The 268,622-nt window shown below is 56.4% G+C and overlaps 14 protein-coding genes and 2 long non-coding RNA genes across 61 annotated transcripts; 9 read left to right on the top strand and 7 right to left on the bottom strand.

Moving 5' to 3' along the window:
* The first annotated feature begins 537 nt into the window (after nt 1-537).
* Nucleotides 538-4,065, top strand: HRAS (HRas proto-oncogene, GTPase). 4 transcript variants are annotated; one of them, XM_057726267.1, is made up of 6 exons: nt 1,097-1,252; nt 2,417-2,578; nt 2,723-2,901; nt 3,005-3,164; nt 3,253-3,334; nt 3,687-4,065. In XM_057726267.1, exons 2-5 carry the CDS (start codon nt 2,468-2,470, stop codon nt 3,313-3,315), a joined length of 513 nt encoding a protein of 170 aa, XP_057582250.1. In that variant the 5' UTR covers nt 1,097-1,252; nt 2,417-2,467; the 3' UTR covers nt 3,316-3,334; nt 3,687-4,065. The 4 variants fall into 4 exon arrangements, with proteins under 4 accessions (XP_057582249.1, XP_057582250.1, XP_057582247.1 ...); XM_057726266.1 differs by lacking the exons at nt 1,097-1,252; nt 3,253-3,334 and adding an exon at nt 538-661; XM_057726264.1 differs by lacking the exon at nt 3,253-3,334.
* Nucleotides 4,066-47,856: 43,791 nt separating this feature from the next.
* Nucleotides 47,857-57,987, top strand: RNH1 (ribonuclease/angiogenin inhibitor 1). 5 transcript variants are annotated; one of them, XM_057726184.1, is made up of 10 exons: nt 47,857-47,947; nt 53,814-53,919; nt 55,312-55,482; nt 55,711-55,881; nt 56,354-56,524; nt 56,602-56,772; nt 56,862-57,032; nt 57,202-57,372; nt 57,513-57,683; nt 57,777-57,987. In XM_057726184.1, exons 2-10 carry the CDS (start codon nt 53,834-53,836, stop codon nt 57,862-57,864), a joined length of 1,371 nt encoding a protein of 456 aa, XP_057582167.1. In that variant the 5' UTR covers nt 47,857-47,947; nt 53,814-53,833; the 3' UTR covers nt 57,865-57,987. The 5 variants fall into 5 exon arrangements, with proteins under 5 accessions (XP_057582167.1, XP_057582168.1, XP_057582169.1 ...); XM_057726185.1 differs by lacking the exon at nt 47,857-47,947 and adding an exon at nt 48,436-48,489; XM_057726186.1 differs by lacking the exon at nt 47,857-47,947 and adding an exon at nt 49,005-49,028.
* A 1,437-nt stretch (nt 57,988-59,424) lies between these two features.
* PTDSS2 (phosphatidylserine synthase 2) lies at nt 59,425-87,907 on the bottom strand. 6 transcript variants are annotated; one of them, XM_057726179.1, is made up of 12 exons: nt 87,580-87,717; nt 82,945-83,049; nt 80,628-80,729; nt 73,190-73,272; nt 68,290-68,357; nt 62,344-62,478; nt 62,093-62,143; nt 61,552-61,665; nt 61,286-61,404; nt 60,672-61,004; nt 60,379-60,564; nt 59,426-60,258 (listed from the first exon to the last, which is right to left on the bottom strand). In XM_057726179.1, exons 2-12 carry the CDS (start codon nt 82,956-82,958, stop codon nt 60,087-60,089), a joined length of 1,377 nt encoding a protein of 458 aa, XP_057582162.1. In that variant the 5' UTR covers nt 82,959-83,049; nt 87,580-87,717; the 3' UTR covers nt 59,426-60,086. The 6 variants fall into 6 exon arrangements, with proteins under 6 accessions (XP_057582159.1, XP_057582162.1, XP_057582158.1 ...); XM_057726178.1 differs by lacking the exon at nt 82,945-83,049 and having other exon boundaries at nt 59,427-60,258; nt 60,672-60,817; nt 60,890-61,004; nt 87,580-87,882; XM_057726176.1 differs by lacking the exon at nt 82,945-83,049 and having other exon boundaries at nt 59,425-60,258; nt 87,580-87,882.
* An 8,850-nt stretch (nt 87,908-96,757) lies between these two features.
* On the top strand, nt 96,758-116,070 carry ANO9 (anoctamin 9). 16 transcript variants are annotated; one of them, XM_057726375.1, is made up of 24 exons: nt 96,758-96,872; nt 103,189-103,263; nt 103,367-103,492; nt 103,696-103,841; nt 104,967-105,013; nt 105,141-105,199; nt 105,280-105,353; nt 105,532-105,666; nt 105,930-106,023; nt 106,132-106,192; nt 106,278-106,360; nt 106,531-106,635; nt 106,717-106,878; nt 106,962-106,998; nt 107,228-107,339; nt 113,076-113,133; nt 113,245-113,342; nt 113,484-113,611; nt 113,707-113,859; nt 114,638-114,785; nt 115,327-115,428; nt 115,499-115,592; nt 115,716-115,825; nt 115,916-116,070. In XM_057726375.1, exons 1-24 carry the CDS (start codon nt 96,867-96,869, stop codon nt 115,941-115,943), a joined length of 2,241 nt encoding a protein of 746 aa, XP_057582358.1. In that variant the 5' UTR covers nt 96,758-96,866; the 3' UTR covers nt 115,944-116,070. The 16 variants fall into 16 exon arrangements, 14 of the variants coding, with proteins under 14 accessions (XP_057582358.1, XP_057582357.1, XP_057582361.1 ...); XM_057726374.1 differs by having other exon boundaries at nt 105,927-106,023; XM_057726377.1 differs by lacking the exon at nt 96,758-96,872 and adding an exon at nt 99,994-100,063 and having other exon boundaries at nt 105,927-106,023.
* A 495-nt stretch (nt 116,071-116,565) lies between these two features.
* SIGIRR (single Ig and TIR domain containing) lies at nt 116,566-125,216 on the top strand. Of its 9 annotated transcripts, none has more exons than XM_057726394.1 (10): nt 116,577-117,025; nt 121,029-121,191; nt 122,096-122,294; nt 122,803-122,936; nt 123,034-123,174; nt 123,536-123,679; nt 123,897-123,999; nt 124,067-124,217; nt 124,391-124,580; nt 124,883-125,216. In XM_057726394.1, exons 1-10 carry the CDS (start codon nt 116,744-116,746, stop codon nt 125,044-125,046), a joined length of 1,671 nt encoding a protein of 556 aa, XP_057582377.1. In that variant the 5' UTR covers nt 116,577-116,743; the 3' UTR covers nt 125,047-125,216. The 9 variants fall into 9 exon arrangements, with proteins under 9 accessions (XP_057582376.1, XP_057582373.1, XP_057582372.1 ...); XM_057726397.1 differs by lacking the exon at nt 116,577-117,025 and adding an exon at nt 117,462-119,340; XM_057726393.1 differs by lacking the exon at nt 124,067-124,217 and having other exon boundaries at nt 116,566-117,025; nt 123,536-123,999.
* Nucleotides 125,217-126,073: 857 nt separating this feature from the next.
* PKP3 (plakophilin 3) lies at nt 126,074-134,951 on the bottom strand. Its single transcript, XM_057728619.1, has 14 exons — nt 134,762-134,951; nt 133,031-133,226; nt 130,828-130,904; nt 130,096-130,724; nt 129,886-130,009; nt 129,405-129,609; nt 128,927-129,101; nt 128,298-128,415; nt 128,053-128,223; nt 127,784-127,969; nt 127,229-127,382; nt 126,826-127,018; nt 126,640-126,727; nt 126,074-126,453 (listed from the first exon to the last, which is right to left on the bottom strand). Exons 1-14 carry the CDS (start codon nt 134,840-134,842, stop codon nt 126,418-126,420), a joined length of 2,433 nt encoding a protein of 810 aa, XP_057584602.1. The 5' UTR covers nt 134,843-134,951; the 3' UTR covers nt 126,074-126,417.
* Nucleotides 134,952-142,736: 7,785 nt separating this feature from the next.
* Nucleotides 142,737-154,930, bottom strand: B4GALNT4 (beta-1,4-N-acetyl-galactosaminyltransferase 4). Its single transcript, XM_057730057.1, has 20 exons — nt 154,780-154,930; nt 151,768-151,871; nt 151,283-151,378; nt 151,108-151,203; nt 150,932-151,022; nt 150,756-150,856; nt 150,523-150,590; nt 150,245-150,323; nt 148,994-149,060; nt 148,729-148,863; nt 148,543-148,652; nt 148,335-148,435; nt 148,107-148,207; nt 147,103-148,033; nt 144,970-145,259; nt 144,664-144,817; nt 144,451-144,523; nt 144,181-144,334; nt 143,706-143,832; nt 142,737-143,193 (listed from the first exon to the last, which is right to left on the bottom strand). Exons 1-20 carry the CDS (start codon nt 154,928-154,930, stop codon nt 143,070-143,072), a joined length of 3,153 nt encoding a protein of 1,050 aa, XP_057586040.1. The 3' UTR covers nt 142,737-143,069.
* Nucleotides 154,931-169,362: 14,432 nt separating this feature from the next.
* On the top strand, nt 169,363-171,244 carry LOC130850412 (uncharacterized). Its single transcript, XR_009052879.1, has 3 exons — nt 169,363-169,387; nt 170,038-170,152; nt 170,949-171,244. It is a non-coding gene; the product is annotated as an uncharacterized LOC130850412 (long non-coding RNA).
* A 3,907-nt stretch (nt 171,245-175,151) lies between these two features.
* Nucleotides 175,152-178,935, bottom strand: LOC130849685 (uncharacterized). Of its 2 annotated transcripts, none has more exons than XR_009052784.1 (3): nt 178,799-178,935; nt 175,923-177,229; nt 175,152-175,448 (listed from the first exon to the last, which is right to left on the bottom strand). It is a non-coding gene; the product is annotated as an uncharacterized LOC130849685 (long non-coding RNA). The 2 variants fall into 2 exon arrangements; XR_009052785.1 differs by having other exon boundaries at nt 175,152-175,420; nt 177,075-177,229.
* A 22,970-nt stretch (nt 178,936-201,905) lies between these two features.
* On the top strand, nt 201,906-203,125 carry LOC130849359 (interferon-induced transmembrane protein 1-like). The gene is made up of 2 exons (XM_057728191.1): nt 201,906-202,223; nt 202,845-203,125. Exons 1-2 carry the CDS (start codon nt 202,038-202,040, stop codon nt 203,031-203,033), a joined length of 375 nt encoding a protein of 124 aa, XP_057584174.1. The 5' UTR covers nt 201,906-202,037; the 3' UTR covers nt 203,034-203,125.
* A 2,159-nt stretch (nt 203,126-205,284) lies between these two features.
* LOC130849164 (interferon-induced transmembrane protein 3-like) lies at nt 205,285-206,469 on the bottom strand. The gene is made up of 2 exons (XM_057727832.1): nt 206,143-206,469; nt 205,285-205,569 (listed from the first exon to the last, which is right to left on the bottom strand). Exons 1-2 carry the CDS (start codon nt 206,389-206,391, stop codon nt 205,378-205,380), a joined length of 441 nt encoding a protein of 146 aa, XP_057583815.1. The 5' UTR covers nt 206,392-206,469; the 3' UTR covers nt 205,285-205,377.
* An 8,335-nt stretch (nt 206,470-214,804) lies between these two features.
* LOC130849231 (interferon-induced transmembrane protein 3-like) lies at nt 214,805-216,048 on the top strand. The gene is made up of 2 exons (XM_057727975.1): nt 214,805-215,140; nt 215,763-216,048. Exons 1-2 carry the CDS (start codon nt 214,892-214,894, stop codon nt 215,952-215,954), a joined length of 441 nt encoding a protein of 146 aa, XP_057583958.1. The 5' UTR covers nt 214,805-214,891; the 3' UTR covers nt 215,955-216,048.
* A 2,143-nt stretch (nt 216,049-218,191) lies between these two features.
* On the bottom strand, nt 218,192-219,337 carry LOC130849298 (interferon-induced transmembrane protein 1-like). The gene is made up of 2 exons (XM_057728093.1): nt 219,102-219,337; nt 218,192-218,472 (listed from the first exon to the last, which is right to left on the bottom strand). The coding sequence occupies exons 1-2, from the start codon at nt 219,294-219,296 to the stop codon at nt 218,284-218,286; spliced, it is 384 nt and encodes a 127-aa protein (XP_057584076.1). The 5' UTR covers nt 219,297-219,337; the 3' UTR covers nt 218,192-218,283.
* Nucleotides 219,338-233,649: 14,312 nt separating this feature from the next.
* Nucleotides 233,650-239,955, top strand: NLRP6 (NLR family pyrin domain containing 6). The gene is made up of 7 exons (XM_057728597.1): nt 233,650-233,929; nt 234,159-234,197; nt 234,471-236,235; nt 237,059-237,151; nt 238,222-238,392; nt 238,469-238,636; nt 239,107-239,955. Exons 1-7 carry the CDS (start codon nt 233,650-233,652, stop codon nt 239,243-239,245), a joined length of 2,655 nt encoding a protein of 884 aa, XP_057584580.1. The 3' UTR covers nt 239,246-239,955.
* Nucleotides 239,956-241,594: 1,639 nt separating this feature from the next.
* PGGHG (protein-glucosylgalactosylhydroxylysine glucosidase) lies at nt 241,595-251,003 on the top strand. 10 transcript variants are annotated; one of them, XR_009052811.1, is made up of 14 exons: nt 241,595-241,931; nt 242,183-242,464; nt 242,809-243,019; nt 243,096-243,531; nt 244,295-244,414; nt 244,830-244,961; nt 245,160-245,271; nt 245,473-245,545; nt 245,637-245,773; nt 245,912-246,045; nt 246,172-246,267; nt 246,341-246,438; nt 246,493-246,723; nt 246,825-251,003. XR_009052811.1 is itself a non-coding variant. In XM_057729200.1 (14 exons), exons 2-14 carry the CDS (start codon nt 242,206-242,208, stop codon nt 246,878-246,880), a joined length of 2,076 nt encoding a protein of 691 aa, XP_057585183.1. In that variant the 5' UTR covers nt 241,595-241,877; nt 242,183-242,205; the 3' UTR covers nt 246,881-251,002. The 10 variants fall into 10 exon arrangements, 7 of the variants coding, with proteins under 7 accessions (XP_057585183.1, XP_057585181.1, XP_057585182.1 ...); XM_057729200.1 differs by having other exon boundaries at nt 241,595-241,877; nt 246,512-246,723; nt 246,825-251,002; XM_057729198.1 differs by having other exon boundaries at nt 246,512-246,723; nt 246,825-251,002.
* IFITM5 (interferon induced transmembrane protein 5) lies at nt 250,074-251,327 on the bottom strand. Its single transcript, XM_057729205.1, has 2 exons — nt 251,115-251,327; nt 250,074-250,580 (listed from the first exon to the last, which is right to left on the bottom strand). The coding sequence occupies exons 1-2, from the start codon at nt 251,304-251,306 to the stop codon at nt 250,368-250,370; spliced, it is 405 nt and encodes a 134-aa protein (XP_057585188.1). The 5' UTR covers nt 251,307-251,327; the 3' UTR covers nt 250,074-250,367.
* Between the last annotated feature and the right edge of the window lie 17,295 nt (nt 251,328-268,622).

Genomic DNA, 268,622 nt, shown 5'->3' with positions numbered 1-268,622 from the left:
CTTTGGAGAACTTCTAAGTGTTAAAGACATGTATTTCTGAGCGTCCTTGGGGAGAGACAACGTGCCTATTTACGCTTGGGGTGGGGGAGGCTTCGGTTCAACGCCCCGTGGCGACTTTTGGGGTGGGGGTGCTGGGTACCGCTTGTGAACTGGGCCTCATCGTGCGCTTCTGCAGCGCTGGGCGCTCCGGGCTTCGGAGAGTCTGGGCCGGCGCGTCGTCTGCAGGCCTGCCCAAGTTGGGGGAAGCCGGCGACGTGAGAGCGCGGGAGAGGGGCCCTGTGCGGAGCCCGGGGCGGGCTGCGCGCTGCCTAAGGGAGAGACAAGACCCCCACCACCACCACGCGCGCCCCGCGCTGGGTGAAAACATCGACCCGGACTCGCTGCTCCGCGGGCTCAGACGTCCTCGCCCGACAGGCGCCCCTGCGCCGCCTGCCTTTGGGAGCCTGGCTGAGCCGCGTCCAGGGGCCCCGCCGAAGCTGCCAGACGCCCTAGGAGCCGGGAGGAGCCCCTCGCGGAGCCACCTGCGCCTGACCCTCGTCTTGGCCGCCCCTCTGCCTTTCTCCGGCCTCGGGCCCGGGGTGTCCGCGGTGCTGACCTCAAGGGCTCCACCCTCCTTGGGGCTCCGTCCTCGGGCTGTCCCCTACGCTCCCGGACCCTTGCGGTGGGCCGCGCGGCAGGGCGCAGGGAGGGCCCGGGGGGACGCGGGGGCGGCTGTGCGCGCCGCGGAGATGCCCGGGGGCTCAAGTCGGAGCCCGGCGACCCCGCCCCGGCCCACACCCGGCCGTGGACCCGCTTCGCTGCGGGGTCGCTCTGTGCCCGCGAGCCCCGCCTGTTCCCGGGAGCGTCCGGGCCGTCTGCGGAGAAGCTGTCTCCCCCGGAATCTCCGCGGTGGAGACAGCCCCGCAGGCCGCGGCCCACGAGGCCCCACGGGGCGGGCACCGCCCTCCGCGGAGCTCCCGGAAGCCCCGCCCGGCCGGGGCAGCTGACGGGCGGGCCTCTCGGCCAACCGGGGCGGGGCTGGGTGGGGCGGGGCCCGGCGCGCACGGCCAATGGCAAGCCGCGGCAGACGGACGGACGGGCGCGGGGCGGGGCGCGAGCGGCCCGGTCGAGTGTCCGCCGCCCGCAACCGGAGCCGCACCCGCCGCGGACTGAGCCCATGCGCCGGGCGAGCCACGCGCCCCGGCCCCGGCCCCCGCCGCCGCCCCCGCCCCGGCCCCGGCCCCGGCCCCGGGGGCAGTCGCGCCAGTGAGCGGTGAGTGCGGCGGGGTCGGCGGCCAGGCCGAGCTGGGGGCCTGCTGTCCTCGCGGGGCGCGCGGGGGCGCAGGTGAGCCGCGGGCGGGCAGCCGGGCGGGGCGCTGCGGCGGGGGCTGCGGGCGGCGCGGGGCTGCCCTGCCGCGCCCAGGCCAGCCCCTCCGGCTCCGGGTTCCGGGCCCTGTCTTCCGGGCCCCGCGGAGGTCCGCCCGTGACCGTGGCGCTAGGCGGGGTCGTCCCCCCTTCAGAGTCCCGAGGACCCCTCCGGAGGGCTCGGGCATCGGGCGGCGATGACATGCACAAGGCCAGCCTGGGGTTTAGGGATTCGCTGCCCGCTGTCCCCATGAGGGCAGCCATTCTTTAAGCCTCACGAACTGGGGGCACCCCAGCTAGGGGCCTTGGCGCCAGGCCCTTGTCCTTTCTCATCTGTCCACTCGTTTCCACGTCTCCTTGGGGTCTTTTCCTGTGATCGGCTTCGGCTTCCTGGAGCCGTGGCCTCCCACAGGCCTTGTCACTTTCCTTCCTAAGTTCTTCTGGCAGTGGGGCCGCTTGGGTTTCCCTTTATTTTTCCTCTATGTGGATTTTTTCCCTTGGAGCGTAGCCCAAACCTGCCAGGGCAGCGGTTCTTTCTGTCTGCCCGTCACCCTGTGCCTGGAGCAGCACCTGGCATGCAGTAGGCACTCAGTGAATACTTGTCAAGCGCACCAGCATGTACGGGGGTTGGGGGGTGGGGGTGCCTGGGGCCAGTTGTCAGCTGCCACCCTGTCCAGGCACGCTACTGTGCCTGCCACTGTGGCAAAACCTGTTCTTGTGGGGGTGCCGGTAACCTCAGCCCACGGCGCCTGCAGTTCAGGCTTTTTGCCTACCAAGCAGCTTCTAATTCGGGTGCGTGCTTGGGAGATGCTCTCAGCTGTCAGCCCTGCCTCTGGGGGGCCAGCTTCCTGCTTCTCTCACACAGTCGTTAAGGGCAGCTGCAGGCAGGACCACCTGCCACCCCCGGGCTGGAGGTGCCACAGGTGGGCAGCTGGGCCACCATTCTGGCTGCCACGCCTGTTACCTGGATGTCCAGGCCCAGAGGGCAGGCCAGGCCTGGACAGGTGGCCCAGGGAGCTCAGCAGGCCTGCCCTGCGTGGTCTGGCTGTGCTGAATGTGGCTTCCTCGGCAGGTGGGACAGGCCACCACTGCAGTGCCTTGTGCTGTGGTCCCTTGAGGCGCAATGACGGAGTATAAGCTTGTGGTGGTGGGCGCCGGAGGCGTGGGGAAGAGCGCCCTGACCATCCAGCTCATCCAGAACCACTTCGTGGACGAGTACGACCCCACCATAGAGGTGAGCCCGCCTGGCGCTGTCCACAGCCTGGCTGCTGGCCTGGGCAGGAGGGCTCTCCTCGTCATAGGGCCTGGGGGCACGAGAGGCGTGAGGGCGGGTCCCATCCCTGGAGGGCCGGCTGTCTCTAAGCAGCGTCCTCCCCAGGACTCCTACCGGAAGCAAGTGGTCATCGATGGGGAGACGTGCCTGCTGGACATTCTGGACACGGCGGGCCAGGAGGAGTACAGCGCCATGCGGGACCAGTACATGCGCACCGGGGAGGGCTTCCTCTGTGTGTTTGCCATCAACAACGCCAAGTCCTTCGAGGACATCCACCAGTACAGGTGAGCTGCCCGCTGGCCCTCAGGGCCCTTCCGTCCTCTCTCTGCATCCCTGGATGCAACGACCCTGCAGCCCGCCCGCTGGTTCACGACGTCCCCCTTATAGGGAGCAGATCAAGAGAGTGAAGGACTCGGACGATGTGCCCATGGTGCTGGTGGGGAACAAGTGTGACCTGGCTGCACGCACTGTAGAGTCTCGGCAGGCCCAGGACCTCGCCCGCAGCTATGGCATCCCCTACATTGAGACGTCGGCCAAGACGCGCCAGGTGAGCTGCCCCCCGCCCCGCAGCCAGCCAGGGCCCCGCCCCACCCCACCTGGGAGCAGTGCTCACTGCCCCCTCTCCCTCGACACAGGGCAGCCGCTCTGGCTCTGGCTCCAGCTCCGGGACCCTCTGGGACCCTCCGGGACCCCTGTGACCCAGCAGCCCCTCGTGCTGTAAGTGTCCCCGGATGGCAGGGCAGCGAGGGAGGCCAGGGCCTGGGTCTGGGCTGACACAGCTCCTGGGGAAGTGGAGGTCCCTGGAGAGAGCTGCCCTGAGCCAGACCGGAGCGGTGACCCTGGGGCCCCTGCCCCTGTGCCCCCAGAGCACCCCATGGGTCCTGGTTGGCCTCGACCCCTCTGTGGGCTGTGGGGGAGCTGCTGAGGACAGGCCTCCCCACGGGGTGCCCCTAGGGCTAGAGACGAGCAGGGCCCAGCTCCCTGTTGGTGAGGCGGGGTGGGGAGGGGGTTGGCGTTCTGCCTGAGGCCGAGGCAGTGGTCCCCCCCTGAGCTGGCTCCCTCTTCCCAGGGCGTGGAGGATGCCTTCTACACGCTGGTGCGCGAGATCCGGCAGCACAAAGCGCGCAAGCTGAGCCCGCCTGACGAGGGGGGCCTGGGCTGCCTGAGCTGCAGGTGCCTGCTCTCCTGACGGCGGCACAGGCGGGAGCGTGGCGGTGCCAGACCCAACGTGGAGGAGGCGCCCGCAGGGCAGGAGGCAGGGAAGGAAGGAAGTGGCTCTGGAGCCCGGCCAGCTCAGGTCGGTGGACGAGTGACCGCGGGCCTCCCGGGATGCTTTGCACAGACTGTCGTGAACTGACGCCAGCGGCCCCCCGCTGTCGCTCTCCTCCAGCCCCGTCCTGGCCCACTGGGCACAGGCTGAGTCGCAGTAAATTATTTCACGGTCTTGACGCTGGCATTTGGCTGAGGCCGGGAGGCTGCGGTGCGTGTGGCCTCCCAGGAGGCAGGCGGGAACCTCAGCTTCGTCCAGCCAGCGGCCCCTCTGCCTCTGGGGGCTCTGGGTGTGTCCTGAGGAGACCTCTGGGTGCTGCAAGAACCAGCCCGCCTAGCACTTAACACACGAAACTTCATTAACCTTTAACCAGCAAGGGGGAAGCTGAGACCAAAGGCTGTGCCCTCCCCTTGGAGGGAGGCCTTCGTAGGAAAGGCTGGGGGTGGGGAGCTCTTTCGGACTCCTGCTGGGGTCATATTTCCTGAATTTTGGGGACCCTGGAAGGTAGTCATGGACTTTGGCAGAGGTGGGGCGCAGTGTGTCGGGTCCAGCCAGCCAAGCAGCACCCTCTGCTCTGCCCTGTGGGGCCCAGCATCTGGCCAGCCCTACCTCCTCATGTGTGTGACGGTGGGGACTGCCTGTCGGCCCTTGCCACCCCCTCATCGGAGGTGGCCTGTTGCTCCCAGGGCCTCCTCTGGTCACTGAAGTGGCCCTGTGGGGCCCCTCCAAGCTCCAGCTGGCCGCATACAGCTCCGAGAGGGCTTGCCTTGCCTTGGGCCAGAATTCTGGATTAGCCAGGGTGGCCCTCATCACCTTGGCTGGATGGGGGCTCATGGTGCCCCTGTCCTCCCAGGGCCCAAATTCAGGCCAGGCCAGACCCTTCTGGATCAGGGCCTTGTGCTGTGTGCAGGGGCCCCGTCCTCCAGGAAGTGGGGCCTGTCGCTGGCTTCCTGGGACCTTGGGGTCACTGTGCCCACAGTCACCTTGTTCTCTGGAGGCCCTGAGCCACCAACTACCCTGTGGACACAGAGGTCAGGGGCTCAGGGGACGTGAGGGCCTTGGGGCAGCTCTTGGGACACTGTCCCAGCTCCGTCACGGCCGTGCTGGTCACTGCCCCGGAAGGGGTGCTGCTGCAGTTGCCACAGGGCAGGAGGGGCGTCCTGGGTCCGGTGGCGCTGCCTTCGTCAGGCTGGCAAGAGCCACTGGCTGGGGCCCGAGTGGGGCTGCAGGGCTGGGCCTGTTGTGTGGCCCTGGGGGCGGCCCAGGCAGGTGCTGAGGGGAGGGGACCCAGCATTCTGGCGCAGAGCTGTGTCGGGGTCACTTGCCCGTGGCCTCACGGTTCAGTGGGAGGTTTGAGGGGGGATTCCATTGCCGTGGCCACACCTGGCCCTGAGGGCTGTCCTGGGCTGGGGGCAGGTAGGCCAGACTCGGAGGCTCCGGGGCCCCCAGAAGGAGGCCTGTGGCCGTGGCCCCCTGTGCTGCTGCTCGTCGGCCTTCAGGATGGCGGGGCTGGGCGCAAGTCCTGGCTGCTTGTGCTGGGCGGGTGGGCCAGGGAGGGCCAGTCTGTTCTCTCCAGGGAGCGTCTTGATGCTGGGAGGGGTACGGAGAGGCCTGGGTGCTGGGGCCGGTTGCTTCGGGCCCCGGGGCCTCATGGGGAACTCCTCGGGGTTCACTGGAAATGAACAGATCAGGTCAGCTTCTCCACCGGCCATTCGGCCTGCGTTGGGCGGGCATATGGGACCCTGTGTGGCTGCCCCGGCCCAACACAGAACGACCCTCCAGGTTGCTGATCTCTGGCACCTGCGCTGGCTGCCCTGGTACGCAGCCTTGGCCTGGTCAGCCGCGTCCCAGAGCAGAAGCGCACACGGACGGAAGGCCTGGGAGGAGGAAGGCCCGGGGCTTGCCCTGCCGGTCACTGCCCCAGAGGGTGACTGGGGAGGAGACCGAAGCCAAGTACACCCAGGGGGTGGGGGGGTAGGCAGGTCACACATCATCCTGCGCAGCTCGGCCATCAAGGCCCGCAGCTGCCTGAGCACCGCACCGTCCTCCAGGGCCCAGGCCCGGGACAGCATGTCCTGCAGGAACTCCTGCAGGCCTTCCAGGGGCAGCTTCATGAGGTGTTCTAGGGGTGCGGATGCTGTCAGGCCAGTGGGGACCCCTCTGGGAAGGCTCAGCCTCCCACCCTGGGGCCCCTTTGCTGTGCACCACACCTGGGGATCCTGCTATGCCTGGCAGAGCCACGGGCAGGGCCACGGCCAAGGGCGCCCTCCCACCATGTGTGCTGCACGCTCTGTGGCCTGTGTGCTGCACACTCAAGGGCCCCGTTACTTTTGTGCGCCTTGAGGATCGTGTACGCTGTGGCCATGAGCACACGCTAGCCCTCCAGGATGTAGGTGTCCCAGAGCTTCTGGGTGAGCAAAAGGGGTCTGTGGGGACAGCAGGCCCAGGAGGGGCAGCTGGAGCAGGGCATGGTGGGGGGTCTTAGCGCAGGCTAAGAGCTCCCCACCTGCTTCTGGTCCCTGCAGTCCCCCTGGGCTGCATCAGACAAGGTCCTGCAGCTGCTCATCTGGCTGGGCTCGTCCCGGTGGGGTCGTGGCTCCTGGACTTGGAGCACTAACTGGGGTGCCACAGAGACTGCCACGCTCCTGGGAACACGTCAGTGGAGCAGGGTACTGGCGAGCCCATACGCCGGGCTGACCCAGCCTTCAGGATTGGAGCCAGAGTGGAAACAGCTGGTCCCTGGGACATCAAGGTGTCCTGTGCCCACCAGAAGGGCTCTGGGTGCCCCTCGGATGCCCCTTGGGAGGAGCCTGGCATGTCTGGGGGGTGGGGCTGGGCCCTTCCTGGGCATCAGGAGTGGGGGCAGGGAGCGCCTCAGGGACCCAGCCTCCTGGACAGCCTGATCTGGGTGATGAAACACTGCAGGGACCACTTGGTGGTGTAAAGCCCTGTGGACATCTCGTCCTAATGGAGCGCGTGGGGGCTCAGTACCTGCCTGCTCGGCCAGAAGCTTCCCACAGGGCCCAGGTGTATGTGCTGCCGTGGGCCTGCTCAGCGCGAGCTCGCCCCTGGACCCCCAGGAGACCGTGGGACAGTGGCCGTGGGCCAGCGCCTCTGTGTGTGGTGGGGGCGGGGAGGAAACATGTCTGCTCACCACGTGTCGCTTCAGCCTGGGGAGGCCTCTGCTTAGAATGTGCTCGTGGTGGGCCTGGAATCTCAGCAGTTTCAGGAACCCTGGGAAGGAGAGGCATAAAGAGGCCCCTGGACCCCCACAGATCCGAGCCACGCACAGCGGTGTCCCCGGCGTTGACCCCACCGTGTGGGGCCCTTGCGAGCCCTGGCTGGACACGCTCTTCCAGGCAGGACAGCCTATCCTGTGAGTCTGGGGCAGCAGGAGCGGAGGCCCTGCTCCTGGAGGCCCAGCTCAGCTGGCACCCTGGGCTGAGGGGTGGGCAGGCATTCAGCCTGGCACACGCCCTCCCCACAGCGGCCACAGCAGGGGATGGGGGTCCTGGTACCAAGGGGCAGGGAATGAGACCCACAGGGTGCGCCTGGCCATCTCCAGGGCTTGGAAGTCAGGCTGGGGGCACGGAAGGGGGTGCTGTCGCCAGGGCTTCGTCTGGCCATAGGCTCGGAGGGCACTGGGCCGGCAGGGGGAAGGGGGGAGGTGGGGGGGGGGTGGCAGTCGTGAGGCAGAAGGGCCAGCAGGGGAGGGAGAGTTGTCTGGATGAGGCTGGGACTGAGGGCCCAGAGGGCAGCTTGGGGGAGCCAGTACCCTTTGCTGATGGGAGATGGACTAGGCCAGGTCCCCGCCAGCCTGCTGCTGGGGGAACTCTGTAGGGAGACCCCTGGCCCTGAGGCACACCCAGCGGTCCACGGCAGTTACCTACCATGCATGGCATGCTTCTCGTCCATCGTCAGCTGGACCAGTGCCCAGAAGGCGTCCTCCTCGCTCGGGAGCATCAGCAGGATGGCCACGGTCTGGTTCGTGGCCTGGCAGTAGCCCACCTCTTGCAAGAGCCAGACGTGCATGGAGGACCCACCCAGAGGCCTCTTCTGCCCCATCCCTGTACTCCCGCCTGAGCTCTTGGACGGGCTTCTGCCCGGCCGAGCTCACACTGCCCTGGAAGGGCCACCTGAGATGCCCTCCAGGCCAGGACAGCCCCTGAAGCAGCGCAGGCGCCAGCACCGCGGCAGCCTGTGCCTGCAGCTCGGGCACTGTCCTGGGTCCCATTTCTCAGATGAGGTGAGCGGGGTGACGGGGCGCAGCGGGCTCTGGAGGTCCTGCCGTGAGGGCGGGCTGAGGGAGCCTGACCTGGGAGGGCACGTGGCCGGGGGGCCCAAGACCGCACTGTGGGCAGCCCAGGGGGTCCTCTCAGCTGGTGTTCCTCGAGGGAATGTTCTGGAAAGAGCAGGAGGAGCGGGAGCTGCCTCCCTGGGGGCCCCACAGGAGTGTCTGGGTGACGGGGAATCTTCATCTCTGCTGAGTTCCTGATTAATAATATGGCATTTTCAGGATCAAACCTCAAGTTTCATGACAACAGTGATGCTCATTAGGCCTTGCGCTAACGTGTCACAAAACTTTTCTGCTGCAGTGAGCACCTGGCAGCCCTGCCAAACACGGAGCTCGTGCAACCCAGGAGTCAGGTGCCATTTCTGTCCTGAAAAGCAGAGTCTGCACCCCAACCTTTCCGTTTCAGTCTGAGATTGGGGAGCCCCCTGCATCACCTCTGTGACCCTGTGCGCCTGCGTCCTGGCCAGCATGGAGACCCCCCCCGGAAGGCGCAGGGCCTGGGCGTGGGGATACTCACGGTGCCCTACACGGAGCAGGCGCCCAGTTCCACCACGTGGAACAGGACTTGCTGCCTGGGGAACAGGGACACGGGTGCTTGTTTTGCGCTGATGCTTACTTTCATCTTGTCTGACAAACCCTCATGACAAAACAGGTGTGTTTAAGAAATAAGCCAAAAAAGCAGTGAAGTCTTCAGGGCACCTCAGTGTTAAACGTTTTTCAGGGGTAAAGTCTACACGCAATGAAATACTAATATCCCAGGTATATAGTTTGAGGAGTCTTTATTTTCCTTATTTTTTCAGTTTGCACACATTATAGTTCAGTCTCTGGGACGTACAACCTCATGGGTTTTCAGATACGGGCAGGGCTGCCGCATCTGCGCTCCAGCCCAAGTGTCCACCCCATCAGCCCCAGCAGCTGCTGAGCCTTACCCTCCCGCAGCTGTGGCTTTTCCAGAATGTTCTATGAATGGAATCACACGTAGGTCTGGATTCCTTCACTTAGCAAAATGCATCTAAGACTCGTCCATGCTGTTGAGTGAATCAGTAGCTTGTTCCTTTGTGTCCCTGAATTGTAGTCTGTTTCATGGCATTCCCCGGTTTACCCAGTCCCTCATTGAAGAGCATCTTGATTGCTTCCAGTTTTTAACGATCATGGATAGAACAGTGAATGTTGCATGCAGGTGTTAGTGTGGACATAAGTTTTCAATTTGTTTGGGTAAATATGAAGGAGCAGGACTGCTGATCACATGGTGAGAGTGTGTGCAGTTGTGTAAGAAACCGCCGTGCTGCCTCCCACAGGGGCTGCACCCTTGCACCCCCGCCAGCGCCGGATGGGTATTCCAGTCGCTCCACATCCTCGCCAGCACTTTGGTTCTTATTCTGCAGAAGTCCTTTATTACAGGTGATTGACAAATATTTTCTCCCACTCTGTACCTTTCTTTCTCATTCTTTTACAGAATGAAAGTTTTACATTTAGATACAGTTCTCTCACAGGTGTCCTCTCTTTCACCTAACTGGCCCTTCCCCAGCGTCCATGGCCTTGCCCTGTCTGGGTGTTCTGGTTTCCTAATGCCGCAAGTGAGTCGCCCCACCCTGCAAACAAGCCAGAAGTTTAAGATGGAGCCACAAGTTGGGACACAGCCACATCCACTTGTTTGTGTCTCCAGTAGGCTGCGTTCTCGGACAATAGTGGCTGGCCCCAAGTCTAAGACAGTTACCACCGGGCCCATTACGGAAACCTCCCTGATTCTGTGCCCAGGTCTGCAGATGAGCAGGGGTGGGGGGACGGCGGGGCCCACCAGGCTCATCCTCACAGCCTGGGCTCCTGTCTCCGTGAGGCCTGCAGCCTGGTGGCCGTGGGGTGATGGATGTTGTGCGGGCCAGCGGCTGACTCGCCCTGGGCCCGGCCTCAGAGGTCAGCAGAGACGCAGCCACACCCTCCAGGCCCAAGCAGTCATGGGGCCGCCCAGCTTCGGGGCCCGCAGAGCCCCCTCAGTAGAGGCATCTCATGAGAGGTGTGTGGGGGTCCCGGGCGACCATTCGGGCAGCACAGCCCATGCCTGCCTTGTGGCTCTCAGCATTGCCTTGGTCACACCCCTCTTCTCTCCGGGGTCGGGGCTCTGCAGAGCACCTTTTGGTCCAGAGCGAGCTTGATCTGTTGGCTGTTCACGTGCGCCCCAAATCTGTGTCGGCAGAACTGGCTCTCCTGGATGCCCACACAGTCTCTCGGGCCATCAGGGTCTTTGCCCCATGCTCAGTTCCCGGAATGGGACAGGCTGTTCAGAAAGCAGTGAGGCGTTGGGAGACCCGAGCCCTGGCTGTGTATCGGGATTACAGTAAGTGCTTCAGGTGTAGAACTGGGTTGAGGTCATGCACAAGAAGAGAACCCCTGGTTTTTGTTTTTTGTGGGTTTTTTTTTTTGGCTGCACAGCACGCCTTCTGGGATCTTAGTTCCCCAGCCAGGGATTGAGCCCGACCAGCGGGAGCGAGAGTGCAGTGTCCTAACCACTGGACCTCCAAGGAATTCCCAAGAATCCCTGTTTTTAAAATGCATCCTGAGGGTCTAGGGACGAGTGAGGCCAGACCTCTTGGGTTTTCTGTAAAACACCTGGGCTGGTCAAATGTGCGGTGCATGCAGGAGACGGGATGGGACAGGGTCACTAGTGTTGGACCTGGGTGATGGAATCTGGGGGTTCGTCACACAAGATAAATGATGGAAACTGTCTGAAAGAGCAGAAATCTATAGCTAAAAACCTCAAGATGGGGCGTCATTTTGATCCCTCCGACCCGCATTCAGTCCCTGTGGGCTCCGGTCCAGCCTGGTCTCTGCTACCTGGCGCCCGTTCCCTCCCGCGGGACCCTCTGGGGCCTGTTGAGCCGGTCCGGTCCGGGCCCAGCCCCCACTGTCCCCCCCCCCCCCCCCCCACTGCCCTGGCTCCTCACGCGCCGGCTCGTGCCCGGTCGAGGCTCAGCTCGCACCGCCAACCCGGGGTCGGGACCTGCCACCCTCCCATCCCCCCTACCCCCCCATCCCTCCTACCCCTCATCCCCAGGGCCCCGGGACCCACTTGACGCCTTAGCGCTCCCGGAACATGATGTGGTTTCGGAGGCGCGGTTCATATCCAGGTGGGCCTGTTTTCCGTCCAGGGCGGGCAGCGGGACCTGCGCCTGCGCGCTCTGTGGGCGGGGTCGGGCCGGGGTCGGGGCCGGGCCTGCACCGCCCCTCCGTGCCCTGTGGGCTTGACCGGGGGCGGGGCATACGCCTCTGTGCTCTATGGGTGGGGCCGGGCCTGCGCCTCCGCCTGCGTGCTCTGTGGGCGGGGAAGGGGCGGGGCCGGGGTGGGGCCGCCGGAACCCGGACCAACAGCAGCAACTGCCAGACGCCCGGGCGCTGCGAGGCCGGCGGGCGCTGAGCTGTTCCTGCAGGAGCCTCGTAGTGCGCGTTTCTGGAGTCAGGGCGGGTCACGAGGGACGCACATGTCGGAGGCCCAGACCCCCGCCCGTTAAGGCGGAGCCGCCCCGGCCCGCTGGGCCCCTCCCCCACCCCGTGCACGACCTCTCAGGACGGCGGCGCCCCCGAGGCCGCTTCCAGGTGCCGGGGAGGAGGGGAGGGCGGCCGGCCCTCTGCTCCCCGGGCCCGCCGAGCCGCACCGCGAGCAGGCGGGGACCGCGGGCACCAGACGGGCCGGTCACCCCCACCCCTTGTCTCCCGAGCATGGGTGTGGCACCGGCGCGACTCCGCGCGGCGGGCACGGGAGGGCTGCTGGGGCCGGGCTTCCCTCTCCCCGGCGCGGAGGCGGCCCAGGAGCAGTGCGGAGCCCCCGCCCCGACACCGACACCCCTCCGCGCTCAGAGCCCGGGCTAAGAAGGCGGAAAAGAATCCTGGCGGCTCCCCGTGGGCCCAGCAGACACGCGTGTTTCCCGTTTCAGAGCGTCTTTCGTTCCCGTGGAGGAAACACTCTCGACCTCGGCATGCGTCTGCCAGGTGTCGGGGGCCCTCTGCGAGCTTCGGGCCGGAGCGTGGTGCTGGCCGTGGTCCCACCGTTCTCCGCGGGTGTCCACCACGTTCTTAGCCTCTCAGGTGCCCGTCCCTGGGCTGCTCGTAGAAGCGTGACCACTTGGCCTGGTGGCGCTGCCCCCCGCGCAGTGGAGGGGCAGCACCTCGTGTCTCCCTTCCTTCTCTGCCTTCACCTTCTCCACCTCCAACAGCAGAGACCACACCCGACCTCGCCCCTTTAGGGGGATTCCTTCGTAGACCCGTAGGCGCTGCTGCGGGAGAGAAGCCAGCTCTGAGAGGAGCGCAGGGAACACGGAGGAGAGGGCGAGCGAGAGGCGTCCGGAAGGTGCTCTGGAGGGGCTGGGTCTCCGCAACTAAGAGTGACCTGCGGCCCGGGCGCTCCTCCCTGCGAGGTCCCGGGCTGGGCTGGCTGTGGCCCTGGCATCGGATTCTCCCCGCCTTGTGGGGCACCCAGGCCGGCGCCTTCATGGTCAGGATGCTCGGCTTTCTACCTGCTTGCTGCCCCGGTATTTACTCCAGTTCCTCAGCATCTTCACCCACTTGTCAGTTTGCCCGATCTCCTGGGCTTTTTGCTGGAAAATGGGAAATGGTGGTATTGGCCCAGCTGCTAGCTTTCTAGGATGGCCCCAATGAGTGTGAAGTCAAGGGGCCAGGAAAGGCGCAGACCCCTCACCGCCCGAGGACACCTCAGCAGCTCTGGGGTCAGGGTGGCAGGGAGCCACAGTGCGCCCACGACCTCATCCTGCTTCCCACCCCTGCATCACAGACAGGCTCTCACCCTCGTCGAGTGGGTGCTGCGGACACGGACGCTGAGGCCCTGTGTGCTGCGGCCAGGCAGCTGCTCCTGGCTGGAAGGCCCCAACCACTCCTGCCCCCCGCCACCGTGACCTCCAGGTCTCAGCCCAGGAGACTCGAGGGGTGTGGCTGGTTCGGGGGTGGGCTGTGTCCCCACAGCAGCCCCCAGAAACTCCTCCTCCTGCCCATGTGGGTCCCCATGCTGTTCCTTGCCCTCCCCGCTCCAGTCCCTGCCCAACCTGAGAGCGTAGACCCCAGCTACAGTGTCTTTGGGGGAGTCGCTCCCCAGGTCCTTGCACCTGGAGCCCAGCACCCCCAGCCCTGCCGTGGGCCAGCTCTGTCCAGGTGCACGCCCATCTCCTCCTCTCTCCCCCGGCCATGGCCTGTCCTAGACTTCTACCCTGAGTCTCCTCCCAGCACCCATTGAGGGGTCAGGTCCTCTTCAGCTGCAAACTCTGCCTGCCTCTGTCACCTTCCTGTGAGCTTCCGAGGCCGGGTCCTGCCCGCCTGCTCCCCCTGCCTGTCCCTCCAATGTCCAGGCGCCTCTCACCCTTCAGCTCTGCGGTGCCTGCTGACCAGGCTGAGCCTCCCTCTCACCCGGGAGGCAGAGGCCAGGGCTGGGAGTGGAGGCCGTGTGGCTGAGGCCCAAGCCTGGATCAGCACCCAGCCCTGTTCCTGCCGCCTCCCCAGGTCCTCTCAGCTCGAGCTCAGTGCAGACCCTGACCTGCCATGGCCCCCAGAGGTCGAGGCCCTGAACTGGGTAATGGGTCCTGCTCTCCGGAGAGGTCTTTCTGCAAATAAGAGACCTGCCCCAAGATGGGAAAGAGGGACATCCTGATGACTCACAGCAGAAAACCCAGCCTGTTGCTGACTTTGTGCAGCGAGAGGTCAGCATCTTCCCTGCGTTCCACTGGAGCCACTGCCTGGCTCTGAAACCCACAGGGGCCAGAGATGTGGGCAAAGGGGGGGCAGGAGGCCTCCCCTGCCCTGCTTCCCAGGGGCACAGCACAAGACCTGCCTACCCACATGGGAGTCGCCTGGGCCGCACCTGCTCGTACCTGGCTAGGATCCTGCCTGGCCCACCTGGTCCCACTTGCTGTGACCCCCACCTGGGCCATACCTGCGCCTCCTGGTGAGATGTCCACTCCGGCTCTGCCTGCTTGGCCTCGGCTGTGATCCCCGCCTGGAACATAGCTGCTCCTGCTGCCATGGTTCCCCCTGGGCTGGATCTGCACAGCCTGGCGATGGGCCCCACCTGGGCCTCACCTGCTCCTCCTTGGCTCTGATCCCACCAGGGACATACCTGCTCCTGCAGGCTGTGACCCTCACCTGGGCTGCTCTGAGTCCCGCTTGGGAGACGTACCTGCTCTGACAGGTGGTGATCCCCGCCGGGCCTCGCCTGCCTGTCCTTGGCTCTGATCCCTGCCTGGGCCGCACCTGCTTTTAGTGTTTACGAGCCCTGCCGGGGCCTCACCTGCTCATGTTTGGCTGTTATTTCTGCTCGTTCCAGGGCCAGCAGGGTCTCCAGCTTCTCCACGTCTGATGTTGCAAGACAAAAACATCCAGATGTTTCAGTGCACTAAAGAGCTTCAGGGAGCCAGCCAGCTGGTGTTGGCTCCCTGTAGGCGCCACCCTCCCCCCACCCCGGTGTGTCTGATCCGAGGGGGAGAAAACAGCGCTGCCGGGGGGAGTGGCATCCCAGCTGGCGGGTCACGGCTTGTACCCACACCTCCTCATACTTCTACTTCCAGGCTCCCCTCCAAGCTGCCTGGGAAATCCTGTCACAGTGAGATGGCGAGGAACAGGAAGGGGGCCCGGAGGCCCAGGCGAAGTGCTGGGCCGCACACACCGCGGTGCTCCTGACCCCAGGCACTGAGGAAGGGAGAGGGCGGCTGCTGGCCTCACAGGGGCTCCTGCGGCTTCCGGGAGTCACATTTTGCTTAAGCATCAGAAGCACAAGCAACGGGGACTTCTCTGGCAGTCCATTGGTTAGGACTCTGTGCTTGCACTGCAGGGGGCAGGGGTTCGATCCCTGGTCAGGGAACTAAGATCCCACATGCTGCGCGGCACTGCCAAGAAAAAAAAAAAAAAAAACCACGAGCAACAGAAAAAAATTGATAAACTGGACTTTATCGAAAGGAAAAACTTTTGTGCTTCAAATGACACCATCAGGAAAGTGAAAAGACAACCTACACAGTGAATGAAAATCTGTGCCTCACTGATGAGGGGTCTGGTGCACAGAACATGTAAAACTCCTAACTCAACGATGAAAAGCAGCAGCCCGATGAGAAAATGGATGGAGGACGTGGGTAGACTTTTCGCCAAAGTCTACCCAGATTTAGAGAACAAGGCCTCAGGACACAGATGCAAATCCAGACCACAGGACACACCACTTGTCACCCACAGAATGGCTGTTACCAGTAACGTAAGAATGCGGTGAGACTACAGCCCCCCTGCGCTGCAAGCCAGCGGGAAGCACTGACCCGGCTGCAGCGTGGCTGGAGGTGATGCCCAGTGAGAGCAAGTGGACAAGAGGCCACATGCTGTACGACTGCTTTGGTCTGAAATGTCCATCACCAGATCCACTGAGACAGAACCTGGGTCCATGGGGGAGGGGCGGGAGTATCTGCTGATGGATAAGAGACTTTTTTACGAGGTGGTAAAATGTGGAAATAGTGGTGATTGCACAATTCTGTAAATACTCTAAAAACCACAGAATGGTATACTTTAACAGCTAAATGTGGTGATGTGTGAATTTAAGAAAAAGAGCTCTTGAGCCCGATTCCCCACCATCTCAGCCCCAGGAGACCCTGAAGGTGTCAGGGGCGCTCCCGGCCAATGGCAGCCCCCTGCCCACTACGCTCTTCCCAGGACCACGCGCCCACCTGGGATGGCCCCTCTTGGGAGGCAGAGCAGGGATTGGGGACCAGGGGTCTCTAGGACGAGACACTCACACCTTCTCCATTCGACTAAATCGCAGCTGATTCTGGCTGGTGGTGAATCAGCTCAGACAGCACCCCAGCAGATCAGGAGGGTGTGGTTTGGAGAGAGGATGATGTGCTTGACCTCAGGCAGCCTCTGTGCTGTTGAGACCACGTCTCTGCCCACAGTTCTGAACAGGGCAACGCGGGAGGGGCCTCAGTGTCCCCTTTCACGCAGAGGGACCCACCCATTCCTGGACACGCACAGAAGGCCCAGCTCATTGGGAACACAGCTGGGGTGTATGGAGCTGGTGACAAGAGAGGACAGGGGACAGGGCACTGCATGGGGTGAGGCCCTGTGTCCTCACCCTGCCCACAGGCCAAACGTCCTCACATGGCCTGAGTCTCTGATCTGGGAGGATGGATAGGGCACCTGGAGGGTCCAGGACACAAGCAGGTGGCTGGGGGTGAGCACCGGGCTCTGGAGCTTCTGGAGCTCTGACACCCCACCCCCTCCATCCACACGCCTCCTCCTCTTCCTCCCTCTGCCCCTCCACCTCCCTCCCTCCTTTCTTGAACCTTAGCCCTTCTCTTCCTCCTCCATCATCCCCTCCTGCTGGCTTCCTGCATCCCTTCTCCAACCTTCCTCCTCCTGCATTCTCCCCATTTCCTAACATCCAGACCTACTCCTCATCCACCTCAACCACTCTCCCTACCCCCCCCCCACCGCTCCTACTTCCTGCCATCTTCCTCCTGTGCTTCCTGTCTCACCTCCTCCTCCTCCCTCCATCACCCTGCATCCATCTTTCCTGCTATATCCATCTCCCCACTGGCTCCATCTTCTATCCATCACCCCTCCTCTTCCTCCTCCTTCTCCTGCATCCTCTCTACCCGCTCCTGCTCTCCCTTCTCTTCCTCTGGGCCAGGTGTCTAAGCTCTGACCTCTGGCTCCCCACATGGACATGCGCACCTCTGGCAGCAGCCCTTCCCCCACAGAGCCAGGAGAGGGCTGTAGGGGCCTGGCCCAGGGTCAGTGCAGCAGGGTCCGAGTCACCTTGGCCAGAGCCAGGGAGGATCAAGTCACCCACCCAAGGGCCTCTGTCCCCAACATGGCCACAAGAGACAATGTGATGCTCACCTATCTGACCTCTCACTGCTGGAGCTGTGCCTCCTTGACGGAAATGCACCCAGGGACGGGGCAGGAGAGGTGGAACTGGGCAGGCAAGTGTCAGAGTGGGTCAGAGACCACGAGGGCCTCCAAACACCTACGGACACGAAGCAGAGTGGGTGCCAGGCAGCAGGTGGAACTGTGGGGTCACAGCCATTCCAGCCCATGATGGGGCCCAGGTCAGAGGTCAGTGTCGGCATTGAGCCCATAACCCCAAAGATCACCCTCCAGGGGAAGGTTGCCATGGGCAGGTGAGGCCCGGCAGGCACTGGGTTCTGACACCGGGACCCTCAGAACCAGCCCTTCCCCAGCTGTGACTGCATTGCCCACCCCACCCCGCCCCGTGCTGGCCAGCAATGCCAGGAGGCTGCTTGTGGCCCTCCCCCCCCCTTTAAATCCCTTCACGGATTTCCCACCCAGGCCTCACCCAGCTTCTCTGAGGTTCTCTGGGTCCAATGGCCACAGCAGAGGCTCCCTCGGTTCCAGCCTCTATAGAGACCTGCACCCATAACCAGTGCAGCTGCACTGGGTGGGCCTGGACCCCTGCTCCTCTCCTTTCCCTCCTCCTTCATCTCCTTCTGTCTCCTCATTGCCCTATGTCCATTTCCCTCCTCCTCTATCCGTTGTCCCGCATGCATCTTCCCTCCCAAATCCAGTCTCTTCTGGCTCCATCTTCCATCCTCCACCTCCTCCTCCCTCATCCCCTCTGCCCCTCCTGCTCTCCCTCCTCCTCCTGCTCTGGGCCAGGTGTCTAAGCTCTGACCTTGGGGTCCTCACGTGGACACAGGCACCTCTGGCAGCAGCCCTCCCCCACGGACCAATTAGGGGGCTGGATGCTCCTGGCCCATGGTCAGTGCTAGGGGGTCAGCGTCATCTTGGCCACATCCAGCAAGGATGGAGTCATCCACCCAGTGGCCTCTGTCCCCAAGGTGGCCACAAGGGACAAGGGTGCAGGTAATACCTTTCTGACCTCTCTCCTCTGGAACTGCGCCTGGGCTCTACAAATGGTCCGGGGTCAGGCTGAGCAGGGCGGTGGGGTGAGAGTCAGAGCAGGTCAGAGACCACGAGGGCTCCCAACTGCCTACGGACATGAAGCAGAGTGGGTGCTGGGTCAGGACCAACATTGAGCCTTTTACCTCGAGGTATCTTGCCTCCGGGGGAGGGTCCTGTCACCATGCGGATCTCACCCGGGAGGCCTGGCCCTCTCCCGCTGTCCCTCTGCCCATCCTCGTGGAGTCCAGGCATCCCCCCTCCAGCTGGGACCTGTGTCACAAGTGCCCATAGCGTCGCTGTCTTTTTCATTACTGGTCTTCGACTTGCCATCATTACTTTCGAGGGTGTGTCTGCTGTTGATTTTATTAAAGTTCCTTATTGATGGGCACTCGTGTTTTTCTGATTCGGCAAACGCACAAGGGCCCATGGGGGGCTCTGAGCTCACGCTCTTCCCACCCGCAGAGGATGCTGTGTGTCTCCTCCGTGCTCTCAGCTTGAACAGTGTGCTCATGGTACCCGCGTACCAGAGACCTTCCCTCACAGCTGGGACCTTGATCGCTGCTGAGGTGAGAGGTGCACAGTGACATTGGTTTGGTTTTAACCTGCACATCTCTTAGGAGACGAACAAATATATTTTATCATTCTTTCCTTTTTGTTGTGAACTATCTGTTCATATAACTTCCCATCTTTTTGCCTCATAAGAAGTTGATTTGTAGAAACTCCTCACCCATTAAGGACATTAGAACTGGAAATATTTTTCCACAGTTGCCTATTTTCTTTGAGTTTGATTTGGGTTTTTCCCCCGCATGCAGATACCTGATTTTCACATGGTTGAATCTGTCAGTTTTTATAGGTGGCATCTAGGACTTTGTCTGACCTAGAGGGGCTTTTCTTAACTCCGGTAGCATTAGGGTGAGTGTGACCTACGGCCTGTTGCCCGCATGGCCAGTCTGTCTGTGATGCTTCCCCGGGGGTCCCAGCTGCCGCAGATGTTATTCTGCCTGAACTTTCCATCTGCTTGTCTGGCTTCGGAAACAGCCAGCACGACATCTCTCCGGGGCTCCCCCATGTCGCCGATGCAGAGCGAGCACGTCCTCACGGGGGCCCCATCGGGGGTGGGGGGACAGGCCTGGTGTGGACGTGGGCAGTGGTGGCCTCGGGGAGGGGTGGGCAGGCTGGTCACATTTCTGCAGGGAGCAGGGGTCCGGGGATAACTCCTCAGGCACTAAGAACTACGAAAGGGGCGTGACCTGAACAAGGCCGCGTGCGGGCACCGCGCCGGCCCCCGGGCGCCATCGGCCTCTTCCCACCGGTGCCACCGCACAGGTGCACCGTCCCGCGGCGGCTCCCGAGGAGGCGCGTGGGCGTGGTCCTGCGCCTCCCCTGCACCGGGGACCCGCCCCTGAGTCCGTGGCATCTCCCCACTGTGGTCCCGCAGCGGGAGGCGGTGCTGGAGCAGGTGGGGGTCCCCAGTTCGTGCCCCGCCCCTGCCTAGGGCCGGCTGGGGGCACAGATCCAGGACTGCCCAGAGGGCCAGGAAGCAGCAGACCTTCCTATCCCTCACACCTGCCTCCGTCCTCACAGGCGGGCCTCTGGGCTGCAGCCCATGCCGGGGGCCCGGATGGACCCTCTGTGCCAGGCACCATTGACAGGGCCCCAGGGGTTGCAGGTGGCAGGGGTCACAGGGTGTGAACTCACCGCTCGCCGTCAGCTTCTGCCCCCCAATCAGGGTGTCAGGTGTGGCCCCATCAGAAAGGACACAGGAGAGGAGTGGGATTGCCTGTGGCCTCGCCCTGTTCTGCACCCACGCCCCCCCCCCCACCCCGTGCAGCCCCTGACCCGCAGGGACTGGCCGGGCAGCGAGAGCCTAGGTCCTCACCCCCAAGGCAGGGGCCAGGGCGGCCCCCGGTGGTGTCCTGCTCGGCTGGCCCCCCTCTTGCTCCGGCCCTTGAACCCTTAACCTGGCCCCAGCCCAGCAGCCACCCTGACCTGGAGATACCGCCACCGGCCACAGCCGACACCCATCCTGCACACCCCTGGACGTCCGAGCCTCCTCCCCAGAGGGGAGGACGGACGGCCTCGCCCACCTGCTCTGCCCCGACTCCCCTGCTTCAGGTTTCTTTTGAGCACTTAGCACGGTGAAGCACTTGAAAACATTTGACTCATTTCCACTGTTTCCTGAAGTTCACGTGGGCAGGGTGGCATGTGTCCTAGTCTCTGTGCCCTGGACAGCTCCTGGACACATAGCAGAAGCTCCAGGATGAGAACACGCTTAAACATGTATGACTAGTAGCTTTTAAAAATTGTGAATCACTATGCTGTATGTCTGAAACGAATATAATGTAAATCAGCTATATCAATAAAAAAGGAAGTTCTAATTAAAAACAAAAACAAAAATGTATGACTGGAAATATCGGTTCTAGACACTCCTGTGGTTAACAACACTGCCCACGTGCACGTCAGGGTAGAGTGAGTGTGCATGTCACAATCAAAAAAGAAAAGCAAAGTGAACAGAATGCAAACTGATGGTAAAAGTAAACCCAAATACGTCACTAAATACAATAACTATGAGGCGCAAACTTACTAGCTGAAAGTAGTGATGTGAAGTGAAACGAAATAAGTTCTAGCTAAAAACAGTTATGGGGACTTTCCTGGTGGCACGTTAAGAATCTGCCTGCCAATGCAGGGGACTTGTCCAGGAAGATCCCACATGCCGCGAAGCAACTAAGCCCATGTGTCACAGCTACTGAAGCCCATACACCTAGAGCCCGTGCTCCACAACAAGAGAAGCCACCACAGTGAGAAGCCCACGCACTGCGACAAAGAGTAGCCCCTGATCCCTGCAACTAGAGAAAGCCCACATGCAGCAACGAAGACCCAAAGCAGCCAAAATTAAATAAAAAATTTAAAAAATAAATAAAAGCAGTTATGACCAACACTCTTGAGTGGGAGGAGAGGTGGATGGCAGGGGTGGAGGAGGGCGAGCTGGGCGGGAAGCTGAGGCCAGCTTGGGGACACCAGCATTGGGACATGCCATCTGCAGATGCTGTTCCGGGAAGGGATGGGACCCACATCATGTTCCTCTCACAGCCTCAAAAGACAGACACGCAAACCGACGGACCCTGAAAGGGACAGGGAGCCTCGATATCTTGCATGTTGTAACCAATGTGTCATCCAGACATGAGCAAATTCACAGGAGCCTCGACACACAGCTGATGGGCTTGATCGAGGGGACACACACGGAACGAGGGGCTGCCCAGGCAGCTCCTTGGTTACCAAGGCTGATCGTACACAAGGGAGAAAGCACATCTCAGCAAGCACCAAAGAAGCGGTATTGTAAAGAACATCCAATCACAATGCCGTCAAGTCAGGAACCAACAATGAAAAGATCATTTTAAACCCAGGGAGCTGTTCCCATTCTGGCCACATCCAGGAACAGAGCCTAAAGCCCCCCCAGGCCTGGCCCTGCAGGTCTGAGGTGGAGCTAGGAGCCCGCAGCCCGAGCCTGCAGCTCTGCCCTGCTCTGTGAATGCTGGTGCTCCCGGGGTCTTGGCCCCCAGCCGGCCCATCCCAGGCAGTCGCTGAAGTGGGTGGAGGAAGACACTGGCTGTATGGACCCTTCCCTGATAACAGGGTAGGGGTGGGTGGTACCCTCATCCAGCCCTGTGTATGGTCTGAAGAAACTCTGAGGGCTTCCTGGAGGAGGTGGCCTTGTGGTGCTGGGCAACAGGGCTGCTGTAGCCATGAGGCACCCGCTTCATGGGTCTGTGACCCTAAGAAAGGGCTATGCAAATATGTGCGTGTCTGTGTGTTCTGATATTTGAGAGAAAAACTGCAGAATCAAAACCTTAGAACATTTCAAAAACACATGTGTAGCCAAAAATATACACTTAATGAGGAGGGCTCTCTTGGGTATCTCCACCCCCAGAACACGGGGACTGCTACGAGGTGCCCTCAGTAAATCCTTGCTGATCATTAAAAACAAAAACAAAACAAAACAAAAAAACATACACTTGGGAACATCGCTCATAGTTCACGGGTCTAAGAAGAAATCTTAACAGAAATTAGAAATACTTAGATGTGACAATGCCGACAGGCACGGGGAGGAGTAATGCAGAGTCTTGGTGTGTTTTAACCAAGTCACAGGAGACACGGGAAATCCGTGAGCAGCTCATGGGTTCAGAAGCCTGGGCGCTGAGCCTCGGAGTGGACAGAAGAGGGTGGCGGAGGACACAGGAGGGCTGGCAGGTGCTCCTTGCAGAGGCCTGGGGCCCACCCGTGCGCCTGGTGGGCGAGCACACAGCTCAGGGCCCCACGGTGCAGGGACAGCCCCCGAGAAGCCCGAGATGGAGGCAGCGCCATATCCTCACCTGAGTCATGGGGCGTCTGGGGACATGGCTGGCCCGAGCTCCCCGCCACCACTGGGTGGCCTGTCCTCACCGTTGGTCTCCGCTGAGCTCAAGAGGGTGGTCGGCACCTTGTGACGAGCTGCGTGGACGTCCACGTGTGATTCCACCAGGTGGCTGGACGCCAGGATGCTGGAGAGAGTGCGGGGCTTCAGGGAGGCTTTGCAAGGGAGGTTATTCTTAAACCACAAGAGAGAACCCCAAGGGTCACAGGGCCAGGAGCCCAGGAAGGGGTGCGGGCTCGGGTTGGGGCTGGTGAGGAGGAGGATTGTCGAGGAGAGGGCTGGTGAGGAGGGCGTTGCCGCCGGGTAAGGTCCAGAGGTGCAGAGGCTCCCTTCAGCCCGCCCCGTCCCTCCCAGAGGTGCCGCCCGGGGAGGTGGCCCGAGCTCCCAGATGGCGATTTTCCCGTCTGCTTTCCAGAAACAGCTCCTCGCTTGGGTCCCATTGATAGCCTGAGATGGCAGTTCCCAAGGAGATGCCTGCTGCTTCTCCACCCCTAAAACCAAGTCTAAGCGAAGCAAAGATCGCCATGACCATCCTTCACTTCAGAGTTTCTGGTACCCAGAAAGTCCAAAGTGCCAATGAAAACCAAAGGAACTCCCACCTGGACCCCAGAGCTCTGAGGTGAGCATGTCACCCTGCCAGGAGCCATGTGGCACTTACCGTGGCCCTGGCGAGAGTCCAGGAACACAGTGCCTCTGGTGTGTGAGAGCCAGTGAGGATGGCCTGGGCGCCCGGCACTCACTCCCCACACCCAGAGGCTCGGCTGCAGTGGGTCAGTATGAGCCTCCCCCCCGCCTCCCCAGTCACACTCTAAAGGGACCGAGTCACAAAAGAAGACTCCCTCTGTTGCCACATCTCCTGTCTCTGTCCGTCTGTCTCTCTCCGTCTGTCTATCTGTCTCTCCGTCTGTCTTGAACTGCACCAGCTGCTGGACTGAGCCCAGGTCCCTCATTCTGGCCGTCAAGCACACGTCACCTGGTCCCGTGGTGCCACGTCCAATTTCACCGTCCATGCGCATCCGTGGAGCCAGCTGCACCGTTATCACTGCAGGTAAGGACCCGCCCCGGGTCACAAATGACGCTCGATGCCACGTCTGAGGTCTCTTTGGACCGTGTGCGTGGTACGTCCCAGCTTGACCCCCGGGTGACATCCAGCCTGACCGGACACGCAGGCCTGTCCCCTGGGGCTGGAGCATGACCAGGAGTCTGCTCTCTCCGCTACCTGCAGGGCAGCCCTGTGAGTTCCAGCTGCTTCCATAAGTCAAGAAAAAGCAGAGCCATCAGGAAGGAAGAAATAAAACTTGCTGTTTGCACAGGACATGGTTGACTGTAGAAGGTCTCAGGGTATCTACAAAAACACGTGCAGAAGGACAAAGTGGGCTCAGCAAACCCACGCACACGTCAGCGGGCGCCTCCCTGCTCACGACGATCAGTTGTGTGGAAGCCACACTGGCTATAATGACGCCCTGGAAAATAGGACACTTAGGCCTGAACGTAACAAAATGGGGACAGAACTGCATGCTGAAAATTACAAAACGCTGCTGAAAGAAATCAAAGGCCCAAATGAGCGGAGAGACACCATGTTCGTGGATTGGGAGCCAACCTGCTAAACGTGCCAGCGTTCCCAACTTTGTTCTGCCAAAGATCCTGTTAAGCAGATGAAAGGAGAGCTGGGGAAGGGTCTGCAGACACATAACCCAGCAAAGGCCTAGCTCCAGAACAGTGAAAAATGGACCCTCCAATTAGGAAGTGGGCTAAAGACACAGCTGGACACCTCCCTGAAGACAGGGCACAGCTGGCAAAGAAGCTCGAGAAAAGATGCCCCATGTCATCAGCCGCGAGGGACAGCAGCTCAGAGTCCCATGAGATGCCCTACGCAGCCATCAGACTGGCTAACGTAAGACAGGGACCACGCCCCCGGGGACGGGAACTGGCAGCACCCCCACCCCCCCACCCCCACCCTGCCTCGGGAGCAGCCTGAGGGCTTCTCATTGATTGAACACAACCCAGCAATTGCACGCCTGAGCGTCCATCCCCGAGAAATGAAAATACAACGTGCACAGCAGCCTTAGTCCTGACAGCCCCCAAGTGGGGACGAGGCCCAGACGTGGTCCAGCCCTGCCACCACCCCATCGGCAGCAGCGGGGCAACAGCCGCGACACAGCAGCGACTCTCTCCAGGGAACCAGCCCCCATGTGTGCATTTGCCCTGCGCTGCGTGGACAGGATGCCTGGGGTGCTCCCCTGGGGCACGGGCTCAGGAGCTCCCTGGGGGCTGTGCTCTCACAGGCCTGTCTGGGGACGAGGAGCCGGGCCCTCTGGAGTCGACAGCCACCTGCCTGCACATGACACGCTTTCCAGGGTCTGCCCTCTTCTCGTTACGGCTCTTCTTGGCACTTGTTTTAACTTCCCGCTGGTTGACACAGCATCATGGCAACAACTTATGCAATCTGAGGAACAGGCTGCATTCTAGGCCACATGCTAGACCTCTTCAAACCATGTCTTGACCATCAGCTGCCCAAGTGTCCTGCCTTGGAGGTAACCCCAGCACGCAGACTCCTGGTTGTTCAGTGCTGGCCACCGGCCAGACTCACTGGCCACATGGTCATTTCCTACAAGAGCAAAACAGAAGGAAAAAGAGTGTCTCTGCTCCTAGGATCCGCGTTTGTAAACCCAGTGCTCACAGCAGAGACCCAGCACTGACGCCAGCAGTTCTGAGGCAGAAGGAGGTCAGGCTGAACCATGAGCTCAAGACAAGTTTTCTATTTATAGCCTCCTCGAGAAAAGCAACATCTCCAAACGTGGGCCTTCAGGGAAACGAGGGCTGGGAGATCCTGAATTGTTGCAAAAGACCTGCTTCCACCAGCCCTCCATCCTGAGATCTGAAGCAGAGCCTGCCCAGGACTGGGCATCTGCTTGTGGGTGGGGGGAGGCTGCCGCGGGAAGGACCAGCTTCTGGGGACAAAAGGAACTTTTCTCAACTGCCCCACTGGCTCTTGAGAAGTGCTCGGCAGGTAGCCTCCAGACCTCTCCTGGTGGTGCTGGTGGCTGTCCCCACGCCCGGTCCACAGGGGTCCCGTGCTGCCTCTTGTGAACCCTCAGCCACGAGGCGCCTTCCTGTGGGCTCCCCTTCCACCCTGCGCCCAGGACACAACGACATCCTAAGTGTTCCTCACTCCTGAGGATTTATTAACCACCTACTATTATGTGTCTGGACCCACTGACTACGGAAACAGAGGAGGTTTTATTCTAAAAGACCCTGTTCCTCCTAAAGTCTTTCAGGGCCTTTGCGGAGCACCGAGGCTCTTGTGGTTGGAGCAGACCCCGCCCCGGCAGGCACCAGGGGCTGACCTGGGGGGGTGGGCAGACTCCCCGCACTGGCCCAGCTCTGTCTTCCCCACTGATTCCTGTTACAAGTGCCCACCCACATGTATGCATTTGCAGATACGTCTAAGTGTGATCTTTCATGTGGTTTTAAAACCAAGGCCTTGGGAGCTCCCTGGAGGTCCAGTGGTTAGGACTCTGAGCTTTCACTACTGAGGGCCCAGGTCCATCCCTGGTCAGGGAACCAAGATCCCACAGGCCGCACAGCGTGGCAAACACCCCCAAACACCACCACCACCGAAACCCCCCACGGCTTCTGCCTTTCCAGTTTGTTGCTCCGCATCGTGACTGCTCCCACCTCTGCAGCAGTAGGGCCCCCTCCAAGAAAGCCTGTGAGGCCGTGTCTTCTCTCTCCCCACCCATCTCCTGCACCTGTGTGGGATTCCCCGCGAGCCCGCAGCGCTGGGCCTGTGCACACCCCGTTTGCCGCTGGTTCACCACACACAGTTCTGCACCCTCCCCTCTTCCTTCACCCCCTCCTCACCTGGGCTGCTTCCCTGCTGCACTCCCAGGGGTGGAGCTTGGGGTCAGCCTCACAGTGCTGGGGCCGTGCTAGCGGGTGTCCGGCACACCCTCTGCGTGGCCACTCCCGTGGCCCCACGTTCCTGCCACCGCAGGCAAAGCGAAACCAGTTTCCCTGCATCCTCACCGTGGATGGGCCTTTCTGTGCGGTGTCCGATTCCCAGGAGAGAAAGTTCTAGGTCAAAGATCGTACATCATTTCACTTTTGCCAGATGCTGCCAGATGCTTTCCAGACAACCATCCCCTTGACAGCACTGGTAACATTAGGATATATGTTTTTGCCTTTGATGGGCTTTGTTTTTCAGGTCAAATCTACGAACTCCTTACCTAATTCCAGGTTAGTAAGATTTTCTCCTATGTTTTAATCTAAACACGTTATATTTTTAGATTTTTTTATTTAGACCTATGACCCATTTTAAGTTAATCTTTACAGAAGTTATATGATTTAGATCAAAATTCTTTTATTCTCCATGTCGATATCCAGTTGTGCCCACACTACTTGATGAGAAGAGGATGCTTTCTCTGCTCGACTGCCTTTACTCCCTTGTCAGAGTCGGGGGGGCCCTGCTTCTGGGCTCTAATCTGCTCTGCGGATCTGTGTGTCTGTCCTTCACCAATACCACACTGTCTTCATTTCTGCGACTTCGGAGCGAGTTTTTAAGTTGGATACTGTGCTTCTCACACTTTGTTCTTTTTTTTCCTAATTATTTAAGCCAGTCTCTTTTTTTCCATCACTACATGTAAACTTTAGAATCCACTTGTCTCTGTCTACAAAACATCTTGCTGGGATTTTCACTGAAATTGCAATTAAGCTATAGATCAATTTAAAGAGAACTGATATCTTCACTATGTTGAGTCTTTCCATTCATGAGCATGGTATGCCTCTCCATTCATTCGTCTTAAAATTCTCCATATGTATTACTGTGCTGTACGCTGGAAACTAACATGATATTGTGAATCAACTACACCTCAATTTTTAACATTAAAAAAATAATTTTATTTATTTATTTATTTATTTATTTATTTATTTATTTATTTATTTATTATTTGGCTGTGTTGGGTCTTCATTGCTGTGTGCATACTTTCTCTAGTTGCAGCAAGAAGGGGTTACTCTTCCTTGCTGTGCACGGGCTTCTCATTGTGGTGGCTTCTCTTGTTGCAGCACGAGGGCTCAGTAGTTGCGGCTCTCAGGCTTTGTTGCTCCTTGGCACGTGGAATCTTCTGGGACCAGGGATTGAACCTGTGTCCCCTGCATCAGCAGGTGGATTCTTAACCACTGCACCACCAGGGAAGTCCCTAAAAATATAATTTTAAAAAGGTAAAAAAAAAATTCAGGATTTTGTAGTTTTTAACATACAGATCCTGTGTATGTTTTCTGGAGAACTTTGTGCTCTTTGATTTTTGGAGCTACTATAAATGTTATTTAAAATTTTTCTGGTTTCCAGTTATGATCTTTCTGTTGTGATCCTGCATGCTGAGACCTTACCAAATGTGTGTGTTAATTCTACAAGTTTTTCTCATAGAGTCTTTGGAATTTTCTACACAGATAATCATGTCATCTGTGAATAAAGACAGTTTTATTTCTTCCCTTCCAATCTATGTGTTCTCATTTCCTTTTTACTGGGGTGGATTGAACTTCCAGTATGATGTTGAATAAACGTGGTAAGAGTAGATTTCTTTGTTTTGTTCCTAATTTCAGGGGGAAAACATCCAGTTTTTGCCATTATATGTGATGTAAGCTGTAGCTTTTTATAGATACCCCTTATCTGGTTGAGGAAGTTCCCCTCTGTTCCTATTTTACTGAGAGGTTTGTTTTTGGTTTGTTTGTTCATTTTTTTGGCTGCGTTGGGTCTTTCTTGGACAGGCTGGCTTCCTTTAGTTGTGGCGAACAGGGGCTACTCTTCATTGTGGTACGCGGACTTCTCATTGTGGTGGCTTCTCTTGTTGCAGAGCACAGGCTCTAGGCATGCTGGTTTCAGTAACTGCAGCATGTGGGCTCAGTAGTTGCAGCACGTGGGCCTTAGAATGTGCAGGCTTCAGTAGTAGCAGTGCATTTTACTGAGACTTTTTATCATGAATGGGTGTTGGATTTTGTCAAATGCTTTTTTCACATCAATTGATATAATGTGTGATCTTTTTTCTTTAGACAATTAATATGATGGTTTGTAATGCTAGATGTCAACTGATGAACTTTGCATTCTCAGGATAAACCCCACTTACTTGTGGTGCATTATTCTTGTTATATCTTACAGAATTTGGTTTGTTGAAGATTTTTGCAGGTGGTTTATGAAGGATATCATCTGTAATTTTCTTTTTTCTGGCATTCTTAGGTGTGGGGATCAGGATAATGCTGTCCTCAAAATGTGAGCGGGGACATATTCCCTCCCGTTCTGTTTTTCTGGAAGAGACTGCATAGTATTATTGTTATTTCTTCTTTAAATGTTTTGTAGAATTTGCCATTGAAACCATCGTAGCCTGGAGATTTCTTTTTCAGTAGGTGTAACTACAAATTCAGTTTTTTTATGGTTATAGGACTGTAATATCATGATTTAAAATATATACATATTTTGGTCTTTGTCCCAGAACCCTCGGAATTTCCAAAGAGCAAAGGGAGCATCTTTTGTTCCCATATTTGGTCTCTGGTCCTCAGTCCCTGAAATCCCTTCAGAGCCATGAAGTGAAATGGGTGTCTTGTCATTCATAACAAGCCTCCACCACTGCTAGGTTTATGGTAATGAGGTGACGATGGGAAACCCCTAAGGATGGGGATGTGGTTGCCAGGGAAACTGACCATGATTAAAGGGTTGGAGCCTCCATGAAAACCCAAAAGGGTTCAGAGGGTCTGGGTTGGTGAACCGGGAAGTGTCCACGTGCCAGGCCCCGAACTCCACAGGAACAGAAGCTCCTGTGTTGGGAACCCTTCCAAACCTCGCCCTGTGTACCCATCTCTTCCTCTGGCTGTTCATTCATATCCTTTAATATCGTTTATAATAAACCAGTGCTCTAGTGAGTAAGCTGGTTCCCTGAATTCTGTAGCTGTTCTAGCAAATCACTAGAATCAGAGGAGGGGGTCGCGGGAACCTCCGATTTGTAGTCAGGTGGTCAGAAGCACAGGTGACCCTGGGTTGCAGCTGAAGTGGTGTCAGTCTTGCGGGACTGAGCCCTTACCCTGTGGAATCTGGTGCCATGTCCAGGTTGACAGAGTCAGAATTCAGTTAAACCTGCAGGACACCTGGTCAGTGTCTGTGAGGATTAATTCTTTGGTGGTGTGGAAAACACACACACACCCTAAGGACTGTTCCAGTTACCTAGTCCATCTTGAGTGGGTTTTGTCAGTTCGCAGTTTTTGAAGAATTGCTGTATTTCATCTAAGTTGTCAAATTTGTGTGTGTGTAGTCATTTGTGGTTTTTCCTTCTTACCCTTTTCGTGTCTTCGAGGCTTGTAGTGATACCCTTTCTTTCCTGATGTTGGTAAAATATGTCCTTTCTTTTATCCTCATCTGTATTGCTAGAGATTTATCCATACTTTGGTATTTTTGAAGAACCAGCTTTTGGTTTCACTGATTTTTCTCTGCTGTTGTCAATTTTGTTGATACGTATTCTTATTTTATTATTTCTTTACTCCTGCTTGCTTTGGGTTTATTTATTTATTTATTTATTTATTTATTTATTTATTTATTTATTTGTCTTCATGGTAGTTTCTTAAGGGGGATGCTTAGTTAATTGACTTGAGACCAATATTTTGTAATGTAGGCATTTAGTGCTATAAATTTCCCTGTAAGTACTGTCTTATCTGCAGCCAATAAAATTTGACATTTTGCTTAGTTCGAAATACATTCCAGTTTCCCCAGAGACTTCCTCTTTGACCTATGAACTATTTAGAAGTGAACATGTTAATTTCTAAGTGTTTGGAGAATTTCATGGTATCTTTTTGTTAGCAATTTCTAGCTTAACGCCAGTATGTCATATGACATATATGATTTCAATTCTTTTAAATCTGCTAAAATTTGATTTATGATGTAAGACAAGGTATAGCTTAGTGAATGTTTCATGTGCACTTGAAAAGACTGTATGCTGGGTGTGCGTATCTGTATTTATTTACACACATGTATATGCATATGTGCATATATACATATACATGTGTATGTGTATACATGTAGGTCCATGTACACGTGTCTGTACACACACTATTGGTGGACGTTGTTGCTCTGTTCTATATCCTTGCTTATTTTCTCTCTAATCATTTTACCAATACAAAGAGAGGAGCATTGAAGTCTTCAACCATAATTGTGGGTTTGTCGAATTCTCCTTTAAATTCTGTCAGGTTTTGCTTCCTGTATTTTGAAGCTCCAACGTCAGGTGCATACACACATAGTATTGTGGTGTCTTCTTGATAAATTGGTCCGTTTGCCATTATATAATGTCCTTCTTTATCTCTGGCAAATTTCTTTGCTCTGAAGTTGGCTTTGATATTAACAGAAGTTCAGTTTTCTTAATTAGTGTTCACATAGTATATCCTCTTCCACCCTTTTACTTTTAAACTCACACTTGAAGTGAGTTTCTTCTAGACAGTGTGTAGTTGTTTCTTCTTTTACTTATTCTGGCAATCTCTGTATTTAGATATTTTCCATGTATAGAGATAAACTGTTAGTGTTACTGCTGTAAAGTAACAGATGCCGCTTTCAAAAGCAGCTGACAGTCTGTCAATTACTGTGTTCAGACCATTTGCACTCAGTGTAATTATTGATGTGTATTCATTTAAGTCTGTTGTTTTACTATTTTTTTTCATTTGTGCCTCTGTTTCATTTCTCTGTTTACCCTCTTTCTCCCTTCTTTCGGGTTATGTGAACTATTTTAGGTATCCCATTTTAATTGCATTTTTGATAATATCTCTTTGTATAAGTATTTTAGTGGTGGCCCTAGGGATTACAATCTTGTATCTCTACTTCAGGCCATTCATACAACAATCAAATATAGGTGGGTTAAAATCCTAACTATAAAAAGCACACTTTAAAAATGTTTAGAAGCTGAACGCAGCAACACATAAAAAGGATCACATGCCATGATCAAGTTGGATTCATCACAGGGTCACAAGAATGGTTCAATATCGCAAATCAATCAAGGGGATACACCACATCAGCAAAAGAAAAACCAAAAACCACATGATCATCTCAGTAGATGCAAATAAAGCATTTGACAAAATTCAACATTCATTCATGACAAAAACTCTCACTAAAGTCGGTATAGAGGGTACGTAGCTCAACATAATAAAAGCTGTTTATGAAAACCCACAGCCGACATAATACTCAATGGTGAAAAGCTGAAAGGGTGTTCTGCTAAAATCTGGAACAAGACAAGGTTGCCCACTCTTACCACTTCTATTCAACATAGCATTGGCAGTCCTAGCCACAGCAATCAGACAAGAAAAAGAAATAAAAGGTATCCAAATTGGAAGGGAAGAGGTAAAATTGTATTATATGCAGATGACATGGTACTCTATGTAGAAAACCCTAAAGACGCCACACAAAAACTATTAGAACTAATAAATGAATTCAGATTAATATACAGAAATCTGTTGCATTTCTTTACACTAACAATGACATATCAGAAAGAGAATGTAAAAAAAAATCCACTTAAAATCATGTCAATATCAATATGGATGTTTCAGTCATCAACGATTGCAGCCCTCCAACATGAGATGAGAAAACTCAGGGCCGAAAAGAATGCCTGCCATCTAGCAGCCATCAGACTGCAAGCTGCTCCCTGTGGTGAGCCCTGAGCAAACTCAGGATGTGAAAATACAGGCCCCAGATAGCTAAGGTACGTATCAAAGGAATGATTTCAGTGAGCCCAAAGCTTGCATCTTCCCATACATAGAAAAGCACTAAATTCCTTGAGATATCTGGTTTTCTTTAATTAATGACAATTTTTTGACGTTCCTGATTCCCTGTCCTTTCTTGCAAAACTCCTGTAAATCCTGGCTCCTCCCCTTGCCTCCTTGGAGCAGTTTCTCAGAGCTATCTGAATGCTGTCTCCCGGGCTGCAGTCCTCATTTTGCCCCAAATAAAAGTTACCTTGCAACTCTCAAAAAAAGAAAATCATGTCAAAATAAAACAAGGCAAAACAAAACAACACCCCCAGGAATAAATCTGACCAAGGAGGTGAAAGACTTATATTCTGGGAACTATTAAACAGTGTTAAAGGAAACTGAAGACGAGGCAAAGAAATGGAGAGATATCCCTGGTCCTGGATTGGAAGAATTAATATAGTCAAAATGGCTATACTACCCACAGCAATCTACAGATTTAATGTGATCCTTATCAAATTATCTATGGCATTTTTCACAGAACTAGAACAAAAAATCCTAAAATATATATGGAACCACAGAAGACCCAGAATTGCCAAAGCAATCCTGACGAAAAAGAACAAAGCTGGAGGCATAACCCTCACAGACGTCAGACAATACTACAAAGTAATCAAAACAGCATGATACTGACACAAAAACAGACATACAGATCAATGGAACAGAAGACAGAGCCCAGAAATAAACCCACACACCTATGGCCAATTAATCTTTGACAAAGGAGGCAAGAATATACAATGGGGAAAAAGACAGTCTCTTCAGCAAGTGGTGTTGGGAAAGCTGGACAGCTGCATGTAAATCCATGGAGCTGGACACTCCCTCACACCATATGCAAAAATAAACGCAAAGTGGCTTAAAGGCTTAAACATAAGTCAGGACACCATAAAACTCCTGTAAGAGAACATGGGTAAAACATTATCTGACATAAATCATAGTCATGTTTTCTTAGGTCAGTCTCCCAAGGCAGTATAAATAAAAGCAAAAGTAAACACATGGGGCCTAATCAAATTTATACACTTTAGCACAGTACAGGAAACCACAAACAAAACGAAAAGACAACCTACAGACTGGGAGAAAATATTTGCAAACGATGTGACCGACAAAGGCTTAATTTCCAAAATATACAAACCACACATGCACCTCAATATCAAAAAAACAAACAACACAATCAAAAAATGGGCAAAAGACCTAAACAGACATTTCACCAAAGAAGACATAAAGATGGCCAACAGGATCATGAAAAGGTGCTTAACACCACTAATTATTAGAGAAATGCAAATCAAAACTATAACCTCACAGTGGTCAGAATGGCCATCATCAAAAAGTCTACAAATAATAAATGCTGGAGAGGGTGTGGAGAAAGGGGAACCTCCCTACAGTGTTGGTGGGAATGTAAACTGGTGCAGCCACTATGGAAAAGAGTATGGAGGTTCCTTAAAAAACTAAAAAAAAAAAACCAACTTTACCATATGATCCAGTAATCCCACTCCTGAGCATATACCCAGAAAACACCATAATTCAAAAAGACACATGCACTCCAATGTTCATTGCAGCACTGTTTACAATAGCCAGGACACGGAAGCAACCTAAATGCCCATCAATAGAGGAATGGACAGAGAAGATGTGGTACGCATATCCAATGGAGTATTACTCAGCCATTGAAAAAGAATGAAATAATGCCATTTGCAGCAACATGGATGGACCTAGAGATTGTCATACTAAGTGAAGTAAGTCAGACAGAGACAAATACCATATGATATCACTTACTTGTGGAATCTTAAAAATGATACAAGTGAACTTATTTACAAAACAGAAACAGACTCATCGATTTCAAAAATAAACTTAAAATTACCAAAGGGGAAAGAGGCAACAGAGGAATAAATTAGGAGTATGGGATTAACATATTCATACTACTATATATAAAATAGAAAACCAGCAAGGACCTACTGTACAGCACAGGGAACTATACTCAATACCTTATAATAACCTATAATGGAAAAGAATCTGAAAAAGAATATGTATATATACATATATATGAAAATACCCTTAACCTCGCCAGTACTGGGGAAATGCCAACTGAACTCCAAAAAGATACCGTTTCATATTCTTAAGACGTGGATTGGTTGTACACCTGAAACTAACACAGCATTGTAAATTAACTATACTTCAATTGAAAAAAAACTCGGGTTGGGAGAGACTGAGATTGTCAAACCAATCCCTGGTGCGGTGCTGGAGCAATGGGGAATCTCATGCCCTGCTGGCAGGGGACGCAGTTCTTACAACCACGTTGGAGGGTGATTTGACAGGACTGCTCACACTGTGACCAAGCGAAGTACCTCTCCTGGTGTGCAGGAGCAGGGAGGGCAGAATACACTGAAGTGTATTTGCAGAAGCACTAACGCAACAGCAAGAAGTTAGAAGGAACAGGTCAATGAGTAGATAAAGGCTGATGTATGCATGGAGTGGAATTCTCTACAGCAGTTACACGAATAAACTACATTGTATCAACATGGATAAATCACACCTCAAATGTTATTGAATGGAAAAAGCAACTTGTGGAAGGATACACACAGTATAACATTTATACATTATTTAAAATGTGCAAAATAAGTCTGTATTTTTTAGGAATGCAAACATGTCATTAAAATAATACCTGGGAATAATGAACATTACTTCAGGTTGGTGGTTACCGCTGGGGCAAGATTGCAGGGTGGGATTGAAGAGGGGGTACCGGAGCTGCAATCATATTTTTAAAGGTAGGGGGTCAGTCATGAGTGTTCATTATTTTAAAACAATTGTATGTATGGAATATTCAATAATAATACACTTCTGTATACATACACAGAATACATATGTGTGAAGTTTATATATATATATATAGACACACCCAAATCTCAGGAATGTTTACTGCTGGGCAACAGGATTACTGTGGGTGATTTTTATGTTTCTTGTTTACACTTGTATGCATTTTCTAAAAATATCTTCTAGAATGTGTATTATTCTTATTATCTGAAAAAAATGTTTTTTGATTAAAGGAATGTTCTATCACAAACAGACATTACCTTTCCTTTTCTCCAGCACTAGAACCCTAGCCTCAAGTCATCACTCAGGACCAAGCAATAGCTCAGCCAGTTTACAAAAGCTCTGCTCCTTCCACACAGTATCTGCCTGTTTGCTGTGGTTCCTGCAGTTTCCAAGACCAGATGGACCTGGGAAATGTTCCCACACGTTCCTGAATTCCCTGAGCAGCGGGAATTCCCATCCATGCAGAGCTTCCCGTCCACGAGGGCCCGCCAGCCTGTGGCCAGGAGGGAGCGTGTGCAGGAGCCCCACCCGGGAGCCCGTAGCCCGGGAGGAAGAGGAGCCACTGCAACAAGGAACGGCTTCTCTTCGTTCTTGGCTACGCTGGCTGCAGCTGCTTATGGTGTCTATTTCTCCCAAAATGTGAGGATGTAATAGATCCCCTACACTTAAAAGTAAACAAGCATTTCACACGTGTGTATGTGCACTCGCGTGTGCACACGCACCAGCAGTCTAGACTGCTGTCCCACATGGTAGCCAGGAGCCCTGTCGCCTTGAGCTCGACCATGGATCCCCAAGCCGCAGTGTGCCAAGAGCACGAATGCAAACTGCATCAGAGACTCAGTGTGACTAAGGATGTGACTGATATCACTCACAACTTTCAAAATATCCATTACATGTTAAATGATGACATTTGGGATATACTGGCTTAAATAATTGTCAAAATTAATTTCACCTATTTCCTTTTACACTCCCTCTTTTCTTTTAAACATTTCTTGTTATCAGATGTAACGTCACATGTGAGGCTCACGTTCTGTTTCCACTGGATGGAGCTGGGCTGGAGGGACTGTTAATAGCAGCACAAAACGTCAGCAGGGTCCCCTCTGGGCTGTGAGATCGCACGCTGTGGTCGCCATTCCCGTTTGCCTTCTCTGTATTGTCAACTATTTCACAATGAATGTTATTACTTAGAAAACCAAAATAATGAAAACTTAAAAGAAAACCACTTCTGAACATTTCAGGAGAGGATTATTTCCACACAGCGCCAGAGGGCTGTGTCACGGAGCAGAGGCTGCTACGACGAGACAGGTGGGTCGAGGAGGCCACCTGGTCACTCACGTCTCAAGACAGCCATTGCCGTCTTTCTGGCTGTGTGGCTGACGACGTGCTCATTGCTGAGAGTGGAGTGGTTTCTTTCGGCTTCTCAGATTACTGCTGTCATAGTATGTAAGGCTTTAGCACTGTAGCCAATTGGGGAAAGTCTTAGTCAGGCTTCCTTCATCTCTGAGCTGTAGTGTCTTGTGGCCTGGCTCCCTTGGGTCACCTGGGAATGGGTGGGTCTCTGTGTGTGTGGCCTCTGCCCGACACATCCCCAGATTCGTGTTCTGGTGTCAGACCTGTGAGAAACCTGACCCTGTCCACAGCCTGCCCACGGGGCTTGCTGGTCACCAGACATCAGGAGTCTGTTCACAGCTTCCCTTCGATGTTTGTCTCTTCCTTGTGGTGAATTCTCTTGTGATGAGATCAGAATAATTTAGGACAAGTCACTTACTGATGATCGGATAATTTCTATTGATTCCACTGCTTACCTTTATTGCTTTTGCTTCACATTTGATTTTTTAATCTGAATTTTCTCACAATTCTTTAATAAATAAATTTAAATATAGTCAAAGAAGGTCCCCTTGATGCTTGTCCAAATCAGGTGTGTGCAATATTTATCTTGCTTCAGTGAAACATTCCAAAAACATCTTTCCAACTGATATTCCCAACCATTTTCCCAGATCCTAAAATGCTACCAGGTGCCCTGACAGCACATGATACTGGGGGAACGAATGAAAAGACACTGGTCTGCATTGGTCATGGTTACGATACAGCTCTAGAAACTTGACCAAAACATAACAGGAGGACTCCCTCTCCTGACCAAGATGGAGTTACAGGGGCTGGGTCTCCCCTCCCACCAGAAACAACTAAGAAAGTTGCAGGATGACAGTGACCCTGGCAGACAGGAAGCACATGGGGTGAGCTGTGTGGCTGACCAGCTCCTGCCTGGAGAAAGGTTCCAGTCCACAGCGGAGGGGGGCAAGCCCAGATGGAGCCCCGAGGTCTCCTGGGGCGAGGGGACCGATCGGAGGCGGGGAAGGCCCGAGTCCGTAAAGACAGGACCCTGCAGACAGGAAAGGACTCCGGGCCCGCAGGCCCCCAAGTGTCCAACAGAGACTGGTCAGCACGTGCACATGAGGAAGCCACCTGACCGGGTCGAAAGAACCATCCAAAAGAATCAAAGGGAACAGTGCCCAGGAAAACCTCACAAGCTTCCAGGAGATGCCTCCTCCTGCCAGCCAGGTGGAGGCCTCGCTGCTCACGGGGCACCAGGGAGAACCTTCAGAAAGGCCTTGCCTTGATAACAGGAGAAGTCCCCGAGACTAGATGCCACTCCAGTCCCACCTAACTGAGTGTAAAGGCAGGCATGAAAGAATCTTAACAAAGTCCCAGAACAAAGAAAGCTAGAATGGGGTAGAGAGTCCAGAAATAAACCCACACACATACGGTCAATTAACTTACAAGTGAGGAGGTAAGACTGTACAATGGGGAAAGGACCGTGCCTGCAATAAATGGTGCTGGGCAACTGGACAGTCCCATGCAAAAGAAAGAAACTCAGCCACAATCTGACACCACACACTACAATGAACTCAAAATGGGTTAAAGACTTGAGTGTAAGACCTGAAACCATAAAACTCCTAGAAGGAAACAGGCTACAGTAAGTGCCTTGACATTGGTCTCGGTGATGATTTTTTATAAATGACACCAAAGGCAATGGCGACAAAAGCAACAAGAAACAAGTGGAGCCACATCCAACTAAGCCTTCTGCACAGCAATGAGCCACCAACAAACGAAAAGGTAGCATAGGGGGTGGGAGAAAACATTTGCAAACCAAATATCTGATAAGAGGTTAATATTCAAAATGTATAAAGAACTCATACAACTCAACAACAAAAAACCGATCAGAAGATCCAAACACTTTTCTAAAGAAGTCACACAGATGGCCAAGAGGTGCATGAAAAGGTGCTCAACATCTCTAATCATCAGGAAAACGCAAATCAAACCACAGTGTTAGGGTGTGTCATCCCTGTCAGAACGGCTGTTATCAAAAAGATGAGAAATAACACATGCTGGCAAGGATGTGGGGAAAAGGGAGCCCTCGTGCGCTGTTGGTGGGGATGTAAACTGGTGCAGCCACTGTGGAACACACTATGAAGATTCCTCAAAAAATTAAAAATATAATTACCATATGACCCAGCAATTCCACTTCCGGGTATTTATCAAAGAAAATGAAAATACTAACTTGGACAAATACATACACCCCTATATTCATAGCAGCATTATTTACAATTTAAAATAATAGCCAAGGGCTTCCTAAGTGGCGCAGTGGTTGAGAGTCCGCCTGCCAGTGCAGGGGACATGGGTTTGATTCCTGCTCCAGGAAGATCCCACATGCCGCGGAGCAACTAAGCCTGTGCGCCACAACTATTGAGCCGGCGCTTTAGAGCCCGTGAGCCACAACTATTGAGCCCAAGTGTTGCAACTACTGAAGCTCACACACCTAGAGCCCATGCTCCGCAACAAGAGAAGCCACAGCAATGAAGAGCCTGCGCACCACAGTGAAGAGTAGCCCCTACTCACCGCAACTAAAAAGAAAGCCCGCGCACGGCAAAGAAGACCCAACACAGCCAGTAAAATAAATAAATAAATAAATTTATTAAAAAATAAATAAATAAAATAAAATAAAATAAGAGCCAAGATATGGAAGCAACTTAAGTGTGCATCAACAGATGAATGGAAAAAGATGTATACACACACACACACACACACACCATGGAATACTACTCAGCCAAGAAAAAAGAATGAAACCCTTGCCATTTGCTACAACATGAATGGACCCTGAGGACATTATGCTAAGTGAAATGTCAGATGGAGAAAGACAAATACTGTATGATCTCATTTATATGTGGAATCTATGAAAAACAAAAACAAACAGGGACTCCCCTGGTGGTCCAGTGGTTAAGACTCCATGCTCCCAATGCAGGGGGTATAGGTTCAATCCCTGGTCAGGGAACTAGATCCCACATGCATGCCACAACTAAGAGTTCACATGCCACAACAAAGGAGCCCACCTGCTGCAACTAAAAAGATCCCGCATGCTGCAATGAAAATCTCGCACGTGGCAACGAAGATCCCGTGTACCACAGCTAAGACCTGGAGCAGCCAAAGAAATATTTTTTAAAAACTGAAAAAACAAACAAAAAAACAAGCTCATAGAGACAGAGAACAGGTTGGTAGTTGCCAGAGGTGGGGGTGGGGGTGGCTGAAGTGGGCGAAGGGGGTGAAAAGGCACAAAACCCCAGTTATGAGATAAACAAGCCCTGGGGACCTAACGTACAGCATGGTGACTACAGTTGGTGATATCCTATGGTATATTTGAAAGTTGTTAGGAGAGCAGATCTTAAAAGTTCTCATCACAAGAAAAGAACATCTGTAACTACGTGAGGCGATGAATGTTAAGTAGTATTGTGGGGATTATGTCACAATATACACAAATATCGAATCATTATGTTTTATACCTGACACCAATATAATGTTACATATCAACTATATCTTAATTTTAAAATGTACACACCATACCTATTATTTTGTTATGTGCTCTTCACTCAACACTAAAGTTTTGAAATTTATGTTAATAGATTCAGCAATTAGCTTTCACTAAAAATACTGTCTGTGAATATGCCACAACTGACAAATCACTTCATCAACTGACAGAAATAACTACTGTTTTTGCTTTTTATAAATTACACAGAATTCTTAAAGTCTTTTCTTCAAGTGCCCAACCTTGCTTATGTTTTAGCAATGCTATTAAGAGAAATGAAAGTAAAATGACTTCTAATGAGAGAAAAACCTGTATCATCTTCAAAAACACAGAAAATTAAATTCCTCCACATTGTGTGTGTAGAGGGGAGGCTGAGGAATTAAATGGGGGAAAAACCAGCTCTGGAGCATTTGAGCATCTGTATGTAAAAAAGTGAAGCTAGACACAGGCCTTACACCTTACACAAAATGTTTTCAAAACGGACCTTAGAACTAAATGTAAAACAAAACTATAAAACTTCTACAGGAAGACAAAGGTGGCCTTGGGTTTAGCAACACATTTTAGATGCAACACCAAAAGCACAATCCCTGAGAGAAAAAAAAATCAATAAAATTAAAATTATTGACTTAACTAAATTATGGACTTTATTAAAATGAAAGGCTTTTGCTCTGTGAAAGACGGATAAGAAAATGAAAAAAAGTCACAATTAGGAGAAAATATATGCAAATCACATATGATATAAATGACTTGTATCCAAAATATACAAATAACCCTTAAAACTCAACTATAAGAAAATAAAACTACCCAATTAAAAGATGGACAAAAGATCTGAACAGACATCTTACCATAGAAGATGTACAGATACAAATAAGCACATGAAAAGATGCCCAACACCGTATGATGAGGGAATTGCAAACTAAAACAACACCTGAGGTGCCCCTACACAGTTATTAGAATGGCTAAAGTTTTAAAAACCGACTATAACAAATGCTGACAAGGATGTAGAGAAACAGGCACTCGTATCCGTCACCAGTGGGGATGCAAATGGTGCAGCCACTCGGTTTGGTGGCTTCTTACAAAACTAAACATACTCTTATCACGCAACCCAGCAACCACACTCCTTGTTTACCCAAAGGAGTTGAAAACTTATGTCCACACAAAAACCTGCACATGGATGTTTATAGCAGCTTTGTTTATAATCACCAAGAACTGGAGGTCCTCAAAATATTTTCGCCAGGTCAGTGGATAAACAAGCTCTGGTGCATCCTGAGGACGCAATACTATTCAGCGCTAAGAAGGGGGCGAGTATGGAGCCACACAAGTAGAGGAAGCTGCAATTAGTGCAGTCCAGGGGATTTTTAGGGCAGTGAAACTGTTCTGTATAACATGAAAAGTGTGGTTATATGACACTATGCATTTGTCAAAACTCATAGAGCTTTAATGTATGCAAATTAAAGAAAAACCATTTAGGAGGAGGAGGACCCCAGGAAGGAGTGCCTGCTGTGGCAGGAGAACGTACCTGCCTTACAGTCTGTGCGGCCCCTCGCAGAGGGGCTGGAGGACAGGTGCCAGCCTCGGTCACTTTGGAAATGGCTGGGGTCTGTAGGCGAGAAGGCCAAGGAGGTGCACACAGCACTGTGCTCTAGGGGTGAGGTCATTTCCCACGGGGCACCTCTGCTGGGACTGAACAGGTAAGTGCACGGATGGTGGGGCCGGGAGTGTCACTGTTGGAGTGGAGGTCACAGGCGACCAAGGGGAGGATGGTCCTTGGATAACAGATGCTGGTTGGAGACACAGTGAGAGCTCAAGTTCAGTTTACTGCAGAGAATGGTGGTCACACACAGGAACATTCATGACGTATGTGTGTGTGTGCAAGGTTGGCACGCCCATATCTTGTTGCTCTGTCTGCCGAGAGGGCCTGGAGGCTACGAAACCTCAGTGGCAAGAAGCACACCAGCTGGCTGGTCATTGCATAAACTCTGGTGTGAATAACAGACTCTCCTATTACTCAGAAAATTTAAGGGTTTAGAGTCTCCAGTGATGGAATCCGGGACAAAGGCCAGTCAAATCCTTTATCATTCAGCAGACACAGGTGATAGGATTAATAGAGACACTGAAATCACCATCGTAACTGCATTCCAAATGCTCAGTAGTGAACACAGAGAATATGAGAGATCTAAGACAATCCTCTAGCGAGAAACTAGACTGAAATGAATAATGCAGTGAACAGGAGCCAGGAAGATTAGACATTTCAGAACAAAAGAGAAGTGGATTTGAAGACACAGCAATACAAACAAGCAAATGGGGAGAAAAAGACTGATCAAGTGGAGAGGGCACCCTTGAGGTGGAAAACAACAGCTAGGTACACGTGCAACTGGAGTCCCTGAAAAGTGGGGGGTGGGCTGGGGGGGAACTGCTTGAAGAAATAGCGCCAAACTTTTCAAATTTCATGAAAACTATGAACCCACAGATGCAAAGGTGCTCTTTGAACCCTAAACACAAGAAATGGAAAAAAAATGGCACTGAGGTGATCTTAATCAAACTGCTTAGAACCAGTGATAATTGGAAAATCCTAGAAGCAGCAGAGAAGACACGGTGCACACAGAGGAGGAAGGCAGATTTCCTGTTGGAGGGACTGTAGGCAACTTCCGTAAAGCATTGAAGGAAGAAAACTGTGTCACCCAAGAATTCATTACTCAGCCAAAATATCTTTCAAAGGACTTCTTAGGTGGCCCAGTGGTTAAGAATCTGCCTGCCAATGCAGGGGACACGGTTTCAAGCCCTGCGCTGGGAAGATCCCACATGCCATGGAGCAACTAAGCCTGTGCACCACAGCTACTGAAGCCCACTCGCCTAGAGCCCGTGCTCTGCAACAAGAGAAGCCACCCTAATGAGGAGCCCATGTACCACAATGAAGAGTAGCCCCGGCTCACAGCAACTAGAGAAAGCCCGTGTGCAGCAACAAAGACCCAATACAGCCAACAAATAAAATAAATTTATTTATTTATTTATTTAATTTAAAAAAAAGGCAAAATAAAGACCTTTTCAGATGAAAGCATTCATCACCAACAGATCTGCACTGTGAGAGCTGGTAAAGGGAACCCTTCGAGTGGAAGAATCAGGACCCGGGTAGACTCTGGGCCACAGCTTGGGGGGCGCGAGTGCCAGGCTGGGGCAGCAGCGTGGGGCGTCCACCCATGGGCACCAGGGCGGTGGCAGCGGATGTGCTCCCTGGTTCCCCATGCGGGGGGGAGGAGGGAAGCCCTGGGTCGTCCCCCTGTGAGAACAGCATCACCTCCAGACACAGCTTGCTGTACTGCATCTCACAGCTCCCATGTTTTCCCAAGCTGAAGGTTTGTGGTGACCCCGTGTCCAGCATGTCTGTTGTGCCATTTTCCCAGCAGTGCCTGTGCACTTTATGGCTGCTGTCACATTTTGGTGTTTCCCACCATGTGCCAGCCTTTCTCGTGATTATTACATTTGTTATGGTGTCTGTCATTTGGTGATCCTTGATGTCACTACTACGACTTGCTGAAGGCTCAGAGGACGGTTAGCTTTTTTGGGCAATAAAGTATGTTTTAGGCGGGAGGTGTGCTGGTTTTTAGACATGATGCTATTGCACACTTAACAGACTGTAGCACAATGTAAACATCACTTTTCTCTACACCAGGAAACCAAGCGATCCGTGTGACTCATGTTACTGTGATCTGCACTTCAACGCCAAGGTCTGGAGCCAAACCTGCAGTGACTGCCTGTGCAGGTTTTTTTGTAAATGCCTCTTAGTAGTTTGAGGAATTTCTATCCCTAGTTTGCTGGGGGTTTTAATAAGGTTGTTGGGTTTTGTTGAATGCTTTTTCTGAATCTATTGAAATGATGACGTTTTTGTCTTTTAACTTATGAATATGAATTACATTCCCTCATTTTATTTATTTATTTATTTATTTATTTATTTATTTATTTATTTAGCTGCATTGGGTCTTCGTTGCTGCACGAGGGCTTTCTCTAGTTGTAGCGAGCAGGGGCTACTCTTCGTTGCAGTGCATGGGCTTCTCATTGTGGTGGCTTCTCTTGTTGTGGAGCACGGGCTCTAGGTGAGCCAGCTTCAGTAGTTGCAGCACGTGGGCTCAGCAGCTGTAGCACGTGGGCTCTAGAGCTCATGGGCTTCAGTAGTTTTGGTGTGGGACTCAGTAGTTGTGGTGCACGGGATTAGTTGCTCCGCGGCATGTGGAATCTTCCCAGACCAGGGATCAAACCCATGTCCCCTGCATTGGCAGGCGGATTCTTAACCACTGCACCACCAGGGAAGTCCCATTTTCTTATTTTAGATGTTGGACCGGGCTGGCTTTCCTGGGGTAAATTTCAGTTGGCCATGATTTATTTATGTTTACATTTGTGTCGTGTGTGTATATCTGTGTGTGTGTACATGCAATGCACCTAGAACAACCTCAACAACTCTGAAGAAGAAGAATGAAGTTAGAGGACTGTGATGCCCGCCAGCGAGGCTTCTTACAAAGCTACAGGAATCCAGACAGCAGGGAGCTGGGGGAAGGCAGACATGCAGGTCCGTGGAGCAGAAGAGAGTCAGAGACAAACCCTCACACAGGTGTGCAATTGATTTTCGACAAAGGTGCACAGCAAATTCAGTGAAGAAAGGATAATCTTAGCAACAAATAGCACTGGAATGACAGAATAGCCACACAAAAAATCTTCAAACCAAATCTGATCATCTACAAAAAGTAATTTCAAATTTATCATAAACCAAAACATACACCTAAAAGTACAAAAATTCTCTAAGAAAAGAAATGAGACTATCATTATGACTGGGTGAGACAAAGATTTCTTAGATAAACACCAAAAGTGTGGTGCACAAAGGAAAAAACCCAATAAATGGGGCTTCATCCAGACGAGGAGCTTCTACTGGTTGAGAGGAAGGGTTGAGACGCAGCTAGAGGGAGGTTGCAGTTGCAGCCCAGGTGAGGGCTGGTGCCCCTGCAGCCACCTTGGTCCCAAGGGCACAGATGGGAGATACCCCCCCACCTCACGTGCCAGGCTTGTCGCAGAGTCACCCTCGAATGTCCCCTTCAGCCCATGGCCCCCATCTGTTCTGCCCAACCCCCAGGTCTGGGCCCCCAGGTCCTCTGGTCTCCTCGGGGGGACACATGGACAGCAGCCTGGCTCCCATTCTGATGCCCTCCCCGCCATCTCCCAGGGGACACTGCAGGTGGCCCAGCACGGCCAGAAACCAAGCCTCGGAGCCAGGGAGGTGAAAGGACAGTTGTCAGATCCAGGCACTTGCTCTCGGCCCTTCTGTTCCCAGAGCCAAGGCCCCCAAAAAGGTAGGCTGAGGCTTTGGAGTGGTGCTCAGGGGCTGCAGGCCCGGCCCTAGGAGCCCGCTGGCCTCTCAGGGTCCCGTTCCCTAATGGCCAGCTTTCTCCATCGAGGCCTCTCCATGCAGAATCAGTAAGAAGAAAATGGATAAAAGGAAAATGAATCAGTGGAAAGATAAGAAAATGGAACCAACGGTAAAGCATCTTCTGCCTCACCTGAAAAATCAAACCTAAGGGACCCATTTGTTTATGTCCCTCTGTCCCCGTGGATGGGGACACACAGTCCCACATGGGCCGAGTGCCCTGCGTGATCTCCTTGGGTACCTGTGTCAGGGACCCGGACTTACAGCAGAAACAGGGCTAAGTGTGCACACGCCTGTAGGTACCTGTGCTCGCACACGCGTGTACAGGCAGGTGCCTGACAGTCTGTAACAAGCACCATGGACAGAGGCTTAACAGCAGATGTTCAGCTCCCAGTGGAAAGGCTGGTGTCCCAGGTGTAGCGCAGCCGGAAGGTTCCACTTGGGGGTCGTGCCCTGAGCCCTGCTTCTCTTCCCGTGAGGGCTTCCTGACCCCATCTCACCCTCATCGCCTCCAACATGCCCCATCTCTAAACACCGTCACCTTGGGGGGCAGGGCTTCCACATGTGAATTTTGGGGAGACGTGCACAGACACACACGTCGGCTCACGCACGCACGTGCACACACACTGCACACCCACGCACACACATATGCTCACTCTTATGCCGAGTGCAGTGTCCTCCTTCTAACAAATGACTGAGAACAAGGCCTTTCCTAAGAAATTCTACCCGGGCTCTTCACCACAGCTGAGCCTGGCCTTAGTCAGCCTCCAAAACGCTCCTGGACTTGCTTGAGACGAGGGTCGTAATCTGTGTCTCATAAGAGGGTTGGAACGAACCAGCCTCCTTAATGCACCATGTGGACTCCCTGACTGACAGGCTGCCTCTGCTGGGAGGGCGTGGACACAACCCCCAACCCTCAGGCACCATGTGGTCCTCGGTGACATGACACCCTCAGCCTAAATCGCCAGGGGCCCTTGTGTCCAATGACCTGATTTCAGGACAACTGGAGATGAGGCCACAGCGGCAGGTGGCACTGTGACCTGCCCCAATCACAGGACGACTGTGGTCTGGAGCACACGAGCCACACCGGCCACTCAGAAAACCGCGAAGCAAAGAACAGAGTCACACCACACTCTCGAGTCAGAAGCCAGCATTTCTCGGATGAGATGCATTTCTGCAACAAAAAGCAAAAACTGATACTGTGCTGATGTAACACAGCAGTCACGGTCCTGCCGCTCGGCTGGCTGCACGGGCTGGACCTGCGCCTGGTTTCCTCCCCTGCCCACCAGAGGGCTCAGGAGGGCTCTCTGTGAGTGGAATGGGGTGTGCAGCTTCAGGTGTAAAGAGCTCAACCAGCCTCAGGAAGACGGGGCAGCGGAGGGGGCTGTGGGTGGGGACGGTGCAGGGGAAAGGTCTGCAGGGCAGGCAGGGCAGCCGGCAGCCCCTGCGCACAGAGGGGCCCGCCCTGAGCTCCGCAGGGCACTGCACGCCCTGACCCTCTCCCACTTTCAATAAAACCTGCGTTCCTGGCTGAGAAGAGAGTGCCCAACTCTGGCACGAGGGGGACTCTCCTGCATGGACCAGGGTCGCCTTGGGTCCTCCTGGACCTACTCTGTAAGGCAGGACAGGACGCTGCGTGGACTCTCCCAGAGCTGAGGCCACCCGCACCCCCAGCCATGAAACAAGACCGACCCACAGCCGCGGCGCCTTTTCGACGGGATCAGACCAAGGATCCCGCGTCGGCAGAAGCCGCAACAATAGGAAGCTTCTCAGTCTCAGGAGAAGGAGGGAAGATGAGAGTTTTGGAGGGACGCCGACCGCAAATTCTCGCAAAAATGGAAACGGACTTCTTTCTGATTGTAAAAACCACACCATCACTTTAAAAGAAAATCAGACAGCTCACGCATAGGCGTGACCGCAGACAGAGGCGAGAGGACAGCCCGGCGTCGCCCCGGGTGAGCTCAGCAGCGGAGACGAGCCGGCACCTCAGGGGAGCGCAGTGCGCGGGGCCCGGCCAGCCTGCGAAGGGCTCAGGAGGTTCAGGAAAACACGTGAACACACAACACGAAAGCAGCTCAGGAGGGACACTCCCGCCCTTGAGGAAGAGGAACCCCATATACTTGGGACCTGAGACCCGAGAACCGCAGAGGCTCCGAGAGGCAGCGCCCAGAGGCCCCGGGACCGCGCGGCCCAGGCGCAGGGGCGCCCACAGGCGCGGGCGGCTACTTCGCGCGCACGTCTGAACCCTCGCAAGGGCGGAAACTGCCCTGTCGCGTTTCCTCCACGTACGCACTCCCATTGTTCTGTGAAGGGACGCGCCTTCCAAGACCTCAAAGCACCTGTGGACGAGGCTCTCTGAGCCAGCGAGGCCCGCGTCGCGGAGCCCGCGGGGAGAGACCACGCCCCTTCTCCCCATTCTCCCCAGGCCCCGCCCACTAGACGCGAAACGCGCCCCACAGACCCCGCCCCCTAGGCCCCGCCCCCGCCGGTTGCTGCGCCCCCGCGAGGCCCCGACCCCGCTATAGGCCCCGCCCCGCCGCTGGTCCCGGCGCTACACCCGCGTCGCCAGGAGGCCGTCTCCCTCCCGGTCTGCAGGCCAGGGAGAGTCCGTCGTCGTGTCTAGGTCAGTCACTCCCGAGGGCCGCCAGCGGGTGAGCCAAACAGAGGGCTTCCCGGCGCCAGCCTTGGTCGGGCCGCGTGTCGCGCGCCGGGCGCCGCGGAGGCCACGCAGCCCGGGTAGATGCGCTCTCGCGACGGGGGACGAGGAGTCCGCTCGGTCGGGCCCCGCCCCGCCCCGCCCCGCCCCGCCCCGCCCCGCCCCGCCCCCTTCGCGGCCTGGAGGCGGGGCCTCTGGAGGGCGGGCCCTGTGAGGCGGGGCCGCGGGGGCCGAGGCCGCGGCACCGCCCCGCGAACGTCGGCGCGCTCCGGTGACGTCAGGGCGCCCGGGTTCGCCCCCGCGCGTGCGAGCCCGCTGCCGTCCCTCCCCGCGGGGCACGCGGGGCCTGCGCCTGCGCGGTGTGCGCCTCGGCGGTTCTCCCGCGCCGGGCTGGGGCCCACCTTTTGGCTCCCGGCCCGCCGCGCGAGCGAGGCCTGGCGCGGCCACGCTTTCCTCCTCATACCGAGCACCCTCCGACGTTGTTCCCCCGGAGACCCGACCCGCAGGGGGTACAGACGGCCCCGCAGAGGGCACTCGCCCGGAGGGCGGCCGCCCGCCCGGCAGCCCTGCTGCGTTAGGCTGCCGGGAGCCCCGGGGAGCGGGGGTCGGAGAGCAGGCTGGCGGTCAGCCGGGGAGGCTGGCTGAGGAGGCTGCTCGGCCGCCCACGCGCGTCTGTCCTCTGGGACCCTCAGCAGCTCCGAGCGCGTTCGCTTCCTGCTGCCGCAGGCTGGCCGCTTTCTTGTCCGACATGGGCCCTAGAGGGTTAAGATCGAGGTATCCGCGGGCAGGTTCCCTCCAGAGGCCCCGGGAGAGAACCTAGTTCTTGGCCTTTTTCGAGCGTCCGGAGGCTCCCTTTCTCCGTCTGCAAAGCGCAGCCAGTCCGCCCTCTGCGTCCATTTGTCACTCTTCCTCTCTGATTTTGACCCGTTCGTCTCGCTTTCAGGGACCCTCCTGATTACATGGGGTCTATCCAGGCAGTTCAGGACAGTCTCCCCATCTCAAGGTTCTTAACTTTGTCACATCTGCAGGGACCCCTTTGCCACCTAAGGTAATTATTGACAGCCTTGGGAATTAGGATATGATCATCCTTGGGGGCCATTATTCTGCTTACTGTTCCTTACGTTTCACTTTTATATACTTATTTATTCATTCATTTTCAAGATTTATTATTTTATTTATTAATTTATTTTTGGCTGCGTTGGGTCTTCGTTGCTGCACACTGGGCTTTCTCTAGTTGCAGTGAGCAGGGTCTGCTCCTTCTTGTGGTGCGCGGGCTTCCCAGTGCAGTGTCTTCTCTTGTTGCAGAGCACAGGCTCTGGGCGCGTGGGCTTCAGGGGTTGCAGTGCATGGGCTCAGTAGTTGTGGATCAGGGGCTCTAAAGTGCAGGCTTAGTGATTGTGGCGCACAGGCTTCGTTGCTCTGCGGTATGTGGGATCTTCCTGGACCAGGGGTGGAGCCCATGTCCCCTGCATTGGCAGGCAGGTTCTTAACCACTGCGCCACCAGGGAAGCCCCTCAGGAGGAGTAGGAGCAGATACACAAATGTCAGATCATTTGTCTCTGGAAGATGGGCATTCTAGGGCCTTTCATTTCATTTTTTATCTCTTCTGGTTTTTCTACAAGAAGCATGTACTGCTTGTGTGATAAAAATCATGTTAAAGTTGGCACGCCATTGAGCCCAGAGTCCCCTCTCTGCCCCTTCTCCTCTCCCTGCTCCATCCTCACCCACCCCAGGCTGCAGTAGTCTCTGCCAGAAACCCCGAAGCACCCTCTTTTTCCTGCATCAAGGTGGCAGAGAACTGCTCAGTGTCTTCTCTTGACAGCCTATCAGCTTGCACTTGCCCTGGGGGAGCTCATGGTGTGGGGCGGGGGTGGGTGTCTGTGTCTTGGGGGCCCAACCCTGCAAAGCTCTCCAGAAGCCCAGGCCCCACATTGCTGGCCCTGACCCCCTTACAAACTACACAAGCAAGGGCTGGCCCTGCCAAATAGTCTCCCCATATTGAGTAACCCTTTCTTTATTCCCCCAGTGAACCACCCTTCAGGCAACTGCTCAGCTCCCCAAGGCGCCTTTGTTAAACTTAGAGATCTTGGTTGATTTCAATAACTGATCACTGGGGCCACATGTGCTTTTCTCTTCTCCTACTGTAAACTTCCACTCTGATATTTGAAATTTACCAAATAGTGAGCCGGCAAAACCCTAGGCTGCCATCCTCGACCCCAATAAAAGCAGAACACCAGCTGCCTGCCCCCCCACACCATCCCCACCTCACTGTGTGGCCCCAGGGATGCCATGTACATTCCAACACGTGAGTAATACACTTTTCCCCCCCCAAAGTTTCCTAATGGTCTTTGCTGAATGCCACCTTGCAATCACAAGCGCCAGTCCAGCCACGACACTGGTCATGGCTAGGCCAAGGGGTTGCAAAACAGGTGTGTTATGAAATTTAACCGTCTTCCTGATGATAGGCGTTTAGATTGTTTCCAGGTTTGGACAGTTGCAAAATGCTGCAAAAAGACAGTCTGAACACTTCTCCTAAGTTCATGCGTGGACGTTCCTCTTGATGGACACAGAGAAATGGAGGGGTGTGTAGTGTTGTACATAAGCCAGACTCCAGGCTTGTCACCCAGAAAACGGGGTTTGCCTCGTGATGGGTGTTGAGCCAAGAGACATCACCAAGCCAGAGATCGGGAGAAGGAAGGATGTGTTCCTTACAGCAAGTAAGGAGAGCACTGGGGATCTTTTCCAAAGCACTGTCTCCCCGCAGAGTCCAGGGTTTATTCGATTGAAGTCAGGAGGGTCAGAAACTTCATCCCTTAGGTCGTGGTGGTTGAGTCTAACCTTCACCCCGGCACAGAACCGGGGGTCTTTGCAGCTGGTCTCTGTCTTTGCTGCTGTTGCTTCTCTTGTCTGATTGCCGTTTGCACTTTGTTCCCTTAAGTCCACTCATCACTGAGACCTGTTCAAGGGCAAGCGCTGAGGCCGGGCTGGCATCACAAAATGGCTTCTCTTCCATGGAGAGAGCTGCGCCTGGTTCTCTTTCTCCCGGGCCCCCACCCTGCCTGCTGACCCACGCAGCGTGCCGCCACCGCCAGCACAAATAATGTCCGTCTTTCCTGTCTGGCGGCAAAAAGTGTCTCCTGTATCGCATGTCCGTGCTCTGGGACGCTCCTCCCTCCCGCCTGCGCCCCCGTCTCCGTGGAGGTGGTCGGGGCTCCCCGCGCCTGCGCCCCCTCCCCGCGAGGCGGCCTGCCCCCGGCTCTGGGCGACAGAGGGGAACATCAAACAGGGGCGTCAGGGTTGACCCCGGGGTTCACGGGGAGCGGCGAAGGCTTCATTAGGGGCACCGGCTCCGCGCGTCTCGGAGAAAGACCCCGGACCAAGCCGGGTACGGGGGGAGGGCGCGCCGCTCGGCGGTCGCGGCCTGCGGGTGGGCTCGGCGGGGGAGGGCGACCGGCCGCGGCGTTACAGGGCCCCGCCCCACGACCCGCCCTGAGCTGACCCCACCCCGCCCCGCCCCGGCGGAAGACGCGGCTCGGTCTCGCGTCTGCGGCGGCGCGCGAGGTGAGGCCCGGGGTCCCGGGTAGGGGCGCGGCGGGCCCGGGGGAGCGCGGGGAGCCCTCCCGGCGCGGCGTCCGAGCGACCCGGCGCACCCCCAGCCCCGGACGCATGCGGAGCCTGGGGCGGGCGCGGGTGTTGGTGGCGGCGGCCCTGGGCGGCCCCGCGCCCCGCAGAGGTGACCGCGCCGCGCCCGGGGCGGGTGGGGGCGGACGGGCCGAGGAAGCTGCCCTGGCGGGGCGGGCGGGCGGGACGCGGGGGCGGAGGCGCAGCGCCTGTGGCCGCGCGGGGAAGCGTTAACTGGCGGTCGTTGTGGGGGGCCTGGGGCGCAGCCCCGCTGCGGGAGTCCTGATTCCCAGGGAGGGTGGGACATGTGCCTGTTCCTGTCCGGACCAGGCCCCCTCACTGCGGGCTTGTGAGGAGGGCTGAGCGCGGCATCTTTGGGGGGCCGTTAGCACTTCTTCATGGGTTGTCAAAGGGGTGGGTGTCCTCCGGAGGCCACGGGCCAACCAGAGGGAAACTCTGGGTCTAGTCCAGCCTGGGGCTTGGAGGGTCAGCGGCTGTGTGTCGGTTTCCTGCTCTGGAGAGGCCACTCCCCTGACGTCACACTGGATGGGGGGGCGGGGGGGCGGCTGTGTTGGGGCTGGAGATCCTGTGTGGTCCCTCCTGCCCTGAGCCCTGAGCCCCTCCTCCTGGTCCCTCTCTGGGCTGACTGAGGATTCTGAGTCAGGGTTTGGGTGGCCACACCCTGGGCTGGGGTGGGTGGCAGGTCTGGCTTTGCTCACGAGCTCTGGCCAGTGGGCTGGGTGGCCTCTCCATGTGATGGTCCCTTCCCCTGATGGCGCGTGAAGTAGCCATTCCCCATGCCTTGCCTCAGTTTCTCAGCAGCCCCTCTGCTAGGACATGCAAATGTCCATCTGTGAATGTTGCCTCAAGGTTGGCACAAGGCCCTCCCAGGAGGGATGTAACTGGAACCTTTGCCTGGGCTGGCCATCCTCCCCGCTGTGGGCTCCAACCAGCCAGGGGCTGGGAGAGGGCATCCCCGCTTCCGGAAGGCCAGGGCCGTGCCAGGCTCGGACACAAACATGAGTGAGGCCTTGTTCTCAGGAATCCGGGCTTTCAGGGAACTGGGAACTTCACATGGTCTGAGTCATTCTGTTTCCAGAGACCTGGAAAGGCACGGCTTCCAGGCGCGGATGTTTATTGAACTTTCTTTTGCTGTTGAATGCAACCTCTCTCCCTGCCCTGCCCCCAGGCACCCCTCAGTTCACAGCTGCCCCATGGGTTCCTCTCCTGCCGGCCCCACCTTCAGGGCCACTGTAAGCGCCCGCCTGGAGCTCCAGTTCCCCATGTGTTCAAGGCTCTGTGCCTGGCCCTGGTGAGGTTTCAGGGCCTGTGACCTCCCATCCCAGACACGCTGGCCAGAGGCCTCCCTCTTTTCTCAGCCTGCTTGGTGAGCTGGCTTCTCTGTGGGCTGGTCCCAGGGCTGAGCCAGGGTTGGGCAGAGGACGTGCCCTGTCCAGAGTCCCAGCTCCCGGAAGGGGATCATGGAGCAGGTGCCCCGGGTGGCCACCCAGGAGTGCACCATCCAGAGTGCAGGTCCCTGGACCTGGGGTCTTCACCTGGCTCCTCTGTCCTGTCCAGGGCATGTGTGTCTGGTGCACCTCAGGAACTGTCAGCTGACCACTTGACAGGGCTGCTTCAGGGTGGTGAGGCCTCAGGTGCTGGCATCCTGGGCAGGTCTGGGGCCTTGTGGGGGCCAGGCGGGGCGGGGCTGTGTGCTGCCCTCCTGTTCTCAGGGAGATGTAGGCTGAGTCGGCAGGGACAGTTCCCACAGCGCTTCACAGATTGGGGGCCCTGTGCTTCCTGGACTTGGGTCTCCACGCTGTCTGGGCCCAGAGGCCACCTCCTCCCTGCTGTCCTTGCCTGGGCAAGGCAGAGCCAGGGCTTTGGGTGGTGAGCGCCGGTTTCCACTTCCTCCTGGGCAGGAGGCGCCAGGAAGGCTGTGTGCGGGGCTGGGGGGTGAGAGCAGCCTCTGCTCCCACAGCCACGTCCCTGAGCTCTGTGGTCTGTGGTGGTCTTTGCTAGAGAAGCCCACTCCTGTGTCGGCTCCTGGAGGCCGAAGTGGATAAAGGTGCTGAGAAGGGAGACAGGCAGGAGGCTGTGGCTTCTCCTGAGGTGGCCCCGGGGCTCCTGTCTGGACTGTGCCCGTCCACTGGGTCTCTGTCCTGGCAGACCTTGCGAGCGTGGCAGGCATGTTCTCCCCGCCTCTGTCTAGGACACACTCTGCGTCCCACCATGAAGCTCGACATCCAGTGTGAGCAGCTGAGCGACGCCCGGTGGACCGAGCTCCTGCCTCTGATCCAGCAGTACGAGGTGGTCAGGTAGGCACAGCCGTGCCTGCGCCCCGGGACCGCGCCCTACGGGGGCAAGGGGTGCCCAGGGTGCTTCACACACAAGCATGATATAAATGTATGATTTTCATGTGGCACAAAACGTGATTCTTTTTGTAATTTTTTCCAACGTTGTGAATGTAAACCCATTCTGGGCCAGGCCTGGTGGGCAGAGCAGCCTGCCCAGGGTCTCTGGCTCAGCCCCTTCCCCTGGGCATGTAGTCACCGCAGCTGGTGCATGAGGGCACTGCCTGTCCGCACCCCTGCCGGGCTGCAGGCTCGATTCCAAGTCCAGACTCGCTTCTGCTATCGCGGCAGAACCTCAAACCTGGAGGTTCCTCGGGGCTGACAAGTGAGAGCTGGGTGCCTGCCTGCTCAGCTTTCTTATTTTCAACTTATTTGTAGTAGTTTTAGGTTTATGGAAGAGTCATAAAGACAGCGCAGGGTCCCCTGTGCCCTGTCGCCTGGGGCGCTGGTCAGAGCAAAGAGCCCGACACAGCCGCCTTGACTCAACGTCACTGGCTTTTCTGTGTGTGTCCTCTCCTGTCCTCGGGTCATGCAGGACCCCCCAGGACGTGGCATCATCACCATGTCTCCATGGCCCCTCCTGTCTGGGATGCTCCCTCTGTCCCTCCTTGTCCTTGGCCGCCTGACTCGGGGGTCTGCTTGCTCGGGCTCTGGTGAAAGCCCCTCTGACGCCCGCTCCTGCTGAGTCACACGTTTTGGTGAGATCTCGCAGAAGTGACGCTAGGTGCTGCCTGGCATGTTGCTTCATGGGGGGAGTGTCACAGTGGCGCCACGTGGTCACCCTAATGGTCACCGTGACCACCTGAGGGAGGGGGCGCCTGCTGGTTTTTGGGCTGAGACAGCTGACTCCGCTCACATCCTGCTTCTACTCAGACCTTTGCCTGCTGATCTTCGCGTCCGTGGGGGGAGGTTTGCCTGAAGAGTGTTACTGGGACTTTGCCCTCCTGGGTTTTTAATTTCTCTATTCCTCCCACACTTGTCCCCTTTTGGGTAAGAGCCAGCTTTTCTCCCACCCGTACTGAGTCCATTGTCAACTGTTCACTCTGTTGGGTGGATGTGATCCTGGGTCACGGTCTGGGCCTCGCTGAGCCCCTGCAGCTGGGCTCTGCCCTCAAGCAGCTGTCTCCAGCTTGGATTTCTCTCCGGGGCGGTGTCCAGGCGCCTGTACCCGCTGACCGCACCCCGTGGAACATAGGCGTCCGAGTACGTGCCGATGTCTTAGCGGTCTCGCAAGACGATGCACATGGTTTTCCTCTTTCCTCTAAAGATGTGTTGGTTGTGACCCACCTTGTCAAGTTCTCGGCCCAAGAGTGGGCCACACGCTTCCGCGTGAAGTGACCGAGTGTCTGTCCATAGGTTGGACGACTGTGGCCTCACGGAGGTGCGGTGCAAGGACATCAGTTCCGCGCTCCGGGCCAACCCCTCCCTGACGGAGCTCAGCCTCCGCACCAACGAGCTGGGCGACGGGGGCGTGCGCCTGGTGCTCCAGGGCCTGCAGGGCCCCACCTGCAAGATCCAGAAGCTCAGGTGAGCCGCGGGCCTGGGACGTGAGGGTCCGCCCCACCTGTCACCCAGAGGCTCACCTGAGCCCTCCCACAGCCCCCACCCTGCGACCCCACTGTGGGGCTGGGCCGCCTGGCCTCCCCGTGGGTGTGGGGTGGGGGTGGCGGTGGCTCCGTGTCTGCCCTGCTCAGGCTCCTGCAGACACAGGTGGCTTGTCTCGCATGGGGCCCGCTGACGGCCACGTCCCTCCAGCCTCCAGAACTGCTGCCTGACGGAGGCTGGCTGCGGGGTCCTGCCCGGCGTGCTGCGCTCCCTGCCCACCCTGCGGGAGCTGCACCTCAGCGACAACCCGCTGGGGGACACCGGCCTGCGGCTGCTCTGCGAGGGGCTCCTGGACCCCCAGTGCCACTTGGAGAAGCTGCAGTGAGTGTGAGCCCCGCCCAGGGCCCCAAGGTGCCTGTGCCCCCACCCAGGCGTCCCCCAGCCCTGCACCCACCCACCCCCTGGGTTTGGGCTGAGTGTCCGTCCTGGGCAGGCCCCCTCCCCAGCTCATGGGCTGCAGGGAGCTTTGAGGAGCGGCTCCCACTCCCTGTCGCTGGGGCCGTGGCCTCTGACAGGAGCTGGCAGCTGGCCTGTGGCCCCGAGGGGGCCCACAGATGGGGTCAGCGACAGAGGGAGGCGGCCCAGCCGGAAAGGCCCAGCCCGGCTGCGTGTCTTTCTCCTGGGGCTCTGCGTACCTGCCGGCCGGGGAGATGGCCCCTTGGCCACTGCTGTGCTCTGACTGCCCGACAGCCCTCCAGTCTCTGGGCCTCATGGCTGGGGTGGGAAAGGAGACCCCGACAGGTGCCCCTGGGCCTGGCTGCATTCCTGCGGCTGAGGGGCTGCCCATCCGCAGGCTGGAGTACTGCAACCTGACAGCCACCGCCTGCGAGCCCCTGGCCGCGGTTCTCAGGGCCACGCGGGACCTGAAGGAGCTCGTGGTGAGCAACAACGACATCGGCGAGGCCGGCGTCCGGGTGCTGTGCCGGGGCCTGGCGGACTCAGCCTGCCAGCTGGAAGCGCTCAAGTGAGCTCCGGGCTGGGGCTGGGGGGCCGGGGCTGGGGTGGGGGTGCCCCAGCTCCCAGTACCTCTCGTTCCCCCAGGCTGGAGAACTGCGGCCTCACGCCGGCCAACTGCAAGGACCTGTGCGGGATCGTGGCCTCCCAGGCCTCGCTGAATGAGCTGGACCTGGGCAGCAACCCGCTGGGTGACGTGGGCCTCGCAGAGCTGTGCCCTGGGCTGCTGAGCCCCGGCTCCCGGCTCAAGACCCTGTGGTGAGTGGGCTTCCCGCGGGGGCACGGAAGCCTGCGGGTGGCGGGGCGCATCTGAGAGCCTCTCCACTGACCGGGGACCTGCCCCGCAGGCTCTGGGAGTGTGACATCACCGCCAGCGGCTGCAGAGACCTCTGCCGCGTCCTCCAGGCCAAGGAGACCCTGAAGGAGCTGAGCCTGGCGGGCAACAACCTGGGGGATGAGGGCGCCCAGCTGGTGTGCGAGAGCCTGCTGCAGCCTGGCTGCCAGCTGGAGTCCCTGTGGTGAGGGCTGCGCGGCGCAGGGGCCCTCGGAGGTGGGGGGAAGTGCGGGGAGGTGCCGAGGTGGAGCCGCCTGCAGATGGGCAGGGACGCGGGGGGCTTGCACTTAGGTCCGTGGGCTGCCCCAGAGGCGCAGGCTGCAGTGGCCCCAGCCCCCGTCTGCCGCCCGCAGGGTGAAGTCCTGCAGCCTCACGGCCACCTGCTGCCCCCACCTGGGCTCGGTGCTGACCCAGAACAAACGTCTCCTGGAGCTGCAGCTGAGCAGCAACCCACTGGGCGATGCGGGCGTCCAGGTGCTGTGCCAGGCCCTGGGCCAGCCAGACTCCAGGCTGCGGGTGCTCTGGTGAGCCTGCGGGGCGCCACGTCCGCCCGGGCGGAGGGTGGGGACTGCTGAGTCCTAGACCCGCCTGGCGCCCCACCATCTGGCGGCAGCCCAGGCCCCAGAGGCACGCCTGCCGCCTGACCTTGGCCCTGCCTCCGCAGGCTGGGGGACTGCGACATGACGGACGGTGCCTGTGGTGGCCTGGCCTCGCTCCTGCTGGCCAACCACAGCCTGCGCGAGCTGGACCTGAGTAACAACGGCCTGGGTGACCCCGGCGTCCTGCAGCTGCTGGGCAGCCTGGAGCAGCCCGGCTGCGCCCTGGAGCAGTTGGTGTGAGTGGCCCTGGGGTGCGGGGTGCAGGCGAGGCACATGGAGGGGGGCAGGTGGGAGGCCTGGCCACTCCCTCACGCCCCTTCTCCCCGCAGCCTGTACGACATCTACTGGACGGAGGCGGTGGAGGAGCGCCTGCGGGCCCTGGAGGGGAGCAAGCCCGGCCTGCGGGTCATCTCCTGAGGCGCCTTCCCGGACGCCCTCCTGCCCCCAGCGAGTCCTGGCTTTAGCTGAGGGACAAGGTCAAATCAGCTCATTTCTGGGAGAGGATTTTAGGCACTTTATTAAAACGCATTTTTGGCAGGAGGGGGTCTCTCTCCATCCTTGTGGTCCCCACAGGGCACTGGTGTTGAGGGGTGGTGTTTTCATGAGCACTCTGCTGTCCAGCGAGTTAGCAGACACGTGGCAGCTTCAGGCAGGTCACGGGTCTGGGCCTGGTCTTGGGTGTGCAGCCCGCGCTCCCCAGGCGCTGGCTGGGCCTGCTCCCTGCGGCCCTGGAGGCCACCCCACCCCACAAGCCTTCACTTCCTCGGGTCTGTGCAGATGGTGTCCTTCCCCACACTAAGCAGCACCAGAATGTGGTCCCTGCCCTCGGGGCCTGGCTCACCTTGGCCAGCTGCCTCGGTCATTGGTCGACTGCGTGCCTGGCCTCCTGCGTGTGGGCTGGAAACCTCAGCTGGGAGCTGCTCCCGGGGCCTGGCTGCACCTGCCCATGGCTGGCTCCTGAATGCTCTCCTGGTGGAGGCCGGAGCCCTGTGGACAGAAGAGCAGGGTCCACCCCGTCTAGCTGGCCTCATCTGGCCGTGGGTGGAGCGCACAGGGGTGACCTGCCCTGAGCAGCACCACCAAGATGTAGGCATCAGGCAACTTTCAAAGGGTCCAGCGCCTGCCATCACCACAAAGCCCTTCAAGGTACCTGAGACCCTGGTTTCTTAACTCCCCTCCCCTGGAAGGGAGCAGGCTCCATGGAGAAAAGGGGGATCTCAGGTCTAGGCAGGAGACCCTCAAGGGGAACGTGCACCCACCTTGGGCCAGAAAACAACGGGGGTTCTCAGGGGCCACACCTGGGATGGGTGAGCAGAACCAGGCCTCCAGCCCTGCAGGAAGAAAGGGCACAAGCCGTGTGAGGGAGGGGGTGGGGCTGGAGTGACTGTGAACCAGGGATGCAGAGAACCCTGGGTGGAGGTGGGTGGACAGGATGCTTGGCTTCCTCGTGGTGGTGGGACGGGTGTCAGCCTTAAACCCAAATCAAAGCTGATGCTGGTATAACAGCAGGTGTGTGTGTGTGGGGGGGGACACGCTGAGTCCCTGTGTCACACCAATGCCAGGAGGACCATGGAAGCCAGAGGCTGAGCAGCTCTGCTCCACACAAGAGCAGCTGAGGGGAGGGGTGTGGTGTGCACAGTCCCTCCTCACAACCTCTCTAGGTTTAAAATTCTCCCCAGAAACAGTTACAGGGAAAAAACTAATGGGTGAACTCTGAGAGGCAGGCCAGCCCCACCCCTGGGAGTGTCACCTTGCCTGGAATTCAGGGCGCTTCTCTTCATCTGTGTGTGTGAAGCCTGAGGGCAGTGTGCCCATCTCCTGGGGGGCGGGGGGCCATCCCCCCCCCCCCACACCAAAACCCGCTCCCTCAGGCCGCCCACAGGGCAAATGCAGCAGGTGGTGGGAGGGGGCCAGTGAGCCCTGTGCCTGCTGGTCGTCTGCCAGGACAAGTGTCCAGCCTGAGCAGTGCCCACCTGCCCGCCCGCCCTCTGGGCAGCGTCTGAGGCAGCACACGGCAGGGCTGGGGTGAGGGGCGGCAAGGAGACAGAGCTGCAGACCTTCACTGGCTTTTATTTGTTCTGTTTGCTCGGGGACGTGACCTCAACTCTGGGCCAAAGACCCTCATGACCCGCCCCCCTGACGGCAGGCACCAAGCCTGGCAGACTCTGACGCGACGTGCCTCCAGTCCTGTCCACAGCCCCTCCCAGTCAGAGGGTCAGGTGGAGGCTCGCGAAGAAGCGGATGTGCCCTTTCCCAACTGCACCAGGGTGTCCCACCATGGGGCGTGCAGGGCCCAGGGAGCGGAGAGGGGCACCGCCATACCACTGCTTGGGCCCGGCCGCCAGGGCGCCAAGGCTTGGGGTGGCCGAGGCTGCGGGTGGACTGTGCAGAAGGGGCGGGGGGCTCTGGCTCCTCCGGGACCGGCTGGCCCAGGGCGTGCTTGGGAGCCTCGGGAGCCGGGAGCACAGGGGCGCACACACCCATCCACCAACCCACCCACGTGCGCACACCACACTGGCCCGGCGCTCGGAGGGACGGGAAAGAGGACCTCGAGGGCCGATGCCTGCTGGAAGGCTCCCAGCGGGCATCCCAGAGGGTGCGGGGCGCCAGGCTATGGCTCCGCGGGCCCCGCCGCAGAGTCAGTGCGGAGCCGGCGCCCCCTCGCTCTCGGCTTCCTCCGGCCCCGAGGGGTCGTCAGGCCCGGGTGGGCGACTGTCCACACCGCCGTCCACGGCGCCGTCGGCCCTCCCCTGGTCGTCCCTGCTCTGCTGCTTCTGCCGCCGCGTCTCCTTGTACCTCAGGGTGATGTCCCTGGAGGCAGCGGGGGGCCGCGTGACCACCGGCCAGCCCGCCCAGGCCCCTGGACCCCGCCCGCGGGGGCGCGCAGAGCCCGCGCTGGGTGGGCAGGACCTCCTGCGCCACGGCGCTCACCGCAGGAAGAAGCGCCAGACGGTCCAGGTGAGGGCGAGCACGGAGCCGAGCGTCCAGCACTGTGCGATGTAGAAGGGCAGCGACAGCGTGAGCGTATGTGGGTCGTACTTCACCACGATAAGCAGCTCCGTGGCCGTGATGGCCGCCACCAGCCAGGCCTGCTGGCCCAGCTTCTTGTGCAGTGTTCTGCGGGGGGAGGGGGGGAGCAGGGAGGGAGGGAGGATGGGGTTGAGGCCCCGCCCCTCTCCCGCCCCCTCCAGCCAAGTCCCTGCGGCCGTGGGCCCCGCCCTCACGGGTCGTCCATGAAGTCGTAGATCTCCCGCATGGCCACACCGCCCACGTTGACGAAGAAGACAAGCCGCAGGAGAACCAGGTAGTGCTCAGGGGGCATCCACAGCACGAACTTCAGGTAGAAGGTGTTCAGCTCTGCCAACAGAAACTGGGGGCAGAGGAGGGTGGGGGGGGGGCGCCCACGCCCCAGGGGCCACGCGCGGGGGGCCGCTGGCCTTACCACCAGGATGATGCCGCACACGGCCAGCCAGCGCCGCAGGCTGGAGGCCGGCTTCCACTCGAAGCGCACCCAGCTGTAGGGCGTGAACTGGAAGGCGATCCGCTTCATCTTGCCCCTGGAAGCGCGGCCCGTCAGCCCAGGGCGCCCGCCCCCGGCCCCGCGTCTCTTCCCGGAGGAAGGCGGCCGGGGAGGGACGCGACCAGGAAGGGCCGGTGGGGAAGGAGCTGGCCGGACGGGGACGGGCACGGGCACGGGCACGGGCGCAGCCCCGCTGCCCTGAGGCGAGGCCCAGGGTCCCACCATCCCAGGTGGAGCTCACAGGAGGCAGAATCCTCGCCTGTGGATCCCCCACTGGAGCCCAGGCCCGCGGGGAGCAGAGCGGCTCTCCAGACGTACTTGTAGGTCGGAATGTTCCAGAGGCCCTGCCACTTGTACGTCTTTAGGGACAGCCACTCGAGGGTCTTCATGCCGCAGTAGATGCCCAGCCCGTTGCAGACGAGCACGTCCATGATCCACTGGGGGTGGGAGCCAGGTGGGAGGTGGGTGCCACAGGCCCACAGCCCTGTCCCGGGGGGCCCCGTGCCCCCCCACCCCCCCACAGCGGGGCCGGCAGGGACAGGGGCACAGGCTGGCGGCGGCCCATGCGGACAGGCGGCACCTACGTGGTCCCACCAGCACTCGCTGAAGTTGGGCAGCTGGTGCTCCAGGCTGTACTCCAGGAACTCGAACATCACGCTCACGATCGTGCACATCCACCAGTCGCGGATCATCAGGGTCTGCGGGCACCACGGCCTCAGCCCCGCGGTGGGCCCCGAGGACGGCCCACCCTTGCCCCTGCCCCAGGGCCCTCAGGCGAGGCGCGGGCGGCCGGGCAGCTGCGGCTCTGGCCGCCCCAATTTAAGACGTGGAGGCAACTTTCAGATACGTTTATGCGTGTGTCCAGGCCTGAGGTGCATGAGGTCAGCCCGAGGGCTCACCTGCCCTGAGGCAGGTGGGACAGGGGCCAGAGGCCCCCATGGGTCTTTCTCCTTTGCTCTCCAGCAGCCACCGCGATGCCCAGGACATGCAAGGTCAGATCAGGACCCCAGCCTAGCAGCCTGACTGTCCTGCACCACAGCACCCGCCCACCGCACTGCTGGAAAACAGCCCAGAGCTCAAGGCAGGCCCAAAACCAGGTGTCCCGCCCAATAAGGTGGTGCCTACCTTCAGGTACCAGCCAATGAAATGTGCGGGCACAAAGCCATCCAGCTTGTCCTGTGGGGGCGGATGCAGGCCTCGAGCTTGGTCCCCCATCGTGATTTGGGAGGGGACCCCGCCAACACCAGAGGGCAACCCCAACCCCATCCAGTCCGCAGAATGACTCAGGTCCCAGAAACATGCACACCTGGGGCTGTGCCGAGGGGGAGAAGCCCCCACAGCACACAGTCAGCCGGTGACCCCTCCTGGGCACTCACCCAGACGTTGTGGAAGGGGTCGGTCTTGTTGTCTGCGTCATAGATAAGGCAGTTTCCCCCATAGTCCCTCTCTGGCAGTGGGACCCCCAACCTGGGGTCGAGGTACTTCAGAAACTGGCGGCCGTCCTGGACAGTCTGCAAGGGCGGGGGTGTGTTGCTGGCGCGGGGTTTGGGGTATGCAGACGAGACACCCACCGACCGCGACAGCGAGGGAAAACACCCGTCTCAGCACTGCCCCCGTTTCCGCCAGGCAGAGTGGGGGTTTCCCAAGTCTTAGGACATCCTCACGCCCCCATGGGACCACAGGACCATGCCATGTGGGGCTGCAGGTGCACCTCCTGTGGGAGGGGGCTCAGATCACCAGTTTCCCCACCTCTCCTCCCCAAGTCCATTCTGGGTCCAGACCCCACACCAAGGAACAGCCTTGTGGGACATGCTTCTTCACGTGACGCCCGGACAGCCTCTCTCAGACATGCAGACTCCAACATTAGCCGAACAGCGCTCTGGCCTCAGCACAAAGTGGACTCTGGGGGCTGCACCCTGGCAGAGGAGGACCCCCCAGCAGATGCACCCCATCCCCACCCTCCAGGCCCTCCCTGGCCACCAGCTGAGGCCTCCGGTCCACAGGAGGGGCTCCGGGGCACCCATCACAACCCCGTCCCCTCGCTCTTGCCCCAGTTACCAGCCAAGGGACATAGCAGGCAGCAGGCTCCAGGCTGGGTGACGAGATGTGGTCCGTGGTGTGTGGACAGATGACACTCAGACCTGCATCTTGTCACGTGACTGAGATGACACCACGAGCAACAGAAATCCCCCCACATGTGCCCTGGTAACACGGGATCTGAGGGCCGGGGAGCAGGGTAGCACCCGACCCCGCTGCATTTCTGAGTCAGGATGCCCCCTCGGGCTCTGCTCTGCAGCCAGGTCAGTGAGGGCTCAGCTTCCTGGAGACTCAACCCTCACAGAAGTGAAAACCAGCACACGTGTAAAAAGTCTCTGTCTCAGGGCCTCTGAGGGCTGATGTGACCCACGGACGTCAGCTCTGGTCCCAGCTGGGGGCTTGTCACCCAAGCCCAGGGGGCCAGACCACAAACCTCCACTCCAGCAGAGGCCGGGGACTGGGAGGCTGACTGACTGCTGTGACATAGCTCTGGGCGAGGACAGTAGCCTGGGCAGGAGGGCCTCCCAGAACCGGCCATTTATAAATCTGCAGACGCAACTGGTCAGGATCCACACGGCTCTGTGCTGCCAGCCGAGAGGCCCAGGTCTTGGTTCCTAAGACCATTCATTCTCTAATAAAGGAACCAGGCTCCCTGGAGAAGTGGCGGGGACCCCCAAGATGGGCCCAGAGTGTCTTCTGGCACCAGAAAGGAGGGAGGTGCTCAGGAAAAACAAAACCCCACAAAGAAGGGGCATGTCAGAGCGGTACAGGAGCTGAATGAAAGCTCCTAGCGGCCTACGCTGGGACAATTTGAGCAATGAAATCAATCAAGTGCTGGATCATACCCCAGAGTGTAACGTGGACGCCCACGTCCCCGCTGATGTGAGGAGTGACTGAACACACCAGTGAGTCGGGGAGAAGAGACAGATCTCCCGCACGGAAGGTTTGGGCCTCCCTCCTGAGGGCGAGGCGGGGAGCGGACCCAACAGGCATACCTCTGCCAGGGGGTCCAGGTCGGCACCAACGGTCAGAATCCTGTGTCAAACCATGAGAGAAACAGCAGACAAGAAACCCCCAGCAACCCTGATACCAAAACCAGAAAAAGACATTCCAGGCAAACTGCAGACACTGTCTCTTATGAATAATGGATGCAAAAACCTTCAACAGGGCTTCCCTGGTGGCGCAGTGGTTAAGAATCTGCCTGCCAATGCAGGAGACACGGGTTTGATCCCTGGTCTGGGAAGATCCCACATGCTGCAGAGCAACTAAGCCTGTGCGCCACAACTACTGAGCCTGCGTGCTGCAACTACTGAAGCCCCTGGGCCTAGAGCCCGTGCCCTGCAACAAGAGAAGCCACTGCAATGGGAAGCCCGCTCACTGCAACTAGAGAAAGCCCGCGTGCACCCACGAAGACCCAACGCAGCCAAGAATGAATAAATTAAAAAGAAAAAAAAACCCTCAACAGAATACTAGCAAAGTGAATCTAGCAGCACATACAAAGGGTCACACACCACAACCAAGTGGGATTTATCCCAGGAACGCTAAGCTTGTTCAAAATAAGAAAATGAATCAACACAAAACATGTTAATAAAGGGAAAAACCCACATGATCATCTCATTTGATGAAGAAAAAGCATCAAACCGACAAGACCCAACACCCTCTCATGATACAAACACTCAACACATCAGGAAGAGTGGGACTTCCTCCGTTGGTAGGTGGCATCTGGTGAGGGCTGAGGGCTCCCCACTAAGAAGTGGGGCACGGTATGAGGCCAGAGATGGACAGCAGACACTCAGGTTGGAAAGGAAGATGCAAACTCCCCCTATTCCTGCAGAGACCCCCCAGAGGAACCCCCCCCAACGGCCCAGAGCTGTGGGCATGAGTGAGCAGGCGCAGCTGAGGACGTGGGCCAACAGAGCAAGGCTGCGTTTCCAGGTGCAGGGACCAGGACAGCAACACGGAATCAAGACAGCCCCACGCACATCGACGCTGGGAAGAGGGAGGTACTTAGGAGCACACTTAACAAAGGAAGTGCAAAATGTACCCTTAGAAAGCCATAAAACGCTGCTGAGAGAAACGAAAGACCCACGTAAGGGGAGAGTCCTGTGCTGCACGGAAGGGGAAAAACTGAGAGAGTATGTGGGTTTTAATTAATAATGATTAATTGTAACGAATGAGTCATATCAGTGTAAGATGTTCGTAACAGGAGAAACTGGGTGAAGGACTTACAGGAACTCTCTGCACTAACTTCACAATCCTGTAAATCTGTTTTAAAATAAAAAGTTTATTTTAAATAAATAAAATATGAACCATTAAAAAGAAGTCAGAACAAAAGCTGGTCTCCCAAAAAGACACACACACGTCCAAGAAGCATGTGGAAAGATGCTCAGTATCACCAGCAGTCAGGAAAACAATCGAACCACGTGAGATACCACTCCACCACCTCACCCCGCCCCTCACAAAAAAGGGAAATAACAAGTGTTGGGGAGAACAGGGAGAAGCTGGAAGCTCATGTGCTGTTGGAGGGACTGTGAAATGAGCACGGCCACCATGGAGAACAGTGTGGCAGCTCCTCTAAAGTTGAACAGAATTACTCAGCAATCCCACTTCTAGGCGTGTTCTCAAAGGAATGGGAAGCAGGAACTGGAACAGATACTTGCACGCCCACACTCACAGCAGTGTTACGCCAGTCGCCAAAAGGTGGAGCCAACCCAAGTGTCCACCCATGATGAGCGGGCACACAAAATGTGGTACAGGACTTCCCTGGTGGCGCAGTGGTTAAGAATCCGCCTACCAATGCAGGGGACACAGGTTTGATCCCTGGTCCGGGAAGATCCCACATGCCACAGAGCAACTAAGCCCACGTGCCACAACTTCTGAGCCTGCGCTCCAGAGCCCGTGTGCCACAACTACTGAAGCCTGCACGCCTAGAGCCTGTGCTCGGCAACAAGAGAAGCCACCATAATGAGAAGCCCATGTGCAGCAACGAAGAGTAGTCCCCACTCACTGCAACTAAGACCCAACACAGCCAATAAATAATTATTTTAAAAATGTGGTATAAACACACAATGGAACATTCCTCAGCCTTAACAAGGAAGGAATCCTGACACAGGTGACAACAGGATGAACCTGGAGGACGTTACACTCAGTGGAATAAGCCAGTCACAGGAGGACGGAGGACAAATCCTGTCTGATTCCATCCACAGGAAGTCCCTGGAGGTGTCACATCCATAGAGATGGACAGCGGATGGTGGGGCTGGGGGAGGGGAGGGTGTGAGCGTTTAATGGGGACAGAGTGTCCGTTTGGGAGGACAGAGATGGTGGTGTGATGGTAACACAACCATGTGAATGTGTTTCATGTCCCAGCCTGGGACATGGCTGAGATGGCAAATATCATTATGTGTTTTTCACTATAATTGAAAATATTTTTCATTAATTATACTGCAATAAAACCAAAAAAATTGCATAGAATTCTACATACATGTGTGTGCGCGCACACATGCCTATAAAACTGAATTGTGACAAACTCTGTGGATTGTATCAATATCAATCTCCTGGTTTGAAACTGCCTTATATATACATTTTTTTAAAAATTATAGTTGACTTCCAATATTCTGTTAGTTTCAGGTACACATACTGTCCTATACTTATGCAAAATATTGAAGAATTGGGTGAAGGAACAGAGGACCTACCTGTACAATTTGTTCATAGCTACCTGAAAATCTATGATTACGCCAAAACAAAATGTAAAAAGAAACTCAACATGAATGAGCAATCTCAATGTAAAATATAAAACCATGTAGGTTTTAAAAGAATATATAGGAGAAAATCTGAATAAGTTGGTGTTGGACAAAGAAGTCTTAGACATGACATCAAAAGCACAAAGAGAAGACACAAGGACTGCCACCATTAAAGAATGAAGGCCCAGCACATCCAGCAAAAACCCTTGTACCAGGACTATATAAAAAGCTGTCGTAACACTAAAAAAACCACCTGATTTTTAAAAAGGGCAAAAAATAAATACTTCACCAAGGAGGGCGTCTGTTTCATGCTCATGAACACGAGAAGCTGGTCAGCATCACCAGGCACCGCAGAAATGCAGTGAGACCCACGACGAGACACCGCTACAGTGTAAGAACCTGACCATGGCAAGTGCTGCCGGGGACGGGACGGTGCTGGAGGGACACAGCCGCTCCGGCAGCGAGACACCTGACCTGTGACGCAGGAGGCCCTCCTGGGTGTTCACCTTCAGGCAATGAAAGCTCAGGTCCACAGGAGAACCTGCACCAGAGGCTCAGAGCAGCTCCACTCACATCGGCCCCAAACCTGACAACACCAGTGCATGGACAGACGGCGGCCCCTCCACCAGGACCACCACCCGTGATAAAAGGAGCGTGTGTAGGTGCGCACGGCGTGGGCGAGTTTCAGAGGCAGTGAAGGCCACACACTGCACAGCTCCACTCACGGGAGATTCTCCAAGAGACAAACGGCGGTGATGCAGGGCCAGATGGTGGCTGCAGGGCCAGGGCCGCAGAGGTGGCACCTGAGGGGGTCTGGGCTCTGTGCCTAACCGTGGCGTCCACACAAACAGGTGTTACAACTCCTAGCCCTGCACACCTGCCCTAAAAGCAAACTTGCCACGTGATGATAAATCACTCATCCGTCGTTGCCCGTTTTCAGGTTGTGAATACTGAAGACCACCCTCAAAGGTGCACTCGCCAAATCTAGCAGAACCAGGACTATTAGTCAAACAGACATTAGTGGCAACAAATCCTGACCCAAGATTTACTAAGGAGGTGAGCTTCCAACCTCCACCCCGACCACCTTGCAGAACGCCTACCAGAAGGGAGAAAAGCACACCAAGCCACAACGGGGCATCCACAAATCCAGAAACGAGACCCATGGCCACTGGCCCCAGGCCGCCCGCCCACACTCAGAGCACTCTGTGCCACGGGGTCCGGCGTGACCCCCGCGAGGGCGCAGCCCTGCTCAGATCTGGGGCACCTGCAATTCAAAACAGAGACTGCCCACCAGGCGTCCACGTTGGAACCCACTGTCCCTAGGCCCACACGGCAGCTGCGCCCAGGGGTCCAGGCCCGCTGAGAACGGAGACTCTGCTGCAGGTGACGGTTCCCGCTGGCCCACCCCTGCAGCCCCTGCCCACTTCGGGCAGGGTCCAGCCTTGCCTCCTACTGGAGCCCTGAGGGCCGATGTGCAAAGCCTTCCCTGCCACCTCTCGGTTACCTAAGCTCCCACAGTCCATCCAACCAAGAAGAACCACTTACCTGGAAGAGTATAAAGATGAGAAACAGCTCGTAGACCACACTAACGCAGAGCCAGAACCTCCAGTAAGCTGCAGAGACACGCAGAACACAGAGCATTAGGGAGAGCCCGCCCCACAGCTGCCGGCAGCCCAACCCCCACGCAGCTCCAGGACACGCGTGGCCTCTGCCCCAGGCTAGAGACCTGAGAAGCAAGATCTAACTTGGGGGTGAGCACACAGTTTCTCTGTGGACGTTTCTCCTTCCTTTTCTTCCATTCCCGTCCCTGATCTTCGTGTCTTTTTGTCTAACTGCTGCACCACCGAAGGCCCACGACTGCTGGACGCGCAGGGACAGCACATGCCCTTGCCTTGTGTTTACTAGGGATGTTTGTAGCCTCACCGCTAAGTTAGTTTGCAGGGTTTTGGTGGACACCTTTTGTCATGTTAAGAGAATCTTTTAATTCCAGTATGCTGTTTCTGTCATGAGTGAGTACAAAACTTTATTCTTCTGCATTTACGAGGATCAATTTCTTTCTTTAGTGTTAATGTGATGAATGATATTAACACATTTTGTAACATAAACCATTCCTGAATTCCTGGGATGACAATTTGTTTTAGGAAATGGTCTCAAGTTTCAGTCAGCACTTTTGTCCCTCCGGTGACTACACTTGGCAGTATTATATAAAGTTGCTAAAAGAGTAGATCTTAAATGTTCTCACCATAAAAAAAAAAGCTGAGGTCACATGAGGTGACCGAGGTGCTGGCTAGTAACCATACTGGCCTGAGCATTTGCAGCACATGTGCTGAGATCAGCACAGAGCCCACCTATAAAGCTGGGGCAGGACACGCATGTCCCTCAGAGCCCCTTCTGTGAGCCGGGGCGCCTCTCTCACCATCCACTCACATCCCTGGGGGACGAGATAATGGGGGGAAGGTCTAGGACTGTTCTAAAAAAAGATAACGTCTACCTTCCAAGAATCTTCATAATCCTGTTTGATAAAGGCCTAAGACATCTGCTTTCCCTATGCTTACGTCTGTAAAAAAAAAAAAAAAAATCACCAGCCTACTTCTAAACGCTGATTTAAAAAAATAAGCCATGCACACAAACTGGAGACTCCAGGCTCGAGCACGGCTCTTTCAGGTCGCCTGTGGCCATCCCCCGCTCCAGTGGGGACCCAGGAGGCAGGCAGCGGGCAGGTGTGCGAGCAGACAGGAGGGGCCGGGCCTGTCCTGCCAGAGAAGGGCAAGGCCAGAGCTGTGCCAGTGCCGGGCTCCCGGGGCTGTGAGTCCCCGCAGCAGCTCACTGCCCAGCTGCGCACATGCCAGGCTCTGGGGCCAGCCTGGCACCCTCAGGGCTTGTGCCTGATCTACTTGCTGGCGAAAAACAGCCACAGAGATTTATGAGAAACCAACCTGGCACAGGCTGAGTTCTTAAGAAAGCTGCCTAACGTGTTCTGAGACAATGGAGGTCAACAGCCGAGGTGACACACAGCCTTCATGCCCTTGAAGATAGGAAAAACCCGGAAAATTCTCCCTGGTTTGAGCTGCTGCAGCAGGTTAAGGGCTGTGGTGAGGGGACTCGGGAAGCCGCGTGTGGCTGTGTAGCTGCGGTGACAGCCACCTCCGCTCGTGAAGGCGCGTCTCATGTCTGAGGCTGCGGTGTCCCTCCCCCGGCCACCCCCACTCGGATCAGACTCCCCATCCCTCTCACCCTGTAGGGCCCACTAGGGACCCAGACCTCCCACCCCTGCCAAGTACCCAGCAGGCCCTCCTCCATCCCCGCAGCCAGGGTTTCCACACCCCACCCCAGCACTCCCTGAAGCACCCCGGGGGCTCCTGATTCTCCACCCCGCTCCCCGACCCAACACCCTTATTTTCTTCCTGAGCATGAACTCTGGCCACCTCGGCAGCACCGGCCATGTTCTCATTTGCTCCAGTTTCCAGAGGGAGGCGCAGAGGAGAGCCACTACCACGGAGGGAGGGGCCTCCTTACTGGGAGCCCCAGCTGGAGCTGCAGCCAATTCAGGTTTCCAAAAATGGCAACTCCCAGACAGGTCGGCCCAGGTGCTACCTGAGCCAGGCCTGGGGCAGGGGGTGGGCAGAGACCCCAAAGCACCTGCTTTGTGGAGCCAGAGGCCCTTCATGCAGTCCCTGCCAGTGTGCAAATGTAACCTGGTTTCAGAGCTTGAGGGCTTCCTGCCAACCACCAGGTGAACAAGACATCTGGAAAGTGCCCCAGGAGAGGCCCCACATTAACTAGATCTGCCGGGAGCCGTTCAGGGATTGCCTAAAGGCTCAGGCAAGGCCGAGCACTCCGGGAATGGCCTGCAAGGCGGGGATTCCGATGAAGGCATCTTCGGTTCGGGAGAGCTGCAAAGCAGGCATCCTGGAAGTACCGGAGTTCTCCGAGATTTAGTTTCACTATGAGTTTCCTCTGTTTACTTCTCTTTCTAGGAATGATGAGCTCTCTCTGGGTGAAGGGGCGCCTACGCCACCTTCAAGAATGGTGGCTATCCCCCGCTTTCTTGGTGTTGTGGAAATTCTATGGGCCACAAACAAATCACATTTAGACCCTTAGGGGGCCCGGGTAATGGAGGAATGTTTAAACTTATTATCCCCACCCTTGGGCCATGCTGGCAATTCCACCGTAATGGGCCATGCATTGTGATCAGGAATGCTGCCTCACCCAATCACAACTATCCCAAACCTCTGAAGTGAGGGTCCGTCAAACCAAAGTTGCCTATAAAATATCCCATGCACTCTTCCCTTATAAGAACGGAATATTACGGGTATCTATGTTATGTCCATGTCCTGTATGTCTGCTGTCACGTAGCATAGAGAATGTAGCTCACTAATTAAGCTTAACCTGCTAACAATGTGTCTGTCACTTCAAGCCTGGGCGCCTGAGAGGCCTGCCCTTAGAGATTGTTATCCTGTGTTCCCCTCCCCCTTGTAACCACTGGAGGGTTAAAACAAGAATGGTAATGTTGTGCATGGGGAAAAAATGTTTGATTGTTTATGGACAAGAACGTGAAGAACTGATGAGAACTGATGATTACATAGAAGACTCATCACCTGACTAAGGACTGGCCTCCGGCGGAGTCATTGGGACATTTGGGGGAGGGATATGGGGCCCCTAATGGAAAAATCCACATAACAAGATGTAAGATAGATAAGACCAGAGCAAAAATTAAAGTTACTCTCACACTCTCACTCACTCTCACTCTCTCTCTCTCTGCCTCCTGTCTCTTCCTTTTTCTCGCCGACTCTACCCCTCCCAAGGGACTCCCTGGATCCTGCCTGGGCTGGACCCCGGCATAGATCAAGACTGGCAGAGACACAGGGCTCGTGCACAGCAACTAAACTGAAGAAAGGCAGCGCCAAACTCAGAGCGCCAACTCAGAAACCACAGCACTGCCCTCTCCAGACAGGGAGCCAGCCTCACGCTCACACGGCTCAGAGCCGCAGAAGGAGCTTTCAGACGACATGACCGCATCCTGCCCGGCGACCCCGGAGGAGCCCCTGGACCAGCCGGGAAAGGCCCTGTCTGTCCCGCTTCGTCCAGGGCCTGGCGCCCATGAGAACTTCAAAGAGCCCTCACCCTCACACAGGCTCTGGGGGAGTTTCTAGCAGCTCTTGTTCTTCCTTCCAAATCCATGTGATGGGCACTGAACACACCTGGTTCTCACTGTGATTCTGGTGGTTCTGACACTCGAGCTCACTTTTCCATTGCTCTGGTTAAGAGTCCACACCCTTCTGAGGCAAGACGGGACGGGCCCAAACCAGTGGAGAAGGTGGAACAGGCCCTGCACCCCCAGAGCTGGGGAGGCCCAGCCCCCCCAACCCCTAGTGGGGGCCACAGCCTCTGGCTCAGGAAGCTCAGACTGCCCCCGGGCAGTGACCACGCAGGATTCAGCCACGTAAAGGTCCCCCCAGGGGACCAACATCCCCAAGGTCCCCCCCAGGCACCTCTCTCACAACCACCGCTCACTGGCCCCTGGGTGGATGCGCCCCTCTGGAGGCCACCTGGGCAGCACCCATCAAGGGCCCCAAGTGCTCACGTCCTCGATCTGCTACTTCCCCTGGGACTGCTGTCACACAGACAATCAGGTACACTCATGCGCACCAGCGGGACTCACTACAGCCTCATTTATCACCATGAGCAGGGGGCCTCAGCACACAACCACTGAGCGCTGGCTGGCAGCTGCAGTACATTCCAGTGATGCCTCAACAGGAGCTGTCCAAGGTCCAGTTCTCTAATAACACGTTAACAAGCACACGCTTGTGTGGAGCCCGAGGTGAACAACGCAGGATACAAAACCACATGCACAGTCAACGCCAACTCTTTTACACCTGTACACGTACACGCGTATACAACACATTAAAACTTAACGGTGGTTATTTTCGTGAGTGGTTATTTTTATTTTAAAATATTATTTGTATTTTCCAAATTTTCTACAATAAATACACACCCTTATTGAGACAGAAACATGTTGCTCCATTGAGACCCTGCAGGAAGACTGACCACCTCCTGCCCCAGAGCCAGCCCCTAGGGGAGGCTGGAGCCCCGGACACGCTGGGGCCTCTCCAGCTCTAAGGGGATGTCCCTGGGGTGTCAGAAGGCCCCACGACTCTGGGGCGGGGCGGGGGGGGGGGGGGCAGAAACAGGAGAACTGGCTGCGCATGGGGCCCAGCGAGCCTCCCAATGGGGGGGGCACCTGGCAGTTGAGGCCCCGTCACACGCCCTGGACGGCCCCGGCACCTCCACCTGCGGGAAGGCCCCCCTGGCTCACACAGGGCGGCAGACACAGGAGAGGAGGGCCGGGGCGGGAGGACAGGACACTCACACGCAGCAGTACAGACACAGCGTGGCCTCGGCGCAGCGCGGCCACGTGGCACACGGACAAGAAAATGCAAGTTACCTGGATGAGGTCTGGAAAATGGCCCGTCTTTAGCTTGTGTGACTCCAAAACATAAGAAAACCAAAATACTGGCCACAATACCTCTGCAAATAAAGAACAAACAGCCCTCAGTGTGCGGAAGCGCAAAGCTCCGGGTTGGCTCCTCCCTGGCGGGAGGTGGGAGGGACCCCTGGGCGCCCACGGTGGGGACGGCCCCTGAACCCCAGGGGGCAGACTTGAGACTCGCTGCAGGAAGGCTGGTGGCCCAGCACCGCGCTGTGGCGCGGCCCCCATGGCCCAGGGGCAGCACCCGCCAGGAGAAGGCCCTGCCTCTGGGCTGGGTTCTGTGTTCTGTCAAGTGCTACACCTCTAAGATGTGTGGCACGTTACAAACACACAAAACAAACAAAAAGCCCCTAAAATTCCATACAGGATGATCCAGTGTTCACTAAAGCCCTAAAATGGAAAGATGTTATTAGGATTAAATGGCTTCCTGCTTCAACAAGGCAGGCGCCCTTTTGTCCTGTGGGCCACTGTACCAATCCCAGCAGGAACCCACCAGGAGACAAGTGAAAGCCACGCAGACACACACAGCACCCCTGCCCGCGATGGAGGACCGAGGCAGGCCCAGCTCACGCGGTCCACAGGGGACAGTCACGCCACAAGGACGCAGTGTCTTGAGTTCCCAGGCTCGGGTGACTGCGCGTGAAGCTGCTGTGCTCGGACACATCTCTCACGGGAGGCCCGAGGTCGCCGTCCCCAGGAGCAGGCCTGAGGACGAAGAGCCCTGTCCCTGGCGCTCCGCAGTGGGGTGGGGTGGGGTGGGGTGTAGGCGAGGCTGCCTGGGGCAGTGGGGGGTGGGGGGAGCGAAAGTCTCCCTTCCAGGGCTCAGTGAAAGGGCTGCTAGATAACCCCCTGCCCCAAACAGATGACGTGGGAAAATCTGTCAGCCGCAAGGAATTTTAGAGGAAAGCAAATAAATCACACTTTAAAATAATCTTAATTTTAGAACAGAAAGGTTACAAAGATAGCACAGAATTTCCCACACTCTGTCAGTGTGGGACACTTGTCATAATCAGTGAACCAACAATGATACAGTAACTAAAGTCCACAGTTGTTCTTTTTCTTCAGATTTCCCCAGTTTTTACCTAATGTCCTTTCCCTGTTCCAGGACCCCACCCAGGGCCCCACATGACACTCCTCACATCTCCTTAGGCTCCTCTGGGCTGTGACAGGTTCTCAGACTGGCCCTGTTTTGAGGAAGACCGGCCAGGTATTTTGTGGAATGCCCCTTAATGAAGGCTGTCTGCTTTCTGATTAGAGAAGGGCTGTTTACGATTGGATCTGGGCTATAAGACTTTTGGAAGTGAGATCACAGCTGCTAAGAACAATCTTCACATCCTAACAACAGTACAGGACCCCAACCCCTGGCAGAGGTGTGTCTGTGGGGTCTGCTCCACGCCTGGTCCTCAAGAGGGAGGCCCAAACCTTCCGTGCGGGAGGTCTGTCTCTTCTCCCCGACTCACGGATGTGTTCAGTCACTTCTCACATCAGTGGGGACGTGGGCGTCCATTTTACACTCTGGGGTATAATTCAGTACTTGATTGATTTTGTTACTCAATTTGTCCCAGCTTTGGCTGCTGGGAGCTTTCACTCAGCTCCTGTATCGCTCCGACATGCCCCTTCTTTGTGGGGTCTCGACTGTTTTTTCTGAGCACCTCCCTCCTTGCTGGTGCCAGAAGACACTCCGGGCCCATCTTGGGGGTCCCCGCCATTTCTCCAGGGAGCCTGGTTCCTTTATTGGAGAACGGGTGGTCTTAGGAACCAAGATCTGGGAGCCCATGTGCTCCTTGCCTCTGGGTCCTCTCGGCCAACAGAGCAACAAGTTATGTGCGTGCCACCCTTGCACACACACACACATACGTCACGAATGTTCCTGTGTGTGCCCACCTGTCTCTACAGTAAAGTGAACTTGAGCTCTCACTGTGTCTCCAACCAGCATCTGTTATCCAAGGACCATCCTCCCCTTGGTCGCCTGTGACTGCTCCGCAGTGACACTCCCGGCCCCACCATCCATGCACTTACCTGTTCAGTCCCAGCAAAGGTGCCCCGTGGGAAACGACCTCACCCCTAGAGCACAGTGCTGTGTGCACGCCCTTGGCCTTCTCGCCTGCAGATCCCAGCCGTTTCCAAAGTGACCGAGGCTGGCACCTGTCCTCCAGCCCCTCCACAAGGGGCTGCACACACGGTAAGGCAGGTACCTTCTCCTGCCACAGCAGGCACTCCTTCCTGGGGTCCTCCTCCTCCTAAACGGTTTTTCTTGAATCTGCACATTTTGGGCTATTACCCTTTGTGTTGTTCAGTCTATGGGTTTTGACAGACGCACGGGGCCGGGTATTCAGCGTCAGCCCGACAGAACAGTTCTAAGACCCTAAATCCCACACTCTCCCATTCATTCTCCCCTTGCCCCTGGGAACCATTGATCTTTTTATGCTCACATAGTTCTGCCTTTTCCAGAATGTCACAGCACCGGACTCAGACTGGCTTCTGTCACTCAACAATATGCACTTAAGCTTCCTCTCCGTCTCCACAGCATGATGGCTCATTTCTTCTTATTGCTTAATGACATTCCACTGCACGACTGCACCAGTTTGCTCACTCACTCGCCCACCAAGGACATTTTGGTGGCTTCCAAGCTTTGGTGATGGTGAACAAAGCTGCTACAAATGTCCCTGGGCAGGTTTGTGTGTGGACAGAAGCGTTCGGCTCCCCGGGGAAACACCAGGGCGCACAGCTGCTGGGTTACATTTAATTCCGAAAGCGACTCTCAAAGTGGTGGCACCACTCACGCTCCCACCAGCGATGGGTGGGCGCTGCTCCACATCCTCACTGGCACCTGGTGTTGCTGTGTTTTCTTTTTTTTTTAAAGATTGATTGATTGGTTGCGTTGGGTCTTTGTTGCTGCATGTTGGGCTTTCTCTAGTTGCAACTCTTTGTTGTGGTGCGCCGGCTTCTCAGTGTGCTGGCTTCTCTTGTTGCAGAGCATGGGCTGTAGGCACGTGGGCTTCAGTAGTCGTGGCGCACGGGCTTAGTTGCTCTGTGCCACGTGGGATCTTCCCGGACCAGGGCTCGAACCCGCGTCACCTGCCTTGGCAGCCGGATTCTTAACCGCTGCGCCACCAGGGAAGTCCTGTTGCCATGTTTTCAATTCTGGCTGTTCAAGCAGCTGTGCAGCAGTGTCTTCTGCAGACGCACAGTGCTAAGCATCCTTTCATGCGCTCATGTCCTCTTTGGTCTCCGTCCAGATCTTCCACCTGGTCTGTGACTGTGCTGCTGGTTTTCCTACTGTTGAGCATCAGGAGCTCTTTGCACAGTGAATATAAATACTTCATCAGATGTGTGTTTGGCAAATATTTCCCACCAGCCTGTAGCCTGTCTTTTCATTGTCTCAGCAGTGGATTTTGCAGAGCAGAAATTTTTAATTTTAATCAAGTCCAACATCAGTTTATTCTCCTGTGGATCATACGTTTGGTGTCCTATCTCAAAAGTTACTGGGGCTCCCCTGGAGGTCCAGTGGTTAGCATCGCACTTTCACAGCAGGGGGCGCAGGTTCGATCCCTGGCTGGTCGGGGAACTAACACCCCACATGCCACACGGCACTGCCCCCCAAAAAGCCATCATCAAACCCAAGGTCACCAAATTTTCTCCCATGTTTTCTTCAACAAGTTTTATAGTTTTCTATTTAACATTTAAGTCTATCATCCATTTTGAATTAATTATTGTGAAGGTGCGAGGTCTGTGTCTAGACTGTTTTGCTGAAAGCTCTCCTTCTCCGCTGACTTGCCTCTGCTCCTCTGTGTGGGGCTACTTCTGGGCTCTGCTTGTCCAGCCTTCTGCCAGCACCCATTCCGACCACCACACAGCCTCACGGTCAGCCCTGAAGCTGCGCAGCGTCAGGCCTCAGACTCTGTTCTTCAGCACTGTGAACACGTTGTTTCTTTCGTTACAAATATGTAAATATATTGATGTTGTACAGGTATTGATTTATTTACACGTGCCTATGTGCACAGATATGTAAACATCCCAAACATCACCAACAGGTAATGGGTGAAAGAACTGTGGTGTGTCCATACGGTGGACCACCCCTCGGCAATGGACCAGAACGACCGCTGGCCGACACGGAACCACAAAGCCGCGTGGGAGGGGCCCAACACAAGGGTGTGTGCTGGACGAGACTACAACAAGCAAGAAGGGCCTGTGGGGGCAGATGGGTGGTGGCCTGTGGCCAGCAATGCAGACTGACCTCGGCCCTCAGAGGAAACTCGGCGTGCACCTCCACCTAGTGGCAGCACACAGATGAGCCGTGTGGTTTACTTAGATGCATGTTATATTAAATTACATATCAATAGAGTTGGCTTAGGAAGAAAGATCTACTCCCCCAAAGTGACAGAATTTGTTAGATCCATAAAAATAGTAAAGACACACCAGGCGAAGCTGAAAGCTTAAGGAAAAGAAACCAATTTCCTAGATTCTTAACAATGTAAATACTAATTTTTAAAAAATAGCCATAACCCTTGGGAAGTCTTTTACATACACAAACCTTCCCCTGGGAGCATCAAAAGCTCTGACCTAAGAAAAAACCAGCAGCCCCAGTAGTCTCCCAAGGGGGACCTCATCAGGGCCCGGGCAGACATGCTGACGAGGGGGACAGGCTGCGGGGCCCCTCTGGGCTCTAAGGGGGTGAGAGTGGACTCAGCACAAATGAACCCACACACGCAGGTGACTGTCCCTGGAAGAAGCCTTCAGAGCCTCAGACAGGTGAAGGGGGGCTGGAGGCTCCCAGGACCAGGTTCCAGGCACCACCAGCACCCTTAGAGGGCCAGGAGGGCAGCTCCTCTGTGTCCCTGAAGTGTGCCAAGAGGGCCAGAGATGGTGGTTATGATGTCCCGTGTACCCAGAGCACAGAACCTCAGGGCAGATCAGTGTCTGGGGGCCCTTGAATTCTGACCCACCTGCCTTCCCCTAACCCTGCCTTTGATGAAATCACATAAGGGACCCCAGGGAGAGGACCCAGGTGTTCCTGTTGGTGGCACCTTGTGTGCTCACTGTGCCAGCCTCTCAGGCAAGGACAGCTCAGGAGAAGGGCCAGTGCAGGACGAAGAGATGGGGTCCACGGCTGCTGCCCCGGACGTGGCCAATAAGCCCCCTCCATGATGGGGGTCTGAGCCCCTGGGCCCCCGGATAGAGGGCAGGGCCCAGGACAGCAAGGCTTTGTGACTTGCCCGGCAGGTGTCTGGCAAGTGAAACCCAACGCCTGCCCTTGGGAAGCGTCCCGGGACACCCTGCATGGGCCCACTCTTGCCTGGGGGGCGGGGGGGATGCTCTTCCCTGTGACCATTCTTGCTGGTGACATCGTAACTGCTCCTCTCTGGCCCAACTTCACAGCTGCACGGGGACACCTCTTCAGGGTGACCAAGTTCTGCTTTTTGGTCTGCATTGCCCAGCTGTGCCCCAGATGCCACAAACCCTCCATACCTGGGTGCTGGCAAAAAATTCACAGGGAAGACCAAGTTCTAGCTGGAAATCCCCTCAAGGCAAACGTGGGCTTCGGCCAAGGAGCCGCGCTGTCTCCAGGTCCACAGGCCCAGTGCCCCTCTCAGGGGCCCGCTGCAGGAGGGCAGCCCCAGGGATCCCCCCGAGGGGCCCAAAGACCAACCCCGCTGCCTCCTTTGCTCTGGGCTCCGCTCCCCGTGCTGCAGGCGTGCAGGGCCATCACACGGGGCTGATCACCTCATTCTGGGCTCCTCACAGAGGTGCTAGACTTGGGGGCTGACACCCAGGGCTTGGAACAAAGAAGACAACCCAGCAAAGCCAACTGGGAGACGGGAGGGAGGCAGGAGGAAACCACCCTGAGCGTGGAGCTGGGAGCCCAGGCGGGAGGCCTGAACCTCACAGGGGAGGGCGAGATGCGCCTCCTGGTGTCCTAGACCCCGGTGTCCACACCACAGTCCAGGCAGAGGGCTAGACCCCAAGGGTGAAGGGGTATGAGACCAGCCCACCATCCAAAGCTGACCAACGGTCTCCTGCCACCTGTGGGCTCTGGACATCGTCCTCCACCTCTGCTCCTGCCTGGCCTCCTCCAGCTGTCCCACCAGAGCAGGTGCAGCCTGGGCCCTGGGATGGGAACAGCAACGGGGGCTTCACGGGACCAGAGAGGGTGAGGTGAGTTCGTCCAGTGTAGAAAATGCACAGAAATGAGTTCTAAAACCAGCTACTCTTTCCCGGCACTTCTGAGACTGGCCCCAGAATCCATGGGATTTAGGCAAAAGACACAAACCCACTGGCTGGTCTATGTCTGGAAATAACACTGGAAAGGAGTCTGCCCACTTCCTGCCCTGCAGGACGAGACGGACCACCAGACTCCTAAAGCCAGCTTAAAACTTTCAAAGAGCCTTCTTATCAACAGAGTGTAGAAGAATGCTGCTAGCTGATGGGAACCACCCCTGGCCTCACAAAAAGCCCGGACACCCAAATTCAATCACCAATTTATACGTATTTGGTCTTCACCTGTTTCTAGCCAGAAGTCATAAACCCCCTGGAATTTCCCAAGTGCTAACGGCTACAAAGGTGTCTTGTTATGTTAACGAGTGACTTTTGGACCCCATCTCTGGATGGGAGCTGGCTGCCAAGGGAACCAACCAGAGGATTCCAGGGCTGGAACTCTCAGTCCCACCCCCAGACCTCTGGGGAAGGAGAAAGATGAACTCAACTGCCAAGAGCCAGTGATTTAATCATTCGCGCTATGAGCAGATAGCTCCCTAATTGCCAGAAGCACCGGGTTCAGGGCTTCAAGGCTGGTGACTGTGGACGCCCTGTGCACCTTCCCCACACCTCGCCCTATGCATCTTTCCCATCTGGCTGTTTCTCAATCTTTCCATGATAAACCTTTTATAATAAATAAGTAAAATGTCTCTCTGAGTTCTGTGAGCTGCTCCAGCAAATTAACTGAACCCCAGGAGGGGGCAGTGGGACCCTCTGACTCACAGCCTGGCAGGTGACGACCCACACTTGCGACTGGGGTCTAAGTGGGGAGGGGATGCAGTCTGGCGGGACCGAGCCCGGGACCGTGTGGCCTGGTGCTGCCTGGGCAGACAGTGTCAGAACTGAGCTGACCTGCAGGACACTCAGGTGGGGCCTGGGGTGTGAGGCGGGGATGTGTCGGGAAGCCGCCCCATCAGGACTGACGGAACCCCTTAGACCTCTCCCTGGAGCCACTGCAGCACCTTCTGGTTTCCTACATGCAAATGTGGCGCAAGTGGTGGCCTCACAGGAGCCGTGCTGTCAGTCCCAGGGATGGGGACAGGCAGAAGAGGGGCTGAAAGTGCCACACAGCCCCCAGAGTCCCGCCAGCCCATGCAGAGCAAGGACCCATACCCCAGGGCCGGGCTGGGCCAGGTACCTCTTGGTGTTGTAGGCCGTGTCCTGCGGCGTCTCCTCCAGCAGAGTCACGTAGCCCAGCACGCACGTGAGGCTGAAGAGCACGGTCAGGGTGTGGGCCCGCCTGTGGGGCAAACACAGCCCATGTCAGTGCACAGAAAGCACGTGTGTCACTACGCATGCGACGTGCCACCAAAGGAGCAAGCTTGGCCCTCGACCTTCAGCTCAAAGCCCGCTGACTGCCAGCTACCAGCTGTGTGACTCCCAGACAGCCCTGTGCCTGCGAGCTGGCGTGCTGCTCGGCACGTGCCCGGCAGGCAGCTCTGGTCCAGAGGGGCAGGCTGCAGGCTAACACGCTCCAGCCCCCGAGCAAGATGGCGCTGGGACCAGCCTTGCAATTCACGAAGTGACCACATCTCAGGGATTCGCGAGGATGACAGCGGAGCACAGGAAGCGGAGAGAGGCCCCAGGGCCCAGAGCAAGAAGGGCACAGGGCCTGATCTCGGCCATCCACCCAGAAGATCAGGCAGATGGACGGCTGCCCGGCAGGGGTGGGGCGCGGGCTCCTCCCTTTCACCTGGCCATCCTGGCTGGGCCTCCAGAACCCTGATGTGGGAGGAAGGAGGCAGCTCTCGCAGGCAGCGGGTGCGCCTCACCTGGAAACAGGGCCAACAACCAGTCAAGCACCTGCCCGCACGGCGCCCGCTCACACACCTGCTCAGGCCCCTCTGCCTTTAACATCTACCTGCAAAGGAGGCAGAGGCCTAGTTCCTAGACCCAAAGGAGCAGAGTGTGTCCTTGGAGGGACAATGCAGCCCCTCTATTTCTAAACGAGGACAGCTCCAGCCTTGAGGGACATCATGAAGACTGGGTAAACAAACACACGAAAAGCATCGAGCCCAGGACTGGCCACCCAGTGCTGGCTCCATGCCTCCCTTCAGAACTCCGTGAATCAGTGAAGAAATGAAAAAGCCAGCAATGATCTGGGAGAAAACATTGACGACACACACAGCTGAGTAAGGCCTTTGTACCTAGACTACACAAAGCGCTCTTACAACTCAACAATACAGACAAACAATCTCCTGAACACACGAACAGAAGACTGAACACACACTTCAGAAAAAAAGATAAACAAATGGCCAGCAGCACATGGAAAGACGTGAAGCCTCGCTGCTCGCAGGGGAGCTGACGTGCAGCACGGCAGCCAGCAGCACCTGCCCCCGTGATGCTGGGACGGGACCACCGACAGCACGAGTGCCCGCGAGGACGCGGAGCCACCACACTCGCACGTCCCAGGTGGGGCTGCAAACGGTGCAGCTGCTTTGAAAAAGTTTCCCAGTCTCTTACAAAGTTAAACAGAGGCTACCCCCGAAGCCAGTCATTCCTTTCAAGCGTTTACTCGAGAAAAATGAAAACATATGTGTATTCAAAGACTTGTATATGGACATTAACCCCATGCTGACAGCCAGGCATGAAAGCGACAAGAGAGTCCCAAGCGGCAGCGACAGAATGTGGAGGGCAGGTGGGGGGGAGGGTGACGGGATGTCGTACACCCCTACCCTGGGGTGCACACCGTGGGCAAGATGCCAAGTGTGGACATGGCCCTCAAGTGGCTGCGTGTCACGGAAGGCAATTGTACCTTGATGTAAGTGATTTTTAAAAAAGCAAGAGTGGGGCTGCATGAGATTAGGCTGGCGCTAAAGACCTGGACCACAGCTAGACCTCACCCCGATGTCTGGCAGGCCAGCCCTCTTCCCCGTCCTGATTACTCCTGTGTATTTACTCTCCTGTCACAACCCTGACACCAGTCTGACAGCTGCCACAGATCATTCCACTAGGACTCTGGTAGGAGCTGCGTTGCATTTATAAATGAGCGCAGCAGGAGCAGATGCGTCCCACTGCGTGAGAGCTCCCCACCCACAAGACAAGGAGCGTCTCTCCATCTAGTCAGGGGTTATCTCATGCCCTTCACTTAAGTTTTATTTTCTTTATGAAAACAAAAACAAAAATAGTCATGTTCAGATAAATTAGCTCCAAATAAAGAAAGCAGAGTGCATTCTTCTGCCACATTTCATAATAACGGCATTTAAAGCTATTAAAGTGAACAAAACTCCTTTTTTAACTATTTTAATACAATCCAACATTAACATACCCACATTTGAGTCCTAAGCCATGAGGGAACTTCAAGAAAATCTCAGCCTTTCAGCTGACCTCGTATAGTAAGCAGTTCAGTGCCCTAGAGATGTGTGCGATGACAGCAGCACAGAGACTGCATCGCAGAGGCCTGCTTTAGACCTTCACTCCTAAGGTTCCCTGGGTGTGGTGACCCACAAACTCACCCTCTGCTGGACATCAGCCGATACACAGAGGGCCTCGGGGTGTCAGCTGCCTCTCCTGGGTCAGGGACATGGCCCACTCGTCCCGCTTCGGAGGGGACATCAGATCTTTACAGGGAGAACAAGAGTCACTGAGAATCCCCCAGGGGCCGAGCGCACTGGGTCACGAGGCTGACAACGACAAGGCATGGGCCTCCCCGTCACCTTGGCCCCCGAGGCTCGTGAGAGCTGTAAACAGGAGTGTCAGGGTCACGCAGCTCAGTGGTGGGAGCCTGGGGTCTGACCTGCTTGGGACGCCTCTAGCACACCTGTATCACCTCATAAACCCTCGCCGTGAGGTGTTAAGACCCAGGGCGAGTGGGCTCAAGTGACAGAGACAGTAAGTGGCCCAGAATACCTATCAGGTGCCAACAAATCTCAATCCTGCCTTCCCGAGCTGCAGATTCAGCAGAGTGAGGGCTGGATGCAGGGGTGGGGTGCAGAATTAGGGAGGGCCTCATGCAGGACACACCTGGGGACACAGGTCCAGACCGGCAATGCAAGAGCAAAGGGCTGAGGGGCCGGTGTGGCTGGAGGAGGGGTCCTGCTCTGTGAGGCCCGGGCTTGCGGCGATCACTGCAGGGCCCAAGAGCAGAGGCGCAGCCTCGCGACGTACAGGTGATGCTGGGAGTGGCTGGTCTGGATCTGCCCAGAAGGCACAGCTGACACGCTGGAGAGGACGTGGAGCCCAAGCCAGTCAAGCATAATGGAGCAAAACCGCTCAGGGCCGGCAGGGTCCAGCTCCAGGCCTGTGCAGACATGCCCGCTGGGCCATAGGTGGAGCTGCGGGATGGCACCATCAGCAGGCAGGCCGAGTCCCTGCGGCGTCTGCAGCCTGCACCACGAGGGGCGGCACTGGACAGGCCCTGCGTCCAGAATGCCCACTGCCTGCCCTGAGTGGTAGGAGCATGCCTAGCCTGGTGAGCATTTTCAGACGGAAAAAAGCAGAAGTAGGAATGAAGTCAGAAATCAAGATGTTAGAAATGACCTCAAAGGTCCCTGCTTTTCAGCCACCGCAACACAGACTCCTCTCCAGGCTGCTTTTCAACTCAAACACCAAGTCTGAGCTCAGATTTCTCCTCAGACACCACAGAGGCCAGAGAAGTGGGACAAGATTTGTAAAGCAGTGAAAGAAAAGAAATGTTAAAGCAGATCCCATGTCCAGCAAAAACATCCTTGAGGAATTAAGGTGAACCAAGCTTTTGTGGATGGAGGAGGAAGGAGAGAATGGGTGCCGAAAGACCTGCTCTAGAAGCACCACCACAGGAAGCCCTCCGCACAGAAGGGAAATGAGACCAGAAGGAAACCAGGTGGCCAGGAAGGGAGACAAGGCGGCCGAGATGGGAAGCCTGCGCAGCTCAGGCACTGTCCTCATGAACACTGTCTGACGGCGGCCACCAAAGCCCAAGGTGGGAGGCCAGACGGACAGAGATGGACTTGATGTGGCAAAGCTGGGGCTGGGAGAGCTCCAGAATGTTCCCTGTGACCACAGAGATGTAATAAAAACAACACACGGGTGGCTCAGGACCACGGGAAGACTCCGTGTGCCTCCTGGATGCCAGGGCTGGGCAATGGCCTCTTGCTCCTGGTTCCTGGCACGCAAGAAGACAAGCACACTGTTTGGCTGAGTGGCTAACAGATGACGCGAGGATCCAGGAACAGGAGAGATGGGCCGTAAATTCTGTGACGCCGGCCATGGGGCCAGGGTGAGGGCATGAGGACAGAGGACTCCCTGCCATGCCGGGTGGAAAATACCCAGCTGTCAACCCCTCCCTACAGATGACCACACTCACATGCCGTGCGGGCAGGGAGGCCGCCTGCCAGACCAATCAGAGAAGATGCGCAGGTGTGGTGACGGGACTGGGTGCGTGGCGGGGGCGGGAAATGCCAAGACCAGAGGGCCTGTGCCGGGCCTGCGAGAGGCACCTGGGCCACCAACCCTCCTGGCCTGCCAACCAGCAGGATCAATGAGGCATCAGTGGGCAAGGCATGCCACCCAGACTGGGGCGAAGCTGGCAAGCCCCACCCACACTGGCCGAGGAGGCACTTCCCGCCCTGGGCGTCCCAGACCCGCCACAGACCCTCACGGCCACTGTGACGTGCTGCTGACAGCAGAGCCACCCACCCAAGGCTCAGGTTGTAAGATGCGAGCAAACACACAGCACACGACCCTCCATCTTGCCCCTGACAGAAGCGAGATGCTCCAACGGTAGCTCACCCTTCTTCCACTACAGGTGGCAACGTTCAGAAGCACCTGTCGGGGAAGAGTTTCCAAGAGCACCCGGAACAATTTCCAGACAATGCGAACTGCTGAGTCTTTGCACCACTGCTCTGTCTGTGGTCCTGGACGTTCCCCCAGGTGTTCCCCACTGAAGACCACACGACTGGCAGAAGAGGTGGTGTCCATGCCACCGCAGACCCCAGCGGTCCTCTTACCCCTTCCCTAAGGTCCAGCGTGGGGCAGCCCAGCCTCAGGCTTCAAGGCTGAACCCTAACTCCATACTCTGTGGCTGACAAGTAACAACAAAGAAGCTCACAATCCTCATACACAGCCCCCAAGAAGCCCAAGCTTCTATGAAAAAGAAAACCCTAAAATCAAGGTTTCGAACACACAAGAGTTCTGAGTAATTTTGGAACATACAGTGGTTTCCACAAATATATACTTCTTAGTCTTTATGTTAATTTTCTGGTAACATTCATTAATAAAGTTCCCTAAAACACAAAATAAAGAGTTTTTAAAATCCCAGAACAAAAAGTCAATGACAGGAGGCTCAGAAGAAGGTAAGTGCTGGGCCCTGCAAGGAAAAATAAGTCATTCTCGCCCTGTAAGCATCTGGTTACCTGCCTGGAGGAAATGTGAAGCTTCTTCTGCTGCACAGGTGAGGGCAGAGGCCCAAGACACAATCAGACCCACACATGCCAGCACCCCACACACCTGCAATGGAGAGACTAGAGGCACCCACCCAGGAGACTGGTACCGGGAACTGGCAGCCCCATGGCATGCCCCCCTCGGAGCCTTCCTGGCTCCAGCAGGCCTCCCCGCAGATGAGCCCCGCTATGGCAGGCCTTTCTGTGTCCCCAAGAGCAGGGACCCACAGGCCGCCGGTCTGTGCTTCTAAAGAAACCCACACGTGCTCTTCTAACCCTCTGGCTTCTGCGAACACTGCTCAGCACCCCCTTGGCCAACACACAGAGCCTTCTGTGTTGTACCCCAAAGAACAGCAACTGGCACCCCCAAAATATGCACTGAATGAATGGGAAAGGAGGAAAGCAAGCCCGGGCACCACTCCAGGACCTCAGTCTCCCTCCTGTGGTCACCAGCCGGGCTGTGGGAGGATAGTGCCCTCAGTCCAGAAGTGGCCCTGCTTCCCCCCTCCAGAGCAGGACAGCCAATGGAGAAGCCTGGTCTACTCACAGAATGTCCAGTTGGGTCCAACAATGCTCAGATCACTATCGAGGAGGGCACCCCATCCCTCTCTCCCTTCCTCTGGCTCCAGGTCACTGGAGCACAGTATCTTCCCAAAGCGGGGGGGGGGGGGGGGGGGGGGGGGGGCACCTCCCCAGCAGCAGCTGTCCGCACCCACAAGGAAGATACCGACCTCATCAGATACAGGGCTGCCTCCCCCCCAACAACCACTTCCCTATCTCTCCCAAGTCAGATACAAGCAGGACACCAGCAGCCCCACGTGCACCTCCCCTGAGGTTTCTGGCCGTGTGGCACCTTGCCGACTGTCCAATGGCTCCGTCAGGCTCTCCTCCTTTCCTGATTGCATCTGCTCTGCGTTCCCAGACTCTCTGAGGAGCCGCTCCCACGTGGCATCCCTGCTGGCTATGACACGTCTCCCTCTCCCATGAGCGCTCTTGGGACCGAAGCCACAACTGTCCCCAGGGCCTACCACGGCATTCAACGTCAGCTGCATGTGAACTGAGCTGCACAGAACAGCCACTGCCCTCCTCTCAACAAGCACACTCTCTAGAGTATGGGGTTTGTGCCTCGAAAAAACAAAGAAAGAGAAGCTCAGACAGGCGAAGGGTAGCCCAAGGTCACTGGGCCATCAGGTACTCGAGCCACACCTGGAGACTGCTAGTCCAAGGCTGGTTCCCTGGACCCTCAAGCGCAGAAGTGCCCAGCTCAGCCTAAAGCAGCATCACCAACGCTCCCGACTCTGCTCCTGGTGGCTCCTCCCTCCCGGACCGCCGGGGGCGTTGGCCGGGACCAAGCTGCGCTGGGGTCAAATGGCTGGCCCAGCGAGGGGCCACGAGAAAAAGAGCGAGCCTCTCCCCCGCGCTCGTCCACTCCGCTCCGCTCCGGACGCGGGGCAGGGTGCCGACGTCGCCGCCGCGCGCCGGGGCAGCGGACCACCCCTTCGCGCGGCTCAGCGCCGGCGGGGAAGGGCCCCGACGGGGGGCGGAGGCGGTCGTGGACAGGGAGGCCAGCAAGAGTCCGCCCGGGACGGGGGCCGGCGGCCGAGCCGAGGGCTGGACCACCGGGAAGCCGGGGCGCGGCCGCGGGCGGGGGGCCGGTGCCCGGGTCCTGCGGGGCCCCACCCCCACCCCCACCCCACCCCCACCCGCCGCCCCCCGCCCCTCGCCCCTCACCAGAAGAAGGTGTTGGTGCCGTCGTCGTAGACCTCGGACTCGGTGCTGCGGCGGCCCGCGGCCGCGCCGTCCAGCGGCTCCTCCCGCGAGGCCTTGCCCCCGGGCGCCGGGGACCCCGGCTGCCGCCCCTCGGCGCCCTCGCGCTCGCCCCTCCGCATGACGCCCGGCCGCCCCGCCCCGCCCCGCGCCCGGCCCCACGCACCCGAGTCCCCGCGAGACCGCGCGGAGCGCGCCGGGAAGGGGTCGCGGCGCTCGCTCCTCAGGGTCTCCGGAGAGCAGAGTCAGGGGGCGGTGGGGAAAGGGCGGGCGGTGCATCGTGGGACTTGTAGTCCGGGCGCCTCGCGCGAGGGCATTCTGGGACCCGTAGTCTTCGCGGTCGTGCGCTAGAAGCAGGGCTTGCTGGGAGGGATGCCGCCTGGTTGCTAGGTAACCAGCGCGGAGGAGTTGCTGGAGGAGCAGGGGTCTCACAGCGCTCCTGGGGCGCCGGGGCTGCCCGGGGGCCGACCGCGGCGGGGGCTGGGGGGAGAGGATCCAGCACTCCCTCTTTCCTGACAGCCGGCACCCAGGTGTGTTCTCCCCCGTCTCCACCAGGCTGTAGCCTGTGGAGTCCTCTTGGTGGCCGGAGAGTAGTTCTTCAGAAAGTAGTAGACGTGCTAAGCTTGGCTGACAAATGATTCATGTGGACAGAGTCCCCTGCAAAAACATTTAGCTCTGACCCGTGTGAAGACCAGTCTGGGAGCTCCTCAAAGGGTGAAACGCAGAGTCACCATGTGAGCCGGCAATTCCGTTCCTAGGTATACACTCAAGAGGAATGAAAACAGATGTCTATGCAGAGCTGCATACGGATGCTGTCATCTTTAATAATAAAACAGCCCGTTATTTCACCAGCAAAGGCAGCCTTAATCGGGACTAGTAGAGGAGTTGCAGTTCGGGGTATGGGAACCTTGGTGGACCACAGGCAAATCCAGAGAACAAGGAGGGGGAGCTTGCTCTTACAGGGAAAAGGGGCAGCTGGGAGGGGCTGTGATGACCAGAGTCCAGTGGAGGAGCTGGGGGTCCAAAGTAAGGAGGCTTCCTGTGGGCTGGGCGGCTGCAGTCTCTGACTGGCTGCAATCAGAGTGAAGCAGAGAGAAGTTTTCTTTTTTCTGCCAGATAGTAAATAGAGATGCCTTCCTGTCAGAGGTGTAGGGGGACAGCTCTTACTGTTTGGGGGTAATTGATGGTGAGAGCTTCCCCTGCAGGCCTGTCCCAACTCCAACTTTAACTGAAGTTTCTTTAATTAATTCCACAATGTTCATAGCAGCATAATTCATAATAGCCAGAAGGGAAGCAACCTAATGTCCACCAACTGATGAATGCATGCAAAAAATGTGGTATATCCACACAATGGGAAATTATTCAACGATGAAAAGGAAGTTTTGAAACATGATACAACATGGGTTGTACATTGTGCTTGAAAACATTATGCTATGTGAAAGAAGCCAGTCACAAAAGACTATATATTTTATGATCCACTTATATGAGGCATCCAGAGGCCAGAAGAGGCAAATCATGGACACAGAATAGTGGTCACCACAGGCTGGGGAGGGAATGTGGAGTGACTGCTCAAGGGTACTGAGTTTCTTTTCAGAGCCATGATCACATATGTCTGTGGGTATACTAAAAACTACTGGACGGTTCACTCTAAATGCTGCAATTGCATAGTATGTGAATTACTTCTCAATAAAGCTGTTATTAACATAATACACATATTTTCCCAGCTCCCTCTTTGCATGGGGCCTGATTGTAATGTGACTGAGTCTCAGCGCCTGACCACTAGCTCCCAATAGTCCGAGGACCAACAGATGTGCCAGGAAGCACTGGCCCCAGGAATTGTGCTGTCAGGACTTCCCAGGGCTGGCCGCTGCCCTCTGCCTGCCCCTGGGCCAACCCCTACCCCAGGCTGGGGCCCCATCCACTTGGGGTTGCCAGGGCGACCTGGGCAGCCAGCTTCACTGTGGCCATCCTCAGGTGTGTGTGTGTGTGTGTGTGCGCCAGTGAGTGGAAGTGAGGCTGGAGAGGAAGACCAAGGCTGACCCTTGATCTCCATCCTGAAGGCCATAGGGAGTCATGATGAGGTTGGCATCACCTGGCTACATGTGGTCCCCATGGCACTTGTCTGCAAAGACTGATGCACTGGGACCCACTTTGCCCAGGGATGTGATGCTGGACCCATGAGCAGGAAGTGCCCAGAGCAGGCCAGCTCCCCCCCAACCCCCGTCTACCCAGCAAGTACCCCACAGGTCTGGTTCCCACCTTTCCTGCCCTTGGGGCATGGAGCCATCCTTAGGGCCCCTCTTTTCCCACCCCAGGGGTGGTGCTCACTTTCCAGAGGCAACTTGGCATTGTTGGGATCATTTCCTGGACATGGACATTTCCCCCAAACTGTGCCCAAATCCTCCGGAGGCTGAGTGGGGCCACCACCACCTCTCCAACGTGCAGAGGCCCAGCGTGGAAGTGTGCCCTGGGGTCAAGGGTGCAGCCCTGGGCTCAGGACCAGTTAGGATGGCAGGAGTGAGAGAGAAGGGGTGGGGCTGGGGTGAGGCGGGTGGGGCAGCCACCTTCTGCCAGTGGTTGGGACCATGGAGCTCTGGCGGCAGGCCAAGGAGAGTTCCCAAAAGCTTTACAAATGGTTACTGCTGTGACCTTTATACCCCCTTAGGTTCTATTTTTATTTCAGTTTAGAGAGGAGAAACTGAGGCACATAAAGGTTGGTAACCCACTTGCCCAGCCCCTTCTTCCCCCTGGAGCCTGGAGCTTCTCCCCTGAACCCCTGCACTCTGCAAAGACCCCTGCATCTGCAACTTTGCACCTGGGTCCTGACATCTGGGTCTCACCTCCACCTAGTCCCTGTCCTAACCCTGAATGCAGCCCTCTCACCTCTCCCACTGCAAGACTTAGAGACAGGCTGGAGGGGGAGGGGCAGGGCAATCTGCAAGGCCCACCACATTTTGTGGCTCAGGTGGCCAGGTGGCAGATGTGAAAATTAATAAAGGGAAACCTCATTTAAAATGAAATTGGACCCCAAAGAGCAAAAGCAGTCCTGAGAAAGAAAAACTGAGCTAGAGGAATCAGGCTCCCTGACTTCAGACTATGCTACAAAGCTACAGTCATCAAAGAGTATGGTTCTAGCACGAAAACAGACACATAGATCAATGGAACAGAACAGAAAGCCCAGAGATAAACCCATGCATCTATGGTAACCTAATCTATGACAAAGCAGGCAAGAATATACAATGGAGAAAAGACAGCCTCTTCTATAATTGGTGCTGGGAGAACTGGACAGCTACATGTAAAAAAAACGAAATCAGAACACTCTCTAACACCATACACAAAAGTAAACTTGAAATGGATCAAAGACTTAAATGTAAAGCTGGACACTATAAAACTCTTAGAGGAAAACATAGGCAAAACACTCTTTGACATATATAGCAGCAAGATCTTTTTTTGATCCATCTCCTAGAGTAATGAAAATAAAAACAAAAATAAACAAAGGGGATCTAATTAAACTTAAAAGCTTCTGCACAGCAAAGGAAACCATAAACAAAATGAGAAGACAACCCACAGAATGGGAGAAAATATTTGCAAACAAAGGGACCAACAAGGGATTAATCTCCAAAACATACAAACAGCTCATGCAGTTGTATGTCGAAAAACAAAAACAAAAACAAAAACAAAACCCAAACAACCCAATCAAAAGATGGGCAGAAGGTCTAAATAGACATTTCTCCAAAGAAGGCAGACAGATGGCCAAAAAGCACATGAAAAGATGCTCAACATCACTAATTATCAGAGAAATGCAAATCAAAACTACAATGAGTCATCACCTCACACCGGTCAGAATGACCATCATCAAAAAGTCTACAAGCAATAAATGCTGGAGAGGGTGTGGAGAAAAGGGAACCCTCTTGCCCTGTTGCTGGGAAATTGGTAAATTGGTGCAGCCACTATGGAGAAAAGTATGGAGGTTCCTTTAAAAACTAAAAATAGAGTTAATCACGTGATCCTACAATCCCACTCCTGGGCATATATCCAGAGAAAACCATAATCCAAAAAGACACATGCACCCCAATGTTTATTGCAGCACTATTTACAACAGCCAGGACATGGAAGCAACCTAAATGTCCATCGACATAGAAGTGGATAAAGAAGATGTGGTACATATATACAATGGAGTATTACTCAGCTTTAAAAAGGAATGAAATAATGCCATTTGCAGCAACATGGATGGACACAGAGATTATACTAAGTGAAGTCAGGCAGAGAAAGACAAATATCATGATATCGCTCACATGTGGAATCTACAAAAATGGTACAAATGAACTTATTTGCAAAACAGAAATAAGAGTCATAGATGTAGAAAACAAACTTTTGGTACCTGGGGAAAAGGGAGAGGGATCAATTGGGAGATTGGGATTGACAGATACACACTACTATATATAAAATAGATAAGTACCTACTGTATAATATAGGGAACTCTATTCAATACTTTGTAATGACCTATGTAGGAAAATAATCTAAAAAAGAGTGGACATACATATAACAAGTTCACTTTGCTATACAGCAGAAACTAACACAACATTGTAAGTCAACTATACACTGATAAAAAAAAATTTTTTTAATAATAAAATAAAATAACATGGAGTCAGGACGCCCTGGAGGGGGAGCTCTCACTCATGTAATGATACCTTACTTTACATTCCTGGGCAGGAAGAAGCTTACTTTACTAACCAGCAGAAGAAAGGAAGTTTTTCTCCTCACCCAGCAACAGCCCAGCCAATGAGAATCTCCCACCACTCACCACCTTGCACACACTTTTCTCCATGGACTTCCAGTCCAAAGCAGCCCCTCCCAATAAAATAACAGTTCCTCTCCTTTGTTCTCCAGACTTGCCTGTGGTTTGCCATAGTTTGTGTTTCCTGGACTGCAATCCCTCTTCCATTCCTGAATAAACTCATTTTGCTACTGAAGTAACTGGCTGTTTCATTTTAAGGTTGACACAGGTGTGAGGAGTTAGCAGAGCAGCTTTGAGGACCTGGTCCAGTGCGTTCTGAGAACTTGTGGGGGTGTCCCAGACAGCAGGACCTCTTGTCCCCCACGCAGGGGAGGGTGCAGAGGTCCTGACCTTCCTTAGCCTCAGGGGTGACTGACAGAAGTCCCAGGGTACTGGAGTGAGGCAAGGGCTTTAAAGGTGGCCAATTCTGGCCTTGCTCAGGGAGAGCTGGTGTCCAGAGACCACACCTCAAAGAGCCAGGTCAAAGGTTACATGGGCGTGGCCTGATCGCAGGTCCCAAGGTTTCCTTAAATGTGCAGGACACATTTATGGTGGTGAATGGTGGAAATATTGGCAGAAATGCTTTCCAAAAATATTCTTGCAGGGAAGGGAGAAAAAGCTGTGAATTTGTAAAGGAAAAATGACTGGGTTTTTTTTTGGCCATGGTGCACAGCTTGTGGGATCTTAGTTCCCTGACCAGAGATTGAACCAGGGCCCTTAGCAGTGAGAGCACGGAGTCCTAACCACTGGACTGCCAGGAAATCCAGCTAAATGACTGTTATTTTCCACCCGAGGGATAAATCTGCAAAGGTGAAGGGTTGCATATAACTCCACCCACCGCCCACCACGTGCACACCAGTCACCTGGGAGTTTTCTCAGGGTTGATGGAGGGATTTGGGACAGCAGTGCTGTGAACTCAGCCAAGAATAGCTCTCTGGTCCCTAAGAAAGAAAATAGGCCCAGAGGCATTGATGAGAGCAGCAGGGAGAGAGAAGCGTCCCTGGGGTGAGGACATCAGGGGCCTGGGTCCCCACCCTGATGCCATCCTGGTGTGGCAGGCAAGGGCCAGTTTCCCACAGACCAGAGGAGCAGAGGCCCAACCTGGGGGAGGGGTCTCCCCCGCAGGGGCCTGAGGCCAGCAAGCTCTGCGGCCCCAGAGAAGCTGTGTCAGCCAGAGAAGCCAGAGTGGGCTTCTGGGCTGGGGCGCCTGGGACCAGCGCCAACCTCAGCCGACCCGGCTGTGCTTCCTCTGAGGAACGTCCTCAGCGAGACCCCTGAGGGTCTTTGGCCAGGTCCAGGCCATTGGGATTGGGAGGACAGATTCCCCAGGTGAGGAAGAGCCTGGGGTGCTCCTGGTGGACTTGTCATTCTGACCTCTTCCTCGGGGTGGCGCCCTAGAGACAGCGAGAATGAGGGCCTGCCTCATACTGCACTTTGGCCCTCGGAGGGGAGACGACAGGTGCACTGGGTTCTCTGGAGTCGGAGGAGGAAGGAAAGGAGAGCAGGGTCCAGGGTTCACAGGGGAAGAGCCGGAGGCCCACATGGGCCTTGACTGAAGTTCTCCACCCAAGACAGGGCAGGGTCAGCCTGCCAACAAGCCAGGGCAGCCAGGCCACACTGCCTGAAGGTGTGTGGTTTCTTCACAAGATGTTCAAAACCAAGGCAGAGAGTGGGGCTGAGTCTGAACAAAGTTCATAATAGTAGACTTTAACATGACAACCAAGTGCTTTCAATAATACAATGTTTATAAAAGTGATGTTGAAGAAAGCAAACCGTAGGAAGAAAAGCACAGTTCCACCATCCACACGCAAATATAAATATCAAACATTAAAACTACTCTTCTGGTATTTTGATGCATTTTGACTTAGTTGAGGTAAAAAATGTATACATGCTTACAGTCTGTTTTTTTCACTTAAGAGTACAACATAAGCATTCGTCCTATGTTGTCATAAGCTCTGTTTTTTTAATAGTATTTATTTTTTAAATTTATTTATTTTTGGCTGCATTGGGTCCTCCTTGCTGTACGCGGGCTTTCTCTAGTTGTGGTGAGTGGGGGCTACTCTGTGTTGCAGTGTGCAGGCTTCTCATTGCACTGGCTTCTCTTCTAGAACATGGGCTTTAGGTGCATGGGTGTCAGTAGTTGTGGCACATGGGCTTAGTAGTTGTGGTGCATGGGCTTAGTAGTTGTGGTGCATGGGCTTAGTTGCTCCGTGGCATGTGGAATCTTCCCCGCCCAGGGATCGAACCCATGACCCCTGCCTTGGCAGGTGGATTCTTAACCACTGTGCCACCAGAGAAGCCCAATACATATTTTCAATATTTTGAATTTTTTTCTTAGGATAGTTTAGACAAAGTTAATTAATGGACCAAAGTATAAATAATTTTTAAGGCTTTAGATTCTTATTGCTGGACTGCTTTCTGAAAGGGTTGCACCCGTCTGCGCTCCAAATGGGACTAGATGAGATCTGCCCCTACTTCCCACCCTTCATTGAGAGTAGGGGAGCTTCCACTGTGGGGTGAGGCCCAGGCTCCCTATCCTGCCCTCCCCCCGCCCGCAGGCTGGAGATGCTGCCGTGCCCAAGGGGCCACAGGTGCAGGCTCTTGAGCAACAAGCCTGCTGCATGTAATTTAGGTTCCCTCAGACCCTTGGAAGGTGGGAATGGGAAGAAGCAGTGTTTCTATAGCATCAAAATTGGGAATGCCAAATTAAGACACTGAGGAAGAGAGCAGCTGTGTAGATGCTGGCAGTGATGTCTGAGTGCGGGGAACTTGTACATTGTTTTAACATAATGAGAGTGTAAATGCAGACTGTCGTGAGCAGGCTGAGCCAGAGACCGGGCTGGGGGTGGGGTGGGGGGAGACGGAGAGTCCAGGAGCTGGCTGGTAACATGGATCTTGAGTTTGGATTACTCGTGCTCAGCACCTCTTTTCCTGAGCTCTAACACAGCATTTGAGGCCCTCTCGCCTGTGGCAGAGACCACTGGGTGCCCCCAGGGTCCATCTACCTTCTTCCTTAGGAAAAGTGATCATATTTCCCAGGCTTCCTTGCAGTAAGGTGTGGCCACGTGGCTGACTACACGCAGGCTGGAGTACCCTTCCTTCATCCTTTGCTCTTCCTGCTGTCTGGAATGTGGGTGTGATGCCTGGAGCTTGAGCAGCCATTTTGAACCATGTGGTGGGTCTATGTGCTTTCAGTGACAGAGCAACAAGTTAATAACCAGTCCTGGCAGGACTGCCTCCAGATGTCATTTATGGGAGAGAGAAGCATAGAGGCTTGTTTAAGCCACTGCTTTTTGGGGTTTTCTGTCACCCCAATCTTGATGCATTTATCTAGGTTTGCTCTATCACAGTTGCACAGCTTCTGTGCTGCCAGTTCCCTCTGTTGTCTTTGTCACTTCATAGTTCAGTCCCTGCAGCTGTCACAGCCTGCCATGGGGTCCCCCAAACAGAAATGTGGGTGGGGCCATATTATCCCTGGGGGAACCTGGAGCAAAAGCGTCAACCACCGGTCCACACTGTAGGCCTGCCTGGGCTGCACAGTGCTAAATCCTGACATCAGGGTGCCCCTTGTGACACTGTGGGTGCTCCCTGCTCTCCTCCAGCTGCCCCCATGCTGCTCAGTGTCTCCACCTGTCTTCCCTCCTGAGCTCCTGCCCTGGTCCTCAGCTTCCCAGCAGCTGTCAGGGCCAGGATACCCCACCTCCCTGGCCCACGGGACCGTCTCTCTCAGGTGGCCCAGAGCCTCCTCCAGCTGGTGCCCCCGAAAGAACGCAGAATGTGGTAGAGCTGCCCTGTCGGTACTTCATTCCCCAACCTCCACCCCTGGCCAGCGATCTGTCCTCAGGACCCTAAGGGCTCCCCCTCCCCCAGCTGGGGTCCACAGATCAGGGGCTCAGGGTGGGAGCAGACTTTCTTTCTGAGGTCTGTTCATCTTCAATCCTCGGGGCTCCAGTTTCTCCTCTAAGGGAATCCACACTAGACTTGAAAGGGTTGGAGGCTGGGAGCTCTGGAGGGGCCTGGGGAAGGTGTGTCCTGGGGTCAGAGAGAGTGAAGGTGAGCGGGGAGCTGCAGGTCATCGGAGAGCGCTCCCTGCCCCCTACGAGGATGCCAACCTAGCCCCGCGTGGCAGGGGAAACGCCCCCCTGCAGGTGAGGGCAAGAGCTTCGGGTCGGGTACAGAGTCCCCGGGACGGTGTCCCGGGCCCCGGGGCTGGGGGGAGGAGTGTGCCTTCCGGCCCGCGGGCCACTGGCTCCGCCCCGACTGCACCTGGCGGCACGGGCACCTGAGGAGGAGGACGCGGAGGGAGGGGAGGGTAGAGGATGGGAGGAGGGAGGGGTGAGTCCCACGCGGAAGTCGGGTGAGAGCGCTGCGCGGCCTCGCAGCCACACTCCGTGGGAACCGGCGCTGGCCCTGCCGGCCCCTCCGACCTCTCCCGCCCGGCGCCCAGCGCGGCCACCTGCATCCAGCATCCAGCATGCTGGTGAGTCCGCGCGAGGCCACACCCCCCCGGACCCCTCCCGGCGGCCCTGCCCCCCTCACCTGGAGGGCGCCTGAGCGGCGGGGGGGGGGGGGGGGGCCGGGGAGACCCGCGCGGGGGGGCGGGTCCCTCGGCCGGGCTGGGATTGAGGCTGGGCCGAGGAGGGCGTCTCCTCGTGAGTGAGGGGCTTCGATGGGGAGGGGGTGTCCACCCCCTGGGCCCCGCCCGAGCCAGGGGTCGTGGGTCCCTCCGGCCGAGCTCTCAGGGTGCGTGGTGAAGGCGTGGCCACCCCTGGGCCCTGAGCCAGGAGGAGGACCCCAGCCCCTGCAGCTCTGTCCGGAGGGGAGGAGGCTGTGGCTTCCAGGGTGGGCTGACCTGGGGTTGGGGAGGCCCAGGGTGGCCAGCTGGGCTCTCTGCAACCTAGGGGTTCTGCCTAGGCAGTGGTGGGGGCCCGCTGAGGGCTGGATTCTCATTCTGGGGGCAGAGCAGGAGGCTGTGGGGGCCTTGGGGAGGCAGGTGGGAGAGGACCCTGGGAAGACTTCTTGTCTTCCCCCTGGCAACAGGGAAGAGGGCTCTGGGGCTGGGGCAGCCCTTGGCAGCCTGGGAGGAAACCCAGCCGAGGTGGAGAGCGAAACCAGCCTCCCACTTGTCCTCCTCCGGACACTCCCGGGTGTGGGCCAAGCGGGCGGCCTCTCACTCTGCCCCAGCCCTTCCAGGGCCGGCTCTGGAGGCCTGGCTGCTAAGGCTGGCATGTGGGCACCTGCTGGCCTGATCCTGGGCTCCCCCGGCCGCCCTTTCCTCGCATGCTGGCCCTGAGCTGGGGTGGAAGGGAGCCTGGGGCTGGCAGGGGTGGGTGGGGAGGAAACACCTGGTTTGACTAAGGCAAGAGGACCAACCCTTGGAAAAAGACTGATGCAGACAGCAGAGAGAACTAGCTGGGCCAGCTGGGTCTGAGCACGCCCTTCCCCTGCTGAGACCCCTTCTGCGGTGCCCCGCTGCCCCCGCTGAAGTCCAGGCCACCAGCTGCCTGAGTGGCCCTCTGTGGTCTGGCTGCTGCTGACCACCAGTCTCACCTCCTGGCAGCTCCCTTCTTGCCCTTTATGCTTCTGTAGAGCTGAAGTGCTGAGTCCTGAGTCCCTGGGAGGAAGTCGGTACCAAGTCCCTGGACACCAATTGCACATGGCCCCTCAGGGCCTGTCCATACCACAAGGGCAGGCTCTGGGCCACCTCCCCTGCCAAGTAGGCCCCTGCTCTCCAGGCCCGTGTCCACGCACACCATGCACTGCCTGTGAGGGAGGCACACAGAGCAGGCCGTGTCTGGGGGGGGTGGGGACAGACACTTGGAAGGATGACCTGACAAATGAGACAGATGGACAGCGGAAGGGAGGAGGGAAGGAGGGGCGGAAGCGAGGAGGGAGGCAGATGACAGGACTCCGAAGATGAGGAAGATGAGGAAGCAGGGGCTTCTCTGGTGGTCCAGTGGTTAAGACTTGGTGCTTACACTTCAGGGGGCAGGGTTCAATCCCTGGTCTGGGTGCTAAGATCCCACATGCCAGGCGGCGCGGCCAAAAAAAAAAAGTTCATGCTCAGTGGTGGGCGCAGGAGGGTCCCTTCGCTGGGTGATGAAACCACACCATGCTGGTGGGGCCCAGCCAGGAGGATGCAGAGTGCGGGCCAGGCTGTGGTGTGACCCTTAGCACAAGGTGGGCCATGGATAGTGAGGGGAGGCCCGCGTGTGCCATGTGCAGCTGGGGTGATGTCACACGGGTGCCCCAGGTAGCCTGCCGGGCCAGGACTGGTCAGGAGCTGGGTGGCAGTCACATCCACCCTGCCAGTGACCTGGAGGCTGGCCTGGCAAGGATCAGACAGAGGCAGGACTCCCCCAGCTCCTGCTCTCAAGTCTGGAAGGTCTCCCAGGAGCTGTAGCATCTTAAGAAGTTTCCTCATGTGGCACGCATGGGTGAGCCCACTGGGACTCTGGCCTGTGCCAAGCCCTGGGCCCTGGCCCACCAGAGGAGTGGCCTGCAGGGGGTGGGGGCTGGAAGGCCAAAGGGAGGTCAGCAGAGAGCGGGTGGCCAGAGCCTGCCCTCATGTCCATGTGCACGGATTTTCTGGGGTCTGCACATGGTGGGGCTGGGACCCCTGAGGCCAAGGGTGCCAGGATAGCCCCTGTTTCTGCCCTGGGGGTCTGGGAGCCTGATGGGCACACATGGCTTTCTGGAGGTGGAGCCTGATGGGTGGGGACACGGGGCCCCCGGACACCTTGCTTTGGGTGCACCAAGCAGTCTGGTTTGCTGGAGGTGGGGGTAACTTCAGGGGAGCCTGGTTCCCATCCATGAAGGCCTCTCTCCCTGGAGGACAGGTGGACAGATGGACAGCCTGATCCTGGAGGCTGGGGCTGGTGAGCCCAGAGTGTATGGGAAACAGATGCTCAGGACCTGGTCCCTGTCCAACTGTGGGGTGCTGGGTGGCTAGACCAGGGCTGGGAGGGGGTACTCAGACCTGCCTGCTCCTGTGACTGCCGGCCTATCGCCCAAGGGTGACCAGGTCATGACCAGGGCAACCCCGAGGTGTGCATGTACCTTTGCCCTTGGGGAGGGATGTCTCTGTTGGGTGGCCCAAATCAATGGTGGGGGCCAGTGCCTGTAGGACACCCCTGGTCCAGACCACATACCAGCCTCCAGGGAAGATTGAGTCCCCCTTTTCCAAGAGGCTCTGGGTAGTGTCCCAAAGCCGTGCGATGTCTCTGGGGAGGAAGGGGTGTCTGGGACCCCAGAGCTGTACCAAGTCCAGCAGCCTCATTTCTGGGGCTGCCTGAGGGGCAGCCTCCCCCTACCACCTTTGTGGGTCCCTCGCAGACAGCCCCCCCCAGCCTCCCTCCTTCTGTCTGGATCCCAAAGTCCTGCCAGTCTGGCTTCCCTGCGCCATCCCTCCCTGCCCTGGGGTCCGGTCTCCCCTCTGCTTGTCCTACCAGTTCTTCAGCCTCAGGCGGGTGCTCATGTGAGGGATTCTCTCCTTTCAGCCTCTGCGGGACTGTCCACGAGGGACCCTCGAAAGGTCCTTGTGCAGAAGGTCCTGGGCCTGGGGAGAGATGGGGAGAGCCCCCCTCCTGGGTCTGCAGTCAAGCACGTGAGGGTCCGTTTCACTCATGTCTCATTCACTTCGTCCAACACAACACTTAGCCCCTACAGTGGGTGAGTCACAGAACCGGCTGCTGGTGACACAAATGTCCCTGGTCCCCTCCACCTGAGACTTTACTCTCTTCCCTGGTGCAGAGGCGCCTCAGCAAATCTATCTGAGAACTGAGAACAGCAGCTTTCTCCTCTGGCTCCAAACACAAGTGCAGATCTGAGGCCTGGGGGGAGCAGGGGTGGGGTGGGGGGGAGGCCCAGGGCCAGCGCTGGAGCAGGAGGAGGCGAGGCTGCCAGAGGGGGGGTGACCGCTCTCCAGGAAACTGGGGGCCGTGGGCCTGGTATGCACATTTTCCTAAAGAGGCACTGACAGCGGCAGAATCTCAGTGCCCAGGGCGAGGCGCGAACACGATGTCTACACTAGCCTTGGCTCCCCAGGACCTTGGCGTCCCATGCCCTAGAGGCTGCTGTTCTGTGGTTGGACTGGATGCATTTCTTGGCTTCTGTGATTGAGACAGAGGGGAGAGAAAGGGGGCAGGCCCAGGTCTGGTCCTGGACCCAGTAGTTCCTGGTGTGTATGGGGGTGGGGTGTTGGAGTCAAGTTCCAGATTTAGCAAAACAAAATAAAAAACAGGTACCTAGTAAATTGAATTTCACATAAACAACATTTTTTTTTTTTTAGTATAAGTATGTCCCATGCAATAATTGGGACATACTTATACTAAAAAGTATCTGTTGTTTATCTGAAATTCAAATGTGACTGGGTGGCCTATATTTTACCTGGCAACCCTCAAGGGTAGACTGGCTGGAGCAATCCAGTGAGGCTTTCTGGAGGAGGCAGGAATACGGTTGGGGAGGAGAAGGGGGAGCAGGTGGAGGGAGCGGCAGAGGCAAAGGCCTGGTGGTGAGCAGGACAGAGAGAAGTGGGGTCGGGTGTGACGCAGTGGGAGACTGAAGGCTTGTGAGCTGGTAGAGGGGCTGGGCCACCCTGGGGTGGTAGTGGGTGGTGGGCTGGCAGTGGGGGCCATGGTGGGGTGGGTGGCATCCAAACCATTCAGGGCAAGGCAGGTGCTCCAAGGGACACAGCTCTCAGAGGGCTCCCCACACCATTATCCCAGGGACGATGCAGGGTCCCTGTCTCCCTGGGGAGCTGCCAGCTGGGACACCGACTGGGGTCCCTCTCCCGGAGCACACAGCCTGGCCAGCCCTGTGCTGGGGCTACAGGATGCTTCCGGCATGGCATCAAGTGCCCCAAGGCTGGGAGAGGTGGGATCCCGCCCGAGGGCACACAGCCTTGGCACCCACTGGGCTCTTGGCTCCAAAGCCAGCGTCTTCCCCCAACCTGGGCCTCAGAGCTCCCTCTGCATGACCTGCTGTGACTGGTCCCCCACCTCCTGCATCCCCCACCCCCTTCAGCCCAGTGGCTCTTCCGGGGAAGGGGCCCTGGCTCACTTTATCACCAGCCCTCAGAGCCTGCTGTTTGCTTACTGGGAATAAATGAGGCCCCACGATGCACCCCCCAACCTGGATGCCAGTCCCAGCACCCTCCACTCCCCTGCCTTCTACTTGTGCAGTTTCTGAAGGTCTGTACATTCTCCTAAAGAGTCACAAGGATGGTGCAGGGTCCCTGTGCCCCATCACCTGGGGTGCTGGTCAAAGTGAAGAGCCTGACACGGCCGCCTTGACTCACGTCATCGGCTTTTCTGTGTGTGTCCTCTCCTGTTCCTGGGTTGTGCAGGGCCCCCTAGGACGTGGCATCATCGCCACATCTCCACGGCCCCTCCTGTCTGGGATGCTCCCTCTGTCCCTCCTTGTCCTTGGCTGCCTGATTCTTGTAGCTGCTTGTTCAGGCTCTGGTGAAAGTCCCTCTGACATCTTCTGCTGAGATGGGACCATGGGCTTTAGGGTGGGGACCACACACTATTGCATCACATCCTGTCAGAGGGTCTCTGATATTAATGACATTACCGTGACCTTGACCTTCTTCACCTGGGTCTGGTGCTCTGCCAGGTTTCTCCTCTGTAGGGTGACAGTTTATCCCTTTCATAGTTTCTTCATTAGTCACTGAGTCCAGCCCACCCTCAACAGGGAGGATTCTGCTCCCCTTCCCCTGGAGGGAGGAGCATAGAAGGACGTGTGCCTCTTCAGTGCTGCTGCATCTGCTAACAAAGAGGCAGGAGACTCAGAGGCTCTGCCCCACCCGCTTCCTCCTTAAGGTTCTGTCCGCTGGTTTCAGTGTCCCGGACGTGCGTGCAGCCATTGGTGCTGCACGGTTCCCAATGGACTTACTTTTAGGAAACTCAGTACCTTGTCACATGGGTCCCCAACGCCCCATGTGCAGCGGTGGCGGCCCTCATGTTCCTGTTGTGTGTAGTCACAGCACAGTGTCTTCATCCATTTTCGTACCGATGGGAACATGGGTTATTTCCATGATTTTGATATGAAATATGCTACTGTGAGTACCCCTGTCTGTCTCCAAGGGAGGTGGGGCGGAGCGGGGAGTGTCTGGGATGTTCAGCTTTGTCTCCCAAGTTCCTGCACCAGTGTGTGCGCCACGACGACACATGCGGATTCTGCTGAGTCACCGGGGCTTTTTTTTTCTTTTCTTTTTTGATGTATAGTTGATTTAAAACATTATATTAGTTTCAGGTGATTTTCAATATTATACTACATGCAATATTTTTATACATCACCTGGCTTTTATATTTTTTGTCTGTGCTGCATGGCTCATGGGATCTCAGTTCCCCAACCAGGTAGGGACCCTGTGCCCTGGCAGGGAAAGCACGGGATCCTCACCACTGGACTGCCAGGGAGCTCCCACACCTGGTCTTTTAAAGCTGTCTGACTGTGAAACATTTGCTACCAAAGGGTGGCAGGGGTGCTTCCTTGGTAACCTGGCCTGCGTGTTCTGCACGGTTCCTGGGTTCGAGTTCTACGTGTTCACCTTCTGAGTGCTCCTCTTCTGCAAAGTGCCTGTGTGCATCTTTGGCCCATTTTAAACTGGGTTGTCTGTCCTTTCCTATGAATTCTGGGAGCGCTTTGTGTATGTGTGCCAGCCACGTGTGCTGTAGTCTCTGTGTGTACACTCAGCCCCACCCAGAACTACCATCTTGGTGTCGGAGCACCCAGCCCAGGAAGCGCTCGTCAGCCGCATCGAGCCCCATCCTCCGTCTGCTCTTCACCCCCAGGGAGGAGAGACACTCGAGATCCTGGTGGGGACGGAAGGGGACAGCCTCCCGCTGATGGACATCAATGCTAGCGAGGTGAGTCTCTGCTCAACAGTCCCCCCGCCCCAGGGCCTGGTCCCACCCATGCCCCCATGCCCTGCACCTGGCCAGCCCTGGGCCCCACACCTCTTTCCTCTAGACCGAGGCCTCTGAGCTGTGGGACTATGTCCTTGTGGCTGATCGTTGCACCCAGAGAAACCCCAGGCAGGTCCAGCGGCGGCAGCAGTTCCTGGAAGAGCTTGAGAGGAAGGGCTTCTGCTACAAGGTGGGCGGGCTGAGGGCGTCTCCTGGGTGCAGGGGTCACAGCCGGGCGGGGGTGGGGGTGGGGGTGGATCCCGGGGTGGAGTCTGGGCAGGTGTCCTGTGGCCTGTGCCAGACTTGGAGGGGACAGGCCATTGGCCTTGGATGAAGGGGGAGGGTCCCAAGGTGGAGTAGAGGGTCCCATGCTGCGCCCCCCCCCACCCCCAGGTGAGGGAGGACCAGGAGAAGGTGTTCTTTGGGATCCGAGCTGACAACGGGATCTTTGACCGGTACTGCAGACTTCTTGTGCAGCCCGAGGATACTGCCCCCAGAGGGGAGCTGGCCAGGCTAACTTCCATCCCAGCCACCACCAGGTGAGAGGCGGGCCCAGAGTGGGGCCAGGAGGACCCTCCCACCCGCATGCTGGCCCAGATAAGCAGCAAGGCTCCCAGGCGTGGGCCCAGGGCAGAGGGCCCAGGCGGCAAGGGTGTGTGAGTCAGTCTCCATGTCTGTAATACGGGACAATGACAGTTCTCACCTCTTGGAGTGTTTAAAGTTTACACGTGACTATGTCCCTGGGATGCAGAATGGAAGCCAGCCGTAAATTGGGGGTGGGCAGAATTTGGAGAGGCCAAGAGGACCCTCCCAGACATCCCTCCTGGGCTCTGAGGTCATCTCCCTGGATTCAGGTCCCGACTTCTTTCCTCCGGACCTAGTGTCCCTCCCTGGACATCTATCCCCTGCCTCCCAGGCATGAAACACCTCCTCTCTCTACAAGCATCTGCTTCTCCCCACCCCGATCCTCCAGCCCTCCAAGCTGGCCCACCTGCCCTCTCCACACCCCTCCTGCATCGCCTTCCTGGCCCCAGCCCCAGCCCTCTGAACTCAGCCGGGGCCCAGTCAGGCAGACTAGCAGAGAACACTCCTGGAATCTGGATGTGAGGCAGTTGGGGGGATCCCTGTGAATACAGGAGAACTGTCTGGTCTTGGGAGGACACATGAGTAGCGGCATCTTGATGGGGCCTGAGAGGAGCAGGCTGTGGGGAGTGCCCTGGGAGGATGTTCCAGAGGAGCAGGACTCTGTAGTCAGATGCCTGGCATGTGCCACTTACTGGCTGTGTGGCCTTGGCCAAGTTACTCACCCTCTCTGAGCCTCAGTCGCCCCATAGACAAATGGCTCACAGGGGTGTAAAGAGGATTTGTGCAGAGAAAGGGTGTGCTCTGGACGAGTGGGGGCTCCAGGTGGGAGGTGTGATTGGAGGTGGGGGATCTGGGAGGCACTGTTGTAGCGCTGAGCATCAGGGCCCTGGGAAGAGAGGGACCACCCTGAGGGAGGCCCACCCTAAGAGGATTTAAGGAGGTGAGCTCCCAGATGAGTCCTGGATTCTGGGCTCTGGTCAGGTGGTCAGGGCAGGTGGTTTGGGGGCTCTGCCAGGACCAAGAGGGGCGTGGGACCCAGCCAGATAGAGGGCCATCCTGAGCCAGCTCTTGTGTTCCAGAATCCGAATTGTCAACTTTGTCCTGAATAGCAAGACGGCAGCCGGTGGTGAGGACCGGGTGGGCAGGCGGCCTCTGCAGCACCCACCAGGAAGGGCAGGCACGTGGGGAGGGCAGGGCAGGGTCCTCCCTCACCCCTCACTCCCTTCTGATTCGAGAATTCCTGTGGCCACCAGACAGGCTCCAGGACTTGGTGAAGGATGGGGTCTTTGAGGCCGGGTTCCCCCTGCACAAGGTGAGGGGTGGGCGGGCCGGGGGAGGACCGGAGGGCAGCGCTGAGGCAGGACGCTCTCACTGCCTGTCGCCTGTGCCCAGGGGGAGGAAGACCTGAAGAAGAAATGGGCCCGGTGGAGGACCATGTTCCAGGAGCAGCCCGTGGGCGACATCAGGTACTGTGGCCTGCGCCCCCGCAGAGAAACCGCGCCTCCAGCAGACAGCCGGGCGGGGCCCCCGCAGGGGCCACCGAGACGCGCTCCCTGAGCCCTCGCGCGGCGCGCCCTCACGTGGCCTTGGCTCCGGATGGTCACCCCCGGGGGAGTGGCCCTGACGGGGCGGCTGTGCCCGCAGGAACTACTTCGGTGAGAAGGTGGCCCTGTACTTCGCCTGGCTTGGCTGGTACACCTACATGCTGGTGCCCGCCGCGCTGGTGGGCCTCGTTGTCTTCCTCAGCGGGTTTGCGCATTTCGAAGCCAGCCAGATCAGGTGGGCGGGGTCAGGGAAGGGGCGGGGTCAGTGAAGGGGCGGGACACGGGCGGAGTCAGGGAAGCGGCGGGACTGGATTGTGGGGGTCAGGGAAGGGGCGGAGTCAGGGAAGGGGCGGTGCAGGGGTGGGGTCACAAAAGGGGCGGGATTGGGCGGGGTCGTGAATGGGCGGGACTGAGTGGGGCGGAGTCAGGAAGGGGCGGCTGGGGCGGGGTCCCACGAGGGAAGCGTAGCCACCAACCTGGTGCCTGCACCCCCAGCAGGGAGATCTGCGCGGCCCACGACATCTACATATGCCCCCGCAGCGACCACAACCCCACGTACCACCGGCTTTCAGAAACCTGCGCCTTTGCTAAGGTTTGAGCCTGGGGGCACCGAGGCCCCCCCCCCCGCGGGGAGGCGGGGCCCAGGGGGTCCTCCCGAGGATGCGGAGGCCGCCCCAGCCCCACGCGCTGCTCTCCGCAGCTCACCCACCTCTTTGACAACGAGGGCACCGTGCTGTTCGCCATCTTCATGGCGCTGTGGGGTGAGTCACGTGGCACCGTGGGGGCGACCAGAGCTCCGCGCGTGGCGGGGACCCACCGTGTGGCCTCTGCTTTCCCCCCGTGCAGCCACCGTGTTCCTGGAGTTGTGGAAGCGGGAGCGCGCCTGCGTGGTCCTGCAGTGGGACCTGTACGGGTGGGATGAGGACGAGGTGAGGCTGAGCCGGGTGACCCGACCCAGAGCCCAGGTGGCCCACACGAGTCAGCTGTGGGGGAGGGGTCCCCGTGTGAGGGGTCCCCGCGTGTGAGGTGCATCCCCGTGTGTGAGGGGTCCCCGCGTGTGAGGGTCCTGCGTCTGAGGCATGCGCGGTGCCGTCCACAGGAGGACATGGCCCTGGGGCTCACCGACAGCCCCGACTACCAGCTGCGGCTGCACCAGCACTCCTACCTCCGGAGCGCCGTGGTCTTCCTCCTGTCTCTGCTGATGGTACTCCTGGGGCTCCCAGGCTGGGGCTGGAGCACAGATGGGGCAGCCCCCTGAGCCCCGCCCGTCCTGCTCCCCGCCCAGATCTGCTTCATGATTGGCATGGCCCACCTCCTGGTGGTCTCCCGCGTCGTGGCCTCTGCCCTCTTCAGCTCGGCCTTGCCCTTCCTGGGGGAGCGGGTGACCACGGCCGTGGTGGTGACCGGGGCCCTGGTTCACTATGTGAGCATCCTCATCATGACCAAGGTAGGGGTCAGGGCAGGGGGCAATGGGGGTGGGGTGGGACTCTGCTGAGGTCCAAGGTGAGCCCTCCATCTCCCCTCCTGCAGATCAACAAATGTGTGGCCCTGAAGCTTTGTGACTTTGGTGAGAGGAGGACCCCCTCAGCCCCTCTCTGGCTTCTGGGGGGAGGATTCAGGGTGGAGGTCTTGGAGCCCTGGGGTGGGAGAAGGGAGCCTGTGAGAAGGCAGGGCCTCATGCGTGGGAGACAGGTGAGGGTCGCAGGTGTCCCTGAGCTGTCAGGATAGGGACAGGCTGGGCGTGGGCTGTCATCAGGGTGAAGAATGGGGGAGGGACGCCCCACATCTCATTCCAGAGAAGCCCAGGACCTTCTCAGAGCGAGAGAGGACGTTCACCCTCAGGTTCTTCATCCTGCAATTCTTTGCCCACTTCTCCTCCCTTATCTACATCGCCTTCATCCTGGGCAGGTAAGGGCCACCTGCTCCCACGTGCCTCCCTCTAACTCATTTTCCCCCTGCCTTGAAAACAGAAATGCCTGTTGTTTTTAACTTTTGAAATAAATCATGCTCAGAACATGTGGAAACCCAACATAGGAATATATGAAGGAAGCCCCCAGTGAACCCCAACTGTCCTGTGTGTCCCCAGAGATGACACTGTCTGTTTGTGGGGTCTTCCCAGAATTTTTTACTCATTTAAGTACACACACATACACCTATTGACATAAGTGGTTTTGTTGTGTAAATAATTGTATCTGCCTTACACTGAAAACGTACTATGGGCAGCTTCCATGTCTGCATGGATGGTGAGGCTTTGTTTCTGAAACCATACTATGAGCATTCTTTTGTGACATGTCCTTGAACTTATTTAACCACTTCGGTTGATGGACATTTGGGCTAATTCCTGTTTCAAGCTTAATAAATAAAGCTGCAGTGGGCAGCCCCCACATGCACATGCACACACGTGTACATACTTCCCCTTGCCTTCCTCATTAGTGAAATGAACCTTTTTGGTTCAATCAATATACATTTTCTTGTCTTTTCTGAAGAAAATAATTGCTCCACGTGTTCTCTGTGTTTGCTCAAATGTTGTAAGTTACATACATATTGCCAATGAATCCCAAACTCTCTACCAGAACTTATGTATGTGTGTATGTATGTATGTATGTATTTATTTGCTTGTGCTGGGTCTTAGTTGTGGCTCACCAGCTCCTTAGTTGTGGCATGCAAATTCTTAGTTGTGGCATGTGAATTCGTAGTTGCAGCATGCATGTGGGATCTGGTTCCCTGACCAGGGATTGAACCCGGGCCCCCTGCATTGGGAGCTTGGAGTCTGTACCACCTGGGAACACTCCTTCCGAGTTCTTTTATGCTCTTTCTTTGATTGGTCTCCGATTCTGCTGTTAGAGACCTTTCTTAGATGTCTTTTATTTCTGGCCAGCTGTCTGTAATTGAGAAAGGCATGTGCCAGTGGCTTTGCTGTGGACCACGTGTCTCCTGTCAGGACCTCTTGTTCTGTCTGTTCCTGAAGGGGAATCCCAGTTCTCCTGCCAGAGGCAGAAGAATGCCCGTCAGCATGCCAGGAGCCCATCTGGGGAAGGGACAGTGTGGGGTCTCAGTGTCCACAGGCCCAACCCTGTGATCTGAATCTTTGGTTGTTCGACCCTCTAGAAGTGTCTCTGTCTTCTTGTGTGTGTGCGGTGGGGGGATTAGGGGTTGGTTAGGAGGCCCAGGGGTTCAGCTGGGCCTGCATCCCATTAGCGGGTGCCCCCAGTCTACCAGAGGTACCCAAGCCTGAGGGTGTTCCAGCCTCTCAGGCAGGGTTGCGAGGCTGTTCAGATGTCTGCCCTGCACCCTCAGATGCAGCATGATGTCTCGAGTGGGCTGCAGGCCTTGCCAGTTCCCCTCCACCTCTGAGGTGATGCCAGGCAGAGGGCGTCAGCAGCCAGCCATTTCAATAGAAAGTTGGGAGTGCGCATTTAAATGGAGAGAGACATTGCGCAAGCAACCTCCAAAAATGCTGTGCTGATGCACAAAGCCACACACTGTGTATGTGACTGCACACTCCATGTTGATCTGATGAACAAAGACTGTTCATCTTTAAAGATGCCTTATTAATACCTACTAGTGAGAATCCAGCATCTTTCCAGATATTTATTGGCCATTAAATTTCTCTTCCTATAAATTGTTCATATCATCTGAGCATTTTTGTAACATCAAGGTCAAGTGGATTCTCTTCTGACTCTATCAGTTTCTTAAAATCATGTCATGTTTTATTTATTTATTTTAAAATTTATTTATTTATTTATTTGTTGGCTGCATTGGGGCTTTGTTGCTGTGCACGTGCTTTCACTAGTTGTGGCAAGCGGGGGCTACTCTTCGTTGCAGTGCTTGGGCTTCTCATTGTGGTGGCTTCTCTTGTTGCGGAGCACGGGCTCTAGGCTCATGGGCTTCAGTAGTTGTGGCATGCAGGCTCAAGAGCTGTGGCTCACAGGCTTAGTTGCTCTGTGGCATGTGGGATCTTCCCAGACCAGGGATCGAACCTATGTCCCCTGCATTGGCAGGTGGATTCTTTTTTTTTTTCCTCTGTTTTATTTTTTTATTGAAATATAGTTGTACAATATTATATAAGATACAGGTATACAATATAGTGATTCACAATTTTTAAAGGTTATACTCCCTTTATAGTTATTATAAAATATTGGCTATATACCCATGTTGTACAATATATCCTTGTAGCTTATTCTACACATAGTAGTTTGTGCCTCTTATCCCCTACTCCTATATCACCCCTCCCTCTTCCCTCATTCTAGCTGTTTGTTGCTTTATATATATATATATTTTTAACTTTTTATTTTTTTTACTTTTTACAATAAACTGCATATATTTAGAGTACAATTTGGTATCCCAATCTCCCAATTCATTCCCCCCTAACCCTCCCCGCTTTCCCCACTTGGTGTCCATGTTTGTTCTCTACATCTGTGTCTCTATTTCTGCCTTGCAAACGGGTTGATTTGTACCATTTTTCTATAGTCCGCATATATATGTTAATATACGATATTTGTTTTTCTCTTTCTGACTCACTTCACCCTGTATGACTGTCTCTAGGTCCATCCATGTCTCTACAAATGTCCCAGTTTCATTGCTTTTTACAGCTGAGTGATATTCCATTGTATATACGTACCACATCCTTTTTATCCATTCATCTGTTGATGGACATTTAGGTTGCTTCCATGTCCTGGCTATTGTAAATAGTGCTGCAGTTGGAGTGTATGTGTCTTTTTGCATTATGGTTTTCTCTGGGTATATGCCCAACAGTGGGATTGCTGGGTCATATGCAAACTCTATTTTTAGTTTTTCAAGGAAACTCCATACTGTTCTCCATGGTGGCTGTCTCCATTTACATTCCCACCAACAGTGCAAGAGTGTTCCCTTTTCTCCACACTCTCTCCAGCATTTACTGTTTGTAGATTTTCTGATGATGCCCATTCTAACTGGTGTGAGGTGATACCTCATTGTAGTTTTGATTTGCATTTCTCTAATAATTAGTGATGTTCAGCAGATTTTCATATGCCTCTTGGCCAACCGTATGTCTTCTTTGGAGAAATGCCTATGTAGGTCTTCTGCCCATTTTTTGATTGGGTTGTTTGTTTTTTTGATATTAAGTGTAACAGTTAAAGTCTTAATTTCCAAGAGGGCTTTTTTTTGTCCTCTATTTTGTTTATAGCGTCCTTTTCTTATTCCCATAGATACAGTACTCTCTTGAAGATACCAGTGTTCTTTTTCCCCCTTAAGTTCTCATCTGTCTCCTCATTATCTCATCTCCTGAGGGTCCATCTTCCTGTTCCTTTATCCTAGTCCTTCTCTTTGTGCAGCTGGTTTTCCTCGTGACTAAAGATTTGTAGCTCTGTGTTCATGTTGAAGAAGGAAGGACTGAGTTGGTTTTCCCTGGCAGGATGGGGTATGTCTTTATGATAACTCCTGTCCGCTGACACTCGCATTCTATCCTAAGTGCCCACATCCATTGGCCCTCACTGCACAGGAGCCCTATGGGGCAGGGACTCTAAACCCCACCTCACAGATGAGTTGACCCAGGCACAGAAAGGCTAAGAAACTACCTCAGGGTCCAACAGTAAGAAGACAGACGCCCGAGTCTGGGCCCTTCTGTGCCCCTGTATGTGGCATCTCTGGGAAAAGGAGGTGAAAGCCTGTCCAGCCACTCGTGTTCCTCTGGAGGCAGTTTCTTTTTTGTCACGAGGTTTATCAGCACATTCCTTTATAATTCCTGTTTTTCATGCCGTGCTCAAAAAGGCCTCCCCCTCCTCAAAATTAAAAATGTGTTCAGCTCTGACTTCCTTTAGTTGGTTATGGTTTCCACATTTTAAACCTTCATTCTTTGATTCAGAAGGAATCACAGGAATTTGTTTTGCTGCAGGGGGCAAAGGAGGGAAGCCTGGGACTTCCTAGGTGGCGCAGTGGTAAAGAATCCGCCTGCCAATGCAAGGGACACGGGTTCGAGCCCTGCCCTGGGAAGATTCCACATGCCACGGAGCAACTAAGCCCGTGCGCCTTAAAAAATAAAAAAAAAAAAGAAAAAAAAAAAAAAAAAGGAGGGAAGCCTGTTCTGTTGTTCAAGCGACTGCCAGTTGTCCCCAAGCCATTTGTTGACTGTTCCATCACCACCACCACCCTTCTGCCACATTCCAAGCTCCATCATTCACCTGGATATTTTGGTCTTTTGTGGATGCTGGTAATTTTAGTCCAGTACCTTGCTGTGTAATTATTCCCGTGTTACGCTCTACTGTCAGATAGGGCTGGCGTTAATTTTCTTTTTCTCTTCTTTTTCACTTTTCCTTTTTTTGTAGTTATTTACGTTTATTATTCTAGGTGAACTTTAAAATAATTTTTGTCGAACTCCATTAAAATTCTGTGGGACTTAGCTTAAGATTACAGTGAAATTATACTTTCTTTTAGGTAAAATTGACATAGACACTGTATTAATTTTCTATTACTGACCACAACTTCGTGGCTTTAGACAACACACATTGTGTACAGTTCTAGAGGCCAAGAGTCCAACATGGGTCTCACTGGGCTAAAATCAAGGTGTCAGCAGGGCTGTGCTCTGTCTGGAGGCCTAGGGCAGAATACACACTTGTTTTTTTCAGCTGCTAGAGGCTGCCTGGCCCCTCCCTCCTGTCTGCAGAGCCATCGGAGTCAGGCTGAGTCCTTCTCATCCTGCCCTCTATGGCTCTCCCTCTTCCTCATTTAAGGGCACACCCAGAGAATCCCAGATTCTCTCTCCACTTTAAGGTCAGCTGATTGGCAACCGGAACACCAGCTGCCACGTCAGATGACATATTCACAGGTTCCAGGAATTAGGACATGGTGTCTTTGGGGGCCTGTCATTCTATCACAAAAATACAACCCTAAGTTTTCCTATCAAAGAACAAGGACTTCTCTATTCAAGTCTTGTTTTAATGTTCTTTAGCTGTTTTCTAGTTTTCTTCATATGGTCCCTCAGATTTCCTGTTAATTTCACTCTAATTATTTTACAGTTTTTGCTGCTATGTGTGACATGTATTTCCTCCTGCTACATTTCTCAGTGGTTCTGTTGCATCTAGGAAAGGGAAGGGGAAGGGAGTCGCGCTTGGTATCAATCGTGTCTACTGTGAGCATTTGTCAGTGGGTTTAGCTGCCCAGTTGCTCAGTTGATATACTCTGCTTTTCCAGATATATAATTGTATTGTCAAAAATAATTTTTTCTTTTGCAAATTTACACTATTCTGGAATAGTAGTTGTCATGAATGGTAACAGGAGTGCTTACAGGATTTCACCATTCAGCATGAGCCTGACATTTGGTTTAATACATACTTTTTTAAATCATGTTTTTATCATGGAAATCAGGTGATTTAAACACAAAGTAGCCCTATGTGCAGTTACCATGGGAGAAACTGAGGCCACTCCTGGGCCTTGTCTGAGCCTGTGAACAGCTGAGCTGTCCCCTGTGCACGTGTGTGCGCACGCTGGCCTGTGCGCCCACGGGTGTGTCTGGGTATGAGCCGCACATCCAGCACCCAGCCTCTGCTCACCTGCGGGGTGGGTCTCCTTCCATCCTGCCAGGGCCCACTACTCCCCCCCCCCGCCCCCCTGCCCACACCCAGTCAGAGGCAAGGTCCTGCCCCTCCCTCAGCCTCCTGTCCTTCCCAGGATCAATGGTCACCCGGGGAAGTCTGTGCGCCTGGCAGGGCTGTGGAAGCTGGAGGAGGTCAGTCTGTCCTGGAGGCCTTACTGCCCTTTTCCTGAACTGCCCTCCCTCCCGCTCTCCCCGTGGACACCCCCACGACCCGAGCTCGACCTCCCATCCTTGCCCCCGCAGTGCCATCTCAGCGGCTGCATGATGGACCTGTTCGTGCAAATGGCCACCATCATGGGTCTGAAACAGACGCTCAGCAACTGCATGGAGTACCTGCGCCCGTGAGGACCCCCTCCCTCCTCGGGCACCTCCCTCACGGCAGGGGTCATCTGAACCTGCAGGACCCCACCTCCCAGAGCCATCCGCCCCGAGGGGCCCTCAGCCCCCCTCCCCGCCCCCCACCCGGTTCTCCTCCCCCCCAGGTGGCTGGCCCACAAATGTCGCTCGATGCGGGCCATGTCCCAGGACCCCGAGCTGAGGCACTGGCAGCACAACTACCGCCTGAACCCGGTCAACACTTTCAGCCTGTTCGACGAGTTCATGGAGATGAGTACGCAGGGCGGGGCTGGGGGCAGAGGGGGTGGGCGCGTGGGGGCTCGGGTTGGGGGCTCAGGGTGACGACCCCCCCCCCCCCACCGCCCCCAGTGATCCAGTACGGCTTCACCACGATCTTCGTGGCTGCCTTCCCACTCGCCCCACTGCTCGCACTCTTCAGCAATCTCGTGGAGATCCGCCTGGACGCCATCAAGATGGTCCGGCTGCAGCGGCGCCTGGTGCCACGCAAGGCCAAGGACATCGGTCAGGGTCCTGACGGGGCAGCCGGAGACAGGGCGCTTCCGCGGGAGGGTGGGGGGCGGGGCGGCGAGGCACGCTGGGGCCATGGGGGCAAGACGAGGCCCTCACCCCGTAGACAGCCCCCAGCCCTTCCCCGGAGTCTGCCTAGGTTGGAGGTTGGGCCCTGGGGGCGGGGGGACTCAGACCCCAGGAAGAGGTGGGGCTGCAGGCACCTCGCCGGCCCCTCCCCTGCACACCAGCATGTGGTCAGGAGGCCATCAGCCGCCCAGGGCAAGCGGTGCAGAACAGTGGACTCTCAGAGCAGGGAGCTGAGGGAGACGGTCCAGCAGCTGGGGACAGGAACTGAGAACATGTGGCCTCAGTCACCTAGATTGGCCTTGCTGAGGTGGACAGGTGTCAGGGACGAAGCTAAGAGATGGGGTGCTGGACACAGGTAGCAGGAGAGAGAAGTGTGAGGAAGGCCTCAGTCTTGGCACCAGGTTAAGGGGTTCATCTTGGGAGAGGGGACCCAGGAGGTGGAGCAAGCCTGGGGAAGCTGAAGGGTTCCGGCAATAAGATGGGGGATGGAAACCTGAGCCCCTCCCTGTCCACAGCAAGAGGGGGGTGCAGGAGAGCAGAGGCTGCTCTCTGTTGGCCACGGCCCAGCGCTTCCTCATCAGAGACCTGGCCCTGCGGCTGCCACGGGCAGAGGCTCGACAAGGCTCCCAGCTTTGGGGGATCACTGGGGGAAGCAGGGGCGGCAGTGCAGGCAGACCAGGCCTCACCCACTGCTGTGGCCCAGGGACCTGGCTGCAGGTGCTGGAGATCATCGGTGTGCTGGCAGTCATTGCCAACGGGATGGTCATCGCCTTCACATCTGAGTTCATCCCCCGAGTGGTGTACAAGTACCGCTATGGCCCGTGCCGGCAGGGGGCCCACCCTGCAGTCGAGTAAGGGGACACTGCCACACAGCCCCTGGGGGAGCCTCAAGCTGTGCAGAGATGCCTGGGAAACTGGCCCAACCACCTCCCAGCCCCAGCGGAGCCCAGGGAAGGGCTCAATGCTACCAGTATCACTGGGGGTGGCCTGCCATCCCACACCAACCTGCAGAGCCTGGGTGGACCCCAGGGGGTTAAAGTCCTAGAACCAGCTGCTTTCTGAGCAAGTAGTACCAGAATGGCTCCCCTTCCCAAGTCAGATGCTTCATGGTCTGCACGCTGTCCTCATCCAGTTCCTCCAGCCCTGCAGGGGGCTGAGGTCTCCAGGGATCTCCCCCAGGAACGCTGCCCTCAGCCCCCGGCAAGGATGGCAGGTGGTAGCACCTGCGCGTACTTTCGGCCTCCCCCAGGGCCCCCTCTCCCATGTGCAGAGATGAAGGAGGGGGTCTGCACGGTGGCCCACCCTGATGGCCCCCACCAGGCAGGGGCGGGTTCCAAGCCAGCACCCCGGAAGCCTGAAGGGGCCACACCAAGCTCCTCTTCCCTCCCCCAGCTGCCTCACGGGCTACGTCAACCACAGCCTATCCGTGTTCTACACCAAGGACTTCCAGGACCCTGTCAAAATAGAAGGCTCGGAGAACGTGACCGAGTGCAGGTCTGGACCCCCATCCTGTGAGCACCCTCTGAACTCCTGACCCCTGACCTCAGGTGCTCCTCCCGCGCAGGTACCGAGACTACGGCACCACTCAGAACTCCAGCTTCACTGAGCAGTCCTGGTTTCTCCTGGCCATCCGCCTGGCCTTCCTCATCCTCTTCGAGGTGAGCCAACATTGGGGACGGGCCCTAGGACGAGGCAGCTCTCTCCAGCCCTCGCTGGGCGCCCTGACCCCTAAAACCCCTGCCCAGCCCGTCTTGACCTCCCCACCCTGCCCCTCCCCCCAGCACGTGGCCTTATGCATCAAGCTCATTGCTGCCTGGTTTGTGCCTGACGTCCCTCAGTCGGTGAAGAACGAAGTCCTGAAGAAGAAGTACCAGAGGCTCTGGCTTAAGAGGTGGGGAGGCAGGGCTGGCCGGGAGGGGCTGCACGGGTCTGGGGTAGGGCCTGGCCCCTGAGCCTCATTCAACTCCATTCTTACCTCCAGCTCCAGCCCCAAGAGCACAGACGTGTAGGGGACCCAGAGCTGGCCAGGAGGTGCTGGTGCATGGAGGCCCAGACTCAGAGCTGCCACCACCACCTCCCACCCCAGCCCTGGCTGTGTGTGTGTGTGTGTGTGTGTGTGTGTGTGTGTGTGTGTGTGTGTGTGTGTGTGTGTGTGTGTGTGTGTGTGTGTGTGTGTGTGTGTGTGTGTGTGTGTGTGTGTGTGTGTGTGTGTGTGTGTGTGTGTGTGTGTGTGTGTGTGTGTGTGTGTGTGTGTGTGTGTGTGTGTGTACATGCCCAGGGGGCTTTAAGAAGACCCACGTATATGTGGGGGTCCTGGGAGCCCCTATATGTTTGGGGTGTCTGAGCTCTGAGTGACCCCTGCCTGCCACCCATAGAACTGGGGCGGGGGAGGGGGGCAGGAGATGGGCGAGCTTCTCCTGCAGTCACAACGCGGGAAAACTGGCCCAGTTTCCGGGGCCTCCCTCTAACTTCTGGGCCCCAGATCCTGCCCCACCGCGCTGGCTCCCCTCAACCGGCATGATTTTCTATAATAAAATAAAACTTCTCTGTGCAGATTTCCAGCCCTCTGGCAGATTACGTCTGCCCTCAGAGCTAGCTGGGCAACAGGCCTGATGGGGAGGGGCCGGGAATGTGGTACCTCCGCCACATGCTCCGGTTTTCCGTGGGCTTCCAAGGGAGGGAGGGGTGCCTTACAGAGGGCTTACCCTCCCTGCACCTAGGGTTTAGGAGCGGGAGTCAAAGCAGGCTTCCTGGAGAAAGAGGAAGAGCTTGGGGAGGGGCAGAACCGCACTAGGTGCCCCTGGGGACGATGGAATTTCTGAGGAGTCCCCCGGGCACCGGACTCTCCGGGCTGGTCGGGCCGGTTTGGCCTCTGCCCCCGGGCGCGGCGGCCGAGGCTCCAGGAGGCCAGGCGCAGGACAGTCTCGAGCACCAGCCCGGGGCGCACAGCGGGACACTCGGGTCCGCCTTCGTGCCGGCTGCTGGGCGGGGCCGCACCCGCTGCCGCCGCTGGGGCTGTCGCCGCTGCGCACCTGGCCCAGGTGAGCCGCTCCGCCCCCGCGGCCGCGCGAGCCTCGGGTCTTGGCAGCGGGTGAGTGGCGACCGCGGCTGCTGCCCGCGGAGGGGAGGGGAGGTCGCTGGCTCCCGAGAGTCCGGGGCGGGCCCGGAGCTGCGGGGCCCGAGGCGCCTCTCGCTCCGGGGAGCCTCCGGGCCGCGGCGGCCGCAGTTCCGCAGGAAGCGCCCCGGAGCCGGGCCCGCCGCCCGGAAGCCCGGGCTCACCCGGTGCCGGCCCCACGGGCCTTGCGGGGGCGAGGGCTGCTCTTTCCGCTCCGCCCGACGTGGTCCTCGGCCAGCGGGGGGACCGGGGGCGCCGCGGGGCGCGGGCACCCCGCCTCCGCCGCACAGCCGGAGCGCAGGCCCGAGGCCTCGCCGAGCGCCGGGGGCGGAGACGCCGCGCACCCGGTACGGGGCGGAGCTACCGCCGTCCGCGCCCCGCCCGCCCCCCGCGCGTCCTGCCGCGCGCCGCGCCCCCCGCTCACGGCACCTGGAGGCCGGGGGTAACACGGCTGGTCCGCTCCTCCGGGAAGGCGCGGCGCGGGTGGGGGTGTGTGGCGGGCTCGGGGGCGCAGGAGGGGCCTCCCGGCTCGCGGGGCCGCAGCCCTCGGTGCGCGTTCTCTCCTTCCGGGGAGACGCCCGGGGAGCCCGCACGCGCCAGGCGCCCAGCGGCCGCTCGGCCCAGATGCGGGGCAGTCGCCGGGACGCGGGTGCCGAGCAGCAAACCAGACGGCAGGGCGCGGGGACCGGCGGCGGGCGGGCGGGGCGGAGGCCTACTAGGAACCTCGCGGGTGCGGCCGAGCGCGGTGGGCGGTGCAAGGGGCGGGCTCGCGTTCCGAAGGGCCGGCCTCGAGGGTGCCTGAGGCCGTGTGGGGTTTTCTGCCCACTTTGGGGAGTGGGCCTGGGAGACGAGGGAGGGTGAGGGTGGACGTTAGCAAAGCGGGCGGGACGCCCAGTCGCGGCTGTGAGATGGTGGTGCAGGTGGGGTTGCAGAGTGGCAGGCAGCCTGGCAGGGGCTTGGAGAGGCAGCAAGGCTGGTGGGGACACCGGAGAGAACCTAGCTCTTTGCCTGCTGCCTGGGCGCTCCCGGGCAGGTCACTGGCTGGCAGCCACTGACCTGTCTATCAGGTGCTGTGCGGCCCACTTAGCCTCAGGGCCCACTGGGGCACCTTGGAGGAGCTGCGACTGAGCGGGGAAGGGGAGCAGTCAGGTCTCCCTCCAGTCTTAGGGGACCCTGAGCCCAAGACGCACCATCACCCAAGGGTCTTGCAGGCCACAGGGGGGTTCCGCAGGGGGCCTTGGACAGGGTCAGATTAAGGATGTAGGAAAGCTGATGCCGAAGTGAGGATGCTCCACTGGAAGGCTCTGTCCCGGGGAAGTAAGGGCAGGGACAGGGACCGCAGGGGACCCTGCCTGATTGCTGTGAGCAGCGCCATCAGCCACCAGTGCTGGGCCCTGAGTCCCAGGTCAGTCCAGGGTAGGGGTGCAGGGGAGTCTGTGGTGACAACAGAAGTCGGCTGCCCCCCACCTGGGCGCAGAACTGGGAGTCTCGCTGAGACCTTCTGTTTGCTTCCTTATCTAGAAAAGTGGGCCTACCTGAGCCCCCTTGTAACTGCTCACCATTTGGGGGCTACACCTGAGAGGTGGACAGGAGGGGGCCAGAGAGCCCTGCTCAAGGCCTGGTTATTGGCGAGAATTCCCACAGGAGCCCATCACCCTGGCAGGTCAGAGGTCAGAGATATATTGGGGCTGCACACTGGGTCCAAGGGAGCTACATGGAGACCCCCCCTTCTCCTGGGTGTTGGGACTGTAGGGGGTGTCCGGGAAGTAGGCCATACTGCCCAGCTCCTCGTGTGTGTTGGACAGCCCTGACTGGGGGTCTGCTGGCCAGGACCCGCACATATCACTGTGGGCCCCAGCCCTCCTGCCACCTCTGCCCCTCCCAGGCCTCGCCTCAGGAAGGGAAGGACGGTGCTGGTGCTGGGGTGGGCTGGGGCGGGCCTCAGAGGAAGGAGCCGCTTGACTCAGAGTTACAGGAAGAGTGGGGCAGGCGGGGCTGGCGGGGAGAACCAGCGACTGCCCGCCAGCCCGCCGGGGAGGAGGGTAGGTGCCTGGGTGGGGTTTAGGTTGAGGAGAGGATGTGACTGCAGAGCCAGGAAGCTACGGGGAAAGTTCTGATTAAAACACACAAACAAAAGCCAGGTCGTCGCTGTGCTTGGCGATGCGTCCGGGGCAGCCGTGGTGCTTTGGACTGGGCTGGGGGCCCAGCCGAGCAAAGAGTTTGCTCCCAAGCACACGTCAATGACCTCGGTGACGGACGTCCCCTCCTCAGGAGGAAAGAGCTGGAACCAGGTGACTTTGTGCCCTTGCTGCTAGGCGTGAACCTATGTGCTTGTCCTCGGATGCCTTTCCCCGCCTGAGGCCTGTCCTCAAAATCAGGCCTGGCTGAGGGGAGGCCCGTGAAGCATGTGGCTTGTGTGTGCACATGTGTGTGTGGTGCGTGTGTGCCTGAGAGGGCGAGGGGTGATGGGAGGCCGCGGGTGGGTGTGAGGTGCAGTGTGTGTGGTGCAGGGTGTGTGCAGATGCTGTGTGCCCTGTGGGAACTGTTGCAAGTGTGTGCTGTGCCTGCCAGGTGTATGGACCGCCAGTGTCAGAGGCACGGGGGGTGTGCGTGTGTGCACGTGTGTACAGGGACCAAGAGCTTAGTGCAGGCACGTGTGGGGTGTGCAGGGGCTGGGTGTACCACGGAGACTGTACAGAGGAGAGGGAGGGTGTGCAGGGGGACACCTGTCTCCTGGCCATGTGGTTTGGCCTTAACTTCCAGGAGGGTCTGAGGTTGCCTTTCCAGGGGTAGGTGGTCTTCTGAGCTTGCAGAGGCCAAGGGGCCACTGCAGGGGTTGCCCTGGGACCCGCCTCCCACAGCCCTCAGTGGGCTGGTTCTCCTGCTTCAAGGACCTCCGCAGGACTGCCCTCCACTCAAAGGGCTTCTGGCAGGCCCCTTTGCACCAGCACCCCCCACCCCGCCCCGCCCCCGGAAGCCTGATGCTCCCCCTGCTTCTGAAGAAATTCTAGCCCAGGCAAACCAGGGGCTTCCAGCTGATCACGGATCCACATTGGGTCGCCCGTGCGGAAGGAATGGGGGGTGGGCTAAGACTTGTCCCTGAAAAGCCTCAGGGGCCCCTCAGGTGGGGACGAGGGCCTGAAGGAGCCAGGGCCCCGGTGTGTCCACTTAGCAGGAAGGAGGGAGGGGACTAGATGCCCAGAAAATAGCTGGGTGCCAGGGAGGAGGTGCCCGAGGCCCGGCTGCCAAGGAGGCTTCCTTGAAGCCTCCAACGCTGGGGCTTTGCGCCCCTGCCTTTCAGCCGAGGTCACTGTAGAGCTTTTGTGTCAAGGGGTGTGTGTGGCTGCTGCCAGTGTGGCTGGGAGTGGTCTCAGACCCCGCGTAGGAGAGAAAGGTCACCTGTGGGTGGGTGTGGGCTTCCCTTGGAGAACTAGATGGACAATGTGGACAAAAGTCTCTGGGTTTGAAGATGACAGATGGGGGGGGGCACCAGCACAGGACCCAGAAGGAGGGCTGCCCCGTGAGACCAGCCTGACCCCCGCTTGCCCCTCCGGCCTCAACACCTCAGCCCAGCGCAGCCTCAAGTGCTGGGTCCACACCCAGAACTGGGTCTAGAATAAAACCCCATGGCTGGGAGAGAGGCTCGGTCAGGCAGCCCAGCACTCACGACCCCCAAGCCCCCCAGAGCCTCAGTACAGGCTGAGTGTGGCTGTACTGCAGCCCCTCCGCCTGCATGTGACAGCCCTGTCCTAGGGGACCTGGGAACGAGGTCAACTCCTGGCCTCACGAAGGGTGCCGGGGGTGCTCTCCCACCCGGGGCCATCGCGGTGTCCCTGAGGCAGATGAAGTTCACTCTAGGCTGTGCCCAGTGCTCTGCGGCTTCCACAAGGCCGCTGGGACAGAGGCAGCGCTTCCGTGGCCAGAGTTACACGTTAACTCATCCTGTTCTTGTTTAACTTGCTCCTGGGGATGGCGGCAGCCTCTGACCCGTCCTGGTGCCCTGACTGACCGGCCACAAGGAGAGAGAGTGAATCTTGCCCAGCCCTTGGGGGATCAGTCTGTTTGGCCAAGAAGCCCCGTGGAGCTGTGGGTGGCACCCGTGTCCAGCCTGCCTCGAGGAGGCTCCAGCCAGACTATGGCAGGTAGACGGTCAGAGAGGGTTGGGCATGGGCTCCACTCCCACCTCCTGCCCCTCAGGCTGGCTCCACACTGCAGTGTGGCCTGGCTTCTCTGCTTGGCCTCAAGCCAGGGGTACAAAGTCCTCTGTGTGCCCCTCCCCCATGGCCCGGGGTCCTGACCCTATGGTTAGGATGGGCCCTCGCCCTCTCCTGCCCAAGGCCTCTAGACCAGCTCATGGGGGGTCAGTAAAGCCCAGGGATCCTGGGAGTGGGCACTGGTGGGGGTTATTGGGGGCCAATAGATAGACGTGGGCTGCTGGGAGACCACACTACCAAGATGATGGCGGTCTTCTCTGACTGCCGGCTCTGGCTCATTGCCCCAATTTAAAGATGAGAAAGTTCAGATCTCGGGGAGGTGAGAAGGCTTGCCTGTGCCAGGAGTAGAGGGTCCTGGAACCCCCAACTCCCACACCAGGTGGAAGGTGCTGGCACGTCCAACCCCGAGTCGCTCACACCACCAGTGTCCAGCAGAGGGGCCAGGGCCTGGGCATCATAGTAGTGGGTGACAGGTGCACACAGGAAACATGTGCTGGCTCATGCCCTGGGTGGGCAGGCAGCTAGGCGGGCCCTTCTGGGCTTGGGGGTCAGGGGGCTGGGTCAGCTCAGCCATGACTCTGGCCACTGCCCTCCATGCTAACATCCTCTCTGAGGACAGGGCAGCCACATCCAGGGCAGGCAGCTCTGCTGGGGGAAGACGTGCCCAGCACCAGGCTCTGTCCCCCATGGGACTTGTGGACAGACATGGTGTGGTTACCAAGCAGCACATGCCACTGGCCACCTTGGTTTTTCCCTGGCCCACAGACCATCTGTGGACAGTGGGAGGCTGGAATCGTGGGCACAGCTAACCCGCTGGGTCCTCTCTCTGCAGGAGCCTGCGACAGGGCCCCTGATTTCCTCTCCCCATCTGGAAACCAGGTCCTGGGGCCTGCCCTGGGCAGTGTGGTCACTCTGAACTGCACGGCCTCGGTGGTCTCTGGGCCCCACTGCCCCCTGCCCTCGGTCCAGTGGCTGAAAGATGGGCTGCTGCTGGGCAACCGAAGCCACTATGACCTCCATGAGGACTCCTGGTAAGAGATGAGGGTGTCCAGGGTCAGGTGACCATGCTGGATATACCCATGACCAGTGGCCTCTCTGACCTACACTCTGGTCTGTAATCACCTGGACGTGGGCTGGGGAGTGACTGGCAAGACCTGACATGGGCAGAGTGCCACTCTGGATGCAGACTAAGAGTCAGTGACTGCAGGGACAGATGCCCCCTTTAGACGCTCACCTTGTAGACTGCCCAGGTCATGGGTACCAGCAGAGTCCTATAGCCTGAACTACTCACTGACCTTTGGGTCAAGCCTGGGATCTGAGGACCTCCCCCAGGACCCAGACCCAGGATCAGGGTGATGGTTCCAAAAGAGATCCACACCCCCTTAATGTTCAGGCCATTTCTCGTAGCTTATGGTCCAAGGACTGCCCAGGAGGCCCAAATCTGCAGCCTCTTTGGGTGAGTCCCTGATAAGTGGGGTTCCAGGGTGTCCAGTGATGCTCTCGGGCCCTAGGTGAGGGGGTGGGGCCTGTTCTCCCCAGGGTCAAGGCCAACTGGTCAGAGGTGCTTGTGTCCAGTGTCCTGGGGATTAACCTGACCACTGCTGAGGACTTCGGGACCTTCACCTGCACCATCCAGAATATCAGCTCCCCTTCCTTCATTCTTTGGAGAGCTGGTGAGGGGGGTCCAGTGGGGTGGAAGGTAGGAGGAAGGCCTGGGGTGCCTCTAGGCTTGGAGGATGCTGGGGTGGCTCAGACAGCGTCTGTCCCCAGGCTTGGCCGGACATCTGCCCGCGGTGCTGGCCTCACTCCTAGTCCTGCTGGTCCTGCTCCTGGCAGCACTGCTATATGTGAAGTGTCGACTAAATGTACTGCTCTGGTACCAAGACACATATGGGGAGGTGGAGATGAACGGTTCGTGGGGCTGATGGATGGGGAGGGGCAGTCAGCCACGTGGCCTCCCTAGGCTCAGCTCTGGGTGGGGGCATTGGCTCTGGAGGTGGGGGTTAGGAGGCATCCGTCCCTGGAGGGGTGTCTGTGCAGCCCAGCAGGGCACAGGGCCGGCAGAAGGGGGGCACCGTATCCTGGTTCCAGGGCTCCACTTGGAATCCTGTGCTGAGGCGGGGTCTAGGCGGGGCCCGGGGCTGGGATCTGCTGGGTCTGCGTCTGGAGGGCTGGCCTGGCGCCTGTGGCACAATGAGGTGGGTTTCGGGGAACCCGAGGGCGGCAGGCCCAGGCCTGGGAAGTGGCCGCGCTGATCCGTCGCCGTCCGCAGATGGGAAGCTCTACGACGCCTACGTCTCCTACAGCGACAGCCCCGAGGACCGGAAGTTCGTGAACTTCATCCTGAAGCCGCAGCTGGAGCGGCGTCGGGGTTACAAGCTCTTCCTGGACGACCGCGACCTCCTGCCCCGCGCGGGTACCGCGACGTCCCGCCCCGGTCGCGGCCGCAGGCACCTCCCCATCTCGCCTCGGGTCCCACCCCTGTTCCGGCGCAGACCCCGTCTCCCCAGGGCCACGCCCCCTGGCCCGCCTCCGCCCCGGGTTACGGCCCCGCCCCTGTTCCGGCGCAGGCCCCGCCCCTCCGAGAGCTCCCTCCCTCCGCCCCGCCCCTGCCGACGCCGCTGTTCCCGCAGAGCCGTCCGCAGACCTTCTGGTGAACTTGAGCCGTTGTCGGCGCCTCGTCGTGGTGCTGTCCGACGCCTTCCTGGGCCGTGCCTGGTGCAGCCACAGCTTCCGGTGGGTTCCGCGCGGGGCTGGGGGGGGGGTTCCGGCCGCGCCCCCCCTGACGGTGCCGCCCCCGCAGGGAGGGCCTGTGCCGGCTGCTGGAGCTCACGCGCAGACCCATCTTTATCACCTTCGAGGGCCAGCGGCGCGACCCCGCGCACCCCGCGCTCCGCCTGCTGCGCCAGCACCGCCACCTGGTGACCTTGCTGCTCTGGAGGCCCGGTTCCGTGGTGCGGAAGGCGGGCCGGGGCCGCGGGGCGTGTGGGTGGCCGAGGAGGGGCATCCGGGGCCAGCTGCCCGGAGGAGGGGGCTGTGGGGGGTCAGGGAGGCCGAGTTCTTTCCGTATTGGCAGCCCCATCCCTGTCATTGTTCACACACGCTCGCTGCCCCACGTGGCCTCCAGACGCCTTCCTCCGACTTCTGGAAAGAGCTACAGTTGGCGCTGCCGCGGAAGGTGCAGTACAGGACGATGGAGGGGGACCCCCAGACCCGGCTACAGGATGACAAGGACCCCATGCTGATTGTGCGAGGCCGGGTCCCAGAGGGTCGGACCCTGGACCCGGAGCTGGACCCCGACCCCGAGGGGGACCTGGGTATGCCCACCAGCCCCACCCCTGGCCCTGAGAAGCTCAGCCTGAGTTGGAGGGGGGCTGCGTAAGGCGGAGGAGCCCCCAGAGGGGCCCGGACGGTGGGGACTGCTCCCGGTAGCCCATGCAGGGGCTTAACCCCCAGCACCTCCCACTGCCTCCTTCCATGAAGGTAGTCAGCCCCAGGGCCTGCCTGGGGACCTCCAGGACCTCAAATGCCACCGCGCAGCAGGTGCAGCAGGGAGTGGGCCTGACAGAAGGCAGGCTGTGGGCAGCCCAGCCTCAGGCCTGGCGGTACCCCTCCCCAGGTGTACGAGGGCCTGTCTTTGGGGAGCTGTCAGCTCCACCGCATGCAAGCGGGGTCTCGCTTGGAGAGAGCCACAGCAGCGAAGTGGACGTGTCGGACCTCGGCTCCCGGAACTACAGTGCCCGCACGGACTTCTATTGTCTGGTGTCGGAGGATGACGTGTAGCTATCCACCTGGAGCAGCAGGGTCCCCGGGACAGCTGGGGGCAGGGCTGGGGTGTTTTTTTCCCACTCAGCAGGACCATGAGCCTTGTCTACTTGTGGCTCCAGAACCTCAGGGAAAGAGAGTGGCCCCAGCGACCCTCCTTGTGCCAGAAATAAAGTCCTTTTGAATCCTGCCTGGGTCTTGGTCTCTCTTCTCCTGGGGCAGGAAGAGGGTATGCAGTGTTCTGGGCAGAACGCCCCTCATTCCTGTCTCAGGCACTCCAGGGCCCTGGACCCTCCCTTTTCTCACCCCATGGCCACCTGGTCACCAGATCTGGCCGTCCACTCAAGCCCACCCTGTCCCCATCCTCCTCTGTCCTGAGCCAGTTCAGGCACGTCTCACAGTGGCCTCCTCAGGTCTCCCTGCCTGGGGCCCTGACCCTCCCCAGTCCCGCTCTGATGCAGACAGCCCCTGGGGGGCAGGCCCCTTAGAAACTTCAAGTTCTGAGCTTTTTTTTCTGAGCAGAAAAAGCCTGTTGTTGTAAAGATATCAGTGGGAGCTTTACAACTAAATGGCCTGGCTTAATGAGATGCGGAGGGTCCCAGAACCTACTGGATCCCAAGCCTCAGACAGCATGGATGCACCTGTCAGGGCACCCCCAGGCCCAGGAAGGCAGGGCAGGGAGGAGTGCTGGGTGCCTCTGCCACGTGAGCCCAGCCCAGCAGGGCAGCATGGAAGCCAGTAGGGGTCGCAGCAGCCCCAGGAGTGGTCATTCCTCTGCACACGAGGTCCCTGGCGCTGCTGCATCTGTGTCTCGTTTGGCCTGAGGCTGCCTCTGCTGTCTGCCTCATTGCCTCCACTCTCTCCACCAGCTCTCCTGCTGCAAGACCCACCTCCTCCCTGTCCAGGGTCCCCTGGCCTGCAGAGACCTGTGTATGGGCCCAGGGGGAAGTGTCCTCAGAGGCAGGTATGGTTGTGAATACTGCTGGGTCCTTGGATCTGACCCCCAGGTCTGACAAACCAAAGAAGCGGGAGGGGCTGTGGCTGCTGTGTTCACGGCCACCTTTATTCCCACTGCTGGCTGTCCCGAGGCACCGCCGGGCCACAGCCAGCACCACCTCTGGCAGCGTGACCTGGCCACCACTCCATACATCAGGGCAGCCTCAAGCCCAGTCCCACACCCTGCCCTGCAGAAGCCAGTTCCCCAAGCTGCAAGCCCCCGTCCCCTCCCCTGTGGCCCAGGCCTTCAAGTTGCACGTGGATGGGGCTCCAGTGAGAGCCCTGGGCCATCATCCACCTTCTCCTCCAGGCTGGCGGGTGAGCAGCCCTGAGCTGAGCCCTTCCCTCGGAGGCTGGGTCGTATCACATTCTCCTTCTCCAAGGAGGCTTCGCCTACGGGCCCAGGAAGTCCTCCTTTCGGTAGCCCTTCTGCAGTGGAGTGGGGACCTGGAGTCAGGGCGTGTGCCGCTGCGCATCCCGTCCCCCTGCGGTGCTGGAAGTGGGGCCCGGTCTCCTGGGTCCCCTGCACCACATGGGTTCCCATGTCCCCCCCTGCTGTCCACTGCCCATGTGCCACGCCCACGGCCCCGCCTGCCCTGGACCATGGGAACATACCGCCCGGAAGTCACGGTGGAGCTTGTTGTACTGCCACAGGTTGGCCAAGAGGCTGGAGGCCGCCCGGGAGGACTTCTCACTGTCAGGGCTGGGGGGTGGGGGGCAGGGGTCAGTGGGGTGACAGGCTCGGCCAGAAGGCAGGGTGAGCGGGGTGGGGCAGGGTGGGTGCGGGGCTCGGGCCCTGACCTGTCCTGCTTCTTCTTGATGAAGACCAGCTTGCGGAGCCCATCGAAGTACAGCAGGTCTCTGGCGGCCACGGGACTGGCCACCACCAGGTTGTTGAGGACGGCTATGATGTTCACCAGCACGTCGGCTGGGGGAGACTTCTCCCCAACGCTGCCGGGCAGCTTCTCAATCAGGTGACTCACCACCTTGGTGGCTGCCAGGAGGTCGGGGAGGTCAGTCTCCATCGGCCCCCTCCCCCACCACCTCAGCACCTGTCATCCCCCGCTCCCCCACGAGCTTGCGCGCCTGCCTGTCCACCGGCTCCACAGAAGCCGGCCTGCGGGGCAGCAGTAAAGACGGAGTCCAGGCCTGCGCCCAGCCTGCTGGGGAGGCAGCACCCAGGCTTCGGGACGGCTGGACTTACACATTTCATCCTTGTTCCTGGCGTTGCGAGACAGGTTCCGGATGAGGCCGGTCAGTGAGCGCAGCTGGTGGTGGTCAGCGGTCCGAACTCGGTCCAGCAGCGGGTTCAGGATGCGCTCCTGCTCCAGAGCCAGGCGGCTCAGCACGCCCGCCCACTGCCAGCAGGAGAGGGCTGGTGAGCACGGGTGCTGGCGCCCTGAGCAGGTCCCTCCTGGCCCACACCTCTAGGCACCCCCCTCAAACCCAGTGCAGAACCCAGATCCTTGCAGACCCTTGAGGCCTGTCCTGTCTGGGGCACGGACCTCATGCTCCTTCTGCCCCTCAGATGGCCCCCACCTTCTCGTCCTGCCAGCTCTGCTTGGGGGCCGGGGGCCGGGGGCCGAGGTGGCATCCTCCAGCCACCTCCTTCCGGCCTTCCTCTCTTGCTCTGAAGTTCTGGCTCCCCTGACGCACTGTGAAGTCCGGGAGGGCGGGCTCCCATCCCCGTTCACCCCATGCGTCCCCAGCAACTCGCGTCCCCTGCGTGTGGCCAGGTGTGGTCCCCAGGCCGCCTCACCCTGCGGTCGCCTGCGGTGATGTTCTGCAGCGCCCCAGCGGCAGCCTCCGTTGTGTGCCGGTTGAGCTCACAGCGCTGCAGCAGCCGGTTGTACAGCCCCACAATCTGGGGGCTCCACAGCCACTCGAGGCCCTTGGGGTCCTTAGACACCTCGGCGAAGGTGAGCGCGTCGGCTGTGAGGGGCAGCTGGGCAGGAGCGCACGGAGGGTCAGCCGAGGCGGCCCAGGACCCCTGCTCCCGCCCGTCCACCCGCCCAGGCCCGTGCCCACCTCTCGGAGCCGCCGGCTCTGCGGTGTGAAGCAGCCCACCACCTCTCCTGGCGGCACCCCCGCCGCATCCCGGCGGCCCCGGCCCTCCAGCCGCTGCAGGGCCGACGGCGGCATCTCATCATACAGGCGGTAGGACAGATTCCTCAGCACGCACACGGCGTTCTCCACGCTCTGCGGACGGAGGGTGGACCTCGGTCAGAGCAGGCTGGAGCCCCTCGGGCCCCGGGGCACTGGCCAACCCTCACCTTGTCCTCGCACTTGCCCACGTCCAGGGCGTGGTTGATATAGGTGACCAGGGCGTCCACCAGCCCATGGCACTCACGCATCTTCTGACGGGTGGCCTGGGAGGCCGAGCTGAGGTTCCTGTGGGTGGAGGCAGATCGGAGACCCCCACTGAGACCCCAGGCAGAGTCCACCTCCCACAGGGACCCCACAAAAGAGCCTGCCCCCAAAGGGGCCCCCAACAGAACCCACCCCCACAGGGACTCAAACCCAAGCCTGAGCTCCTGAGCACCAATCCCCTCCTCCCCGCTGAGCTGGGCTCCACCCCCGGCACTGCCTGCTCCTGGTCCCTGCAGGACAGGGCTGCCCTGGCCCCTCTGCATGCCCACCCCCCATCCACTCCTCAAAGTGTGTGTGGGCGGGAGACTATAAATGGCAGATCAAGTTCCTAATTTAAGGAAACCTGAGCCTGCAGCCCCCAGTCTGTTGACATCTGACTGGGGGCCATACTTGGCGGCCGGTTCCACTCCCGCGTCAGGGCCTCTGCCTCGCTAGGTCTGCCCACTTCTCCCAGCCCCTCTGTGTCATTCGGACCTCAGATCCCAATGCCCCTTCTCCGGGCCTCCCCCGCCCCCGCCCCCGCCCGGCGCACCTGAGGAAGCCGGTGGCGTTGTAGAAGATCTCCGCCTCGGAGGCGTTCTGCTGGATGAGGGGCGGTCCTCCGGCCCCCGAGAGCGGGCTCAGCACCAGGTCTGTGAGCTGCTCCAGCGTGTCTCGGGCCAGGCGGTCCTTCAGGTGGTCACTGGAGGACAAGTTCCACAGGATGCCTGTGGCAGGTGGGCGGAGGCTAGGGTCAGGGACAGCCCTGCAGCCCGGCCGCCTCTCCCGGGGATGGCAGGAAGGGGGCCCTGCCTGGCACCTGGAACCTCACCCAAGAGCCTCGCTGGGGAGGGCCTGGGTGTGACAGTAGGGTCACAGGGCTGCCGCAGAGCAGAGAGGACGCCGCCGAGGACGTGGGGCCTGGGGCTGGGGGCCGTGCTCGGGGAGGCCGTGGGGACCCAGGGAAAGGGCGGGGCGGGCAGGGCTGGAGGAGCAGCGAGGTGCGCGGGCGGGGCCGGGGCCAGGGCCACCTGTGACATTCTTGCGCAGCTCGTCATCCTGCTCGCGCAAAGTCCGCAGCAGCTCGAAGACGCCGTTCTCCTCCACCAGCGCCAGCTTGTTGTCTGCAGCGTCATACACCAGGTTGCGCATGGCACCCGTGGCGTGGCGCTGAACCTCCTGGTTGGCATGGTTGAAGAGCTTCACCAGCCTAGGCACAGCCTGCAGGCTGTGGGCCTGCGGCACAGGCACACGGGTGTGAGCACGCGTGTGCACATGACACACGTGTGTGCAGGCGTGTGCAGGTGTGTGCAGACACGTGCAGGTGCAGGCAGGTGTGTGCAGGTGTGTGCAGACATGTGCGAGTCAATCCCTCCTGCCCGTCCTCTGCTGGGGAGGCTCTGGGCAGCACGGGGTCTGCCCCTTCAGCTTGGGGATCAGTGAGCAGTGCTCAGAGACCAGAGGACAGGGAGTGAAGGGGGGCCCCTGGGGGTGGTCAGCAGGAGTGGTCACCTGCTTCTTGGCCGCTGCGTCACTGTAGCACTTGTGCTGAATGTAGGCTGCTCCCAGCACCTGCAGGTTGGGATCTGAGGCCATGAGGTACTTGACTGCTGAGGGCAGGTCAATGTCATCAAAGCTGCAGAGACAAGAGATGGGTCAGGCTGACCCATCCCGGACCAGGGTCACGGCCAAAGCCCCTCCCCGCAGCCAGGCCCAGCTCACCCGCTACTGAGCCTTTGCAGGGTGCGGTGGCCACTGTAGCTGTCCAGCCGCCGCATGTCTGGCAGGTGGCCTGAGTCGCCCAGGCTGAGGCTGAGGCTGCGCACAGATGGCGCCCGGGTCACGGGCTCCAGGATGCCCCCTGCCACTCCCCCAGCCCCCACACGGCTGCGGTGGCCGCTCTGGAACCGCTGCAGGGTCCGCATGGCGGGGGCACGGATGGTCCGGCTGGGTGGCCCCTCAGCAGCCTCTGGCCAGTCCAGGCCCCCAGCCCGGCCCGAGCTGGAGCTGGCCTGGCGCACGTAGCCGAAGGCTCTGTAGGTGGAGGTGGGCGCTGGCTCCAGCTGCTCGGACACCACGCTGTAGCGGTCGTCCGGGCCCCCGGGCCCCAGCCTGAGCGAGCGCAGGGAAAGGGTGTCGTAATCCGCCCGGCTTCTCTCCCCATGCTCGTGGAAGGACTTAGGCCGGGTGGGCATGGGCATGGCGGGCTGGGCACCCCTGTACCCTGTGGCCCCAAAGGCACTGCCCCCATTGTGGGCTGAGCTCAGCCTGTGACTGGAGCTCAGGTCCACGGCCGAGCGGGAAGACCAGGAGGCATGGCTGTAGGTGGGCTTGGCGATGGGCCGGAAGGTCTGTGGGGTAGGGAGGGGAGGGCAGTGAGTGGGCGCTGAGTTTCCTGACCCTGGAGCCCCCCCGCCCAGAACCTCCCTCACAGGACTCCGGGCTGTCACTCACCGAAGTATCCCCGCTCAGGCCCTGGGAGCGGGAGCTGAAGCCCGCTTGCAAGGTGTGGTGCTGAGCCCGGGACGCGCCTGCGGACAGGGACAGGGCAGCCTGGCTGGGTCGATGGTGAGACTCCGGCCTCCTGCCTCCCCTCCTCCCCTGAGCCCTGGCGGGGAGCCCAGTGGGCGCGCGGGCAGGTGCCTCGTCATCCCTCCTGTAGCCCCGGCCCTTCCAGCTGTGCCCCCCGGGGGGGGCAGACGTGCTCACCCTGCTGACCTCCCGGCTGCCTGGCGAGCGTGCCAGGGCCTCCTTCACCAGCTCCCCGATCCCTGCTGGGGCACCACGCCTGACCCCCGCCCCAGGAAGCCACACTGACCCCCTGGGGGCCCACCCCGTGCTGCTGGTCACACAGATGTGATGCTGTGCTCGCCGAGGACACACAGCCTCCCTGGACCAGTGCCCCGAGGCGCAGCCCCCGACCCACCTGGCAGAGCTGCACCTGCCCCAGCCACACACAGACCGAGGGCACTGGTGCCCGCCCGACTGTGTGGCAAGTGGATGGATGGGTGGGTGAGTGGCAGGCTGAGGGTAGAGAGATGCGGGGAGGGCAGCTTGGACCATTGGAAGGATGGGTGGTTGGATGAACAGATTGACTGTGGCATGAAGGGCTGTCTAAGTTGGGAGGATGGAGGGATGGACAACTGAATGAGTAGGTGGACGGACAGGCGGGGGTGTGGCTGCTTGGGTGTGTAGGAAGAGCTGAGAACACCCTGAGCAGAGCTGGGCAAAGGTCAGCAGGCTGAGCAGAGAGAGCAGACCGGGATGGCATCACCCGGGCGATGCCAGGGGCACAGTATTTGGATGGGGAGGGTGTTCCTGGGCTGCTCAGCCTCCGCTAGAGGCCCTGCTGTGGCCACACCTGGAGGGGAAGAGTCCTCTCCCAGAAAGGCCAGGGTAGAGAGACTTGACTGAAGGGATTCAGGGTGGTGGTGAAGGGAAGGGGGCCCTTGAACCCTCCCCCAACCTCTGCCCCAGGTGCTCCGCAGACCCACCCCGGTTAATGAGGCTTCTGGGCAGGGGCTATTAAGCCTCTGACTCTAGTGAGGCTCAGCCTGGGGGGGGGCACGCCCCCAAGCCTGGGGACCTCACCCCCACCCCCAAATTATAATCCTCTTTCCCCTAATTGCCAGGGTAGCCAGGGTGGTAATTAACCCCTCCCTGCTCCTCTACCCCATGACCCCTGGGCACCCAGCTCGGCCACCAGCAAGGCTGAGGCCCAGGGACGGGAGGACACAGGAATCCAGGTGGTCCCGGCGGTCCCTGTGCTGGCTGACCCGCTTCTCCCTGACCGGCAGCTGGCCGCCAGTCCTGGAAAGGGCCCCTGAACATGACGGGAACTACTGTGAACTGGGGTCTTGGCCCCTAACATCCTGGAGGCTCCTCTTACTGTCTAAGCTTGGTGTCTGTTGCTGCCTCCTGGCAAAAGAGGACATGGCATTTCTAGAAGTGCCCTGAACTCGCTGCAACACGCACGCTCACACACACTCACACACTCAACGTACACACACACACGCGCCAGTGGAACCAGGATTCCTACATGGGGCTGCCTGGCCCCAAGGGGCAACCCCCACCCGCTGCTCTCACGGGAGAATCTGGGTCACTCCTGCAGGGCCCTCCCCTGCAATTCCACAGGGAGACCCTGGCCCAGACAGGCAGTGGCTCCCCTCCATGAGTCCCAGACCCCACCCCTCACCTGTCTGCTCATTGCTGTGGGGGGTGGACCCTAGAGTCTGGAGGTCTAGGGGACTGATGTGTGTGTCTGCGTGTCTCTGAGACCGTGTGTGAGCCCATGCAATGTGGGACCGGATGCGTCCGTGTTCCGGGTTTGCCAACAGAGGTGGACCTGGCTGGCGGCCATGTGCCGCTTCTCCTGTGTCCCCCCCAAGGGGCGGGAGGCTCAGGGCCCAGGGGCAGGTGGGGCCCGACCCTGCTGGCTGGCAGGGAGGACCCCAGGGCCCCTACTGGGAGCTGGAGGCCCCACCCACGGCTTCTCCCACGCCTGGCGGGGTGGGGCGGTGACTCAAGGCGGGCCTGGGTGAGTCAGGGAGCTGAATCCAGAGTCGGCCCCACCGCAGCCTCTGGCCCTCACACCACCACGCCCACTGGGGCCACCTCCGCCTGCCATCCCGTGCCCACCCGGCCGGTGTCCACCTACCTCTGGCCACCTCGGCTACCCCGTCGGGCTCAGCCAGCCCGTTGTGCCGAGCCTGCTGGCCCAGCTGCAGGAGGCGAGCGCGGACCTGCTCCTGGACGCGGGCCGCCCGCAGCCGCTCAGCCTCCGGCCCTTCGGCGCCCCGTCGGTCCAGCTGCAGGTCTGAGGGCAGCGCCAGGGAGCACACGCCCGTCTCGGGCTGCAAGGCCGACAGCAGGAAGTTACCGTCCTGCATGGCGGTGGGCACGGGGGCCGGGTCTGCCTGGCCTGGGCCTGGTCGCCACCTCCAGCCTGAGCTGTCTCTGCCGTCTCTTCCCGCGCAGCCCTGTCCCCGAAGTCCCCTCCCCGCTGGCCTCACCCAGGGCTGGCCCGGAGACCGACGCCGCCCAGCCCTGAGCTCAGCTAGGGGCGGGGACACCTGGGCCAGGTGGGAGGGAGGGGCCACCGCCTGCTTAAGGTGGAATCTGGGAGGAAGAACAGGCCCTGTGTGTTCCCCCTCCTTCCGCCCAGCCCAGGACAGGGCAGAAGGGGTCCAGGCCCTTCTTTGTTCCCAGCCTGTGAAGGCACAGCCGGTTCTTGGGGCCTGCTGTCCTGAGTGTTGGGGAAGGGCCGAGGGAGGCCACCTTGGGGAGTCTGAGGGTCGGGGCTCGCCGTCCCTGGGGAGCTGGCAGCTCCAGGTAACTCCAAGGACCAGCACAGCCATGAGGATGGAGAGAGGCCTGGCCGGGGCCGAGGGCTAAGGGACAGAGCTGAGGAGAAAGGGCTTGGAGTGGAGCTTTCCGGTGGAAGGGGGCTCTATGGGGCCCTCATCCTCCTCAGTGCCCAAGAGACCCCCGAAGCAAGAGGCTAGGTGGGCTCATCCCAGGCTCGTGGCCCTACAGACCCCCATCCTGTAGGCCCCAGAAGTCCCCCCAGGCCCCCTCTCCTGCAGAGGCCTCCAAAGGGCTGGCTTGGCTCTCTCTGGCGCCCCTCCTGGGTTCCTACCCCCCAGGCTGTGGGGGTGGGCAGCTGTTCCCAGCACGTGAGTCAGGGCTCGGCTGGGCAGGGGCGGGCGGGGCTGCCCCAGGGGACTGACTCAGAGGGGCCCTTCTGCCCTGGCGGGGGGCTCAGGGCCTGGCATGTGCAGGGAAGAGCCCAGGAGTCCAGGCGAGCAGGGACCAGGAGGGGTGGGCTTGTGCAGGGAGGGGAGGCCCAGGAGTCAGAGGTGGGAGCGGGAGGGCCAGGCTCAGGGGGCTTCGCCCTGAAAAGTTCTCCCTGGAGTGCCCCCACCAGCTGGCCCCGCACACTCCAAGGCCTCCTGGGTGGGCCTGACTTGCACCCAGGACAGGCCCCTGGTGGACTGAGTGGGGGCGGGGGCTGAGCTCAGGAGGGCTGCAGGGGTGGTGGCCGAGTGGCCTCATGGGCCTCCTGGGTTCCCCTGGAAAAGCTGCCATGGAGACACTCTAACAGGCCCTCCCTCCCATGAGAGGCCCTGACCCTGGGCCCTGGGCCCCTGAAGGCGGGAGACATGGTCCCAGGTGGGAATGGGGCTGGGGGCAGTGGCCTGGGGGTGAGGCGGGGTCCGAGTCCGGAGGCAGCCCTAGGGGTGAGGTCAGTGCTGGGATGTGGACTGGGGGTGGGATTCAGAGGCCAGTGTGGGGGGTGAGAGGGGGAGGGGAGAGTCCCCAGAAAGGTCAAGGTGAGGCCTGGGGTGCAGCCACCAGGCTCAGGGGACGTGCATGGTGGGCAACCTACCCTGCTGGTGGTCCGGATGCTGCCGGCCCCCGGGCTCTTCCCGGAGGCTACTGCTGCGGGCTGAGGCGTCCCGGGCTGCATGCTGGGCCCCGCACAGCTGCCCGGCGCGCTGTGGGGCAGGACTGCAGGGGCCCCGGGAGGGCAGGGTGGGGACCTGCACACCCAGCGAGCTCATCAGACCGGTTGCTTCCCTGGGAGATGCGTTTTGTGTGGAAAAATCCCGGGAGACAAGTCTGTGCGGAGCCGAGAGCGCCTGGAGGCGCTGGGCTTGGGCCGGCCCGCCCTGCGCTCGAGTCCACCTGGGCCCACCTGACCGGGCGGCCTGACTGGGGAAGCTGGCCTTGGGGGGCAGACAGCAGGGGGGGTGCGGAGGGCGTGTGGAGGGGCCCTGGGTGGCAGGACAGGGCCTCAGAGGAAGGGAAGGGGCTTTGGCGGGGTCGGAGCCACAGGAGGGAGGGGAGGTGCCAGGCAGACCCCCCTCTGCCCGGCTCTCCACAGCCTGCAGGGTCCCCAGGGTGTTCTGTGGAGCTGCCCCCTCCTCTTGGCAGGGAGGGCTGCGGGTGTCCCCAAACGGTGCCCAGCCTCCCTGAGGCCCTGTGGACCCTCCCACTCCCCACCTCGGATCTCCTGCCTCGTGGCTCAGCGTCCAGGGAAACCCTGGGATCCTGGGCGAGCCTTCTATCAGCACTGCAGGGCCCCACGGACCCGCTGTGGCTTGAACCTGTCCCCACCTCCGGCGCAGAGCCCGACCTCTGCTCCATCCTCCCTGAGAGCTCCCCTCTTCCTGGAGCCAGTGCCTGGGGAAAGAGCACAGGGAGGATTCGGTGCTGGCTTGACGGTGGACTTCCTGGAGGAGGGGCGTCTGTGGCCGATGGGGGAAGATTCACCCAGGGAGCTCAGAAGACAGGCGGCAGGGCTGGGGAATCTGAATTGGTGCATTATTGGGTTTGAGATCCCAAGACCTGAGGGCTTGGAAGGCTGAGAGATGCTCTTATTTGGGAGGTGGGTGGGTGGGGACTGAAGGAGGGCTACGGGTTAGCATTTACACCCTGACAACCGACTGGGCTTAGGGGTCGGGCTGGGGCATCTGCTGGAGGAGGGGACCCCAGGCAGTTGTAACAAAAGTGTCTGGTGGAGGGGGCGGGTATGGGGCGGGGATGGGGTGGTTTTCAGGGCCAAGGGCCAGAGTAGTAGGGGGCGGGGCAGGAGGACCCCCTAGTGTGGACTTGGAGAGCCAGGCACTCACTGTGAAGGGGAGAGGGGCTGCCAGGTGCAGGCGGGTGGAGCTACAGAGGGCACCCCATCCCACCTCGGTCGGGAGGCTGGTTATTAGGGGGCAGAATTGGGAAGAAAAGCTTGAAGATGTAGACAGCAAAATAATATTCAAAACAAGACTCAGGAGCGCGCTGGAGCACAGAGGGGTAGATCTCTGGGGCCACAGAGCCTGCCGGGGTGGGGATGGACCTGTGCGAGGCGACGCACCAGGCGTGGGGGTGCAGCGTGCCGGCGGGGGGCCCCAGTGACGCGGGCCTCCCTGGTCCCGCTCCAGACCCCGTGTCCTGGTGCTTCCTGTCAGCAAACTGTCACCCCTGCTCGCGAACCTTCCAACCTTCCGAGGGCTGCGCTCCCACCAAATCCAGCCCAGGGCCCGCCTCCTCCATGAAGTCTACTTGGATTTGCGCCTTGGGCACTGCCCCCTGCTCCCCCTGGGGCGGGGCATCCTCTGCGCCCCCCTGGTGACTCGCGCCTTTGGCGGGGGGGATGGTCGCCAAGGGTTACAGGCCGCATCCCCACCAGTCCACCACCTTCCCTCAGCTCCTACACCCACTTTGTTGGTTCTGAGCTCTTCCATGCGCTGCTCCGGGGCAGGTGTGTGACCCAGACGGATGCAGCTTCTCGCAGGGGCTCGCCTTCTGGGGTCTGGTGGGGACAGACACAGGGGCCCTCATGCAGAGATGCTGGTCTGGCTGGTGGAGCAGCTGAGAGCCTCTGGGACCCCTTACTTCTCTGGGCAGAGCGGGGAGCCCTGCAGAGGCCCCAGAGAGGACCCAAAAGGAACAGGGTGGCCGGAGCCCATGGGCAGGGGGTGAGTGTGGGGAATCTTTCGGGCGCTCCGGCAGGGGAGGAGGAGAATGAATTGACTGCAGGGAGACAGGGGAGGTGGTGGCTGGTCCCCGGGGTGGCCTGGACCAGGAGACGGCCCCCAGGTGGCAGGGAGGCTGGAAAGAAGTGCTGAGTTCCCGGTCCTGGGAGGAGTGAGCGGTGGTGCTTCCTCCCGCAGGTGGCCTGTGTAGGAGGCCTGCGCAGGGTCCCGGAGAAACAGGAACCACACTGAGAGCTGCGCGTGCTGTGGGCTCCCTGGTGGAGGCAGGGTGGTGGGTGCTTTGTTCACACTCTGTTCTGAATCCTCACAGGAGCCCCGGGGACCGGCTGTAGTGGCTCAATTTTACAGCCTGGGAAGCAGGCTCAGTAAGTTCCCAGAGGTTACAGAGCAAGTCAGGGCGTGTAGGGAAAGGCCGCCCCAGCAACAGCAGGACGGGCGGGCTTGGGGACCCGTGCTGGCCGGTGGGTGGGGGTCCTAGTAGAGCCCCCGACAGTCCCCCACTAGGTCTGGGACGCTTCCTCTACTGCAGTTAAATGGGGGTGGGGTGGGGGGGTTGCTTGCCTTCTCCTGGTGGTTTCACTTTAGTCTTGTTCTAAAGGGGGTCCCGCTACCCTGGGTCCTTCCCCATCTCTGCCCCAGGAGCCCCTTGCTCTCACCCTCTGCTAGAGACCTGCTGCTGCCTTTCTGCTTGAACAGTCGGGGCTGGGGAACCCTTCAGGCTCCGGCCCCCTTTCCGGCAGGACCTGCACCCCGAGGAGGGGTCAGAGTGGGCCCAGCCCAGGCGGAGGGCAGGGCGGTGACCAGGGGTCTTTCCTTCCGGGGACCAGTGACTTCATGTGCACATGTATGGCCACCTTTTTTGGCGTCACTGCTTTAGACGTTTGATTCTGGCCCGTGTTTCCTTCAGAAATGCTCTCTCCTGCTGTGTCACTTGGGTGTTTTACTCTTTCACTCCTTCTCTCGTCTTCCTCTCGCCTGTGCTCCAGGAGCTGCTGTCTCCTCACATCATTTTTAGCTGCTCTTTTCCATCTCCTTTCGTGCTCATTTCTCAAACCCGTCTTCTGTGTTCCTGACTGGGTTTTAACAACAGCGATCTGTATCTTTTGAAACTCCTAGAGTGGTTTTTGTTTCCGGAAGGATTTTGTTTTTCTCATCTGTTTTCCCCCCAAGTGTTGTCAGATAGTTTTAATTTTCTTTGTTTTTGTCACTCATTTTTTTAAAAGGAGACTTTCTTTTTTAGAGCAGTGTCAGGTTCACAGCAAAACTGAGAGGAAGGTACAGAGAGTTCCCATATACCCCCTGCCCTACCCCCCAGGCAGAGTCTCCCCCCAGTGATTGCCGCAGATGGTACATTTGTTACAACTGATGAAGCCACCTTGACACGTCATCATGAGCCAGGGTCCACAGCTGACATTAGCGTTCATTCTCGTCGCACACTCTGCGGGTTTCGACAGATGTCGACCGACAGTGCCCCACGTCGCAGCCCCACACCGAGCAGTGTCACTGCCCTGAGGACCCGCTGTGCTCTGCCTGTCCGTCTCTGCCCTGCCCCGTCCCCGAGCTTCTGTCAGCCGCTGACCTTTGTATCACCTCGCTGGTGTTGCCTTTTCCAAAAGGTCATAGAGTTGGACGCGCACAAGATGTGGCTTTTTCTCGTACACTTCATACACTTAGTTACATGCATTTAAGGTTCCTACATGTCATTTTGTGGCCTGAGAGCTCACCTCTCTTTAGCTGGGTGATATCCCACTGTCCCGTGGACCAGTGTCTCTACCCATCGCCTATTGAAGGACGTCTTGGTTGTTCCCAGGTCTTGGCAGTTATGAGTAAAGCTGTTGTATACATCTATATGCAGGTGTGAGTGTGGATGTGTTTTCAATGCTGTGGGTAAATACCAAGGAGCACATTGCTGATCCCATGGTGAGAGTATGTGCAGTTGTGTAAGAAACCGCCCAGCTGCCTCCCACAGGGGCTGCACCCTTGCACCCCCGCCAGCGCCGGATGGGCGTTCCGGTTGCTCCACGTCCTCGCCGCATCTGGTGGCGTCAGTGTCTGGATCTGAGCTGCTGCGATAGTGTGTAGAGGTGTCTCATTGCTGCTTTGTAACATGCGTCTCCCTGGTGACATGTGGCGTGGGGCACCCTTTCATGTGCTCGTTCGCTGTCTGTGTACCTTCTCTGCTGAGGGGCCTATTAAGGTCATTTGCCCACTTTTCAGTTGGGTTACTCATTTTCTTGTTGAGTTTTAAGAGTTCTTTCTGTATTTTGGATAACAGTCCTTTCTCAGATGTGTCTTTTGCAAATATTTTCTCCTAGTGTGTGATTTATCCTCTCACTCTCTTGCCATTGTCTTTTGCAGAGCAGAAGTTTTCCATTTTAATGAAGTTCTGCTTATAATTATTTTTGTCATGGATCTGCCTTTGGTGTTGTATCTACAAAGTCATCACCACACCCAAGGGCATCTAGGTCTTCTCCTGCGCTATCGTCTAGGAATTTTATAGTTTTGTGTTTTACATTTACGTCTATGATTGATCTTGAGTTAATTTTTTTTTTTTTTTTGGCTGCATTGGGTCTTCATTGCTGCGCATGGGCTTTCTCTAGTTGTGGCGAGTGGAGGCTACTCTTTGTCGTGGTGCGTGGGCTTCTCAGTGTGGTGGCTTCTCTTGTTGCGGAGCACGGGCTTCAGGCGTGTGGGCTTCAGTAGTTGTGGCACATGGGCTCAGTAGTTGTGGCGCACAGGCTTAGTTGCTCCGCAGCATGTGGAATCTTCCTGGACCAGAGCTCGAACCCCTGTCCCCTGCATTGGCAGGCAGATTCTTAACCACTGTGCCACCACGGAATCCTGTGAGCTACTTTTGTGAAGGGTGTGAGGTCTGAGTCTAGAATTCATTTTTTGCATGTGGACATCCAGGTGCACCAGCACCATGTGTTGAAGAAACCATCTTTGCTCCATTGTATTGCCTTTGCTTCTTTGTCAAAGATCAGTTGACAGCACTTATGTGGGTCTATTTCTGAGCTCTCTTTTCTTTCCCATCGATCTGTCTTGTCTAATCTTTGCCAACACCACACTGTCTTGATTGCTGTAGCTTTATATTAAGTCTTGAAGTTGGATACTGTCAGTCCTCCAAGTTTATTCTTCTCCCTGAGTATTTTGTTGGCTAGTCTGGGTCTTCTGCCTCTCCGGAAAAGAATCAGTTAGTCGACTGGTGGGATTTTGATTAGGATTGCATTGAATCTACAAATTAAGTTGGGAAAAACTGACGTCGTGACAATATCAAGTCTTCTCATCCATCAACATGGACTCTCTCTCCACTGATTTAGGTCTTTGATTTCTTTCACCACAGTTTTGTAGTTTTCCTCATTTAGAAAAGTTTATGTATAGTTTTCCTTATACATATTTTGTTAGATTTTTTACCTAAGTATTCATTTAATTTTTTAGTGCTAATGTAAATGGTATTGTGTTTTAAATTTCAAATTCCAATAGTTCATTGCTAGCATATAGGAAAGTAATTGACTTTTGTATGTTAATCGTGTATCCTGTAACCTTGCTATAATTGATTATTAGTTCCAGGAGTTTCTTTCTTTTTCTTTTCTTTTTATTTTTTGGCTAATTCTTTTGGACTTTCCAAAAGAATTAGATGATTATGTCATCTGCAAACTAAAACAATTTTGTTTCTTCACCCTCAATCTGTATACCTTTTATTTCCTTTTCTTGTCTTGTTGCACTAACTAGTACTTCCAGTAAAATACTGAAAAGAAGTGATAAAAAGAGTTTATCATTGATTTCTAAAAATTTCCTCAAATGTCACCTCTGACCTCCTCCCCTCCCCTATCTGTGTCCTTGGCAGTCTCACTACCACCTCAGGGCTTTGCTGGGATGTCACCTCCCCAGGCTTTTTCTGACCACTATCTTCAATGGCACCTGCACCCAGACTCACTGTTCTCTTTCCGGCTTCATTTTCCTCCACGACAGCTGCCACCTGCTCACGTACTAGAGATCTCTTTGCTGTGTCTGCTGTCTGCTCCTCCTCACCCTTCACTGGAGTGCACGTTCTACACGGGCAGGGGTTCTTGTCTGCTTTCTTCACTGCTTCTTCCTCAGTGCCTGGCACACCGTGGATGCTCAATAAATAGTTATTAAAATGGCTTAATGAATTATGGTATACGTATAGTCCAGATTAGACAAAATGTTGTCTGAAAATTTTTTCTGCTTCCAGAGGTAATTACTTTTCTGATGTTCATGCTTCCCTTACCTATTATATTCCCACCCACCGCCCCACCCCCACCCCGTGCTTTTCTGGAGTATATATTCTTAATTCCAGTGCTAGTCCTTTTCTTGTTATGAACGTCTGTATCTGGAGATCATTCCTTCTGAACTAGGTACTTAGGGAGGACTGGGCAGTAGGAGCCAGGGCATCTGGTAGCTTCTGAGTCAGCGTGTGGCAGGTCAGCTGTGTCTTCCACCCTGTGGGCGTGCACCCTCTATGGACAAGCAGGACTCATGGTGAAGCCCACATCACAAGTGACTTAGTGTCCACAGGCACCTCTGGCTGCCCTGGTCATCAGCTGCAGAGCTGAATGCCCTGGGCCATCTCTAGGGTCTTCTCAGGGCCCGGCTGGAGTGTCCATCTGGTTCCTCTTTCCCTGCTGTCCCGTGTTCATGGTGAGGTATATCCTGCGAGGATTGTTTGGAGTGCTGGGCAGACGTACTGCTTTCCCACGGAATGAGGAAGTACGGAGTAACAGCCCCAAAGATGTCCATGCCTTAAATCCCAGAACCTGTGGCTATCACAAGAAAGACTTTGCAGATTAAGGAAAGGATGTTGAGATGGAGCGATTATCCTGGGTTATCTGGGTGGGTCCAATGTCATCACAGGTGTCCTTATAAGAGGGAGGCAGGAGGGTCAGAGCCAGAGGCGATGTGATGATGGTAGCAGAGATGTGAGAGAGAGACAGGGAGAGTGACATGAAAATGGCAAGCTGCTGGCTTTGAGGATGGAGGAAGGGGCCACGTGCCAAAGAATCCAGGTGGTCTCTAGGAGCTAGGAAAGGAAAGAAGCAGATTCAGTCCTAAAGCCTCCAGAGGGAGTGCAGGCCCGTGGAAACCTCGATTTTAGGACTTCTGACCTCCAGAGCTGTAAGACAGGAAATTCCATTCTGTGTGTGGAAGTTTGTTACAGCAGCCACAAGGAACTCATACAGCAGGCACACCCAGTGCCAGGCAGAGCACTGGCCTCCCTGCCACGACTGAGACCCCAGGGAAGAGCGGGCCCTTGACAGCATTGTCCAGCCTGTGTGTGACTCTCCGGGGAACTCCTGACCCTGAACTTCCAGTTACATGACAAAAGTCAAACAAGCAAACCCCCCATTATATTTAAATCAGTTTGCACTGGGTTTTCTGTTTACGGCAACTGAGTCCTAACTATACCCCCCAACCTGGTCATAGGACATCACTTGCCACCCAGGGGTGCCGAGTGCTCCCGCATCTTCTAGGAGGATGGGGCAGGACTGACACCCAAGCTCTGTTTTCACAACGAAGGGGACTGGGCAGACAGTTGAATGTTCTTTGCTCGCAGGTGGAAAGGCCCTGTGCCACGCTAGTGATGGGCAGCTCCACATAGGGTGGTGAGGAAGGGTCCAAAGCCCCCTTCCCTTCAGAGCCTGATACAGAAGCTCAAAGGGAAAGTGTGGGAAGAGGTGAGTGGTCTCGAGGGTGGAGGAAGGTGGGGTCAGCGTGGCAGCTGCAGTTCAAGTCAGGAAGGGGCATCAGGAGCAGGGCCCAGGGCTGCTGGGGGCGCAGGGGGTCCTGCTGCCACCCAGGCCCACCTCCGCCCTCCCAAGAGAACCAGGCACAGAGGGCAAGTCAGAACTAAAAAAAATATTTCATTTAATTTTGAATAAAAAATGGAACAAACAGAACTCTTGGAAATCCTGAAAACAATGTCATCGCTACAGCAAAATTTCACAGAAATCATCGCACAGGGCATGGGGACCAAGCCCGGGCCCCGCCTGCTACAAAGGCCGCCTCTCTGGGGAGGGGCACAGAGGGGGCAGCAGCCTGGGGTGGGGGGGCCAGAGAGGGGCAGGCACGGGTGGTGGCTGTGCCCCTGGGATGCCCCGCTGGGTCCCCAGGGTCCAGACTCAGAGCCTGGCCTCCGGCTGCCACGGCAGCACGGCAGCTGGGGCTGGGAGGGGTCGCTGGTCCTCAAGCGGCCTCCTTGCGGGCGGCCTTGTGGCTGCGCGTGCCCCACATGCCGCGCTTGGAGTGGAAGTGGTGGTAGAAGTTCCGCACTCGGAGCCGCTCCACCTCCAGCCCTGCCTGCAGGACCCTGGGTGGGGAGGGGGAGTCAGGGCTGCCCCTCAGCCTGGAGGATCTTTGGGCGGTGATCAAGACTGGGGGCGTGGGGTGAATGGGGCTGCCCTGATTCTTCAGGACCCTGCAGGGGGAGGGCACGCGTGTCAGGGCTGTCCCTGACCTTACAGAACCCTAGGGATGTGATGGAATGGAAAAGATCAGGCCCTGCTCCAGGGGATGGGGTGTCAGGGCTTCCACTACTGTCCAACCCTGGCAGGAGGAGGGGTACCCAGAGCCACCAGCAGGCCTGTAGGATCTGGGGGCAGAATTGGTTCAAGGGCTTCCCTGAGTCTGCAGGACCCTGGAGCTGGGAAGGGGTTTTGGGGAGTGGGGTGGGGTCCAAGGGTCTCTCTGGGCCTACAGATCTGGGGGTTGGAGGAGGAGGAGGAAAGCAGAGTCCTACCAGCATGTGAGCCCCCCACCCCGCAGAGAAGGAGGATATGGAAGTCTCAGTCTCTGTGGGGGGGGTAGGGGGGGTGTGGTCACCTGTCCAGGAGCTCCCAGTCCTCGCCTCCCCACTGGTCCCGGAACTCCTCAGTATTCATGCCTCCAACGCGGTCAAAGTCGGACTTGTAGATCCCAAAGAGGCCGAAGCCGTTCACCTCCCAGTAACCTGGCAGGGAGGGAGTGCCCTTCAGACACCAGGTCCTGCAAGCCCTTCCTCAGGAGGGCCTCTTGGGGTCACGCCAACTTGTTAGTCATAACCTGGGAGCCCTGTGCGTGACCTGGGTGTGGGAGGAGGTTCCTAGGGGCTGAGCAGGACCCTGGGGTTACTAGGGGGAGGACCTGGGGTCCTGGCCAGTACGGGGGTCCTAGAGGCCACAAGGAGTCCTGGGCACTACAGGGGGCCTTGATGGGGCCCCAGGCCTCCCTTGAAGGTTGGGAGGTGTCCGGGAGCCTGGATTGTACCCTGGCATGGGTGGGACCCCTGGCATTACTGCGGGGGCACCCAGGGCATTACCGTGCGGGTCCCCCGGCCAGCTCCCGCAGCCCAGTCGCATGACCACAGGCGCAAAGGCCAGCTTGCCCTCCACGCAGTGCTTGCGGATGCCGTCGAGGATGCTGGGGGGGAAGTGGATGTGCAGGTCGCAGAGGAAAACGATGCTGCTGGCGTCCTGGGGGTAGCGGGGAGGTCTAAGCCCCGCCCTGGCCGCCGGAAGGGCAGCCCCCACCGCAGCCCATCTTGCTCTCCCACCATCCTGCCGGCTCTCCCACCATCCTCCCCACGCACCTCCACCGCCTCCACTCCAGCTTGCAACCCCGCAGAGCGCTCAAAGTTTCCAGTTCGCCTTAGGTATTGGTATCTGGGGGAGGAGGGGAGTAGGAGGTGGAAAATCACAGCCACCCATCTCTGGGGGAGGGCGCGGGGCGCAGCCGGAAAATCCGCGGCTGTCCGGGAGGGAAGATGTGCTCGACCCTCCCGGTAGGCGGGGGGCACCATTACCTGGGCAGCCGCGCCGTTCTGAGGGCCCGCTCCACATCCATGTCCTCGCTCTCGAAGTCCACCAGGACGACACTGAAGCGGGAGTCCCCCGTGCGGGAGTGCAGCGCGGCCATGTCCACCAGGAACTGTACCACCCAGCGCGCCTGGTTCTTCACTGGAGGAGGATGGAGACACTGAGCCCATCTGGACCCGACCAGGCAGTGCCCCGCCCAGGGCCGGTGGCACTCATCGCTCCCCATGAGGCCTGCTGGACCCCCACCTCCACCCCGCAATCCCAGGTGGCCGGCCGGCCATCCTCTCGCACACCTGGCACAATGAAGTGCACCATCACATCCTGGCGCCAGGCCAGGCGCAGCGGCCGGCACAGCTCCGGGCGGCCGTCGGGTCGCAAGGAGGCAGCAGGAGCCGGCTCGGGACTCTCTCCGTCTGAGTCTGTGTCGCCGGGGCGCGCCCCGGGCAGGCGCAGGAAGACGTACTCGGACAGACGCACGCGGCGCCCGCCGCGTTCCTGGAGCTCTAGCTCCAGGAGGAAACGGCTTCCACGCGCGGAGTCCCGGCGCTTCTCCACGTTCACGATGCGCAGAAGAGCGTACCGCCTGGGGGGTGGGGCCGGGTCAGCCCCCTCGGGCTCCGAGGCTGCATCCCCGCCTCCAACCCCATTCTTCCCCAGTCGCCCCAGCCGCAGAAATGAGGTGGCCACTCAAGCGACTTGGCGAGGGTGGGGGGCATGGGGATGGGCTGCCGCACATCCCCCGTCCCCCATCACACCTCAAGGCCTGCGGGGTGAGGGGAGCTCCCTTCTCAGAGCCTCCCCCTCCCTCAGGCAGCCCACAGGGAGGAGTCCCTAAGCCCAGGCTGGTCCTCTCCTCTTCTCAGTGCCACCACTCCTGTCCACAGCCACACGCTCAGAAACCTTCAGCGGCACCGACTGCCCACAGGCTGAGGTTCAGGTGTCTGAACTCTAAACTGGTACAGGAGTCTACCTTGTGGCCTCAATATTCCTCACGCTAGATGAGCATGCTTCCTCTTCTCGTGGGGTCTTTGTCCTGGGCGTCCCCTGCCGGGATGCTCGCCCCATCCTCTCTGTTCCTCCTCTCCAAGGTCCCAGGTGCCTCCTCTGAGAAGCCTCCTTTTTGCCTCTTGCAGCACCAGCCCAGGGGCTACCCTAATCTCTGGGGAAGAAGCCTCTGGGCCTTCAGCCGCTGGCCCTTCCCCAACCCCGGCCTGCTTTACGCTGCCTGCGAGCAGAGGCCTCTCCTCATCCTGGGAAGACAGGGCCCTGCCCTTGACCAGCTCACTCTTCCTTCTGTCGCATGCCCGCCCCCCCCACCTTTGGAGCCAGTATCCCTCACCCCCGGCGCCTACTGGTGTGACCTCCCAGGGGTCTAGGTTCCTCCCCTCACCCCCTGCCCATCTCCACCATGCTCTCCCCAAGTGTCAGGGAATTTCTGCCCCAAACGCCGTGGGTCTGAGCTCTCTCTCCTTGGGCCACCCACATCCTTGCAGGCCTTGGGGAAGGTGGGGCCACAGCCATGACTTTTCTGCTGGACAGACCCGTTCACACCCATGGGACGATGAACTGCTCTCAGGAAGCTCAGAGTCAAGGGTAGGTGTGCTTTCTCAGCCACCTAAGATCAACCGCCCCGGCCCCTACAGAGGGTCCAGGCCATCCATCGCTGCCCTGGACCAAGTCTGTCAGTCATGGGTCCCCCTTCCACCCCTCCTCTCCAAGGCAGCCACACTCCTGCCTACGATCCAGACGGGCCAAACCCGTGTCCTGCTCTAAACTTCGTATGGGAGGCAAGACGAGCAAGTCCTTCACTGGCCTTCAAGGCCCACAAGGCCCGTCCTCTGCCCACCAGCCTCCTGGACAGCCTTTGCCTGTCACTGCTGTCTGCAGGTCCTGCCCCTCCTTAACAGCTCAGCACAGCTCTGAGAACCCCTGAGGCCAAATTGGGGCCCACACTCCACCCCCATACCTGCTTGGGGTGGAGACAAGGCTGGATTCCTGGGGCCTGGGGGAGACCAGAGGGGCCAGTGGGGCAGGAACCCTGAGCCCTCCCCTGATGACCAAGGCCCCAGCCAGTGCCGTGCTGGTGGGGAGAGGGATCCAGCGATTCTTAACTTGACCTTCGTGTGTGTCTCTGAAGGAGAGACCTGGGTGGCTCAGATCCATCCTCAGGTCCAGGTCCAGGCCCAGGTCCAGGTCCAAGGTGGGGTTTGAAGGTGCAGGACAGGGCAGCCAGCCCTGGGTGGTGGGGGGAAGGCTCCTAACACCCAACGGGGGCGCTGGGCAGTAAGGGGCCCCAGAGCGACAGAGGATACTTCCCGGGGGGAGTGTACCACTCCCAGAGCAGTGACCTGTTAAGCCCTGGGGAAGATCTGAGGGTCCCATGGAGGCCAAGGTCATCACTTTCCATACGCACCCCTCCCCCGTACCCGTCGTGGCGCGCGTTGAGCCGCTCCATGTACTGAGCCACCACCTCCACAGCCTCGGCCTCACGCAGCTGCAGGTTCCCCGACACGTTGCAGCGCAGGTCGTTCCAGTCCGAGCGCAGCATCTCAAAGTCCACGTTGCCCACGCTGAACGTGCGCTGCCAGTCGATGGCGTCCTCGCGCCAGCGGCCGCGCACAGGCCCGGCCGCCTCCTCGCTGTCCTGCGACACAGCCTTGTTGCCTGGCGCCCTTTCCTCGTCGTCATCCCCTTCCTCCTCCTCCTCGTCGTCCTCCTCGCCCTCCCCAGGCAGCTGTGGCCTGGACACCTGGGACAAGCTCAGGAAGGAGGTCACAGGTTGCGCTTTGGATGAAGAGTTCAAGTCTGCCGTGGGGACCACGAGTCCCGGCGCGCGTGCCTGGCTCTCCCAGCTCCCCTGGGTGGTCGGCGCCCGGGCCGGGGGCCTCAACTCTGTGGCCTGGGGGCCGCCGGTCCTGCGGTCTCTAGCTCGGGGTGGGCGTGGGGGCGCGCGCAGCTGCACCTTGGGTAGGGGTCTGGGGCGCAGGAAGACGCCAGGGAAGGGCGGCCGGGGTGGGCTGCGTGGGCTGAGCGGCGCTGGGGCCCCGGGGGGCGCCCGAAGTCCCGGCCGCACCCGCGTCACGTACACCTTTGGGGGTCTCTCGGCTGCGACTGCGGGGCGGGGGGGCGGGGCGCGACCCAAGAAGAGGGGAAGGGGGCGGGCGGCCCAGCTCAGAGCCCGCAAGCGCCGGGGGGTCGGCCTGCCCAGCGGGGCGGGAGGCGTTGGCAGGGCAGGGGTGGCTGGAGCCTCGGTGGGGGCCGCGGGGGCGGGGAGCCGGCGGCCGCCCTGCGTTCGGGGTGCCTCGGTGGGCTCCGCACCGTCGGGCAGCTCTCCGTCGTCCTCGTCGTCCAGGAAGTCTGCGGGAAGCGCGGGTGAGCCGCGCGCCTGGGCAGGCCCAGCTGCGGGGCGGGGGGCCGCCGGGGCACTCACCGTCCGCGCTGAGGAAGAGGAAGGCTCGGCGCTGCACCTCCTCCTCTTCGTCCTCCTCCCCCTCCTCCCGGTCCATCTTCATGTATTTGTAGAACCCAAACCTGGGGAGGGGAGGGGCGGGGCGGGGCGGGGCGGGCCGGGCCGGGCCGGGCCGGGCATCAGAAACCCTGCTCGGCTGAGGCCCCGCCCATCCTTCCCTGGGCGCCACCCACCCAGGCACCCACCCACCTTTCCAGATAGAGCGGAGACTCGCGGTAGAAGCACTTGTTGTCCGTCTCCATGTGAGTCAGGCGCGTGTGGTCATTGGGGTAAACGAAGGACAGGTACACCTGGGGCGGGCAGAGGGCTCAGGGCAGGGCGTCTTCCAGAGGGTCTGGAGGACCCTAAGGAGAGGGAGGCCTGGGTCTCAGGGAAGACCTTGGCGAAGAGCACTTACAAATTGCAGTCCCTGGTATCTTGCGATGGGAAAGTCCTTGACCACGTAGGTGGGGGCGTAGGCGCAGGGCTCCAGCACGTTCTCCAGACTAGAGGGCTCCACCCGAGGCGCTGCGGGAGGGGTGGTCATATTGTGACCTGGAACCCCTGCACCCCCCCTCCCCCCCCACCGCGGGCTCCCTCTCACTGAGGAAGAAGGTGTCTCGGGGATCCGGACGCAGCATGTCGGCTCTGGGCTCATCCTGCAGCAGTTGCCCCCCAACGTGGCTGGCTGGAGACTGGGGCACATGGGCTACGTGGTCCATCTTCAGGGTTGACTCGTCTAGGGGCAGAGGATGTGTGGGGACCCCAAGAATTCCTAGAGACCCCTCCTCACCCACATCCAGACACCACCCCAAAGAGACCACCCATCAGGAGCCCCCCCTTCCCCAAAGAGGCACTGGGTTCCGCACCTGTGTACAGGGAGATGTGAGCAGAGCCTATGACCTCAAACTTCAGACCCGGCAGGAAGGCTCGCCACTGGGGGTTGGAAAGGGTGGTCAGGACCAAAGGATGGCGGTCAAGGTGGGAACATGGCTGGGTCAGGGAGGAGTGAATTTTCCCCCGATGTGGGGTGGGGAACTAGTAGGGGCAACCCCTTCAAAGATGCAGGAAGCTCGGGGTGGGGGGTGGATGGGAGAGGGGTCCCAAGGAGGTGCAGCAGGGAAGCTGGAGAGGCCCAGAAGGCTAGAGTCCCTGGAGACAGGTGAGGACGTTCCATGCTCCCTTCAGGCCTCTCCTTGACATCCTGGTGCTTCCTAACCTTCTGTTATGACTTCTGCCCCCACCTGCCCCTGGTTCTGCAGCTACTGCCCTTCTGGAGGTCAGAGCTGGCCCCCCAGCTCCCCACTGGACCTCCCTATCCCCTTTTCCCCCATTTCTGTCGCTGTGCCTTCTCAGTCTCCCTTGAAGACTGGGTCTCTCCCCAATGCCTGTCATGGTGGGGTTCCTGGGGGCTGTCAGGCCCTCTTCCCAGCTCATCCTGGGCCCTTAGTCACCCCCTCGGCTTCCACAAGATTACCCCAAATCTTCATCTTCAGCCTGGACTCTCTGTCAGGCTGAGCTGGGTTGTGGCCCACCACACACAAACCAGACACCTACAACATCCCACCACCTCCTAGCCCACCCTGGTCACCACCCCACACCCAGCCAGGCTCAGGCTCTCATCGCTGGGCATCATCCCCTACCACACACCCCCCCAACCTGCCACTTATTCCACTCCCACCTCCCTGGTTCAGGGACTGATGGCAGTGGCCAGAGGGTTTTCCCTGAAATGCAAATCCAGCTGCCTCATCCCCAGGAGGAAGCCCTGCCTGATCTGACCACCAGGCTGCCTGGAGTTCCAGAAGATTCTGGGAGCTTCCATTCCTCTGCTGTTCTTGAGACCTGGAATTCATCTTCGCACCCAAGTTCTCTCCCCACTGGTCTCCCTGTGAGTGTCTCTCATCTCTCAAGAACCTGCTCCAGGGCCAAGTCCTCCATTAAGCCCCAGAGCCCCCAGCAGGCACAGTGCAGCACAAGCCCCGTCCCTGAGCATCTGCCTTGTCAGCTATCCAGGAAGCTCCTCTGGGGCAGGGTCCACACCGCTGTCCTGCGGGGAGTGGCCAGAAGGCGGAGGGCAGGGCAGGGGTCTCTAGAAGCCCTCGGAGGGCAGCCGCACTCACGCCCACTTCCACGTGGTCCGAGCCGCGGTCGTCCTGCTTGTGCAGCAGCTCAAAGTAGTACCTCCGGGAGGCCATGAGCCTGGGGACATGCGGAGTCAGAGGGCAGGCCTGCCTCGCCCCAGGAACCCCAACAGATGGGGAGCCCAGACGAGGTGGGGCTCAGGGCTGGCCCCTCAGGGGCTGCCACAGCAGCAGCGGTTTCATGCATGCACACATCACCCGGTCCCCCCCCCCCCCACACGGGTACACACTCAGCACACACTCCCACAGTCACTCACCGTCGGGGCTTGGACACCTGGGAGCTGAACTTGGTGAATTCTCCAGGCGCTGTCCACTCTGAGCCAGTCTGGAGGGTGACAGAGAAGGGGCAAGGGGCTCACCCTCTCCTTGGGGCACAGCCCCATCCAGTTCAAATTCCTGAGCAGCTGGAGGGGATAGGTGACCGAGGCGGCAGGAGGCCCGTGAAGACAGAAGGGGTGTGGATAGAGGGGCTGGGCTGTGGTGGCAGTACCTTGCCCACAAAGGCCACCAGCTGGGCGCCCGCCGGGCTTTCATTTGGGCTCAGCCAAAACTCAGAGTTGTCATCCGAAGCCACAGAAAACTGGACATCTCCTAGGCCACAGGAGAGGGCTCAGGGGTGTGTGGGGCCTCTGTGACACCCCTCCCCCCGCATCCCCACCCCCGCACCATCTCTCGCTGGGTGGATGAAGCCGAAAATCCGGAGGCCATAGTTCTTCCACTTGGGGGACACAGCCAGCTTCTTCACGGTGGTGCGAGTCTGGGGGGGCAGAGGCCTCTGAGGTCAAGGCCCCTGCCCACCCCTGCCTACTGCGGGGCCAGCCGCCCCGCCCCACAGCACTCACGTGAGGGAAGAGCGGGAAGTGCAGGTTCCTCCTCAGATGGCCCACGGCGCCCCCACACCAGTCCTCAAACACGTGCAGGTTCACCTGCCCCTTGTACTGGGGGTGGGAGGAGGGCTGACCTTCTGCACAGCTGCCCCCAGCCCTCCCCCAGCCCAAGCCGCCGAGCAGAGCTCACCTCCTCCCGCCATGCGGGCGCCTGATGGGTGAGGTTGAGTGACAGGGGCCTTCCAGCCCCTCCAGGAAACAGCACGTCTAGGTCCCGACCTCCAGGCTACGGGAGAGAAAGGGCACCAGGGTCAAAGCTGAGAAATGTGAGGGCAGGAAGAAGTCACATACCCCCACCTCCCCTCCAGGCTCCAACACAGTGCGTGACACAGCCAGCCACATGCGCCAGTTCCCTTCCCAGAGATCCCTTCCATGTGTAGCCATGAAGCCCCGAATCCACCACGCCCCAGCCACGCATGCCAACCCGGGCAGACCCTCGGCCACCCCACGTGCACCAGCTGCATCCACCCAGGCTGGGGCCAGGCTCGCTGCTGCAGCACATTTGTGCTGCTGTGTCCTCCATCCACGCAGCCTACAGGTCCTGAGGCCACCAGCATACAAGTGGCCTTGGTCTCATGTGCGCTGTTCAGTGTCCTTCCCCACAGCCCTGCTCACCACCTGCTCCTCCTCACGGCTCTCGCTGGAGTCCTCTGTCCTCTTTGTGGACAGCGCAGCCCGGACGCCCCGGCTGTCGGTCACACTGCTCAGCTTCTCGCCATCTGCCGGGGACACGTGGGGAGTGAGTGGGGTAAGGCTCTCCGAGGCCACAGCCCCTGTTGCTGGGGTCAGTTGGGGGCAGGACGGCCAGCAGTGTCTCCACTGAAGCTCTCCCTCCCCACCTCTGCCCCTTCATGCCACCCGATGCCCCACGCAACAGCTGTAAGTGCTCTCTGCTGGGCCCTTCCCCCGCATCCCACCTCCGTGCGGATGGTCCCTGCCAAGTCCTCTGCCTGGCTCTTCCCAGCCCTCGCTGGCATGAGGGAGCAGTTACGTGTGCTCATGCTGGCGTATATGCATGTGTGCGCACACGCATCGGGCTGTCCTCATCAGTGACTCTGCCTCCAGGAAGGCCCCCAGGATTGCTCTGTGCCCTCAGCACTTTTCCTGTGTGCTGCTGGAGTGTTTTGTGTCTGCCTCCCTTACCAGAACTGAGAGCCAAGGATTAGTGTTTAAGCTCGTCAGGGGAGCTGGCACCATGCTCTTGAGGCTACGCCAGCCCCAGCCCATGGCACATGTGCCACCTGCTGCCCTTGAGGCCAGGGTCCAGGACCAAAGGAGCCCTGGCACCCACCTGGGCAGAGGGATTGGCATGCTGGTCTGGCTGCCAGAGAACCTGAGGCCAAGGTGGCCCTGGAGGGAGACTGTCCCCCTGGGGATCCCTTCTCTGGACATCTCTAGAGTTTCCCAAACTCCCCAAGCCTGGGGCAGACCACTTCCACCCCCCCCAACTCCCTCAACTTCCCAGACCTCCTCCCTAAGCTGTGGACCTGGGGGTTCCACACCCTGGGATTTGAGCCTCTGAAGGCGAGGCTTCACCATGCGCCATGTGTGCCCCTCCCGGTGCACCCATCCAGGGACCCCCCAGTCCAGGAACCCCTCTGCTCCAGGGCCAGTCTGGGCTTCAAAGTCTATGCCCATCCCTCCATCCAGACCCCAGGAGCTAGATTCCCGTACTGACACAGTTGGCCTAGGTCCCATCTCTGGGGGAGGGGAGCAGCCCATGGTCTCCTGCCTGTGAGACCCTGTGGTGCCAGCCCACTTGGATCTCCTCCAGTCGTTGTCCTCTGTCCAGCTGGGAGGTGAGCCCCTAAGAGGCTCCCAGCCAAATCCCCACAACCTGGCCCTAACCCTCCCTGCCCACCAAGGTGACTCTGTGGGTATTGGGAACCTTCCGCAGTGGGGTCCCCAGTCAGGCTGCCATCGCTGTCCTGCAGGGGCTGAGCCCCAGCACAGCGAGATCCAGACAGGCCTCCTGCCTCCCCCTCCTCCGGCACCTCTACCTGCACAGGCTGCTGGACACTGGGAAGGTAGCCTTTCTGGTAGGAGTGAAGGCAGTGCTGACAGGACAGTCAGGAAGGCCTCAGACATGTCCAGCTGCTCAGCTTCCCCTAAGCCCTGCCCTGGTGGCAGCCCAGGTAGCCGGGCAGGAGGTGGGGCTGCAGCCCAGAGCGAGACCCCCGCCGGGGCGCCTCCTGGCAGGAACGCACGAGGGTTTGATCTTCCATGACCTTGAACAGCTCCCGCCCACCAGGAGCAGCAAGAACAGCTACCTGCTGGTCCAGCTGAGAACAGAGGAGGCCTCAGAAGTGGGGTGCCCACACCTCCGCCCCCTCCCCGTTGCTGAGATAGGCTCCCTGGCTGCTCAGGAAGTCGGGCTGGGGAGGCCTGCGGTTGCTCAGAAAACCGCAAGGCAGCCGAGCAGAAGGCTGGTTGTGTTCTGTATGACTGGGTCACGCTCTGGGGTCCTGTCTTGATGGTAGCTGGGGGGCCTCTGTGAGGGACTGAACAGTGCTGGGGGCCCCTGGAGGGCGTGGTAGCTGCGAGACGCATGGACTCTGGGGGGTGGGGTGTGTTGGGATGAGCCTCTAACCCCTGGCCTGGGGTGTCTGTGGAGCCAGGTGTGGCACTGAACAGAGAGCTTGGGACCCCTTGGTGAAGTGGCCCAGGGCTTCATGGGTCTAAATCATTGTTCTGAATCTTTGGGAAGCAAGATTCTCACCACCCATCCTAAGGACACCCCGCTGCCTTGAGAAGGGCCAGGAGCAGCTTGGCTGGGACTGTCTCTGCCCCGAGGTGCTTCCTTCTCACTCTCTCATCACCGCTCCCTTCCCCCCCCCACCCCTTTCTGGGCACTCTGCCCCTCCTCCCCCAACCATGTGTCAAAAGTCACCTCCGGGAAGCTCTCCAGGACTCCCCTAGCTAAAGTGGCAGGACTCCTTCCCCACTCTTTCCCACAAGGCTCACCAGGACCTGATTTGTGGGTCCACTGTCCCCACTGGAGTGTGAGCTCGAAGATCCTGGGAGAGTTCACTCCAGGCAGTTCGGCTGGACCCCTATCCGCAAACATCAGCCCTCAACACACAGGCATCTCAGTCCCTGATCACAGGTTTACCTACGGCACCTCCTCCAGGAAGCCTTCCACCTGCAAGGGTCAGCTCCCTCCAGCAAGTCCCCTCCCTCTCCGTCCTGAGGCTGGGGCTCTGCCCCTCCTCAGCAGATAGGGAAACTGAGGCTCCGCCAAGAAGGGAAGTGTCGGAGGCGTAGCCAGACTTGGCCTCTCGGGAATCCCAGCACCCAGGGCCCAAAAGCCTCCCCCCCTCCCTCTCTCCCCCCCCCCCCCCGCTAACCCATTGCTCCCCGCTCCACGGCAGACCCCGGAGTCCGCCCGTGTTCGTGGGCGCTCCCCAGGAGGGTCGCGCACATCACTGCTGACGTCATCGGGCGTTCCGGCCGGGCCGAGCCGAACCGCGCCTCCTGCCCCAGCATCGCGGAGCTGGGAAGGGCGCACGGGGTCTCCGGGCGGGTCTGGCCCACGACGAGACCTGGGTGCTAGGGGAGGGCGCGTGCCCAGCGCCGCTCGGGGCCCTGACCGCCCGCCGCCCCCAGGGCGCCCGCCGCCTCGCGTACCTCGCCCGTAGCCCAGTCGCTGGCGCAGCGCGCGGCCCTGGCGCACCAGGCTCAGGTGCACGTACGTGAGCCACGCGGCGCAGGTCAGCAGCACCAGCACCAGCAGCAGCTTGATCTGCTTGCGGATCTTCTTCACCGGGAACCACGGCATCGCGGCCGCCCCCGCCCCGCCCCGGGCCGCACTCAGCGGCGCCGCTGCGGCCCCCCGCTCCCGCGCGCCCCGCGCCGAGTTCCCCGGCCCCGCATGGCCCTTTGTCCGCCGCCCGCGGCCCCAGGGTGCGGCCGAGGGCCGGGGTGGGCGGCGGAGCGGCTGCTGGCGGTGCCCCCGCCCGGCCCCGCCCGGCCGCGCCCGGCCGCTCGGGCTCCACGCTCCTGGGGGCCGCGGCGGGACCGAGTAGCATCCACGCTGCGGTGCTACCCACCGTGAAACGGGCCCGGCCACCGCGCCGCGCGGGCCAATCCGGGTCCGGCCAGCCTGGGGGGAGCCAATCCGCGGCGCGGGAGGCGGGGCCGGCGCGTTAGGGTGTGCCGGCCGCTGGTCTCCACGCAACGCGCGCGCATCCACCTGGGCGCGCCGGCCCGCACAGCGCGGGGGCGCGGGAGCGCGGGGATACGGAGAACCCTGTGGCGTATGGGGACGTGCGGAGGACCAGGGACAGGGGACATGGGTCAGAGAATGCACAGGGCACGGGGTGATGCGTAGGACGGGGGGCCTGTGACGGGGGTGCGGGGAACAGAGGGACCCGGGGTCACGGGGTGTTGTGATGGAGGCCGCGGGAGGAGTAGGCTCTGGGTCGGGCGGGCAGTGGTGACACGGGGAACAAGGGTGTAGGGACGCGTGACGGGGAGACACTGGGAGCTTGGGGAATGTGGGAGGCAGGATGCGGGCAGCCTGGCCTTGCCGTCAGAGTGAGCCTCCTGCTAAAAATGCAGCCAGGGGGAATGGGGCTCAGAAGATGTGGAGAGAAGAAAAAGGAAGTTTGGGGGAGAGACACATGGGGGTAGGTGATGACGGTGGGTCGGGGGGCTTGGCTTCACCCTGAGGGGCATGAGGAGCCACAGAAGGCCTTAGCTTGGAGGGGCAGGAGGAGCCACAGAAGGCCTTAGCTTGGTAGGTGATGACGGTGGGTCGGGGGGCTTGGCTTCTCACTGAGAGGCATGAGGAGCCACAGAAGGCCTTAGCTTGGAGGAGCCACAGAAGGCCTTAGCTTGGAGGGCCTGACCTGGCTGCCAGGCAGACAGGGGCAGCAGAGGGGCACACTGGCGGCCTCCACTGAGGGCAGAGTGAAGATGGAGAGGAGGTGCACAGGCAGGAGGGGCAGGGCTGTCTGGAAGGGGGTGGGAGGGAACCTGGCTCTCCCATTTCTCACCTGAGTGAGGTCCGAGGTGCAACTCTTCCTGAGCTGGAGGTGGGAGAGGAGTGTGGGCTGATGCTGGGCTTTGCCCACTCCTTCGCATTCCTGCCTGGGCCACCGCCACCCAGGCCGGCCCAGCTGCCAGCCTGACTCTTCTCTCTGTCCCTGCCTCCATCCGTTCCACTTTGATGTTATGGTGTATCGAGCCGCCCAGCATCAGGGTTGCAAGACAACTGTTGGTTACGCTCCTGGAGTCTGTGGTTCAGAAATTTAGATGGGGCCCTGCGGGACAGCTCTCCGCTGCCCCAGGATGTCTCGGCCTTCAAGTGGGAAGACGTGACCAGCTGGGGGCGACGCTGGTGGCCAGGCTGGAATCATCTGCGGGCTTCTGAACCCTCGTGTCAGGGCCTTGGCAGGGTCAGCTGGGCTCGGCCGGTGGTTAACCAGAGCACCTGGGTGCGGCCACTCCAGGGCAGTGGCCTCTGGGCTCCAGCAAACAGGGCAAAGCACCTGGAAAGTCACCACACACCAATTCCATCACATGCTGTCACAAGCCACCCAGGCTTGAGAGGAGGGCACGTGGACCCCCTTATCTCAGAAAGGTTGTCCAGGATGCTACAGTGTTAACACGGACACACTATCCTTTTCTCTCTTTATGTTAACCTTGGGGCATAGAATCAAGTTGGCCACTTTGCACTGTTCTGTCATCCTGTCATCTGTCCTGTGAGCAACACACACACCTCTCCAAACCTCCCCCCACCCCATTTTTGTCCCTTCCCTCCTCCAATCCACTTTTCACATCCATGTTATCTGCACATTCATTAAAAAATAGGTCAAATTGTGTGTGTTTTAATCATGTCAATAGTTTTGTGTGTAAATCTCATGTTTCCTCCAAGCATCGTATATGCAAATGTATATCTCCATATTGCTGTGTGTGCAATGCTTTCCCTCTGCCCCCTGATCCTCCACATTTGCCCGTTTGGCCAATAGATCCCTGGGGTCCTATGAGCCAGAGACTTAAGGGCACAGTAGCAAACCAGGCAGCCACGGTCCCTCTTTTCGTGGAGCTTCTATTTTCCTAGGTAGAGGCACACGTGAACAAGTAGTGGTTTCCAATGGCGCTAAGTGCTGTGAAGACAAAGCTTGCTGATGGCCTAGAGAGATTAGGGGGAGGGTTTCTTCCGCCAGAGTGATCACTAGGGGTTCACTGTTTGGGGAAGTGACATCTGATCTGAAACAAACAAAATTGTTAGAAAGCAAGCATCAGAAAGTGGGTGCCAGGGACTTCCCTGGTGGTCCGGTGATTAAGACTCTCTGCTTCCAATGCAAGGGACGCAGGTTCGATCCCTGGCTGGGGAACTAAGATCCCACATGCTGCAAGGTGTGGCCAAAATAAATAAATAAATAAATAAAGTAAGTAAATATGTAGATTGTCTTTAAAAAATGTAAAAAAAAAAGCTACTTGAACATTTGATAAAAAAAAAAGAAAGTGGGTGCCGGGAGGGAAGTGTTGGGGGCACAACTGCCTGGGAGGGTCCACGAGGTCTCCTCTGTTGGTCAGGAGGCCAGCAGGTGGATGGAGGGCAAGGGGCAGAGAGTGAGTGAGAAGGCAGGTTGCGTTTGCTGGACGACCACGTGTGTCCACGACAGCCTTTCAGAGAGTAGCAGCCACTGCCCACTACTGCCTCTCCAGCTTCACACAGTTCCTCTTTTGCCCGACTCTGGCCTGAACCACATGGGGAAGGAAACGTATTCCCAGCTTAGCAGCAGGACCCCCAGCAGAGGCTCCTTGACACCTCGGCCTGCACACACACTCCCCTCTAAACCACAGTTAACTTCCAAATAAAAACAAAGGCAAGACCATGCTTCTGCTTAATATGATGCGAGTATCCCGGCCAAAAAGAGGCCAACGTCTCCAGAAGAGACTGATGAACATTTCACATCACTTTATCCATCTTTGGGTGGTACCCACTCTAACTGAATAACGTGTTCTCTTTAAGAATGTTGAACACTTGGACACTCTCAGAGAGAGGGTGCGAGTATTAATAACAAACACCGAGATGTAAGGTCAACCCTTGTTAACAGACGTTAGACAGAAGCGGTGGGAAAGGAATAAGGAAGAAGGAGGGCAGGTGGAACTAGTGGAGGTGGGGACGAGGTTCTCGTTACCGTGGCAGCCGTGTGGCTGTAGCTGGCGCCTTCTCCCTCTGCCCGCTCCACGTTCCCTGTGTCCTCAGCCACAACCTCAGCTGCCCGTGGTTCTTTGTCTGGTGGAGTGACCCCAAGGGTCTATGCATGTATTGGGTGGTTCTAGTTTTCTGTTGGCGTTTACTCCAGGACTGAGGGGCACTCAGAGACACCCTAGAGGGTATCCTGCCTTCCAGACACTGCCTGCTTACCCAGCTCTGTCATGAAAACTCAGCCCCACCACGGCCGTCATTCCGGCCTGCGCAGTGACCCTCTGTCGATTCCCTGGTGTGAGGAGCCCTGAGTGGCCAGGTGACCATCGGCTCCAGTCTGCTGTGCCCCCTGGTGGACATGCTCTAGGGCTTGCCTGGGACTGGGGATTCTTGGATGTGGGACTTTCAGTTTTAAACTCAGGAAAGTCCTGGGCTAACCAGGATAGCCGATCACTCTAACGCACTCCTCCCTGGAATCTGAGACCACTGGCCCAGCAGAGCCCAGAGTTGCAGGGATGGGAAGCAGACATTTCACTGGTGGACCCTTTCGGATAGTAGAGCACTGCGTTCCTACCTCTTGATCTTGGCTGTGCGAGACCCCGTAGGTTGCTGACTGAGAGCATTAGTCCAGCTGCATAACCAAGTCTTTCAAAGGCCATTCCACCCTCTGTCCACTGTTCTACCGGGCCAGCTGCCCCAGGGAGGTGTGGACATGCAGAGCCAGTGGGTTCTCTGAACACGGACCCACTGCTGCACTTCTTGCTGTGAGGCAAGTCCCTGGTCAGAAGCGACGCCGCCTGGAGGATGGTGTAGGTCGATGGGGCACTCTGTGAGCCCACGGCAGGCGGTTCCAGCAGAAGCATTGCAGGCACGGAAGGTACATCCATACCCGGAGGAGGTGCCTGTTCTAGGAAGAATGAAGCATCGCCCCCCCAGCCACCACCCCCACGGTGGAAGAGGGGCTATGCTGGTCTCTGCTCGGCAGCTGGGTCAGCCCTGGTGGGTGGAGCCTCCCCCCCCCCCACCCCAATCTCGGCCACTTGGCGTCTAAACCCTCTGGCCGAGGGGTGAGAGGTGCCCCTGGAATGGCCACTTTGTCCACATGATTGTTAAGGCCCTCCTCGGCTGAGGCAGCTCTCCAGCTCACAGACTCTGTATACTTTCACACATCCGGGAAGTCTGTCTGCATACCTTTCCCCAGGCGTCCTTGTCACAGCTTTTCCAAGAATCCAGCAGCTGGAGACCTAGTCACTGCCCATCACCAGGTAGGGCCATGCCTCCTGCCTCGTCCTTCAAGGCGGCATGAACAGCCGGGGCACTGCTCATCGCCTGCGCTCTCTGAGGGCCCCCCATCTCTGTCCTGCAGCCCCCTCCCCATCCATGTCTGGGCAAGGCCCTCAGCCCCGTCTGTAACCAGGCCCGAGGTCCTTCCTTCTCAGGCACCTGGTCACGGGGATGCCCCATGAAGCCTTGCTGCAGGTCGAGAGGGTCGAGGCGATGTGATGGCTACCTGTTTGTGCTTGATCATGACCTTTGTGGCACTTCCTTGGGCTTCAGGACCTGCCTGAGGGCAGTCGTATACACGCCACCTGCACTGAGGATGGGGCGCCGCTGCTCGCCCAGCCTGCGATGGCAGCTCAGGTGGTGTAATAACCGCGGCTTGTGGCTGAGTGCTCTGTCTCCAGGTGGTTAGCTTCAGAATGTTGCAGAGCTTTGTGACACCACGGGGCCACATTCAGACACCGCGGGGCCACATTCAGCTACCGTGGGCTCCGCTGGGTGGTGTGGCCCCGACGGCAGAGCGGCCTGGGTGGCGACCTAACCTGCTTCAGGGCTTCTTCTTCCTGGGTCACTCGGCCCTGGGTTGGAGTGGCACAGCTACCCAGTGTGGAAGTCACCTCTCAAGACCAAGCCTCGCCAGGAGTTATGCCTCTTTCTTTGTGGTTGAAGGGACTGGATGCAGCCCTCGCTTGTGAATTGGGAAGGGATGTCTCGACGTGCACTGGACTGCCGACCCCTGGACATGTCCACGGTGGTAATCCCTGGACTTGTTGTGGAGTGTATCTCCCACTCTCTGGCATGTGTTTGTCCTCCTAGAGGATAGTTGCTACTTTCTGCTGATGGAGCTCAAATGACGCGGCCTCACCCGTGTCAGGACCAGCGTGAGAGCTGTGGGGGTGGGCCCATGAGCCGGGCCCCCAGGGACTTGGTGTGACCGGGGTTGCTCTGCCTCCGAGGAAGGGCAGCCTAGGGGTGTTACTGCCTCCTGAGAGCCAGCTCTTCTGATGGTCTCTACTAGCAGGTATGGGAGGCTGCCTCCGTGCTAGAAACCAGCAGGCTTGGCTTCAGCCATGAAACCACGCCAGGAGCAGCAGCCGTGGTTGGAGTCACCGCCCGACTGTTTTCGATCATTGTCTGTTGTCCCCCAGGACCCTGGGCCCAATAGGAGAGCTGGATGGGGCTGTGGCGGGAGGCCCGCTCCTGGGCCTCAGGTCCTTGTGGTGGCACTGACCTCCGCAGCCCCACGGGGAGGCGTCATGGCTTTGGTTCACTCTCTGCCTCAGTGGAGGAGGTCCCAGTGGCTTCCCCTTGGCCTTTCCCATGTGACAGCCCCGACGCCATGGGACAGGGACCACTGTGGGATGCTGCCAGCCGCTGCACGGGTCCGCTCCAGGACGGTGCTCTGTCACAGGGGTGCCCACAAGACGGGTTTGTGGCCCCAATGGGCCACCCTCAGGTGAACGTGACTCTGGGCGCCATGAGCCCCTGCTCTGGCTTTGCCCACAGTGGTGGTCTGGGCACCCCGAGGAGCCTGGGGTTTCCGCTCCCCCATCCTCAGACACCTGGGGAGTGTCCCTGAGGGACCTCAGGGGAAGGTTGGAGGAAGAGTCACAGTACATTTTTGGCCATGTGACAAGGACACAAGCCTCGCCCTCATTCAAGGATGCCTTGGGTCTGTGGACCAGCTCGGCCTGGGACACTGGTCGGGGGTCTGTGGCTTTTCTGTCACAGTGGTTGGAATCAGGCTTCTTGTCATGGACTGAATATTTGTGTCTCCCCACCCCAAATTCACATGCTGAAACCCTAACCCCCAATGTGATAGTGTTTGGAGATGGGCTTTGGGGAGGTAATTAGGGTTAGATGAGGCCGTGAGGGTGGGGCCCTGGTCTGACAGGGTTAGTGCCCTTACAGAGAGACACCAGAGGGCTAGCGAGCTCTCCACACACACACCAAGGACAGCCTGTGTGCACACAGAGGTGGCAGCTGCCTGCAGCCCAGGAAGAGGGTCTCAGCAGGAGCTGGCCACGCTGGCTCCCTGACCTCTGACTTCCAGCCTGCAGGGCCTCAAGGCAACAAATGTCTGCTGTTCACCCCCAGCCTGGTGACTCATTGTGGCAGCCTGAGCAGACAGTCTCTCATGTTCTCCCTGCCTGGACCTCTTCTGCTTTATATGGACTAGTGGGCTGCCCATGGCTTCTGTCCTGCGGGTACCATGACCTCTGTGTGTTGGGACCCTCAGAGACCCCATCTCAGTGTCATTCCTGGTCTAGAGAACTCCTCGAGGACAGGCTGCCCTCACCCAGGCATTTATCAGAGTCTCAGTTCACGGGGATGGCCCTTTGGATCCCCCAAGGACACAATTAGGGAGGAGGAGAGCAAGTAGCAAATACAGCCAGTCCAGCACTTAAAAACGGTGAATAGACTTTATTTTTAAAACCAGTTTTGGATTTACATAAATATTGACCCTATAGCATAGAGAGTTCCCGTGTACCCCTGACCCCAGGGTTCCCCTCTTAGTAACATCTTGCAGTAGCGTGGTACCTTTGTTACAACTGGTGAGCAATATTGACATATTATTCAGTAATGTGAATATACTCAGATTTCCACAGTTTTTAGCTAATGTCCTTTCCCTGTTCCAGGACCCCACCCAGGGCCCCACATGACACTCCTCATATCTCCTTAGGCTCCTCTGGGCTGTGACAGGTTCTCAGACTGGCCCTGTTTTGAGGAAGACTGGCTAGGTATTTTGTGGAATGCCCCTTAATGAAGGCTGTCTGCTTTCTGATTAGAGAAGGGCTGTTTACGATTAGATCTGGGCTACAGGACTTTTGGAAGTGAGATCACAGCTGCTATGAACCATCTTCACATCCTAACAAGGGTACATGACCCCAACCCCCGGCAGAGGTGTGTCTGTTGGGTCTGCTCTATGCCTTGCCCTCGGGAGGGAGGCCCAAACCTTCCGTGCGGGAGGTCTGTCTCTTCTCCCCGACTCACTGGTGTGTTCAGTCACTTCTCACATCAACGGGGACTCGGGCATCCATGTTACACTCTGGGGTATAATTCAGTACTTGATTGATTTTGTTACTCAAATTGTCCCAGCTTTGGCATCTGGGAGCTTTCATTCAGCTCCTGTATCGCTCCAACACGCCCCTTCTTTGTGGGGTTTCAATTGTTTTTTCTGAGCACCTCCCTCCTTGCTGGTGCCAGAAGATGCTCCGGGCCCATCTTGGGGGTCCCCGCCATTTCTCCAGGGAGCCTGGTTCCTTCACTGGAGAACGGGTGGTCTTAGGAACCAAGATCTGGGAGCCCATGTGCTCCTTGCCTCTGGGTCCTCTTGGCCGACAGAGCAACAAGTTATGTGCGTGCCACCCTTGCACACACACACATACGTCACGAATGTTCCTGTGTGTGCCCACCTGTCTCTACAGTAAAGTGAACTTGAGCTCTCACTGTGTCTCCAACCAGCATCTGTTATCCAAGGACCATCCTCCCCTTGGTCGCCTGTGACTGCTCCGCAGTGACACTCCCGGCCCCACCATCCGTGCACTTACCTGTTCAGTCCCAGCAAAGGTGCCCCGTGGGAAACGACCTCACCCCTAGAGCACAGTGCTGTGTGCACGCCCTTGGCCTTCTCGCCTGCAGATCCCAGCTGTTTCCAAAGTGACCGAGGCTGGCACCTGTCCTCCAGCCCCTCCACAAGGGGCTGCACACACGGTAAGGCAGGTACATTCTCCTGCCACAGCAGGCACTCCTTCCTGGGGTCCTCCTCCTCCTAAATGGTTTTTCTTGAATCTGCACACTTGGGTTTACCCTTTGTGTTGTTCAGTCCTATGGGTTTTGACAAACACACGGGGCCAGGTATTCACCATCACACCGACAGAACAGTTTTAAGACTTTAAAAACCCCACACTCCACCCACCTCCCTGTGTGTCTCTGGCAACCACTCATCCTTTTACTGTCTCCTTGGTTTTCCCCTTTCCAGAATGTCCTGGATTTGGAACCATGTAGTGTGCAGCATTTCAGACTGGCTTCTGTCACTTAGCAGCATGCATTCATGGTTTATCCATGGATTTTGTCACTTGATGACCATTTTATTTTTATCATTGAATAATATTCCATTGTATGGATGTATGATAGTTTATCTGTCTATCCTCTTGAAAGACATCCTGATTGCTTCCAGTTTGGGTCAATTATCAATAAAACTGCTGTAAACATTTGTGTGTAGGTTTTTGTGTGGACATGAGTTTTCAACTTATTGGATAAATGTTTTCAACAATTGGATAATTACCTAGGAGTGCAGTTACTGAATTATTTAGTAAGATTATATTTAACTTTGTAAGAAACTGCCAAATGTCTTCCAAAGTGACTGTGCCATTTTGCATTCCCACCAGGAATGAATGAAAGTTCCCGTTGCTCCAGATCCTTGTCTGCATTTGGTATTGTCAGAATTTTAAATTTTAACCATTCCTTTGTTGTCTTATTGTCATTTTACTTTAAATTCCCTAATGACATGTGACGTTGAGCATCTTTGCAAATCTTATTTGATGTGTACATTCTCTTTGGTAAGATGTCTGTCTAGATCTTTTGCCCACTTTTAAATTGGGTTATTTGTTTCTTTATTGTTGAGTTTTAAGAGTTGCTTGTGTATTTTGGATACAGTCCTATATCGAATGTATATTTTGGAAATATTTTCTCCTAACCTATGGCTTGTCTTTCATTGTCTTAACAGTACATTCAGCAGAGCAGAAATTTAAATTTTTAATAAAGTCCAACTAATCAGTTTTTTTCTTTCATGGGTTATGCTTATGTTGTATCTAAAAAATCATCACCAAATCGAAGCTCGCCTACATCCTCCCTGTGGTCCTGATCTTGCTCCATTGGACTTTCACCTGTTTTGTCTCCTGAGGGCAACACTGCGAGGATAGGATTCACTCCTGATGGAGGGGTGGGGACAGTGGTTCATTCCTGGCTTGCAGCTCAGCCTAAAGCAAAGCAAAACAAAACAAAACAAAATCCAAGCTCGCCTAAATTTTCTCTTATGTTATCTTGTAGAAGATTTATTGTTTTGGTCTAGATAAACTTTTAGGTGACTTGTAAAATGTCTAGAGTCATTTTTTGCTTAGAATTGTCCACTTGTTTCAGCAAAATTTGTTGAGAAGACTGTCTTTCTCCATTGTATTGCCTTTGCTCATTTATCAAAGATCAGTTGACTATATTTGTATGGATTTATTTCTGGACTCTATTCTGTTCCATTGATCTATTTGTCTTGTCTTTTGCCAAAAGCAGGCTGTCTTAATTACTGTAGCTTTATAATAAGTCATGTAGTACCAGTCCTCCAACTTCTTCATTCCTTTCAGTATGATATTGGCTATTCTGGATTTTTGCCTTTTCATATAAACTTTAGAATCAGTTTGTCAATATCAACAAAATAACTTACTGGGATTTTGATTGGGATTGCATTGAATCTATAGGTCAAGTTGGGAAGAAATGACATCTTAAGAGTATTGAGTCCCTACCAGTGAACATGGAATGTCTCTCGCCTTATGTAAATTTCTGATTTCATTCATCAAAGTTTTGTAGTTTTCCTCATGTGGATCCTTTACATATTTTTTTTGGATTTATACCTAAGTATTTCATTTTCTAGGGTGCTGATGTAAATGGTATTGTGCTTTGAATATCAAATTTCCATTGTTCATTGCTAGTATATAAGAAAGCAATGTACTTTTGTTTTCTGTAAACTTGCTATAATTGTTTTTGCATTCCAAGTGTTTTTTTTTTTATTTTTTATTTTGTTAATTCTTTGGTTTCCATACATAGACAGTCTGGTCATCTGTGAACAAAGATAGTTTTATTTCTTCCCTCCCAATCTGTGTATGTTTTATTTCTTCTCTTATTTCATTATCCTGGACATGTAGTATGATAGGAGTGATGAGAGAGCACGTCCTTGCCTTGTTCCTGATCTTAAGGGCAAAACATCTTGTTTCTCACAGTTAACTATGATGTTAGGGGTGCATTTTTTGGTAAATGATCTTGATCAAGTTGAGGAAGTTCCCCTCTGTTCCCAGTTTGTTGAGAACTTTAATTATGAATTGGTATTGGGTTTTGTCAAATGCTTTTCTGCATCAATTGATAAGATCAGGGACTTCCCTGGTGGCACAGTGGTTAAGAATCCACCTGCTGATGCAGGGGACACGGCTTTGATCCCTGCTCCGGGAAGATCTCACGTGCCGTGGAGCAACTAAGCCCGTGCGCCACAACTACTGAGCCCATGAACCACAACTACTGAAGACCACTCACCTAGAGCCTGTGCTCCACAACAAGAGAAGCCACTGCAGTGAGGAGCCCATGCACCACAATGAAGAGTAGCCCCCGCTTGCTGCAACTAGAGAAAGCCCTTGTGCAGCAACGAAGACCCAACACAGCCAATAAATAAATTAATTAAAAAATTGAAAAGACCATATTATTTTTCTTTCTTAGCCTGCAGATGTGATGGGTTACATTAATTGATTTAAAAAATATTAAGCCAGCTTTGCACAGCTGGAATAAATTCCACTCGGTAGTAGTATCTCATTGTTTTGTGGTGTATAATTAATTGTTGGATTTAATGTGCTAATATTTTGTTGAGAATTTTTGCATTTATATTCATGAAAGATATTGATCTGTAGTTTTCCTTTCTTCTTATGCCTTTATCTGCTTTTGGTTTTATTAGGTTAATGCTGGCCTCAGGTGAGTTAGGAAGCCTTCTCTCTGTTTCTATTTTCTGGAAAAGATTATAGAGAATTGGTATCATATCTTCCTTAAATGTTTGCTACAATTCACCAGTGGAACCATCTGGGCCTGGGGCTTTCTTGTTTGGAAGATTATTAATTATTGATTCAATTTCTTTAATAGATGCAGGCCTATTTAGTTTATCTATTTCTCCTGTGTGAGTTTTGGTAGTCTGTGTCTTTCAAGGAATTGGTCCATTTTATCTAAGTTATCAAATTTGTGGGCATAGAGCTGTTCATAGTATCCCTTTATTATCCCCTTAATGTCTGTGGAAACTGCAGTGATGGCCCCTCTTTCATTTCTCATCGTAGTAATCTCTGTTTTCTCTTTTTATTTCTGGTTAACCTTCTTAGAAGTTTATCAATCCTATCTACTTCTTTCCCCTCAAATAACCAGCTTTTGGTTCATTGTTTTTTTTTTTTTTTTAATTAATTAATTTATTTTTGGCTGCGTTGGGTCTTTGTTGCCACACACGGGCTTTCTCTAGTTGCGACTGGCAGGGCTCTTTGTTGTGGGGCATGGGCTCTAGGTGTGCGGGCTCAGTAGTTGTGGCACACGGGCTTAGCTGCTCCTCAGCATGTGGTTTCTTCCTGGACCAGGGATCGAACCTGTGTCCCCTGCATTGGCAGGCGGATTCTTACCCACTGTGCCACCAGGGATGTCCCCATTGGCTTTTTTTAAATTGATTTCCTATTTTCAATTTTATTGATTTCTATCCTAGTTTATATCATTTCTTTCACTTTGTTTTCTTTTGGCAGCTGCAGGTGCTGACAGGGGCCAGGGAGGCTGCAGTTGTGCCTGGGTCGTGGGCTGCTTAGCCCTTGCACAGGAGGCCAGGCACCCAACACTGGAGCAGCATAAGGCAGGCCTCACCACTGCCCCTCCCGCCCCGTCCAGATCTGGCCTCCGACCACTTCCTCTCTGGACTCGCTTCACTGGGGGAACTGCAGCCCTTCCAAGCCCAGGGCCCTTGCACGGCTGTCTCCTCTAGCCAGAATGTTCCCCTAGGCTTGTCCCTCAGGGAATTTCCTCCTTGGCTCTCACTAACCTAGATCAGGAGAGAATCCTCACTTCCTCCCTCCTCCTCACACTGTTTCATAAGCTTCCTAGTCCTAACCAAATCCTGAAACTATCCTGCTTACTTTTTTTTAAGTAAAAAAATTAAGGTATAGGGAATTCCCTGGAGGTCCAGTGGTTAGGACTCTGTGCTTTCACTGCCAAGGGCTGGGATTCAACCCCTGGTCCTGGAACTAAGATCCCTCAAGCCAAGGGGTGGGTGGGGTTGGTGATGGTGTGTGTGGGTGGGGGTGTGTGTGGGGGTGTGTGTGGGGGGGGTGTGGGGTGTGTGCGGGGGTGTGCGGGGAAATTGACGTATAGTTGTCATATATCCTGCTTTAAGCTCCACGGGAGCAGGGCCTGGTCCTTCCTCCCAGGGCGTCCCCAGCTCAGCGTTGGGGAGGGCCTCCTGCCCCGCTGGCCGGCTCCCTGTGGGACATCAGCAGTCCCCTCCCGCAGACCCTGGCCCTGATCCCACAGCAGCCGGGCTCGCCCCGCCACCGTTCCTCCGGCCATCTCTGCGGGTCCGTGTCCATCTGCTCTGGGGCGACAGCCGAGGGTTAGAACACGCTCCTCGACCTGGGTCCCGCGACTCCCCGCGCCCGCCCCGGCCCGCCCCGGCCCGCCCCGGGCCCTGCAGCCCCGCTGCGTCCCGGCCGCCACTAGGGGGCGCCGCAGGCCCACGCACGGCCCGAGGGCGGGGCGCGGGGAGGGGAAGGGAGGGCGCGGCGCGCGGGGCGGGGGGCGAGGGTCTGCACCGGCGGGCGGCCGAGGGGGCCTGAGTCGACCGGGCGGCTCGGGGGGCGTCTTGGGAGGGGGAGACAGGTTTCCTGGTGCGCGCCGGAGACCGCCGGAGGCCCTGCGGTGGCCGAGAGGGTCCCTGCGAGAGCCCCGTGACCCCCGCCCGCTCCGGGCTGCGGGAAGGGGCGGCGACTCCAAGGGAGCGGTGCTGGGGACGCAGGCCCCGGGGGCGCCGAGCGGGGCGGAGGCGAGCGGCGCGGGGGCGGGGGGACCCCGGGGCGGGCGGGCGGCATCCGCGCCTCCCATTTCCCCGAAGTGACCGGAGGCCGGGGCTGCGGCCGGAAGCGGGGCGGAAGGGCGGGGTGGCCGCAGGCCCTGGGGTCAGATCGGCCCTGCGGTCAGCAGAGCTTTGTGTACGAGAATCGGCGAAAGTAGAGAGACGTGGGCGGGTTTGTGCGCAGAGACGCGCTGAGAAAGAGGATGGGGTTGGGGTGAGGGAGAGGAAGCGGCGCATCTGCTGAGGCTGGTGGCGCATCTGCTGAGGCTGGTGACGCCGCTGGTGCCGGCCCCAGCTTAGAGACGCTTACCCTCAGGTCTGCGCCTTAGGGAGGCCGCCCCAGCCTCCCCGGTGGGAAGGCAGCCCCCTCGAGTGTGCCCTGAACCTTAGGCCCCCCACCCCCTGAGCCTGCTGGCGGGCAGAGGCCGGCCGCTGACGTGCCGGCGGAGTGAGATTTCAGGGGACCCTGACACCCTAGACCAGGGCCAGCTCGTGGGGCCAGCGGGGAGATAGTGTGGGGGGGCGGGGTGTCGTCCTTGCGGTAGAGGTGGTGCCAGTGTAGACGCGTCAGGCTCTCTGCCTGGGCCTCCTCTCCGGGAGCCCAGTGCCTCCACACCCCTGTGGGAGGCACCTGGGGATTTGTTAAGGGAAAGGAAGTGTCCTTTCTCTCTGACCCAGGAGTCTGTGTCCTCTGAAACGGCGGTGGGTTCACTAGGCAGCTGCAAGGTGGGTGAAATCTCAGACCTTTCAATTCTTCACAGAAGAACCCTCCATATCCTCCGAAGAGATCTGCCCTGGCCCCTCCTCCCAGGGTTTTACTGGGATCGTCCCCCTCCCCCCACCACACCCTCCCCTTCCCCCAGGCCCTGACCTTTGTTTCTCTTGACCAGTTAGACCTGATGCCAAGGCCACCACCAGGCTGCCCCTGCTCAGAAGCCTCGTCCATCAAGGTGGGGCCAGGCCTCCCTGCAAGCAGCCCTGTGGGTGTCCTCTGACCTGGACAAGGACAGTCTGTGCATCAGATTAACTCCACCTTGCATTCTGGCCCCCCATTCCCATCCATCACATCTTGCTTTCCACCCAAGATTACCCTTAACCCTGTTCAGCGCAACAGAAATTACACTTTCAGGTCAAAGGCAACAAAGAGGCTATGATGCTGTGATAGCCTAAATATGAGTATAAATCTTTCCCCAATATCCAGTATCCCAGGAGAAATTATGATACAGGATTAATCATTTCCAGAAGTAATATAAGCCACAAAGAAACTGAACTAAAATTCTTAACTTCAAGTCCAAACAAGTTCAAGCACTAGGAAGGGAAACAATCCCAAACAAATCATGTTCTGTGTTGCAGTTTCTGATAAACAGGTCACGTGACTTCCCGGCTCCTCTGGGTGGGTGGGGGGAGGGGCGGGGCTGGCAGTCAGAAAGGCGGGATGGATTCCAGATGCAGGAGCTGGCCTGAGTTCCCAGGTTCCTGGCAGCAAGAGCTCGCAGTGTAGGCTTTGCTTTGATGACTGTAAAAGGCTGTTTTGTTGTGTGGGGAGAGAGACTTTCCCCCTCTTCCCTTCTAGGGTCTTCAGTTTGTGTAATTGTTGCAGAAATCGGTCTGTCGAGAAACCAAGCACTACACTTGGAGGGTTGGAGAACTCAGGTTTATTAAGTCGGCGGCCTCAGACAAGCTAACACTCCAAAATTCTGGACCCCAAACTCAGGGTGAGCTTTACGTTTATAGTGCACGTGTTTACGGAGCATAGAAGCTTCCAAACATAAACTTGCAAGAGCAGGTGCAGAACATTCCCTTTTTTTTTAGCAAAACATCTTAAAGTTACATTGGATTGCTAGGTCATCCTGTTTTTTTGTTTTTCTCATGGCAGCAAGCATATTTCACAAAAGCAGAACAAGCATGGAGTTATTTTTAGCTGAGTGCAATTTTCTGATTTTCCTCTTCATAATAATTAAACTGATGTAAAACAAGGTAGCAGCAGAAAAACAAATTTTGTGCAAACAGGAGCCCCATAAAAGCATGAGATCCAAAGGGCAGCCTGATAATTGCAGCTTTTGTAACTTCCTGAGCCAAGGAGAGGGGTGGGGTCTAGGGGTACAGAGGCAGGCAGGCAGGGATGTTAGTGCAGAAAGGCTGCCCTGCAGTTAGTCTCTCAGCTCGCTTCCTGGTCCAGCCCCCTCTCCATGTAAATTAGGTGGTTGGGGGGGTGGGGGTGGGGGTGTAAAGTACTTTTCCTGAATCTGCTGGGCTTTGATCACCTTTAGCTCAAAATAATCCTTATGCCAAAGAGACATAGTGAAACCCAGCAGGACCTTGTGGGGCTCCTCGGCACAGAAGCCTTTCGTGTCCCCCATTTCTTCACCTTCCCTGATTCCGACAGTTGTTGATTGGGGGGGGGATGCAGAGACAGGGGAGGAGCAGACAAGACACCCCAGTGCAGCCTTGAGGCAGGGCCTGGGTTTGCACCAAGGGACACACATAACAATATCCTTGGGCTCTTCACAGAACTGAAACCATCTTCCCCATCTAACAGAAGATGCCAACTGCTGGATGAAGCATTCTTCACTCCAGACAAGGCCACAGTTTGATAACCTCCAGGAGCTCATCGGAGACCACCTGCGGCCAGACTAAAGGAGTGCAGGCCCTGCACACACACTGACCCTTATCAGCAACCCCACCCTTGAACCATCACTACAAAACTCCTCACCAAATCCCCCTGGGTCGGGACACACAGTTCTGAGGGCAGGAGCCCGTTGTGTCCCCCTTTGCCTGACAAAGCAATAAAGCTGTTCTTTCCTGCTTCACCCAAAACTCTGTCTCCAAGGTCCAATTCAGCACCGGTGCATAGAGGCCGCGTTTTCAGCATCAATGTTTTGGGCAAAACCGTTCCCCTTCAGTTTAAAGAAGAAGACCCTTCTCGAGGCCTTCCGTGGCTCTACCTGTCCGAGGCCTGGAGTTGGCAGGGTGAGGGGCTGGGGTGTCCCCTGAGGACCTTCTGTCCCACCTTCCTCTCCCTGCCTGGAGTTTTGTCAGCCCTCTAGGGTTAAATCAACACACCCAGAGTCTCTCTCCTTTAAAAAGGCCCAAGAGTTACTAGGATGAATGTGATTTTCACTGCCAGGTCTACAACCACACAATTTAGAACACAGTTCTCTCCACTTCCCAGAGATTTTCTAGGAAAACCCCCAGGACTCTCAAGGAGCAGAGACTGGGGGTGTTCGAGGGAGAAAGATGAGACCATGGAGGAGACCTTCTGGCCAGTGGTCAGTTCAGGTGGCAAAACAGCACAGGCTGTTTATTCCTCCCCCTGCTCCTCTGAAAGAGGCTGGGCACCAGGAATCATGCTCCTGCCTGGACCCCAGGCATTGGTGAGGAGGAGCCCAGCCTGGCAGGAGGGCTGGAGGACAGTCACTCCCATGCCCAGGATCCCCAGGAAATGGGAGCAGCTCCCCCACAGCAGGAAGTAGAGACTTTGAAGAAAAACAACCAGTTGACCTACACAGTATGTGATCGAGTCATCACACCAGATGGACCCAGCACACTGAAACATGTGGTTAACATAATCTACATGATCGGATCTGGGTGTGCTGAGACAGCTGAGACAGACCTCAGAATGGAACAGGACTAAGCCCAGCACAGAGGGAAGCCAGTGGGGTACACACACAAATGTTGGAAGAAAACAGGGGTGACTCCCTCTTTGATCTCAGGGTAAAAGAAGGCTTTCTAACTGGTAAAGAGAAAAGCACAGGCCCCAAATGGTGTCACTTGTACTAAAGTCCATGATACCAAACCTGGCCTTCTACTCAACTTAATTGCATTTCAGCCTTCCGCAGAAATCTGATCTCAACCAACCAGCCTGGAATCTCCTGGTCAGCACCGAGGAGGTGATCTGTCCTGCGGGTGCTGTCCACCCCCGGGGATGAAGGGCATCTTGCTGTCGCCCCCCCCCGGCCCCCCGCCAAGAGCAGACGTCCTGGCCCCAGTACCCTTTGTTTTCTTTGTCAAATGACCTCCTGGCCCCACCCTCCTTCCATTTTGTGCTGCTCCTCTGAGCTCCCTGGTACTTGCCGGTCAAGATGCTGGCAGTTCATGAATCACCAAAGAAAGCCGATTAAAGCTTCAGATGTGCTCAGTTGAATTTTTTTTTTTAACATAATTAAGATTTAGAATCCAGACAAAAACTAAAGGTGAATAAATTTGACTATATAAACAGTTTTTAAAGTCAGATGACAAAAATGCCATATACTATCTACAAACAACTGATAAATTGGGAGAAAATATTCAGAACATACACCCAGAAAAGGGGCTAATATCCCTAATATGTCAAGAAGTCTTAAAAAGCTGAACAAGGGAAATGGAGAAAATACATGAGCAGACAATTTATGTTAAAAAAAAACCCCTAAACATATGAAAAAACATTGAAACTGTCACCGGGAAGAGCTAAACTGGACTCCATGTTGGATCTGTTTCTTGGACTTTGACCTTTGCTTTTTACTGCTTTTGTTACTATAATCATATGTGGCGGCCTGCCTCAGGGAACCTGGCCCTGTGCCTGAATGTTAACTACAGCGCCTCTGTTCAGTGCACAGGCAGACATTCTGCTCCGCCCACCTGTGGACGCTGCGGAAAAGAAGAAATGAACACATCCCCTCCCGGAGGCTGGTCATTCCCGGAGATGTTTTGTTAGACTGATGGCCCTTCCACTTTACTTCCTCACAGCCTCTCCCTCTCTGATTCTATAAAACTGGCATCCAGACTCCGATAAGATGGTTTTCTGGAGACATGAGTCTGCCATCTTCTCCGTCTGCCGGCTTTCTGAATAAAGTCGGATTCCTTGCCTCCACACCTTGTCTCCAATGCATTGGCCTGTCGTGTGGCGAGCAGAGAGAGCTTGGACTTGCTAAGAAAATCACTCATCATTAGAGAAATGCAATTAATATAAGACTGAGGCCCCACTTCTCACCTATCAAAAGGGCAAGAAATTAAAAATTATGACCCAGTCTGTTGTTGAAGCTGCAGGGAAACCAGCTGTGGGGGCCGCAAATGGGAAATCCTGAAGGGACATTGGGTCAGACTGGAAACAACGTATATGCACTTACCTTTGACCAAGCAACCCTGTTTTCAGGAATTTACCCTGAAGATGCACTTCAAACAATGGGAAATAGATATGTAAAGGGGATTCACTGCAACATTGTTTAACCACAAAATATTAGGAACAACCTAAATGTCCGTACCTAAGAGAGTGGTAAGATAAATGGTGGTACCTCCCGAGTGGCAGGCAGGCCAGGAAGGAGGAGGAGAAGGGTTCCTCTAAGTGCATGGGATGTGATTTCCAGGCCATCCTGTTAAGGCCTTCCTTCCTTTCTCTTAAGAAGGAAGATGATACATGTCTGCTCACTTGTGGAAAAGAGACACAGGAAGGATGGACCAGAAACTGAAGAGGCGGGTTGCCCACCAGGTGAGGTGAGGGATGGACGGACAGGGCGGTGTGGACCCCATTGAGTACATCTTCTTGTGGAAATTCAACCGCTGGAACCAAAGTAACACTTCACATACCCCAAAAGTGAACAGACAGTTCAGACTGGTCAGGACTGGGGAGCATCCAAAATGGGATCCGAACCTCAGGGGTGAGTCTAGTGCAGGTGAAGGAGGAGGGCAGGGTGGAAAAATCTAGCCAAGTTGTGTGGAAACAGGAACTTGATAGGAAGCCACGAGGCTGACAACAGAAGGGATGCCGGTGAGCTTGTGGTAAGAGGACTTCCCTTGGGGCTGCAGTCTGGACTGCATGTGAGAGCTGAACAGATACGTAAATCTTTGTAGATAAGAACTGGCGTTCTTGCTGTTGGAGGAAGAAGTTAGGAGCAGGGAAGGGGGACGTCTTGCTCTGAGCCCTGCAGGGTTGGGTAGGGGTCCCACCAGTCTGTGTAAACCCGTGGTCTGTAACCTACACACAGAAAGATACAGAGAAAAGGATGTGTGTGTGGTTTGTACATGTACACGTATTTCCCATCTCTGCTGAGAGGCAAGGAGCACACGGGCGCCCAGATCTTGGTTCCTAAGACCGTTTGTTCTCCAACAAAGGAACCAGGCTCCCTGGAGAAGTGGCCGATTCCACGGCTGGGGTAGGGAACACCCAAGGTGGGCCTGGAGGGTCTTGTGGTGCCAGAACATAAGGCAGTCTCGAAAACACAAGCAAAATCAGGTAAGGGCTGTTGACAGACTGTAGGAGCCAACGTGAGGCGCCTGTATTAGTAAAGGCTGGGACTGCACCAGCAACAGCACAATGAGAGCCACCGGACTGTAGGCCAAGAATAAAACAAATGTCCCTGTATCCTCGCTGATGCAAACAAGGAACTTATTAAATAGATAAATGGAGGATAAGAGAAAGTTCTTCTTTACAGTACAATTCCAGTTAACAAATAGAGGAGGAAAGCAGAAAATAGAAAAGCACCGTTGCACAGCATCACAGTAACAATTGTCGTTGACAAGATCCACAGGGAGATGCCACATTTGTGGGTGAAAGTTGGAGAAGAAATGTGATTTGCACAAAGTATCTCCCCAAGATACTCATTATCTACAAAGAAAACCGTGATCTTCCCCGCAGGCCCCTGTAGATACCGCTTCAGCCAGCGGCCAAGGTCACAGCACTGGTGCCAAAAACGTGGCCTCTGTGCGTGGAATCGAATCTCAGAGACAGAGTTTTGGGTGAAGTAGAAAAGAATAGCTTTATTGCTTTGCCAGGCAAAGAGGGACACAACGGGCTCCTGCCCTCAGAACTGTGTGTCCCGACCCAGGGGGATTTGGTGAGGAGTTTTGTAGTGATGGTTCAAGGGTGGGGGTGCTGATAAGGGTCAGTGTGTGTGCAGGGCCTGCACTCCTTTAGTCTGGCCGCAGGTGGTCTTCGATGAGCTCTTGGAGGTTATCAAACTGTGGCCTTGTCTGGAGTGAAGAATGCTTCATCCAGTAGTTGGCATCTTCTGTTAAATGGGGAAGATGGTGTCAGTTCTGTGAAGAGCCCAAGGATGTTGTTATGTGTGTCCCTTGGTGCAAACCCAGGCCCTGCCTCAAGGCTGCACTGAGGTGTCTTGTCTGCTCCTCCCCATCTCTGCATCCCACCCCCCCACCCCAATCAACAATGGTTTGAATCTGCCCTTTGGAGCTCAGGGAAGGTGAAGAAATGGGGGACATGAAAGGCTTTCATGCCCAGGAGTCCCACAGGGTCCTGCTTGGTTTAACCACTGTTAGTAAGTATATGACGTGTTTATAACCATGTCAAAGAGCTCCATGTTATGATACACTGAAAAGGTCCCAACATCATTTCTGTAGTATTTCTGCCAAAAATTCATAACCTCTGTTAAAAAGGGGACAACAGCCCTAAAATGGAGGCACCTGTGTTAGACCACATGGCAGCAAACCCCGACTTAATGCCCAACCTAACTGCCGTCTCAGCCTTCCCCAGGAACGTGACGTTTAACCCACCCCGCCTGGAATTCCTGGCCAGCACGAGGAGGAAATCTGCTGGGAGACCCCCTTCTGTTCTCCTAAGAGGGCAACCTCGCCCCCAAAATGCATTCTTTGCGAATAATTTCCTTTTTCTTGCTCCCTTTCTGCAGCTGTAATGAAGCTGCTTTCTGTTGCTGGGTGGGGTGTGGCCTGACTCATGGATTGCTTCATGAAGCCAATTAAGAGTCTCAGAGCTACTCAGGTGAACTTTTGTTATTTAACAGATTCGGTGGCAGTGGTAGCATCAAAGGAAACTTCCAGCAGCTCTGGTGTCAAGGAGAAAGGCAGTCACTGTACCGTGAATCCTTTTGAGCTCACTGTCTTCCAGGGGCCATGGTAGGTCACAGCTCAGCTCTGAGCTCTGCTCTCCGTGTGTCAAGCTCCCAGTCGAGTTGACTTACAGGGCAGAACAGCTCATGCCAGCAGCCAGTCCTTTTTTTTTTTTTTTTTTAAAGATTTTTTGATGTGGATCACTTTAAAGACTTTATTGAATTTGTGACAACATTGTTTTTGTCTTATGTTTTGGTGTTTTGGCCCTGAGGTGTGTGGGATCTTAGCTTCCCGACCAGGGATTGAACCCGCACCCCCTGCATTGGAAGCTGAAGTCTTAACCACTGGACCATCAGGGAAATCCCATGGCAGCTGGTTCCGCCCAGAACTAAGCCCCTGGCCTTTCAGACCCCACTTCCCAGGTTTTTGTGTGGATCCCTCCCCCATGGATTCTGTCCAGGTGGAGCCCCCAGTCTGCAGGCCCCCTCGCTGAGGTTGCGGGTGCAGCCCTCTCCCCAGGCTTGGGTTCCCTGGGCACTGGCTGGGGTGCACACAGGGCCTTCTCTTGGCCAGGATGCAGTCACAGCCCTCGGTCGCTGCTGGCATGTTAAGGAACACGTGCTTATTTGTCTTCTTTTGTGTAGATAGAAGCTATTGCTGATGGGTGTCTCAGAGGCCAAAAAGCTGCAGACATTGGTGAACACAAGCTGAACACTTAAGAGCGGTTAGCGCACTTGTTACTGGACCCAAGGGCCCGCGTGTTAGGATCCATCAGTTACAGGACAGCACCACCGACTCTGGGTCACCTGCAAACCTCAAGAAAACTTCCGAGTAGAGAGGCTGCCACGTCACACGCACCGTCCACAGCCCAGCAGCACATCCCTTTGAGGAGCTGATTTGGCTGCAGGAAACCCGAAGCCTCAGCTCACGGGACCCTTGGACTCGGAACAGTCAGGTGCTCCACCTTCCGAGGCCCCCGCTGACTTCACGTCTAGTAACCACAGGCCCAGGAGCTATGAATACCGAAAAAAAGGCAAAATCTTACTAAAAACAACCTAGAATTACAGTGGCCATCATGGGGAACATTCCAGCTAGACAAGCTCATTCACTTAAGAGGTGCGCTGGAGAGCAAGGGTCCCAAGTCCAACAAACAGAAGGACGCCTGTTGTGATTGGTGTAGAGAAGCCTCCGAAAGCCCTCCAGATTCCGAAACAGCTCCACTAAGAGCCTTGTCACAGAAGGTTAATGAAAAGTTAAAGACACAAGTGGTACCTGGGACGGCGACAGGACTGACATGCCCCCTTTCCCTCTACCCATCACCTGGGCACTCACGTTGTACTAACCCTCTGTCTGGACCGCCTTTCCACCTGGATGACACCGTGATGTGGGTACCTTTTAGAATAAAGCCGCCCAAGGTTGTGGGTGTCCCTCCTCAGTTAGCGTTCACTCTTTGGTCAAAGCCCAAACCGAGGGCCAGAGTTAAAAAGTTTCCTAAACTAGGGAGGGTCCCCCAAAGTTTTTTGGGTTTAGAGTCCTTATTGGGGCTTCTAACCCTGGCTGCCCTGTGTGTGCATGGGTCGTCCCCTGAGATAAGAGGGTGCATAAAAAAGCAGAAAATAGCATAGGGGGAGGCTACCCATCTGATGGAACACGTAACCATGGCTGAGCACTTTGAAAGGACTTTGGATCGAGGTCATAAACAAAGGTCCTTCAAACTAATGGCCTCACAGCTACAACAGCTCCAAGGCCAGAACCCTAAAACAATGCCCGGGACCTCACATTGTTGCAGAAAAAAAACTGATCCCACTAGAAACCAAGCACAACACTCAGAGAGTTGGAGAACTCAGGTTTATTGAGCCGGCGGACCCAGACTAGCTAATGCTCCAAAATTCTGGGGCCCCGTTTCAGGGGAGTCTTCTCCTTATATAGGTTAAAACATACAGCTATAATTGGTACAAACTGATTGGCTACAAATTACTATAGGTCACGGGCAGTTACAGAGCTCGGGAGTTGCCATGGGTTACACACATAGTAGGGGGTCCTAACAGGAACTTGTAGGAGCCGGACATTCCATTCCTATCAGGACTAAGGTCCCAATTTGCATTCTCACATTGGTTGCAGGTTGAAGTTAATGGTCACTTAACAAGTCTATGTGCAAAGGGTCTCAAACAAAAGCTTGTGGTGGGTGCCTGAGAGTGAGACATTCTTCCCTTATCTGATCACTCTTAGTAATTCATTTTACTGTTTAACTGAGAGTGGCAAGCAGGCCTTTGCAAGATAGGGGAGAGTAAGCAATTACAAGTATGGAAGTTTCAATTTCCTCATCAACATCACACATGTGGGGGTCACCGTCAAAAAGATGGCCCAAGGATGATCTGATGTTTCATTTGCAACCAACTGAGGCACCCAAAAAGGTCCCCAATTCATCAATATGCACTCAACTGACCCAAGGGAGGGGCCCCCCACACTGGCCGCTCCCGGGATGGACAGGACCCCAAGGGACCTTCCAGGAAACTGCTACCAGGGAAATATCCTCAGACAGCCAAGGGGAAACCACAATGAAAGCTAATAGGAAGGCTTACCCAATTCTAGTAGATCTGGGGCTGCCTTTCTACTTGAAGCCCCACCTCACAGGACAGCAAATCTCAGAGTGAAGACGAGTTTCCACAGTGAGGGATCCGGTTCAGCGAGAGATTCCACCTCGACCAGTACAGGCGGCTCTGGGACCTTTTACTGGAAACACTCCCTCCTGCTACGTGACCCAGCCCCTGTCCACCTACGAGGCAGGCGCCTCTTTCTAAATGGAAAGCGCTGATCACCTGGCAGTGGGGGCCTCCTCACCTTATAGTTTCCTGACCACCCTGAGCCTGATCTTTTATGTCCCTCACATTCTGTCCCTGACACAGAAGAGGACCCCTGACCGGCAGGCTATGCCTCATATGGACATTGGGAGAACAGGAAGGGCAGAACCTAAAAAAATCCAGAGACACAACTGAACCTCTCCTTAAACGGCCTTCCTGTCCATGAAGGCCTCAGGCCGTACGAGGCCTCACACCTCGTAGAAGACCTAACCGCCAGGGGCTTCCTGCACCAGGCCCTGCAGCTGCCGGACGGGAAGCCTGACGGTTGGGGATGGAGGTTTGCCCAGGGTCTGAGCACTACCAACAAGTCAGTGGGGCCCCGTCTCCAGTTGTTCAGAACCTGAATATCCTTTGCTGCATGTTCTGTTGGATTCAAAATGGTTCACGGCCTGGGCCTCTGGTCAGCCTCCTTCCACATCCCTTGGACCCCAATGGCCACTATCTGTCTGCCTTTGCTTGGAACAGTCCATCAGCAATGGGCCTGGAAGGTCGTGCCTGAGCGGTTCACGGAGGCCCCTCCTGGTTTCTCCCAAGGGCTCCACCAAGACATGAGCAGACTCCAGGCCCCTTTCACAGCACGCAGGTGGCCTGCTGTGCTCAGTTACCAGAGGTGTCCATACAAGACTCCGCGTATTTGCGGCAACAGTTGGCTGGAGGAGGACACAAAGTCACCAAGGAAGAATTACGACGATTTCTGGACACTGCTTGTGGCCTGGGTCCTCACGTACACCCTGAAGGCATTCAGCGCTCTCCGGAAAGAACTAAGCTAATCCAAGTACTACGTAGACCCACAAGGAAGCAGCAGCCTTGTGGACCGCGAGGCCCGGCAGAAAACTGTGGGCTCTGGGTTTCTACTTTTTCTCTATTTGCTTCCCTACTTTATGAACTTACATTTCAGTCCCTGAGCCCCTTCCCTGGGAGGATAAATGTGAGCAGGGCTTTCTAAGACTAAAACGAGCAGTGAGGACTGCCTGCCCTCGCCAACCCACCTCTCTCAAATCTTTCACCTTGTCTGCGCAGCAGCGAGCGAGCCAGGCCCTGGAGATGCAGGCAGAAATGGCCGTAAACACCGGCCTGTGGCTTCACAGGCTGACGGCGTGCTGGTGCCTTCCCAGCAGCTGCAGACCTGGTAGAAGCAGATTTGACCTGAGGAAATCACGTTTATTTATAAACTCCCCACGCCGTCCAAAGTCTCAACTCTGAATTGACTCAACATTTCTCAGCAAGGAGACTAACCCCCTGGGAGATCCCTGTGCTTCCACCTCCCAGTCTGCACCATCCGTAACCCAGACTCGTCGCTGCTCTGCCTGACGAGGGGACCCCATGGCTGCTGGGTGATGACGTTCCGTTTCGGGACGCCATGTCCTGGTTCATGAGACACCCCTTTAACCAATCCTGATCTACTCTTGTTTGCGGACAGGCCACACTGTGGAAACCAAAGGGGATTTTCAAGCTGGTTATGCTGTTACTACCCTAGATGACCTACTGGAAAGCAGAAACCTCCCAGCAGCTAAATCAGCCAACAGGCAGAGCTTCGTGCCGTCCCCCAGCACACCAGCCATCAGAAGGACAAACTGTCAGTATTTATACTGACCGCCAGTGTGTCCTTGGGGTCTCGCATGATTTGGGGATGTTATGGAAACAAAGGGATTTTCTTTTATCTACTGGGACCCCCAATAAGACATGGGCAGAAAGTAAATGACCTTCTTACTGCTATTCTCTTATCTTATGCAGTTGCTGTCATCAAAATTGGGGTTCCCACTGGAAAGACTGACCCTGAGCATCAGGGAAATGCACCAGCTGACCTTCAGGCAGGCAGCAGCCCAGCATCTGTAAAGACTGTGGCACACGTGGGTGAAGTCCATTCTGCTTCTGCAACAGTGGCCCTTTGTTGCCAGAATGTTTTCATCCTGATGTCCTTGTAACACGGCAACCATCTACTCCTGCATCAGAGTTATTAAGATGGCTAAACAATGGCTGTGAGTGAAGTGGACAGGCAGGGCTGTGGGAAACCCGAGAGGGCCTCTGTGTTTTTCCTGGCTCCCCGGCAAACCCATTTTCAGCTTTTGCATTCCTCACCCCCACAGTGTATTTAATATGATTCAAATGATAAATAAACATTGGTGCAGAGACATCTGTAAAATTGTGAAGACAGTTTACCATCGATGTCTGACCTGCCAGGTCCATAAACCTGGGAAAATGACTTTTGTTCCCAGACGCCTCAAGCCTCCGCCCTCTGGAGCCTCTGAACACCTGCAGCTGGGTCCACTCGCCGGCACTGAGTAGGGCGATCTGCGTTCTTGTTTTCATTTGTGTGGTTTGCAGGGCAGATGCCCCCACGGTGGCAAAGACGCTGTTAGAGGATGCGTCTCTCCAGCACGCGGGGTGGACTTCCAGAGTCTCCAGTGACGGAGGCACCCCCTTCACCAGGCAAGTTGGAAGCATGCAGGACCCTGTGGAGCCTCCCTGGGGCAGACCCTTCCACTCTATCCTCTGCTGTAGCTCCTCTCTGAAGTACCTGGACAGCAGTGCCTCATGCATGTTCTTGAGCTGTTTTAGAGATGTGACCCCCGCCCCCCACCACCGCTGGAAGATGTTAACTACTTGGTGATCAAGAGCCCCCAGGCAGCCTGGAGCCTCGGGACTGATAATGTGAACCTCTGTGACCTCACCATCAGCCAATCAGAGAATTATGCAGAAGCTGATCACATACCCTGCGACCCCTTACCCTCACCTGGCCTTTAAAAATGCTTTGCTGGGGCTTCCCTGGTGGTGCAGTGGTTAAGAATCCACCTGCCAATGCAGGGGACACGGGTTCGAGCCCTGCTCTGGGAAGATCCCACATGCCACAGAGCAGCTAAGCCCGTGCACCACAACTACTGAGCCTGTGCTCTAGAGCCTGTGAGCCACAACTATTGAGCCCATGTGCCACAACGACTCAAGTCCACGTGCCTAGAGCCCGTGCGCCACAACAAGAGAAGCCACTGCAATGAGAAGCCTGCTCACTGCAACGAAGAGTAGCCCTGCTCTCCGAAACTACAGGAAGCCCACATGCAGAAACCCTTCGGGGAGTTTGGGATTTTGGGGGCACGAGCCACCCGTCTTCTTGCTGGGCCTGCGATAAACCTCTCTCTGCTCCAAACGCCGATGTTTCAGCTTGTCTGTCTTCATTGTGTATCAGGCACATTGACTCGGGGTCGCTCACAAAATCACAAAAGCCTTATTGAAAGCCTTGCAAACTTCTTGGAATTAATGAAACTGGGCAGGACCCTGTGGGGCTCCTGGGCACGAAAGCCTTTCGTGTCCCCCATTTCTTCACCTTCCCTGAGCTCCAAAGGGCAGATTCAAACCGTTATTGATCAGAGAAGGGGGGGAGATACAGAGACAGGGGAGGAGCAGACAAGACACCCCAGTGCAGCCTTGGCGCAGGGCCTGGGTTTGCACCAAGGGACACACATAACAACATCCTTGGGCTCTTTACAGAACTGACACCATCTTCCCCATCTAATGGAAGATGCCAACTACTGGATGAAGCATTCTTCACTCCAGACAAGGCCACAGTTTGATAACCTCCAGGAGCTCATCAGGAGACCACCTGCGGCCAGACTAAAGGAGTGCAGGCCCTGCACACACGCTGACCCTTATCAGCACCCCCACCCTTGAACCATCACTACAAAACTCCTCACCAAATCCCCCTGGGTCGGGACACACAGTTCTGAGGGCAGGAGCCGGCTGGGTCCCCCTTTGCCTGACAAAGCAAAAATCTGTTCTTTCCTACTTCACCCAAAACTGTCTCTGAGGTTCAATTTGGCACTGGTGCACAGAGGCTGAGTTTTTGACGTCAAATTTGGCGCCCAGTGTGGGGCTTACTTGGGGACAGCCCCACGGGGGTCCCCTGGCTTGACTGGATGCTCCAAGCTTTTCTCCACACCAGCCTCTTTTGAGAGAGTGGAGGGTTGGGGAATTCCTTTAGAGGCCAGATAACCTGGGAGCCTTGCCTGGAAAGGCCGAGCCCGGGTCATACTCCGTCCACCATCCCAGCCGTTGGAACTCTGAGGAGGGAGTGGATGGCAGAAGAGGGTCCATCCTAGCAGCTGCCGTCTTTGCTTTCAGGATGTTCTTCTCTTCCTCCTGCCCATGCTAGCCCAAACACCCTACTCTGAGGAATTATTTTGGGGAAGCAGAAAAGTAGCACTTGGGACACTGTGATGCATCGTCCAGCGTCCGTGTACGTCCCCTGGCGTGCACTCTGAGGCCCCTTTGACCCTGTCCATTTGGGGGGAAACTTGGTTCACATTTGGGGAGTTTTGCACTCCAGGAAATCCCACATGGAAGGTATGCCACTTTGACAGAGCTCGTGGGCGAGTGGGAACTGGGAGCCAGTGTGAGCCTCGTGCTCTTTGGCCTTCGGTTTCTTTGGTTTGAGGCTTCCAGTGCTGGAGAGGATTTTGGTCTGTTCTTAGTCTGCACATGAGTGTTCTTTCGAACAAACATGGAAAGTGCTTCTTCTTCAGTTCTGTCTGATGCTCCTTGGGGAAAATCCTGGCAGCCTGGTTGACCTACAGCTATGAACCTACGAGAAAAAAGGAATGATATTCTGCTGTAATTCTGGCCCGCGTACATTGTCAAGCGTGTGGTGGGGTGGCCTTTGTGCGGCGGTCCCAGCGACTCTGCTGTGCTCCAGCTGGAAGTGCTTCTCCATGGGCGTTCTCTCCACTGCATCGTGGTGAGCCACTCTGGAGCCCGCACTGGGTTTGTTCTCTTTCAAGAACGGCATCAATCTGTTTGGAGGCCTCCGTCTGGGGTTGCAAGTGAAGTTTTTAGACTATACCTCTTCTGATTTTGTCTGTGCGACTGTAGCTTATCTGTTATTTGCGTTCTGTGTGCTGTTTTGGGGTGAGCCACTCTGGCTGCACAGGATGGGAAGATTCTACCCACTCTGGGGACCACTGGGAGCCCTGTGTCTGGGAGTAGAAATGGAATCTCCGGGCCACATCTTGTCTGATCTTTTGTTTGTTGTTTGTACGTATGTGTGTCAGTACTTACACTGTACACTTGAGACATCTGTGGTGAACAACAGGGTTCACATGTGACATCAGGGTACCTTCCCTGTTGCGCGGGGCTTTGCCTGTGGCAGAGGGCTGGTTGGGACGTTCCCTTCTGGACTAGCCTTGTTGTGGGGGACCAGGGATCTGTTCCATCTCGTACCCTGCCCCACAGGGTATTTTTACAAAGCCGGGAGATATTCAGTTATGCTCCCATGAAAAGGAATTGGTATTTCTGTCTCCCTGTGCCCAGGCCCACAGGAACACATCTTATCTAGACCATCTCTAGCTCCTGAGACTGAAGAAAAGGGGGGCAAGGGAAGAAAGTCTTTTTAAACTGAAGCAGAAAAACAGATCTCTCGTTCTTCATGTAAAAGTTAACTTGTAAATGAGCTCTATTTAATTGACTTAAAAGTAAGTGCTTACAAATTAAATCTAAATATTTAGAAAATTGGCCAAGATGAATTTCAGGGCCACGTGGTCTGGGAAATATTCAGTATTCAATCAGTATCTGGTATTGAATCTAGCTTTATTAATGTGGACGTGTCTTTAGAGTCATCAATGTTAAGTACAGTACTTCTGTTTTACCTAGGTTTTTTAAAGCTCAAACAGACTTTACATCTTTTGCAAAGTTGTCAACAAGGAAGGTAATTCATGTGAAAAAAACCCTTTTCAGTAAAGTAAATGTAAATGATAAGCACTTTCAGGTACAGTCTATAGGAATAATTATGTTTTTGGAGTGTCTACCTGAGGATAATCTCTCCAGGTATTTGGTAACATGAAATTTTACAGTTGTGCTAAATTAAGTGAAACGATGGAAGTTTACTGGATAGTTAGGTCATTTCCAAATAAAATAAGATACTGTGGTATCAATTACTAAACAGAGAAACTAAAGGTATTTAGGACTATTAGCAAATATATTTGGTGCCCCCCTGAGATGTTCTTTATAAGGAAGCACGTGTGTTTAGAAACTGCTGGTATTTGCGTCTCTGAGGCTACAGAGTGCTGGTGTAGCAGGCAGTTTGTGGTTGCTTCAGGAGAGGAGGCTGTGTGTTTTAAACGAAAGAAGTTGTGAGGAATGGCATTGCATTTTCTCAAGGAAAAGAGTGTGATTTTTTCTGCTAGAACTTGTTAAATGAAAAAGAAAATAAGGGACAAAATAATATGGATGCAGAAAGCTGATATCGGCTTATGGAAAAAGGAACACTAAGAGCTGTGCACCGTCAGGATTTTTTAAGATTGGATTAAATTTAGTTGGGTAAATGGATTTTGTTGGGAATGGGCTGAGACAAGATTGGATTTGGTTTCTCCCTCCAAAGTTTTCTTGGAATGCTGCTTTGCATAACAGCTTGTGAGTTCTTTTGCCTTTAAGTAATGTGAATTTGCTTTTAAACTCTCTTCACTTTGGTTAAGTGAATAAGTACTGTTTGGCAGATTCTAACAATTCTTTTGGTCTCCAGCCAACTCTGAGGTGCTTCAGAAGGCCCCTGAGGCATCTTAGAGAGAAATATTTCATTTGTATGTTAAGTTACATGGAATTGCTAAAAACCTAGCCTGTTCTGGTAAAACGTTTGCCACAATTCCAGTTATTTTAAAATGTCGCCTGTCACAGCAATAACTATTTTTTTCATAAGTTACATTGTGATCAAATGTTTAACTATGACTCTAAGTCTTTCTGTGATTTATAGACAGTTGTTGTTGTACTCTGACAAATCACAAATTATACTGGAGAACTGGATAAAAAAATTATAAAATCCTAATGGAAAACCTGATGACTTCATAAAGCAGATAACAACAAGGATTGGTTACTGAGTTAATTGGTGAATACGGTTATATTGTTAACAGTTTTTTGACTGTACTATGACTACTTTTGATCTGTGTTTTCCAGACATAGGGAAACCCTTCCCCCAGGCTACTTATGACTTAGAGCAATTGGGTAGATTACACCTCTGTAGGTAAAATTCAACTATTTTTCTTTTCTCTCTGCCTTGTCTCTCTAGAAATTGGAGATGCTTGGGTTCTGAGCAGTCTTAGTAGGGGAGTGGGAAAGACTGTCTCCTGGCATGTACAGGAATCTTGGTATTTTGGGGGACTCCTAGAAAAGAGAAATCCACCAAGGCAGAATCTGACGGCAGGCCCTTGGCATGGCTTCCTTGGCCTCACGCGGCCCTTTGGGAATTTGGTCTGAGACTCCTGAGGAATTACATCAGAGTCAACGTGGAGGAGTCTGTGTGGTCAATGGACAAGATTTACTTTGGAAACAAATTAGCCTTGGTTTGGCTGTGTTTGATGGAGATGAGGGTGATTGCAGAGAAAAAGACCATGCTTCATTAGATAGGAAATTCTATGAATTGAAGTCTGAATTTGTGGACATTATTGTGTTAGCCACAATTTTGCCCCAATGTTTAGGAGGAGAGAAAAATTAGCTAGTGAAGTTATCAGAGTGTAATAACTCATGTTGTACCACTGTTTGCTTTTGGTCTACTGCTAAAAGCATATGTATATTGCTTGTGTGTAATGCTTGGCTATAGGTGATAAAATGTGTGGCCTGTAAAGCATTTGTTCATTAACATACCTCTGAGCTTGCTCACGATACCTGAGCAGTTTCCCCCCAATGTGGATTAACCAGGCAAATATAAAGGAAGCCTAGCACCAAGGGACAGGATCTACACCTGGTACAGACAGCTGAATCACCCTGGCACTGAGGGTCAGATACTTTGATCATCAGTGTTTTCTATTGAAAGACTTGCAATCAAAAGGCAAATGATGAAAAAAAAAAAAAAAGAAAGAAAAAAAATCTGCCTATACTGAGGTATGGGGAAGTCATTCTGGCTTATATATGGTTTCACTTAAACCTTACTCACCAAAGTAGCCTGTTTTATGACCTTTCGGACAGGCATTGTACATCTGCTTTGGCCATTGAGAAGGGAAATGCATTTGAAAGTCAAAAAGGAGTAACTGTGGTTCAGACATCCAAGGTAAAACTAGGTGACCATGGTGGATGGGATTTCAGATGCATTCCTGTATTGCTGAACTTGAATTTCTGAGCTATGTCAGACTCAGGACGCCACTAGCCATTCTGAAAACAATGTCTGCTGGTAGCTGCAACCTTACGTATTCAGGGTCTGCTCTCTTAACTATTAAATTTTTAGACGAGGAAATTATATCAGATATTAACAGAAAGTGGAGACATATGTGTAGTGGCCAAAAGCTCCTGATATGTTAATACTAAATCAGAAGTTAAAACCTACTTAGGTAAAATTAGACAACAGGCTACAACAAGTCTCCCCGAAGTGCCAGTTCCAGACTGGGTTGCAGCTTACTCTCCTGAGTTCCTCAGTGAATGAGATCTGTTTTGTCTATTAAAGTTCCAGTTGTCACTCCTCTTACTTCTACCTGGGTCTTTTGCGCCAAAATGGCAGACCAAGGGATCGAGATCTTGATCATACAAGTCTTGGATCCAGAACTTGGAACTCAAATATTTCTAATTCAGTATTCATTCACTGCCAAGCACAGGCAGGACCGTGCCCCATTGTAGCAAGAAGTATCCAGAGCCGTTGTCACCCTGTTCCCTAAAAGATTTGGGGAATGATACAACAGCCCCCCTAAAACCAAATTCCTCTGCTGAGTTCATGTTTAACGTCCCTATCCAAAATGATTTTTTCCTTTCTTGTCCAACACCTGTTCTCCTCAATATTGAGAAGTATCAGAGAAAAGCGGGAGTGAAACTGAGCAGGATCCTGTGGGGCTCCTGGGCACAGAAGCCTTTCGTGTCCCCCATTTCTTGACCTTTCCTGAGCCCCAAACTGCAGATTCAAACTGTTGTTGTACAGGGAAGGGAGGGGATGCAGAGACGGGGGAGGAGCAGACAAGACACCCCAGTGCAGCCTTGGCGCAGGGCCTGGTCCCACCTCAATGGATACACACAAGAACGTCTTTGAGCTCTTTGCAGAACTGAAACCCCCAAGAAGTGGAAGATGCTGACTACTTGATGAAGCATTCTTCACTCCAGACAAGGCCACAGTTTGATAACCTCCAGGAGCTCATCGGAGAACACCTGCGGCCAGACTAAAGGAGTGCAGGCCCTGCACACATGCTGACCCTTATCAGAAACCCCACCCTTGAACCATCGCTACAAAACTCCTCACCAAATCCACCTGGGTTGGGACACGCAGTTTTGAGGGCATTGTTACCGGGTAGAGCTAAAGGACTCCATGTTGGATCTGTTTCTTGGACTTTGACCTTTGCTTTTTGCTGCTTTTGTTATTATAGTCATACATGATGGCCTGCCTCAGGGAACCCTGCCCCTCTGCCTGAATGTTACTAAAGTGCCTCTGTTCAGCCCACTGGCAGACAATCCGCCCTGCCCACCTGTGTGAATGGCTGAAATCAGCACATCCCCTCACCAAGGCTGGTTATTCCTGGAGATCTTTGTAAGACTGATGCCCTTTCATTTTACTTCCTCACAGCCCCTCCCTCTCTGATTCTATAAAACAAACTGGCATCCAGACCCCAATAAGATGGCTTTTGGAGATGTGAGTCTGCCATCTTCTCAGTCTGCTGGCTTTCCAAATAAAGTTGGGTTCCTTGCCTCCACACCTCGTCTCCAATGCATTGGCCTGTCATGCGGCGAGCAGAGAGAGCTTGGTTGCGCTAACAGCAGGAGCCCGCTGTGTCCCTCTTTGCCTGGCAAAGCAATAAAGCTGTTCTTTCCTACTTCACCCAGAACTCTGTCTCTGAGGTCCAATGCAGCACCAGTTCACAGAGGCTGAGGTTTCAGCCTCAATATCACCGTCCCTCTCACCCTCCATCATCAGGCAAAGTTGCAAGAACTACAGGAATCCTCAAATGTCTCAATTTGCCAAAACTACTGGACTCCCCTGGCCTCAGGTCTCACTGACTTTTCACAGGACCCCCTTTGGGAAACAAACATTCACTGCACAGGAGAGCGTCACCAGCAGACCGATGTCTATTGGTGTCCATTGGTGTCTGACCTTCTGCTGATCCCTGCCCCACGCTAGTGTGATCGATGACTCCAAGTCTCCAGTGTCTTAGGCTCAAGCTTGTCATCAGCAGGTTAAAGAAGCTTCCCCAGTCCCGAGTCAAAGAATCCCGTTGGTCAGTCTGGAGCCTCATGACTGGGTCTTCTGGAAACTTCACCAGAGGAAGACAGCTCTTGATGTTGGTAGAACTGACCTTACTAAGTGCTCCTGACCACCGACACTGCTGCAAAATTAGAAGGCATTGAGCCTTGGCTACACATCTCACAGCTAAAGAAGGTCCCACCTGACATCTGGGCTTGTGGAGACACTGGGGACCTCAGGATCAAACAGACAGGAAGTGGTGGCTGCCACCCAAGACGCTGGATCGAGGTCTCATACTCTAACCAAAACGCAAACCCTTTCTTATCCTTTCCTTTACTCTGGCACTGAAACAGGGTCCCCCTTAAACAGAATTCCTCTGCAGAGTTGATGATGGACCTCTCTATCCAAAACATTACTCCCTTTCTTGTCCCACCCTTTCCCCCCCTCAGGATAGAGAAGTATCAAAGAAAAGGGGATTGAAACCAAGCAGGGTCCTTCGGGGCCCTTCCAAGTACAAACCCCCCTCTGTGTCCTCCTGTGTCTTGTTTGTAGGAAAAGGCCTTGGTCTCCCAGGCCCTCCCTGAGTTCCAAAGAGCAGGGACAAGCAGTTACTAATTAAGAAAGTGAGGGAATGCAGAAACAGAGAGAAAGCAGTTAAACGAGAAACGTAATGGCAAGAGTTCAGGATAGAACAGAGTCCTAGCTCCTCCTCAGGGATGTACACAACAGTCGGACAGAATTCTTTGTTCGTCAGGAACTAAGCCCCTGCCTGCCTCTTGTTTGTAGAATCTTGACGCCCATCTCCTCTGCTGCTTTAACGTCTGAGTCATAAGCCTCTGCTCAGCCCTGCATGTGCACGTTACTCCCTAAGGGAATTTTGCCTGCAGCTTGGGGTGTACACGACAGCCCCCTTTCAGAGAAACCCCCAAGGGGACAGGAAATGTGAACAAGAAAAATTAACATTTGTCTTATCTTTCTCTGAAGGAACATCGTGACCGGACCAGATTAAGGTCAACCGGAGTCAGCCGGCCAAAGACCTTGGACTGCAGCCTCTTCTTCCTCCCGACCTCACCTCTGCACGCTTCTCCCTTCCCTGGCAGGAAGGAAGCCTGAATTAAGACGGTTCTTTAGGATGTCAGTCTGCCATCTCCTTAGTTTGCTGACTTCTGAATAAAGTTGCTACTCTTCCCCAACGCCTTGTCTCTCAACTCACTGGCCTGGCCTGTGAGCTTGGACTTGGTTACAGTTACAGAAGTCGCCCTCATCTGTATCTCCCTGGCTTTGCTGAGGGGGTGGTCTTTCAGACGGCTGGATCTATCATCAAAGATTCCGATCCATCCATGATGCTGGACCCCTGGTGCTCCCCGAGGCCTATTTCTCTTCTATTCCAAATGCCACCACAAAGTACAATTGACCCCTTAGAAGTCTCTTACCGAGTTCAACTCTTACTGTTACCAAGTCCGAGCTTATACTGGTCACCACACAACAGGTCAGCACATCACGAAATGCGGTGTTAGGACAAGGAATAGAGACTTTATTTGGAAAGCCAGCAGATGGAGAAGATGGTGGACTCGTGTCCCAAAGAATCACCTACCCTGGGAATTCAGATTTCTTTTATACCAAAAGGTGAGGGGGTGTGGCTGGTTGTTGCAAACTTCTTCCAGACCTTGGAGGGGATATGATAATTCTTCCTTCTTGCAGCTGCCTGTGTAGGTCTGGTCACAATGTTTCTATAAACCTCCAACAAGATAAGTGTTATTCTCTATCCTGCAACTTTGAATCTCTATATGAATAAAAATTGTTAAGCCTTTAAAGGTCAAGCCTGGGAAGCAGAGCCTTGAGAAAGGGATATTATGTATATTTTAGGCTACAGGCAATATTCTTTTAATTTTTTTTTTTTAAATTAAAAAAAATTTTTTTTGGCCATGCCGTGCATCTTGAGGGATCTTAGTTCCCCAACCAGGGATTGAAGCCACACCCTTGGCAGTGAGGGTGCAGAGTCCTAACCACTGGACCACCAGGGAATTCCCAAGGCAGCATTCATTGGGCGTTTGGGGAGACAGCGTGCAGAGCCAGCATGACTGAGCACCGGAAGCAGAGCACAAAGTTGAGACTAAAGGAGTAGCTCTGATACGGAGCCAGGTTTGTTCTTCTCTGTTACCTGTGGCCAGAACACCTGTGCCCTGTTTTTAACCTTTCTCCAATTATAACTGTACTTGCCCAGTTAGACACAAATACCTGAGTAAATCATAGCACATTTGCATCCTCACCTTCTCACGATTATCTACATCAGAGCTGCCCCCACCAATTAAGAGATCTCTCCAGCAGCACTCAGATTTGCAAGATATTTAGAATGACTCCTTGTTTCAGGCTGGGAGGTTTCTTAGCACATGTGCTAAAAATATGACCGGTCTCTGGCTTAAACGGGTAAACACAACCAGCAGTTCCTGGGAACAAATCCGTGAACAAGGTACCCTAATGGGAATGGTCTAGGCTTATCTCTGCCTGTGGTGCTTATCATCCTTCTTGGGTCCTCGGCTGTCTAGATGGCTGGCACACAGCCGGGCAGTGCCTCTTAGCTTGTGTAACTGTGCCCTTAGCTTTCCACAAACAAATGCCCCTCGTTGGCCGACACCTCTGGACTCACACTGTAGCAAGGAAGGCTCTACCAGGAGGCCTTCGTGGTTCAGGATGTGTACCTCCCTGGTTAGGAGTAAATGTGAATGAGGATATGATCAGAAACCTCTCCTTAACTGTTTTTTTGTTTTTTTTTTTAAGATTTATTTTATTATTTATTTATTTATTTTATTTTATTTTTTTGGCTGCGTTTGGTCTTCGTTGCTGCTCCTGGGCTTTCTGTAGTAGTGGTGAGCAGGGGCTACTCTTCATTGTGATACACAGGCTTCTCATTGTGGTGGCTTCTCTTGTGGAGCACGGGCTCTAGGCGTGCATGGGCTTCAGTAGTTGCAGTCAGTGGGCTCAGTAGCTGTGGCGCATGGGTTTAGTTGCTCCGCGGCATGTGGAATCTTCCTGGGCCAGGGATTGAACCCATGTACCCTGAATTGGCAGGTGGATTCTTAACCACTGTGCCACCAGGAAGCCCCCTTCTCCTTAACTCTTGAAGACATTGCAGAACCTATTGCTAAGGTGATAGCTGCCCAGCAAGCATCCTTGGGCTCTCCAGGCAGTGTTGCTCTTGGGAACAGGACAGCCCTCGCTTATCTTCTAGCTGAGCCAGGAGGTGCCTGTTCACAGCCATCACTGCCCACCCACCCGGATTCACACTTCTGGGGAGGTTGGAACCCAATTATGAAAGATCATTGAACAAACTGTGTGGCTCAAAAAGGTGACTTCTTCCAGGGGTCTTTGATTTATGTGATTTTGATTGGTTTGGGTATTGGGGACGAAGGCTCCAACGTGCCCTGCAGACACTGGAAATACTCCTGCTTATAATAATTAGTAATCTCCCTGGTCCTCCATGTCTTCTCAAAGGCTTTAAATACATGTTTGCAACTGCTGACCACCGAGCAAGTGACCTTCCTAAGACTGGACTATCAAAAAAGGAACGGAGAGCATGATTGAATTAAAAATTGTGAATCTGAAGTCGAGAGCTGTGAATATCCCAGGAAGGATCTTCAGAGCAGTAGCCGGGGTGGTGCTGTGCCTGAATGTGGATCACATCTCTCAGTTGAGCTGGAAGTCTGAACAAAAGGGGGGACTGTGACAAAGACACAGCAGGCGCCAAATGGAGTCCCTTGTGCTGGGACCCCAGCAGCAAACCAAGACTTATCACCCAACCTCAGTGCAGCTTCAACCTCCCCGGGGGAGAAACCATCAACCAGTCAACCTGGAGTTTCCTGGTCAGTGCTGGGAGGAAATCTGCCGATAGACCCCTTCCATTCCCCTTAGGAGGGCAACTCTGCCTAAAATAATGCATTCTTTGCTGATAATTTCCTTTTTTCTGCTCCCTTCCTACCTTTAAAAACCTTTTCTTCCTGCAGCTGTAAGGGAGCTTCTTTCTGCTGCCGGACGTGATTCCGCCTGATTCCTGAATCACTTAGTGAAGATCCTCGAGTCTCCTTAGCTGAAGTTTTGTTGTTAGCACCACATTCCCAACATGAGAAACACCACACAAACACAAACCGAGGACTAGTCTACAGAAGAACTGACGGATACTCTTCAAACGTATTCTGATCGTGGAGGGTGGGGAAAGACTGAAGCCTGTCACAGGCTGGAGGAGGCTGGGAGAAGTAACCGCTCAGGACCACATGGGACCCTGGAACAGAAAAAGGACATTAGAGAAAACACTGGGGACACTGAGTGAGGTCTTCAGCGTAGCCCACAGCACCGTACCGATGTTGCTACCCTGGCTGTGATCCTGGTACCATGGGGAAGCTGGCTGAGGTGGTAATTTTTCCATATGTTTGAATGGCCTTGAAATACAAACCTAGGAAAAAGTCAGGGTTAGGCGTGTTGAAATGAGTAATAAAAAGGTGGGATAAGAAAGGTAGCAGTGTGGCTGGAGACAGCCTGCCTTGCTGCCAAGCCTGCTCTGCTGCTGCGCAGCTGTGTGACATTGGGCAGGTTACCTAGTGACTCTGTGCCTCCATTTCTTCTTTTCTAAAACGAGGTGAGCAGGCTGTTATGAGGTTTAAATCTATTCATATATGTGAAGTTTTAGAACAGTGCTTGGTACAGACTAAGTCCCTGGGAGGGCTAGCTCTTGCCACTCTTACGGTGACCAGAGCTGTAAATGGGGATGGACCCCTGAAGGGCATCAGTCTAGAGTGGTCCTGGGAGGTGACGTGGGAGACGCAGGAGGGAGGAGGAAATGCTTGAGGAAACAGTGATGCTAAACTTCCCAGAACTGAAGGAAGATGAAGACCTGCAGACTGAAGACTGCAATGAAGCAGGGGAAGCAACAAGCCACACTTAAACCCACTGCAGTGAAATTCGAGAGTCTCAGAGAAAAGTTTCCCAAAAGCGAAAGTTCCATAGAGAAAGAACAGACCACCCACATGGGAACAAGACTCTAAGAAGATACAGGGTGATATTTTAAAGAATTGAAAGGAAAAAATCTAGAATTTAACATCCAGATTAATCGTCATTCAAGTGTAAGAATATAATAAAGACGTTTCCAGAAAGTCAGAATGTGCCCCTCCCACACACCTACATTGATAACATTCTTGGAACAGGAACTGGAAAAGAGGAAAAACATGCCCAGGAAAATCCATGAGCCTTAAAGGAATCGAGGGGCCAAATGCCTTTGCAAAGGCTTTTCCTGTTTTAGGAACAAACCAATACCAATGAAAAGGCAGGAACGTGCAGGCATAGAAGCCCCACGTAACATTCTGGGTGATGCCAATGTGATGGGAGGGGCACCAAGAGCAAGGGTGCCAGGGCCCTGGCTGCTGGATGCTGGGAGTGGACAGAGGCCAGCGAACCCAGCCAGAACATGCATGCCCACCACCACCACCATGCTTGGCAAAGCAGGCACCAGTGAGTATTTGCTGAGGAAATGAATGAATATAACTGACAAAAGTTATAAGTTAAAAAAAAAAGATCCATGAAATGCAAGTCAACAAAAATGAAAAAAGAAACCAAAACGCAGAGCAAATAGCAAATATGAAAAATAGGACAAAAATAAGTCCTAAGAGAAGAGTTATGAGGTGAATGAAAAGACAGAGACCCAACACAGGATGCAATTTAAGAAAAGATCCAGAAATATGGAGAAATCTCAGTCTCTGAAAGTAGATTTATTTTTTTACCTTATTTTTTTGATGTGGGCCGTTTTTAAAGTTTTTATTGAATTTGTTACAATATTGCTTCTGTGTTATGTTTTTTGGTTTTTCGGCCCCAAGGCATGTGGGAAATTAGCTCCCTGACCAGGGATCCAACCCACACCCCCTGCATCGGAAGGTGACGTCTTCACCCCTGGACCTCAGGGAAGCCCCTGAAGCTGGATTTAGGCGGGGTCTGGCCAGAAGTATCAGGATCCTCTCTGGGATGAGATACCGTCTCAGGCCTGAAGTTAGCTCTGAACCCAGAACCCAAAGGCAAAAAGACACCTGAAGAGACAAGAAAACTTGGCAGAGGATCAGCAGGAAAAACAGATCACAGAAACTCTGGATACGGGGACTTCCAGATAATGAACCAGCTGTGCTTACTAAGGTCTTGGAGGTGAACGGTAAACAAACGTTTTAGCAGGAGTGGGAAGCCATAAAAAGTGACATTGCAACTAATTAGAAATTGTAGGGCTGCAGGATATGGTAGCGGAAATTAAGAGCTCAGTGGGTGGTTTACAACAGGTGGAGCACACGTGGAGAGAACCTGGAGAGATCCTGGGGTCTCATCGAAATGCTGCCCAAGGACCTCACCTTGAGAAGGTGGCTGAGAGGCAACCCTTCAGACTGTGGATGAAACCACAGGCAGCGGTAAGATGTACCAAGCACAGCGGAGACTTTTAATCCATGTGTAACTGGAGTTCCAGAGAAAAGGACAGGGAGGACGGGGAATCAGTATCTGAAAACACAACAGGGGAGAGTTTCCTAATGTTGGAAGACATTAACCCACAGATGGAAGCAACCCAAGGAGTCTCCACCAGAATAAATAAAAATGAATCCACTGTCTACACATTACAGTAAATCTGTAGCAAACAAAAGGTGTAAACAAAATCGTATAAAACCCCGTTTTCCTGATAAGGAGTAATAGCTGAGTGGGCAGCTGACTTCGCAGTAACTGCAGAGGCAGAAGGCAGCCAACTGGTATCTTTAGTGCTGACCTAAAATCCTTCATTGAGTGAAAACATGTTTCAAGAATGAGGCAAAATAAAGATTTTTTTTTTTTTGAAAAAAATTGAGGGGTTTTGGGCACCAGCAAGCCGCCACTAAAGGGAGTTCTTCACACCGAAGGAAAATGACCTGGATGGACTGGGCATGAAGGGAGGGTTGAGAAGCTGCGAAACCTGTGTGGTCAGCGCCAACGAACAGTAGTTGCACCAAACACTGACGACATCTTGATGTGTTAGAAAATGAAAAATCAAAGAGCAAGCTGACAACGGCATAATCGGGAGGGAGGTAAGGCCCTCGCATCGCCCGGCAGGTAAAAGCACCTAAGGGTCTCAGAGTGATGTCGTAATTTATAAGTAACCACTAAAATAATAGCAAAGGAGTGTGGAGTATCCACGCTTTTGGATGAAATCATAAAATAATAAACGTCAGCCAAAGTAGAGATGCTATTGGAATTAGTAAGCAGGTCTGGCGAGGTTGTGGGATGCGAAGTTCACATCCAGATGCTGGCTGTGTCTCTGTGGCCAGCAAACGGCCAGCAGGAGTAAGGGGAAGGTGCCAGACTTCTTTGGTGGGTGGACTTCAGATGTGGCCCTGAGACTGCAGCCCAACCCCCTTCCCCCAACAAGGGTCCTGGATGCACGGCTGGGGGCCACTGTGGCCATTTTTGCAAACGGCCTTCTACACCTGTCTGGTTAATACATGTGGAGGAAGGGACACGGCCAGTTCCCAGACCAGACTCCAGAGCCTCTCACACACTTCTGCTCCCTGTGGGGACCCTGCCGTGGCCCTAAGAACAAGCCCAGCCTGACCTCCCGGAGGATGAGAGCTCCCAAGCAGAGCTGGCATTGTCCCCTTGACCCACAGCTGACAGCGGAAGATGATGGGGCCGGCCAAGGCCAACCGAGGCTGGTCCGGGTCAGCGGAAGCTCCCTGACTCTTGGGCGAAAGCAGGTGCTTCTGGTGTCCACCACAGAGGCTTCGTGGTCCGTCCTGATGCACCCTTATTTGGCCATAGATAATTGCTACAATCTAATTAAAACCACAAAGAGACAGCATCACACAACCCCTGAGCGGCTCCCCCCGGGTCGGGGGCTCTCACAGCAGCATCGGCCCTCGCAGATGCAATGGCAAGCCACACCGCCCGTGGCCAGGAGAGCAGATGAGCTGCGGGACAGTCACACGGTGGACACAGCACAGATCCGAATAAACCAGCTGCAGCTGCAACCTGGGCGAGGCTCACGCGTGTCAAGAAGACAGCATCGTTTCATTTACACAAGTTCAGAACAGGCCGAAGTAAACCATCGGGTTCAGGTTCAACCTCCGCTCAGTTAGGTTCAGTGTAACCCACACTGGGGGTTAAACCTCACAACGAGAAGCAAGAATGTGCAGAGCATGAAGGCTGAGAGGGCGGGGTGCCTCACGGGGCAGGTGTGGCGGTTACTGGCGGGGCGGTGCAGTGCGCTACTTGTGACTTGGTAGTTTTGTAGGCATTTGCTTTTTAGCAACTTGCTAGGCAGAACCTTCATGTTTCACACATTTTGCTGTGTATTTGTGAAATTTCACGATAAGGAAAGGTGAAAAGTGTAGGCACCGAGCAACACAGACTGAACACATCGGGCACTAACAGATGGAAATGCTGGCCGCAGTGGATTTGTTAGTAACTGTATTCCTGAAGTCATCAAAATTCTGCCAGGAAAAGGCCTGGGGAACACGTGAAGGCAATGCTAGGGTCTCCCGTGGGTGGGAGCTGAGCTGGGGCCTGCAGGCGACCACCGGGAAGGGTGCATTTCTTAGGACAGGCTGGGTCAGGCTGTGGAACTCCCAAATCCCTATGTTCTGATCGGACTGCACCCCCAGGGAGGGGCACGGGGACTCTGCTTCCCTCAGTCAGGCAGGCACCGGGGAGGTGGCACCTCCAGGTTGGAGGCAGAGGAAGGGCACTTGGGGACTCACCCCCCCCCTCGCCTGGACTGGGCAGCACTAAGGGTGAGCCTGGGGCGCTCCTTTCTGTGGGCAAAATACACCCTCCCCCAGGGGGACCATCCCAACGTCTCCTCCAGCCCCACGAGGATCAAAAGTGAGGCGAAGGAGGCCTGGCCGTGCCTGTGGCAAGTGGGCGGACTCTGGGCTAAAAGGACGAATCACTGACCCCCAAACCCACAGTGTCGAGTGAGGAGCAGAGGCAGTGGGCAGGGACGTGGGGTCCCCAAGTCCCCGGGGTGGGTGGCTGCGGTGAGAACCCGGACCAGGGTGCACCGTTCCTGGGCGAGACTGGAGGGGCGCCCCATCTGTCATTGTCCATGGCCCTCGGCGGCCCCTCCGCCGGCCCAGCGTCCTCGGGGGGGCTGAGGGGGGCACCGGAGACCCCAAAGCTTTCCCAGACCCTTCTTGCCCACAGAGAGTCGGGGTCCCAGGGTTATTTTACGTCTCAAGCCCGCACAATCTCTTTGGGTCCAGGCTGATGTTTTTAGGGGATCAGTATAACTCTTTCGTATATGTAATGAGCTTTTAAAACTTTGATTTAATTTCAGTCGGGTTCAGGTGCCAAAGTCACGCCTGGGGCTCCTTTTCCCACTGTTCTCTTTTTTGCTGCTTTTCTTTGCATTTTCTCACCCCCCCCCCCCACCGCCCCCATAATGCAAGTACTGTGCGCCTCAGGCTCAGGCCAGGAGCCACCCCCTGACTCCAATATAACCCTAGAGTCTTGAAATTTGATCTTTTACATCTTTGGGTGGAGCAGCTGTCAGTCTTCTAACCCCCCAAGTCCCCACCCTGGAATTCCTCTATTTCCTGTCATTCCGCTCACCCGCCAGCCCTTTCTCTCTGAGCTCAGAGGCCAAAACATGCAGCCGACAGCGAACAGCTCCTGATGGGCCTCTGCCGGCCAGCACCTGGGGGTTCTAGGGTACGAGGTTCTAGGTTCTTGGTCCACCTTCCAAACATCACAGAGAGCTGGCTGGCCCTCCGTTTCCTCCCTGCTTGTATTAGTTGGAGTTCTCCAGAGAAAGAGAACCACTGGATGCCTAGAAGAGACCTGTAAGGAGGGGCCCCTGGGAGCCCCCGGGCAGCCAGGCCCAAGCCCAGGTCCAAGGTGGCTCCCCCTCCTCCACCTTCTCCTTCTCCTTCTCCTCGGCCCTCCGAGGGGTTGGACAGGCCGCCCAAGCAGGGGAGGGGGGGATCTTCTTTACAAAGCCCACCTTTCAAAGTGAAGCTCGTCCAGAAACACCCCCAGAGAAACACCTGGGAAAATTCACATCATGTGTCTCCCGGGGGGTGGATCTCTCCTGCTTCCGGGAACACGTTTTCTGCTGCGGCCTCAGGGCCGGAGGCAACGTTCGCAGCACTTCACCCCCTCGGTCAGGGTGAGCTGGACAAAAGCGAGCCCGGATCTCAGCGCCAGCCAAGAAAGCTCTGGTCCTGCTCCTGCTGCCGCCAGACGCGGGGCGTGGTGGGTCCCCCTCACCCCGGGGCCCAGGGGAGACTCCCACTGGCCACAGGGATGTGGGGAGTCTGCGTGATGCCCGTGAGTACCCCAGCACCTGCGCGCGCATCCCAGGCGCTGCGGGAGGTCAGGTTTGCGAAGCAGGGAATGGGGAACGGGCACCTGGAGGAGGGATGCGGTGGCGGGAGGGCACCTCCAGTGCACTGGGGACGAGGGTGTGAGGGCACCAGAGGCTCCCACGAAGCTTCCCTGTGCAGCCCTCGCTCCAGCTGCTCTCACGTCTGTCCTGTTTCCCTGCAGTCCTGGGGCAGCTGGCCTGTGAGCGCTGGCTCCCCGGATGGTCGGCCTGGCACTAACTGTGACCTGATGTTGTAGCATCACCACAGCCCGAGGGGCTGGACTTCACACCCCCAGGAGAGGGGACCTCCTCAGAGAACCTGTGGCCAAGACGGATGCTGTGTGCTCTTGACTTCTCTGTGGAGCAAAACTGTTTATTCTCTGCTCTCTCTTGGCCTGTATGAGGCCCTGGAGAGACCTGCTTTTTCTTTAAAACGTCAATTCATGCAATTCCAGAGGCTGGGCTTCACAAGAAGAAGACATCTTTCTACATCCTCGACATGTTCAGAAATCTGGTTTTACATCCGGTTAATCTGAGTAGGTTCACAGCAATATGGGTCTTGTTTCCCTGAGTAGTTAAAAAGGTAGGTGAGCCTAACCGTGACAGGCTATTCTGTTCTCTCTGATGATTGGTCCTTGGAGATGCATTAGGAAAAGTCGTGTAAAGCCCCTAAAACATTGCAGGGGAATGGTACCTTCCAAGGGGATCCGGCAGGGCTGGGGCAGCTGTACGACCCTCCGCCCCCACCTTGCCTACGGCGCGGGGACCCAGCAGGGCCACAGTCAGACTCTGAGAGACGCTGCCCCATCGAAGAAAGCACCTGAGACTTGAGGGGCCGGTGGAGGGGTCTCCACAAGACAATGTGTCCCTGCTGGAGTCCTACTGATGCAAGTAGAAGGGGTCAGGCCCTCTCTTCTCTTGCCCACAGATCACCGGGGCATGTGTGTAGTAGAGTGTGGGCTGTGAACCCGACTTAAAGTAGTCCAGTAGCCATGTTAAAGAAGAAAAAAAAACAAGTGAGATTTATTTTAATGATATATGTTCTTTGAACCAATATATTGAAAATATATCAACATATAATTAATGAAAGATGTTATTGATAAAACATTTTATATCTTACCAAAAATTGTTTTCTTCTCACTAAGCCTTCAAAGCGTGATATGAGAATTACACATACAGCCTTTGCCACTGGAACTTACTGCGTTCCCGGGGCTGGTGGCCACCGTGATACCATGAGTACAGTCACCCTGGAGGCTGTCGGAGGAGTGGGAGCTGGCAGAGAGGACCCCCAGGTGGCGCGGCAGGAGCGGGGCCACCAACTTCATTCCCACAGCCTGACAGGGAGGAGGGTGCAGGGGACGTGGACGCTCCCGGACAGAAGGCAGCAACCCTGCCCTGGGTGGAGAGCTCTCAGACAGCAGAGCAGGGGGCGCCTGGAGGGAAACAGATGGGCAGGGGCAGGGAGGGCTGTGGGAAAGGCGGTCAGGGGCCAGGCCTACTGCTCGCATCCTCTCTTTGTTACGGGGAACCGTGCAGTGGTCATTGTCCTGAGTTGCCGAAACGGCCTTGCCGCAAGACACGTACCTCTCTCTGCTCTGATGTCCCCATCTTTCCGAGACGGTGGATGGAAGCAGGAAGCGAAAAGCATGTAATTCAGGAAGGCTCTGGCCAGTGGAGACACTGCTCCTTCCTGAGGTCGCCCGGTGTGATGCTGTCCCGTCTCCTCCATCCTTCCCCTTAAGCTCCTTGGTCCTTATATCAAATGAGGGGGGGAGGGGGGAGGAGGGAGGACGGGGCTGCACAAATACGCAGGCCTGGGCTCCCAGCTGCTGCCCGACGCCCCGAGTCCTCGCGCCTCCCCCCACAGCTGCCTCCCCAGCTCTCACCGGGCCCGATGTCCCTGCTCCTGGGAGCCCTGGGGAGGCCCCGGGAGGCTCCTTTGGGGCAGGACACACAGGCGGCTGGGTGCTGACCTGCAAGCAGGAGGGGCCCAAAGCAGCGTGGAGCAGGGGCTCAGGACCAGGAAGGCCAGTGTGGAGGCCTGTGGCGCTGAGGGGTGGGCGGTGGGGGCGGGGCTCCCTCTGGGGCTGGGGTGTGGAGGCTGAGTGAGGGCCTGGCAGGGGCCCTGGGAGGGGAGAGCGGGGGCCCTGCAGCAGGCTGGGGGAGGGCCCCGGGACCCAACCACAGGGCTAAAGAGGGCTTTAGGGGTAACTGAGACAGAGAATGACGCCCCCTGCAGGCCCTCTGCTTTCCTCCCACCCTCCCTGGTGTAACTCGACTCCCAGGGGTTCCTCCCACCTCTGAGGATCAGCCACCCCCAATTTCCAGCAAAAGGAAAATTCAAGAAACTGAAACTACTGGCAAAGGGAGGGCCCTGAGTGCTCCCCTTACCTGGACCACATCTACTCTGTCACTGCCTCAGAACACACGTCTCAGCCGTCCTCCTCTGCCTTCAGCACTTGGTTCCCCTGACGCCTGAGATGATCAAGGGGGAGCACGAGGTGGCCATGCTGGGGGCGCCCCAGGGCCAGGCCCCCGTCACGACCACAGTGATCACCGTCCCCAGGGAGACCTCCGTGCCCGACCACATCGTCTGGTCCCTGTTCAACACCATCTTCATGAACTGGTGCTGCCTGGGCTTCGTGGCATTCGCCTACTCCGTGAAGGTGGGTGGTACCTGGGGGGTTCTCCGCGAAAGTGTGTGTGAGCCTGGAGAGGCCCCCGGCCCGATGGCACGTGGGGTGTGGAGTGTGCTTCTGTGTGTGTGTGTGTGTGTGTGTGTGTGTGTGTGTTCCTCTGTGTGTGGGTGTGTGTGTGGCTGGGGGATCATTCCCAGTGAGAGTTCCCGGAGAGGCTGCAGGGCCCACATGGGGATGGGGGGTGGTGTGTCTCCACCACCCCAGGAAGTTCTCCTTCCCAGCCTCATTGGCGAAGTTACATCATTCACACTTCAGATTCAGACCTCGAGTCTGGTCCTGAAAATGGAAAGGTACTGAAAGGAGACTGACCCCTGGTGGGGTGAGTGGGCAGGGAAGGGACTAGAGCAGAGGGAGGGTGAGCCCTGGGGCCTCCCGGAGAGGCTGGGAGTCTGTGAGGAAGCAGATCCAGGCCCCAGCAGGGGAGGGGGCCCACCGGGCACTGTCCAGCTCAGGCTCCGGGGAACGGGCAGGGTGGGTCCCCACCTGGGGGAGTGGGCCCTGGGGGACCAGCAGGGGAGGGCCTGAGTCACAGCACCTGGCTGTCTCCTGGCCCCACTCCGGGTACCCTCACCGTCTCCTCTCCCTCAGTCTAGAGACCGGAAGATGGTGGGCGACATCACTGGGGCCCAGAGCTATGCCTCCACCGCCAAGTGCCTGAACATCTGGGCCCTGGTCCTGGGCATCTTTCTGACCATTGGATTGATCGTTCTTCTGGTGTTTGCTTACCTGGCAGCCTACCGGGTGGCTTCACAGATGAGGAATCACAGAGGCTACTAGATGCTGACCATGGAGGTGGCCCAGGTCCTGCCCTGTCCACGGCCAGCCCTGCACCTGGGGCTGTGGGCCCGCCCCCTCCCCCCACCCCTTTAGACAGCAGTTCATAGAGACAGAGCTGTCGAGAATTGAATTCAATAAAGTGCACTCGTCTGTGAAGGTGCTGTGATGTCCCCTGGGGAAGGGACACTGCTGTGAGGCCCCAGTGGCCGCGGGGAAGCACAGAGCGTTCAGCTGTGGGCTGACAGCAGGACCCACAGCAGAGCTGGTGACCCGGCCCCGGTCGACGGAAACTCCCGGAGAAAGACCACCTTCTCCCACGCAAAGGTGGCTGGCCCTGCTGGGTGGGAGGGTCTCCCAGACACTGGGGACCCTGGGGCACTGGGTGTGAGCCTGGGCTGCGCACGGGCAGGTGGGGGCCCTCCTCAGCCCAATGCAGGGAGAAACCCCCCAGGCAGGGAGTCCTGTCTCTGAGGCTCCACAGGGAGTGGGGGTGGGGTACGCCCTGCGGCTGACCCACCCTGCCCTGCACAGCATCCCGGGTGTGCTGGGCGTCTCCCCAGAGAGGCTGGAGGAGTCCAGGCAGCCACAGGCTGGTTCAGGGGAGGTGACCCCTCTCCACATGTCCTTTGGGGATCCAGGCTCTTCTGGGAGCACCAGAGATGGGAAGACCAGAGATGGGAGCAACAGGGCTGGGAGGATGCAGAGCTGCGAAGATCAGAGCTGGAGGGTCAGAGCTGGGAGGACCAGAGCTGGGAGGACCAGAGCTACTACCTCAGAACCCTGGGCAGGGCTGCACAGGTGGGCCGGCAGCCAGGATGAGAAGTGTTTCTGGTCCTTTCTCCAGGTAGCTCTGAGGAGAGAAGTCTCTGTTTGTGCTTTGCCTGGAGTCTGCCCTGGAGAAAGTTCCGCCTTAGGACTCCTGAAGGTGCCCTGCCCGGGTTTGGTCCTGAGGGACTGAGGGCAGAGCAGGACAGATGTGCTCCTGGTGGGGACTCACTGCCCTCCTGGCCTTGCCCCTGGCTCCCTTCCTGAGCGCTGCTGGTCCAGGCAGTTTCCACCTGCCCAGCTCCCCCAGCAGGCATCTGAGTCACTAGGCAGAGCCCCCTGCCTGACTCCAGGGCTTTGCTGTTTGCTGGCCCCTCCCCACCTTGGAGTCAGTCCTTCCCAACGCAGAGGGGTGGGTCTGCCAGCCTCCCCTCCTCCAGGACCTGCTTGGGGCTGTCTCCTTCCTGCTCACGTGGACTGTCCCCTGGGGAGAGGGCTCCCTCACAGCCAGCCTGGGACCCCAGCCCCCAGCCGTCTCCTGGGGTCAGGGGACTGTGGCTGGGGACAGATCAAGGGGCATGGGTGCAGGGGAGAGGACCCCCAGCTGGGGTCAGGGGTCCGGGGATGAAGGGGAGGCTATGGGCACCCCACCTCACACCACACCCGCCCAGCTGGTTGTGGGCAGGGTCTGCCCTGGGGCACCCCAGGTGCCCACACATCTGGAGGTCAGGACAGAACCAGGGATGGGGCTGATTTCCAGGGCAGGGCAGGGCAGGGCATGGGTTTCTCCTCCACCTGAAGAGCAGAGACCACGGAGCTGTCTCTACAGCGGTGGACGTGCCCTCCTGCTGCCTTCCCGAGCTGACGGGGCCTTGGGGCCGTGCACTATGGAGAGCAAGACGGAGGCACACGTCACAGGGGCTGCAAGGGAGCCGGGCAGTCACGGCAGGCCGGGAACCTGCGCACATCCTGGGGTCCTGGGACCACCTGGACCTCGGCGTCTCCACTCCCGGGTGATCGCAGCTTAGCAACCAATCCGCTGCTGGCCGGGGACCCTGTGCCTGTGGGCACCATCCCACTGTGTGCAGCTGCCCGGGTAAGGGCTCTGGGGTGTCTGTGCTGCGTGGCAGCCGCACCATTTCTACTCTCCGCGCGGCGCGTTTGACCTGCTACTTGAATCTGCACTTCTCCGACGGCAGCTCCTAAAACTCCAAATAAACTCTGTTCTTGTTGCCAGGCTTCTGAGGGTTTTGTGTGCTCTGGTTTGTCCACAGGGCCAAGGGTGTTGTGGACTCAGCCTGGCCCTTCCCCGGAGGAACCCCCCACCCCAAACCCCTGTCCAATGGCTGCTGCCCCAGCTGGAGGCCAAAACCAGGCAAGGCCTGAGGACCGGTCAGCTCCCACTCAGAGCAGCACAGCAGACGGGACAGTGGGGGTGGGCTCTGTCTCAGGCAGGGCCCCCTCCCCAGGTCAAAACACGGCACCCTCACACACAAATGCTTTGCTTTATTCAACTGTGGACAGACGCGTGTATAAACGGCAGTGAAAAGGGGTGACGGCCTCGGGCTGCGGGCAGCTGCTAGTGGCCTCCATTCTCCTTCATGAACTGGGAAATTGCTTGAAAAATCATCAGAGAGCCAGTGGCGAAAAGAATGATGAAGGCAATAGTCAGAAGGATGCCCAGGACCAGGGCCCAGATGTTCAGGCACTTGGCGGTGGAGGCATAGCTCTGGGCCCCAATGATGTCGCCCACCATCTTCCGGTCCCTAGACTGGGGGAGAGGAGGTGGTGAGGGGGACCCGGAGTGGTGCCAGGAGACAGCCAGGTGCTGTGACTCAGGCCCTCCCCTGCTGGTCCCCCGGGGCCCACTCCCCCAGGTGGGGACCCACCCTGCCCGTTCCCCAGAGTCTGAGCTGGACAGTGCCCGGTGGGCCCCTCCCCTGCTGGGGCCTGGATCTGCTTCCTCACAGACTCCCAGCCTCTCCGGGAGGCCCCAGGGCTCACCCTCCCTCTGCTCTGGACACCCACCAGGGGTCAGTGTCCTTTCAGTACCTTTTTCTTTTCAGGACAGGACTGGAGGTCTGACTCTAAAGTGTGAAGGATGTAACTTCGCCAATGAGGCTGGGAAGGAGAACTTCCTGGGGGGATGGAGACACACCACCCCCCATCCCCATGTGGGCCCTGCAGCCTCTCCGGGAACTCTCACTGGGAATGATCCCCCGCCACACACACACACACACACACACACACAGAGGATTGCACTCCACACGCCATGTGCCATCGGGCCGGGGGCCTCTCCAGGCTCACACACACTTTCGCGGAGAACCCCCCAGGCACCACCCACCTTCACGGAGTAGGCGAATGCCACGAAGCCCAGGCAGCACCAGTTCATGAAGATGGTGTTGAACAGGGACCAGACGATGTGGTCGGGCACGGAGGTCTCACTCCGGATGTTGATCACCGTGGTCGTCACGGGGGCCTGGCTCTGGGGAGCCCCCAGCATGGCCACCTCGTTCTCCTCCTTAAGCATGTCATAGCTTGGGGGGACCCCACTGTGGGCACCAGTGAAGCAGGGCTGGGATGTGCAGTTCATGGTGGGGATGCAGCAGCTGTGGTCCGGATGCCTCGACACGCTCAGCGGCCCTCCCTTTACCCAGTAGTTTCGATTTCTCTGAAGTTTCGTTTTAGGGGCCGTTTGGGAAGGGGAAATGGGCGGGAGGAGAGCTTGAGTGTCAGGTTACACCAGGGTGGGTGGGAGGATGGCTTAGGGCCTGAAGCTAGCTTCCCTTCCCAGAGGCTGGAAGGGGCAGAAGACTTTCCTTCTACCCTCCCAGGTTCTTGGATGAGACCCCCCTGTAATAAAAAAGGCAGTTTAACAGGAGAAAAGGAAATAAAAGTTTAATCATACATATACCTTCTGTACATGGGAGAGACCCAGGAAAACTGAGTAACTCCCCAAATGCTGAAGCCACCACCCTAGATGCCACTGTGAAATAAAGACAAAAGGTTTTGGGGGTGGGGAAGAGAGGCCCCTTTTTGGAGGTGATCCAGAAAAGCATACAAATAAGGGTAAGTTTTCCTGCAGAGCTTAGTCCTTGCCTTCTCCATCCACAGAATTTCTAGAAATGCGGTCGCCCCCTCATCCTGGTACAAGAGGAGACACCCTCACTTGGAGGTTTCCTTTGTTCATGTAAATGTCTTTCAAAAGGCTGACTTCTACTCAGTTTCAGAGCTTCTGCAAGGTGTCTTGTCGTTTAAAAATAACCAGCTTACAATAGTCAATATGGCAAAGAGGCATATTTGGGATTGAATTCTGCTTCCCTTCACACCCCAAGCAGGCCCTGTCTCAGCCAACCCACTGTGGAGCCCAATCACAAAGACACAGAACAAAAGAAGAACCTGGACTGAGTCCAATAGCAGCTGTCAGCAAGGGCTCTCTTGACCTTGGCAGAACAGCCCCTCCCCACCCCAAGACCTTGGCTGAATAGAGCACCCCCCAACTCCGTACTAGGTAAAGTATCCAACTTTTAGCAACCTGACCAACCACATAATGACAGACCCTGCCTTGTGGGTGCTGACCAGTCGACTGATGCCATTTTCCTAGCAGGAATTTTCTACGTCTTGAGGGTGTAAAAACGGGCTACAAGCCCACAGAAGTATCGGCGCTCCCTGGTCGGCCAAGAAGCTGTCCTGCTGTTTTTCAGCGTCACTTCTCTCTAATAAACTCTATCTTCCTTACATTAGGACTTGTGTCTGGAAATTCTTTTCAAACCTGCAAGCCTCAACACCCACCTTCCTCTTTAGGGATGTGGTCAGCCCCGGAACCTCCCCCAGCCTGGGGGTCTCAGGCCCAAGCCTGCTGCAGGGCCCCCGCTCTCCCCTCCCAGGGCCCCTGCCAGGCCCTCACTCAGCCTCCACACCCCAGCCCCAGAGGGAGCCCCGCCCCCACCGCCCACCCCTCAGCGCCACAGGCCTCCACACTGGCCTTCCTGGTCCTGAGCCCCTGCTCCACGCTGCTTTGGGCCCCTCCTGCTTGCAGGTCAGCACCCAGCCGCCTGTGTGTCCTGCCCCAAAGGAGCCTCCCGGGGCCTCCCCAGGGCTCCCAGGAGCAGGGACATCGGGCCCGGTGAGAGCTGGGGAGGCAGCTGTGGGGGGAGGCGCGAGGACTCGGGGCGTCGGGCAGCAGCTGGGAGCCCAGGCCTGCGTATTTGTGCAGCCCCGTCCTCCCTCCTCCCCCCGCGCCCCCATTTCCCTTAGGCCTTGGGGTGGCTCCAGGGCGGAGCTGGCGTCCTGGCAGGAAGCTCCTGGGCCTGCGGGCCTGTGCCCCCTTCTCAGGGGCAGGGGCAGGTCAGCTCCGAGGCCAGCACCCCGCTGTCTTCGAACTTTGGGGCACGGTGTCCTCCTGGCCGTCTGCGTCCTCACCTGCGTGCAGGACGCTGTGGGAGGCGATGGCCGGGCCTGGGCTGTCCTGTTAGGAGCAAGGCCTTCCCCCTCATGGGGCCCATCGGGCCAAGGCTCCCAGACCAGCCTCCGGGTGCCCCAGGGGCCCCCTCACCGCCCAGAAGCCTGGGTCTCCGGTCCTGGACCTCCTCCAGCTTCCAGGTTCTGGCCGTTTCCGCCTCCTCCCTGGTTCCCCTCACAGGGGCTCAGCTGCTTCCTGCACCTGCCGCCTCTGGTCCCCGAACGGGGTGCTGTGTGCCCCGTCCTCTGGGGAACCCGCCTGTGGAGACCCCCGTGTGGTCTGCTCTCCTGCTGGCCCACATGGACCCAGCAGGCTGTCCCGACGGCCCGGGCTGACGTGCCCACGGGGCCGTCCGAGGGCTGCCCGGGCACCTGGTTGGGGTGAGGTCTGCGCAGGCAGGACGGACACCCACAGGCCTGGGGGGGCTGCTGCCCACGTCAGGCCCTGATGCGCCTGCCGCCCTGGCCCGCGTCGGGGACGACGCCCCCTCCCTCTGTGGCCATTCCTGCCCCCCGCAGCCGTCCCCACTCCTGCCAAGCGAGGGGCAGGGGCTCAGCCTCGGGCAGCTTCTCACCAGGTGGCGGACCAGGCGGAGGGGAACGACCCCCGGTGCAGAGGTGACAGTCACACGCGGGGACGTCATGGCCAGCTGACATGTTTTCGGTAATGACCCCTTTATTTCTGTATACTTTAAATAATATAGAGGTTGTGTAATTTAATTTGTTAATCACCTGAAACTTCCAGAACACAAAATTTGTCATGTTACCCAACAAAGTGTACACGTTAGGGGCTTTGGATACATTCTTTGGGGGCTGGTGCAGCCTGCACCCCCTTGCAGTTCCGACCTCCCCCTCAGGGTAAGGAAACCCCAAGTCTGGTAGGTCGTCCGCCCTCACCCCCACCTGTGCCCCCGTGCAGGCAGCCAGCAGCCTGCCGTCTCTCCGCAGGGACCTCCCTCCCCTGGGCGCCTCACAGAAGCCGCACGCCTTTGTTTCCATCTTCTGTCCCGAGCACGGGGCTTTGCAGGCTGACCCATGTCAGGTCTGTGTCGGAACTGCGTCCTTTCTACGGCTGTGAAGGGTGTGCTGTGAGAGGGCACCGTATTTTGTGTCTCTTCATCCGTGTATGGAGATTTGATGATTTCCAGTTTTCTGGCAATTATGAAGAATGCTGAGAAACACTTGTGTGCAAGTTTTTGTGTAAACACACATTTCTGGAGCTCGTCAGCTAGGAGTGGAGCTGCTGGGCTGTGTCATGATGCAATGTTGCCCTTCTTAGGGTTCCCCAAAGTGTTTTCCAAAGCGGGTGCATCATTTCCTATTCCTGCCAGCTTTGCCAGGGGCTTTGAACCCTGCCTTACCCTCGCCCACGGATGTGCCCACCGTAGACACTGCTGTGGCTGGCCCCCGCTGGGGTGTATGTGTGTCTCCTTGATCGTGGTGATGCCAGGCCCCTCGTGTGCCACCAGCCGGCCATGCGTCTTTGCAGAACACCTGCTCTAGTCCTTTGTCCACTGATGCATTGGTCTGTTGGTCTTGCTGTTGCTGAGTTGCCACAGTTCTTCATATTCGGAGTGCTAGTCCCTTGTCAGATACGTGAATTGCAAAATTCTCTCTCACTCTTTAGGTTGTGTTGTGAACTGTGTGAGGCACGTGGGGGCCTGGCCCCGTGCAGCAGGCATTCCGCACGCCTGGGCGGGGACGGGAATGGAAGCCCGTGGTGCGGGCACGTGCTCACACGGGGTGCCAGTTGTGAAACACAGCTGTTGTGAAGAGTAAATCACGCAGGTAAAATGGCAGAGAAGGAACTCTGAACGTCTACCCCCCATGAAATCGATCAATAAACCATCAAAAACTGTCAGAACCAACCTGAGCGTTTACTGTGGTAACGTGTACACAACCCACAGCTTGCCGCTCTAAGCTTCCTAAAGCACACAGTGACGTGTTCTTACCTCTCAGCTAAGTTCCCAAAGTCTGGCTGAGCCTGGGAGGGCAGGCAAGGGTGGGGCCCGCAGAACTGACCGCTGGACTCACTGTGGCGCCTACATCTCGGGCGCTCGGCCACCACCCATCAGCCGGTGCCCAGGAAGCTGGAGCGCCTGAGGCTGGCGCTGCTCCAGGACACCAGCCTGAGGTCTCCACCTCCACCCAGGACCACGGTGAGCACGCGGCCGCCGGCTCCGGGCGCTCAAGGGCAAAGCGCACGTTCCTCTCGGCCGGAGCGCACAAGAGGAGGGGTGCTGGGGCAGCTTTGTGAGAAGGCCCAGGCGGGCAGGAAACGCCCCATGTTTGGCAGTGAGTCCCTTCCACGCCTGAGGAACCGTGGGTGGGACGCCCTGAGCTCGACTTGAAGGGGGAGGGTTAGGAGGCTTCGGAAGCCGGAAGCCCCCTTCCCCCAGGCACCACTGTTCGGTCTCTTGTGGGGCCCTTCAAACTGGGTTCAGATGCCACTGGGGGGGTGGCTGAAGCACCTCCATCCCTTTAAGGTTGGATTACTTGCAATGTTGGCCCTGGTGTCCGCACCTGCGATCTGGGCCAGCGCGCACCAGAACCACAGCGCAGGCCCTTCCCGCGCGGAATGCAGCCCCACCTCACGTGCTGATGTGGACCCGTCCTCCGAGCGCTGCCCCTGGTTCTCAGGCGCGGGCCTTGGAGACCAGGCAGGGACAAGAGTGGCAGTCGCTGTGGCGTCTGGATCTCTCCCACGCTGCCCTTGGGCCTTCATGAGGGCGGGGGGCCGCCTCGGTCCTGTCTGAGGCTTGAAGGACCCCCAGCGCGTCCTGCCGCAGCCGCCTCCTTGACTCCGCCACTCCTCGGACGTTGCCCCGTGGGCCTCTGGGGCTTTCCTACCGGGAGACGTCGCAGATTCTTCCCATCATGTGGCTTTTCTGTTGACTTAGGGTCAGTTGATCTGTGCACCAGGCAGTGCTGACAGATGGGAAAAGGGAAAGAAAACTACTCCACCCTGTCCCTACACTGCAGTCTGCAGAGTCACATCGTAAAGCTCTTTGTCTCTAGAAGACGTCCTCGGCACCCCCACAATTTTATGCTTGGCTGAGTCCCCACCACACTTCCGCAACGTGAACTTGTGTCTCCAGGGGTCCTGAGGCCATCGAGTGGACCAGGAGGCCCCCCAGGCAGGAGGCCCGTGGCGTCGGCAGAGAGCCTCCTGGGAAAGCAGGGGCTTGTCCGGCAGGATGCCCGGGGCTGCTCAGGCCCTCCCGGTGGCCCGAGGACACACCTGCAGGAGCACCCTGGCCGGAGGCACAGGAGCCTGGGGGCCTGACCCTGACACACACCGCAGTCCCAGACTGGAGAGGTCGCAGATGGGAGTGTGGGCCCAAGAACAGACCCGCTCTGTGGAAAGAAGGCTCCACAGGGTCTACCCAGAGCACTGGCCACTCCCAGACACCAAGAGGGCAGGGCCCTGGGGCGGGAGGCGGGAGTCCCCGCGAGCTGCCCTGAGCTGCTGCGAGCTGGTGCGTGGCTGGCCTGAGCCAAAGCCCGTGCCTGGACGTGGTGCCCCCGCCTCTGGGCCTGACTGGGGGACATTTTGGAGCCAATGGAAAATCAGAAACAACAAACACAAAGCCAGCAGTGTCTTGAAATGTGTTGTACACTGCACACTGGCTGCGGGAAGGGGCTCCAGCCCCGGCATGTAGGCGAGACGCGGACCCACCGCCCTGAGCCGGGCGTAGGCGCCCCCGGCCTGGCCCAGTGCTGCCCAGGTGTCCTTGGGGGACATTATTGCATCAGAGCAAGCTAAAACCACGCTGAAACATGGAGGATAAAACGCAGCAGTACATTAACGCCTGAAAAGGTAGAACATCAGGGGAACGTCGGTCCCCAAGCATCAGTAATCCCATGAAGTATGAACTGATGAAGTGCTTCATGTGAATGCCCGGGTCTCAGCTTCCACACAGACACACCAAAAGGGACAGGACTAGAAACGACAAAACCTGTCACAGTACTTCAACACGAGTCCCTCAGAAGCTGATAGAACCAATCTGAGAGAAAAAAACAGTTGCAAAAATATTACCAATGTAGGAGATTGAAACAAAACAGTAAAATAATTGACCTAATCGACTCTAGGAACACTTCATTCTGTATACATACATGCAGAATGCAGGGTTCTAGAACTTGGTGTTGGTATATACGCATGGGTGGGTGTAACATAAATATGGGATGTAATTGAAATCCTCATGGAAGCTGTACACTTGTGCATTTGTTACCTGTGAAGCAAATATTAAACAATTTCAAATATGTTAATGTCATCATATGTAATGATCCGTGTGGCATTCATCTAAACATCAGTAGTGAAGGAGAACAATAGGTAGGTAGGTAGGTAGGTAGGTGGACAGACAGTATGTCAGTCAGTACTTAGCTGTCAAGGAAGAAATCAGAAAATGAATTAGGAAAATTTGAGTTGCATACGAACTGAACATGGATAGCAGGTGCACAAGTAGGATTAAAATGCAAAGAAAGAAAGGATGAGGGGAAGTCAGGCAGGTAACAAGGCTCACAGTTTCTAAGGTCCTTCATTGTCCAAGAAATAGTTACACAACTCGTATATATTGGAATTCAACACATCTGAACTACGCAGTGTGATCTGTAGGGTAAGAATTGAAAGTACAGGAAAAGCCTGCAGACATATCACCTGTGGACCAAGAATGTCACCTGCCACATCAGTAAGGCCTCAGCCACTGCAGCTGCCCCGACGGAGGGGACGCAGTAGGGGAACGCACAGGACCCTGGCCCAGGGAGCTGCGGGGCCGACCAGAGCCATGACTTCAGTGAGCCCAGACTCTTGCATCTTCCCACGTGTAGGAAAGGGCTCAATTCACGAACTTGCGAGACCTGCTTTCCCTTTAGTCAACAGTAATCTTTTGATGTTCCGGCTACCTGGCTTTTGCGGTGAAACCTCCAGTACAGACTGGCTGCCGCCCTTACCGCGGTGGAGCCTCCCTCAGCGCTACCTGAGAGGCTGCCTCCCGGGCTTAAGGCCTCAGGTTTGTCACCAAATAAAAGATAACTCACAGCGTTTAGGTTGTGCGTTGTTTCTCAGTCGACACCAGGCTTGTTCGGCACTAGCAGAGGCGTTGCAGTTCGGGGTAGGGGAACCTTGGTGGAGCACAGGCAAATCCAGAGAGCAAGGAGGGGGAGCTTGCTCTTACAGGGAGAAGGGGCACCTGGGAGGGGCTGTGATGACCCGAGTCCAGTGGAGGAGCTGGGGGTCCAGAGCAAGGAGGCATCCCGCAGGCTAGGCCATCGCAGTCTCTGGTGGGCTGGGCTGTGGTGGGAAGAGAGGCGATGCCTTCCTCCTGCCAGATGGTGAGTAGAGGCGCCCTCCCGTTGGAGGTGCATGGGGACGTCTCCTCCTGTGTGGGGCAGTGGGTGATGCAGGCTGGGCCTGAGAGCTTCGCCTGCAGGCCTGTCCCAACTCCACCTTTAGCTCAGTTTCCTTAACTCATTCCACACCCTGTTCCTTGCTTCCGTATAACCCAACCCTGGGCTGGAAAACAAGAGAAAGATGGTAAGATACCCTGAGGGAGGACCACTGTCAGCTGGGCTATTTGTCAGCTTCCTGACACACGTGTACTCTGAGGCAGGCTTGGTTGAACGGTCTTTAAACCAGCCCATGGGTCTGCAGACGCGCCAGCTCACACGTGCAGCCCAGATGCTCTGTCACATGCAGGCGCTGGGCAGCGGGGTCTGTGCTTGGGCAAGGCTTTGACTTGGCGGCTGGAGGGTCAAAGGGCAGTGTGCTCTCGCTACGTTTGCTGTTCCACTTTCTCGTCGTAACAGATCAGGATCCTCTTGCTGGTCACCCCATCAAGCGTCCACAGCAACGTCACCGGAAACTCGCAGGAGGCACCGTCGGCTCCAGGAGTGCCTGCGCAGGGAGCGTGTCCCCCCGGGCCATGAAGACATGAATCGAAGCCTGTGCCCACACAGGGGAGCTGGCAGCTTCCACAGCAAAGCAGCACCAGCGGTTGGGGAGCAAAGTCTGCCGCCTCAAAATGTGTCTCTTTGGCATAGGGTTAATTTCAGGAAGTTTTTATTCTCACCTCCTCATGCCCGTGGCTGCTCTCTTGCCTGGCCGGGGCAGGCGGTTTTGGACAGTGGTTCCCCTAAATAAACCTCACCCTTATCTGTGTGCTTTGCCAGGTCACCTTGGAAAAGGAACCTCTCTTCCCCACCCCCAAAACCTTTTGTCTTTATTTCACAGTGGCATCTAGGGTGGTAGCTTCAGCATTTGGGGAGTTACTCAGTTTTCCTGGGTCTCTCCCATGTACAGGAGGTATACATATGATTAAACTTTTATTTCCTTTTTCCTTGTTAAACTGCCTTTTTATTACAGGGGGGTCTCATCCAAGAACCTGGGAGGGTAGAAGGAAAGTCTTCTGCCCCTTCCAGCCTCTGGGGTGGGAATCTCCCTCCAGGTCCTGAGCCTTCCTCCCACCCACCCTGGTGTAACCTGACACTCAGGCTCTCCTCCCATCTCTGAGGACCAGCCCATCCCCAGTGGCCAAACACCAGGAAAAGGAAACTTCAAGAAATCGAAACTACAGGGTGTAGAGAGCACTCCGAGCCTGTCCAGGCATCCGGACCGCAGCTGCTGCGTGCCCAACATGAACCGCACGTCCCAGCCCTTCTTCACTGGTGCCCACAGCAGGGTCCCCCCGAGCTATGAGATGCTCAAGGAGGAGCACGAGGTGGCCATGCTGGGGGCTGCCCAGAGCCAGGCCCCCGTGACGACCACGGTGATCAACATCCAGAGTGAGACCTCCGTGCCCGACCACATCGTCTGGTCCCTGTTCAACACCATCTTCATGAACTGGTGCTGCCTGGGCTTCGTGGCATTCGCCTACTCCGTGAAGGTGGGTGGTACCTGGGGGGTTCTCCGCGAAAGTGTGTGTGCGCCTGGAGAGGCCCCCGGACTGATGGCACGTGGTGTGTGGAGTGCACTTCTGTGTGTTGTTGGTGTGTGTGTGTGTATGTGGGGGGGGTGGGGGGGGCCGGGGGGCCGGGGCTTGGAGGATCATTCCCAGTGAGAGTTCCCGGCGAGGCTGCAGGGCCCACATAGGGATGGGGGGTGGTGTGTCTCCACCACCCCAGGAAGTTCTCCTTCCCAGCCTCATTGGAGAAATTACATCCTTCACACTTTAGAGTCAGACCTCGAGTCCTGTCCTGAAAAGAAAAAAGTACTGAAAGGACACTGACCCCTGGTGGGGTGAATTCCTACCAAAGGAGCCAGAGCAGCGGAGGGGCGAGCCTGGGGCCTCCCGGAGAGGCTGGGAGTCTGTGAGGAAGCAGATCCAGGCCCCAGCAGGGGAGGGGGCCCACCGGGCACTGTCCAGCTCAGACTCTGGGGAATGGGCAGGGTGGGTCCCCACCTGGAGGAGTGGGCCCCGGGGGACCAGCAGGGGAGGGCCTGAGTCACAGCACCTGGCTGTCTCCTGGCACCACTCCGGGTCCCCCTCACCACCTCCTCTCCCCCAGTCTAGGGACCGGAAGATGGTGGGCGACATCACTGGGGCCCAGAGCTATGCCTCCACCGCCAAGTGCCTGAACATCTGCGCCCTGGTCCTGGGCATCCTTCTGACTATTGCCTTCATCATTCTTTTCGCCACTGGCTCTCTGATGATTTTTCAAGCAATTTCCCAGTTCATGAAGGAGAATGGAGGCCACTAGCAGCTGCCCGCAGCCCGAGGCCGTCACCCCTTTTCACTGCCGTTTATACACGCGTCTGTCCACAGTTGAATAAAGCAAAGCATTTGTGTGTGAGGGTGCCGTGTTTTGACCTGGGGAGGGGGCCCTGCCTGAGACAGAGCCCACCCCCACTGTCCCGTCTGCTGTGCTGCTCTGAGTGGGAGCTGACCGGTCCTCAGGCCTTGCCTGGTTTTGGCCTCCAGCTGGGGCAGCAGCCATTGGACAGGGGTTTGGGGTGGGGGGTTCCTCCGGGGAAGGGCCAGGCTGAGTCCACAACACCCTTGGCCCTGTGGACAAACCAGAGCACACAAAACCCTCAGAAGCCTGGCAACAAGAACAGAGTTTATTTGGAGTTTTAGGAGCTGCCGTCGGAGAAGTGCAGATTCAAGTAGCAGGTCAAACGCGCCGCGCGGAGAGTAGAAATGGTGCGGCTGCCACGCAGCACAGACACCCCAGAGCCCTTACCCGGGCAGCTGCACACAGTGGGATGGTGCCCACAGGCACAGGGTCCCCGGCCAGCAGCGGATTGGTTGCTAAGCTGCGATCACCCGGGAGTGGAGACGCCGAGGTCCAGGTGGTCCCAGGACCCCAGGATGTGCGCAGGTTCCCGGCCTGCCGTGACTGCCCGGCTCCCTTGCAGCCCCTGTGACGTGTGCCTCCGTCTTGCTCTCCATAGTGCACGGCCCCAAGGCCCCGTCAGCTCGGGAAGGCAGCAGGAGGGCACGTCCACCGCTGTAGAGACAGCTCCGTGGTCTCTGCTCTTCAGGTGGAGGAGAAACCCATGCCCTGCCCTGCCCTGCCCTGGAAATCAGCCCCATCCCTGGTTCTGTCCTGACCTCCAGATGTGTGGGCACCTGGGGTGCCCCAGGGCAGACCCTGCCCACAACCAGCTGGGCGGGTGTGGTGTGAGGTGGGGTGCCCATAGCCTCCCCTTCATCCCCGGACCCCTGACCCCAGCTGGGGGTCCTCTCCCCTGCACCCATGCCCCTTGATCTGTCCCCAGCCACAGTCCCCTGACCCCAGGAGACGGCTGGGGGCTGGGGTCCCAGGCTGGCTGTGAGGGAGCCCTCTCCCCAGGGGACAGTCCACGTGAGCAGGAAGGAGACAGCCCCAAGCAGGTCCTGGAGGAGGGGAGGCTGGCAGACCCACCCCTCTGCGTTGGGAAGGACTGACTCCAAGGTGGGGAGGGGCCAGCAAACAGCAAAGCCCTGGAGTCAGGCAGGGGGCTCTGCCTAGTGACTCAGATGCCTGCTGGGGGAGCTGGGCAGGTGGAAACTGCCTGGACCAGCAGCGCTCAGGAAGGGAGCCAGGGGCAAGGCCAGGAGGGCAGTGAGTCCCCACCAGGAGCACATCTGTCCTGCTCTGCCCTCAGTCCCTCAGGACCAAACCCGGGCAGGGCACCTTCAGGAGTCCTAAGGCGGAACTTTCTCCAGGGCAGACTCCAGGCAAAGCACAAACAGAGACTTCTCTCCTCAGAGCTACCTGGAAAAAGGACCAGAAACACTTCTCATCCTGGCTGCCGGCCCACCTGTGCAGCCCTGCCCAGGGTTCTGAGGTAGTAGCTCTGGTCCTCCCAGCTCTGACCCTCCAGCTCTGATCTTCGCAGCTCTGCATCCTCCCAGCCCTGTTGCTCCCATCTCTGGTCTTCCCATCTCTGGTGCTCCCAGAAGAGCCTGGATCCCCAAAGGACATGTGGAGAGGGGTCACCTCCCCTGAACCAGCCTGTGGCTGCCTGGACTCCTCCAGCCTCTCTGGGGAGACGCCCAGCACACCCGGGATGCTGTGCAGGGCAGGGTGGGTCAGCCGCAGGGCGTACCCCACCCCCACTCCCTGTGGAGCCTCAGAGACAGGACTCCCTGCCTGGGGGGTTTCTCCCTGCATTGGGCTGAGGAGGGCCCCCACCTGCCCGTGCGCAGCCCAGGCTCACACCCAGTGCCCCAGGGTCCCCAGTGTCTGGGAGACCCTCCCACCCAGCAGGGCCAGCCACCTTTGCGTGGGAGGAGGTGGTCTTTCTCCGGGAGTTTCCGTCGACCGGGGCCGGGTCACCAGCTCTGCTGTGGGTCCTGCTGTCAGCCCACAGCTGAACGCTCTGTGCTTCCCCGCGGCCACTGGGGCCTCACAGCAGTGTCCCTTCCCCAGGGGACATCACAGCACCTTCACAGACGAGTGCACTTTATTGAATTCAATTCTCGACAGCTCTGTCTCTATGAACTGCTGTCTAAAGGGGTGGGGGGAGGGGGCGGGCCCACAGCCCCAGGTGCAGGGCTGGCCGTGGACAGGGCAGGACCTGGGCCACCTCCATGGTCAGCATCTAGTAGCCTCTGTGATTCCTCATCTGTGAAGCCACCCGGTAGGCTGCCAGGTAAGCAAACACCAGAAGAACGATCAATCCAATGGTCAGAAAGATGCCCAGGACCAGGGCCCAGATGTTCAGGCACTTGGCGGTGGAGGCATAGCTCTGGGCCCCAGTGATGTCGCCCACCATCTTCCGGTCTCTAGACTGAGGGAGAGGAGACGGTGAGGGTACCCGGAGTGGGGCCAGGAGACAGCCAGGTGCTGTGACTCAGGCCCTCCCCTGCTGGTCCCCCGGGGCCCACTCCCCCAGGTGGGGACCCACCCTGCCCGTTCCCCGGAGCCTGAGCTGGACAGTGCCCGGTGGGCCCCCTCCCCTGCTGGGGCCTGGATCTGCTTCCTCACAGACTCCCAGCCTCTCCGGGAGGCCCCAGGGCTCACCCTCCCTCTGCTCTAGTCCCTTCCCTGCCCACTCACCCCACCGGGGGTCAGTCTCCTTTCAGCTGAAAACCTTCTCGTTTTCAGGACCAGACTCAAGGTCTGAATGTGAAGTGTGAAGGATGTCATTTCTCCAATGAGGCTGGGAAGGAGAACTTCCTGGGGGGTGGTGGAGACACACCACCCCCCATCCCCATGTGGGCCCTGCAGCCTCGTGGGAACTCTCACTGGGAATGATCCCCCAGCCACACACACACCCACACACAGAGGAACACACACACACACACACACACACACACACACACACAGAAGCACACTCCACACCCCACGTGCCATCGGGCCGGGGGCCTCTCCAGGCTCACACACACTTTCGCGGAGAACCCCCCAGGTACCACCCACCTTCACGGAGTAGGCGAATGCCACGAAGCCCAGGCAGCACCAGTTCATGAAGATGGTGTTGAACAGGGACCAGACGATGTGGTCGGGCACGGAGGTCTCCCTGGGGACGGTGATCACTGTGGTCGTGACGGGGGCCTGGCCCTGGGGCGCCCCCAGCATGGCCACCTCGTGCTCCTCCTTGATCATCTCGGGCATCAGGGGAACCAAGTGCTGAAGGCAGAGGAGGAGGGCTGAGATGTGTGTTTCCTGGTGCACAGCCTGAGCAGTTGCTGTGCGGATGCCAGAAGGTGGTAACGTGCCCTCCCATTCATGGTTAGTCTCTGTGTCTGAATACTTTGTATTTCCTGTTCTGCCTGAATTGGTGAATTCTCTGGGTACTAACAGGGCAGAGCAAATGACTGAATCCCTGATGTGACTTTATGGGCCCGCTTCTTCCGGGATGGGGAGGGGAGGGGGCACAGCTGGTCTCAAGGTCCTGCTAGCAGCCCTTTTGGCTGAACAGAGACCTGGCTTCCAACCTGCCTGGGAGGAGCACTTGAGCTAATCATTAGTGAGATTATGATACAAGACTTTATTGTGTTTTGTTTTTAAGTTGTGGCAAAACATATATAACATTTACCGTCTTAACCACGTCTAAGCGCACAGCTCAGGGCCATGAAGCACGTTTACGTGTTGTGCAGCCACCATCACCACCCACCTCCAGAACCTTCTCATCGTCCCAAACGGACACTGTGTCCCCTTTAAACACTCGCTCCCCTCCCCCTCTCCCCAGCCCCCAGCGCCACCACCTACTTCCCGTGTCTGTGGGTGTGACTCCTCCAGCGACCTGGTGTGAGTGGAGTCAGACAGGATTTCTCCTTTTCTGAGTCTTATTCCACTGAGTGTAATGTCCTCAGGGTTCAGCCACGTTGTACCATGAATTCCCTCCCTTTGGAACGTGAATGATATTCGTTTGTCTTATTTTAAAGACCCGTGTAAGCCTTTCTCTCTTTGGCTGCTTTGCCAGCCCTGTGGGTAGCGTAGGTCCCCAAGGGTGGAGCATTTGGCCAGCAGGCTTCCGGGGAAGGACCCCCCCGTCTGCCTCTATGGGGAGAAAGAAGAGGGTGTTCTGCGGGGAATTATGGACACCAGGGTGCAGGGGCTTGGTCTGCTCTTTAGGGGAGACAGAGAGGCACAGGGCCTTGCTGGGGATATGGGCATCAGAAACAGTCTGAGAGCACGAGTGGCCTCAGAGTCGGGTCTCGGGCATCTGTTAGGACTGCCCCGGGCCACGTGGCACAGAGACCCACAGGGGAGGAGTCCTCACCCGGCCAGGGCTCTGGAGGCAGGCTCGGAGCTGGGTGTCCCTGAGTCAGGCTCCTCTCCTCCGGCTCCTCCGGCCTCAGGGCCTCAGGGAGCGGTTTCCATCCTCACAGGCACGTCATTCCTGCACCTCCAGGCCCCGTGCCCATGTCCACGCAGCACACAGGGCAGGGGCCCAAGGGCCAAAGGCTGTGCCGGCTCGGCCACACTCCCCGCCAGCAGCACTTGCCTCCTGGCACTCTCCAGGCAGCTTCCTCTCCCCTCTCCTTGGCCAGGACCATGTCCCATGGTCGCCTCCTGGGCAATCAAGCTTTAGAGGATGGCACGTAGCTACCCCACGAGGGTGAGGGAGAAGGGCGGCTGGGGTCTGGAGTGACAGCCGGCATGGCCTGCCACCCCGGGTCCATGTGGCCCCAAGCCCCGGACGCTCTGGGGGCCATCAAGGTGGGAGGAGAGCTGAGAGTGGTTATGAACGTGTGGCGAGGCAGGGGCTCTGGTGCTGGCCCTCCAGGGAAACGTCGTCAAGGAGAGAGGGGCCAGGCAGCAGGAGGGACACGTGGGTGTCAGCCCACTGGGGGGCCGTTGGGAGAGGGAAAGACAGAAGGAGTGGTGGGAGCGAGGGTGCTGCCCGGGGGATTCGGGCTGTGGGGGAGCAGGGGGGACAGAGATGGGGGGGGGGGATGGCTCAGCTGCGGCCCTGAGCGTGGGACTTGGGGCAGCGGGAGACACTCCTGAAGAGTGACGGGGAGGCTCTCGTGTCGGCCCTCGGAGGGGCTGGAGCCCAGAGGGACCCTGTGTCTGGACACTCCCAGCGCCGACCTGCTGGTTTCTGGCTGTGGCTGTGGGCCTGGGCCGTGAGGCTGTCCGGCTGCAGGTGGGCTCTGCCGGGGAACGTGTGGGGATTGGGGCCTAAACGCCGTCGTCTGCTGCACCGTGAACTGGAATCGTCCCACCCCTGCGCCTGGGGGCAGCAGCACCAGCACCACCAGCTGCAGGATCCTGATGCTAATTCGCTAGACTGGAGCCCTGGCTGGTCCTGGGATTACTCTCAAGGTTGAGGGCACTGAGGGGGCCGGAACCACACGTCTTGGGAGGATGGTCTTTGGTGATGGACTTTCGGCTGGACGCGTGACCCAGGCTCCCTGCAGCTGAGGGTGCCCCGCGCGTACGTTCTAGCCCAGAGGGTGGGTGGAAGTGACATGTGCACATCCTGGTCATGCCCGCGAGGGGAGGGGGCACGGCCTCAGCCCTGGCTGGCAGTGACCTGCCCTCCAGGCTAATATGGGAGAGGGAGCAGCCCCCACACCAGGAGCTGGGTCCCTGACCCCCCAGAGCCGCGCTGCGGGCCCTGCCACTGCTCAGGCCCGGGCTGTTTCTGTCGTGTTTAAGCAGCGTCAGGGTCCATCACGGCAGCTGAGCGACGTGGCAGCTCCCGCAGGGCTGTGGGAATCCACATGTGGACAGAAGCCAGCACACCCTGCACGGGTGTTCGCCAAATTAAGGCTGCTTACACGACTGCCTCTCCGAGTGGAAAACTGGAACGCACGTATCTGAAACATCCTTAGTGAGATACAACGCGCATGCTGTAGGGTCACCCATTAAAGTGTGTAACGCAGTGCTTCTCGGAACAGCCATGGAGTGTTCGGCCATCACACAGGCACATCTAGAACGTTCCATCGTTTCAGAAAGCAGCCCCGCACTCGTTCCCGGTCACCCCGTCCTCCTTCTCCCCGCCCCCAGCAACCTCAGATCCACCTGCTGGCGCTGTGCACTTGCCTGTTCTGGAGCCCTCGCGTGGACGGCGCTGTGCATCCCTGCCCTCAAGGGCGTGGCTTCCTCCACTGAGCGAGAGGGGTTCGGGGTCGTCCGCACCGTGACATGGGTCAGAGCTGCGTTCCCTTTTTGGCTGAATGACACTCTGTGGTGGGGCCACCCCACACAGTGTTCTCCGTTCATCCACTCACACTGGGGTGGTTTGCACGTGGGGCTCTCCTGAAGGTGCTGATTCGCATGTGAGGGCAGCAGGTGTGCAGATGCTGTGTCCTCCTGCCCTGGGGCAACAGACAGCTCAATGGGGATTACAGTGGCACCATGGGTGACATTTTGAGGAGCTGCCACGCGGGTTCCCGAGGTTAGGGTTAGGGTTAGGCACCACGTTACCCTCCCACCAGCAGGGGAGGAGTGCGCTCATGTCTCCACATCCTCACCAATACTTGGTACCGTCCACTGTTTTATTACAGCCGTCCTCCCGCGTGGGAAGTAGCACCACCTTATGGGTGTTTGTTTGTTTGTTTGTTTGTTTTGGCTGTGCCGTGAGGTTTGTGGGATCTTAGCCACCGACCAGGCATTGAACCCAGGCCCTGGGAGTACAAGCTCAGAGTGCTAACCATTGGATTGCCACGGAATTTCTTATGTTGTTTTTCTTTTAATAGTCTTAACTCTTTGGAGCAGTTTTTGGTTTACAGAACAATTCTCCAGAAAGTACAGAGAGCAGTTATCCACCAGTTTCCCCCTTTACTAACACTGCGTCCGTGGGTACGTGTGTTACAATTGACCAACCAACGCTGGTACATTATTCTTACCCGACATCCGTACGTGAGGATTCACCCTGCTGTTGCTCGTGCTATGGCTTTGGACAAATGCATAATGCCATGCGTCCACAATCACAGCACCACACAGGGTCGTTTCACTGCCATAAAGATCCCTGCGTGCCACCTGCCCCCCCCCCCACCCCGAGCCTCAGCAACCACGGATCTGTCCACTGTCTGCCTTTTCCGGGACGTCACGGAGTTGGGTTCAGGCAGTACATAGCCTTCCCAGACTGACTGCTTCCACCGAGCTTATGCGTTCAAGGTTCTTCTGTGTCTTCCCGTGGCTCCACAGCTCGTGTCCTCTCATCCCTGACGCACACGCCACTGTGCGGATGCCCCAGAACTGGCTCATCCGTTCACCGGGTGGAAACATCTGTCTCCAAGGGTTAGCAAGTGTGAACACAGCTGCTAGTAATACCCGTGTCCGGGTTCTTGGCTTCTGCTCATCTGGGTAAACATGCAGGAGTGCGATTGCTGGATTGTCTGGTAAGCCTGTGTTTGGAAACCTCCAAACGGTCTTCCCGAGTGGCCGTGCCATCGTGTGTTCCCTCCAGCGATGCATGAGAGGCTCCTGGCACTCCACGTCCTGGCCAGCGTGTGCTGTTGGCCATGTGCTGGGTCTCAGTCCTTTCAGCAGGTGCGTACTGGCACCCCGCTGAGTCAGTCTGCACTTCCCTGGTGACGCGGGCGACGCTGAGCACCTTTTCCTGTGACTTTTGCCCCCTACGTGTCGTCTCTGGTGACGGGTCCAGATGATGGACCATTTTTTAAGCAGGCTGTTTGTCTTCTCATTGTTGAGTCTGGAAAGCTCTTGATGTACGTTGGATCACAGTCCTTTACCAGACGTGTCTTTTGCAAAATTTCCTCCCAGTCTGTGGCTTGTCTTTTCATTCTCTAACAGTGGCTTTTGCAGACGTTTTCATTTTAATTGAGTCTGATGTATCAACTTTTTTCATGGATCATACCTTTGGTGTTGTGTGTAAAACGTCATTGCCAAGAAAGCCAAGGTCACTAGATTGTCTTCTAAACGTGGGATTAGTTTGCATCTCACAATTAGCTATATGATCCACTTCAAGGTAATTTTTGCGGAAGGTGTAAAGCCTGCGTCCAGAATAGTTTTTCCCCGTGGACGCCCAGTTGTTTTGGTACCATTTGTTGAAAAAGCGTCTCCTTTCTCCACCCTGTTGCCCTTGCTCCTTTGTCGGGGTGACTTGGCTGTATTTGTGTGGGTCTATGTCTGGCCTCTCTATTCTGTTCCACCCATGTGTTCGTCTCGTCTTTGCCAGCACCACACTGTCCTGATCACTGTAGCTTCACAGAAAGTCTCAAAAGCAGGTGGTGTCCGTCCCCAGGCTATGACCTTACTCCCCGTCGTGTCGGCTATCCTGGGCCCATTGCCTCCCCATAAAAGCTTCAGCATCAGTTTGTAAACATGCACAAGACGACTTGCCTGGAGATTGACTGGGGTTGCATTGAGTGTGTAGCCCAATCTGGGAGAGGTGACGTCTTAATAATATTGAGTCTTCCTATCCGTGGGCATGAGACAGCTCTCCATTGACCCAGATCCTTGACTTCTTTGATCAGAGCTTTGTAGTTTTCCCCGTATAGAACTTGCACACACTTTGCTAGATCCATAGCTGTGTGTTTCACTTTTTTGGAGCTAGTGTAAATGATATATATGTTTTAAATTAAAATTGCAGTTGTTCACTGCTGGCACATAGGAAAGCAGGTGCCTTTTGTACATTAAACTTGTATCCTGTAACCTTCATGTAATTGCTTATTAGTTCCAGGAGTTTTTTTTTTCGAGTTTTGTAGATAGACAATCATTTGTGGAAAAGAAAATGAGTTTATTTTTTCCTTCCCAATCTGCAGATACTTTATTTCCTTTTTTCGTCTTATTGCATTGGCTACAATTTCCTTTATTGAATGTGAGTGGTGAAAAGGAGTTTCCTTGTCTCATTCTTGTTGTTAGAGTGAAAGCATCTATTTTCTCACCATTAAATGTGATGTTACCAGTAGGCTTTTTTGTAGATATTGTTTCTTAAACTGAAAAATTTCCCCTCTATTCCTGTTTGCTGAGAGTTTTTGTTGAGAAGGGGTATTGGGTTTTGTCAAATGCAGTTTTTTGGGTTTTTTTCTTTTTGCGTTCATTGAATTGTTGATGTGGGTGCTTTCCTTAGCCTGCTGACAGATGGAATACAGTAACTGATTTCTTTTAATATTAAACCAGCCTTGCACACCTGGGATGAATCTCACTTGGTTGTGTTATATAATTCATATTACACATGTTGGATTCAACTTGCTAATGTTTTGTTGAAGAGTTTTGTATCTATCCATGAGAGATATTGATTTACTATTTTCCTTTCTTATAATGTCTTTTTCTAGTTTCAGTTAAGGTAATGTGGCTTCACAGTACAAGTTAGGAAGTGTTTCCTCTTTAGATTGTAAAGAACTGCTGTCATTTCTTATTTTTTTAAAGAACTTTTATTGAGATATAATTGACGTATAATAAACTGCATATATTTAAAGTGTATGATTTGATTTTTTTCTTATTAGTAATGTATATATGGAAATCCCAATCTCCCAATTCATCCCACCCCAACAGCTCCCCACCTCCCGCCACTTTCCCCTCTTGGTGTCTATATGTTTGCTGAACTGCTATCATTTCTTTAAGTGTTTAGTAGAACTCACCAGTAAACCCATCTGGGCCTGGTATTTTCTGTTTTGGAAGGTTATTAATTGGTGATTCAATATATTTAATAGATATTGGCATATTCATATTATCTACTTCTCCTTATGTGAGTTTTGGTAGATTGTTTATTTCAAAGAATTGATCCCTCTTACCTAGGTTACCAAATTTGTGGGCACTGAGTTGTGCGTAATATTCCGTTACTATCCTTATAATGTCCATGAGATCTGTAGTGATGGCCCCTTTTTCATTTCTGGTATCAGTAATTTGTACCTTACCTCTTTTTCTCTTGGTTAGCCTGGGTAGAGGCTTATGAATGTTATTGATCTTTTCAAATAACTAGTTTTTTGTTGATTTTCTCTCTTAATTTCCTGCTTTCAGTTTCATTGATTTCTGCTCTAATTTTTATTATTTCCTTTTTTCTGCTTACTTTGGATCTAATTTGCTTCTCTTTTTCTAGTTTCTTAAGGTAAAATCTCATATTATTGATCCTAGATCATTCTTCTTTTATGCATTCAATACTATACATTTCCCTCTAAGCATTGCTTTAGATGAATCCCACAAGTGTTGATAAATTGTATTTTCACTTTCATTTAGTTAAAAATATTTTAAAATTTCTCTTGAGATTTCTTCGTTGTGTTGTTTGCAACTGTGTTGTTTAACCTCCAAATAGTTTGGAATTTTCTAGCTATCTTTCTGTTATTGATTCCTTGTTTAATTCCACTATGGTCTGAGAACAGATATTGTATGATTTCTATTCCTTTAAATTTGTTAAGATGTGTTTTAGGGACTTCCCTGGTGGCACAGTGGTTGAGAATCCACCTGCCAATGCAGGGGACATGGGTTCAAGCCCTGGTCCAGAAAGATCCCACATATCATGGAGCAACTAAGCCTGTGCACCACAACTACTAAGCCTGTGCTCTGGAGCCCTTGAGCTGCAGCTATTGAGCCCAAGTGCCACAACTACTGAAGCTTGCGCGCCTAGAGCCCGTGCTCCGCAACAAGAGAAGCCACCGCTTGCTGCAACTAGAGAAAGCCCATGCACAGCAACAAAGAGCCAACAATGCAGCCAATAAATAAATAAATAAATAAATAAATAAATTTATTAAAAAAAAAGATGTGTTTTAAGGGCCAGAATATGGTCTTTCTTGGTGAATGTTCCACATGAGCCTGAGAGGAATTCTGTGTGTTCTGCTGTTGTTGGATGAAGTAGTCAATAGATAAAATTATATGCAGTTGATTGATGGTGTTATTGAGTTCAACTATGTCCTTACTGATTTCCTGCCTGCTAGATCTGTCAATTTCTTGTAGAAGGCTGTTGAAGTCTCCAAATATAATAGCAGATTCATCTATTTCTTCTGGCAATTCTATCAGTTTCTAGGCACTTACACGTGAAAGATGGTTACATCTTGTTGGAGAATTCATTCTTTCATCAATATATATGAAATTAGTAAAGCTACTCCAGTTTTTTTCCAGTTTAATTGGGATATAATTTACATACAACCCTGTATAAGTTTAAGGTGTACAGCATAATAATTTGACTTCCATATATTGTGAAATGATTACACAATAATCCACGAAGTTTAGCTAACATCCATCATCTCATATAAATACCAAAAAAAAAAAAAAAAGGAAAGAAAGAAAAGAAAAAGAAAAAATTGCTTTTTTTCTCCTGTGATGAGAACGCTTAGGAGTCACCCTTCTGACGACTTTCATATATACCGTGTTAGCCCCAGCCATCATGTGGTGCATGGCATCCCTAACCCTTACGTATCTTATAACTGGAAGTTTGTGTCTTCCTTTCCACTTCATCCATCCAGCTTTCTTTTGATTAGCATTAACATGGTATGCCTTTCTTCATTCCTTTGCTTTTAACATATGTGTCTTTATATTTAATGTGGGTTTCTTGTGGACAGCGTATGGCTGGGTCATGTTTATATCCACTCTGATAGTCTCTTTCTTTTAATTGGTGTGTTTAGATCATTTACATTTAAATTGATTCTCGATATGGTTGTGTTAATATTTACATATTTATAACGGTGTTGTATTTGATGCCTTTGTCTTTGTTTCTTTTTTGTCTTCCACTCTTTTTGTACCTTCCTTGGTTTTGAGTATTTTGTATGATTCTGATATCTCTTCTCTCTTAACATGTCAGTTATACTTCTTTAAATGGTTTAGTGGTTTCCCTCGAGTCTGCAATCTGCCTTTACAATTAATCTAAATCCATTTTCAAATGATACTATAGCCCTTCACAGGTAGCACAAGTACCTTCTAACAGAGAGCCCCCAGTTCTTCCTTCCCACCCCTCGAACACCACCACTGTATGCTTCCCTGATACACAAGCTACCACCATCTGATATACAGCTATCAGTATTTTGAGCAAACTGATAGATCAGCTAAGTATAAGAAAAAGAAGAGATTTTATTTTACCTTCATTTACGTCTTCACAAAAGCTCTTTATTTCTTTGTGCAGATCTGGATTTGGTGGGCATCACATTCCTTTTCTTTGAAGAACTTCTCTTAACATGTCTTGCAGGACGGCTCCACTGGTGAGAAATTACTTCAATTTTTGTTTGTATGAGAAAGTCTTTATTTCTCCTTCATGTCTGAAGTATAATCTCACTGGATAAAGAATTCTAGGTTGGTGGATTTTTTCTTTCAACAGTTTAAATATTTCATTCCGTGCTCTTGCTGGCATGGCTTCTGAGAAGTCTGATGTAACACTCATCCTTGTTCCTGCTGGTAAGGCAGGGGTGTTTTTCTCTCTGGCTTCTTTCAAAATTTCTCTTTGAGTGAGACAGGAAGGCTCAAGTGAGCTGAGGTTGAATATTTTTTCCTTCCCCCATAGGTTGGGCTCTGTTAAAATCCGTATTGGATGCCAAGAGGGAAGGCCATGTGGAGTCCCTGGAAGAAGACAGTGATCCACACGTCAGGGAGAAAGGCCTTCAAAGAAACCAGCTCTGCTGACATTTTCATCTCAAACTTGTAGCCACCAGAACACGTGAAGGCTAATAAATAAGACATCTGCCTCCGAAACTCCCAGTGGGCAGGAGTATAAGAGGAACAGAATCACTGCAATGAAAAACCTCATTAACAAAAAGGGGCATGATTGCCGCCCAGGATGCCTGGCCCGCCGCTGCCGGCTGGGAACGGCAAAGACACTCCTGTTACACTGAGTGAGTTTTGGGTGTTGAGCTACTGGGATGAGTCCCATTTAGTCATGGTTTATAATTCTTCTTATACGTTAATGAATTCTGTTTGTGATATGTTTGCCTGTTTTGACTGTCAGGGCCATATGGCCTCATAAAATGACTGAGAAGTATCCCCTCTATTTATATTTTTTGCAAGAGTTTGTAAAGGATTGATAGTAATTCTTCTTTAAATGTTTGGTAGAATACCAGTGATGCCATCTGGGCCTGGGCTTTTCTTTGTGAAAAGTTTTTGATTATTAATTCAACCTCTTTATTTGTTATAGATCTATTCAGATTTTGACATTTCAGTAGCTTGTGTCTTCCTAGGAATTTGTCCACTTCATCTAAGCTATCTCATTTGTGGGCATACAGGGGAGCTGGTCAGCTGCAGGTCTACCACAAGACCCCCCACTTCCTATCACCTCCCAGATAACACACTCAGCAGTACACTCAAACATTATCTGCCCTGGCCTTTGCGTTGGCGAGCCCTGGTCTGGAGTCGTAAGACTTCACAGGAGTAAAGGACCATCTTTGTCCTCCCCGTACCCATCCCTCCAGAAAAGTAGGTGTGGGGCCTGTGATGGTTCTTTCTCTATGGTCAGGCTGTAAAGTAGGATCACAGTAGGGGAAGAAGCACACAAAGTGCTCAAGAATGAGGCTTTTCAAAGGCAGCAGGACCAAGGGGAGGGGAAGCCCCAAAGGAGGAGTGGGTGGTGTCGGGGACACAGGCACCAGGGCTCCAGGGAGGCCTCATTAGCAGCTGCCACAAGGACAAAACTGGGAGTGAGGGAGAAAGGATCAAAGGTTTTCATGAAAGTTTGTTGACAGTAAAATCCTATGGGAGGGACTTTGAGGAAACTGACGATGCAGTCTGAAATATTTGTTAAAGATTTAAAAGTCATACCTTTCGAAGCGGCCGTGCTGAGCCGCTAAAACTTGCGGGAGACAGACATCCAGCGGGACGGGCACCGCGTGCACAGTGGTCCCCATCCTTCGCTCCTCTTGTTTTCTTCTTCTCACCAGTTCCCTGCCTTCTCTCATTGCCACTTCTCCGTCTGGCTGGGCCCCTCCTTCTGCTCCCAGCCTCCTCTCCTCATCTCACGTAGTGGCGAAGCTTCCTGGAAACCTTGGCTCCCTATATCAAAACCTTTTCCAGGGCTGTTATCTGCAGGTGCTGGGAGTTTATGGGGGCACAGAGTCCACCCTAGGAGGGTCCATCTCAGGAGGTGGGGTGACCTTGGCACCCCTACATCACAGGCCCCAGGGCCCCTCCCCAGGCTGGCTGTGGCAGCCCGCACCAGACAGACACAGCACCACGCCCCAGCCCCGTGTGACCTGAGCCCCACGGCTATCTTGGTTACTTTGACAAAAAGAAAAGACCGTTTTGAGGAAAAGTTCTTGGTCAGCAGCGTTACGTGCTGGGGAGAGGTGCAGTGGGATCAGAACTGAGTGGGTTTAGAAACATGGACATTCTTGGAGACCCCCGAAAACACAGCTTCATGGTGAGGGGTCATCCACGAGCGTGAGGAATGAGGGCAACATGCCTAGAACGTGCCAGGCTCACGCATTACAGCTTTACTCCTCTCGACCCCTGACACTGACGTGCTGTTACCATGCATTCTGTAGATGAGGAAATGGAGGCACAGAGAGGTTAAGTAATGTGTGCAAAGTCACATAGCTATTGGATGGTGGGGCCAGGATTTGATCCCAGACAGTCTGGCTCAGGAGGGTGAGCTCTTCTGTCTAAAATAACAATGTAAGGGAGATGGTTCAGCTGCAGAGAACCTGCTCCCAAGAATTCATACTGTGGAGGGAGAACAGCGAATGTGTATTTAGGAGGAGCACAGCCATGGCCTGTGTGGGACGCCTGTCTGAGCAGCATCTCAGGGCTCAATAGGGGATCCATGAGGGCCATGCGGGGTCTTCAGGATGGGGCTGTGGCTGGGGACCCCACGATGCCCCAAAGCTGTGCAGGGCCAGATTCTGTCCACAGCTGAGCTCTAAAACATCTGCTTTTGTGGTCCAAGCCATTGCTTTCCCTGGCAAAGCCCCCTCTGCAGAATCCCAGCATGTTGGAGCAGCTGGGACCCCATACAAGGCTGCTGTCCCTTTGGCAGCTGAGGCCAGACTTTGCTCGGGGCTTGTCTCCAGGACCCTGACTCCAAGGAGACCCTGCCCCCTCCTCTGCTTTGCCCGGTGCTGCCCACACTGTGGTCTGGAGGGAGGGTCTGTCCCTGCTCTGGGCCTGGCCTGGGGTGGGGGGGCTGCTTCAGCACGCCGGGCAGGCGCACGGCTCCATCCTCTCAGGGCTCTGTGGGGATAAGTGAGGTTTGTTCACGTTCTTTAAAAAGCACAAAGCACCCCTCCCGCCAGGATGTGTGCTGGCAGTGTCTCCTCCAGGCTCTCCCCTCACCCATGCTGCTCTGTGCCCAAGAGGCTGCCTGTGTGGAGGGCAGTCAGCAGGAGGTCAGGAGCAGGAGAGAGCGTGGAGGCCACCTTGGGGTAGGTGTGAGTGTGGACAAACAGAGCCTTCCCCTTCTTCTCCCTCAGCCTTCCTTGGGGAGAGGTGGGGTCTGTTCATCTTAAATAGAAACAAAACTCGTAGGTAGCATGGGCACCTCTGTGGGCCCTTTCCTCCTGGGGAAGGGGCAGCAGAACAGGGGCCCCAGGACTCTGAGTTCCCTCCCCAAGGGCAGCTCTCAAGGCTCCTGAGGGAAGCAGGACTTGACACAGGGATGACTTGAGTCTGAAAGGCAGTGACGATGCCAGAGCCCCTGTTCTTGCAGACGCCCTCTCACAGAAGTGCACACTCACGCAGGTCCTCTCAGAGATACCGTGTTCGTTTCCTGTGGCTGCTTAGCCGTTACTACAAACGCAGTGGCTGAAAACCACACATTTGTATTCTCTTTCGGTTCTGGAGGGCGGAAGTCCAAAGTCAGTTTCATTGGGCTGAGGTCCAGGTGATGGCTCAGCCACACTCCCTCCAGAGGCTCCGGGGGAGAATGTCTTCCTTCCCCGCTGCATCTCCAGCTTCAAGCGCTGTGTCCCTTGCGCTCCTCAGCTTGTGGCCCCTTCCTCTGTCCTCAAAGCCAGCAGCCTGGCATCACATCGCCTTCTTCTCTCTGTCTCTGTCATATGACCCTTGTGATGACATTTAACAATAACTATGCAGGAAAATCTCCCATCTCAACATCCTGAATTTAATTAACCACACCTGCAAAGTCCCTTTTGACGTATGAGGGAACATCCACAGGTTCCAGGGACTGGGATCTGATATCTCCGGGGACTCTTCTTTAGCCTGCCACAAATACAGTTACACAAACTCAGTATCAAGGTGGTCACACTGACAGGTGCAGACATACACACGCACTTGCATTTCACACGGGCAGACACTGTCAATAGAAACCCACACCTGTCAGTCACACACATTCCTCATGTCCAAAGCTCTTCCCATCAACCTGCTCAAGCCAGGCTTGGGAGGCCACAGAGCTCTTCCCTGTCCCATTATCTCCTGGCTCCCAGGTGACAGCCTTCTTTCCCCCGATGACACCATGCAAGTCCCTTCTACCTAGGACGCCCTCACACACCCTGCCTTCAGAATGTAACCAATCTTGAGGTCTTAAAGTTTAAGGTCTTGTTCTGAGCCAGCCACCTCCTCTATGCAGCCCACCTTGCTCTGCAGTTACCTCTCATAATCAGGCCTCACTGCCACACCCTGTGGGTTCCCAGAGAATGTAAAGGAAATAAAGGAACAGCAGAAGATCAAAGGTCACCGAGCAGAGCCCTTAAAGGCTGGTTGTGTGCAGGGGTCACAGCGCCTGAGTTTGGGAGCTTGGTGACTGTTGGACGGACAACTCAGTGGTGGCTGAGGTAGAACATCTGGGTTGGGGGCGTGGATGGGGCTGGACAATCCCCCTAGGACTTGACTCCAGTTAGGCTAGGGAGGGGTCATCCCTCTGATCCCCACCTCTGTCCCTGAGCGCTAGACCTAAGGGCCAGACTCTGTGGACCAGCCAGAGGCCTCCTGCTGCAGGTGAGCGCTGGCTTTCAGAGTGGTCATTGGGCATCAGCCTTCTGGGTCCTCTGCCTCACCCTGCTGACTCCCTGGGGCTTCACACCCCATAGATACACCCTTCCCCCACTGCCCTTCCCCCTCAGGAATCTAGGGACTCTATCCCCCCAGAGGGCATCTGTGAGGTCTGTCCCTCATCAGGGGCTCAGTCTCAGCCTCTGGTGCAAGGCCCTCAGGATGGGCCTCAGCAAAGGGTGCAGTGAGCACGGGTGTCCTGGGGAATCTCGGAACACAGCCTGGGCGGGGTGATGAGTCGGCTTTCTGCTGAGGCCAGCTCTGCTCCAGGCTCCTGGGGAACAGAACAGAGCGAAGGGAGGAAAGGGGAGAGCACAGGCCCTTGTAGACCTCTCATACTGGATGTTTGACCTGGACGCAGAAAGGGAGATGCAGAGCAGGAAGGCGCCCCCTAATGCTGGGGTCAGCCGCGGCCAGTGCCAGCCAGGGAGTGACCCCACTTCACCACCAGACAGCGCAATGCAGTTGGCGGCCAAAGCCTTGGAACACCTTGGAGCAAAGTCCTAGGTCGGGTCCGGGGAGGGGAGGACGGCCCTCCCGGTAGAGCGCTATCAAGCGCTCTGGAGCCACCTGGATAGATGTGGGCGCGCCCGAGCCCCTGCCGCTCACGGATGCCCCGGAGCGGCGAGGAGGGACCAGGGTCACCGGGGCTCCGCACGCCTGCTAACCCCGTGTGCCCGCCCCCAGCATGGAGCCCCGCGCTGCCGCCGCCCGGGAACTGCTCCTGGCCGCGCTTGAAGACCTAAGCCGGGACCAGCTGAAGCGCTTCCGCCACAAGCTGAGGGACGCGCCGCTGGACGGCCGCAGCATCCCGTGGGGGCGGCTGGAGTGCGCGGACGCCGTGGACCTCGCGGAGCAGCTGATGCATTTCTACGGCCCGGAGCGCGCGCTGGACGTGGCCCGAAAGACCCTGAAGAGGGCGGACGCGCGCGACGTGGCGGCGCGGCTCAAGGAGCAGCTGCTGCAGAGTGAGCCCGGGGCGGGGGTTTGCCGGGGTCCCCGCCCTCCGTTCTCCCCGGCCTGGGCAGAGTCCTGGCCACAGGCCTCCCTCCTTCCGCTTCCCCAGAAAAGCCCCGGCGCGCCTCCGGCCTGGGCGCACGTCACCCACAAATTCACGCCCCCCAGGGCTCCGATCCCGCGGGGGCCCCTCCCCACGCCGCACCGCCGGCGGGGCCTCACCTCAGTTCTCCCTTGCAGGGCTCGGCCCCGGCTCTGCGGCGCTGCTCTCCGTGTCCGGTAGGTCTCTCTCTGCGGGAGGCGCAGGCCCCGAGCTGCCCCGGCCTTGAGCCCTGGGTCTGGAGCACGAGTCCCCTCGAAGTCACTCGGAGGGTCCCGACAGCGGGTCCCGGGGAGGAGAGCGGATGGGAAGGGGGCGGTGGCGCCACAGGGGAAACTGAGGCCTGAGCCCAGCGGGGAGGGCAACAGGCCCCTGAGAGTCGGCTGACACAGCCCGCCTCCTCCGCGACCCCCTGTTCCCCTCTCCCCGGTCCGGCCCTTCCCTGCCCCCAGAGTACAAGAAGAAATACCGAGAGCACGTGCTGCGGCAGCACGCCACGGTGAAGGAGAGGGACGCCCGCTCGGTGAGGATCAACAAGCGCTTCACCAAGCTGCTCATCGCGCCCGAGAGCGCTGCCCCGGAGCCGCGGGCGCTGGGGCCCGCGGAGGAGCCGGAGCCGGAGCCGGAGCCGGAGCGCGCCCGGCGCTCCGACACCCACACCTTCAACCGCCTGTTCGGCCGCGACGAGGAGGGCCGGAGACCGCTGACCGTGGTGCTGCAGGGCCCGGCGGGCATCGGCAAGACCATGGCGGCCAGAAAAATCCTGTACGACTGGGCAGCGGGCAAGCTGTACCACGGCCAGGTGGACTTCGCATTCTTCGTGTCTTGCCGCGAGCTGCTGGAGCGACCCGGCGCGTGCAGCCTGGTCGACCTGATCCTCGAGCAGTGCCCGGACCGCGACGCGCCGGTGCGGCAGATGCTGGCGCAGTCCGAGCGGTTGCTGTTCATTCTGGACGGCGTGGACGAACCGCCGGCGCCGGAGCCCGCCGAGGCCGCGCCCTGCACGGACCCCTTCGAGGCCGCGAACGGCGCGCGGGTGCTGGGCGGCCTGCTGACCAAGGCGCTGCTGCCCAGCGCCCGCCTGCTGCTGACGGCGCGCGCCGCCGCCTCCGGGAGGCTGCAGAGCCGCCTGTGCTCGCCGCAGTGCGCCGAGGTGCGCGGCTTCTCCGACAAGGACAAAAAGAAGTACTTCTACAAGTTCTTCCAGGACGAGCGCAGGGCAGAGCGTGCCTACCGCTTCGTGAAGGAGAACGAGACGCTGTTCTCGCTGTGCTTCGTGCCGGCCGTGTGCTGGATCGTGTGCACCGTGCTGCTCCAGCAGCTGCAGCTCGGCCAGGACCTGTCGCGCACCTCCAAGACCACCACGTCCGTGTACCTGCTGTTCGTCGCCAGCGTCCTGAGCTCGGCGCCCGCCGCCGACCGGCCCCAGCTGCAGGAAGAGCTGCGCAAGCTGTGCCGCCTGGCCCGCGAAGGCGTCCTCGGGGGCAGGGCGCAATTCTCCGAGAAGGACCTGGAGGGACTGCAGCTTTGCGGCTCCAAAGTCCAGACGCAGTTTCTCAGCAAGAAGGAGATGCCAGGTGTACTAGAAACCGAGGTCACCTATCGGTTCATTGACCAGAGCTTCCAGGAGTTCTTAGCCGCGCTGTCCTACCTGGTGGAGGACGAAGGGGCTCCCTGGGCACCTGCTGGCGGCGTCGGGGCCCTTCTGCAGGCGGACCCGGAGCTGCGTGGCCACCTCACGCTCACCGTGCGCTTCCTCTTTGGACTCCTGAGCGCAGAGCGGATGGGGGACATCCAGCGCCACTTTGGATGCGCGGCTTCAGAGTGTGTGAAGCAGCACGTCCTGAGATGGGTGCAAGACCAGGGCCAGGGCTGCCCTGGGGCAGCGCCAGTGGGGTCGGAAGAGACCCAAGGGCTCCAGGGCACTGAGGAGTCAGAGGAGGAGGAGGACGAGGAGCTCAGCCACCCGCTGGAGCTGCTGTACTGCCTGTACGAGACGCAAGAGGACGCCTTTGTGCGCCAGGCCCTGCGCAGCCTCCCTGAGCTGGCACTGGAGCAAGTGCACTTCAGCAAAATGGACCTGGCTGTCCTGAGCTACTGCGTGCGGTGCTGCCCGGCGGGGCAGGCGCTGCAGCTGGTTAACTGCAGGCTGGCTGCCGCACAGAAGAAAAAGAAGGGCCTGGTGAAGCGGCTACAGGGCAGCCTGGGCAGCAGCACGTGAGTCCCCAGGGCAGGGCTGCCCTCTTCTGCAGGGGCGTGTATGCCAGTGCATCTTACGCACCCGAGTGTCCATCTGGGCCTGGGGAGTGTGCCCAGACCCCGTGCCTGCTCCCCAGAGCAGAGGCACGACTTCAGGGCTGGTTTTCCCCAGCTCCTTGCAAGGCAGCTCCCAGGGTGTCCTCACCATGCCCCCCTCTCCAGCACCCACATCCAGGGCAAACCTCCCAGGACTCCCCCTACCCACCAGGATGCTTTGTTGTAGTAAGTTCTGGAATACACCATGTCCACTGTGCCCTGAGCCTTTGCTCCTGCTGTTCCCTCCACCCAGAACACTGTTTACTGCCTATCCTCACAGCCGCAGAAGTGCCCCACTGACTACTGTATGGGCCATGACATCTGCCCATGCCCATCTCCTCCACCAGACCCTCAGCTCCTCCAGGGCAAAGCTCATGCCACTCTTTCTGTGCACCTAATTCCAACCCAGCACCTGACTCAGGTGTTCAGCATCTGTTGGGAGAACAGATGTGGACGCTGACGGGGCTGGGGTTGCCCACTGCAGGTGCAACGACAGGCCCACCTGGGGTGTGCAGGTGACATGCCCCCATGGGTCTCACATAGACAGCTTCAGTGGGGAGGTGCATGCGGTCACAGATGAGTGGTTTCACTTTGGGTTTGGGGTGAAGAGGGAGGAGGGTCCTGGCCCAGCTTGGGGGAGGGGGCAGAAGCAGCTCTGATACCTCAGGACTGTAGGAAGGAGTCCTTCGCAGGAGGGAGGGACAGAAAGGGGCTGGGGCCTTCCCCTTCTTTTCTCTCTTAGTAGCTCTCGAACCACCATGAGGAAACCCCTGGGCTCCCCACTGCGTCCACTCTGTGAGGCCATGACCGACCAACAGTGTGGTCTGAACAGCCTGATGTGAGTGGACATGTCCTCAGCCCCTCCCCTGGGCAGGGGTGCAGAACGGGACACCTTGGGCAGGGGCAGAGGTGTGGCCCTGTCTGGGAATGGCTGAGGGGACAGGCCGAAAACCCGTGGCCCCTGGTGTCCCTTGCTGGGGTCAACAGGCTCTGCCCACAACAGGACAGAGGCGGGAAGAGGGGATGGGGGCAGGGCTCCAGCACCAGCTTAGGTGCTAGTTAGGACAGAGGGCTTGGCCCCACTTTGAGTGGAAAACAGAGTATGGCTGAGCATTGGGGCGGGGGGAGGAAGGGGATAAGGAAGGCCAGACTGTATTTTCCATCCCAGGGAAGGCTGCTAAGTGCTATTGGAAACTGCTGGGTGGTCCCTCTGGAGTCTTAGATGCAGGTGTGGAAGGTGTAGGGGGCGCAGCGCAGGCGCTGAGGCCAGTCTGCCTGAGCTTCAGTTTCCTCCCCTGGGAAATGCAGCCAGTAGCTTCCACCTCAGAAGGTTGATGTGAGCATCAATGAGGCAGTACTGGGTACATAATCTTTCCAGTTACTGTTTGCTACCACCAAGGAAGCAGAAAATAAGAAGGACTATAAGACCTAGTACCAATAGGGCCTGGTGAAACAGGTGTGGTCGTGTGTCGATGGTGACATGTGACCTAACTTGGCATAAACATCAGGAGCCAAAACAGTGATCAGCTCACTTGGCCATCAATTCTGCTGCCCAACTAAGTGCACGGAGACGCTCATCACAGCACCACTTGTAACGTCCAGCTCTTAGGGGCCGGCTGACTAAATAAGCTCTGCCCACCTGTCCTTCGTGGGTAATTCTATGGAGTTAGACACATTGAGGGGAAGGTCTTTTATCGGGTCATCAAAAAACTTGTGGAGGGAAAAAAGCTTCCTGAGGGAAAAGGGGAGTGCAGTCCAGCAGGGACATGCGTGGTGACAAAGGGCAGGAGAAGCTCCGTGGGACCCAGGGAAGCCGGGGTGGAGCCAACACGTCTGCGGACTGAACCTCAGCCCCCCAGGGAGTGGGCAGCTTGCACAGGTGGGGACCCATGCACTTCTTGACCACAGGTTGTCCCGCTGCAAGCTCCCCGACTCGGTCTGCAGAGACCTCTCCGAGGCCCTGAGGGAGGCCCCCGCCCTGACAGAGCTGGGTCTCTTCCACAACTGGCTCAGTGAGGCCGGCCTGCGTGTGCTGAGTGAGGGCCTGGCCTGGCCCCAGTGCCGGGTGCAGACACTCAGGTGAGGGCTGGTCTGGAAGGGACCAAGGCAGGGACGGGGCTCCCACAGCTGCAGCTGAGATCCACCCTCCTCCTAGGGTGCAGCAGCCGGGCCTCCGGGAAGCACTGCAGTATGTGGTCGGCCTGCTCCAGCAGAGCCCAGCACTGACCACCCTGGACCTCAGTGGCTGCCAGCTGTCAGGGCCCATGGTGACCTACTTGTGTGCCGTCCTGCAGTACCCAGGATGCCGCCTGCAAACCCTCAGGTGAAGGCAGGGCTGGGAAGGGTGCCGGGAACACAGCCTCTCAGTCCTGGGTTGGGGTGGGTGCCAGGGGCTTCCCCCAGACCTTAAAGAGGAGTCCCTCCCAGGCCTTCCTGAGGGACCCCACTGAAACTCAGCCCCTGGAGACCCACCCTCTATATCTCTGGCCCCAGCCCTGGGCCTCAACCACTCTGCCAGACCAAATGTCCATCTAGTGTCTGGTGCCCGGGCCACAGTCTGGACTAACACCCTTTAACTACCTGAAGGCTCTGGCCCCCAGTCCCTGCCTCTCCCCGAGCCTCCGACGCAGCCCCCCACCCCGACTGGCCACCTCCTGTCACTGTGTGCCTTTGGCACAACCCAGGTCAATAGCCCTGCCGCTGCCCCCACACATGCTCCCCGTCACTGCCTCCCCCAAGCCCCAGCGTCCTCCGCCCGCCAACCCTGCTTCTGTCCTCTGCATACGGCTGCAGTCTGACCTCCGTGGAGCTGAGCGAACAGTCACTGCAGGAGCTGCGGGTTGTGGGGACAGCAAAGCCGGGACTGGTCATCGCACACCCAGCACTGGACGGAGACCCTGAGCCTCACGAAGGGCTCAGCAGTGCCCTCTGAGCCCTGAGGAGAGACTCCGGTCAGCCCTGCGGAGTAGACCTGCCATTCCAGGGCGAGAGGATGCTGCTCTCTGCTGTAGGCAATTCTTTTGAGCCTGAAGGGCCCCAGACAGGCAGGTGGGAGACCCCGACAGACACAGCCCCTTACCTTCTCCTGGACAACCCCCGGGACGTGCCCCTGTCCCCACACCCCGGGGACAGCTTACGTCTCTGTCCTCCCCACCAGGAGGAGGGATTCTCCTCCCCTAACCCCCACTGCTGTCCCGCCCATGTTCCTCTCCTGGGACCCTCCAGCCCGCCCACTGCAGACACCCCCCCCAGCAACAAGGGTGATACTGAGAGCCCCCAGAAACTGAGTACCTACTGTGTGCTGGCCTTTCCCTGGTGAGCTCAGCACAGGAAGACCCACTGCTGATCCTGTCCCCTTCCACAGTGTGGGCACCCACAGCCCCACTACTCAGCTCCAGCTGCAGGGGATCAAGCAGGGGCTGACCCTTGACTGAAGGCAGGTAGGCCCCCGTCCCTCCTCAGGAATTTGGGGCTCAGCATTAGGAGTGAAGCCATCCTGAGGCTGTGTGGTCTGAGCCCAGAGGTGTCCGCTCGCTGTCTGAGGACTTCAGAACAGAGACCAGAGGCGAGTGGATGTGGAGCAGTGGCCCTGCTCTGGATGACGGCACAGGTGGTGGGCAGCGCCCCCATGCGCTGACAATAAACTCTCCTTGGGATTCACTTTGCTGGTTTCTGTTGCACTTAAGTAGGGTCCTAACAGACGCTCATCCTCTTTTCCTTGGTCCCCAGCCCATCCCAACGGGGCGGGGTTGTAGCCTCTGTTTCCCAGGTGAGCCCAGGGGAAGAGCCTGCTGCGGGAAGCTCTGATGTGAGGCTTGGCCTCGATGGGCAGGGCCAGCAGCAGACAGACCCCACATCCTGGCGTCTTCTCTGCTGAACACTGCTGATCTGGGCCGGCTTCTGAGATCCCCGTCTCTTCATTTCCCCAAATTCCCTTCCATAATCCATTTTCAAATCCAGTTATTCATGCCACAAAACAGACAAAAAATCCCTGCCCTTCTGGAGCTGGCATTCTAGCAGGAAGGGAAAGCAGGAGGTGGGGTGAGGTGCTCCTCTTACGTGTCTGGGAAAAGGAGCCTTGGAAAATCTAGCTGTGGACGGGGCATTTGAAAATGGAAGGAAGTGAGGGATCAGCCCTAAGGATGTCTTGAAGGAAAGGCAGTGGGATGGCAAGTGTAAAGACCGAGGCCAGTCTTAGTTGGCTGGGGCTACTGTAACCAAATACTGCAGACCGGGTGGCTCTGGAGGCTGGGATGTCCAAGGTCAAGATGCCAGTCAATGTGGGGTCTGGTGAGGACCGTCTTCCTGCAGATGGCTGTCTTTTGGCTGCGTCCTCACAGGGTGGAAAGAGAGTGAGCTCTGGGCCTCTTCGTATAAAAACACTAATCCCATCCTTGACAGCTCTTGACCTAATTATGTCCCAAGGGCCCCACCTCCAAACACCATCACAGTGGGGATTAGAATTCCACAATGGGTTTGGGGGGGACACATTCAGTCCACAGCAGGGAGCAGGCTTGGAAAGCGCAGAAGCAGCAAGGAGGCCAGGGTGGCAGCAGTGGGATGGGGGAGGGGCCCTGGGTGGCTTGTCCTGCCCGTGAGGTGGGCTTGGAGCAGAACTTAGCCACTCTCGGGGTGGCTGTGGCTCTCCTACCAGGGGCTGTGGGGGCCAGAGCAGGGCGGCACGAACCCAGGAGGACGGCCTGGTCTGAGAGGTGGATGGTGAGTGCCGGCATGCCCACCAAGGGGACTCGCGGGTGGGTGTGGGTGTCGGGACAGAGAGGCCTGAGCAGCGGGAAGGGTGAAGTCACCATTGCTTGTGCTGGGGAGGCCACAGGAGAGCAAGCTTCAGGGACACGCTGAATCTGAGTGTCGCTGGCTGGGCGAGTGGTCAGAGCACAGTCCCTCGCAGCAGACCAGGGCTAGAGAAACAAGGTCCATACAGGGCCAGGGCCTGGAGCCCGCGGTCGGGGGTGGGGGGTGCGCAGGAGGCCAGTGGGGAGGGGAGGCTGAGAGAGAAGGCTGGGGGAGCCAAAAAGTGGGGCGGGGACGGAGGGCGGGGCTCCAGGAGGGGGCCCCGCCCGCCTCGCCTCTCCTGGGGGGGGGGGGAGGGGAGGAGGGGGAGCGGTGGCTCAGGAAGAGAGGGAGGACCCCGCGACGCGATAGGGGACACCTCGGCCGAAACCCCGTTCCCCTCTGACCCACCCCTGGAGAAGACTCAGGGGGAAGCTGGAGCTGGGCTCCTCGGCCTCGCAGGCCAGGCTGATGGAGGCGGCCCGGCCCGCCCGGCCCGTGCGCGCTCCGCCCTCCCGGAGGTGGGCACGCGCCGTCCAGCCCGCCCTGTGCGCCCTGGGGCGGGGACACGGGGCCTTCCGGTGACACGGCTGCCTGGCTGCTTCTTCTCCGGTTCCGGAGGGGCGGCGTGGCAGGGCTGCCGGAGACCCAGACGCGGCCGCCACCCTCCTGCCCCCCTCCTCCCGCGGCCGCCCTCACCGCGCCCCGTTCCCCGCCTGCCTCCTGGAGGGTGAGGGCCGGGCTGAGGCCTCCTCGCCTCCCAGGCCAGGCGGGTTCGCGGGGCTGCGCCTGGAGAGGGCTGGAAGGGTTGGGACTGAGGCCCTAAGGTGGGAGTCAGGGCCTCTGCTGGGTCCCTGGAAATCAGTACTGGGGGGAGGGGGAGCATTTCTGAGGGTTGAGGGTGTTTCCGGGGGGGGGGGCTTGAGAGTGAGGGGTCTGGAAAATTGGGGCTGCGCAGGTGGGCGCTTGCCCCTCCCTGCATGGGTGGGCACAGCAGCCAAGTTCTAAGGAAAGCTTTGGGGTTTACAGAAGAGGGGGGCCCAGCCCATTGTGGCGGCCTCTGACGCCCCTTTTGCAGGCCCTCCACGAGCCAGCCTTTCCATGGAGGACGCTGGCGAGGACGCCACCAGGTTCACGGCCCATTCTCTGCCCAGTGACCCCCGGCTCCTGGCCACTGTGACCAACGCGTACTTGGGCACACGTGTGTATCATGAGACGCTGCATGTGAGCGGCGTGTACAATGGAGCTTTGGGGGATACACACCGGGCCATTCTACCCAGTCCCCTCAACGTCCAGCTGGAGGCCCCTGCAGGGTCAGGAGAGCAGCTGACCAAGACCTTTGTCCTGGACACCAACACAGGTAGCCACTGCCTGACTCCCGCTCCCCTCCGCCACTGTTCCACGTGCATGGGCGACCCGACGGAGGGCCGTCCAGAGGATGCTGACTCCCAAAGAAAGGGAGGCCTGAGAGGCCCTCCGCCGGGCGGGCCTCCCGGACCAGCAGGAGCTGGCAGCCCCTGTTCAGCTGTCACTTTCCAGACAGGGCAGTTGGGGCCTGGCGGTGGCTCCACCTCACTGCGGGGAGAGGTGGACTCCTCTCCCCACCCCCCCACCCCCTCAGAAAGGCCGGCAGCTTTGGAACTGTCCTCTGCGGCCCTAGGCAGGGTGTACAGATTGCCCTGTCTCCCCTCCCCGCCCCACCAGGCTCCTTTCTGCACACCCTGGAGGGCCCCAGCTTCCGGGCCTCCCAGCGCATCTACGCCCACCGCACGCTGTCTCACGTCCTGGCCTTCAGTGTGTCCATCACCCGCTTGGCTGCAGAGAGCAGGCCCGTCACCGTGCTGCTGCGGTCAGCCTTCTCCCCAGAAAGCCCAGACCTGGACCTGCATCTGGGTCCTGACTTCCAGGGAGCCCGGTGAGGAGGGGGCGTGGGGCTGGCTGGGTGGCCCAAGGAGGGAGCCCGTCCCTGAGACACAGCCCTCCTCTTGTAGGTACCTGTACGGCCACACACTCATCCCTGAGCAGCCTGGGGGGGCACAGCAGGAGGTGCACATGTTGTGGACACCAGTGCCCCCAGCCTTGACCCTTGGGGAAGGGGAGGAGGAGGGGACATGGGAGTTCCTGACGGTGGTGGGTGGCAGCCAGGCCGAGGTCCAGGCCTGCCTCACTGGTGCCCTGCAGCTGCAGGCCAGGCGCACTCTCTACACGGCTCATGCCCGGGCCTGGGCCCAGCTCTGGGCAGGCTGTGGCCTGGATGTGGAGGGGCCCCTGCCCCTGCGCCAGGCCCTGCGTGGAGCCCTCTACTACCTGCTCAGCGCCCTGCCCCAGCCCGGGGCCCTAGGATACATCTGCCACGGCCTCAGCCCAGGGGGCCTCTCCAATGGGAGCCGTGAGGAATGCTACTGGGGCCACGTCTTCTGGGACCAGGTGTGTAGTATCCACCCCTCATGTGCACATACTGCAGGGCCGGCTGCATACAGAGCTGCTACCCCTGCCCTGCCTGGGATGGGGCCGTGGTTGGGGAAGCACAGGGACCATGGCGGAGGGAAGGCCTCCTGGAGGAAGCAGTGTCTCAGCTGAAGGCTGTGTAGGCATTTGGTGAAAAAGCGTGATTCAGGCAGGGGACCAGAGGGCTCAGAGGCCCAGACCTGAGCAGGTGCAGGGCATCTGGCCAGGGAGGGGGGTGCCCTCACCGCTGCAGGAAGAGCCGTTGTAGGGGGGCTGAGGAGGTGGTGGAGACCCTAACTGGGGAAGGACGTGGGCAGCGGCGTGCTCTGGGAGGACGCTTGTGGCTGCTGGGTGGAGCGAGGGTGGAGGAAGGGGAGGAAGCCAGGACCACTGACCGCTGGGCTTGGGAGGGTCCAGGTGCTGCTCCCACACGTCCTGATGCGGAGGAGCTGGTGCTGTGCTCCCTTTACAGGTGGGGCTCGGGGAGGCCACCTACTCCCTCTGGGTCAGGCAGCTGGTGAGCAACAGAGCAGGCTCCCCCCAGGCTGCCCGTGCCCAGGCTCTGGTCTGAGCCCTGGGCAGACGCAGATGCCCACTGGGGACCAGGCCTGAGCAGCATCTGGGCTGGGGACGGGGCTGTGGGGTTGATGGGCAGAGGGCAGGAGAGGAGGAAGCTGGACATAGCCGGTGGGGAGAGAGGAGCGAGAGGTCCGGAACAGGGGCTCACCCGCTGTGCGCGCAGGACCTCTGGATGTTCCCCGGTGTCCTGGCGCTCCACCCAGAGGCTGCCAGGGCGCTCCTGCAGTACCGTGTCTGCACCCTCGGCGGGGCCCTGGACAATGCCCGGAACCTAGGGTACCAGGTGAGGGGGACCTGGGCACCCACCCTGCGGGGCCCCCAAAGGGCCTGATGTCCCATACTCCCCTCCAGGCCTTCATCCCTCATCCCAGCCTCCTCTGTGGGTGGGGCTGGCACGTCCTGGATTCTTATAGGGGGCTCAGCGGCATCCTGTACCATGCACATGGGAACAGCAGCTGGACTGGGACCCAGCAGGCGTCCCCTCACTGCCGTGCCCCAGGGCAAGTACACAGTGGAAACTGGGCAGAAGCCCCCTGGTCCCCTCAGAGCCAGCCAGCCCCCACGAAGGCACCTGGGACAGTTGGTGCCTCTGTCTCTGTCTGTCCTCCATGGCTGAAGGCTGGGAGCGTTAGGAACCAGGCAGGCCATCCCCGCCCCGAGAATGGAGTCAAGTCTTCTCCATCCCCCCAACCCCCCAGGGAGCCAAGTTTGCCTGGGAGAGCGCGGGCTCCGGCTTGGAGGTCTGCCCTGAGGCCATTTACGGGGCCCAGGAGATCCACATCAATGGGGCCGTGGTGCTGGCCTTCCAGCTGTACTACCACACCACCCAGGTGAGGTGTCACTGTGCCCGCCAGGTGTGACCCCCTACCTAGTGGGACCTGTCTGGGGCCAGCCCTGTGGAGCATCGCGGAGCCAGGCCTTCATTTCTGGGCACTCAGAAGGGTGGGCGTTGGCAAGAGATGCAGTCACCAGTGGGAACTAGAGTCACAGGTGCCGCGGTCTCTGCCACACCGCCTCCTCCTCCTTAGGACCTGCAGCTCTTCCGAGAGGCTGGTGGCTGGGATGTGGTCCGTGCCGTGGCTGAGTTTTGGTGCAACCGAGTGGAGTGGAGCCCTGGGGAGGAGAAGTTCCACCTGAAGGGTGAGAGCACAGCCATGGCGGGAGGAATGTGGACACCAGCGTGGGGAGAGTGGACGGTCATGAGTGGAGGGCAGGTGGACGCTCCTCGGTGCAGCACGTGGCTGCCAGCACCTGGTGCTGCCGGTCCCGCCCTGGCGACAGGCATCAGGGGCGGGTCCCTGAGACCCTGCACTAAGAACCACCCCGTACTTACGTGCCCAGGAGTCATGCCGCCCGACGAGTACCACTCAGGGGTCGACAACTCCGTGTACACCAATGTCCTGGTCCAGAGCAGGTCAGACCCGGGCACCTGCCCCTCCTCCACCGCACTGGGGGCCGGCCAGGAGTGTGGGGCCCAGCCCACCTCTCCCCACTTCTGCTCCTAGCCTGCGGTTCGCTGCTGCCCTGGCCCAGGACCTCGGTCATCCCGTTCCCAGCCGGTGGCTGCTGGTGGCTGAGAAGATCAAGGTGCCCTTTGACCCGAAACTGAACTTCCACCCTGAGTTTGATGGTTACCAGCCTGGTGAGTGGACGTGGAGCTCCTTCAAGGCCCTTCTTCCCTCCCACAGGGCCTCATGTCCACCCTGGATGCCCCCTTCCCAACAGAGCAGCGCCCCCCCCCCCCAACCCCACCAGCAGCACCTCCTCCCTCCCCCCCCAGGAGAGGAGGTGAAGCAGGCAGATGTCGTGCTCCTGGGATACCCTGTGCCCTTCCCCCTGAGTCCTCAAGTTCGCAGGCAAAACCTGGAGATTTATGAGGCTGCGACGTCCCCCCAGGGCCCTGCCATGACCTGGGTAAGAAAACTGCAGGGTGTGGGGCAGTGGTCCTCAGGGCAGCCACAGTCCTGTCCCACTGGCCTCAGTCTTCCCTCCCCATGAAGTGGGCCTCACCCCAGCATATCCTCTGACCTCTGACCCCAGAGCATGTTTGCGGTGGGCTGGATGGAGCTGAAGGACCCTGGGCGCGCATGGGACTTCCTGGAGAGGAGCTTCGCCAACGTCACAGAGCCCTTCAAGGTCAGCCAGGCCCCAGCCTCGACCTACACACTGACCACGCCTGCCCCCTGCACTGACTGCCTTGCCCCTGCAGGTGTGGACGGAGAATGCAGACGGGTCGGGTGCCGTGAACTTCCTGACAGGCATGGGGGGCTTTCTGCAGGCAGTGCTCTTTGGGGTCACGGGGTTCAGGTGAGTGCAGGGGCTGGCAGAGGGGCATCGCCTGCTGCCAGCCCCTCCTCACAGAGCCTTCCCCTCCCCCCAGGATCACCGGGGCCGGTTTGACGTTCGACCCCATGTGTCCGGCGGGGATCTCCGGACTGTGTGTCTCTGGCTTCTCCTACCAGGGGAGCAAGCTTGACTTTTCCTTCTCCAAGGGCTCTGTGACTGTCGAGGTCACGGCCCAAGCAGGGCCCTGGGCCCCCCCACTGGAGGCTGAGCTGTGGCCATCACAGAGTCGGCTCTCCCTGCCCCCAGGTAGGCCACCACTCCCAGACCCACCCAGGGGTCCAGGGCACGTGGCACTCTGGTAGCCCCCAGCGTGTGACCTCACCCCATGGTGCCCTGTCTCCCTTCAGGACACAAGGTCTCCTTTCCCTGCTCAGCTGGCCGGATACAAAGGTCACACCTGTAGGAAGCAGGGGCAGCAAGTTCTGCTCCAAGAGTTTCCAGGGAGGAAGTTCTGAAGACATTAAAACACCTGCCTGGAGCTCACAGGACCTTCTCCGGGACACCCTTGGACTCTCCAGCCCGAGTCCCTCCCCCGGCCCTGTCCTGCCACCTCCACCCTAAGGACCAGGGCTGTTGGCTTCAGGAATGTCTCTCAGGTCCTCCCCTCTGGCGGGTGCTGCTGATGGCTGCACTCATCCCTCCTCAATGCTCTCCTGGCCTGCAGCCCCCCCCACCCTCCTGGACGTAGCAGCCAGGCTCACAGCTTCCAAGGAAAGCCTGGATTCTTTGGCCTAAGTTCAAAACTCTGCCCTGAGCAAGAGCCCCTCCCCAGCCTAATCCCCCAAAATGGGCAGCTTCCCTGCAGGCTCACACAGCATGTCTGCTCCCACCCTCCCTCGGTGCCCCTTCCCTAGGACCTTGCAGCGTGAGGTGGGGGAGTGGCCAATGGTTCTGCAAAGAAGACAGAGACAGCTGTGGGCTTCCATGGGAAGGATGGCAGGATGAGGGGCATGGGGGAGACTCATTCTCCTGTTGGATTACTTGGACACTGAGTCCTAGCTTTACCACAAAGGAACTTTCTTTATCACAAAATTGGGCATCAGGTATGGCTCGGTCCAGGTGCTCTTGGGGTGTTGTGAGGACTCAGCATCCTCAGTCCTTGGCTCCTTTTGCCTCTGGGCCACTTCAGTCAGATTGGATGGTCTCTGTCACATGCCTTTGCTCAGCTGGGAAGGGAGGGGAGTGGGGTGTGGAGCAAGACCCTGCATTTCCCCCTGACCAGCCAGAAGGACTGGGGCCAAAGTGCGCATGAGTTCAAGGCCATGGCCCTGGGCCCACCTGTCCTGGTCAGGCTGCCCTCAGCCGAGGCTCTGCCCACCGTCTCCTCCTGGGCCTCAGCCCCTCTGTTGGCTGAGCAGACTTGGGTTCTGCGGGGTTTCCCCAGGACGAGGTGAGACGCCACAGAAATGCTGGCGAGGGCCGTTGCCCACTGCACCAGATCTGCCTGAGGAATAAAAGCTTGGTGCTGGGCAAGTTTTGTCTGCTGTGAGGAGCTGATGGGCTCCTTCCTGAACGTGAGGATTTAGTAAAGGATCAAGTTTCCCTTCCCTGCAGCTGGGAAGCAAGTAAGTGGGTCCCGTCATGTCTGCGCCCTCCACCCTCCTTCGTCTGCAAACCACTGCTCTCTGTTCTCAGCAGAGAGTTAGCCCGGGTTCTCCAAGAAGCAAACACTAGGCAGACAAACTGTGACGGACTGAAGCCCCGTGAGGGAGAGAGGGAAAGGGGATGGGTAGAGGCACTGGGGTCACCGGGGCCAGCTCCCCGAGAACATGTGGCCTCAGAATGGAACCAGTGTCTTGGTGGGGCTCCCCCAGGTTAGGGTTAGGGGTTAGGCCCTCACCCAACTGCTGGCACTTACACAAAGGCCCAGGCAGGTCTGCCGAAGCAGAGCAGGGTGGCCAGGGACTGTCCCCATGAGGCAGACACTTGCCTTTGCAGCCTTGGAGCCAGATGTGGGCACAGGCATCAGATGGGGTTGGTAGGTGGCCCTACGCCCACAGGACTGACATAGCCTGATACTTGCCACGTGTGTGTGTGTGTGTGTGCGCCTGTTGAGGGGCAGTCCTCCAAGGGGCCATGACAGGGTGGCAGCGTGTGTGTGCTGGCCTGGCTGGTCCAGCCCATGACAGCCAATTGCCTAAACTTGATCGGAGTCCCTCACCCTGCCCAGGAGACAGGCTGGGGCAGGAAGGGTTGCTGGTGACCTTCCTCTGTGCCTGGCTTGATGGCACATTCTCTGTCCTCAGCACCTGGACACAACTTGGACAATCCCTGCTCCCCTCACCAGATGTGGGGACCAGCAGACCATCCCCTCCTTGGACACATTTACCCAGCTATACACAGGCTGACCCCTGCTTCCAGCCTCTGTGTCCAGCATGGGTTGGTCCCTTCCTGGGCCAAACCTGGAGCTCAGTGTTGGAACACTGTCTCCATCCTGGTCCGAGAACTGGTCTTGTCGTTGGTCCAGTGTGGGACCAGCGCCCAGGAAGGAGCAGTGCTCCATCTCCACCCAGGCCCCGGCCAGCACAACCTCTGCCCCAGGGGCTGGCTTGGAGCAGCGCACTCTCAGCAGCGGCCTGGGGCACTGCTGGCCTGCAGCCGGGACGCATCTCTGCTGGTGCGCCTTGGAGACTGCTGAGCCAGCTGCTGGCTGTCACAGGAGGGGGCTGCTCTGGCGGCTCCAAGTACAGCCGCTAGACAGAGACCCCCACCCCCAGCCCTGGCAGGGTGGGCAGGCAAGGGCAGGGGAGGGACCGTGGGCGGGGTGTTCAAAGCCCTGAGCCGCCCTGTGGTTAAGGCCCCTGCTGTTAGCCTGCCCTGTCATTGGCCTGGCCACAGCGAGGCCCCAGGGGCCTCACTGCCAGCCACAGAATGTGCATGTGTGTTCAGCAACCCCCCTCTGCCAGGCTCTGCTGGGGCTGGTGTGGGGGTTGTATGAGGACATGCACTCGCACCAAAAGCACTCAGAGAATGTCCTCACCCCCAAATGTTTTCCTTTGTGTACAGTCATGCGTGTGCGGGGGTGCTCGTGTGTGTGTGTGTGTGTGTGTGTGTGTGTGTGTGATGGGCATGTGCACGGGTGACGTCGTGACCTTGTCTGTGTGCTTGTGTGTCTGTGTCCAGCCCCACTGATCCAGGCAGGAGGGAGCCCACTGCTGGGATGGAGATGGATCAGAGTTAAAGGGGTGCGGGGTCAGGAGGACGGAGAGAGGGACCCAAAGAAGGAGGTGAGCACAGGCTCAGCCACGGACAGGAACACGCAGGACAAGGACAAGAGCCCTCACTGTGCACACACGTGGACTCGGAGACACACCACACATGTTCTGAAAGACAGGCCACTCAACCACAGCCCAGCAGAGATCAAAGCCCAACTTCCCAAACTTCATTCTAAAATACTCAGGCCCTCCGCCCAGAAGCCGCAGCCTGCCTGGTGCCTGAGTGAGGGGACAGTCCGGGCACAGCCAAGCTGACAGGGCAGGGCGTCCACCTCAGATGCTGGGGGCAGTCCAGGGGATTTGGCTGTGGTGGTCCCTGGGGTAGCTCCCCTCAGGAAGATACCCTCCCCCACCCCAACCAGGAACACACCCGGAAGGCACTTTCTGGAACCAGGCACTTTTAATTGTGAAACAGGCTGAGCCTGGTGAGTGGGGATGGAGGAGCTGGCCTGGGGGCTGGGTGCTAAGGGACTGGGGGCATCGAGGTGAGGGTAAGGCCCTGGGGTCCACGTGGAGGGTCTCCAGGGTCAGTTTAGGTGCCCAGGCTGGGGCTGGTGGGTGGCCTCAGGCACCTAGGTGAGTCGGGGTTCCAAGGGATTAGGGTGGAGCCCTGGGGCAGTGCCCTGGGGTTGGGATCCCTGGGTCAGGACAGGGCCCCGGCCCAGGCCCAGCCTGTCAGTCATAGTCTGAGTCGTCAAACTTGGTGCTGAAGAAGGCAGCGGAGCCCTTGGCCAGCCGGGACAGGTGCAGGGCGCCAGTCACCACCAGCACCAGGAGCAGCAGAGGCGGCACCAGCGCCCACATGGTGGCCAGGATGTTGTAGCACTTGGCTTTGGAGCCGAGACGCCGGGCTGCCTCCAGATCTCCAGCCACCTTCTGGTCTCGGGCCTGTGGGCCAGCAGCAGGGCCAGGTCTCTACATGTGCTTGAGGGGGGGTGGGGCCTGCCACCCCATCCCAGACAGCTCCTGGGTCCACACCTCGGAGGACCTGCGCTGGACCCAAAACCTGGATGGAGGGGTGTGGCCTGAGGGGACATTGTCTGGGTTCCACCCACTCCCTTCACTGCCCCCAGATGGACGCGTGGGCTTGGCCTTTCCCGGGGGCCTTGGGTCGGAACGGGCTCAGCCTAAGGTGGGGCTGAAAGGAGCCCCTACAACCTCGCACTCTGGCTGTGGACCCAGTGGCCATCCCAGGCCAGCAGCAGCCTCCAAGGACCCTAACCTCCAAGGATGGGGAGTCCTCAGCGCCCCGAGAGCATTTGATGGAAGAGACCCCCTTGGGTAAGGCCCCATCGACCCTGGGCTCTTTGGGACAAACTAGACGCTCCCCTTCATTTTTATGAACCCACCCCCCCCACCCCAACTTGATAAGCAGCCCGCATGAAATGCTCCCGGGCCCCCTGGAAGCCCCGCGAGGCCCACCTTGATGGAGTAGGCCAGCGCCAGGAAGCCCAGGCAGCACAGGTTCAGGTAGAGGGTGCTGAACACCGACCAGATCAAGTGGTCTCGAGGCGGGGGTCCCGACGCTCCCAGCGGGAGGGCTGTGTGGGAGGTGCCGTCGGCCTTGCGGGGCGTTGGGGCCCGGCGGTCCTCGAGTGGGTACGACGTGTCCATGGGTTCCAGCGCCGTCTCCTCGCTCGGACTCCTGCTTCGAGGGTGGGCGCCGCGGCCGCTTATAGCCCCCGCCGCCGCCGCCCCCCCCCCCCCCCCCCCCCCCCCCCCCCCGGCTGACCGCCCCGCCGCTAAATATAACGGCAATGACAGCCCGGCCCGGAGCCGAGTGGTCTGCCCCGCCGCCGCGCCGCCCCCGGCAGAGAGCCCGCCCCCTCCCAGAGACCCTGCCCGCGCAGAGGCTGGGGGGCGGTGCTGGGGGGCGGTGCGGGCCACCAGAGCCTCTCCAGTCCAGGTGGTCCAGCTTAAGGAGCCCCCGTCCAAGGCTGCCAAGGGGGAGGGGGGCGAATTTCCCGGATGCCTGCCAGAGCCCCCTCGCCTGCGGAGGGTTGCCGCCCCAGCTGGACGGCAGGGCGAGGCGGGGCTGCTGAAACCACAGCCCCTCTGTCCCAAGAGCTGCCCACATCCCCTCTGCTCACCAGTGCCCACCCTGCGGGAGCGCCAGTGCAGGACAGGCCGCAGCCGCGTGGAGGACGGTGCTAAGGAGAGAACAGCCGGGAAGAGAGCCCGAGGGTGGGGGGTGCGTTACCGGACGCGCTGAGAGCTGGACCACTGCTGTCCGGGCGCTACAGGGGGCTCTCCAGGACCTGCTCTGGGGACTGCCCTCCTCCCTGCCCAGCTGGCAGCTGCTTCTCAGGCTCCTTGGCGTGTTGCTTCTCCCTCCCGAATCCAGAGCTGTTTGCGGGGATGGGCTTATGTCTGCATCCTGGTCTCATCTCCCTCCAGAGGACCCGGCAGCCTCTTGGCTAAAAACACCGTATGTGTGCCAGTGGGCCACATGCCGGCTTCACGTGCTCCGTGGAGGAGGGCTCCCAGGATCTCAGGCCTCAGTCCTCAATAGGAGACCTCAGGTCCCCACACCTTCTGTCTGAGTTGGGGCTGCTACAGTACCTAGTCTTAGTACCTAGACTAGTGGCTCATAAACAATAGAAATCTATTTTCATTTCTGGAGGCTGAAGGTCTGAGATCAGGATGCCAGCAAGGATGGGTTCAGGTGAGAGTCTTCCTGGTTGCAGATGGTGCACTTCTCAGCGCTCCTCACTGGTAGAAGGAGCTGGGGAGCTCTATGGGGTCCTTTTTATAAGAGCACTAATCCTACCATGAGGGGTCCACACTTATGACCTAATCACCATCTAATACCATCACACTAGGAATTGGGGGGAACCCAAGCATTCAGTCCACTGCACCCTCTGGCCCATCTCTCCCAGCACGGGTGGTGGCCACTCCACCCATCCAGCTGCTCAGGCCAAAAGCCCTGGCTTTACCCTGTGCCTTCTGCCACTCATAACAGATCCATTGGGTCCCACCTTCCAGAATGTGCAGAATCTCACCCCCACTGGGACCTCTGAGACCAACCCACCCTCACCTCCTGAATTAGCACAGCACTCTCCTCCCCTTGGAATTCTCACTGTTACAGCCAGAGTGACCTTGTTACAACAGAAAACAGGTTGTGCACCTGCCCCCCCACCAAGGGCCCCCACCTCACTCCTGAGGCCCTGCATGTTGCTCCAGGCCACGCTCCCCGACTTTGAGAAGGACATTTAATAGGGAGGCTCTTCGTGTCATGCCCTGAAGAAGGCTGAAAAAGAAACAGGACCGGGCAGCAGTAGAAGCTGAGCTGCAGTGAGGCCCAGCAAAGACCTGAGCTGAGTCCTCTGGAGCTTGGAGGACCCTTGAGAGATGTCCAGAGCAGGACGAGGGGTCCAGGTCTTCACACCCCTGTGTTGGTCAGACCTTGCAAGTGGGATGCCCCTTGAAGGAGGTGTGACTTTGAGGTACACCATTTTCTTCAGCAGAGCCGGTCCCAGGACGGCTGCCCACTCTCCCAGCAGTTGGGAGAGTGAGTCCTTTCTTCCTGATGGAGGGTCTGAACGTGCATCACAGTGTCGGCCACAGCCTGCCCGTTGAGCTGCTCACGTGGGCCTCTTGGAAGAGGTTCTGTGAACAGCCCCTCCAGGACCCCAAGAGGCTCCTCACTCTGGGTGAGTGGGATGAAATCTGGCTTCTGCTGCTGCAGCTGGTCTCAGAGCCACACTGATACTCACTCACCACCTCTCTTCCAGAATCCGTCCGACCTTCTCCTTACCCTCAGCTAGCAGCTCTGCTGGGCATGGTGGATTACTGTGTGATGTGGTCCCTTCTCCAGGAGACCTAGGACTTGGTCATCATGACCATCTTGGGGCAAGAGTGCTGCACATGGCCATTTACCCTCAAAACTGGGCAAGAGAGGACCTCGCTCCCACCCCATGTGGAGTGGCCCTCCCTCCTCCTGCAGACCAGAATGAAGTGACCCTGCCTGTGACCCTGGCATGAGAAACAAAAGGACATCCAGAGACCTTAGGTCAGCAGCACCTTGTGTCATGTGAAGGAAGCGTCCCCACTTTGGGAAACAGAACTTCTGAGCCCACAGAGCCCAGAGCAGCAGGGCTGAGAGCATGAGGCACCTGTGGTCCAGGGCAGAGGCAGAGATGCTCAGCCTTGCTCTGGGGCCCTGGACCCGTACATTCTACCCACAGCCACACAGCAGCTCATGAAGGCCTTTGGCCTGATGGCTAACTGGAGCCAGGGGGGTGCCCACCCCTTGTTTAGTCCAGTGGGTGGTGCAATGTGGGACGGGACTGGCAGACCTGAGCCTGTGTTCCCGTCACGGGGGATGATGTATGATGTGGACTCCTGTGCAGGGTCAGTGTTCCGAGTTGCTGAGGGGTGCAAATGAGGTCTGGGAGCAGTGGTGGCCACCACACCCGGATACATGCTACCCCTCTGGGGGATGGGGTCCAATAAAGTAACTTGCTTGCAGCTCTGTGCCCACCCACCCCACAGTGTTCAGGTCACCCCCAGGTCCATCTGTGGCCATCCATCTCCCTCACACGGAGCTGACCCATGGAGACCTGGGCTGGGAAATTTTCCTTCCCCATCATCTGGTCCCAAGGGGCTCTGCCTGCAGCCCCAGGGGCATGCAGAGGGACAGACCTTGGGAAGCGATGGTGGATGACACGGGGTCAGGACAACCTGCCCGTTTGACCTGGAATGTTCCACGTCCATCCTTAAATGCATTGCTGCTGGGCCAAACTGTCAACTGAAAGACAGACACATGATGTAAGAGCTGTGAAAAGGTCTTACTGAGGTCTTACTGAGGACTATAGCCTGGGAAACCGCCTCTTGGTAGCTTTGAGAAACTGTAACAGGAAGAACAGAACTGATACCATGTTGAATGCCGCCCCCCCAACCCCCATTCTTTGGCCCATGTAGTCCATCACTTTTGCCCCTGCATGTCAAGAGTTAAACAGTAAAGTTGTTTGTTCCCAAATAGCCCATTAAGTTCCCTGAAGAACGTTCTCATCCCATTACTTGTTGTAGATAAGTTTTCTTTCAGCCTAGAAACCTTGCAAATAAGCAGAGATGAGAGTGTAAAGTAAAAAATAACTGCTAACGATTTGAAGTTTTGCAGGAGTCTTGTGACCCAGCCTCGTGAGCGAGCAGAAGAACAAAGCGATGTTACGCTGCCTTGAAGGCCAGGTGGCTCCAGGAAGTCTGCAGTCCACCTGGTTACCCTTTCATCTTAAATCCTCCCCCTTCCCCCTTCCCTCAGCGCAAAAGAAGCCTGCATTCTACCCCGAAATAAGATGGTTCTTTAGGAACCATCTTCTCGGTTTGCCGGCTTCCGAATAAAGTCACTACTCTTTCCGCAGCAGCCTGTCTTTCGCTCACTGGCCTGCCATGAGGGGCCGAGCTCGGACTCTGGACCCGGTAACAGGACAGCTTCTGAGAGGCAGGGGAGAAGCTGGTGCTCACCTGGTTTGGGCTGGGAAGTGCATGCAGTGAGGCACATACCTCGGTGAAAGGTCACTGCTCGTCACGAGGGTCAGGTGATCTGAATGCTTTTCTATGTATGAGAAAATGCAAGAAATTGGGTTCATGAAAATTTCTTCTTGAGATTACTCTAAGGGGCCTGTTTTTCCAAAACGCAGAGAGCCTCACCCTGTCCTTCGTCCCGCATTCCCCTCAGGGTGCACTGGTGGTCGGAGACTGCGGTGACTGACAGCCTGATCCTTGTAGAACTGGATCAGTATTTGTTTTACAGTTTGCCCCTTTGGGTCATACACGTAACCGAGGTTTGGGAGGCATTTCCTGACCATCTGTCCCTTGGTGCTTGGGAGGCTCAGGGAGAATTGCATGGCTAGGCCACTCGGTGCGCTCCTATTAGACTAGGCCCTGTTAGAGGCAGCCGTAAAAGTCTCTGGACCACTTGTCTTACTCGTCTGTTACAGTCCCAGGTTACCTCTTCCCGCTTCTATTCACACTATTACAATCATTTTAACTTCACATAGAACTGTATATTTGGTCGACCATTTCAAGTTGCTTAGTTATTATTTTTGTTGGACGCTCACTTACACGTTGGATAATATGAGAAACAGCAATCTTGTAGAATAGGCAGAAAACGAGTACTATAGCTAGTAGCATGAATAAAGTCATACATAAGAATTTAAGGGCTTCCCTGGTGGTGCAGTGGTTGGGAGTCTGCCTGCCAATGCAGGGGACACGGGTTCGATCCCTGCTCTGGGAGGATCCCACATGCCACGGAGCAACTAAACCCGTGTGCCACAGCTATTAAGCCTGCACTTTAGAGCCTGTGAGCCACAACTATTGAGCCCACATGCCACAACTACTCAAGCCCCGTGCCTAGAGCCTGTGCTCCACAACAAGAGAAGCCAGTGCAATGAGGAGCCTGCGCACTGCAATGAAGAGTAGCAATGAATGGGGATTCACCGCAACTAGAGAAAGCCTGTGTGCAGCAACGAAGACCCACACAGCCAAAACATAAATAAATAAATAAATTTATTTATTTAAAAAAAGTAAAAAAATAAACAAGCCAAGAATTTCCATTAGGTGTGGCCGAGCACACGCCCAGCTGGCTGGCAGTCTGTTCTGAACCAACCACCATCTGTAAGGGTGATGCTGTGTTGACATTGTTCACAAGATGCTCAGCCCAGTTTCCTGCTGTCACTCAGCTGGTCACCCTCAGTATGATTTAACTGTTTCCAACATAAGGGGGCCTTTAAACTTAAATGACTGTAACTTGGTAAATCTACATCATAACTGAGGGAGGGTCCCTCCTAGTAAACAGGAGATTATGGTTTTTGACTGAAATTTAGTCATTGCTCTTACTGAACCTGAGTAACTTTTAAAGAAAATTCATGTTTATGGCTGGGGTTAGAGCAAGTATGATTAATTGGCCAACTGAGGGGACCCCACTAGTGATGTCAGTAGTGGCCTGAATGGAACTATAATTTTTTTCTTCTAGAATAAATTTCATAAGGGCCATTCAGTCAGAGCCTAGAGAGGAGAAACCCGCCAAGATAACCAGACGTGCTGAATGTAGTTAATTGACCAAAACCCCAACAATTGGGTTGATTTAAAACTCTGCATAGGGCTGTGCCCATGTAGAAAAACATTTGATTCATGTGCAAAAGTTCAAGAAGTCAAGAAAACACTACAACCCATCATACAGGTCAGGTCTGGCAACATGGACCAGCTATCCACTTCTGATGTCGTCTTCTTCTCATCCTGGTGTGGGTGTCGTTTCTCATCTGATTGAGCATCGTTTTAAGGTGAGTTGGAGGTCAGCTGTCCTCTCCAGACCAGTCAGTCCGGCGCAAGGGCCCTTTGTAAGTGGGAAATATGAATCCAAGAGTCAGTTCCCTTCAGTTTTGCTGTGTGTGAACTAATGAAGAGCACCTGATGAGGGCCCTTCTAGCCAGGTTGGAGACAGCCTTTTAAATTATGTCTTTTTTGGGACTTCCACAGTGGTGCAGTGGTTAAGAATCCACCTGCCAGTGCTGGGGACACGGGTTCAAGCCCTGGGGGAGGATCCCACATGCTGCGGAGCAACTAAGCCCATGCGCCGCAACTACTGAGCCTGTGCTCTAGAGCCCATGAGCCACAACTGTTGAGCCGACGTGCCACAACTACTGAAGCCTGCATGCCTAGAGCCCGTGCTCCACAACAAGAGAAACCACCACAATGAGGAGCCTGCACACCACAATGAAGAGTAGCCCCCACTCGCTGCAACTAGAGAAAGCCTGTGCACAGCAACAGAGACCCAGTACAGCCAATAAATAAATAAATAAATAAATTTAGATTATGTCTTTTCCAGTACGAATAATCTCCTGCAGGTCATGGGCATCTAGCTGACCTTCCTCCAAAGATAGAGGACTGTGATAAGCTTCAGAAACAAGCTTAGTGTCCTTTTAACAACTTAATTAAAGCTTTAATGCAACACGGTAACAAGGAGCCACCTAGGTAGTGTCTCAGGCAGTAAATACAAAACCTCAGAGACAGCTAATAACACTAGAGCTTAATATCCCCTGAAACATGATTTTCTTCTCTCTAAAATTGCCCCCATTTCCCCAAAATATAGCCAAATTAAGACTAATTTGTTTACAAAATAAGCCTGGTTTCAAGAAACATAACCTGATTATTTATGTAAGTGTAATCGATCATATGGGCTCTTTTAAATTAGCTTTGCTGGAACTTTCTATAAGGAATAACAGATTGAACCTTTAAAAGGCCGGGAAAATCACACCAAGCACTTCCATCAGATTCTGCCTGTAATACCTACAGATTAGGGTAGCTTCTCTTCTCAAGGTCCTCAAAATACGCTGCGATTCCTGCACCTGCCAGCAGGCGGCCTCCCTCATTCACCTGATGGGGCCGCGAAGCACCCTGCGAGCAGGTGCAAGTTGTTTTTCCAGGGACTTCAGGCTCCATAACGTTCACCTTCGTTCTTCCAAGCTGTCTGCTCATATCTGATTCTGTGCATATTCTCAAATATGGCATTTCAAAGCCAGATTACATTAATATGACATATATATGACATGTGTTAACATGACATTAATATAACCAGTGTTCCCAATTGTGTCTTGTTATAAGGAGAACATACTCTTACTGAACTTATACAAATCACTGTATTGCCGTGAAAGTAAGAATACTCACCAGGAGTTTCAAACTGTGGAGGGATCAGGTAGTGAGAAGAGATAAATGAGTCACTTCTGCTTACAAAGGTATTATTTACCAAACTGCTGTAAGTCGTAGTAACCTCAAGGAGAAAGGTTTCCTTAGATCTGGAAAATAAAGGTTAAAAATCAGTGCTATTTCATACAAAAAGTCACAAATGTTGCCACGCAGCCCGAGGCACTGATCGCCCTTATTCGTCTTCTGTTAACAGTTTCGTGAAGTCACTAGGTCTTCCCTCAGAATTCCGCCTTTTCTTGCCCAGTTCAGTGCTGTGATCTGAGAGTTACCAGAAACTTTTCACCTTCGGACTTTGTCCTAGCTTTCCCCTTTTCTCTCTCTCTGTTAAACTCTCTTTTAAAAAATGTCTTTCTTTTCCCTTAACAAAATGCACTTCCATTATTTACACTTTCTTTTTCCTTGCATACAAAGTTGTTTTCCTCATCAATTTTAGTATTCATTACATATTTTATTTAAAATCTTTAACCTTTAAAAACCTTAACTTCTAGAGAGAACTAAGAAGTAAGCAATTATGAACGTTTTCATTCTCACTCTGTAAGTTGGCAAACTTATTTGTAATTTTTAAACATTGTGTGCTTTCTTATAGAATATGCCTCAGTGTGGCACCAAACATATTTACTAATATCTTTAATTTTTCTTTAAAAGGAAGCCTATGTTCTGTAATTAGTTTCAGTATTTTACCTTAGTTGGAAATAATCTAGACATTCCAATACATTTTCATCATTTAACTTAATTTAGCAGAACTCTAAAGTTTCAAGTTATCAAAAATCTGTAGAAACTATTTTTAAGTGGACATATCATAAAACATAATTATTCTTAAAAGGTTTACCTGAAAGCTCTTACCCCATTTATATCTCTTTAATTCACTTGTTCCTGACAATTACGAAAACTTCATGAGACATTAGACCAAGTGAGCCATCATCTTAAGCTATTTTTCTTGGTTACAAATTCTGTAACAGAAATAACATAAACTTATTTGGCTTTTACTAAATCTAGGTACAGTAAAAAGTACTATACTTAGTGTTGATGACTGTAAAGACATGTTTGTATTAATTAAACCAAACAAACTTTAATACTGAATATCAGTTGAATACTGGATATTTCTGTGATCACATAACCTGAAATTCATTTGAGTTAGCTTCTATTATATTTCTGAGTATTTATGTAAGCACTTAACTTCTTTTAAGCCAATTAAATAGAGCTCATTTACAAACTAACTTTGACAATAACACCTGGAAGTAGAAACATTTACAATGTATATACAGTCAGATAGAGATCTCATAGTTTTTATTTTAAAACAGTCATGAATCAAGTATTAAAATATAAAACTCACTAGTTTATAAATAACAGTTGAAATAGACTAAGTCTACTTGCTTGAGTTTCTAAAAAGGCTTCTTTCCTTCCCCCTTTTCCCTGTTAGTCTCAGGAATTGAAGATGGTTTAGGTAAGAGTTCCCCAACCTGGTAGAACATTTATATCTCAAAAGCACAGGGAGAGAAATGCAAGCTTTTTCTAGAAGGACTTTGTTCCCTTAGGGTCAGACTTTTGAAAAGATAGTTTATCAAGCCCGCTTTCTCTAACTGCTTATGCAAAAACCAGTTTTGGAATGTTGAAGGAGCCGCATCTTGGCCACTGCAAGGTGAGATTTTTGTATTTCCCAATTAAGTAAGTGCTTGCAAGCGTAAGTCCCATAAGGACGAAACCTGCTGGGGAGTTAGTTGGAGGTTGTTTGGCACCTTTTTCTTCTGTTCTGAAAGCGTTGTTTCCCATTTCAGGATCAGTTGAGATAAAATTACTATTAAAAACTGTGCCGTGGGCTGGTGTGCTATTTGTGAGCTTAACTCCTTGAGGTGTCACCCAGAGTTATTTAGCCCCCTCAAGTGTCTTGGCTTCTCTCTCTAGCAGTCTAAAACCAGAGCACCGATGGCCAGCCCTTACGTGTGCATCTTCAGACGCATGATTTTTGTTTTGTTTTGCCTTGTTTTGTTTTGCTTTGTTTTGTTTTGCTTAGTGAGAGGGTGTTCCTTTGGGGCCACTGCATGGCACGAAGATTCACCTCCACCACTCCCTACATTCCCTGGTCGCCTGAGACGGCAAAGCCACAGCTGGCTAGGAGAAGCTGTGTCCTTCATCTTTGGAGCTGAAAGCTCTCTCGTGGTATCTTCACGTTTATTCAGGCAAACTTTGTTAAGGTAGCCAGTTTAAGGAAAGATCGAGGCCAGTCTCTGACCTAATCACCCAGTCTAAACTTTGCAGTGTCTTCCACTGGGGAATCCAGGTGCCTCTTCTTGAACTTAAGGTCAGAGAAAAACTACTGCTCATGACGAGGAGTTTAATAACTACCAACTATTGTAAAACTCAGGAAGGAAATTCGGAAACGCAGGAGAAACTTATCCATTCCTGGGCCTTGCTGGTACCAAGGCTCCCGACTGTCTTGGCGTTCAGGCAAAGGAGAGAAGTCTGCTCTGAGTCCCTTCGTGATCACCCCACCTGTCTGCTGAAACAAAAATGCACAACATAAGAGCTACCAGTGGAGTTTCATTCAGCGACTTGACTGAGGACTACAGACTAGGAAACAGCCTTGCAGTAGCTCTGAGAAACTAGAGGTGGGGAGAAGCCAGGATACACGTAATTTTGGCTAGAAAATGCGTGCCGTGAAGCACACACCTTGTTGGACGTTTCCTGCTAGTCACGCGGATCAGATATCTCAGTTAACCATGTTAGTGCTTTTCCATGTATGGGGATAAGAGGGACAGAGTAGGGTAGTTACATAGGTAGGTGAGGAGTCCCACAGGGAATTATGGGTAGGGAGGGAAACCTAGGGAACTTTGGGAGATAACTGTAAGTTAATGATTGCTCAAGAAAGCTATCGAACATCGAAGAACGAATCAGGCTTGCTTAACTATAAAGCCATAAATAAAAGCACGAGATATGTCCCAGGTCATTAAGTGAGAAAATGAGGCCTGCACTCTGCTGGTCAAGTCCAGCCAGATGATGATCCTTAGGACCAAGGACAGGAATTTAAGGGGGAGGCGGGGTTCCAAAGTGGGAGACCCTCATTACACGGACACCGGAGGTGATGAACATAGTGTCTGTTACCACCCTCTGCTGCTGTGCAGGAGAACTAGGACAGTCCTCATTTGACCTCACAGGGTCAATCTCTCTCTTGCCGGATTCGAAGGAAGAGCTAGTGATGAAAGCCTGATGTCTACTGAGAGAATGAGGAAGAAGGGCTTTTCCCCTCCCTACTCCCCTTTGGTGGTAAAAATGTAGCCCCGCTTAATCCTTGGGGCAGAGCCCCTCGCATGCCTTCTTGTACTCCCAGGCGGCCTGTATTAATAAATCTCCTTCTCACCTATCACTTTGCCTCTCGCTGAATTCCTTCTGTGCTGACAGCAGGACCCATAGCCCAGCTGGTGACTCCACCCGGGTCGATGGAAACCCCCGGAGAAAGACCACCTCCTCCCACGCAAAGGTGGCTGGCCCTGCTGGGTGGGAGGGTCTCCCAGACATTGGGGACCCTGGGGCACTGGGTGTGAGCCTGGGCTGCGCACGGGCAGGTGGGGACCCTCCTCAGCCCAATGCAGGGAGAAACCCCCCAGGCAGGGAGTCCTGTCTCTAAGGCTCCACAGGGAGTGGGGGGGGGCCTGCGGCTGACCCACCCTGCCCTGCACAGCATCCCGGGTGTGCTGGGCGTCTCCCCAGAGAGGCTGGAGGAGTCCAGGCAGCCACAGGCTGGTTCAGGGGAGGTGACCCCTCTCCACCTGCCTTTTGGGGATCCAGGCTCTCCTGGGCTCCCTCACTGGGCCGAGGTCCAGTCCTGTCCGGCTCTCACTGATGTCAGAGCTCTTCGCAGTGTGTTCCCTTCTGTCCCAGCACCCAGGAGGGATGGACGCCCAACCCCCAGCAGGCCCTACCTCGTGGGGGCGCCATGTGGGTGGGGTCCTCCCTGGAGGACGGTGACTTAGATGAGGATGCCCAGTCTCTCTTGGGTCCCACGTGTGAGCACGGGAGGCTTGGCCCCAGGGAGCTGGGTCCTGCAGGAGGGGAAGCTGGCAGACCTGCCTCTCTGAGTCCAGGAAGGACTCTCCCCCAGGCAGGGGTTGTGGGGGCAGACATGTGACCCAACCCCAACCCCAACCCCGACTGGCTGTCTGGTGGGTCCCATATTCTGCTGTAGGGTGGACAGCGGTCATGCAGGGCAGTGGCACTGAGTGTAACCCTGTCTGAGCTTCGCAGATTCGGGGTTAGGGTCCTGCTAGGTATGAGAGCCTCTGGTGCAGGCAGCAAAGAACTCGGCGTCTGCAGCTTCCGAAAATCCACAGGAGGCCTGCGGCAACTGGCAGGGGCACGGAGGGTCCTTCGAGGGTCTGGGCGGGGACTGCTGGGTGGTGAGCACTTAGACCTCGGAGCCACCCCAGCTCAGGTTCCAGGTGGACGGCCATAGTGTCCTGTGTCACCTGTGGGTGGCTGGTGCTGGTTGGGGTGGGTGACCTGGGCTGGGCAGAGAGAGTTCCGGGAGCTGGGAGGACCAGAGCTGGAAGGATGCACAGCTGGGAGGTTGCACAGCTGGGAGGATGCAAAGCTGGGAGGACTAGAGCTGAGATGTCAGGACCCTGGGCAGGGCTGCACAGGTGGGCCGGCAGCCAGGATGAGAAGTGTTTCTGGTCCTTTCTCCAGGTAGCCCTGAGGAGAGAAGTCTCTGTTTGTGCTTTGCCTGGAGTCTGCCCTGGAGAAAGTTCCACCTCAGGACTGCTGAAGGTGCCCTGCCTGGGTTTGGTCCTGAGGGGCTGAGGGCAGAGCAGGACAGATGTGCTCCTGGTGGGGACTCACTGCCCTCCTGGCCTTGCCCCTGGCTCCCTTCCTGAGCGCTGCTGGTCCAGGCAGTTTCCACTTGCCCAGCTCACCCAGCAGGCGTCTGAGTCACTAGGCAGAGCCCCCTGCCTGACTCCAGGGCTTTGCTGTTTGCTGGCCCCTCCCCACCTTGGAGTCAGTCCTTCCCAACGCAGAGGGGTGGGTCTGCCAGCCTCCCCTCCTCCAGGACCTCCTTGGGGCTGTCCCCTGCCTGCTCACGTGGGACAGACCCCCGGGGAGAGGGGCTCCCTCATGGCCAGCCTGGGACCCCAGCCCCCAGCCGTCTCCTGGGGTCAGGGGACTGTGGCTGGGGACAGATCAAGGGGCATGGGTGCGGGGGCGGGGGAGGATCTGTTAGGGGAACCAGTGCTCAAACCCGCCCGCCCCGGCCAGGCAAGAGAGCAGCCACGGGCATGAGCTATCTTACAACAGGAGGTCCTGGGAAGGAACGTGGAACTAACAAGCCACCACCAACCAGAAGAACTCGGGAGAGGTCAAACGGAGAGAGGAGACGCCAGTGCATATGTCCTCCCAACCCCCCAGAATCCTCCTCGCTGGAATCCATCTTGGCTGAGTGATGCCCGTGCCACCAGGAAGGACCCTGAGTCAGAGATTGGCCAGAGACAACCTGGAAACTAACCCATCACCGTAAACCCGAGACTGCGAGCCCCGGGGCAGAGCCGTCCCCCCGGGCTCCCTCACCCCCTGCTCTCCACCTGGGCGACCCGTCCCAGTGAAGTCTCTTGCGCTGTTGGCACGTGTGTCTCCTCGGACAGTTCATTTCCTAAGCTTCCTGGAGGGCTGGCAAAGCAGCCAAGGAGAGGAAGGCTTACATGGGTCTTTAAAATAAGACAAACAAATATTATTCACCTTCCAAAGGGAGGGAATTCATGGTACAACGTGGCTGAACCCTGAGGACATTACACTCAGTGGAGTAAGCCAGTCAGAAAAGGAGAAATCCTGTCTGACCCCACTCACACCAGGTCCCCGGAGGAGTCACACCCACAGACACGGGAAGTAGGTGGTGGGCCCAGGGGCTGGGGGCGGGGGGAGCAAGTGTTTCAAGGGGACAGAGTGTCCGTTTGGGACGATGAGAGGGTTCTGGAGGTGGGTGGTGGTGATGGCTGCACAACACGTGAACGTGCTTCATGGCCCTGAGCTGTGCGCTTAGACGTGGTTAAGACGGTAAATGTTATGTATGTTTTACCACAATTAAAAAAAAAGGCAATAAAGTCTCATATCATGATCTCACTAATGATTAGCTCAAGGGCTCCTCCCAGGCAGGTTGGAAGCCAGGCCTCTGTTCAGCCAAAAGGGCTGCTAGCAGGACCTTGAGACTAGCAGTCCCCCCAGGAGAACCAGGCCCATAAAATCTTCTCAGGCTTGGGGGGCATTCACCCTTGCCACCTTTGGAGAACAGGGCTGCTGGGTGCCTCCCCCATGCCCACTGCCCTCTCAGAGCGGGGCTTGTAAGGACTGAGAGAAGCACTGTCCTGCGGGCAGCCGTGGGCTGCCCCCCACCAGCCGTGGGTGCAAGTCCTGAGCCACCCCACCACCCGCAAGGAGGTAAGGGCAGCCCCTTCCCTTGACGGACCCCCAACTCCTTGCTGGTCTCTGCTTCGGGGGACGTCTTGCTCCTCCTCCCTGTCTAGGGCGGCTTAGTGGAGGGTCGTGGGTGGGGCTCTCCTCAAAAGGGGGCCTGGACCCACAGATTCATCCGATGCATGAGGGGCACTTCCACCCTCACAGGAGGCTCAGGGCCAAGAGGACTGGACGGCTAGCACGTTGCTGACCAGGTGGCTCTGGAGACACGGCTGCACTAAGCTCTTCTTCGGGTGGGGCGGGGGCGGGGCGGGGGGAGGAGGCTGAGGGTCCCTGTTGTCTTGCAGGGCTGGGGGCTCTCCTGGCTGCTGAGGCCATCAGGAGGGGCTAGACTCAGGGTAGCACTGGGGCCCTGCTGCTGCACTTGGGGAGACCCTCCCAGGATCTGGCTCCTGTCACAGAGCAGTGAGGGGCCTTTGTCCCTGACCTTGTGCTCCAGCATGCCCCAAAGCCCTGCCCCAGCCTATTGCCCGTGGGCTCGTCCTTTCGCCTGGCGCAGCCGCCTGTGAGCTCCTTCTCTCCCAGGACAAGACCCACCGCACAGCTTTTGTGTGCGCACAGAGTGGACGCAGCACGTCACTTCTCCCTCTTCTGCTCAGATGTTACCTCCAGAGGCCTCTGACCGCCTGTCCAAGACAGCCTCCCTCCACTGTCCTCCTCTCACCCATGACCTGGTGTCCAGAGGGGCCCAGTCTGGGGGTCTGCGGGGTCCAATGCACAACCTAATTTCTAGCTCTACAACTCACTGGCCGCTGTGTGACCCTAGGCAAGTGCTTGACCTCCCTGGGCCCCACTGTCTTCATCTGCTTCATCAGAACTGCTTAGGGCTGTGAGCTTAAAGGGCGGTAACACAAGCAAAAATAGTTTTAAAGCCCCTAGCTCACACCACATACAAGAATAACTCAAAATGGACCAAAAACCTAAATTTAAGAGCTAAAACTATAAAACCCTTAGGAAAAAAAGCATAGGGGTAAACCTTCATGATCTTGGATTTGGCAATGAATTCTTAGATAATAACACCAAAAGCATGAGCAACAAAAGAAAAAAAATTTGACTTCCTCAAAATTAAAAACTTTTGTGCTTCAAAGGACACTATTCAAGAGAGTGAAAAGACAACACAGAATTGGAGAAAATATTTGCAAATCATATAGCTGATAAGAGATCAATACCTAGAATATATAAAGAGCTCCTAAGGCTCTTTAAATAAAAAAACAAAAAACCTAATTAAAAAATGGGCAAGGATTTGAACAGACAGTTCTCCAAAGAAGACGTACCAAAGACCCAATAAGCACATGAAAAGATGCCCCAAATCATTAGTCACTGGAAAAGTGCAATTGCAAACCACAGTGAGATGCCACTTCACATCCACTAGGATGACTTTTTTTTTTCTTTAAGAATAGGATGACTTTTAGTTTAAAAAAAAAAGACAATGAAAAAAAAAACCACCAAGTGGGACTTCCCTGGTGGCACAGTGGTCAAGAATCTGCCTGCCAATGCAGGGGACATGGGTTCAATCCCTGGTCCGGGAGGATCCCACATGCCGTGGAGCAACTTAGCCCATGCACCACAACTACTGAGCCTGTGCACCTAGAACCCAATAAGAAGCCCTCACAACGAAGAGTAGCCCCCACTCGCCGCAACTAGAGAAAGCCTGCGTGCAGCAGCAAAGACTCAATGCAGCCAAAAATAAATAAAATAAATTTATTAAAAAGAAAAAAACACAAAATCCCAAGTGTTGGTGAGGATGTAGAGAAATTGGAATCCTTGTGTATTGCTAGTGGGGATGTAAAATACTGCAGCCACCGTGGAAAATAGTTTGGTTGTTTCTCCAAAGACCCAAAAGAATTGAAAACAGGGACTCAAACAGATACGTGTACATGAATGTTCTCAACAGCATTATTCACAGTTGCCAAAAGGTGGAAACAAACCAAGCGTCCATCAACAGACGAACAGATAAACACAGTGTGGTGTGTACACACAATGGAGTATTAGCCACAAAGCAGAATGAAATTCTGACACAGGCTACAAGGATAAACCTTGAAAACATGCTCAGTGAAATAGGCCAGACACAAAAGGACACATCCTGTATGATTCCACTTAACATGAAATAAATAGTGTAGGCAGATTCACAGAGACAGAGAGTGGAGTAGCGAAGTTACCAGGGACTGGGTGGGGGAGGCAGTGGGCCCCTGCTGCTTCATGGATCAGGCTGTTCTGGGGGTGATGGAAGGGTTTTAGAAACAGTGGTGGCTGTTACACAGTATTGTGAATGTAATTAATGCCGCTGAATCTTACACTTAAAAATGGTTGAAAGGAAACATTTTACAGCATTTATACTTTACCACAATAAACACTTCACCACCTGCTGCTGCTGAGTGACAGGAACAAAATCTCCTGCCTGGAAGGAGCTGCACCCTTGTTGAGGAGACAGAAAATAAACAGGATTAATCAGTAAACTACACACGATTTAAATGGTGCCAAGGACAGAGCGGAATAGAGAGAGGAGACGGGAGGTGAGTGCACAGGTGGGAAGTCAGACGGAGAAGGCAGCTTGTTCGTGAGGAGCACGTGGCTCCCGGGGCGTCCTGGACCACGGGCAGCTGTGCTGAGGTCTGCCAGGAGCCGGCCTGTACAGGACACAGGAGGCCGAGGTGGCTCTGAGGGTGTGAGGGGAGGTCTGAGCCCTGCTGCCAAAGGAAGGGGCTGAGACCAAGGGGAGGGGGGTTGCTGGCTAGACTGGGTGGGCCGGGAGGGAGGGCAGTCACATTCTGTATATGTGTGGAAGATGCTTTCGATAGAGCTGATACATTGGCAGGGAAAAGGGTTGAGGCAAGGGGAGGATGAAGGAGGGGAGGCCCGCACAGCCCCCAAGCACCCCCCCTCCCCACCTTACTCTCTGCCCACCCCCTCCAATTCACTCCCCCGGACTCCGCCCACCAGGACCATCAAGCCATGAATTCTACCACCTTCCAAAGTCCCTTGCCCCTTGTGTCCACCAGCTCACATGCCACAGCAACCACTGTGGTCACTATGAACTCCCTGGACCTCCTCTCTCCATGGTTCTCACTTGGATAAAATCTAACTGACCGCATCTGACCTGTGCCACTGAGCACGGCTGGAGACAGACCCTGGACAGACTCACTGCACACCTGCCAGCCCCGAGGGTCGGGCTCTCACTGTCTCTCAGCTCCTGAGGCCACATCCCACTCTGCACCTGCTGTCCTCAGCCCCCCATGCCCACCCTGGGGTCCTGTGGTGCTGTTGGGCCCCACTGTCTCCCTGCTTCCTTTTCGTGTACCTGTTGGCCATCTGTATGTCTTATTTGGGAAAATGTTTATTCAGATCCTCTGCCCATTTTTAATTGGATTCTTTGTTTTTTCACTTTTGAGTTGTATGAATTCTTTATATATTTTGGATATTAACCCCTTATCAGATATATGATTTGCAAATATTGTCTTTCATTCAGTAGCTTGTCCTTTCATTTTGTTGCTGTGCAAAAAAAAAGCTTTTTAAGTTTGATGTTGTCCCACTTATTTATTTTTGCTTTTGTTGCCTTTGCTTTTTGGTGTCAAATCCAAAAAATCATCACCAGGCTGACGTCGAGGAGCTCACTGTAGCCTGTGTTTTCTTTTAGGAGTTTTATGGCTTCAGGTCTTAGGTTCATGTCTTCAATTCATTCTGAGTTGGTTTTTGTGACTGCTGTAAGACAGGGATCCAGTGTCATTCATTTGCATGTATCTGTCCAGTTTTCCCAGCACTTTCATTGAA

The sequence above is a fragment of the Hippopotamus amphibius genome, chromosome 3, assembly GCF_030028045.1.
Source record: "Hippopotamus amphibius kiboko isolate mHipAmp2 chromosome 3, mHipAmp2.hap2, whole genome shotgun sequence".
Classification (NCBI taxonomy): domain Eukaryota; kingdom Metazoa; phylum Chordata; class Mammalia; order Artiodactyla; family Hippopotamidae; genus Hippopotamus; species Hippopotamus amphibius.
The sequence above is the reverse complement of the archived record's forward strand: the minus strand, read 5'-3'. Positions and strand labels throughout refer to the sequence as shown.

Bases quoted from the DNA above. Each gene is read 5' to 3' on its own strand.
- HRAS (XM_057726266.1), top strand. From the start codon at position 2,468: ATGACGGAGTATAAGCTTGTGGTGGTGGGCGCCGGAGGCGTGGGGAAG. The intron at 2,902-3,004 runs GTGAGCTGCCCG...TCCCCCTTATAG, and splicing joins GAGGACATCCACCAGTACAG to GGAGCAGATCAAGAGAGTGA. The intron at 3,165-3,686 runs GTGAGCTGCCCC...CCCTCTTCCCAG, and splicing joins CGTCGGCCAAGACGCGCCAG to GGCGTGGAGGATGCCTTCTA.
- RNH1 (XM_057726182.1), top strand. From the start codon at position 51,647: ATGCGGAGCCTGGGGCGGGCGCGGGTGTTGGTGGCGGCGGCCCTGGGC. The intron at 53,920-55,311 runs GTAGGCACAGCC...GTCTGTCCATAG, and splicing joins CAGCAGTACGAGGTGGTCAG to GTTGGACGACTGTGGCCTCA. The intron at 55,483-55,710 runs GTGAGCCGCGGG...ACGTCCCTCCAG, and splicing joins TGCAAGATCCAGAAGCTCAG to CCTCCAGAACTGCTGCCTGA.
- PTDSS2 (XM_057726175.1), bottom strand. From the start codon at position 87,894: ATGCACCGCCCGCCCTTTCCCCACCGCCCCCTGACTCTGCTCTCCGGA. The intron at 62,144-62,343 runs GTGAGTGCCCAG...CCGCCCCCACAG, and splicing joins ACCCCTTCCACAACGTCTGG to GACAAGCTGGATGGCTTTGT. The intron at 61,005-61,285 runs GTACGTCTGGAG...CCGCGCTTCCAG, and splicing joins TGGAACATTCCGACCTACAA to GGGCAAGATGAAGCGGATCG.
- ANO9 (XM_057726374.1), top strand. The intron at 106,879-106,961 runs GTAGGGGTCAGG...CCCCTCCTGCAG, and splicing joins GCATCCTCATCATGACCAAG to ATCAACAAATGTGTGGCCCT. The intron at 115,593-115,715 runs GTGAGCCAACAT...CCCTCCCCCCAG, and splicing joins CCTTCCTCATCCTCTTCGAG to CACGTGGCCTTATGCATCAA.
- SIGIRR (XM_057726389.1), top strand. From the start codon at position 116,744: ATGGAATTTCTGAGGAGTCCCCCGGGCACCGGACTCTCCGGGCTGGTC. The intron at 117,026-121,028 runs GTGAGTGGCGAC...GGATGGCGGCAG, and splicing joins GCCTCGGGTCTTGGCAGCGG to CCTCTGACCCGTCCTGGTGC. The intron at 123,175-123,535 runs GTTCGTGGGGCT...CGCCGTCCGCAG, and splicing joins TGGGGAGGTGGAGATGAACG to ATGGGAAGCTCTACGACGCC.
- PKP3 (XM_057728619.1), bottom strand. From the start codon at position 134,842: ATGCAGCCCGGGACGCCTCAGCCCGCAGCAGTAGCCTCCGGGAAGAGC. The intron at 130,905-133,030 runs GTAGGTGGACAC...CCCTGTCCGCAG, and splicing joins GGTAGCCGAGGTGGCCAGAG to GCGCGTCCCGGGCTCAGCAC. The intron at 126,728-126,825 runs GTCAGGGCCCGA...CCCACCCCCCAG, and splicing joins ATCAAGAAGAAGCAGGACAG to CCCTGACAGTGAGAAGTCCT.
- B4GALNT4 (XM_057730057.1), bottom strand. From the start codon at position 154,930: ATGCCGTGGTTCCCGGTGAAGAAGATCCGCAAGCAGATCAAGCTGCTG. The intron at 145,260-147,102 runs GTACGGGGGAGG...CCCACCCCCCAG, and splicing joins CTCAACGCGCGCCACGACGG to GCGGTACGCTCTTCTGCGCA. The intron at 143,194-143,705 runs GTGACCACACCC...CTCCCCACCCAG, and splicing joins GACTGGGAGCTCCTGGACAG to GGTCCTGCAGGCAGGGCTGG.
- LOC130849359 (XM_057728191.1), top strand. From the start codon at position 202,038: ATGATCAAGGGGGAGCACGAGGTGGCCATGCTGGGGGCGCCCCAGGGC. The intron at 202,224-202,844 runs GTGGGTGGTACC...CCTCTCCCTCAG, and splicing joins CATTCGCCTACTCCGTGAAG to TCTAGAGACCGGAAGATGGT.
- LOC130849164 (XM_057727832.1), bottom strand. From the start codon at position 206,391: ATGAACTGCACATCCCAGCCCTGCTTCACTGGTGCCCACAGTGGGGTC. The intron at 205,570-206,142 runs GTGGGTGGTGCC...CCTCTCCCCCAG, and splicing joins CATTCGCCTACTCCGTGAAG to TCTAGGGACCGGAAGATGGT.
- LOC130849231 (XM_057727975.1), top strand. From the start codon at position 214,892: ATGAACCGCACGTCCCAGCCCTTCTTCACTGGTGCCCACAGCAGGGTC. The intron at 215,141-215,762 runs GTGGGTGGTACC...CCTCTCCCCCAG, and splicing joins CATTCGCCTACTCCGTGAAG to TCTAGGGACCGGAAGATGGT.
- LOC130849298 (XM_057728093.1), bottom strand. From the start codon at position 219,296: ATGCCCGAGATGATCAAGGAGGAGCACGAGGTGGCCATGCTGGGGGCG. The intron at 218,473-219,101 runs GTGGGTGGTACC...CCTCTCCCTCAG, and splicing joins CATTCGCCTACTCCGTGAAG to TCTAGAGACCGGAAGATGGT.
- NLRP6 (XM_057728597.1), top strand. From the start codon at position 233,650: ATGGAGCCCCGCGCTGCCGCCGCCCGGGAACTGCTCCTGGCCGCGCTT. The intron at 238,393-238,468 runs GTGAGGGCTGGT...CCCTCCTCCTAG, and splicing joins TGCCGGGTGCAGACACTCAG to GGTGCAGCAGCCGGGCCTCC. The intron at 238,637-239,106 runs GTGAAGGCAGGG...ATACGGCTGCAG, and splicing joins TGCCGCCTGCAAACCCTCAG to TCTGACCTCCGTGGAGCTGA.
- PGGHG (XM_057729200.1), top strand. From the start codon at position 242,206: ATGGAGGACGCTGGCGAGGACGCCACCAGGTTCACGGCCCATTCTCTG. The intron at 243,020-243,095 runs GTGAGGAGGGGG...CTCCTCTTGTAG, and splicing joins CCTGACTTCCAGGGAGCCCG to GTACCTGTACGGCCACACAC. The intron at 245,774-245,911 runs GTGAGTGGACGT...CTCCCCCCCCAG, and splicing joins GTTTGATGGTTACCAGCCTG to GAGAGGAGGTGAAGCAGGCA.
- IFITM5 (XM_057729205.1), bottom strand. From the start codon at position 251,306: ATGGACACGTCGTACCCACTCGAGGACCGCCGGGCCCCAACGCCCCGC. The intron at 250,581-251,114 runs GTGGGCCTCGCG...GCTGGCCCACAG, and splicing joins CGCTGGCCTACTCCATCAAG to GCCCGAGACCAGAAGGTGGC.